The sequence below is a fragment of the Phoenix dactylifera genome, chromosome 5 (assembly GCF_051530095.1).
Source record: "Phoenix dactylifera cultivar Ajwa chromosome 5, Ajwa_hap1_PhDact_Kaust_v1.1, whole genome shotgun sequence".
Taxonomy (NCBI): domain Eukaryota; kingdom Viridiplantae; phylum Streptophyta; class Magnoliopsida; order Arecales; family Arecaceae; genus Phoenix; species Phoenix dactylifera.
The window spans coordinates 1,957,991-2,188,764 of NC_143194.1; the positions used below are offsets into that span (position 1 = coordinate 1,957,991).

Genomic DNA, 230,774 nt, shown 5'->3' on the forward strand with positions numbered 1-230,774 from the left:
CACATCAGCTGCCAAGTTACATTCTGATTCCTAGACAAATCTTGCATGCAAATATTGTATAGAACAGTTATTAATCTTAAATGCTTCTAAGGTTTTACCCTGAAAAATATTTGAATGCCTAGTTAGGAGAGTATCTAGCTAAAAGCCCACTAACCGTACATAAAGTAAGAAGTTCTAGAAATTTCTTTGGGAGAGAAGAATGTAGAAAATTAATTACCACTTAAAGGGCTTAAATTTTTACTGATCTGGCACTCTTACTACACATCGCTGAATTGGATAGGGTTTGGTAGGATCCTTACAGTACTGCCCAAATCGGATAGGGTTTGGTGTGGTCCCTTCGCTAAATTTGGTAGAATCAACCAGGATCTAATTTGGAAGGTTGAAACGTTATTCAATTCAGATTTTAGCCAATGCCAATAGTCTGGATTTCGGCATCTGTTGCTCAAGCTTTAGGGTTGGATCGGACAAGGACACTTGCAACTGTACCCATCCGATTAGGTTAAATCGAAGCAAGGTCCTAGAAAGTAAAATTAGCGAGAAAGTTAGAAATGATTAATACTTTTTAAATCAAATGGTGGACCTACAAACATGCAGCAATAATCATACTCTTCAGAAATTCTCTAGAAAAAAAGGTAAGAAGAAAAGGGTACTCAAATATGAAAACTTTCACTACTTGAGTCAGCTGCACATGTTCTTCATCAGATGCCTCACAAGTGCAATTAGTCAAAAATACATCAAGTTCTCATTGTCGGTTTAATTCAACAGAGTCTTTTATATGTATTGTGCACTGACAATACGATATTACTTTGCAAATCTTTAAAAAGAATTGGATTTAGTGTTGGATTTTCTTCTGTATTTCTTTGAGAATTGTGTTCCTATCCATCAAATGAGGTGAGTGACAGGTTATGGCACAACAGTTGGCTTTTCTACTTAACTGTACTGTCGGCTACCTGCATCAAATAACTTGGTGTGCCATTGTCAAACAGGAATTTCAATAGAAGCAACTGGAAAGGGAAGCTTCTGCTTTACGTTGACAGGGTGATGCTGATCTCCATGGTACTATGTATATGTATATTATGTCTTTTTCCCTTTGTCCCAAGTGAGTGGAAAGATAGCTTGGATACAATGTGGTTGGTTGAAGGAAGCCAAGGAGTTCACATCTGTGATAATGATTTCAAACCTATTTCAGAAGCCTTGGATTTCTGAAGGGTAACATTGCAAGTTTTGTTTTTTGTTGGATGCTAAGAGATAGTTAATGGACTCACCCTTATTGTTTTGGCCAAATATGATCCACTCCTCTCTAAAAAATCTCCTACTTTTCTATCTTTTTTTCTGATTTATATTTTTAATAAAAAGTTCCTATCCTCTACAAACTACAGGGTAAGAGGCTTAAAGATAATGCAACAACTGACTTAGCGATGCTCTTCTTGAAAAAAAATGCAAAAAAAAAAAAAGAACAAGTGCTAGTCCTTGGCAATTCCAATGCTATTGGAGTTTATTGGCAAAAGATTTTAATCCTTTCAATTGCTTTTCTCCTGCTCAATAATACAAGCAAACTAAAAGTTTGGGATAAAACATTCAATTCAATTTGAAAGATAATTTTAAATAATAATGTAATTTCATTAGAATTACTGTTATAATAGTTTTGTCCACCCTCCATTGCGTTATTGAGGTGAATAACATGGAAAAATTAAATAACTGTTATTTTTCATTATATCCATCGATTTCTATTTTAACCGGCCCTTATAACACAAGAAAATGATCATTATTTTCATTTATGCTTTCTTTCTAATGAAATTATTTATTTCAAATTACATTTTTTTCCTCGCAAAATTCCTTCCAAAAATGACTTTAATTGTGATCCAAAAATATATTATTTTATTTAATAAAAATAAAAAAGATAATTTTGTTCTTTTACCCATTATTTTCTGTTATATTATTATTATAATAGCCATTATTTACAAAAATAGTTTGAAATTAAAATTTAAAATTTGGTTTTTAATATATATATCAATTACCTGTAGGTTTCATTTTTATTCTAAGATTAAATGTCTCTATCCTCATAGTAGATGAAGCATGGTATGGTTTTCATATGGTTAAATGAACTACTAGTTCCAAACTTCCCCCATTTTGAGTCTACGTTCGTTCGATTGGAAACACTTTTTTTGACGCTTATGTCAGATGGATTGGCATGACGTGTAAAAATATGCTCCTTAGATTCCTGATCAAATGGTTCTTGTCAACTTGGCTGGATGTAAAATGGTTTTTAGCTACATATTGTGAAGCTGAACAAAATTTATAACAAGAAGCATAAAATTGTTCAAACTTTTGAAGTTGTTCAAACTGGACAAGTTCACGGGCCAAACGGGCCGCCCAACCTGCTCAATTGGCAGGCTTGGGTCGAGTTCTTGGCCCGATAGGTTGGGCTGGGCATGGAATTAGACATATTAAATAAATTGTCTTAGACCCGGAGGCTTGGTGATTGAAGCCTGACCTGGGCCGGTCCGGGGTGATTCTTTTTTTTTATTATTTTTTTGGCATTGTTTGGTTTATGTTTAATGTATTTATAGACTTAATTGACAATGGCCGTTGATTTTTGAGCTCAATGTGATAATAGATATGTGATGGATTATTGAAAATATTTAATTATTCATGTTTAGTTTTAAAGTATTTTAAAGTATATATATATTTTTTTTAAGGACAGGAAATCTGAATAAGAGCTCGACTTCAATCTTAGACTTCAATCCTTTGGATCTCCATTGTTGTTTGCGAAAACTTTAATCCATTATTATTGAATTCATTTGCTTCTATAATTTTCTTGGTTGCCTCTATGTTTGAATATCTTAACTTTTCATACATGACTGTCAACGCCATGTTTCTATCAATAGTTCCTACTTGTTGAAGCATCAGATTTTCTTGCTACAATACATATCTAATTGATTATTAATACTTGTTGGTTTCATAGAGTAAAGAGAGATTACTTGCTATGTAGCTAGTTGTATGTGCATCTTTCTAATTAAAAGCTCCAATGTTCTATTCTAACTTTTTGTGCTAAAAAAATTTGACTATTTCTTATATCTTAATGTTATTTCAGATTAATGGCATCCAAGTAGCACAACTGAACTTGAGGTCAACAATGTTCTAACCTTAGAGACATGGAGGCCAATAATTGTGGCGGTGGTGGCAGTGGAATCCGCCTTTGGAAGTTGGTTGTGTAGATTTTAGATCTAATGTCTAGGTTGCATCAGGTTGTGCAGGTTTATGGCTAGGGAAGAGATTCATTGAGGAGTTCAGTTGCTTGGAAGATGAGAAATTAAGAAAGTATTGTTGAGGAACAGTCCTACAACTGATAGGTTAGAGGCTCTAGCTAGCTACATATACTCATGGATTTATCTGCTCAATAGCTTAAACTTTTGGATTGGACCTTAACTTGATATCGAGGCTTGCTATCTTTCTTACCTACTGATGCCTCCACACTCCCACTTGCCAATCCATATATCATCTTTCTTCGAGTTCCACCCCTCGAGTTCTCTACATGAGAGAGGGTGTTGAGAAATAGTCCTACATCATGTAAATTAGAAACTTTTGTTGATCTTATATGCTCACAGGCCCATTCACCTACTAGCTTAAGCTTTTGGGTCGAGCGGGATAGGAGAAAGAACCTAGAGGTGGGATCCTGCCTCACTTTAAATCAAGAATAAGACTAAATCACTAGACTTGCCTCAATTATTAGGTCTTCATGTCGAAGTATTGTTGCTAGGTAACTCAATCCTTAGATTGTCGTGATCCACATGTATGGGGGGAGAGAGTATTATCAGTCATTTTCCTGATTACATACCATATCCTAATATTTCCACAGAATATCATTTGCCTTGGGCAATTATTGCTTCACCTGACCATAGATGTGCTAGAGGGTGACAAAAACATCTATTTTTTCTTAATTACCACCTAAGATTACTTGAGGGTGCAACATAGATCTTCGAACAATAGCAAACATAAATTCCTGCCAAATCTCAAGGCTTAAACTTGCTGGTGCAATCAAAACTAATTTCTCACATCCAATGAGCCTATCTCTGCTTATATAAGTGATTACAACATTTATATGCCTAAAAGGACCTTTCCTACTGTTAATTAATGCAAGACATGTCAACTTTCAATTTCTAATGATTGCATGGAAATGAATTATTGGCCTAATATGGCTATTTTTAAAATCTTTTCAATCTGTCTTTAGTTCATCTCTTGAAGCCTAAGAGCCAAGCTTCCTGACCTTATACAAGGTTGTCGTTCTAAATAAATAGAGACCCTTTGATTGTTGGGGTCATAACAATCCAAGGCTAGCTATGTTGAAAAAAAGAAAATCTAACAAAGTACAATCTCAGCTAATCAGTCCTTAGACAATATTATAAATTATTCAATGATTGGTCGACACTAGTCTCAGCTGACGGACAAACGAAGGGACAGATCTAAGCGACCAGGGACCCCCACCAATCCTCAAGTTCCAGCTCTAGATTCGGAGGAACAAAAACAAACAAAGGCACGCTAGAAGCTACGTTGAAATTTTGATTAAAACGATTGTGCCCGTAATATTTAGAAGGCTATCTTCCCCCTTCTTCTCATTTCTTCTTGCTTTTTTTTTTCCAGAGAAAGGGAGTTCGTCTGAATTTTAGTTAACCTTATGTAGGGCTGCTAACATATTGGTGAACCAAATGTGTTTATATGTGGCCAATCATTCTGGAGATGCCCTATGGATTGAAAAAAGAGAACTGCCTAGAGCTCTCCAGAATTTGTTGTTTTTCGATTTTTTTGGATATATCCGTATTAAAACTGTATGAATCATCCGTTTTAATAAGAAAATAAAAAAAATTAGAAGTGTTTTAGACTTGAGCTACATTTTGGTTGTTGATTTTGAACCTAGATCCAATTTATTAACTGATGAAGTTTTGGTTAGGTTAGGCCTAAGAAAGAAATGTTAGACCTAAAGACTACTTAAAAGTTAGGTCAAGGTCGCACATGATCCAAACCCAATTCAAAATATTTGAGTTCAGGTTGGGATCGGATTAGCTTAGATTAATTGTTCAAGTCAGGCATTTAGCAAATTTTTATAGTTAAAAATTTAATTATCATAACTATATCAATACAAAATATTAAAATTTTTAAATAAAATCTAATTAATGCCAACTTAAAACATGAATTTTTTTACATATTTTATTTAAAAAAATCCAAAACAAATAGCATATGAACATACAAACTTACATACCACAATTTTGATGAACTCGAGACCATTCTCAATAAGAAATCATTACACAAGTAGTGAATGCTTAAAGATACCTAAGAAAAAGGAGGTGAGAGATAGATGAGGCTTATTAAAAGTGAAGAAAGAAATGCCAAATAAAGAAGGGTTTTATTTCATACAATTCTAGTCAGACTGATATATTTCTTTGTCAAATTGGATAGAGCTTGTATAATTGATGAACTCGATCAGGTTAGGTCATATCGAAAGATAAAATATTTAGACTGAATAGATTATTTAAAACAAATCTAACTTCTGATCCTAACCCACCCCACAAGTCTTAAAGAATAAGTTGGCCTAGATTTTTTCAGGAACTAGATCTGATTATGGATTAACCTGACTCATTTACAACCCTACTCAAATATTAGAATATACTCCTCAAAAACCAAACTTGAAATTCTTTGTTTGGTGAAGATGTGAGAGCATAAAGATAACTTCTTACTCTTATTTTTTTTAAAAAGTAAAAGATAACTAGATTAAAATCAACTAGAAAAGATTCGGACTGGCTCTGATTATGGATTAACCTGATCCAAACTTAGGATATACTATCAAAATCCAAACTTGTTTGCTGAAGACGTGAGAGCACAAAGGTAAGTCATCATTCTTCCTTTTAAAAAAGTAAAAGGTAACTAGATTATCAATTTTTTAAGGGAAAAATCAACCAGCAAAAGTTCGAAGGCACTAAGAAATAAAGCTGACATGTGAAAGCTACCAGCACTTATCAGATTATCCAGTCCAACATGCGTTGATGAGCGAAGACAAATTAGAAATTTTGTCGTGTAAAATGTTATAACCAATGTCATATCACTTGAACATGAAAGATGCTCACCGAGCCTAATGGCGTTATTATTGTATTCCTTTTCTAATCTTTTCTTAAAGTATAGGAAGAAAGTATGAATGCCGCCACCTTTAGTCGGCAAGCCAGATATATATAAATAAAAGTTGTGAATCCGAGACATGATACGGATTAGTGGCATCCTACGGGCCAATCATTCAGAGATATTTTTTTGATTTTTTTTATAATATATGATATTTTGGTTTAGAAAAAAAAATGATGCAGACTGATGTTTTTATTCATGGAAAAAATTTAATTTTGCACTTATATATTTATCTGTACCTGGTTTTTTATATACGCTACTGGGATAATATTTGAGGAGTGGCTTGTTGCTTCTTGGAATCCAGCTGTTCTCTTGGTTCTTAAAAATATATCATATAATAGTATTTAATTTTCCTGACGGTGGATGGCTTACATTTGTCGCGTTGGTCCAAATGCGCGGGCCCACGATAACGCCCATTCACGTACAATGTGTGGTCTCTGGGCCCACTAAAGTGATCGCATACTTAGACGACCCTTCAGAGGTTTTGGGTTGTATCTTTCGCGTGGAACAGCGATTGATTTTGCCACCAAGGTGGTAGCCTAGTGGTACTGGGCAGTAATTCTAACCATAAGGTCCCAAGTTTGAATCGCTGCGGCGACGATTAAATTGTGGACCGACGCTCATTATTTTGGCCACTGCTTGGACTTGTGGTGTAGGACCGCTCTTGAACTGCTAGTAGCCGGGGTGGTGCCGGGTGTGACGTACTCATACGTGGGACTTGAGCCAGAGCTCAGAGGAGTAGCTGAGCCGGGCCTACGGGTGGGGAGGGTATGAGTAAAACCGGTCGGGGTGCCCAACACACGGCCATTTCTACCCGCATCGAACATTCTCCTGGCGGGGCGGGGGCCCAGTGGAGGCTGCTACGCGGGGGTGGGCTTGTCCCTTCCTCCCCTACCCCTTTTCACTAGCAAAAAAAAAAAAAAAAAGATCGATTGATTTTTTTTTTTTTTAGAGAACGTCAATCTTATCTTCCATCTATCTGCATAGATTTGAAAGTAGATATTAAACGATCCGACGGTTGACGTCATGAAATAAGGAAAAACATTCTTTTGCGCGAAAGATACGTCCCGAATCCAGACCTTATATTTTCATATCTACATACAAGCAATGTCAAAAATGTAATTTTCTTTCTTTTTTTTGGCAAGACACTGACAAAAAAAAAAAAACCAATCAGGCTCGCGTTCTCTCGGCCGCAGGAAGCAGAGGCGTGGAAGAGAGAGAAGCAAAGTTGGGATTTTTTTTTTCTTTTCTTTCGTGCTGATTTTTCCCCGCGTTATTGTTTCGGTGCCCGTGACTTTCGGTTGGGGGGTTCACCAGATTCGCCAGGATGTTTCCGGAGATTAGGGGTTCACAGGTGCCGGTTGATCTCCTTCTTTCTATTTATATCATTTTGACGCTGTTGTGCGAGCTCCTAAATCGCCGCTTGGATTGATTTCTGGGGTTGGACCCGAAGTAGTTGATGTTTTTTCGCCCTTTCGTACCGAACTTTATTGGGTTCGTCGATGTTGTGCTTTCGATGTGTTGATTGCCCTAATTTGAATCTGGGGCTTCTCTCTTGCATTCTGTGTTGGATTTTGGGCCTATTTTGGACGAGGATTTCAGTTTAGCTTCTTATTGAATTCCGGGATCGGATTCCTGAGGTTTTGCTGCTTGTTACGAATATCTTTATGGATTTGAAGGAGAATCGTCCTTCGATTATTTTTCACTGTCGTGTTGTCCGACTATAAGACTCTGGTGGATTCTTACCGAAGTTTTAATTGGCTTTGGAGTAGGAAGTGGTAGGTCAGTGATGGATCTGGAATTCAAGGAAAACCATTTGCATCACCGTGGAGTGATTTAGCAGGTGAATTTAGTGTTTTTACTCTCGACTCCCAAGAATGCATGAGCTTTCTAAAACTTCGGATTTTTAATATGTTATTTTGATCTTGCAGATGAAAAATCACACTGGAATTCTTGGTTTACTTAGATTATTTAAATACTGGAAGGAAGTCTGCGAATTGGCGAGTTGTCGAACTGCAGATGAGTAAGTCAGAATGAATTGGCTTGAAAGAGCCCGTAGATGGGAACCCCTGATAAAAGGTTCTCCGATCTCTTCCATGCAGTGAAATCCTTGATTCCTCGAAGGACTGAACCAGCGAATGTGTCGAGGGACTTTTGGATGCCCGATCATAGCTGTAGAGTATGTTATGAGTGTGATTCACAGTTCACTATCTTCAACCGTAGGCACCATTGTCGTCTATGTGGGCGGGTCTTCTGTGCAAAGTGTACTTCAAATGCCGTTCCAGTGACATCTGATGAACCAAAGAATGCTCGGGAGGATGGGGAGCGGATTCGAGTTTGCAACTATTGCTTCAAGCAATGGGAAACACAGGTAGTGGCAGCCGGGAATGGAGTTCATCCATCCAGTCCAGTCCTCAGTCCTTCCCTTTCAACCACAAGTTTGGCCAGTACCAAGTCCAGTGGCACTAATAACAGCAGTTCTATGACTGTGGGTTCTGTGTCATATTCTACTGGACTTTATCAGCAAGGACCATATGGTTCTGGTCCTAGTCTCAGTCAGTCTGCTCAAATGGAACCTTATCTGGATAAGCAAGATATGTTGACGCCAAAAAGGAACATGGACTCAATGGTGGATGGACAAGATACTTCTTGTAATCATTTTGGCTTTTGCTTGAACAGGTATGTTTTCTAATAGTCATGAGACTAAATGAATTTTCTGTTCCCTTCAATTGATTTAGTTAACAATTTTACAGTGTGCTAATTATGCATTTAAGGGAACCATGTTGTTTTGATGATCCATCTGCATGCTTGTGGTTCCATTTCTTATAGTGTTTTAAGATACATCTAGATTTATGTTCATATTATGTATGTGTTTTCATTTGTTTGTATGTATGTATGGATTGATGGATGTATCATCTTTGCCCCCTTGTCTCAAACACACATGCACACGCACATTCATGTCAAGGGCATAAGGATGCTAGTTATCATATCAATAGGTTATCTGTGCATTGTTAGGAAGTATAATGGAAGGTATTTTTATTTGGCCGGGGAGGTGGAAGAAGTAGTGGGGGTTTGAGAGTTTTTTTTTTTTTTTTAAATCCACATCCAAGATATCTGGATATGATGAATTTAATTCGAAGTGCAATATGGTATTCTCATTCTGAGAAAATTGGAATTGTAAACCAACAACTAGAGTTGCTCCATCCTCATGTTGCCCACTCCACTGATTAAAAAGCTTCACATTATTTTTCTCAGAGATGAAGGTTTACATAAGATTATGACAACTAGGAGTCATTTACCTTTTGCAAGTATTAACATGTTCTTTGGACTTTTGTATTGTATTCCATGTAATCTTGCTAATTTTTTCGTCATCTTATAATTATATGTGATGGGCACTGACAATGGTTTTCTAGATCTTGTCCCTTTTTTTCCATTCCAATGAACTAGTGATGGACACCATCATTTGCCTGTTGAACCTTCAACATTACAGAACTCTGAAATTAAATATGACATAGGTCTGCTTCCAAATTTTTCAGTCGATAAATGTTTAATGGCCTATGCTTACAAGAAATTGTTTACTTTGACTTTTAACATTAATATGGTACCTTCTACCTGGTAATTCATCACCTCTTCCTACAAGTGCTTGAATATAATATCCTAGAACACTTAATGCAATGTTGTTGTTTAGTCATTAGAAAATTTAGCAGTTCAGTTTTCTAAAAAACACTATGCTATCAGTCCTTCCTGTCAGGACCTTTGCTTTTTATTTCTGCAGGTATATTCCCAGTTTCTGTATAGTCTTCGTTATTCTTGCATTCAGATTCTTCTTCTGAAAAAGTTGCTGATATAGACCTCATCTTATGTAAAATTATGTTACTATGGTATTCCTTTCCAGATTTTCCTCTTAGGAGTTGATGGAAGAAACCTTGTAATGTAATCTCTCTTTTGTGTGAAACCATCATGAACAAATTTGTGGGCCAAATATGATTTTAGGCTGTCCGTCTGTTTATGCTGTCTAGATTTTCACATTTTTTATGCTTCATTGGTCTTCGGTTACAGGAGTGATGATGATGATGATGAGTATGGTGCATGCCGCTCTGATTCAGAACCACGACGTTTGCAGAACTCTGATGACTATTATGGTCCAGTTGAGTTTGATGAAGTTGACCAGGGTTATGGGTCTAATAATGTCCATCCTGCAGAAGAAACTGTTGATGCTAAAGACAATTGCTCTTCAGTTTGTGATAATACAGAACTTCAATCTGCTTTAGGTGTTGATAAGATGGAAGAACTAAGCCTTGATAATAGTGATGAATGTAATGCTTCATCCTCCATATATGGCATGAAAGGTGTAGATGCAGAGCCTGTGGACTTTGAGAATAATGGACTACTTTGGTTCCCTCCTGACCCTGAAGATGCAGAAGATGATAGAGAAGCCACGCTATTTGATGATGATGATGAGGAGGATGCTACAGGAGAGTGGGGATATCTACGCTCATCAACCAGTTTTGGAAGTGGTGACTACAGAAGTAGAGTCCGATCAAGTGAGGAGCATAGGAAGGCCATGAAAAGTATTCTTGATGGACATTTTAGGGCTTTGGTAGCTCAACTTCTTCAGGTCGAAAATCTACCCATGGGTGAAGAATATGGCAAGGAGAGCTGGTTGGAGATAATTACGTCTTTGTCATGGGAAGCAGCAACTCTTCTTAAGCCAGACACTAGCAAGGGAGGAGGAATGGATCCTGGTGGATATGTGAAAGTTAAATGCCTAGCTAGTGGCCGCCGCAGTGACAGGTAACTTACTCATTGATGATGGTTGCAGTTATAGAATTTTACTAGGTGAACTCTGATCTATGTCATTGAGTGGGACCTTATTGTGTTTTTCTGGCCGGATAAGCTGCTGTTTAATGTAACTTATTGATTCTGGAAGCAAATGTAAGGTTCATCTCTAGTTCTTATTTTGTGACATGACCACATAGACTTGTAATAATATAGGTTGATGTCTTATTCGTGCACATTCCATGATTAAATTCATGTTATTGTTGCTTATTTGTGAAGTGATAAATTGCTCATGACACTTCTATTACTTGATTTTCTAGCATGGCAGTGAAAGGAATTGTTTGTAAGAAGAATGTGGCTCATCGTCGTATGGCATCAAAAATAGAAAAGCCCCGTTTCTTAATCCTTGGAGGAGCTCTTGAATATCAGCGAGTAACAAATCTGCTGTCAAGTTTTGATACATTGTTGCAGCAGGTTTATTTCAGCTTACCCCTTTCCTTTACTTTCCTTTTATTTCTTTCTTTTCTGTATTTGTATTTTTATTGGTCTTGAGGGAGAGAAGAAAGGACATGCATCTTTGCATTTTCTTAGATATTCTCGGTTTTTTGTTCAGGAAATGGATCACTTGAAGATGGCGGTTGCAAAGATAGATGCTCACCATCCCAATGTCCTTTTGGTAGAGAAATCAGTGTCTCGTTTTGCCCAAGATTATCTGCTTGCCAAAAATATTTCACTTGTTTTGAATATTAAAAGGCCACTTTTAGAGCGTATAGCTCGCTGTACTGGTGCTCAGATTGTCCCTTCAATTGATCATCTATTATCTCCGAAGCTAGGACATTGTGACTTGTTCCATGTGGAGAAATATTTTGAAGAGCATGGAAGTGCTGGTCAGGGTGGGAGGAAAGCACTCAAGACTTTAATGTTTTTCGAAGGATGCCCAAAGCCCTTGGGTTGTACCGTGAGTTCCAAACTTTAGATCCTCATACTTAATAATTATATCCTCATTTATTTGATCATTCAAAAATAATGGGATTTGTTTGTGATGTCATAAGTAGTTTTAAATTCCAATAAATTTCGTAAGCACTTGCATGTCTACAACAACTAATGTTTTTAATTTTTTCCCTTAATCACTTGTAATGAAACAAGTAAATAAGTCAGTTATTTTATTTTGTTGGGATTTGCTTAATGTGTAGTTACTATTTGTTATTGTAATATCTCAGGACCTCATCCAAAAGGGCTAGCTATAAGGTATTTTTTTGGATTCCTTGGCCTGATATGGGATTAAACAAATACCTGCATGGGCCCCCACATACTTTTCTTGTTTAAGCCCTAGTATTCTCGTGAGGCTAAAGGTCCAAATCTAGTCAAACTCAATCACAAATACTACAAATGGTCTGTGATCAATTCCAAGAGGGCTCGTGCTACGGTCTTTCCTAGTCCTCATTAGCCATGTGTTGGGTTTGCTTTGATACCATTTGTAACGACTTAGGACCTTACCCAAAATGACTAGTTAGAAGGTGCTGTTTAGGTTTCTTGGCCCTCTAAGGTCACCAAACGAACAACATATGTGGGATTAAATACCCATCTGCATGGGTCCTCATAATTATTGTATTTAGCATTTCTTCTATGACACCATAAATCTTGCTTTATGCCTTTCTCAGTTATGTCTGTCCTACTTGGGTGGCTAATAGATTTAGAGTAATTGCCGAGTGACAATTTTTTAGGAATATATGGACTATCCATACTCTTTTCTTGAGAAAATACATTCAATTGTGAATCTGATAGATGTTACATTAAGGTTGTGCTCCACTGCTTGAAAGAAACTCTCACATTTATCCTAACAGACTTGTATTAGACATGTTGGTCTTATCTTTAGTTTAAAAGCCTGAAACTTTGTGATGCTATTCTTGCTATTTCTTGTCTTCATGTTTATATCATTCATGAATGTTAATTCAGCTGCGGTGGTCCTAAACTGGGATGAAGAAGTTGAGTTCTGATTTCAGTTTTACGGCTAGTTTCAAATAAAAACTAAACTGAAAAAGGGTGAAAATTATATAGAAGTTGCATTGTGATGCTATTTTTTTTTTTTACAATATATACGTGCACCCCAAATTATAATTGGTACTCAAATTATCTGACTTTTTGAGTGCACTAATACGTCGAGCTTTCTGTAACTTATGGTGAGTAGGAGCATATGTCATTCATAACTTATTTTTTATGATGCTTTTAAGGATAGACCAGATAAACGTACTGTATAAATTTGCTTGGATGCAGATACAGTAAAATTTCATCCATCTGATTGTTTCCCATATTCTTTCTTGTAGATTTTGCTTAAGGGTGCTAATGGTGATGAGTTGAAGAAAGTTAAACATGTTGTCCAGTATGGAGTATTTGCAGCCTATCACTTGGCCTTGGAAACATCTTTTCTTGCAGATGAAGGTGCCTCTCTTCCAGAGCTTCCCTTGAAGTCTCCAATAACTGTTGCACTGCCAGATAAACCATCTAGTGCTGACAGGTCCATATCTACAATACCTGGTTTCACTATCCCTTCTGCTGGAAAGCTCCAATCTGGTAGTGATGTGCAAAGAACCAATACGTCCGATTCTAACTTAACATGCGGCAACTTTGGAAAAGTGGAAGCAGTGGTGTCACCATACTCATATGAAAATCTTAATTCCCAAACTGTGAAGTCTGCCTCTACCTATCCTCCATCCATTGATGTGAATGACTTTCATGTTGAAAGTACTAACTTTATTGAACACGCTTTCAAACCACATAGTATGGATGCTTTCCCCACTGCAATGCAGCTGAATGCTTGTCCTGGCTACTCTTCCTCCTGTGCTAAATCAGTGAGGAACAAAGTGGGTTTCATGGAATGTGTTGATAGAGAAACCGTCAGAACTGATGACCAGCCACTTACTCGAGATTCTACCAATCCTTCTAGCTGTCACAACAGTTTGGAGACCTTAGAAAGAGGTGGCGTAGTGGCTGAGAATACCCAAATGGATGCCGAAAAGATGATAAAAATGCAACCAGGTTTGTCTGATCTAGGAACTTCATACCAAGATAATAGCCTTAGGGATGAGCATATATGTCCAATGGAGGAATTCCTCCCTTCTCCTTCTGATCATCAGAGCTTTTTGGTTTCCCTTTCTTCCCGCTGTGTATGGAAAGGGACTGTGTGTGAGCGTGCGCATCTATTTCGTATCAAATATTATGGCAACTTTGACAAGCCTCTGGGAAGATTTTTACGTGACCATCTATTTGACCAGGTTAGCATTTCTTTCTTCCCTTTGATGAAAAAGTTTAGTAATCTGAACATTCAAAAATAAAGGGGAAAAAGGGTTAAAGTTTATCTCTATACATTTTCTTTTTACTAATTACTTGCCTCTTATGGGACTGATTGTAGCTGCTATTTGTCTCAGAGTTACCGGTGTTGTTCCTGTGAGATGCCATCGGAAGCTCATGTTCATTGTTATACTCATCGCCAAGGCAGTCTGACAATATCTGTTAGGAAGCTGACAGAGTTTAGTTTGCCTGGAGAACGAGATGGCAAAATATGGATGTGGCACAGGTGCTTACGCTGTCCTCGGATTGATGGGCTTCCTCCTGCAACTCGAAGAGTCGTGATGTCTGATGCTGCCTGGGGTTTATCTTTTGGTAAATTTTTGGAGCTCAGCTTTTCAAATCATGCTGCTGCGAGTAGAGTAGCTAGCTGTGGTCATTCTCTCCACAGGGATTGCCTCCGCTTTTATGGGTATTTCCTTCTTCTATCCTGTCTTCCATATCTCCAATCATCATTATCCCCTGTCACTCATTGCATATGGTATTTTCCTTACATGAGCAGATTTGGGAGAATGGTTGCTTGCTTTCGGTATGCGCCAATCAATCTTCACTCCGTTTACCTGCCGCCTCCAAAACTTGATTTTAATTACCAGCATCAGGAGTGGGTAGAAAAAGAAGTAAACGAGGTCTCTTGCTAGTGATAACAGTTATTTTCTCCCCTTTAGTGGTTGCCAAAAAAAAAATTTGTCAACCGTTCTTTTTGTTGTTGTTGTTTTGTATCTGACAATATTAGTTGAATGAAGCAGGTTGCTGAAGCAGCAGAACTTCTCTTCACTGAGGTACTCAATGCTCTGTGCCAAATTTCAGAGAGAAAGCCAAAGACAGGGTCTCTTGATGGAAACATGAAAGTTTCAGAGTTAAGAAGAGCCATCATAGAACTTGAAGGAATTCTACAAAAAGAAAAAGCAGAATTCGAGGTGAAGTGGCATGCTTTTATTCATGATGTTGTCATCTTGTCAATGATTGACCACTGTCGGCAGCCAGATTCTGATAGAAACTTTGACTCTTTTCAGGAATCTATACAGAAAATAATGAAAAAAGAGACAAGGAAGGGAAAACCCTCAATTGATATTCTTGAGGTCAATAAACTACGAAGGCAATTACTTTTTCAGTCATATTTTTGGGATCAAAGATTAATATATGCTGCTGGTTCGCATAATGGTCGTCATGAAGTGCTTAGTGGTTTCATGACAAGAAATAAGGAGAAGCTCAACTGTACTGAAAAGCTAGTGGATTTCAATACAGCCCCCAGGTTGCAAAGAAGCTTCATACGTCTGGAGACTGCTTCCCCCAGTTCCAGAGGTGATGAATCTATTGTGGGCAGCACATGTCCAACTGACCATGAAGAGGGGCTTGACCATTTTAACCAGCCTAATGTAAGTCAGCAGAAAAGAAATCATGAGAAGGCTAATATTAATGGAAAACGAAGCAATGGTAATCTGGCTACCAGCATAAATGCAGGTGACCAACTGGACCCTCTGGAACCTGGGCTTGGTGTCCGCAGAGTTGTCTCTGATGGGCAGTTCCCAGTTATGGCTGATCTGTCAGATACCTTGGATGCAAAGTGGAGAGGTGAAAATGGCCCTGCACTTGCTGATGCAAGCATGTCCAATGGATCAGCCTCTGTAGAAGCTGAAACTACAGTGTCAGTATTAGAAGATTCTGAAGAACAAAGTCGAGCTGATACAACTAAATTATTTGCCTCTGCTTTGCCTGCCAGGTGGAGAGACAGTTCAGAGGACCTATCAAGCTCTATTAAAATGCCATTTGTAAATTTTTATCGTGATATCAACAAGAATTCAGGCAGTGCTCCAAGGTTCGGTGTTCTGAGTGAGTACAATCCTCTCTATGTTTCTTCATTCCGGGATTTGGTGTGTCAGGGCGGAGCGAGGCTGCTTCTTCCCATTGGGGTGAATGATACTGTCATCCCGATTTATGATGATGAACCGACGAGTATCATTTCATATGCGCTTGTATCTCCTGATTATCATTTTCAGATGTCTGAAGAGTGGGAAAAAGCAAGAGATGGCGGGGATACTTCATTTCCATTGCCAAACTATGACTCAGAAAATTTTCAACCATTTCAATCATTTGATGATGCTTCCTCAGAAAATTTTAAAAGTTTCGGGTCAGTTGATGAAAGCATTTTATCCTTGTCTGGAAGCAGGGCCCCCCTAGTTTTGGATCCAGTTGCATCTACAAAAGCAATGCACATCAGAGTCTCTTTTGGGGATGATGGGCCACTTGGAAAAGCAAAATATACAGTGACTTGTTATTATGCAAAATCTTTTGAGGCTTTGAGGAGAATTTGTTGTCCATCTGAGCTTGGTTTTGTAAGGTCTCTCAGTCGATGTAAGAAATGGGGAGCACAGGGTGGAAAGAGCAATGTTTTTTTTGCAAAATCATTGGACGATAGGTTTGTTATAAAGCAAGTAACAAAAACAGAGCTAGAATCATTTATCAAGTTTGCTCCAGAGTATTTTAAATATCTCTCTGAGTCAATAAAAACTGGAAGTCCCACATGCTTGGCAAAGATTCTAGGCATCTACCAGGTATCAATTTTCTTGAGCTTTTTCATTGTTTTCATTTCTTTACTTGGAGAGCCTTTTATTTATTGAGTTTACTTTGCTATCTACTATCTTTAGTATACGCATAAGCCTATTTTCGTGCTTCTGCTGATGAGAGAAAAGTTTCTATTAAGATATTTCATGTGTGGTAACTATGTTTCTGTTATTCTTCTCTGTTCCCCCCACATTGGAAAAAGAATTTGAATTTGGAAGAATGGAGAATGATCTGACATGGGAAATAAAAAAAATGCATATATTCATCCATGCATATTTGCATGCATGAATTTCTCAGATCATAGTTGCATATTCAGAAATCTTATTTGTTAGTGTTCAGGATATATTAGGACTCTCAGATAAATAATTGCGTGCAGTGATGAAAGTCAAGCATAGTCAACTTATTTTCTTGGTAAAGATGCATATGATTTAGATATTGATGGGTGATATTCAATGTCTAGAGTGGCCACTTAGGAGAGTTCTTTTAAGATTGTTGCGTGCCAATGGCACCAAAAAATAGTGAACTTAAGATATTTGATTTTTCTGCTTCTGGCTGCTTTGATCAGATTGGGAATATATGTTGTATTTTGCTGTTGTCTTTCCATCGGCAAAGTTCCATTACATTGTATATCCATCACCTGCCATACAGATATCATCATGCGATCTTTAACTCGTGCAACTATCTGTATTTTTCCAACAGAGTAATCTTTTTAATAATGATATATGCATAATAATTTAATGATATGCATGCAAAGAAGCTTTATAATTCAGCTTATCTAGATGGTGGGGCCAGTGTTCATAAAGTTCTGCTGATGTTGATTGTGAGTAGAGCATTGGTTGCTTTTTATTGGAGAAACACCATTCAAAATAGGAGGTATAATCTTAGGAATAATGTTCCACTTTGTGGCTTGTTTTTGACCTGTTCTTTCTATTGGTAAGTGATGACATTCCCACGTATTTGTGGTAAGATTTGAATCCAGGATGAGGAAAGGTGTGTCCAACGTGGAAAATCCAGCTGCAGACATATGCATATCTATTAGTTAGTTCTCTAGTTTTAATCCTGGTGGAGGTTGGGGCTATTTTTTGTCGATTGAATGCTTGTGGTTCACAGCTTACAGAGCATTTTGGCTGTTTAAATTTTTGTTGCCTTGGTGGCTTTCTTGTTGCTCCCTTGGAAGTGCTTTTTGTTGGCCTCATTTTTTTGCCTTTATTGTCCATTTTTTCTTCACTGTGCTGCCTCTACAGGATAAAGGATTTTTTTTTGTTCCTCAGTTATTTTAATCAAGCAATGTCAGTTATTGATTTATTATGGGCCATTGTTAGAAAGATTTGATACTAGTATCCTCCTGGGTTTCCTCTCAGTACTGGACATGTAATTATGAGACAGCAATGACAATGAAAATGTTTTTTTTCCCAAGAAAAGGATTGGTATGAACAAACGGACTGGCCAGGACCGATAACTGTTATGAATATACATCTTGATGGAGATGTACATAGAAGTTGTAAAGGAAAAAAGGGGTTCTCTCTTTCAATCTTTCTACAAGCATTGTTATTCATCCCTCCCCCTACTCGCGCCCCTTTTTTTGTTTTTTGCAAAAAAAGAAAACCTTACTTGGTGCTCGTGTCATGCATGAGTTGGCCAGTTGGTTCTGATGCTCAGAAATGTGAAATTCTTCTCATGGCCAAATCAAGGGTGCATGTTTTCTGAGATCTACACCAACATCTCTCACAACTTTTAGCATATGAATATTAGCTTTGGCCATTTTTTTGGTAATAGATGAATCAAGTCCTGTCATGTTAACAACATTATAGAAATTTATGGAAAATTAAAAGATGGTCTTTGATTAACTTGACTTTTTGTCAACAGCATGTCCTCGTAAGCTACACTATTTACCCACCTCTATCTGAATCAATGCCTTGCCGTTTTTGTATATTGGCTCTTGTATCTTCACCGCTCTCTGAAATTTTTTAACTACTTGCTGAGTGGTAATTGTTTGCTTCATTGGTGTTTTGATTGTAGGTGACAATTAAGCACCTGAAGGGTGGAAAGGAGTCGAGGATGGATTTGCTGGTTATGGAGAATCTTTTGTTTCGACGGAATGTGACCAGGCTGTATGACCTTAAGGGATCTTCAAGGTCGCGGTATAATCCAGATTCAAGTGGTAACAACAAAGTACTCCTTGATCAGAACTTGATTGAGGCAATGCCAACTTCTCCAATATTTATGGGAAACAAGGCAAAGCGGCTACTTGAAAGAGCTGTTTGGAATGATACTTCCTTTCTAGCAGTAAGTAGATTAATTATTACGTTTATCAGTTATATTATATAAGGCAGAATAGGCTCTTTATTCACTTACCTTGTTTATATAATGGGCCTCCTTAGTGTATTAAAGAATGCTGTTGTGACAGCTGGAACAAAACTCACACTCGAGGATTTTAAGAAATCAGAAAGTTATAGAAAATTATACTCTGGGGAGGGACATGTTTTATACTCTTTGATGACAATTGATACTTTGTTGGCAACTAAGGTCAATTTTAGCTTTCAAAAGCTTGTCTATTTGTACTTGTGCTGTATTATTCTGGTGTTGATAGACCTGTAGGACTCCTGATTGCCATACTATATGATTGTTTTATTATATTAGATTATACATTATTAATTTGCAACTAGTTACAGTTTATTTATTCATTTATTATTTTGGGGAAGAGTGTGGATTTATACTCGGATTTTGGCAAGACTGGTTAACTTTATGGTTGCAATTCTTTAAATTATCAATAAAAACTATTTTGTCTATGCAACTGGTCGTTTTAGATGGTTTAGTGAGAAATTATGCTCTTTTCCCAAGTTCCTAGTGACTTTTTCCATATATCTGAAATTTGATATGTGCTGAATTTTTCCTCCATTTTCACATGAATCTATCTTAAGCATTGTTTGAAGAGGTAGTGATGTGAGGTACATCATCAAGGCTCTTGTGACTAACAGGCAGGAGACTTATGGGTTTTTCTTGTTATGAGTACATATAGAAGTCATAGAATGTTCATTTGAAAACAAATATGATAAAAGGTGAGTGTTATATATTTTACCATCCACATGCAGCAGTACACAAAAATGCATTGGAAGATACATGCACCCACGTGCACGCACATACATATATACATAAGTATTCATATACATAGACATGTACATGTATAAATGCATAGATGCATATGTATGCATGTTTGGGTGTGTGTGTGTGTGTGTGAGAGAGAGAGAGAGAGACACTGGAAATCTCTTCTCATCCATTGGTTTTGAAATGTTCAAGTGTACAAGGTGTAATATAAGGTATGAATCATGCATCTTGCAAGAGCTTCTTTATATCATTACACTTGTTATATCTTCTCCTTTAGCCTCAATGCTTTGTTTAGAGCATCATGGTTGGGTGAGGCAAACAAGCCTCAAATAGTCCTTTAAAAAAAATATTCTCAAGTACTTGCCTGAAAACATTCTTTTGCCTCAGCCGACTAATCAGGAGTGACTGTAAGTTACTGAAGGTCATATCCTATTTTGGTAGATACCTTCTTAAAGCAAAGGTTCTTGTAGTCATATGTTGTTTTTTGATCTCTCTTACCGATATTGTTGCAGTCTATTGATGTCATGGATTACTCTTTACTGGTGGGGGTAGATGAGGAGAAGCATGAACTGGTTCTTGGAATTATTGATTTTATGAGGCAGTACACATGGGACAAGCACCTAGAGACATGGGTGAAAGCTTCAGGCTTCTTGGGCGGGCCAAAAAATGCATCTCCAACTGTGATTTCACCCAAGCAATACAAAAAACGTTTTAGAAAAGCAATGTCTGCATATTTTCTTGTGGTTCCAGATCAGTGGTCACCTCCTGCTGCCATCCCAGGCAAGTCGCTATCTGAACAGTCTGACCTTGGCCAGGATAATGTGCAAGGTGCCTCTCAAGAGTCATGAGATATTTGTCTTGTATATTTTGAGATGTTTGATGATAGATGGCCCACATTTTTTGGGTTCCTTTTCCATGTTTTTATCTCCTTTTTTCATTTTGTATGTGTAGATTTGTAGATGGCATTCTCATTTGTAATCTTGCTTACATTTGTGAATTATTTTTTAAAGATGCAGAAGGCGGTTAGATATCATGAGAATTTCAATCAAGGCATAGTGTTAAAGAACTGCCGGAGATATGTACATTATGTTCATGTGTTTTTTGCAGCAATATATGGAAATAATACATATTTAAATCTGGCATGCTGTTCCAATGCTATCTCAGTAATATTAGTTCATTACTGCATGCTTCTTTTGCCTAGTCTTTCTCCTAATTTCAGTTGCATGCATTGCTCCTTGGATTTCTGGCAGCAGAAAGTGATTTTCTTTTCCATTGTTTTTAATGGATATGTTTTTGGTGTTGCTGCTGGGATATAAATACATGTACATTAAAATGAATGCAATAACATATAACAGGTTGATCTTGCATTCATCTTTGGATGGGTTTGCATTTCTTTTACTTGGTTATGGGTGTTAAAGCCTAATATACACTGTTGGCCGATCCCCCTGACAGCTTAAACTTCTGGATGGAATGATTAGTTAATATACTTATTTTCTTGAGTCTTTTTCTTTCTTTGACACCTTCCCTGTTAAGAGTTGTTTTTGGCTCATTCTTGAGTCATTTTTGACATGTTCATGTCTTCGCATGCGTGTGATCCAGATCGACCATGCGAGTTGGGGGCAGCTTAATGATCTAGTTGTTGGTTAACAATGATTGCATGCTTTCAATTTGCATTTTAAGCAGGGATCTTGATTTCAGCTGTTCTGCATGGATACCATGTGAAAACATTATGTGAAATTTATGACATTTTTGTGATCATGTTTTCTGGTCTCGAATTCTCGATAGTTTCGTACGACTAATTGATGAGAAAAGCAGGAATGGTCCTTGCCCAGCTAGGCTTCCAGCATTGTAAAACACCATTAACAGAAAAGAAATTTGGAGCACTGGAAGGAACAGAGATGAGACCTTGTTTTCTGCAGCAAAGATCACAAGAAGCATGGTATAATTAAACTTGATCTGTGAGGCCGTCTATAGAAGAACACTATTTAAGGTAAAGTTATTGTGATAAATTAGAGTATCACTAGTATAACTTATCAAAAAACTAATGATGAGTGTCCCTGTTACGAGCTTATAAGTTGAATACACTGGCTGCTGCATTCATCTCCTGAACCGTTTAAACTATATGTGCTTGTGTTTGGAAGGCTAAAATATTATTATCTTCCTGTGCTTGCTGCTGTTCAGTGAGAAGCCAAACTATCATTCGAATATTCAGGTGACTCACCTCTTTGTCCTTCTAGTAATATTTAAACAATCATAGATTCAGTCAACCCGATCAAATTGAAATATTCTTTAACAACAGTATTTGCATGAAAGGACTTGTCGAGGTCTTCTTTGAGGTGTGATAGATGGACCATTTTGAGAGTCACTAGGGAAAAAAAAAAAATCATGTCAACCAAACTAAATATTAATATTATGGATTTGTACGCCGTCAATCACAACCGCTCATTTCTTTAGACTTCATTCGAACAGTCATCCCAATATACTGCTATGGTGTGATTGGCAGCATGCGCGACCATATAGTGTATACCGTGTAAGATATTTTTTTTTTTAATATTTGATACAAAATAAGGTACAGCATTGGGAAATTTCTGTTCCATGCATTACCAAGGTTGAACTGAATAAGTGACAATTGACTTTTGGCAGTGCCATAAATAATTGAAATTATTAAACTGCACTTTCATCTTCACAACTTAAATTGAATAGGATTTTTTGTATGTATATTCTCTTAAATAATTAAAATTATATAAATATTTTTATAAAATTATTATTTGCATGTATATCCTTATATATATATGTGTGTGTGTGTGTGTGTATATATATATATACATATATACATATATATACATATATACATATATATATACATATATACATATATATATACATATATACATATATATATATACATATATACATATATATATACATATATATATGTATACATATATATACATATATACATATATATATATATATGTATATATATATATATGTATATATGTATATATGTATGTATGTATGTATGCATGTATGTATATATGTATGTATATATGTATATATGTATATATGTATGTATATACTCGTACCATCTAACATTATTAAAAAATAAATGGCTTAAAACTAAAATAACTGAAATATCCTTATGGATAGATATGCAGAAAAAAGTTATAAGAGTTACAGAGTATGCACGCAAATAGTAACTTTGCAAGAGTATTTATATATTTTCTTATATTTAAAAAATATATATATTTAAAAAATTTATTAAAAAAATTAAAACTCGGATGGAACTTGCTAAGTCCTGATTCAATTAGTTCACTCCCACGATGGGATTAGCAGTGCCCCTCCCTCATGGCATCAAATGATCGAAAGCAAGCACCTCTACTAACGCAATCTAGTGGGACGATCAACAATGCCTCTTCTCCTACCACGACGAAGACCTTCTCAAATTGAAGGGGAGGCAAGAAAGGGGTGTAGCTCGGAAACCTCTCAAAACTTGCCTGCTGCTGTACCGCGTCCTACTCCATGAAGGAAGAGACTTTGGAGTGGGACAAGTAAGCCAGTAGATACTAGCATATTCTTTTCTGTTTTTGAAATGATAATTCCAAATAGGTGAAAGAAAATGATGCCCAAAAAATTATTGTAATCCCATCCCAATTTGCTGATGGAGTAAACTCTGAATTCTTGGGTGCTATGAAGTTTGGATTGAAAGAGGGATAGTGTCCAATATTATGTATAGATTTTATCAACAAACACCTGAGCTTCATCTTTCTTTAGCAAAAGTTTGCCACTCTATTACTAAGAATAGGTGAAAAAAAAAAGATCTTTGAGTGTAAGTGAAGGAATTCAATGAATGTAAACATACACAATTCATCCTTCGTAGATAGGCTAATATTATGTACATAAGAACTTTATAATCAGAAACCAGCATGTCATTTTGAAACTTGCATGTCTAGTAAATCATCCATCTTTACGATTCAAAGATACAACCATAGAGATACCTTGATATGGATTCGGAACTTTTCCATGCGAGAAGACCCATTTACCTATTGTACAGGACTCAAATTTAACTTCATATTCAAGTGTTAGTTTTGCTTGTGAATGATTCAGTAGAAGTCATCATCCCTGCCGATTTGAAGCTTCATTAGTCGAAAGTTGGGAATCTGATGATCGCCGGGCCTGTGCAAGTCCGAGAGGGGACAAAGTGAGTGCAAAACCATTTGTTCGAAAATACTGAAACTGATTCAATTAATTCTATCTTGTTTGGGATATACCTTTGGTGATATGTGTCCTTCGATGACCATGGACTAAATCTTGGACCTTCGTCGTACCCCTCGCAGACTACTTCTCCCTTTCCATCCGTGTAGCAGACTATCCCCATTGCTTGGTCTTCGAAAACCTGATAGATGAATCTTAGAACAAAGTCATGGAAGTCTTCTACAGTTCTACTGATTCTAAAGAACAGCATTATTTCTTGGGTTGTGATCAGAAACCAGACCTTGTTGGCTGTGAAAAATTTGTATGAAGAAGTTGATGCTCCGCTGGGTTGTATGTGGCTGTGGCACAGCATGGAAGCTCTTGGCATCGCCTTCTTGGTCTGACCCCTTGGAAGGATGACAGCAGGACAAGAACATCTTATTGCCATTGATTGTTCCTGCTGCTGCTCTCTGTATGTGTGTATGTGGGTAAAAGAGGCAGGAAGAAGACACTAATGGATTGCTTTATCACAAAGCAGCTCAAACTGCTCTTGTGGGCGAGAAGGAGAGATGGTGGTGGAGGAGGGGGAGGTTGCCTTTGGGATTTTGTCTTCGCCCATTACGGCAGGTGAAGCATTGCTTGGACTTGGAGACAATCTCAATTATTGAGCTGTTCGGATTGGTGAGTTGTCTTGTTGAGTTCTTTTCTTTGTTTAATTAATCTGAAAATCTCGTAGTTTTTTATTGAGAAAACTTGTCTCGTAGCTAACATTATCTTTGTGTAATAGAAAAACTTCATTTGTCTTTAACCTTATCTGCTTTTCTTGATATTTATAATTGGTTGGGTGGGGGGAAGAAATGAGAATTGTTGATTCAATAAAACCATATCTTCGATTGGTTTACGCTCTCCAAATTCTTCAATTAAAGCCATGGTGATGCAGATTTGCAACAGGTTACTTTTTTATGATATACTTTCAGCCACTAAGATGGCAGTTTTTGGAATCCTAGATATTTGACTTGTTAATTTGAGTTCTTACATTGCATATTTTGAAAATAGAGTCCCATTGCATATTTCAGCCACTTCAATACATCCTTGCACCTAACTTAAGTTGAGAGGCTTAACTCAAGTTTCCAAATAAAAATTGCAACCTTGAATAAAATGTTGTTCATTAGCTTGATGGTTTTTTAATTGCTCAAAGAAGAAGCTTAATGATTTTCTATGCAGATTCCTAGAATTGTAAGAAAAGCTTGTAGATCCAGCTCAATTCTCTTGTGCACCATTTTACTAGTGCTATCGGGTTTGGTGCGGTCAACTACTAAGTTGCAACTTGCTTAATCTTTTAATCTTAGTGATTTTTTTTCCTTTCTTTCCCCCCTGAAATGCCTTTATTTATCCTGGATCTTGTGGCCCCATTAGACAACATTTGTTTAATTGGAACACCCACCACAATCTCACTTAATCCTCGACTTTGTTTCCTTTCATGGGTTGCCAAGAATATCCACCACCTAATGTCTGTTTGCCAAACTTGTGCTCAACCCTTCATCGTAGATTTTTGGGTGCTTCATGGTTGGCATCATGTTGATATGATAAGGCTTTTTTTATTCTTCATGGCTGCCATCATGTTGTCGCTATCGCTAGTCTCTGTGCTAGTGATTGTGCTTTGGAGCTTATGGTAAATGGTGATATGATGCATTTTTTTTAATCTCATTGGATTGGTTTTATTAGACTTGAAATCTAGGAGCAATGATGAAGCCTCTCATACAAAGCTAATGAAATCCCAAATGGTTCAAGTGCGGCTCTGCCAAAACAGGCTTCCTCTTGAAATGTACATTTCAAACCTTCTAATTTGCTTTTTTTTTTAGTTAAGAAAACCTTTTAATTTGCTTCCAAGAATTAGTTCTAACCCTCTAATTATATAACCCTACCCAATAAACAGCAAATAAATATCATGAATAATTGCAGGCTATTTTAGGTGGGCTCTGCAAGTGAATAATTATTTGGGACCCGATAAGGTTGGACGTAGTGCCATCCTGAGGTGATGTGTGTTGCCGTACTAGCAGTGTTTTCGTAATTTTTGTGAAAAGATTTTTTGTAAGGTACTCTCGTCACTTGGGAGCTCCCACTTCCTGATTATTTCAAGATGAACTTCGATGGTAGTATCTCGACAAAGAAAGACAGAGAAGAGGCAAATTTTGTGATCCGGGATCACAACTTCAGGTTGATTGCTGCAGGTAGACAACGTACTTATGACATGACTATTATAGGAGCGGAGCTCAAGGCAACATGAAAGGGTACCACATACGCAAGAAGTATCCTAGGGGCTAATAACATCTTTGTTGAAGAGACTGCTATGGTAATCGAGTGGATCAGTAATGTAGAGCGACAGAGCGACAACCATCCATTGCTCAAAAATATCTAGCTAGAGGCTGGTGAGAGACTGCTATTCCTTTCAAGCTACCCATGTGTACTACAAGGTAAACAAAGTGTCAGACTGGGTCGTCTCCTTTGCTGCTCATCATTTAGAAGAGGTTTTATGAATATGGTCTATAAAGAAGAAGAAGAAGAAGAGGGAAGTTTTATGGTTTTAATTTACTAACCATGGGTAACATGTTGTCCATCAAATTCATTGGATTCTCTAGGGGTCGGCAGTCACTGTTTTTCGTAAGCTCGACGCTACGCAGAATTGACGTCTTACCAGAAGCGACACCGGTAGCTGACCTGGAGCCTGCATGGAAATTACCGCGCCAGTGGCCAAAAGAAGGCTAGTTTCACCCATCATACCATTTACCTCGGTATAATCCATCATTTTCACTCGTCATACCACTATTTTCACTCGTCCTACAAGCAAAATATGATCCTAGGTTGGGTTGGCTTAGGCAGTTAGGCCCAATCCTACCTACAAAAAAAATCACACAGAAGTCCAACCTGAGTACCAGTGTCTGAACTAAAACATAAGGCTTTCAACATGAAGGCCAGCGAACCCCATCACAAGAAGAGCTTCCTGTTTGTCTCAATCCCTTCCTCTCTCTCTATTATCACTTTTCCTTCTACTCCCTTGGGGTTTCACAAACATATTGATGCTTCTTTGACTATCGTTTACCATCACCAGACCGAGAATATTCTGTAGCTACCAGAAATTTTCTCTTTTCGCCTGAAAAATTCGTAATGTTTTTGAACCTCTTTTTTGGTCTGGAAGAGGTCGACATAGTACCATACCATCGACCCTTAAGTCTATCTCAGAGAGAGGGTTCTTGTATTCAAAAGTCAGTCACTAATAAAGTTCCACAGCAGAAACAATAAACCAATGGAGGACTATCTCAATCAGAACTACTGGAACTCAGAATTGACTAAATGGTTTAGCCACCCACATATAATAAGCAAAACTCACAAACATGCCTGTAGGCCTTTGAGGAAGACAATGGTGGCTCACAGAATCTCTTTTTATTTTTTCAATTAAAAACCCTAACATATATAACTAGCCCTTTTATACTAAAGCAAGTCATAGGCTATATGATTCCATGTAACATATCCAACACAAAATAACAACCAAAAAGAAACAAAACAAATATTTCCTTATACTTGGTTTACTAGTGCCTACAAGAACTATGCAAAATGAGATATTCATTTGCATTCACAGAGTATTTGAATTCGAGGAACATAAATATTTTCTGATGTAAAAAAATGCAGATAAAAGCCATAATGTGTGAGTCAGAAAAATACATGCATATCCTTTTGAGTAGATGCATAAAAAGTATATGGATAACCTTCTGAGCTAAACTCAACTGTGTACAAATATTCTTTTGATTCCAATGTGTGGGAGTTGCAATAACAGAACTTCTTTGTTGTATCAACACTAGTAAGTAACTACTTCTTCAGTGAAACACTAGCTCACTGCTTTACATATTTTCTTCTCTTCTTACTGCAAGGATCCCATTGCCAAGGAAAATGGGGCAAGGGGCAATTCATCATAGCAAGCCTTTGTTGGAAGATGACACTCTGACTATCAATGGGGTTTTCCTTTGGGCTTTTCATGGTAATGACCCAAACACAGTCCTTTGATGGAACAACAGCCCTAAAATTCCCTGTAAAGTTTATCCTCTAGGATTAGCTTTTTAAAATAAGAACCTATGGAATCACAGTTACATTGATAAAGACAGTAGAGCTTGAAAGACAGTTCAGGGTCGCCCTACCTTAAACTCTGGTACTGTAATTGACGGATAGTTCACCAAAAAATAAAAGGCCTAAAGCAGGCACTGTCATCTCCTGTTATTTTCTACAGGAACGTCTTGTCATCATAACCAATTGAACATAAGAAAGCCTTGTAATCTGCAGCTTGTGCATCATAGATAGGACCAGGATCAAGGAATCCTGAGGGCTCTGGAAATCCTAGCCATAATCAAATGGGGTTGCTGCTCTTAAATCAAGATCTGCTGTTATGACATTGCCATTCTTAATTCAACACAGCTGCCGAATTGGCTCAATTGGTAGTATACCCTCAAGTATTGCACCAACTCTACTATGAATGAAGGTATGAGAATTAGTCTAATAAGAATGGCAAAACTTCCCCTCATAGAACACTCGTCAATATACATGCATATGTGCCATATATATATATATATATATATATATATATATATATATATATATATATATATATATATATATATAGGTAAATCACCGACTTAGGCTCCTTGACCCTCTAAAAGTATTTTTGAATGAAATAAGAGTATTTGGTAAAAAAATTTGGAAAGTTGTTTTAATTTTGCCAAAAGTACTTTTTTGAAAAATACTTTTAAAAAGCACTAACGGTAGGCTTTGTAATTAATTTGTAGTTCAACTAGGGACTTCTATAAAAATTTGCTTAACGTTATTTTAAAAAAAATAAGGAAAAAGTGTAAAATAACCCGGAGTCCGCAATTTGCCCTTATATATATATATAGCCCCATCCATCGGTGAGGCAATTGAAACGGCCGTTGGAGCGAGACCGCGAGGCCAAAACCGTAGATGGCGATCGCGCCCTTTCTCCGCCACCGCCATTGCTGCCGGCGCCGACGATCTTCCTTTCCGTCTCGGAGGCGCCACCTCCCAACGTCGCCTTCTCATCCGCTCCGTTTCAAGCCGTTCATCTCCTCTCACAACCTGGGATCCGGAGTGCCTTACGCACGAAAAAACCCCCTACAAAGCATTGGGATGCTCTCTACAAGCACCATAGAACAAGGTACATTTCTCTCTCCCACTCTCGTTTCTGCCTTATTTTTCTGCGATTCTTGATTCTTGCCTCTTCGATCGATCCAAGGATTCTTGGGCAAGTTCTTCAAGATCGGCACGTTTTCGAGAAGGATTGGGGCACTGCTTCTTGGTGAGTACAATAATCTTCTCATGATCCTTTCGTTTGTAATTTTGGTTTCTTGAATTATAAGATTTTATGATTTTACTCGTCTTGTCCAGTCATCCAGTGCGAACGGCTAGGCTTCTTCTCATGCTAAGGTTGTATTTGTGGCAAGTCTTTGGGATATGATTAGATTCTTGATAGATTAACTTTCTTTTCTCTTTTTCGGTACGTGTCTTATTAAATTGTTTAGATTTATATATTACTCTTCTGTCTTTGGGCACGCCCTCTACAACAACCAAAGTTCTCTTTCCGTCTCCCTCTCTCTTTTTTGCTTTATTTTTCTGCGATTCTTGATTCTTGCATCTTCGATTGATCCGAGGATTCTTGGGCATAGTTCTTCAAGATCAGCACGATTTGGAGAAGGATTAGGGCACCACCTTTTGGTGAGCATAATAATCATGTCATGATCCTTTCTTTGTGATTTTGGATTCTTGAATTCTAAGATTTTATGATTTTACTCGTCTTACCCAGTCATCCAGGAAGAACGGCTAGGCTTCTGCTCATCCTAAGGTTGTATTTGTGGCAGGTGCATGGCATATTAGATTCTTGATACATTAACTTTCTTCTCTCTTTTTTCAGTAGGTGTCTTATTAAATTGTTTAGATTTGTATATTACTCTATCTTTGGGCATGCCCTCTACAACAACCAAAGTTCTCTTTCCGTCTCCCTCTCTCTTTTTTGCTTTGTTTTTCTGCGATTCTTGATTCTTGCATCTTCGATTGATCCGAGGATTCTTGGGCATAGTTCTTCAAGATCAGCACGATTTGGAGAAGGATTAGGGCACCACCTTTTGGTGAGCATAATAATCTTGTCATGATCCTTGCTTTGTGATTTTGGATTCTTGAATTCTAAGATTTTATGATTTTACTCGTCTTACCCAGTCATCCAGGAAGAACGGCTAGGCTTCGGCTCATCCCAAGGTTGTATTTGTGGCAGGTGCATGGCATATTAGATTCTTGATACATTAACTTTCTTCTCTCTTTTTTCAATAGGTGTCTTATTAAATTGTTTAGATTTGTATATTACTCTATCTTTGGGCATGCCCTCTACAACAACCAAAGTTCTCTTTCCGTCTCCCTCTCTCTTTTTTGCTTTGTTTTTCTGCGATTCTTGATTCTTGTATCTTCGATTGATCCGAGGATTCTTGGGCATAGTTCTTCAAGATCAGCACGATTTGGAGAAAGATTAGGTTAGAGCACCACCTTTTGGTGAGCATAATAATCTTGTCATGATCCTTTCTTTGTGATTTTGGATTCTTGAATTTTAAGATTTTATGATTTTACTCGTCTTACCCAGTCATCCAGGAAGAACGGCAAGGCTTCTGCTCATCCTAAGGTTGTATTTGTGGCAGGTGCATGGCATATTAGATTCTTGATACATTAACTTTCTTCTCTCTTTTTTCAGTAGGTATCTTATGAAATTCTTCAGATAGACCATAATTTATTTTATGGAAAAGCTCGATTTGGCATGATGTGAATCCAGGATGAATTTAACAGTGTGGCAAGGGAAGCTTCTGGTTTTGAGACCTAATGCTAGGCCCTAAATCTAACTTCTGAGCTTATTTATATTGGTTGATATTGTTTTTAATCTCCTTTTGTGTGTCGGTACAACGTGTTATGCATAATCTTATTGCTGGGATCTTTAGATGCGAAGTTCAGTGCTTTGTTCCCTAGAATGCTGGTTTGAGTTTAGCATTAAATCATATGTTCACATGCTTTTATCAGTCATTTTCCTTGTCATTTTGATCTTTCTTTCGTTCGTTTTTTTTTTTTTTTGCAGAAAAATGCTGGTTTTTTAATCTATCTTTCGTACTGTTTATTTATTATTAGACATGTTTTATTTGTTAGAACTGAAGGTTGTGTCATGCCTGTATTTGCTCCATTACTTATTAAGATTGGCATAGTTGTCTTTTCATCGAAGCACGTGGTTTTTGGAACTTACAAGAACTTATACTTTGCATAGTAATTTGATTTTTCTGATCATTATATGTAATTGCCTTTTTTTCTTTTACATCAATTGATGAAAAGTTGTGTTTTGATATCTTAGCTATCTATTGGTATGCTTGCTTTAGATTATCTTCGATGCCAGGAACTACTTCATAAGCACAAATAACGGACTATGCTTTGTAGAGGAGGGTTTTTCAAAATAAAAAAACACGAAGTATATTAAATATATATGAAGATATATATATATATATACACACACACACACACACATGTATATATGTATGCTTACGATAACTCTACTTTGATTTCACTCTTAGCATATCAATAACCTGATCTCTCTCTCTCTCTCTCTCTTCCATCTGCTTATGCAGCCATTGCTAAATCTCAACTCTCTCAAGGATAATTAGCAAACTTCTCTTCAACTTTCTATTTCTTGTTTTGTTTCATTTTCTCTTTTATATATTCAATTTTTTAATTTTTTACATTTGTAGTATGGATAGTTATATGTTTTATTAATTTAGCTTTTCCAGTTTCATACTCTCGATATATGCATAATCTTATTGCTGGGATCTTTAGATGCGAAGTTCAGTGCTTTGTACCCTAGAATGCTGGTTTGAGTTTAGCATTAAATCATATGTTCACATGCTTTTATCTGTCATTTTCCTTGTCATTTTGATCTTTCTTTCTTTTGTTTTTTTTTTTCAGAAAAAAGCTGGCTTTTTAATCTATCTTTCATGCTGTTTATTTATTATTAGACATGTTTTATTTGTTAGAACTGAAGGTTGTGTCATGCCTGTATTTGCTCCATTACTTATTACGATTGGCATAGTTGTCTTTTCATCGAAGCACGTGGTTTTTGGAACTTACAAGAACTTATACTTTGCATAGTAATTTGATTTATCTGATCATTTTATGTAATTGCCTTTTTTTTCTTTTACGTCAATTGATGAAAAGTTGTGTTTTGATATCTTAGCTATCTATTGGTATGCTTGCTTTAGATTATCTTCGATGCCAGGAACTACTTCATAAGCACAAATAACGGACTATGCTTTGTAGAGGAGGGTTTTTCAAAATAAAAAAGCACAAGGTATATTAAATATATATGAAGATATATATATACACACACATGTATGCTTACGATAACTCTACTTTGATTTCACTCTTAGCATATCGGTAACCTGATCTCTCTCTCTCTCTTCCATCTGCTTATGCAGCCATTGCTAAATCTCAACTCTCTCAAGGATAGTTAGCAAACTTCTCTTCAACTTTCTATTTCTTGTTTTGTTTCATTTTCTCTTTTATATATTCATTTTTTAATTTTTTATGTTTGTAGTATGGATAGTTATATGTTTTATTAATTTAGCTTTTCCAGTTTCATACTCTTGATATATATATATATATATATATATATAGACTACCCATTAGAGGGCGTGAGGAGAATAGTACCCATATGCGGGGGTTCGGACGATTAGTTAGTCCCACATCGCCTAAGCATGGGTCAGTCCATAGGCTTAAAGTGCCTTGGGTGCCCATCCTTTGTTGGTCGGTTTACTGAGAGGAAAACTCATGGTGTCATTGCCCGGGGTGGCGGCAGCTGTGCTAAGGAGGATAGGGGGCAATCTCTGGGGACCGTGGGAGAAATGTGGTACCCATTGGCCGAGAGGGCATCAGGAGAATGGTACCTAGTTTCTTTCTATTCCAAAAGGGATTTGGAAGATCATTACAAATATTTTTAGTAAATTGATCTTCTATATCCTTAATTTTTTGTTTGATATAGGGGTCCTTAAGTTTTTTTTGAATATCAAAAATATTAATTTCTTGTTGAAAGAAATTTAAATGTTTTTCCTTTTTCATAAGAATATTCCTTATCTCATTTATGATTTTTGTTTGTGGGTCTGTTATAAAAGAAAATACTATTTGTTTTCCTTATTTCATGGAATATATTTCATTACTGTCTATCTTAATTATCAGCATGATGTCATTTGGGAATGGGGTTTCTAAAATAATACTTTTGAGTTAGATTTCTTACCTCATTGCATATATAAGTATCTGATAATTTATCTTTTATTGGTAACTTACTGCCTCCTGCTGCAATAAATGTTTGCGCTGTTTTTTCAAAATAGCTTGTAGGGATTATTCCCTCTTGAATACAGTTCAAGTCTGCACCACTATCTACACGTGCAATTATGTTAGAGAACATAGTTATTATTTATAACAATAATAATTTTAATATACCATTTTTGGTAAGTTACTTTATCTAATATATTTAAATATTCAGGTAAACTATCTATTTACTGAAGAATAATAGTTTTATTCTTCTTTAGATCATCTAAGGGTGATGACTTGGATTCAATTTGTTGATTTTCTAGAATTGTTATTGTAGATTTGATTTGTTTATTTTCAATTTTTAACAGAGTTATTTCTGTCTTTAATTGATTGACTTCTTGTTTCAAATCACTTATTGAAACTGGTTTTTCTCTTATTTGAGAAGCATGAACTCTGTTTAAGACTTCACTTAATTGATAACCAGGAATAGGCAATACCAGCCTGGATGTTTCTCACTTATTAGGGTTCTTCTCTAATAAGAATTCTAATACTTGTTTCTTTGTATTAGTATCATTAATTTGATCTAATACTGTAAAAATTTCTTCTTGACTATTGGTTAAGACATTTAATCCTTTCATCTTTACTATTGATTTCCTTGATCTCTTCTTCATCTGATGTGTTATCAGACTCGGTACTTTCTTCCTCCTCGAAGGATGAATTTAACATTAATTTTACAAGTTGATTCTTGAGTTGATCATCTACTTGCAACTCATTAATTTTTTTTTCATTAGACATTTGGTAGCATAATGTCCAAATCTGCCACATCTGTAGCATTTGACATCGTATGCCCGATGCTTTCTTTTATATTTTTAAGAGCAAATTTCTCCTGTTGTTGTTGCCTCTTTTTTTTGTACCATTTATCAATTATCATTGTGTTTCTTTCTTCGTGGTATTTTATGAATATATTTTTTACTCTTGTTTCTTTTTAACTAGACCACTTATATTTTGCATATCAAATGCAAACTGATCACAGAACTCACCAAGTTGGTATTTTGCTGTAAATCTTTGCTTGTTTAATTGGTTTCTTAGCTTTAAGTCATTGCATAAAGCTAAACCTTCTTGGACACAAATGTTTATTAGTTGTCCATAAGTATATTGTTGGTAATTAATTGTGATACCATCATTTCTTTCTCTGACAATTTTCTTGATTTTCTTAACAAATAAACGTGGTAACTTTGGATTTCCAATATTCAGTATTTGGTTCCGAGAGTTGCATTACTCTTGAAAGAAATGCATCTTTATACCATCTAAATTGTGTTAATGTTGGACACTTTAGATTTTGTAAAAGAGTTTTTATCCTTTCTCCTAATAGTACTTGATACCCTATAAAGTTTTGTACAATTGTAAGACATAGTGTATACACTGCGTCTTGTTGAGTGGTGTGAGTTTGCATACTACTGCTATGTTGATTGGGTTCAATTTTTACTGTTTTAACATGATCTAAAATTTCATTCTTCTGGCTTTGACTAAGGTAGAATATCCACCAGCCTCTTAATTGTCCGGTGAAGCCAGTTGTAATAAATTTAGCTATTTCATGATCTAAATTTTCATTTTGTTTACAAATAGTAGCATGCATCATCATTCGATGTATTACATCTACAATCTGTTTATCATTTAATCCATCTATGTTTCATTCATAGATATGTTTTCCAAAATAAGAGTTCTGGAATGGTTCTTTTTCCTCAAATAAAAGGTTCTGTGGAGATGGTCTCTAGTAATTATATTTTTTCAGAGGTCTTGGTTCATGTCTGATTGGATTCAGACTGGACTCAAGTTTCTCCAAATCTGACTTTTCATCTGGATTGGGTTTATTCCCAATAGGATTCAAGTTAGACTCAGATTTTTCTAAGTCTGATGATTCTTCAGAATTGGGTTCATGCCTGACAGGGTTTAAGCAGAACTCTTGATGAAAGATTTTTTCCATTTCATCAATATCTTCCATTTCTGATGGTTCATCAGAATTTATTCTAGAGTGTCTATTTACTACTCTAAGGTGTAAATTTTTTAATTTCTCCTCTAGAAGCTCTATGAATTCAGAATTTGATTTATTTAGTTTAAATCCCTGAACTTCTATAGGAGGTTGGATCATTGGAAGATATATTTTTTCCTGTTTGTCCTCTTATTTATTTTAAGTTTTAATAAACTTTGGATATCTTTTTTAATAGAATTATGGATTTGATTCATCCTTTCTTCCAGCTGTATTAACTGGTTTCCTATACACACTAAGTATGTATTTGTATATTTCTGTGATTTAATTAAAGAATTAAGTTCTTTAATTGTTACCATTGTACTTGCCACCTTATTTAAATTTAAATAAGCTATAGCCTCAGTTGATTGTAATTTAATAAATTTTTGTGGAGGGAAAGGTGAGATTATAACCTCATCCTGTACAGTCTTCCAGGCATGGTCTGCCGTACCGGTCCGGCCTGGGACCGGTACCAGATCAGCGTGGAATCCGGTACCAGTAGTTTACTGTTGAAGAACCGGTACGAAACCGGTTCCAGGTGTTCTGAATGACTGTTAGTTGGTTTTCCTGTTGTCTCAGGTAAAATCCAACAAACCAAGGTACACAGAATTGTATATCTTGTTTTTCTTCTAATTCTTGATAATAATGAGTTTTATAGTATTCTAACAGTTGAAGAGAATTTTTAAGAATACCAGTTTCTAAATTCTCTATGTTCTTCTAACTAAAACTCCCTATTTAGAAGTTTTCTAATTTCACTTCCTGGGTTTAAATTCATTGAATATGGTAGCTCATATCTGATTGGGTAGGACTTTCCTTCTCCCTTTCTTTTGAATAAATTCCATAAGGAATTTGATTTTTGCTTATTTCAATTCCTCTACTATTTCTATTTCTTCATTTCCTATATGGGAAATTGAAGATCTTGTAGGAGGAACTTCAAATGTTTCATATGAGCTACTTGATTTAGATCTTGTTATATCAGGTATTTTTATTTTTCTTCCTGAAGTGTTGAACATAATTTCAACAGTCCCATCGGTCAATTGTACTATTTGATCTATGTTCGTGTTTATAACAGGCTGAGGAGGAACTGCTTCTTGCAGTGTCCATACTTCTGGAAGGTGGATTTCATCCCACTTAATTGACCTATTGGTTGCAACACTAGAAGTTCTTAGATTTGTTTCAACTAGTGTTGTTTGACCAGGTGTGGTTATTATCCTAGCTTTAGGTGCTAGGGTATTTAATACCTTATAATGGATCCTGTAGCTTACCGCTATAATTTCGGACCTGGCATGAAATCATATCCATGCGTACTTATGTTAAGCTGTAAGGCCTCTAATAAGTTCTCATCAGTGAGTGATAGGCTTAAATTAGGGGTTACATTAAAATAGACCGGTCCATGACATAGACTGGTTTCTACCACTGCTGCTATAGAGGATTTGAAGTCATTACTTCTTCCATCTCTAATTATTGCCATAAGGCTAGCATCTATCCCTAATAATGTTAGCGATTTGAATGCCACCTGTATCATACCTATATGTATATAATTATACTTTCCTAGGTATGGTTTACTGTCTTCTTCACTTAATAATTTAAACATTTGACATGATCCTGATGTTTAGATTGTTTGCTCTATGGTTTTTATAGCTATCCTTGAGCTAAAATCTAACCAACCTATTTTATAAATTTGTGTTGGTGGAACATTAGGGATTGTCTATTTGTTTAATTTGTCCAAATATTTTGGATACTCAATTAATTGAGCATTTTTAATTAATTGATTATTAGACTAAGAACAAATAGCATTCCCAAGGCACTTTAAGCCCATGGACTGACCCATGCCTGGGCGATTTGGGACTAATCCTCTGAACCCCCGCATATGGGTACTATTCCCCTCACGCCCTCTCGGCTAACGGGTATTTTATATATATATATATATATATATATATATATATATATATATATATATATATATATATATATATATATATATATATATATATATATATATATATATATATTATTACCAACTTTCACATAATTTCTGGAATATCATCTTATTTTCTTAATTTTCAAAAGGGAATGATGTGGGTGTCACTCAATCATAGGAGAAGTTTCTTATGCCACATGGTTGAGGGGTATTGGTGCAATTCAGGGAGGTCGGTGCAATTTGTGAGGGGTTGGTCAAATAATATTGTGCAGCTGCACCATTTTCATGTTGACATAAGGAAACTTTTTATATGATAGAGGGGTCTGCATTGTATCATTTCTTTTTCTATGAGTTTTGTATTATATTATGCTTCTATTTTGTTTCATTTGTATCTTCTGCTAATATTTCTTTTTTACTTTTTAGTTTCAGATTCTATCTTCTTTCTTATTTCCAATATGTGTTTCTCATATTTGTCTAGAATTTCATTTTCTTACTGTAACTTTATGGAAAAGAATGTTTTTGGTGTGTAAGGTTAACGGTGAGAATTATTTGGGTCCTGCCCAATCATAGGAGTTCCTTATGCCACATGATTGAGAGGAGTTGATGCAATTCAGGGAGGTTAGTGCAATTTCTGAGAGGTTGGTCAGTAACAATATAAAACACCATTGCCATGGCGACGCAAGGCAACTTTTTATATGATGGAGTGGTTTGCCTTATAGAATTTCTCTTTCTTAGATTTTGGTTTATATTTTGTTTTTATTCTGTTTCACTTGTATTTTTTTTGTTTGTTTTTCTTCTTTATGTTTTTTCTTAAAATGCCATCTTTTCTTTTATTTCTATTTTGTGTTTCTCACATTAGTCTGGAATTTCATTTTTATCTTAACTTTTTGAAAGAGAATGCTTTGGACGCCCCCCACTTAATCATAAAAAAAAGTTCATGCCATATGGTTGAGGTGAATTGGTGAGAGACTGGTGCAATTTCTGACCAGCAATATCACCATGCAATGTCATGCTGACATAAGTGAACTTTTTGTATGATAGTGTGGTGTGCCATATAGCATTTCTTTTTAAAATCTTTGGTTTTATATTTTTTTAATTTTATTTCACTTTTATCTCATGTTTATATTTTATCTTTCTTTTTACATTCAATGGTTTAGTTCATCTTTTCTCCTATTTCTATTGTGTGTTTCTATATATTCTATTTTCTGCTTGTTTTATTGTAAGTTTATTATTTAGTTTTGTATATTTTGTGAAACAATAATGCTCTGAATGATTTGTGTTCCCTATGCCACATGGTTGAGGGAAAGTGGTGCGATTCTGGGAGGCTAGTGCAGTTTCTGAGGGATATGCCATGTCATTGCCATGTTGACGGAAAGGATCTTTGTATCTGGTAGAGTTGTGTGCCTCGTAGCATTTCGCTTGAGACTTTGTTTTGATGTTATGTTCCTTATGGCAGATAGTGGTACTTCAAGGTGGTTGGTGCAGTTAATGAGGGATCATTCATTAACAGCATGCTGCATTAGCGACATGTCAGCCGAAGGAACTTTTTGTGCGATAATGGTGCCCTATAACACTTTTCATTTTGGAATTTGGGTTTCATATGTTCTGTCAATTTTGTCACCATCTTCCATTTATTGTCCAGTCTTATTTTAACTTTCGTTAATTCAGGTTTGCATTTTCTGTTTTATAGTATATGTATTTCTTTTTATTTTGTTCTTAATTTTATTTATTCAGTTTATTTTTTATTTTGTTTGTGTTATATGGTTTATGTATGTTTGGAATTTTATTTTATTTTTATTTTTTTAAAGTAAGAATGCCTTGGGCTCCGATAGTCACATGAAAGTCCTCATGCCACCTTGCTGAGTGAATTGGTGTGTTTTGCAGGGGGCTGGTGTACCAATGAGGGTTCACTTAATGATGTTGTGCCATGCTCATGTCATGTTAGTTGTGGAAACTTCTTTGTGTGACTGAGTGGCACATAGCATTTTTCATTTTGAAATTTAGTATTGTATTTTCTTTTCTCTTTAATTTTATTTATATTTTTTATCTATTTTTTAATTTTCAATTTCATAAATTTAGTATGTATTCTCGTTTAGTTTATATTATTTTACTTATCTATGTGTATTGTGTACTCTATAAACTTAGTTATTTCGGTTTATTTTCTTAGCTTTGTTATTTTATTTGCTATCTGGATTTAGGTATTCAGTTTTGTATATTTGTTTGACATTTCAGTTTTTGAAAAAGATGCTTTGTACTGCCAGTCATGCACAAAATTCTTGTGCCATGCGATAGAGGGGATTGTTGTGATTTACAGTGTTGGTGCTATTAACAAGGGGTTGGTCAAATAATGATGCAGTCTTGACAGCATATCGGCATGGGAAATTTTGTGTGGCATGATGGCTTCCCATAGCATTTTTCTTTTTGAAAATTCAGTTTTATATTTATTTTATTTTCTCCTATATGGATTTTCACTTGTCACAAGTTTATTTTTGTAAGTTGTGTTTTTGGTTTATTTTCTTTTATTTTATTATCTATATACCAATATTCAGTTCTTAAGTTAATTTTCTTTCTTCTTGTTAGATTTATGCTCTATAGCCACCCCAATGTATAATGAGAAAATGCTGGGACAATGATAATAGTGATATGCGGTATCAGGTTTAGATATTTGCTCGAGAGTATGTCAGTGTTGCAGAGATGCTTGCTAACTACCTTCATCTTTTGTTTAAGAAATTATGCCGTATGTAGCTTTTCTTTTCTGCTGCCTAGGATATTTGGATGCCATCTCGTTTCTTCTATATACTTTGCAATCTTTTCACACTTAATGTAATTGTAATTTATCCATACTTAGCATGTAGTATGTATATGTTGTACACAGCTTACCCTTTTGGGACTGCTCTGTTTGTACTTTTTGTGCTCATAAGTTATTTGCACATTTGAATGCCATCTTCTTACTTCTATATTCTTGTAATCTATATACTTCATACATGGTATTTGTATTTTATTTTCCTTCCATTAGGTGTTGTGTAATTATGGTGGTTTAACCTTTTGTTTGATATTATTGCATGTAATGATTTATTGTTTCCTTTAGTTCATATAAGTTGGCTTGCTATGCTTGTTGAATGAGCGGTTTTTCTGTCAGGCAGATTGATAATAACGTATGTGATCTTCGGAATTGTTGTAAGTGGTTTGTTATCTAAATGCTCCTTGTTTTATTAAATATATGCTACTCAGTTTTTTTTGGGGAAGGCTTATCATGTTGTTGGGCCAAGGACATGGAGAAATGTTATCAGTAGATATTTATTATCAAAGCTATGATGTTCGAGTATCCACTAAGTCTTTTGTTTATGGGATTTTGACATGATGATCCCTTAATTTGCTTCGAATACCAGTTTAGTCCCTTTTTAATACAAAAAATATCCACCTCTTAGAGGTTTGGTTTAGTGGACAGATAAGTCCCAAACCCCACTGATATTGCAAGTCTGTTATTGTTGAGATGCTTAACACCTATATTACCCTTAAGGGGATTTTGATGAACCAAATTGCCTATGTTTTTTCCATCCCATTTTGTTTTTTCCCTCACGTCTCAGTCGAGACAGACATATGTGACTCAATCTTTCCACGCCTTTCTCTTTCCCACCCACCACATCACCTCCCTTCTTCAGCTTGGAGTGCTCTCCATCGCCCCCTGTCCTCCATGGCACCAGTAGTGCAACATGAAGGTCACCAGTGAAACCCATCACAAGAAGAGCTTCATGTTTGTCTCAATCCCTTTGTCACTCTCTCTTTATCACTTTTCCTTCTACTCCTTTAAAGGGGTTTTATAAACTAAACACCTTTCAATCAGCCTCTCCCCTGCCACTTCGCTTCCTTATTTAAGATGGGAAGGCATTTCAAAATCCTAAGTGCTTCACATAGTTTAAAGTCATCAACATATTATGTAATTCATGTGGATGTAAAAACTCTAACAAGGCAATCACTCATAGAAGCCAAAATACACAAAAAGTTGCTCCCTCATAGATGCCCAAATACACAATAAGTTCCTCACTTTTACTAGCCCAAACATAACGGTGATATCCAATCCATTTGATCTCGAAGTCCAATATAATCAGGACGGTTGATGCAAAGCAGTGAGTTCCATCCCCTAGAAGTTTACTGCTACACAAAGCAAGACACCATCAGATTCCAAGCCACTGATGTTGTAGTTGCAGCTAGTATAAAGATTGAAATAGTTTTCTACTTTAGTTTCTGATAGGTAGAGATCGAGCAGACCCATAAAACCTAGAGCTTATATGGATCATTGGCTTTCAGACCGGTTTGCTGAAACCAGAATATTGGATAGCAATTTGAGCTTTCAATCAGCCAACTGAAACTTACAGGCGTACCTTGAAGTTTCTTCCTTCTCTATTATTTTTACTGTTATATAGTAGTTCAGTCTGACATAATCAGTATGCAATATAAAGTAGTTTTGCATAAGCAAGTATATCTCTCTTTTCTTCTTCCCTTAGATGAGGTGTAAATTTATTTCAATCGAGAGCTGACTTGAAGAAATATCTGTAAGATTACAGATACAAAGATAAACAAGGGCATTTACCTATGTGAACACTCCAACAATACAAGGATAAGCATGGATAGAAGAATGATGAATAAATTGGTAATCTGGTTTGCTAGAACATGATGTTAAGTCGACTTCATGAAAACACTCTCTTGATACTGAAATAATTCATCCAAAATTTATATTTAAAGGTTTTAAAGAAGAAAAGGAAGAGGCGAGAGGAGGTGGTAGAGATTAGGCAATGGTGGTGGCATTGACAAAACAGGGTTTGATAGAGGAAAAGGAGGGAGGGAAAAATTAAGACACATGTATTTATGCTAATAGTAAGGCTTGCATGGACGAGGGGAGGCAGAGGCTGGGTGGGAGGGGAGGTGGGGGCCTGGTGGGAAAGAGAGAGAAAGAGAGAGGGGGGGGGGGGGGGGGGGGGGGGCCATGTATGAGGGGAAGTAGTTGGGTCACAGTCTTGTAGATGGATCAAAACTCGTCTAGGGTATCTACTGGGAGATTTAGCATACTAAGGTCAAGGACTTGGGTCTTAGGGGTCTATCTGTCCACCAAAATGAACCCCGGGGGTTGAATGTCTGATTTACAGAATAGGGAATTAAGTTTGGAATTCAAGACAGTTTAAAGGATCATTCACCAAAATCCCCTTCCTTTGAGCTCTAAAGCATTTGGCTGTTCATGGTCTTCTTCTCCATTTCTGATCTCTTGATGACTGTTAGTGTCTTTTTATAAGCTACCTGTGAACATAGTTCACTTTTCAGGAGTCCTTGGTTTCTTGAGAATGAAACTTTGCTTATACATGGAAAAAAATTTCTTGGTTCTATCATGGACATTTCATAAGCGACAATTTGCTATTATGAGATAAACGGAAGCCTATACTTAAATGAATCCCATCATTTTTGTTTACTTTGGAATTTGATCAGGAAGATGCGCTTTGTTTTTATACAATAAGGATTATAAGAGAGCTAATACTGAAAAAATGATCAGGACAGAGGAAAATCAATATGCACTTATTGTGAATTGCCCAAAAAATGTTCAGCTTTTAAATGGTTTTATCTGGAAGACAATGTTTTATTCAGAGTTTCAAAGTTTAGATGGTTGGTCTAATGCAATTGTCATTTTCTCAGGTTGAAATTATGAATATCTTAAACATGTTGACGTGCCATGCTGAAACTTTTGCTTGTCCGGCCTTTCAATTAGTTTGCAAATGAGCCAAGCTGAGTATCAGACTCCACAGGCTTAGCTTGGTAATGTTTGAGCTTGGCTTGAGCTCAAGCTGAGCTCAACTTAAGTTGATCACCGAGCTTTTATCAAGCTGAGCTTTTATCTTTGCAACCAGCTCATGTTCAAGCTCAGCTTGTTTATAAGCTGCAAGCTGAGCTCTTATAAACAAGCTGAGCTCTTAAAAGCTGTTTGAGCTTGCTTATTTTATAATAACCTAGCTGAGCCTCAACGAGTTGTTGTCAAGCCAAGTCCAAGCTGCTGATGAGCAGCTCAGATCGTTTTTCAGCCATACTTTCAATTTGCTAATCCTAAAAAGTGCAAAAGGAGTTGGAGAAATTGTATGGCACCCATGATGGTTGCACAACAATGTAAATCGTAGTTCATAGTTCATATTTCATAGCATGAAGAATGGTGTGAACTGTGAAGACACTGTTAAAGGGACTAATTTTTTTAATGGAAGCAAGGGACTATAAATTTATAGGAAGATAGTGACCGCACAATAATGGTTTTATGTAAGAGTAGATAGGATTAATGGTTTATTCGGATAGAAATATATACGTGAGATAGGAAAGGAATAGTGAAGGAAATATTAAGCCAACTCCAAGTGAATGGGCAAAATCTTTTTTACTATGCTTTAAGGTTAGCTGGATTTAACCTGGTTGTTGTTATTGTAATCCATTCAAATGTCATCTAATCTAAATAGTGCACATAATGTTAAGAGAATAAACTGAGTAAAACAAGTAAACCAAACCCTGCTGTTTGGTCATTCATTTTAGTATTCATTTTGAGATGTTAAATGTAGGAAAGCTAGAATTGCACCAAGTACCCACCTGGACATACAATGGAACTTCATGATTCCTATAGCGATAAATAACCTGTAAACTTTGAATGCTATGTTTCTTTATTGAAAAAAAAAGGGTGAAAGCTATAGAATATAAATTGGTAAATATTTTTCCCCTTTGTGATTTACAGTGCTGATAATTGATATAGAATAGCTTCATATCACGGGGAGGTCCTATCTGACAATCATGGTCATCCGTTAATTGCACAATGGCCTGTGATTTTATTTTTAAAACTTAGAAAAGAGATTAGCTTCTAGTGCAGCCGAGAATTGAACATAGTGGGCCTGCGGATAAAAGTAGCACACGCTCTCTGTGCTTATTAATATCAGATCAGAGCTGCGGAGGCTCTACTTTTTCTGAGTCCGTCTTGCGTTCTCTAGGCAGATGTGAAGAGAGAGAATGGTACTAATGTTGGGAGTAGCCAAATTATTTTCCCCTGCTTTTGGTGGCTAATACCTACAGCAGACAATGAGTAGGCTATCCCTTCCCCTCAGCATGGTTTGGAGTTTGGAGTTTGAACTTTGGAGCAGCAGGATGGTCACCCTGTAGTGGATATTTGTTCCTAGTTCCAACGCGCTCTCATGGCTTATTTATCCCAACCAAGAGGAGGGTAGAATTGAAAAAGGGGTGTCTTTTGCAGTCTACTGTGCTAGGTGCAGCAGCCAGCAATGTAGGCGAATGATGCCATGTAGCAGAAGGCAAGACAGTAAAGGTCAAACTCTCACATCTGGAAAGCTACTGTTGCTTCCTGAAGATTCTCCCGTCTATCTGTGGGTCCTGTGAACAGCAGTTGAGCTTCTATGGCCGTGGCCCAAGCCTTCGCAGTAGTGTCCCCTCTACGTCCTACCGGGGCCCTTTCCTCTGTCATAAGCATCAAGGTTCCCCGCATTCCAAGTCTCGTTTGAACTTTGAAAACCCCTTCTCTTCTCTAGCTCGCGAACGTAGCACTATGAATATGAATAAGGATGGCAATTTATAATCCGATCCATCAATTTGATTCGTAAGCAAAACAGATTTGGATTTAAGATGAATACATTTTGGTCATAAACTCGTTAATCTATCTAAATCCGTTTATTAATTAAGTTAGATTTGTTTAACCTATTTTGATCTATTTAATAATTAGATCGTAGCCCAATTCATTTAATTTGTTTAAAATCTGTTTAATCTATTTAAAATCTGCTTAACTTATTTAATCTATTAAAATTTATTTAACTCATTAAAAAAAATCTGTTTAACCTATTTAACCTGGCTTGACTTGTTCAATAAATGAATTATATGAATCGGGTTGGATTATCTATTAATAAAGAGGGCAGATTCAGATCACAAATTTTAACTTGTTTAATAAATAAGTCGGATTGACGAATTTTTGATCCAACCCATGTCTGACCGAATCCAACCTGATTGCCACCCTCACGACACCCAAAGATGAAGTAAATAAACAAAATTAGGTAGCATGAGTTGTTTCTTGATGTTTTTTCCCCGAACAGTGTGGGTGTTTGTGTTCCCAGTTTCTTGTCCAAATTACTAGAATAGATTGGCGGAGTCTTTTCTATTTACCCTCAAGAATTCATAGAAGTGTCACCTACACGACCCTACCGTTCTCTGAACTTACTTAGTAATGAGTCTAGGGCTCTGTTTTTAGGTAACAGAAACAAACCTACTGTTCTTCCCGTATCACAGCCTGGATTAATTGTCTCGATGGCCGACGCGGTACAAACTACAACTAACGAGTTTAAAAAGTTTCACCAAAAAGAAAACTCACTAATAAAGGTTTTTGGATTCAATTAGCTTTTCCAATGCAGTAGAAGATCAGTCCAGGAATATAAATACTACTGTTGCTCGAATAAGAATATAAACGATTCTCCAGGTTGAACAAAATGCAGACCCTTAGAATGCCAAGTTTTTTTTTTGCCAACTTGGGTTGCAAACTTGGCTTTTAACAGAAAATGAAGCTATCTTTGCATCAGAAGGCGCATGATAGATTTGACTTATATTTATATCCAGTTCTTCAGAATTTTAAAAGAAAAACGCCATTTAGGAAAAAAAATAATGAAGCAAATCCATAGTCGCAACCCCTTCTGCTGAACTAGAAACAGGACTTGATGAAGAAAATTGAAGAATTCTTTTGTTTTACAAGTTGTTACAGGGAAAACATCCACAGGGTGCATGGTGAGACAAATAATAGTTGAACTGGCTATTCATTCCCTGTGCTTGTTCAGATGCTATCAGTAGCTTCTGCGAATGCTGTTGCTGTGCTGCTGCTCTCCATTTCTGGGCCCTTCTTTGGACCATTGCCATTCTTTTCATCAGCTTCTCTTCTAAATCAGATCTCATCTTCTGTATTTTGACCTGCTAACACAATTTAACAGTCACAATACTCCATGCCAAACAATGAAGTATGTACTTTTTGCCAAACAATTTCTGTCACACGTATGCATTAATAGATTTAGATTCATCAAATACTATGTGGATTCATGCTTGAACACAGTACAGGTGTTCCACAATGAAGTGTTGCACATCTGCTGCTCATATTCGACTTATTACTTAGCACTCTAGGCAGATGAGGTGAGAATCTGGAATCAAAAAAGAGAAATCGTAGGCACTTAACAAAAACCTACAAGAAGTGAAGTCAAATTGCAGAGTTCGTAATGAGTGTCATCAATTTGATGATTATATAAAGAATTAAAATCCAAATGGTATTGTTTCTTCAGAAGGAGATAGGATGATTAGAAAGAGAATGAGAGTTCCAACATTTGGCTTCAAGACTCTAAGTTACAGTCAGGGTTATGGGCCAAGGAATTGAAGAAACCATCATTCAGCTCTCCAGCATATTTTGAAGTTTTGCAGCTTCAATAGTATTGAACAGCTGTGGTCTAGGTTAGTTTTGCACTTCTACAATTTAAAAAGGGTATGAGTTCGTGGCGATGCGAGAAGTCTGCAAACAGGTAATAAATCTAATATTTTGGCCAAGAAAAACCGCGTATTCTGATTTCACATTAACAAGCCAAAGTGCAGATGAACTTGCACTGATGTTAAGATCAAGGCTGAAAAATGGATTAAAGACTACTCTTTCTGAGTGTTTTGCTGACCATTCTAACTGGTACATTGCTGATTCCATGGCCCCAGAGTATACACAGTGCCCAAATATAGATCAATTAAAGATAGATGTTTATATAGCAAAAAGCAACTCTGGATTAGTTTCGTTTGAAAAAGAAGTTGGATTAAAACATCAGATCAACCTTAAGAGATATGGGAATCCTAAATTTGCAAAGGGGCATGACAAAAAAACCACAACTGGACAGACGACGAAAAATCTAAGTAGTACTATAGATTAAGTAGAACAACAAAATTACATGAGGATGTAACCTCACTGAACAAAATATCCAGTGTTTCTTTTTACCACGAGCAACAATGAAGTAAAATTTAGAACATGATAAGGATTCTGAGAGCTAATGGAACCTACCATGATGCATTGGTTATATCAATTAATTTAAATTTTTTTTATCCCTCAAAAATAAAATATACTGAAAGTACAGTGTAGAACAAGAAATTTAAAGTGGATAGGGGAAGACCAAATCTCCCTTTATCACACTCACAATTTAAGATACAGTAGAAAGTGCTTCATAAGCAACAACTGAGAATAATTTAGGAGGATGATAAGGGCTCTGATATTTGATGAAACATAGTCATCATGCATTGCTCATATTTGTTAAAGTTGAGAGTTTGTTCTTATTCAAGTCTTCAGGAGAAATAGTGAAGGCTAATTAAGCTGGATATCTTAGAAGGGTAACCGATAGACATATTTTGATGTGTTACCTCCAGCTTTCTGGACTGGGCTTCTGCTTTAGCACTCTCAAGGTTTATCCATGCTTGGATCTTTGCTTCTTCTCTTTGATATCTACATTAAATAGCACAACATATAAGTTTAAAATTGGAGCTTATCAGGCAGACAAATAGATGTTAATCTCTCTAATTTCACGTCAGCTGCCCACCTAATACAGATTTTGGCCTTCTCCTCATCTTCCCATGCAGAGGCTCCCGATTCAGCAAAGCTCTTTCTTCCACCATCAACCTCGCCATATCTCAAACTTTTTGATATCTGATCTTCCTCCTCTTCTCTTGAGCTCCAAACTGCTGAATTAAAATGAGCACCGAACTCTAGCTTAGCAAAGTGACAGTCCTTAAGCTTAGAAATATCAATTCCGGTGCTAGGAGCCCCCAAAGGGCCAGATCTGTCAGCTGGAGTGTTGTGTCTCGCTGGAGAAGATCTTTTGAAAGGAGTATGGCATCTTGATGTAGCCAAGCTCCCGGTTGGGGTCATCTCGGTTCCAACATCTCTGTGGCGAACCTCTGAAGCCACATCAGTCTTTGCATCTTTCATGGGCACAGAGAACGAACTTTTAAACAGAAAGCCTTCTTTAGCAGGCTCAGGTTGTCGAAAAATTGGGAATATTGGCTCTAAATTATCAGTAAATTTATCTGCAATGATATTTAGTAAAGTGTTTGCTCAAATCACAAAATGATACATAATGAGATTATGACAGATGGATTAAAAGACTGGCTTATGTCACAATTTTTAATGATGTGAAAAAGTCATTCAGTAACCTTTCCATAATACTTTTATCAAAAGAGAAAATCCACAGTTTATGCAGACTCATACTGAAGAGATATGCAGCAAGAAATATACCACAGGAAAACGTAAGTGCATGTCATAGAGATGGCGGGAGGGAAGAAAGAAATTCAAATGTGTAGGAAGGATAGTGAACATTAAAAGTTTGCAAAGCATCTCCATATATGTTTATTTGAAGAATAATATGCGAAGTAGTAATTTAGTACCAAAGGAGTTGATAGGGGAACAAAAAAAAAGAAAAGAAACTCAGTACTTTCAATCCCATCACAATATAGACATGCGCAAAGGAGTTAAGAAATATAGAACTGATAGACCTGAAAAGAGAGGGAGACAACTAACGGATAAAAAAAAAGCACTAAAGTGACAACTGAACAATTATCTTTTTCACATTATCTAAGGAGCTATAGCAAGATTAAAGACACTTCCAGCCAACCAGTTATGAAATAAAAACAGATGAAGAATTCCCAAGGACAATAGATTTTTTTTGGTTCCAAGGGTTTAAAGGTGAGAGTGGAGAAAATGGAAATCTATGAGTTGGAAAAGCGATAACCTTTCATGAGTGCTTCTGGTGAGACTCCATGGAAACGTAAGCTTTGCTCCAGAAGCCCATCAAAGCTTGCGACTGGTAGGTTTGGGACCTCCCCAGGAAACCACGGTTTCCCTCCAAAGGCATCACCTTTCTGATGGATCTGATGGCAGGAGGAGCTACTGATCAACCACTTCTCCGCCTCATCCCACTTGGAAGGAATGCCCTTTCTTCCACCACTGAAGCCGAAGACCGGTCTCCCAGGAGTCGAAGGAGCTTCAAAATCCCTCTTTTGCACATACGAGCCATTCCCCTCGCTCCTTTGAGCTGAGGCTTCAAGATGGCCTATAAAGTTCTCGTTACTGCTCTTTGCTGCCATTGGAAATGCTCTGACAAAGTCTGAGGTCTCCTTGAGGTTGAGCTTGCAGAGTGGATCAGGAAAGCTATCTCCTCCAAATGGGTCTGCTCTGTTTGTGCTGCAGTAGCTTGAGTCATCTTCTAATGGTGAGTCCTGTCAAAAATATTCAAACAAAAGGTTGAAAAAAAACCTTTAAAGCTAGAGGAGTGGCGAGTGGAGAAGTAAAGGGAAGATTTTTACCGTGGTTGATGGGAAAACAGAGGCCTGCTCTGGAGTTTTGGGCTCCATGGGATTGAGACTAGAAGGCTTCATTGATTTCGGGCTGGAGGATGATGCACTATCACTCCACCTGGTTTCCTAAGCTTTCTATCTCTTCCATGTGGAAAAGCCCAGTCTTTCTTCCTTTCCCTCCCCAAGATTGAAACAGTCTTTCTTCCATTTCTGGCCAAATGGCTTTTTCACAACAGCACCATTTCTTTTGCACAAGTTCTTGGATGGAAATGTGGTGGCCTTTTCAGTTTACTTTGAGGTGGATGGCAGCATGGAAAGAGCGGGGGGTGGCGAAGAAAATGAAGTCACATGAAAGGAAGCTTGCTTTCGGCGGCGAGAGAAAAGAGAGCTGTGTCGCTGCGGGAAGAGTGAATCATTTGAATTTTTGGGGAGCTATTTGTTTGACCCTTTGACCCATGCGGGCTAGTTGTATCATTACTCCATCCATGTGGGCATACCTTTAACTTTAATGGGCGGAGGTTTAATTAATGTACCATCTTGGTTGGGGAGCGTGGGGTTGAGGGAAGTTACAGTTTGGTAACTTATCCAACAAAAAGTTGAAATTGGATGGTTAATCTTCTTTCGCAATGTCAACATGGTGCCTTATTTCTGAGAGAAGTTACAGTTTTGTAACTCATTCAACAAAAAGTTCGGATGGTATGGTTGATCTTCTTTCACGGTATCAAGCCTCAGATGGTGCCTCATCTTAAGCACTCCAAACTCTCTTATTTATCGATCCACATAGATCTTGAAGCGAGTGTTGGATAATTTAATGGTGGATTCATCGAAAAAAAAAAAGATGAATCCTTCTATGAAATATACAGCCTGAACCTTTTCAGAGAAGCACTGTGACTGTGAATGCTCTTTTATTTAGAGAGGCTAACAGGGCCTTTTCAGACTAGGCATGCACTTGGAGAGGCTAATGGGATCGCGGACGGGATGACTTCTTATATGCCGTGTCACTTCGGGGTACCCTATGGGCTGGAGAGGGGGGTTGCCTAAAGCATTTTGAAAAATGTTGTTCTTTCGAACTATATGAAGCGCCCATTTTTAGCAAGAAGAAAAAAAAAAAGCACTATGACTGCTCTTTTATGGAAGGATTTCTCTAAGATGTGAAATAAGGGAGCTCGTTTAAACTACCTCAATCTTCATGGGCTTAAGCCTGATGATAATGTCGGATGGTTCTTGGGTTTAACATGGTAAGTAAAGATTCCATGTATTTTTCTAATTGGCGACCACCTATCTTATAATAATTGGATTGCCGGGATCAAGGAGTTCAAGCTGTTTTACATACTGAAAAGTTCAGGTAAGTCATTAGCAGACTGTGCTTAAACAATTAGAACCTTAGAATGGCTAAAATCACTGGTCAGCTGAGATTTTCGGACCGTAGCATCCTTAAAAAGTTTTTGCTCTATTTATCAGCAGGGACAAGGGACAAGGCTTGGTTTGCTGTAATTTAACTTGTTATGGAGTTGAAAGTTGGTATTTTACTGTTTTTTATGGGTGAACTTGGTGCCAGGTTTGGATATATGGACGAATTCTTGGATCGATACGCTATACAAAAGTTTATGTTATCTTGATGGAGGCCTAGTCAGGTTGGATATAATTCAAGTTAGAAGTTAAAACACACATTCATTACCATATAAGAAATTAAAAATAACATGATCTTCCCAACTAGATGTTGAAAATAAAACAGCTTTTTTTTTTTTGCAAACCGGCACCTCACACAACACGTGCATGAGTGCAACCAACAGAATTAGAAAAAAGAAACTGGCGAAGCGAGTAAGGAGCAGCCACTTGATTTTTCTAGAGAAACCCACCAGAATGATGCGCCGCAAAGAAGACTATCCAGTCAGTCATGTTGTTCGTCTTTCGGTAAACATGGGTGGTCCTGAAGGAGCCACATCCTCTCACAAGTCTTCGGATATCGTGGAGCAGTAATTGTCCGTCCGCCACCATAGTCAAATTCCCCTCAAGGAAGATGCAAGCTGCACCCAGAATATGCCTCACGTAAGAGATGCCCCATGCCGCTCTCAACTCAACCCAGAATGTACGAAATTTACCCGGCTCCTAGAAAATAAAAGCAAATCTGATCACTAAAGAAGCTGCACGACCACCAAGGTGGTAGCCTAGTGGGAATGAGGCCTGTCTTCCACCAGGATGGTTCGGGCTCGAAATGTGCGGCCGTCGATTAAATTCGGAGACCAGATGCCCCATGCCTGAATGCTGCTGGCGTGAGTGCTACTGGCCCGCTGGCAACCGGAGTAGTGCTGGGGTGACGTACTCACACGTGGGTAATCACAGACACGCGGAAATTTGCAACCTGAATCGAACATGCTTCAGCGGGAAGGAGGCCCAGTGGAGGTTGCTACATGGGTGAGGTACTCCTCGCCCCCTTCTTCTCTTTTTTTTTTTTTTTTTTTTTTCTCACCAAAAAAAGAAAAGAAAAAAAAAAGAAGCTGCAGGTGAGAATAACTATCTAGTTCTTTAAGGGTTGATAATTCATGGCTTATTTGGAGTCAAACCAAATGCGGGGAACCAATTGTTCCTTTGGAAAAAAGGGCAAAAAATAAGGTATTTTTGTGGAAAGCGTCCCTTTCATCACCCCCCACCTCTTCGAAAATCGAAATGGATGGCTCACCACCATAAATCTTTCAGATAACTGCAAAAAAAATTAGGGAACAAAAACCCAAAAAAAAAAGGGGGTGAAGGAAGAGATTTCAGCATCTCCTTCCCTTCTTACCAATGGAAAATCCCTTCTTATCCTGCAACACCAAATACCCAGTCCCAACTCTCCTCTTCAAACACCAAAACCCGCCTCAAATCCCTGCAAATTCCATCAGAACCACCTCCTCACTCCCCCAAAACTCCACACTAAAACCTTTACAATCACCCCCGCCTCCAAACCCCAACACCGCCGACCGCCAACTGAACCGCCTCCGCCGCCATGGGAAGCTCCAAGAAGCCATCTCTGCCCTGGAACAGGGGCCCCCTATCCGGCACAGAACCTACACTTCCTTGCTCCAGTCCTGCATCGACTCGGACTCCATCGAGGAGGGACGGAGGCTTCACGCATCGATTGCGTTGGTGCGCGACCCAAATCCCTTCGTAGAGACCAAACTTGTCAGCATGTATGCGAAATGTGGCAGCTTGGAAGAAGCCCGCCGCGTGTTCGACGGAATGCCTGAGAGGAACCTCTTCACCTGGTCGGCGATGATCAGTGGCTATTCTCGGGAGCAAAGGTGGCAAGAGGTTGTCGACCTCTTCTTTCAGATGATGCATGAAGGTGTGAGTCCTGACTGCTTCTTGCTTCTGAAAGTTCTACAGGCGTGTGCAAATACTGGGGATTTGGAAACCGGGAGGTTGTTGCACTCCCTTGTTGTCCGGGGGGGGCATTTGGACTCAGTGGAGGGGACCCATCTGAGCAATTCGGTGTTGGCGATGTATGCTAAGTGTGGCGAATTGAGCATGGCAAGGAGGATTTTTGAGAATTTGGGTGCAAAGGATCGGGTGACATGGAATTCGATTATTTCTGGGCATTGCCATTGGGGTGAAAATGAAGTGGCCCTTCAGTTTTTTGAACGGATGAGAGCTGAAGGAGTTAAACCGAGCGTGGTTACATGGAATATATTGATAGCAAACTATATGCAGTCTGGTAGTCCTGAGCTTGCAATGGAACTTATGGAGCAGATGGAGAGTTATGGAGTCGTCCCGGATGTCTTTAGTTGGACTAGCTTGATTTCAGGTTTTGCTCGGAACAACAGGTTTAGTGAAGCATTGGATATTTTTCAGAAGATGCAACTCTCTGGGGTGGAACCAAATGGCATGACCATTGCAGCTGCTATCTCGGTTTGCACCTCTTTGAAGGCTCTGAGCAAGGGAAAGGAGCTCCATTCATATGCTGTTAAGATAGGAAGTGCAGGCAGTGTTTTGGTGGCGAATTCATTGATTGATATGTATGCAAAATGTGGGAGACTTGTAGATGCTGAGAATGTCTTTGACCAAACAGCAGAAAAAGATGTCTTCACTTTGAATTCAATGATTGGAGGCTATGCACAAGCCAGATATTGTGGTAAAGCCTATGATCTCTTCTCGAAGATGGAGAGTTTAGGCATCCGGCGAAATGTGGTAACTTGGAATGCAATGATTTCTGGGTACATTCAAAATGGTGATGAGGACCGAGCCATGGAACTTTTCCAGAGGATGGAGATCGATGGAGTCAGGAAGAACACGGCTTCATGGAATACTCTCATTGCAGGTTCCTTGCATAATGGCCATGCAAATAAAGCCCTAAGGATATTTAGACAAATGCAGTTGAATTCTGTAAGGCCCAATATAGCTACCATCCTTAGCATCCTTCCAGCTTGTGCAAATTTAGTATCAGCTTGGAAGGTAAGGGAGATCCATGCTTGCATATTGCACAATAATTTGCAAACTGAGATCTCGATTGCAAATTCTCTCATAGATGCGTATGCAAAATCTGGTGATTTAGGCAGTGCTCAAGTGGTATTTAATGGCCTTTCATTGAGGGATCTGATCTCCTGGAACTCGATGATTGCAGGCTCTGTTCTGCATGGATATTCTCTTGTTGCAACGGATCTATTTGATCAGATGAAAGAGGAAGGCGTGAAGCCAAACCGAGCAACATTTTTGAGTATGATCAATGCCTATAGTCTTGAGGGAATGGTAACTGAAGGAAAGGAACTCTTCTCTAGCTTGGTAGAAGAACACCAGCTTGCTCCAGGCTTAGAACATTATGCTGCAATGGTAGATCTCTTTGGTCATTCTGGTGGACTTGAAGAAGCTTCCAATCTTATTGAGAAGATGCCAATTGAGCCTGACTCTACTGTCTGGAATGCATTGCTTGTTGCAGCCAGAATCTATGGCAATGTCAGGCTAGCAAATCTTGCAGCAGAACGTTTGGTAAAATTGGAACCGAGGAATCCCAGTATTCACAGGCTACTATCAAAAATACAAGCATTATGTGGGAAGCAGAGTGGCATGTTAAAACGGAGAAAGCCTAGGAAGGATAGCAAACTTGATAGTTCTCTTAGTTGTTGCTGGATTGAAGTTCGAAATAAGGTGTACAGCTTTGTAACAGGTGAGCAAGCTCATGTAGATTTGGAAAATAAGTTCGCTGGATTAAATGGCAATTCAGTTGATGTCGCAGTAGCACCACCTGCCTTTTATGATAATAGGCTTGAAATTGAGGAAGAAGAGGAAGAGACTGATGGCATACACAGTGAGAAGCTAGCTATTGCTTTCGCCATTTCCAACTCGCCAACATTTAGAAGCATACGAATAATCAAGAGTGTAAGAATGTGTACAAATTGCCACAATGCTTGTAAGTTCATTTCAAAGGTATATCGGCGTGAAATATTGATTAAAGATCCCAAGTGTTTGCACCATTTCAAAGATGGGAAGTGTTCTTGTAGAGATTTCTGGTGAATCAGAAGAAGAAAACAAGATATCCTACTCTGCTAATTATTTGAAGTACAAATTTTATAGGCTGGGTTTTTTCTTCAAGTCTAGCTCAGAAGCTTGTGCATTTGTTTTTGTAATGTCTGCTAGAAAGTCTTGCTAAAATCTTGGTTGACAGACTCAAGCTTTGGCTCCCTGCATTTTTCTACTAAGGAGAGTGCAACTGATGCCGAAAGGGATGTTGGTAACCAAAAAATAAAAAAACTTGTGGCCTAAGCAGTCCAGCATGCTACAGTTACAAGACAAGTCTCTGATGATTAACCAACATGGGAAATGCATGAGTAGTTGAGATACAAGGGACCTTTTTTTTTCCTGGAGTCAAGAAGGAGAAAATCATCAAAATCTATCTACTTAGAATATTTGAAAATATAAAGTTGGCAAGTATAATTGCTATTCTAATTATATTATTTGTTTAAATCTGAATAGAGAAAATGGAAATTGCCACTGATATTCTCATTATATATGGCCATTAGAATGAAATAATGGGTTAGTGATTGCTTCAATCAAAATTATTACAATGTGATCGAGGCCTTTGAAATCATTCAATCAGATGTTTTTGTAAATCTTCTTATTGAAATTCCTATTTTCTCTCTTTTAATATGAATAGCATGCCTTTCCCCAAGGATAGCACCTTCAAGGGTTTAGGTTGGTCGAATTTAGGGTAAATTTTGGTTCGGTCAAAAATTCTAGTCCAAAGTTGACCAAAAGTAGAAATTGCGAACACAAATCCAATCCTATTGGTTTGAGCCAACCAAAGCAGATTAAAAACTTTTAAAAAAACTAAATACAATAATATATTTTTAACTTAAAACTACAATTAAGTGGCAAATAATAAGTTAATATGGAAATTTAGTTTTAATATCAGGAAAAAAAAAGCCTGTTCTACTAGAATAAAAGAGCAAGAACCAAGGAAACCTAGCCTGGCTTCCTAATCTGAGCTGTTTGCATTGCGAATTGGTCTCTATTTTTCATGTCAACTAATTGAATCCAAATCCACCCATCTTTTAGCATGACTGGGCTCAAGTTGACCCACCCAATTGCATCAGCTCATCAAATCCCGCTCTAGCCGGTTCCTTTAGAAGCCCCTTGTTTGCGCGGCGCTGAAGCTGGAAACACGTGTCAGCTGCTGCGTCTCTGGTAACCGCCCTCGCTTGGGGGAAGGGTAGTTCTAAATACACCCCCCCGATTGCTCAGGACACCCCCCAAAAATTAAAAAAAAATTAAATACTCTCTACACCCCCCCATTTGCTAAGGACACCCCTAAAAAATTAAAAAATCCTAAATTACCCTTCACCCTCCCCACCCCCTCACCTAAATTGCTCTCTACACCCCCCAAACCCCCCCCAACCCCGCTCTTCCCCTCCAAAACTCCACTCCAGCCGGCTTCTCCCTTCCGCCCAAAAAACTTCGCCTCAAGCACCTCAAGCACCTCGCCGGCGGCCAAACCCCCTCCGTCTCCCCCTTCTCCCTCGCCCAAAACCCCCCCGTTCCCCCTTCTCCCTCTCGTCGCCGGCATTCTCCCCTTCTCCCTCTCGTCGCCGGCATTCTCCCGGAACCACCTCCCCGGCCATCTCCCGAGCAACGAGCACCTCGCCGGCGCCTCCACGACCACGTCGAGGTAGCTCCCCGCCCCCCCGCCTCCAGTGCTCCGTTCGGCACTGGATCGCCGAACAGAACCCTTCTGTTCGGCTGAACTGTGCCGAACAGAAGCCCTCTGTTCGGCAACACTCAACCGAACAGAAGCCTTCTGTTCGGCTGCACGGTGCCGAACAGAAGCCTTCTGTTCGGCTGCACAGTGCCGAACAGAATGGTTCTGTCCGGCTCTGAGCAGCCGAACAGAAGCCTTCTGTTCGGCTGTGTGCAGCCGAACAGAAGCCTTCTGTTCGGCACCGTGCAGCCGAATAGAAGGGTTCTGGTGCCAAATCGCGTGCCGTGCTGAATTTTGTGCCGAACATTTATGTATGCAATTGAATTATTTTCTTTGATATAGCCTAACATTGAATTTCTATATTTTCAGACATGGATCCCCGTCCCGCCAGAGTTAGACCTACGGCGTCAGCTAGGAGACGTCGTGCTAGGATTGCTTCTCCCGAGCCTGCTCATATGCCATCGGACTCTCCTGAGTCAGAGCATGATGATATGCCCGCTAGGGGCGAAGACGATGAGTCCGTTGGACCATGTCCAGGAGGTCCAGAGGATGAGTCCGTCCTGATCAGTTTCAGGACGCATATAGCAGCTTCCATCTGGAGGCAACAGGTATTGTTTATTTGTTATAGCATTATATTTTGTTTATTGATGTTTTATAAAGTAGTAGTAATTATACATTTATATTACAGGAACGAGCTCCACTAAAGTGCATGAACCATACTGCCAAGGTTGGTGAATGGAAGTGGTGGTCTTCAAACCAACCAAATACCAGGTTCAGAGCACTATTGAGGCAGTCGGGCCTCGTAGAGTTAGTACAGTGCTCTTATCGATTCATCGATAAGATTCTGATTTCGGGCTTCGTAGAGAGATGGCAGCCCGAGACGAACATCTTCCATATACCATTTGGCGAGATCACTATCACGTTGGATGATGTATCCGCCATTTTAGGGATTCCTGTCGCAGGTTCCTCAGTATCAGTTTCTCCTGAGAGGATGAGTGATCGGGATGCTGAGGAGCTACTTGTGGAGTTGTTGGGGGTGTCAGCTGGAGACGCGCATCAGGAGGTACTGTCATCGCGCGGTCAGTCTGTGAGGATGGAGTGGCTGAGGACTCAGTTTCACTCTGTATCTGATAGAGACAGGCAGCAGAGGATAGAGTGTGCAGCACGAGCCTATTTGTTATTTTTGTTAGGCTGCACACTCTTTGCTGATAAGAGTGGGACCAGGGTGCCTATAGCGTATCTGTGTTTACTGCGGGATCTGGATAGGGTGAGCACATATGCCTGGGGTACAGCTGCCTTAGCATATTTGTATCGGCAGTTGGGGATTGCGTCGAGGTCATCAGTGAGACAGATCAGTGGTTATATGACGCTTCTGCAGGCATGGATTTATGAGCATTTTCCAGCACTCAGTCCTCACCCGTCGCTCGAGTATACTGATGCCAGTCCCCGCGTGCACCGCTGGATGCCCGGTACTCCATCCCGTACCACGATGGACCATTTAGTGGTTCTACGTGAGTCATTGGACCTTTTGAGCATCGATGAGGTACGTATCATATTACCATTTGCTTGTGTTTGTCAGTACTTTTAATATGCGATATAGTATTAAACTGAAATGGACCTTTTGTTTTACAGGTTATTTGGGATCCCCATCATCGGCTTCGGGGAGATCGCCCATATATACCCGTCGCATTTTTTAGTGGCTCCATCAAGTGCCTTGATATCGTAGAACCCTATCATCCAGAAAGGGTTCTTAGACAGTTTGGTCGTATTCAGACCATCCCTCGAGCGCCACTAGCCCCTACGCGAGCCAACAGAGGTTCCACAGCAGGCTCGTACCGGATACATTACTCCTATATGGATCAGCTTTGGGAGCGGTGGGAGGACCACGTGCTGAGCCAGGCGAGCAGGAGCCACCCAGTTACCCGGCCATCAGACAGCGTACCGGGATACATGGAGTGGTATCTCCGTATCACGCACGTTGCAGTTCAGCCTCCTCATCTGCGCTCGAGTACTCATTCTGGAGCTAGGGGAGGTCATGATGATGCTGACATGCACCGGCGGCGTAATGCAGCTGCACTCGGTATCAGTACCGACATTGTACGGATGGGTCCCTCAGAGGCTACGTCACTAGGTGCCGGGCACCTATATGATGCTATTTCTCAGATGCATCAGGTACTTCTGGGTGATGAGCCTGGCCCGAGTACAGCACCCTCTCATTCGGATCCAGGACCCTCTCATTCGGACGTACAGCAGTACACGCGTCGACGATGGCGTCATAGGGATTGATGATGGAGCCTTTGTAATCTTTGTAAAGCCTTTGATATTAATGAAAAATATATATTTTTGGTACATTTACGTGTAATCTTTGTAAAGCCTGGCCCGTTCTATTTTACACAAATATAACAGTGCACATAACAATCAATCTAACAATGCGAAGACAGATATTTTTTGATTTATATTGATGATGGAGTTTTACAGTACATGACTCTAAGAGGCCAAAAAAATTTACAACTTTCAAAAATTGTACATATATAAATAATCAATCTAACTCTACTGTCTCGCTAATTATAACATTAGGTGAGATGCTCTCTTTGAACTGTTGAATCCGTGCTTCATATAAATTTTCCCATCCGGTAGCACAAGGAAGATGATATTTTCGCCAGTTGGTCGCTACTGGCGGAACGGGATGTCCCGGCAACAAGAACACCTTCAAAATTAGAAATAAGAAAATATTAATAGCTACAAAATTATAAATAAGCAAAATTAAATAAGCAAAATTAAATATTCGCAAGTGTTGTGAACGTAGTACCTCAACAAAATGATTTCCATTTACGAATCCGATAGCGATATCTTTGCGGGATAGAAGAGGTACTGGCACAGAACGGAGAGGTAGGAAGGTCAGACATTGTTGCAACGAGAGATGGTATAGGACAACATTATAGCAGGATGCTATAAGATGACCCATGTCCGGCATAGTCATCCATCTGTCATATGGTAGACAATCATCATAATATGATAATGCATGAGTGATCTCAGCAATCGTCCCTTCCACACCATATAATGTGCGATAGTGGTCCGAATGACATTGCAACTCTTGCAATAAATCCTTCCTAACACGCACCCAGTCATCTTCTCCAAATCCCAGTAAGTCAGCTATTGCCCTAAATCCGCAATTCCCATCAGCTTTTACATCCTTGATATGCTGGATGTATGGTCTCAAGGCAGAAGGAATAGCATCAATATAGATAAAGGGCGTATGTGACTGGGCTCTAGTACGAAAAACCTGCAAATAATATCAAATGATAGAAAATATGTAACAATGGCAGAACATGTCCCGTATCGGCACATCTCGGCACGGCACATCCCGTATCGGCACATCTCGGCACGGCACATCCCGTATCGGCACATCTCGGCACGGCACGTCCCGACATGTCCCGTATCGGCACATCTCGGCACGGCACGTCCCGACATGTCCCGTATCGGCACATGACATACCGGCACGGCACGGACCGTCCCGTAGACGTTGTGATACCTATTGTAAGGAAATAAATATTTGGTACTTACCTTTTGCTTGGGCCGTCTCTTTTGAATCTGAGTAGATGGATTGCGGATGGTAACTTTCTCAACACCAGGTGAATAACTATCCTGTCCAGATAGAACCAACTCAAACGCAGACGGGTCACGTCGAGTAGACGTATCAACCTTCAGTGAAGCGCGCCCACGTGAACCGGTCTTCCGTTTTGCAGGCTCTAAAAGAGGTGTACTATCTGGACTTGCAATCTCTCGTAACTTCTTGATCATCTGCAATTGAGAAGCCCCATCTAACTTCTTGAATCGTAGCGCAATCAAATCTAACTCTGCATCACAACTCAACTGAATTGGCTGCACGGGGGGGGGGGGTAGGCAGAATATCAAGTTTCCTCCAATGAGGATCTATGCAGTCGAGAGGAATGGGCCGACCTTCCACCCTGTACCGCGCAATCTGGTGAGCACATGGTATACCATGTGTGCGTCGAATAGCGCACCCACAATTTGAATCATCAAACCCAACTGAATTGGCTCGTTTCGATTGGGCGAGGACATGATTTAACGCACTTATAGATATGAAACCTCGCAACTCTTTGAATTCAGCTGGCTTGAAGTTGTGCTGCACTACCAATAAACTCTTCTCCAATGAGGCTTTAACGGAGCTGTGCTGCAACTCAATCAATCCATGTATTCTAGTCAAGATGACTCGAAACTTCCTTGGCTTAATCCAAGCTGCTTTTTGAGCTTTGCATGTGCACTCTCGACCTTAGTAAACAAATGAAAGTTAGATATAAGAATTGAGGCAAATTAAAATTAAATGAGTCTTTATTTGTGATACCTATTTGTCGTCACATTTCCGTAGTGCCTGCATGTATCAGTCCACGCCGCAACAAATCTTTCCTTGTATTTGCTCAGCCAAGTATCTGACACATACTGTAGTGCATCTGGATAGGTACCGAACTCTCTCTGCAGTGCACTCCAGCGATCATTATACTCGTCTTCCGTGGAGGACAGCACTAGTACATTCCAACTCATAATAAATTTATCCCATTTCTCCTTCAATTCGAAAAATTTTTTGCACTTGGCCAAAACATTCCTACTAATATGCCATCTACATAATAAATGTCTAGCAGTAGGAAATACTCTATGAATTGCATTCATCAAAGCCAAGTCTCTATCTGTAACAATCAACTCAGGCAAAACATCATCAGCTATGACACTGCGCAATCTCTCTAATGCCCAAGTATAGCTTTCTTCCCCCTCAGAATTTAAGTATACAAAAGCAACTGAAAATGTCATGTCAGTAGATGTCACCCCCACAATCTCTAAGAGCGGAAGACGATACCTATTCGTCTTGTACGTGCAATCCATTATCAACACACGGGAAAATGCACGGAACAAATCAATGCTGCCAGGGTGTGCCCAAAATAAGTCATGCACAACATCCGTATTAGTACAATTCCTATGCCACTCAATATATTTAGCCTCTGATAATTTACCTAATAGATGTTGCATTTCAGACCTCCCGGCTTTCTCTGCAACCTTAAACCGTTAACGTACATTGTAGATAGTCTTGATAGTCGTAACATTGAGGGCATCTCTTTCCTTCAATGTGGATAATATGTCCTTTGGACGAACCAAACTCTTCGACATATCCACTAACAATTCCGTCTCCTGCTCAGATAATCTCCCTGCATATGAGTGCCCCTCCAGATTCTCTGCAGCGGGATGATTGTGCACTCCACATACGACCAGTAATATCCAATCATCCGCAGTATCCAATTTCTTTCCTCTTAATGCAAAAGGGCATCCACACTTCTTTGTCCCACAGGCAGTCTTTATTCACTTTTCTTTTGTGGTTCGGTACGTCCCACCCCTCTCACAACCTAACGTAATTCTGGGTTTCTTAGAAATGGTACCTGCATCGGATGATTTGATTACAACAACAAAACCATTTCGCCTCCCAGCTTCACGACACCAATTACACAAGTCCTCTCTACTCTTGAAGATCTATACATTAAACAATTTATGTAAGTACACAGTTGTAAAAATAGCTCGCTAAACTAATACAAAATTGCACAATATATTATAATACCTCGTAAGTTGTAAATTCGCTTGTGTAATCCAGTACAAATTCTGATCCAATTATACTCGATTCGGTTGTAGCATAGCCCTACATATAAAATAATTTATCACCAAGAATTAATGAATCAGAGGATCTGTTCGGCACAAAATTCAGCACGGCACGCGATTTGGCACGAGAAGCCTTCTGTTCGGCTGCAGTGCAGCCGAACAGAAGCCTTCTGTTTGGTAGAGCGTTGCCGAACAGAAGGCTTCTGTTCGGCACTATGCAGCCGAACAGAAGCCTTTTGTTCGGCGATTCAGTGCCGAACGGAGCACGAACCGTGAAAAAAAAAACTTTCGAAACAAGGTGGAACACGTACCTTTGCGGCCGATTCTTCGTCCCAAATCACTAGTTGCTTGTCCATGCTTCGAATGGGGCTTAAATCTCCTTCAAAGATCGCCTAAACGATGTAAATGGATCGAGGGGTTTAAGGGGGGTTTGAGGGGTGGTTTTTTTTTTCCTTTTCAAAACGAAACGAAGGAGGAGACGGAGGAGGAGGAAGGGGGGTGTACTGAGAAAATTTTAAGGGCAATATGGTAATTACACTAAAGGTTAGTTTGGGTATTTTCTTTTTGGTTTTTGGGGGGTGTCCTGAGCAATCGGGGGGGTGTATTTAGAACTCCCCTTGGGGGAAGGCAGGGAGAGGGTTTTTGATACTTTTGTGTCCTTGTGATTTTAATCGCCAGGGGAGAGGCCTTTCTCGGACGTGTCGACGAGCCGCGTTTGAAAGCCTTTCCACGGCCACCATGCGCAGGCTCGCCATAGATAGAGCCAAGAGACTTCTCTTTGGCTCCTTCCTCTCCTCGTCTCAATCCTCTCTCGCTCCTGGTCCCTCTTCCTCTTGCTTTCCCTTCTCTCCGTTCTCTTCCGAGGCCGCCATGTCTCTCTCTAAGTTTCCTCCCATTACCGTCGAAACCATCAATCCAAAGGTGCGATCTTTTCTCTTTTGGACCATCAATCCCCTTTGGGTTTCTTCTTTCCGCTCCCTCCCTGGCCTTCCTAGTTCTTTTACTTGTTGGGAGAATTTGAGTTTTCTTTATCCTTTTTTATTTAATGCATCAAGGTGGCTTTTTTTACTGCATGCATGGGCTCTAAGTTGTGTCCCCTTTTCATGAATTTCATTGTGTGCTGATATTAGTTTGATGACTAAATCTTTCATATTTTCATTGCATGTCTCGATTTTAATTCATGTGCCCATGTTGTAAATTCTGTTCCGTGCTTATTTTTTTGGCGTTTGGATTAGTGGACTGCTTGTAAGTTGTTTTACAAGTGGTATTGTAGTGTTGATTGACCCAAAATGATATCCTCATCTCACATTGTAAAATTGGTCTTTCATTGAATTGTTTTGGTTTACTTGTTTATGCTTATCATCTGATCTCCGTCTTTGCATTATTTAGTTAGACTGACAAATTCCATCTTTGTCTTCCGGTATCAAATTGGATTATTGTTATCTGTTATGCATACCTTATGTTTCAGCATTTTTTTTTTTTAAAATAACCTGCATGCCTTGTGTTTCTGCATTGTTTTTTTTTTGGGGGGAATAACCTCTGAGTGCACGAGTTTGTTGTCTTTCCATACTTATCTTCTAAAGAGACTATGCATGTTTCCCTTGTTTGTTCTCATTCTTTGTGGGTGAATTCTTAGTTCATTTTTGTTCAGCTTTATGTTTCCCTTATTCATTCTTCATTCTTTTTGGATAAATTCTTAGCTCATTTTTGTTCTGTGCAAGTGTTATTTTGTTTGTTGATATGATTTACATTTTCTTGATTTCTACCTGTTTTTCCCTTCTCTAATATGATTGTCACGATTTGTTAGACATAAATATACTTGATGCTTTACCTTGTACAATTGACTTATTTCTACATCTGATTTAGTTTGCTTTTTGATTTATTTCTGTTAGCATGTAACATTTTTTTTAAAACAAAATTATCTTCTAGATTCTGCTGACTTGGATTTGCTTTTGTTGCCTTCTGTGCATTCATAGTTCCTTATGTTTGGTAGATCATTCTCGTGATTATCTGGATTTTCATTTCACCAAACGACTTCTTTTTCTTGCCTTCAATACATCACAGCTGATTTTTTGTAGTGTAAAATATCTAATACTTGCATATTTGGTTTTCCTGTGGCAATATTCGAGTTAGATGCTATCTGTTTTTTTTTTTTTTTTGCTGTATATGAACTTTGTCTTGAAGAAAATTTTCTAAGCAGTAACTACTAGGTATAAAGTTTGAAATTTTTACAACAATATATCAAAATAATCCTGGTTGGCATATTTGGTTCATGCTGTGTGCCTCTTGGCCTTTTATTGTTGTGCTCAGGAAATGGTCATAGACAGTGCTTCCTAAACTTGACATGCATCTCTTGCACATAACCATTTTGAGTTGGATATATAGTTCTTCTACAACCTCATATGTTGGGTAGAACCTCAGTTTCTGTGGCAGTTTCATGCATCTTGTTTTTCACCATGTTGCCAGTATGTTTAACTTTTACACGCTACACTAACCTTTTCCACTGCAGGTTAAAAAATGTGAATATGCCGTCCGTGGAGAGATTGTTAGCCATGCCCAGGTACTCCAGAACCCTGCTGTGTACTATTTTGTGCAAATTTTTCTCTCTCTGGTGATCTAGTTCCTACTGGATGATGTTTAAAGTTAGTCAAAAAAATTACACATGGAAACATCTTATGGCTAGGGTTGTGCACTAAATCAGCTTACAATCCAAAGAATGAATGAACAACTGATACCAGAAACATCTTTCTGTTTACTATTTCTTCCACCTTTTTGTGCATCCCTTGTAAAGAATCTACTGAAGGATATCAAGATGATTCACATTGTTCTTAAACACTGAGCCTTGTTCCAACTATTTGGTTCAACATTGCATACCCTCACATTGTTCTTAAACACTGAGCCTTGTTCAACTATTTGGTTCAACATTACATGCCCTTAATGCCTGTTAAATGTTACAGCAAGTGTTACTGCAAGCTATTCATAATCATTTCTCGCAACATCCAAATTGAATAGCTCTATTCTTATGGCCTCTAATTTGATCACTGAAAGTTAGTTTCTTGATGAATGAGAGCTGAAAAAATAATGTTTTCGAATAAGATTTATAAAAGTTGAAATACATACAGCAGCACGTGGCTCCCTTTCTGAAGTGTTTTGACTGAGATTCTCATAGAATATATAAGTCCAGCATATTGTATACTTGCCTAAAGAGTACTGATCCTGTTTTTTTGTAGTAAATTAGATTTTGCCAATAAAATATAGGATTTTCCCTCATAGTTCTTTCTTTCTTCTTTACTTGACTATACATACTCATAGAATGTGTTAAATCTTTAGCTCATTACTGAAAAGTCCACATGAATATCTCTAAAATATCATGTTTCATTAAGAAAAATTGCCTACTTCCCTTATATGCAGCGCTTGCAACAAGAGTTACAAACAAAACCACGTTCACATCCTTTTGAAGAGGTATATTTTCCCTATGTTTTTCTTATGTTACACTTGTAGGATAGTTTTGTGATGATTATGTTACACTTGTAGGATAGTTTTGTGATGATTTTCCACTTCGAAAGTGTGTGTCTATGTAGTCCAGGATATATTTTTACAGTTCAATTTTATGTTCTTGTTTTCTTCTGGTAGATACTCTATTGCAATATTGGAAATCCTCAAGCTCTTGGTCAGCAACCAATTACATTTTTTCGAGAGGTTGGTTTATTGTGACTCAATTGAAGTCAGACTTGTGTGTGGACACCAATTTCTTCTAGATGCTTATATGGTCTCTGTCAGGTTCTTGCTTTATGCAATTATCCAGCTCTCTTGGACAGAGATGAAACTCATGCTTTATTCAGGTACTTGAGCAACTAAACTCGTATTTATGGGCATCATAAACAAAGTAAGTCATCACAACTTTGATGTTCATATGGTAAACTGTGAGATAAGGTGAAGTTGATCTTGAAATGGGCATTTTTAATATGATCCATGGATACCATATATAATAATAATTTGCATTTAAAAATTCTCTATGATATGCTGCTGAGACTTTGAGGCTGGACTTGTGAAGCCATCTTTACCAAACAATCTTATCAAGGGCTGCATTTGCTGATCCTGCAAGCGTTTTTAGATCCTTCTTTCTCTCAACTTTCAGCCATGGTGTTTGAAACATATCTTCCTCATTCCCTTATCAGATCTGAGCTCATTCCATTACCAGATTCTCATAAACTCTGTTGCACATTCTTGTACTATAACAATTGATTCACCACCTTGGCATTGGTTGGTACAACTCCAATGGTTCCTTTACTGTACTGGTTCCTTGTCTTGTTCTTCCTAGTTTCATTACACATCTGCCTTTATGTCCTCATCTGTACTGATATTGTGTGCTTGAACCTTCGTTTTCTTCATCGTTCTATATCATACAACACTGTAGGCCTTCTTGCTATCCTATAAAATTTCTCCTTAAATCTGAAAGGCAAGCGTTGATTGCATAACCCAAAGTCACCTCTTGACTTCATCCGCCTTTTTTCTTCATCGTTCTATATGATACAACACTGTAGGCCTTCTTGCTATCCTATAAATTTTCTCCTTAAATCTGAAAGGCAAGCGTTGATTGCATAACCCAAAGTCACCTCTTGACTTCATCCGTCTTTTAGTATCTCAGTTCTTAATGTAAAGATGCAAGACAAACAAAAATAGAATCTATTGACCATTATCCTTGGTCAGGGATAAGAATTTTAAGAATTCGTTCCTTATGTAGGTGTCCATTAGACCTAGACATTTACCTTCTCTATTTTGTTTATTTAATGGAATGCTGAAAATCTGAAAAAGAAGCACTCTGACAGCTGGTCATGTTACCAGACCAAAGTTCGCATATTGGTCTTTGAATTGAAGTTGATGCATCTCCCGTTTGGGAACCAAAATATTATAATTTTGACCACCGCCTCTGGTTTTTGTGCCTTATCTAGTCCATATAATCCATAACTGTTACGTTGTATGTTAATAGCAGGTACCTCAAGCAACTTTTTTATTTTTTGAGCTATTCTGGTGCTGATTCATTAGAACTTCCAAGTCATCTTGGCTCAGTCAAAATCTCTAATCTCACCTATATTCTTTAATTTAGTATAGTGCTCACCGACTAATTTAGTTGGAACTTATATCATTATGGTAATTTAGGAAATTAGCCCTCCATCAAGTTCATCCAAATTTGCAGTACTCAATTATTCAGTTAATGTTGTATGCCAGGTGGCTCTGTCAGCTCATGCCTTAACCATGTCAAGAAGAAATTCCACTAATGTGTATGTATTCATGAACAATGAACTGAAAATTCTATATTTTACTGCAGCTCGGATGCCATAGCGAAAGCCTGGGAAATTCTAGACCTGATTCCAGATAGAGCTACTGGTGCATATAGTCATAGCCAGGTAAGAGCGTACTCGATTTGTCTTCACTACCGTCTTTTATTTATTTATTTTTTCTAAATTATAACTCATGAGTGTGAGTGACATCGGTGGTTCTTATTCAGGGTATCAAAGGCTTGCGTGAAGCAATTGCAGTGGGAATTGCTGAACGCGATGGTTTTCCTGCTAAGGCCGATGACATTTTCTTAACAGATGGAGCAAGCCCTGCAGTAACCTTTCAAGCTTACCCAACCTTTTTTTGTTTAATAACTTTCATGGTATACATGAACATGATGGAGCTGCCGGTTACTCTTTTGCCCCCCCCAGGTGCATATGATGATGCAGTTATTGATAAGATCAGAGGAAGATGGCATTCTCTGCCCCATCCCGCAGTACCCCTTGTACTCTGCCTCGATTGCCCTTCATGGTGGTTGTCTTGTATGTTTCTTACGCAGTTATTAAAATGCATTTCATGAAACTGAATACTATTTTATGGTTATACTTACCACTTTATCGATGGGTCATTGCGTGTGCATATTCAATTCCTTTTCTATATATGTATATCCTAAACATGGTATGCAGACAAGTTCCACTTCCAGATATAAATAAATCAGATTTCCAATTATACAATCTGGAGTTTCAGGAAATTTGAGTTTCTTTTTTAAGGTGTCTCATTCGATTTAAATGATCACTGTATAAACTGAAAGAATTGCTTGCTCTCCAGGTTCCATATTACCTTGATGAGGCAAAAGGATGGGGGCTGGAGATTTTTGAGCTTAAGAAGCAACTGCAAGCTGCTAGGACCCAAAATATATGTGTTAGAGCATTAGTGGTCATAAATCCTGGAAATCCAACTGGACAGGTTTGTGCTGACCTTATTTTGGTTTATGTAGACCTTAGGAGGTAGCAAGAAGAAGAAATCTTTCTTTTAGGCGTTTTTGAGAATCATATATATATATATATATATATATATTGTAATTGGTAGACAATAATCTGCTTGTACCTTTTCTTGGAAATCAAGTGTTTTGACGTCTTGTATGTGTGAATCTATAACCCTCCATAGTATAAAGGATGTGTCAGTGTTTGTAACTAGGATCCACGATGCTTGGAATGCCACTTTGGCAGTATATGCTTGTGACTGTAGTTAGCCAGGCCTATATGTGTTAGCTTGCCTCCCCAGTATGTGGGTTCTAATTTTTTTAGTTTCTGATAATATGATTACATCTCCTGGCAAAATGCTTGTCCAAAGTTTATGCACTTTATACTGGGCAAGCGCGTGCACTTTTTTTTTTTAAATGTTCGCTACATTAAGTGGAGGATATAAAAAAAAAAATTATTTTAAATAGCAGCAGCAGGGGCGGTGGCAGTAACAGTTATAGAGTGGTGTGATTTTCTTCAGGTTCTCTCAGAAGAAAACCAAAAGGAGATAGTCGAATTTTGCAGAAATGAGGGTTTGGTTCTTCTGGCTGATGAGGTTGGTTGCTAGATGCACTATGCCTCCTACTTGTAAATATATAAGTGCATCATTTCCTTCCATGATAGATCATGTTATGTGCAAACAGGTGAAGTGATATTATACCTAGTGATGTAAGAAGGCTAAAATACAGCGTGGGAAATGGGTATTGATTTCAAGTTCATTGAGCTATCTCTCTTTCTTAAATAAGGTGATGTTTTGTACCTTTAACAGGTATACCAAGAAAATATATATGCTGACAACAAGAAATTTAACTCTTTCAAAAAGATTTCAAGGTCAATGGGGTACAGTGGAGATGACCTTTCTTTAGTATCATTTCAATCAGTTTCTAAAGGTATTCATTTCTTCTTGATAAAACTTGTGTTTAACCATTATTTGAGATGCCCTCGCCCTTTTGGATCAAAGCTGATGACTAATGTTTATGTCAGGATATTATGGAGAATGTGGAAAAAGAGGAGGATACATGGAGGTGACTGGTTTGAGTCCTGATGTAAAAGAACAGATTTACAAGGTGGCCTCTGTAAATCTTTGCTCAAACATCTCCGGTCAGATTCTTGCAAGCCTTGTCATGAATCCACCAAAGGTGAAATTTATGTTCCTTCTCAATTAGCTTTCCGACAAGAACTAGTGAAGTGTAGAAAAGTTCCCAGTAGAAAAACTGAAAAAAATCATGCAGAACTAAGTAATTGAAGTTCCATATATGTTGGCTTTGGCGAATGATGATAAGAAATAGCCTGGTTCTGTTTTGCAGGTCGGAGACGAATCTTATGAATCTTACATTGCAGAAAGAGATGAGATTCTTTCATCTTTAGCAAGGCGTGCAAAGGTAATTCTGATGGTTGAATATTGTTTGTCCTCCATGACCCTACTTCACTTTGAAAGAGATGTTATGCTTGAATAATCTCAATGGAAAATTAGTCTTTTGTTTTTGTTTTAATTATGTTATATTTCAGCAGTTGCAACAGAACAATTCCATTCAGAAGATATACTCCACTTAACAAGTGAATATTTTGTGGGCAAAGCGAACGAAATAAAACAAGACCAAGACTCATTTTCAAAGCATGTCATTTATATTGTCTTCTACCATTATTTGACCCAGGCACTAGAAGATGCTTTCAACAGTTTAGAAGGCGTGACATGCAACAAGGCAGAGGGAGCCATGTATCTCTTCCCACGTCTTCACCTGCCTCAAAAGGCAATCAAAGCTGCTGAAGCTGTTAAGACTGCCCCTGATGCATACTATGCACACCGCCTTCTTGATGCCACTGGAATTGTCGTTGTTCCTGGATCAGGGTTTGGACAGGTTACGTACTTGCAACTAAATATTAGATACAGAGATCTGAGGGAGATGAGTATCCTTATTCTGCATAGTGGTGTTTATCTGTGGCATGACATGATGTTTCTAAGATCCTATAGTTGCAGTTATCTGTTATTGGCCAATATATGCAGCATATCCAAGTTGGATGGTGTTACTGACTTTGTTTTCTTCTGCTTGCTGTGTGCAAGGTCCCTGGAACATGGCATATCAGATCCACAATCCTCCCACAGGAAGATAAGATTCCAGCTATCCTTTCCCGGCTCAAAGCTTTCCATGAAGCATTCATGGATGAGTTTCGTGACTAAGGTGTTGCCTAAACTATCATCATAGCATATTAAAGATGTCATCCTTTATTTACTGGCTATGGTTGGGAGCAAGGCTTATCGTAAATTTGATACAAGTAGCAGACTGTTGTCGTCTTCTTGGGTGCATCCTTGTGAAGTCCCTAAGGTTTATTGAATTCTTGTCATAAACTCGTAAAATAAAATACTTTCTGGGACAGTTTGTTGTTAATAATTTTCTCGGACAATTTTCGATGTCTTGAAAGGTTGCTTCTCCTGCATCACATTCCAGTGATTTTATTTGGTACTGTTCCTAGAGATCTTAGAGATAACTTGTTTGCTGATGCATCTTCATGTTCTTCATTTAACCAAAAAGCAAGAAAAAGTTTCTTCTCCTTTCAAAAAATGGATGATAGTGGAGATAATAGTGTCTAGCAAGCCATGGTGGCTCTAGAGTTTCTGGGATGACACAAAAAGAAAGGAGAGAAATGGATGGAGGATGGAGAAATGGATGGAGTTTTTTCCATTGTCTGCTCCAACCCATCTCTTCAGGGTCTAAAACTAGATAGCTTGAAACAGAGATGGATGGAGGATGGAGAAAAAACTGAATTAAAGTTTTCTAGGTATAGATAAAAGGGTGTAATGTATTGTCACACCCTTTTATTTGTTTTATTAGAAAGAAAGTGAATATTGGCAAAAGAGGAGTTTCTTTTTAAATATTCATGAATTTAATCTATTGCTGCTTCAGTCCAGCTTGGTATACCATTGAGAATCAATTTAAATCAACTTCTCAGTGGCTTCCTATGGTTTCTCTTATGGTTTGCGAACTATATTTAGATTTTGTATAGAACTTACGGGAAAGAAATCAGTCCAAGAGAATGGTTGATATAGGTATTAGTGAGTTGCCTTCATAGAAGCAAATGGAAGGATTATGGCTATCTGTTCTTCGGATCACCTTCCAGATTCACCCATTGAGCTTATCTGCATCACCTGCAACGGAGAAAAATACCAAGCATATAGAGTTGGAAGGGAGGAAAAGATCAGTCTGTAGGGCCATAGATGAATTTGCATAGTATTGAACAGATCCTTTTTTTTCCTTTTGAGCAATCTTATGTTCTTTAGAGCAGTGCTATGATGATTCAGAAAAGCTCACTAGTTTACAGCTTTCCCCTTGCCATGAACCAATTCAAAAAGAACAATGGGATTGCAAGACAAGACGCCAGCTAGGTGAATCTAAAGCAGTAAACTTTTTTCTAATATGGCAAACCAGAGAGATGGTTCTTTCTTGAAACCATGATTGCAAGCTTGCAGTGGCCGATTAAAAGGCCTGGAGAGCTCTGGGCATGGCTTCCTAGTTTTTCTAATGAAGTTTTAACTCTGAGAGAGAGAGAGAGAGAGAGAGAGAGAGAGAGAGAGAGAGAGAGAGAGAGAGAGAGAGAGCTATTTGTGCATTAATCTAATGCAGAAAGGTGAGCGATCAGACCCTACACACACTTAATGGAGCATTCCAATTTAGGTGACGAGCTTCTAGCTGAGAGTATTTCAGCTGCTTATTATGTGCTAAGATTTGCAAAATGCATCAACAATGAAAACTGATTCACAAGATCAAGGGATCCACCTTCACTATAATTGGGCATAGTAGATGCATCATCCAAGAATTAAACTAGAATATCTAGTTGTGATGCAAACAGGTGTGACCGCTAAGACGAACACAATTTCACCATCACAAATCTTATAATTGCATCTCTTCATGTAACAAGAGGAGCACGATCTGCTCCGGGTTGTCGCCATGAACTTCGACACATTAACAATTGACTTGGAATGGTGTTCTAAAATGCAAATAGCTCATTATGATTGCTAACAAGTCCTCTCCTATCCAAGATTTAAAATGCTAAACCAACAAACGGCTATAACACAAGATTTGTGGAGCACTTTGAGATTTGTGGAGGTGCATGGATGAGAGGGGATGATGTGCTTTGAATAATCTTTTTTCCTCATTCTTAATCCTCAATGGAACAAGACTAAGCTTAAGCTAGCTCAATGGAGTGCTCAAAATTTTCCTTCCTAGCTATGAAGAGCTTGAATTGAGCTTAAGTTGGCCATATAAAATTCTGAATTTCACTTGAGCTAGCCTTAGCCTTAATTCAACTAGTTTACACCTTTAATCATGGTCAAGTTGCTGTTTGTCATTTAAGATTTACACGAACACCTATGTGGTGCTAACTAATTAAAGTATGGCATCATCCCTTGCCACTTGAGCAAGAGGATAAAAGTTCGATTCAAATTAGAGTCAGCTCTCAAGGAGTGGTATGCATATATATAGTAGAAGATGGAGATTGGCACCAATGGAATCAAAGGAAGGGGGGACAATTGCCCCACCTAAAATAGCAAAAAAAAGAAGTATGAGTCACCTATCTCTCCCTCTCTTCCCTTCATTAGCAATTTTCTTTTTTTTAAGATATCAAATTAAATTTTTAAAACTTTATTTGAGAATAGAACCCGTAGCTCATCAATGTTGGCTTCTAATCTAAAGCTAAAAGAACTTTTATCATTCCTCTTCCTTCATTTTTTTTTTAAAAAAATCGTACAAAATGACTACATCAAAAGACGTGACTTGTCCCAAAAATGTCGTCTAATTTTCTAAGTCTTGCGAAGGCAAGGTCGTAAGATCTCTCTATAAACAAACAAGCGGCCTCACCCTTTTGGTTCGTCGGCAGCTTCAGAACCGGACCCTACCTATTTTTCCATCCTGAACGAGCCAGGTCTAAATCAAACAAAGAAGAGAAGACTCATGAGCACCAGCTAATGGCCATGGGAGCACCACATATCCAATCAATATCACCATCAAGGTTACGCATGGTGGGGTGAAATAATGCCTGATGGCAGCCCGAAAGCCGCATGGAAAGCTACATCCATGTAGATTTTTGTAATTTTTTTTTTTTTATAAACAAGAAAGGCTACATTCACTCCGATAATACCCTATGGACTGGAGATGGAGAGTTACTCCTGGCACTCCGAAATATTTTATTTTTTAATTTTATTGAGTGCATCATACTCGTCAGGCTACGTCAATTTAGATTTCAACACTCTGATTCATAGGCACTTTGTATTCGCCGGATCTGAAAAAAAATTCACCTTCTACTCACTATTAATCAGATAAAATGAAGTATTTTCACTCTAACATATGGAATTTCCACATGAAGTTTCAAGTATCTTCTGAAGAAAAAAATGGTTTAAAATATAAAATAATGTTTTACTTAAGTTGAAAAAAATATATTGCAGCTATTGGCTTGCCCTTTCTAATTTGATTCTAGTGTTCGACATGACGACTCTTTTCTTGAAGCAATTCCCTTAATATGCAATGATGCAGATTAGCCACCAAGTATATGCATGGAGGCCAAGACAACTTATGGTTAATTTCTTGAAATAAAAAATTATTTTGAATTAAAGTTTATGTTTTATCAGAGAAAATGGTAGTCCTGATAAAACCTTGTAAACAATGTGGCATGGAGAAAGTTGGAAAAACCTTAAATTGTTCACAAAAAAAGTAGATTCTATTATCACAATGATTTAAACTAAGAAAAATAAAAATTGTTTATATAAATGGTATGAACAGAATGTTTGTAATTGGTCATTGGCTGCTATGGTAAATATTTCTAATTATCATATGCTTCAACTCTGTTCCTCCTTAACCACTGAATCTGGTTCGGATGAACAAACCTCTCTCACTTGTGGAGGGATGGAGGTTTATCCAAACTCCCGATTTCACCTCTCCCAACAAGAGGAGGTTGATTAGAGAGAAGAAGATGATGATGAGATGTAGGCGGATTGGAGATCGAGGTACAAAAGAACAAGGTTTCATGAGAAAGAAAATATATTGAATTATTTTTTTCTTTTGAAAGAACATAAAGAAAAGGACGCTGGAAAAGAGAAATGACTTGGTTGGGCCAAATAAAAATATAATTTAGTAATAAAGTAATCTTCTTTTTCAGGAAAGGTAATAAGAAATAAAGGAGGAGGTTTAATATGCTGCTAAGGACAAAATTTTTTATATACTTCCATTCTTTATTGGATGGCCAAAATATATATAAGATAATGATTATAACGGCAGTTATTCTAAAGGATGGTGTTAGAATTACTGTAGGACTATCGATTGTGCTAAACATAGTCGGCCTTCATTTCATAATATCAAAGCCAGCAAAAAAAAAAAAATTGCCCTATTTTTTTTTTCCACCGATCTCTTGTTTCCTTTCGTCCCTATCTCGGCCTCTATTGCTTAGATACTATGTTGAAATATTTGAAGAAAAAGAGAAAAATAAGAGAAAGGAGAGAGAATTATATTTTTACCGGTCTTTATAGTATATAGGAGCAACCTTTATATAGTATTACGAGACTAACGAAGTTTGGTAAGGCTGACTAAAAATAGCTTTATTTTCGGAAAGCTCCAAATTGGAGTTTCTCCTTAAAAGTTGTTTTCAGCTTTCCGTAAAAGCTGAAACAGCTTTTCGAAAATTTTACCAAACATCATTTTTTACCTAAAAATACATTTAGAGGGCCAGAAAGTGCTTTTTGGCCCTCCAAATGCTCCCCAAATAGGGCCTATATTTGGCACAATCAATTACAAATCAATCAAAATAAAGTTTGGTAAGGCCGATTAAGTTTGGTACCACAGCCAATGGTCCTACAATAATTCTAGAAGATGGTAAAATAATCCGAAAATGAGCAAAGCAGCGGTCAGGAAGGCTCCAAGCTAATTTTGCCCTCCTCGTCCCAGACACAGCGTGTTCTGTGCTTTACGAGGAGAGTAAGAAATTAGTAGCGATGCGGACCTTGGTCTCTTCTTTTGTTTCCTTCTGAACTCAAAAAAAGGGGTAGGGGGATGCCTTAAAAGATGCGAAGAGAAGGGCAAAAAGCGAAAGGAGGGGACTCTCATCACAAGGACGAGTTGGCTGAGTGCTTGGCTTCACTCGGCTGAGCCTCCGACTTCCCCCCATTCTGATGTTGTTTAATGTTAGTGGATCAGTTACCTATCGCCTCTTCAAAATATCACTTCCCTAAATTTGTTTACATTTCTTTTTTGTATAAAATAAATATAAAGCACTAGGCTATATATCCAGCATTCCCAAAATCCTATCCTCATCTTCTTGGACTTTACAAGGCACCAACGTGACACCAATACATGGATCGAGATATTTTAACATCTTACTTTTCCTATTTTGATATTTTTGTTCTAATAAACAAATATTAAAACTAGTACTTCAAAATACATACATCAAGTTTTTGCTATATCGGCTAAGCTATCAAAGTCGCACTTCCTATATATTTATGAATCGAGATTTTGCAGTATCTTGATTTGTTTCTCAAAAGTTACCCTACCTTTTTTTTTTCTTGGGCAATAACCTAGTAAGTGCTGAAAAATTCATTTTCAGCTAATTGTGTGGATGGTGAAGTCATTGGGGGTTGGTATCACTAATCTCAATTTACATCCTACTCCTATCGCATTTTCAGCTGACTTCTCTCCCGGCGTGATTTTAGAAACAAAAAATTTCATGAGCAAATGCTTCGAGCATTTTACTAGAGAACCTTTAAGAAGAAAACCATATGCAGAGATAATCACGAAAGAAAATAAAATAGTTCGTAAGGAAAGAAAAGAAGATAGTTTCGTCAATCGGCATGATTTCGATTTGCATGCTTTCTAAGAAAGGCATTTGACACATATGAGATTCCCCAACTTATCATTTGAAGGATCTAAATAGATGATCACATACCCTAGGGAGAGGATAACACAGTCGAACGTAAACCTAAGTCTTGTCTGTAATTTATTTATAAATTTAAGCATGCGCCGTATATACGTGTACAATTTATAGAATTATATTATTTTCGTATAAGTTGGATGGCTAGGGTTAGCTCCAATTCTCAAGATTTGCAAAGGTGCGGGAACTCCAAGGTGCTTGTCTCCCCATGGTTAGCCTCTAACTCTGATGGGGGCAAACTTTAGTGGGCATGGACATGCCAAAGTTAGAACATTTGAGTACAACATAGTGGAAATGTACGGTTTGGTTTGGGTTGATCAATATTAGTCCTAAGTTAACCCACTTGTATCCTTATAATTTCTCTCCTTCTCCTAACTTTCACATCCTTTGGTCATGATATTATGCATATCAGTTTCTTTTTACCTTGTAACCTCTCAGATCGTTAGATAATGGATTTTTTACGCCATAACCGCTATTAACCCTTTGCAATGGTAACTACAAAACAAAAGGAGGAAACAGTGTGCATGGCTATTGACAATGACATGGTTTTCTTTGTGCAAAAGGCCAGAGAACACTCTTTCCAGTCTCAACTGTTGTACTACTAACTTCTTCACCAAAAGAAAAGAAAAGAAAAAGAAAAAAAAGAAGCCAAAAACACATAGTGCTGCTTCATTGCAAAGATTGAGAGAGAAAGCATCTCCAAAGACTTTCGGATAAATGAATAAGGACTCGCCACTATTATATATCACTATGCTACTTTTCTCTACCTAACTCGCAAAGATTTAGCTTTTTAAAGGTGAATCCCTCATTGGGCCAACGCATTCCTTTCTTTGTAGGAAAGCTGTCGTTTGATTCCCCTAGGCCCATGGGAACGGTGCACTTAAATTTATTAAGTTCGCAAGCATGCGTCCTTCTGCTACGTCCTGGCATCTGCATAATAACAAGCAAGTTAGAAGAAAAAAGAATGCTCTCAGCTTTTATGATCTTTCTCTTTTTAATGGGCATCATTACACGGACGAGATGCTCTTTTTCCCTTTTACATGTGGGGAGTTGTTGCTCTCACAAGCACAGAAAATATTCCATTAAATGTTGGGAGTCTTTCCATTTCGCATTCCTAATTAGACCTGCTAATCAATTGGATTATATCTACAATAAAAACGTCAAAAAAAGCCAGGTGTGTTGCAACGTAACCTGATTTTTTTTGGGAAAAGAATGCCATTCGACATGGGCCATAGCTGCAGGCCAGAGTAGTTATGCTTGAGGATGACTCGGCAATGATGATCGATTGCGTCCAGAAATGTACATGCAGTGTGTGGGTGTCACCCCCTACTTCGAGATATTCAGGCCATAGTTAGTGGTGGCGTAATTGTCCAGACTAAAGATGTATATAGAAAGGCTAACGGGGTTACGGACTGAGTGGCCTCATATGTGTCCAATCACTCTAGAGATGCTTTATGAGTCGGAAAGAGGAAGCTGTCTAGAGCGCTTCGGAAAGTATTGTATTTTGATCTTTTTGGATGTGTCTGTACTAGAGTTGTATGATGAAATTCTCATAGTTCATGCTTAATGAAATGGCCTCTTGGACTCCTAACAACACATATTAGCAGATATTATACTATGAGCCTCCATTTCATCAGTTATAATTTGCTCATGGATCCCTTTTTTAAATAAATATCATCAAAAACTGGTTTTAATTTTATATATATATATATATATATATATATATTAGTGATGATCGAAAGTCAAAAGATACAGTGACAAGCACTCTCTAATTAAAACCACTAGCACGCACCGAAACGCATGCCTAATATTATAATATAATTCGTACATTCACATGGGAGTAACTTAAAGGCAAGTATTAATAATAGCACCATTAACTTAACTAGATTAATAGTTACCTTAACCACAAAACCACGTCGACCTGTGTTTAGCCGAGCTTAGCCGGACCAAGCCATACAAAGCTCTCAATATGTCATGTGAAACTTGTGGGGGATCTTCTGGGGACGTCAAGTGGTTTTAAATATCCATCACTCCTTTCAACCCCACACCCCTCTATCCCCACTGCTCCCACTGCTTCTCTTCCTTCCTTCCTTCCTTCCGCCCTCCTCCCCTCCCCTCCTCTACCCTCTCTTCTCCTCAAGATGCTCCCAAGAAAAAAGGGCATCTTCCACCTAGGGGAGGAGGGTGGTGAGGCTGGTAGAACTGGAGCAGGCGCCATTAGAGGGATCAAGAACTTGACACAAGCATCTGAAGGCCTCGTAGGGCTTCGGATCCTGATACAGCACCCCGGGCAAGGATCGAACATTGTTATCAAGTCTACGTTGAAGTCATGGAGGCCAACACCAAGGGCTCGCCAACTTCCCAAGAGTTATCAGGAGTTAGGCTTCCTAAAGGCATGCTTCCTGTGCAAGAGGGAGCTCAGCCCTCAAAAGGATGTTTACATGTATAGGTATACTCTTACCAGTTCCAATCTCGTTTATCTTTAGATGATTGGATTAAAGAAGTAAGGTCCTCACTGGTTAACATAATTTCGATCCTCCTTTCCAGGTTTTAGTTAAAAAAGTTCCCGTATAAATATATTAGGTATGTGTTTCAGTCATATATATATCAAAGGAAAAAAAAAAAAAGTGTTACCTTGCACTAGGGATTAGGTTTTAGATTATAGAATGAAGTTAGAACGACTTATATAGCTGTTTATTTTGTCCAAATTGAAAATTCTCTTAAGATTGTTACATGATTTTTATTACCCTAATAAATTGGCAAACTATTTTCTTTAATTTCCGGACATGATAGCTGATGCTGTTTTTTTCTTTTCTTTCTTTCTTTTTTTTTTTCTTTTCTTGCTTGACCTCTCCCATGATTTCTTTATGTATTCATATTTCATTTTAAAATATTTATTAAATTTTAAAACCATTCAGTATTTTCCTATTAAAATTACTTTTGTTTCTTTTATGTCAGCATGTTTTAGTAAATATATCTTTCAGAAGTGTTTGCACTTCATGCATATATTTCAAGCTCTTCCTGCCTCCTCTTCCTCCTCTTTTTTTTCCCCTATAACTCCTTTCATCTTTAATGAAAAGTGTCACCGTTTTATTAAGAAAATATTTAAGGATACTTGGCCATAAGATATGACAAGATACATCTCTTCTTGGTGGTGCTATGTGTTTATTTTATTTGTGATGTTAATGCAGGGGTGACCAGGGATTTTGTAGCGAGGAATGCCGTTGCCGGCAAATTTTGTTAGATGAAAGAAGAGAGTTTGAAGCATCTACAAGAGAGCGGCATGGGGTGTCTCATCATCATCATGCCGGCTCCAAGGTTCGGGAATCCGATCGCCACCGGAGGATCTCGGCCGCAGCCTAGACAGCCTTATGACGAAGAAGCTTCAACCATAATATCATGTAGTTTAATTTTGCTCCTTTTTGCATGTTTTTAATGAGAACAAAAGGCTCTATGCTCAGCAAGTGTATTATAAGATATAAGTTGGAATGTTATATAATAAAAGAGGCTGATCTTGGTCCTTGAAGTTTTGTTTCTTGTCAATCTTTCTGGAGAGTTTCTGGGTTTTAAAGCTACTTTTGAGTGTGCTAATTTAAAAAAAGAAAAAGAAAGGAAAGAAAATTTCTTGCATATAAAGCTTTAAAGCATCCTTAGATCTGTAATGACCTTCTTATGTTTTTATCATGATATTTACTATAGGCCTAAGAAGAGAGATTTTTGAGGGTGAAAAAGATCTAACCAGTTAGCATAATTTTTGAGAGAGATTTTATAATTTTTTTTATTACTATGATTTTGGTATATTATTTTTTTTATTAGCAAGATCTTCTTAGAGTAATTTTAGAAATCAAATAACAACTTATAACAGTCGGTAATATTTTCCACTGTTAGTATGATCTTATATCAGCCTATATTATTTTTTTTATATGGAGTATATACATGAGGGTATATAACCCTCGAAAAGTATCGAATGCGACAGAACAAAGAAATAAGATCATTTTTCGCTCTTTCTTTTTTGTTTGTTTTTCGCTTCTTCTACATTTGTCATTTTTATATATTTTTCTGTGCATGTCATTATATCGATCTTGCTGAGATAGAATTAGAAGTAAAGTGGTCATGAAAAATGTGAGCAACCATATATTATAGGGGATCCTTCTGACAAAATTACTACAGTAGATTACCGGTTCTTTGGTCTCTGGGGCACTGAGCTAAATTGCTATCTGCTGTTATAATTTATTTCTTTTGTGTCCAACGTCAAAAATTTAAGATACCTTTTTGAGTTTATCGAGTTTTGGTGGATTGTAGGAAATCCACTGTTTTTGATGATACATAATACAGCCCACACTCCAATTAATAATGGGATTAATCATCCCCTAGGAATGGGACAATTGGACCCAATCCATTAATAACATCAATGACTAATATATGCCTAAATGTGGCTTCCCTCTCTTGTCTAGATGAATTTTACATAATATGTAGAACCAAGCTAGAAGCTGATGGAATTAGTCTCCATGAGACTTGAGCACAATTAACCATTCATATGTTCCCATGCCGAATTCTATTGTGCTATTGCAATGAGGAATTGCTCATGCGTGTGCAACATTCTAATGATTATATGTAGACTTAGCATCTTAATATGACTATCATACAACGTCTGTAGCATGGTTTGAATTAGATAGTATCATATGCAGTGGATATACTTCTAAATGCCATATCTGTTGGAAAGAGAAAACAAAAAGCTACCACCTAGCCCGAATCTAATCACATGAATGGAAACTTGGCCGGTGGTAACATCTTATTGGTTAGCAACCAAAAATTTCGAATCAATTCCTATTAAATGCATTCTCAAGAATTTGGATCTAAATAAATTGTAACAATTTTTCTAGAATCTTGAAAAAGTAGCTTGATGCGGCCACTAACATCTTCATCTTTACTGATTGATGGTACGCCCTTGGCATCTCATCTCTAAGTTGTTAGCATGCAGGATGAGATCAAATTTTTAGTTGCATCTAAAAAAAGCTAGATTTCATGTTTGTCCATTATAAGTATTTCATGCTAGTTTTAGACAATTTAGGCCTATAACTGATGAGGCAGCATTAAAATCAGGATCATGGTAATCTTGATCCCTACCAAGTCTACCGTGGTCCATCGTGCATATACTCCCATCATGTGGAGGACCACCACCGGACGAGCATTGATGGACCTTGTCCTGTTCATCGGATAGCTCGCATGGGACAAAAAGTGGCCCATAACAAGGAAAACACGCGTGCGGCCTACAACTTCGCACGTGTGCGGCTCCATCATAGACCAGCGTGAGACCCACGTGACGCGTTTAACCAATTGCTCGGTGGGGCAAGTGCCAAATTGGCACGCGTCTGGGAGAGGCAACCACTTGGTTGACACGTGTGGCACGGATGTCGGAGCAGGCGGCAGACATGGGAGCTGGGAAAGGGGCGCGGACAACGAGGCCAGCGACCGGGAGCCAAAAAAAGGCTGTTTCGAATGATCCCGTGGTGTCATGTCTGAAAAATATAAACAATGGTTGATACAACGAATATATATATATATATATATATATATATATATATATATATATATATATATATATATTATACAATGACGCCTCGTACAACACGTGCACGAATAGAACTAATAAAATTGGAAAAATATCGATGAAAAAAATAAGCAGCATCCGCTTGATTCTTTTATAGAAAATTGTGAGAGTGATTAACTACAAAAAAGGCTACCTAGTCAACCGCATTATTCGCAATCTTATAAATATGAATGGCTCGAAAGGAGCTGCAGCCTCTCGTTAGTCTTCAGATATTGTAGACTGCTTGTCTGTCTTGCTGTATCGATCTTGAATTAATTTGATCATCGTAGCCGAGTCTCCTTAGAGATGAATACAAATCCTCATACAATATGTGCACGAGTGCGACCAATAAAATTGAAAAAAAAATACGGATGAAAAGAATAAGCAGCATCTGCTTGATTCTTTTATAGAAAATCACTAGAGTGATTAACCATAAAGAAGGCCACCTAGTCAGCCGCACTGTTCGTAACCTGATAAACATGGATAGCTTGGAAGGAGCTACAACCTTTCGCTAGTCATTAGATGTTGTGGAGCAATAACTGCCTGTCCGTCTTGCTGTGCCGATTTTGAATTAATTCAATTATCATAGCCGAGTCTTCTACAAGATGAATGCTAAGGATGGAGGTTGTCCCTCAAAAGTTGATGCCAAGACGACACTGGGAACCAAATAACTTTGCAAATGGATTTAAGGCTTATTCCAAGCCTCACACCTATTTTATGCCCGAACTAAATGCAACCTAAGCCTGTATTGGGACTACAAATAGTTAATAAGAGAGAAATCTATTAAATTATTGGTAACCACCCACCATCAAATAACCATTTTGAAAGTTAGTGGCACAAGATGTGGGAAAATAAAGTAAAACACACACACAAAAAAAAAAACAAGGTAGAGAAGAGAGACAAGGAGGTCGTTTTATTTGATGTGAGAGGCTGAAACATAGTTAAACTGGATTAGACTGCTTTTTGGTGAGTTGGCCGTAGAGAGAGAGAGAGAGAGAGAGAGAGAGAGAGTCTTAGTTTAAGTCATAATGCTAAGCAGGACACGACCAGCATCCAAAGATTCCAAACGGGCCGGGCTCGGGCCAGGTAACATCTCCATAGGCTTCGATATTATTTTAAGTCGATTGGAAAATAGAAAGCTTAGTGATTGAATTGTAGACATATAAAAGAGTAGGTTATGTTGGTTCAAGTTGGACAATGACATGATGTGGTTTCGAAAAATGATAAAGAGTTTTCTTCAATGGTTCTTTCTCCATGTCCTTTTTAATGAAATCATCTCTTATCTTTCTTTGGTTCAGCTCCATTCAAAGAACCTTCATTAGGATGGAAATGTTAATCTACAAGCTATTGCTGCATCCTGCAATGGATGTTTAGAGTGGCTGCTAGGTTTGCACAGAGTAGAATGTTAAGAGTTGTGGTAGAGATGGTGATTCACTTCTTTTAAGGATGGAAAGATTGGGGATGTGAAGGAGCTGAGGTTGGTCCAAGCATGACGAGAGGTGCAGCTGAAGAAGTTTTAGAGGTATCATGGGATGATATTGGAGGATTAAAAGATTCAAAGGTGAGATTACACTTTTGTTTTGAATATTCTCATATTCACTAGCCCTTCTTCTCTAACTTAGAAGACTCTTGCTAAAGCTGCAGCCAATGCTGCCCAAGCTTCTTTTCTTTTCTTTTCCTTGAGGTTATTTCTATGCAAAGCGATGGAATCGTTGCTATCCCAAGATTTCTTCCCAAATAATTAGATTATAGGGGAACTCCCAAGTGGTTGCATCAGGGTGAGACTCTCGGTTTGGACACTGATCTTGTTCTTAAAAAAATAAATGAATATATAAATTTTTCAATATGCATTACAAAAAAATCTTGCTGAAGTGGCACAAATTATTGCCAGAATTGCAGATTGCTTTGCGGGTAGAACTTTTTTCCGAGCAATATCCTGGATCTGAATCCTGGACCTCCTAAAGGACTAGCCTTTGAGAGCGAGGTATCAATTGATGAGGTTAGAGAATAACTAACCATAAACTCGCGAGTGGTCTTTGATATATCAAAACCTACTTATATCAAACTAGCCAACCTATATCAAATTTTCTATGTGAGACCTTCACTTTTGTTCCAAGAACCATTGGAGCTTGCATAATATTGATTGTTATTTGCAAAAATTTTAAATATATATTGCACAATCATTTTGGACTAGTGGAATGAGAGCATGGACTAGTACACCAATGCCATAGGGGTCATGAGCATTTCAATTCCAATGACACACCATCCCCATAAAAGAAAAAAAATTTGAAGTTGCAAATAGTAAAATCAATTAAATTTTATTACAAAAATTCCTATCCAAAGGCTGATTACGTAAATAGTCAAAAAAATCGAGCATTTTTGCCTACTTTTGCAATATATTATTAATTACTTATCTTTGAGTTCTCTTCCTCTTGGGGTTCTTTTCAAGATTTTCATCAAAACTAATTCTGTCATTTTCCCACAGAAGTTTATTAGCCATTCTGATTTTTCACCATAAAGGAAACTATTTGGCAAGTGCAGTGGAACAAATCACTTTCATAAAATGGCATGAGAACAGATTCCACACACAACTTCCATAAGTTATTTCCTAAAATACTTGGGATAGTAATACTACTTTGTTAAACACAACCAAACTAGATGAAATCATGTTTATAAGTGCAAGCCCACAGGCCACAAGCTAGGTAGTATCTCTCCCTCGGAAAGCAAAAGTTTCAAGTGGGCTAATGGTTTCTTGTCAAGAAGGCCTTGTGAGGGCTCTTTCTGTCATGCTACTGCTAAATATCAATGCAAATAAGATGCTTTGGATGCATATATAAGTGGCAAACAATACAAATTGCATAGCCCCAACTTTTAGTGGATCTAAATTATTTCAAGAAGACTTTCATGGTCCATCACTCCATCACATATAGAATCACTTATTTGTCAACCACTTCCATTATTATCTCATATATGATTTCTATCACCACTAATATCGTTTTTGCATGCGCTATTGCAGTCATTATCAATCACCAGAGATGCTCAAGACAAAGATGGTAGAAAGTCTCGAGTATTGATACCAGAGATGTGCGTCAATTTCACCATCGAGCTTTTATTTGCCCATCTTTTATGTTGATGCTAGAGAGAACGGATCTCTTCCATCTTTATCCTTTCGTACGTACCTCTCTTATATCTTGATGCCAAAAATGTAAGTTTGCTAAGAATAGAAAGCTTTGTATCTATTTCTTCTATAAGGATGAGTTTTTGGCAATGGTTAAATCGCACTATTATAGTTTAAAAATAATAGAAACTTTGTGAGTGCGGCCATCCTTTTTTTTAATCTATCTCTCTTATATTTAGAAAATTAATAAAAGAAACAGTTACAGTTATATAATATTAATTATAAGGCAACTAAATTTTATAATATATTTTATACTTTTCAAATTATGCAGATTCGTGCACATAATCTCTAAGACAACTGTAATTATCTTATGTGACCATCAAGAAAGAGAAGAGGAAGTTTTTTTTTTTTTTCTTGCTGAAAAGTCTGAAACGGATGTATCACACATAGCGGGTACGAATACACTCGAAGAAATCAAAAAATAACAAGTTCCAGAGGGCACTGGATGGTTGCCTCTCTCTCAACTATAGAATTTCTTCAGAATGGTTAGACACATAAAAGACTATTCAATCTGTTGCTCCATTTGCCTCTCGGCATATATGCTTAGACAATAGAAGGTTCTTTAAAAGTTTAAATACCTTCAAAAGTTCATGCACGTGAGTCTATGATCTTCTATAGATTTTTTTAAGATGGTTAGCCATAAGAGGCTACTCAAATCTTTGTTGCTCTCTCAATATACGGCAGAAAGTCCTTCAAAAGTTCAAAAACTTTCAAAAGTTCAAAAACTTTCAAAAGTTCATGCACGTGAGCCGGCGGTCGCCAGCTCGTCAGCTCTTAACCCATGGAGACCAGCGGCCGAACCAGAGCTCTCTACGAACAACTTTTCAAGCGCTATCGATCTCGATCTTGATTTATCCAACCGATCGACCAAGGCAAAGAGCGCGGCAGGAAAAAGATTGGACTTCGTGCAATAACTGCAGTCATACCATAATGGCGGTCGCCCATAAATCGAATCAAAAAAAAAAAAAAAAACCAATCCCAAAAAGAAAACCACCGTCGAAATCCAACTTTTTTTTTCATTTTAATAAAAATTCAGAACAGCAGCATAATAGTAATAGGTTTTTTTGGTCATTTTATTTCGGTTTATATTTTAACCCCTCTAACAACGATAGTAATACCGAGTTATAATCCTAGATCTCCATAGAATCTTGTGTCCTCCTCATCTCCACTTGTTTGTTGTTTTTTTTTTATCACGTTTGGTCTTAATTCTTGTTTCCAGTTTCCTCTATTGATGAAAGATAGAGATTTCCAATTGTTTAATATTCCAATCCCCTCCCTCTGTCTCCCCTTTTTTTTTACTCAACTTTTTTTTTTCTTTGTTTTGTTTGACTCGGCGTGTGGGGGAGAGAGGGCATTGGGTTCGTTCGGCGACAGCGAAAACGCGACGCAAAGGTGGGATTTTTATCGCGTTTGGGCTCGGATTTGGGTGTGGGCTTTCGAAGATGGATATAGATGGATGCAAATACTTGTCTCCCCCTTTTCGATGATTAGTGTGTTGTTGTTTTTGTAGTGTTTATTTATTTTATGCCTCATGTGTGATCTTTACGGGGAGGCCGGGTCGGTGATTGTGTGCTGCTAGGGTTTCCTTCGTTACTTTACTCTTCCTCCGATCTCCCCCCTTTTCTGGCCCGAGGGTTTGTTCTTCGGAGCAGTTCCTCGCCGGAAAAGCCGCGGATTCTTCGCTTTTCCCTCGATTAGTGGTATTCTCGGGTCGATTGGGGGAAGGTTTGATCGTTTTGGTGGTGGTTTGGGTGGATTGGTTTGATTTGGGGGGAAGAGAATTTGAGACTCTGGATTTGTTCCTCTTTGGTGGTTGTAGTTGTTGGTCGGTGTGGATTTTTGGGTATAGCGGAGGACGAAGTAAGTGGCTTCGCAGATTCTCCTCTTGGCATTGTCATGCGTGTATAATGTTTCATGTTCAGGGCTTCGCGAAGCAAAACTGCAGTCTCCTCGCAGTTTTGTGCGGGAAATTCGCCCATAGACAGAGCGGGGAGGCGAGGCAGCGGTCTCTGTATCCATTTCCCGAGCTTGTTTCATCCGGGAGATTAGAGGTTGGTGTAGTTTCATGTATTTGTTTCATTTATCTTTTTGTCCTTAGTTTATGAATAGGTTTTAGCTCTGGATATATCTTGCAGTACCTGTTAATCGATGTTTTTTTTTTCTTTTTGCCTCCACTTCGTTGTTCGATGCAGGTTCAGACACTTAACAATCCTACCTTTGAGAAATATTCTGAAGTTCAGAAATCAGTGCAACCAAATTTTCTATACTTCCAAGGGGAGCAGCTTGAAAATGAGGAAGAAATTGGCTCTCTTACTTGGGGAACATTCAATGCCTTGGACCCCCAGGCATTTAGCTCGCTTATTAGTCCTCCATTACCTACCATTGTAAGCATTCTGCAATTCCTAGCATTCATTACTTTGGTGTTCCCTTTGTTTCTATAGTCTAATGTGATGATGGTTTTTGGGGAATGGAATGCTATAGTGCTTTCAAATTAATGGTTAGTAGATTCAGTTGATGCTTTATGGTGATCTTCTTTAATGTCATAACTTGGTATTTGTATATGCATTTGCCTTGCCTGCATGCATGCATGGGTGCATGCTTCCAGATAATGATGCATCTGTGTGATCCTTTGAGTCGAGAGATATCTTGTTGTGGTAGTAATTTGGTAATTGTATGCTATATAATGAGGGTAAGTAGTGTTTTTCTCCTTTGCACGAAAAAAAGGTTTGTTTTGCTTGCTTTATATGAGAAATGTTATGGATATACCCTAAGAAGAAGATTATTCCTGCTGCAAAATGAAGTGCCAATTTATGCCTTCATCTTTTTTGTTGTACACCAGCTGGGTTGTATTTCCTTTAACAAATATGGCTTTTAGTGGGAGTTGTTAAAACAAATGCAATGCTGACCGCACTGTTCTGCTTTTCCTCTCCCTACAACATCATTGTGCATTCATGCTATTAATGGAAAGTTTATCTTATATGTTTCATGGTGACCCTGATTCACCTCCTCTATATAACATCCACGAACATGCATTCCTATTCATAAAGATATGGTATCAAAAATTCACGTTACAAGATTATAATTGCTAAAATGTCTTTAAACAACATTACTTGCAAAAGCACCAGTGCCCTGACTATTGTATGAAAATATATCAGTTAGAATATTGATATAAATATGAAGATTTTATGTTGATATACCTCCATGTAATGATTTCAAAACAAATTTAAGGCTTATTGATTGCACTCATGCGCTCAGTGTGCACCGTGGACCTAAACCATGCCCAACATTTGTTTTTGGAGCATAATGCCAGTAAGGTTGTTTCCTGCTGAACTCAAAAGAAATAGGCCAACATTGATTTCAATTTTTTTATCTTTACCCAATATGTTTCTAGTTATATTGATATTTATAGAAGTGTTTTTGGAACATGAAGCCACTAAGGTGGTTCCCTGCTGATTTCAAGTTATCAATCCAAAGAAGTAGGCCAATGTTGAATTCATAAAAAACAAGATACATAAATAGGAGAACCTTGCCCGAAAGGGTTGGCAGCTCTCAGGAGGATGTTCTCTTTGCAACTGTCTGGTAGAGACTGCTAACCATCTTTCTTAAGTTGCAGCTTCTCGAAATCTATTTAGACTGAACTCAGGTGCAAGTTGGCTATCAAAGGTAGGGCTTCTTCCTTATTTGATTAATGGATTAAATAGAGAAGAAAATTTATCCCTAGATCTCTTAAAAATAGACGAGATCAGGTGATTCTAGCAACTTGCTGTTGCTTGCTGATAGAGAGGAATGATTGTATTTTTCTTAGGAAAGCTTCGCCCCCATCCATCATCTTATGCAAATAATTTAATCCTTATTAAAAATGGGGTGCTTGCTATAATTCGAAAAATAGGATGAATTGTGGTATAGTTGTGATACTCCTTTCAGCTTAATTCCTTGCTATAAGCCTTCTCTCTTTACTCCTACATAAAGCATCTGATTCTTTCATTCTTTAATAAATTAGGTCAGCTTTGAGCCTCTTTATCAGAAAAAAGAGGAAAATTCAAATATTTCTTTCTAGCGATAGTGATTTTTATAGGCATATTTTCTGCTTAGTACAAAGCTTAAAAACTAGCACCAAAACCTATGCTAGTTGTCAACACGGTATGGTATTGGTATGGTACCGATACCAATGGTACATACCAAACTTGAATGGTATAGTGTTGGTATGATATAAGTCGTTTTGATCCCGGCTCCGAAAAATGGATTTAGGAAAGCTTCCACGTGACATCCTCAAGTTAGCCAAACCCTTAAGCGAGAGGGCCAAGGTTCTTTGTTGGCGTCTTGCGTAACAAAGGCAAGATGAAAGGCGGCGGGGACTCATTTGTACCGGTACTAATTGGTACATGCGGAGACTTAGAGTATCAAATAGACTGAAAAGTCATGGATGCTGACCTAGTATGATCAAATACGGTGCTGCCAATACTGACCGGTATCAACTTGTATGGTCGGTATGCACCAGTGTTACTAGTTTTGGTGTTCTAGCACCAGTACTCGTGTTGCTTTTCGCATTGGAATGATACAATTACGACAGTACCGTATTGACCGCCAGTTTATAAATCCTTCGCTTAGTACGTTTTGTATGATATTAATCAAAATGGATTACCCTATAGCTTCATATTTCTTAGTACGTTTTGTATGATATTAATCAAAATGGATTACCCTATAGCTTCATATTTCTAGATGTAAGTGGACAATCTCTATCTATTTGTTCTTAATATCAATACTCATTTAAACCCTTCCAATTGTTCCATGGGTTTTCTGAACCAGTATTAACTGTCCTTAAGCATGCCATTTAAGGTAGCTATCATGCTATTTATGTTCCTGTTGTTCATATACTGGGTTCTAGTAGCCCATATGAACTATATTTTGAAGGGCGTATTTGAGTTTTTAGGACCATGCTTTGATCTTTATTATCGTATTATTGATAGTCTAGTTTTGGCAGTCAGAATTAGGCATTAGTGATGCCTCATTGATGGAACATCTGATTGTAGGGATACTTTTGATAACGGCAGCTCAACATTTATGACATGAAATAATAATTGCATGTCCCCTGAAAATGCTATAATTTTCTTATTAAGAGAGGTTTTTCTAATTCTCTACTTGATCATATCTATAGTGGTTGTTAGTAGTAGCAACGGATTGTTGGATAGGAATTGCTTACCCATGTTAGTTGCATAAATCAGTCACATACTTTGAGCAATAATCTAGTTTCTCCCTAGGTTCAAAATGACATTACTACTCAAATTTAAGTGATCTTTTTTCGTAGTTTCGTGTTTTGGAATGGTTAATGTATAGAAATCATCGGGTGTCAAATGAAATCATTCTTTTTACCCTTTCAATTTATTCTATGCTGATTTTAGGTTTCTATACTGTGATTGATTATAGTATAGTGACATTCAGTTTTTGCAATATTTCATTAATTTGCACTATGTGACTCTATCTTTATTTTCATCTGTTTTTATCCACATGCATGCGTACATTTGTGTTTATATATGAGCAAATACATGTATAAATTTACTCAAGTATTAGTATTGGTACTTCTAGAACATATCATTTTCTGGCATCTGACCATCTAAAATCTTGATGCAGGTTTATTTGGAGGTCCCAAACAGTGAAAAACTTGCACAGGCACTTCACTTCAAGGTGAATGTTTACAAATATGTACTGAATATCACGCTTCCTACTACTTGGTGATTTTTTTTTCTTTATTAGATCTTTTTGATTTACAAGTAGGAGCTGGAAATGTGCAGATTTTATTTCTTGTGTTCTTTGAAATATCCAGCTTTTTTTGGTGATTTTTGTTTCTTTATTAGATCTTTTTGATTTACAAGTAGGAGCTGGAAATGTGTAGATTTTATTTCTTGTTGTCTTTGAAATATCCATATTTTTTGGTGGCACTTATGCTCATATATTTTGATCGCAATTTCTATTATTTATTGATTGCCCTTTCCCTTCTATTGTTTTGGCATTAAGACAGTTTATATGATCTTATTACCAATTCTTACCTTTTTCTCAATATATTTCTGCTCATTGAGCTTTCACTGTGTTATGAATATGACAATGATGCTATTTTTCAGAGAGCACCCCATTTCTCACTTTCAAAATAGGCCAAGTGGTGGTCCAAATTTTTTATTTTTTATTTTTTAAATTGTCAGGGGGTACCATATGTAATATATTGGAAGAATGCATTTTCATCTTATGCTGCTTCGCACTTTCGCCAAGCATTGCTATCAGTTGTACAGAGGTATGGTCATTTGTTAATCTGTTTCTCTTCCTCCATCCAAGGAACTTCATGCAGTCTAATGTCAGCTTTTTGTTGGGTTCAGTTCATATAGCCATACATGGGATGCTTTTCAACTTGCACATGCATCTTTCCGGCTATACTGTGTACGGAATAATCATGTTTTGCCAGATAATGGCCAGAAGGCTAGTGGTAAGCTTGCGCCCCGTCTACTAGGAGATGCTCCAAAGATCAATATAACTCCTGCAGAGAAGGATATGGGCGAAGAAGAAGAAGAAGGCTCATCTGAAGCTCTTCCTGCTATAAAAATTTATGATGAGGATGTGGACATGAGGTTTCTGGTTTGTGGACTGCCCTGCACCTTGGTGAGCTTGAGTTTATATAATTACCCTCTCCCCCCTCCTTGCTGCTTCCTTGCTGCTTAGCCTAATCTATTCCGTATCTATTTCATAAACATTTGTCATAACTTATCATAATACATATTTTATCGGCTATTTGTTTCCTTATTTTCCAGGATGCATGTCTGCTGGGTTCTTTAGAAGACGGTTTGAATGCCCTCCTGAATATTGAAGTAAGTATGCTGAAAAAATAATTATTCAAGTTACAGAATCTTTTTAATTTATTGTGTCATTATGGTTGAGTTTAAAACTTCTTGCCTAACATGTATAGACAAAAAACGTTGTCGATCCCTGTCTTTTTCATAATCTATCACTATGGTCTAGTTATAATTTCAGCTGGAAAATCACTATCTCATTTTTCAGTTGTCCTTTTAGGATGATTTGGCAAAGTCATTGTAGTTCATAGCATTGTAAACGTTTTAGGGGATTTTTAAAACAAAGGTGGATGAAACCTATGAGTTAGTGTTTCAAATCTTCAAAATGGAATGGTGGAGTCTTGAGAGATTCCTTGATGATTTTACTATATATCTGATTGAAAACAGGTATGGCAGGTAGTAAATCTGAAAATAGTTTGAATTCAGGATGGACATGGAGTCTTCGAGCACTTGGGAATTAGTAAAGAATAGATTTAAGTGTTTTTTAGTTTCAATGGGCATGCAGCAAATAAGAGATCTTTTATAAAGAATGATACATAGTATAACAATCGAGGAGGGGAGAGGGAGATTTTTTCCAGAAAATATATCTAGTGCATGTACACTAACATTCGTTGCTTCCACTCTTGGATTTAAGTATGTGCACACTGGTTTGTGCTAGCTGTACTGTATTGTACCCTTAAGGTGCTTGTATTGGTACACCCCTTGGTGCCTAACCATGCCAACTTATGGTAGGGCAGCCTAATACACAAGGCTGCCCCCATTGTGGGGTGTGGGAAAGGTTAGAGACACACAGCCTTACCGTGGAGAGGCTATTTTAATGTTTCGAACTTATGACCTCTGCACATTGGAGCAACCTTACCAAACCATGCCAGTATATGTATAACATCTTATTTTTGTTGTGTCTGCACTAAGAGGAATATTGTGTATTAGTATAGTAGCGTACAACACTCTACTGCACCTCTTCATACCTCAGGCATACCAATTTTGGTACTTCAACCCATGTTTCACCGATGCTACTCTAAATTCATTTGCTTTTCCTATACTATCTTACAAAGCAAATTAAGATATTAAACCCATTATAAATGCCATATTTTTTCAAAAAGAAAATTTCTTCCAAATCGTGGCATTCCCTACCAACTATAAAATAGATGCTTGCCCTATCCCCCAAGGTTATCCCAACACGGTGGATGTGCCAATTCCAATCCAAAGCACCCTTTGTACCTGATGTAACATATATTTACAATGTATACTATATCCTAATACTTTATTAGAAGTGACCACTGTTTCCAACTTTTCAATTGCTGTGATAACTCTAAGTAGATTTATATTTAGAGGTTTAAACCATGCTTTCTATAGAAAAGTACCCAAAAATTATTGAACTCTTAAGGAGTCCAAGGGGGGGACTCTTCTTGTGAATTTTATAGTTTTATGTGTAATATGAGTCCCACGCCCTCCAAGATTGAAATTCATAGCAATTTGCTTGTCATAATAAAACTTAAGCTTGTCTAGATTAAGAACGTAATATACCAAATTAATCTTGAACAATTTTATATAGAACACATATTAGGTCCTAATCCATAAAGTCTTTTTAAAATTTTCCTATATCTAAAATCTTTAATAGTAGCGTGTATTTGTATGTTCATTATAACTAGTGCATACATATATACATATTTATAATTTATTATATATCATTAAGAAATTATTTTCTGCAGACCCTGTCCTTCCATTTCTAGTACATGGACCCACAGGCCATTACATTCTTGTCTCGTTAGATAATGAAGCACTTGTTGTTGCCCTAATCCTACACCCTGTACACTCTTCTCCATGCTTTCAAGTTCTTATGGAAACCAAACATGCACGTTTAACATGGCAAGTCAGTACAGCAGGAGGTGGAAAATATAATGCGTTTACAACACCTCTTCCTTCACCATATGAAGCATGATTCATGGGATTTAGATTGAAATTTCAGGGAGACGATATGTTATCTTTGGTACTTCCCTGCATTATTTTATAACTGACTTTAAGTCTCCCATGACTGCCTTTCTTTATACTTTTTAGTCCTAGTTCTTTTGACCAAATTCCATTCGCTATCTTGAATCCAATAAGGGTCTGCATTCTTTCATTATATGTATCCGCATTATGATGAGAATGGTGCCATAAACAACGCTTTTCAGAGGCATCGTGACATAAACTATGTAGACCTTATGCCATCTTATTAGTTGCAAAGTGTATATAAAAGTTTCAGCTAGTAGAGATTGTTTATTTGGTCGGGCCCCTCTTCCTAGGAACTGCTTCAGGTTTGAGAAAAAGAGACTTAGAGTTGATATTAAGTCAACCCATATCACTGTCTTCCTGACCCTAGCTTCTGCTTTTTGCCCCCTTTATTCCTCCCTTAGCTACCAAGCCTTTCCTCTACAGCCTCTTCGCATGTGTGTTGAACATATAGCTTCAGGAGCATTTCAACTTGGGCAAAAAGGCATACAATTACTCAGGACTTGGAATGAACTGCCATGGTCTTTCTTCATATACATGTATACAAACATATATACATACTTGCATACATATATACTTGTAAATCTGTATTTATATATGTGTGTATGTATGAATGTATGTCTGTGTATATATATTCACCAAGACAAAGTAATTAACAATTTACAGCTGTCCTAAACTAAAGGAGATTAAATCAATGATGATCCAGTTCTTAAGACTACGTCCTGACATATATCTTGGTTTGCTTTATTCTGATTGCTATTTTTCTTTTCCCCTTTGTGCCTGGCATTTTGTATTGGCATTAGTAGCTTGCATTATAATTCCTCTTACTCATTTTTTTTGCTACTGTTTACAGATTCGGGGGAGTAAACTTCATAACCGAGTCAGGTATATTTTTAAGCTGTCTCTAGTGCTGTGGTGGAGGTTACAAGCATGGCCTTCACCAATGATGCATTGGGATTTGAGATAGTGTTGCATTTTTTTTTTGTAATCATTGTCTACCTGCTCTATCCACAAGTCATTTTCATTCTCATTCCTTCGACAAGCTGTTATGTTTTTGTTATTATGATAAATCTGACCCGCCGATGCCTCATGGTAAGATTGGTAAAGAAAGATGTCTATAGTGGCTCATATGCTTAATAGAAGGGCAGTCGTATTCTTATTCTCATGCAAAAATCAGTAGTGATTGGCCCCATTTTTGCACTTGGATATGCAATTGCTTCTGCGCTCTTTTGGGATTTAGGTCATTGCTTAATTTCTGAAACTACTTGTATTATTTGGGTTTGTGGCTTCTCTCTTTTCTAGAACTTTCTTACTAATGGAGATGAGGTTATATGAAGTGTTTGAGGATTGCTTGGCCTTAATGCAGGCCAGCCGCATCCCTGGCTACTCTATTAGATCCACCAGCATGGGCCCTGTGCTGATGATGCTTAGATGATATGAATGGTTAAGATTGAACTTGATAATTGGGCTTGGTATTACACTAAGCGTCTATTCATACTTCATTTCATAATTGTTAGATGTCCCTTGTAACTGTCATTCTCCAATTCATTATTTTAGGGAGAGAAGTATAAGGGGCATTTAGTGTAGATATACATCTGTGGATACTCTGCATATAATAAACGCATGCTAATTAGCAGTATCTCAAGGAAAACTCTTGCACTTATCTCCATCCAGAAACTGTCACAAATGTCTCTAACTTACATGCATAGCATCGATTCAAATGTCCATATAAGAACAGTATCACCTATTGAAGGAAATTTAAATTGAAATTACTTACAAAGATATCATGTATATGAAAATTTCCTAGCCTAAATCTTTTAAATTTCAAAATACTTTGACATTTAACAACTTAAAATAACAGGAAGACATTTTTTTTCAGTTGATTGGTTCCCTGGGTTTTCCAAGGTGTGTATAAACTCTTATGAACTGAAATGAACATGGGCTAAAAGTTTGAAGTTTAGCTATATCTTTATTTATTTATTTATTATCATGCTTTTTATTATGAACGGTAGAGGCATTATTGCTTTTTCCCCCTTTTCCAATGACATCATAAGACAGTGAGCTCATTGATGGGATTTGTTCTCTGCCAGTGCTGCGCCACCGCCCCTTCAAGCTGGGACTTTTTCTCGTGGGGTTGTGACGATGCGTTGTGATATCACAACTTGCAGTTCTGCTCATATCTCACTTTTGGTCTCTGGTAGTGCACAGACTTGTTTTGACGATCAGGTACAAGCTTTTAGTATTATTTGACTTTCTGTGAGATATTAAGCTTCATGTTGGTAAATCATTAAGTGCTCAATTGCAGCTTTTGGAATCCCACATCAAGAATGAACTCATTGAAAAGAGTCAGCTAGTTCATGCTCTGCCAAATTATGAGGAAAGCAATCCATCTCGACTTGAGCCTTTAAATTCTGTTTCCATAGCTTGTGGAGCACCAGCATTTGAAGTTTGCATGAAAGTCCCTACTTGGGCTGCCCAGGTTGCTATCTTGTTTTCCCGTTTTCACTCATCTCAATATTGACTGATTCTTTTGATTCTTACATCATATATTCTTATATCTTTTTCCAATGTTTTCCTGAATTGGTCAACTCGTCAATAGCATTTTTTTTTGAGTGACACACTTGAAATAAGTTCCTGCCTTGCTATTACTGTAATCCCAAGGTAGAGAGAACTCTGCTGGCTAAATTATATATTCAGTAGCTAGGGCTGTTGATGCTAACATAAATTGCTACCTAAGTATTAGCTCGGCTTCTGGTTCCTAAATCCTACAATGAATTTGACATATATTTTTTATATAATGGCCTGCTTGTTGCTTGTTCATATGAATCACAGGTTATGAAGCATCTTGCACCTGAAGTCTCTTATCGTAGCTTGGTCACACTTGGCATTGCAAGTATTCAGGGTACTCCTGTTGCTGCTTTCGAAAAAGAAGATTCAGATCGCCTTCTTTTCTTCTGTACAAGACGGGGCTCAGATTTGCCTATGGAAGATGATGCCAAATTTTGTTTGCCGAGATGGTCTTCCTCTGTAACTAAAGAAAGGTCCAAACCAAGATTAGAATCAAATCCTGTCACCCCTATCAATAATGTTGGTGAAAATGGGGTGGCTGGCGCAAATGCCGATAAAAATGGCAAGAGGGCAAAGATATCGTTTGAAAGGTCTCCTTTGACCATCTCGCCTATGAGGCAAAGATCAAAGGTCACTGCAATGAGGCCCATTCCTCACTCTCGGAAGCACAAAATGCTGCCTTTTTCAGGAATACCTGAAACTGATGGATATGAAGGGAACCAGGTGAAGCCTAACTTGTCAATAGTTCCATCAGTGAAGCATAGTTCAATGCCAGCTGCCCCATCGACACACAGAAAATCCTTGTCCAGTTCATTCCATGCTCAACAGATAATTTCACTGAACCCACTGCCAATGAAGAAGCATGGCTGTAACCGGTTGCCCATTCAAATTTGTCCTGAAGTAAGCAATTCTGAACCATCTATTTGTCAGTGAGAAGCTCAATCATATGCTTATTTAAGCTTATTGAATTGTCTTCTCTAGGAAGACTTCCTGAGGGATGTGATGCAGTTTTTAATCCAAAGGGGCCACAGCCGGCTTGTCCCCCAGGGAGGGATATCCGAATTTCCCGATGCCATACTAAACGCAAAGCGCCTGGACCTGTACAATTTGTACAGAGAGGTTAACCTTTATCTGGAAAATTTTTGTGCATATTTTTTACAGGCTTACTATGGCTATCATGTTTCTCCTTGATTACTTTTTGAAATTATGACTCAAAGTATCTCTTGCGCCAGGTGGTGTCAAGAGGAGGCTTTTATGTTGGAAATGGCATAAATTGGAAAGGCCAAGTTTTCTCAAAGATGCGCAACCATACAATGATCAATAGAATGACTGTATGTTTCTCTTTTTGTATATATACGTTTCATGTTGCTATTAGTTGCCGGTGCCTGCTGCACACCAAGCTGCATTTTTATAGCTTATGCAAAATTATAGCAGATCTACTATGACTTAAAAACACTTACTAGATTTTAGAGTTCATTGCATGTATATTTTTTTTTTTTGGGCATATCAATTATGGGAGGTCCAGGAATTGCAGGTTCTAGTCTCTGGTACCACATGCTGGCACAGCATGTGGGTTGTGAGGTGGGGCCCAGTGGGTGGAGGGCTGTTTTCCTTGGGTTTTTGTAGTGGTGGCCTATGAGACTGATGTCAACAAAGGATGAACAGCGTGCAACTTATGTTCATTATTTTGATAAATGATATCATAGTTATATAAGAAAAGTTGTTCAGATGTGGATAATTAGATTCTCTTTTATCACAGACACTTAAATAAGTGACCTATGGCTTGCTGTGCTGGTACACACCGAATTGGTATTAAATCGAGACTCGGTATGAGGCTCGGTACTCGGTACACCGAATTGACCTCTATGCTAGATATACCGACACTATACCAGTATGGCACCGGTATAGAGTCCGATATGGAGAAGGCGAACCTTATAACCTTTATCTGAATTAATTTTCTTATATTTCATATCGACGCTATTGTCATAATTGGAGTCATGCATACAAAAATGCTGGAGAACTAATTATTCTCCTTTTTCTTCATTTTTCCTGTATATTTTTTCAGGGTGTAGGAAATACCCTCAAAAGGCATTATGAAACCTATTTGCTGGAATATGAATTAGCACATGATGATGTGGATGGAGAGTGTTGCTTGCTGTGTCACAGGTATGTAGTAACTTTTTTCCTTGCTTTTTGTTTGATGCTTCCCCTTTGTTCTCAAAATCAACTCTGATATTGGAGTATATTGAGTCTTTCACCAGTAGCGCTCCTGGTGATTGGGTTAACTGCGGCTTATGCGGTGAATGGGCCCACTTCGGTTGCGATCGACGACAAGGCCTCGGTACTTTCAAGGTGCGTTAGCTTCCTGCAGATTGCTTTACAATCTGAAACATCTTTATCTGCTGTCCATTTTACTAGCATCCTTGAGAGCTCTTGCTTTTATATATTGGTAGTTTCAATATTGTTAAAATCTTTTGATTACTCTTCCGAGTTAAACAACGCATACAAAGTACCTTGCATGTCGTAGTATTTGTAACTATTTGTAGGATTTGATTGTCCTAAAATGTTCTTACACCTGTGTTCGATTTGATGTAATTACAGGACTATGCAAAGACAGACGGGTTGGAATACATATGCCCTCACTGTAGCCTATCGAATTATAAGAAAAAACCACAAAAAATGGTCAATGGTTTTTCGAATACATCCACTGTTTCACGGCATGTGTAATTTCTTCTTCTTTTTCTGTTTTTGATAATAGAGGGGCCCCAATTTGTTTAGGGGTTCACTTGTAATATTCTCATTGTTGTTTCATCAAGGTTTAGCGCAGTCCAAAATCTAAATATAGTGCATAGCTACACATAAGAGAAAGAAAATAATTACTTCGTTCTTTGCCTAATCGGTTCGATCTCATCTCTGGTTTTCGTTCGTGATGCAGTTGCAGGATAGCTTCTATGTTCTCAGACTCCAACAAAATAAAAAAATAAAAAAGGTCACAAGTTGATGGCTCGTTTAAATTTAATACTGTATCTCATGCATTTGGAATTAGAGAATGGTGGGGAGAAGGAAAGCAAAGAGAGAGAAAAAGCCATCGAACTTCTGAATTTGAGTTTCATTGGAATGGTGGGATTGGTCATGAATAACCTGCAACAGATGTGAATGGTTCTATATAGTAGTAATCTATTTTTCTTGCATATGATAGTAAAATAACGGCTGGTAGGTGGTTTTGGAGGCCTTTTATTATGTTGTATGTAGCCATGGCTGGCCGTGAAGTGTTCTCTCCAGTTTGATGGCTCTTGTGCAATGGAAATAACAGTTTTAGAGGGAAAATTGTAAATAACAGCTATTATTTATCATTTTGACAATCCATCTAAATAAATTAGTATTTTTAATGTTAAGTTGATTGATTTTTTTTAAATTTTTTGATTTGGTTGCATAACAATCAGAATTTTATTTAAAAAAGCTAACTAGAAGATATTATTTGGATTTCATAGTCTTAGTCTTGTATAAAAATTTAAGATGTTTTTGGCAAATAACCAAGGTGTGACTAAATATATATGTTTGCTTGTGTTCTTACAAGTTGATATCAATGTAGCCCATGGATATTCCTTAATAAATATGGATGGACCAAGAGACGGAAAGAAGACAAAAACAATGATTCTTGAATGGGGAAGAATCGTTGTGATGAAGGAGAAGAAAGGACCGATCAATCTTAATTCATTGAGTTGGAGAAATCCATAGGAGGCCCTCTTGTAATGCATTGCATAAAAGAATATTGCTTGATCAAAAGAAATTCCTATTGATCCAACGATCAAAGTAAATAGCACCAATACAAGCAGAAAAAATAGCGCATTGATTGGATGAACATAAAAGTTGCAGTTTGTATCTTGAAATAACATAGGTAGAGTTGGAATGGAATCTGATTCCTAGTAGCAGTTGTTTTTTTGAAAGTAATGGCAATTGATTCTGAATGACTCTGAAGAACGAAACTATCTTTCCGTCGTACTTGACTGACAAATTTTTTCTTTAAATTACTTATTGAATTGAATTTCGCATCGATAACCATTCTAGGAGAAGTTCGAATATGTTCTATTTGGATATCAATTGATCTTGGTTTGACATGATTTCCGGGTTACTAATTTTCTGCTTATAAAAATGTTGTAATTGAAAAAGATTACAGTCGGAATAGGATTCATTATGGCTAGAGCGCCCAAATCCACTATATATTTGACACAGGTTGTTGTAATGCTTATGGTGAATGTATCGATCATAGTTGATGCATGAATAAATGTATTAGTGAATGTTTTATTCATGAATTATTTATTATAATCATATCCCATAAATAATTCTTACAGATCCTGGTGTACGAGGTGCCCGAGAGTGAGCTGAGATGCCAATTTCTCGGGTTTGGAAATCCCAGTTTCCCTCTCAATGACGCAAGCAAGCGCGTTTTCCTCGTCACTTTTTATTTTTATCGTATGGATATAACGTAACCTGTTTTAGTGGACAAATAACGTCTACTATTTCGGTCATAGTTGCTGGTTAAGCTTCAGGCTATTCTACATATTATTTACTCACTCTATTAGCTTAATGTTTTAGATCCAATTATCAGTTAAAAGTGTTTATTTTGCTAGAATTCATGGGTCTAGACCCTTTTCTAAGTCAGTAGGCAAAGTTTAATGTCTTTTTTGATTCATTTTCTGACAGGTTTATTCAACTCTGGCACAAATTTGGATGTGACTTAAACAGGTTTTTTGCAATTTGACTCAATTATAAGTGCAGCTTATCATGAGCCTCAAGGGCAGGTTGTAAATGTTGCATGATTCGATCTAGAGACTGTGCAACCTTGCTGCAATTTTTGGTGCAGTTTATCACGATCTTGACATGATTCAAGTGCGAGTTAACATTGGTTTTAGGATTCACATGGCCAGTATTCAACTTAAATGTCTTTATTGCTGGATCATTAGAGAGATGTTGGCGATGTTGTCTATTATTACATGCATCCGAAATAAGCGAAAAAGAAAATCTCTCTAAGCCTGCATGTGGACTTCAATTCTTCAACAATGATTTCTACTTCTCAGCACTCTCCAATGAAGAAGAGCTCCTCCTAATATAGTATGGATGAGAAGTATGCCAAATAACCTCCGCACCAAGAAATGGAGAGGTGAATCTTCTAGTGTCTAGAATCTTTTGTAAGATCCGCATGGAGGCATCGAGTCAACAGAGATGTTCCAAAACAGCAACTGCTTCCATGCCCTTTCGTCGTGACGGCCACCTCGGAAACCAAATATTAGTCTACTGGGCATCCGCCCGGAGTAACTACAGGAGATCTGGTGGGAAGCTGTGAGTCCACAGTTGCCGATCAGATATCTTTGGACCCAAGTTCACAAGCTAGTCAGCAAGAGCATGACTCTCACAAAAATGTGAGAAACTTGCTCATCAGGGAAAATTCTCAGGAGGTACTCAATCTCAGTAATGCATGGATGAGTCGAGAACTTTTTTTAGGGTATATTTAGTTTGGGAGAGTTTGAGTGGTTAAATCAAAATGAGAATGAATGACTTCTATTCCAATTATTTGGCTGGTAGAAGTTCCATTCCGATTTCAATTCTAGGAGAGGAATGGGAATACCACAATCCCGACTCTCTCCTAGTATTCAAATTTCATTCCAACCTGACTTTAGTTGTGAACCAAATGCACCTTGAGATATGATATATGATAGTGCTAATAAAGTTCTACCAATTACAACATGTCACCTCTGGAGTGACTTTCTGATACTTTAGCGCATAGCTGCACGCAAGGGAGAAGGATGAACTAGAAATAAAAGTATAATGATGATTTACGATATTAACATAATTGATAGAAGCATTCTGCAGATTTTAAGAGAAATTCTAATGAAAAGATTGATTTTGTAGTGGATTATGTTTACGAACATGTTGTGTGCTTATTCCTGCTGTTTTTTTTCCAGGTGTGGATCTAAGATTTGCCATGGATGCGTATTGAAGTGGGATGTTTCCCATGCTAGTTGCAGCACCTAACTTTAAGAGCAAGAAGTCTGGTTGATGGATTAGTGATCGAGAGAGAGAGAGAGAAATCTAGCCTCAATTTACCTTGTCGTTAGTCTGGATCTGAATTTTGTTACTGCAGGCACCCTAGGACTTTTGAACCCTCTCTCTATCTTCTTTTTCCTTTTTTTTTTTATTTCTAATGCCAGTTGAATGCCTTCTTCAATTGAACAGGATCAAGCTGTCCAAGTACATGTCGCAACTTATGCTTTATATATACAGGTTCTATCCATTCTTTCATTAGTTTGAATATTAGCATCTTCTTATCAGAGTACTCAACTACCCTTGTCACAGAGGACTGTTCAATACTCAGTTCTAGTCATAACTCCTGCACCAAAAGCTTGGCAGTCTACCTACTAATATCAGACCCTCTAATCATAGCTGCTGCAGTTCAGCGACATTAGCGATGGATGCGATTCTCGACCTCGTGCATTAGGAGATGCTATCAATTGTTACTGCTGGATCATGGTTTCATTAATCTTGTGGCTCCTCCTGACATCTGATCTTAAGAAGGTTGTATCACAGTTACCATCATTTCGCAATCATGCTTGGTAAATATAGTTCCAACTTAACCAGTGCCATTTTCTCCCTTCAAAGAAAGGGTGCCAGCTTGTTTGTCTATTCTGTTAATATAAGATACCTAGGTTTGATCTTGCTCTTGCTCCAACGTCTAGCCAGGTTTAACCTGTCCAATTACTCAGGAAAAAAGAGAGAAAAAAAGAAATCTAAGAGAGAAACAAAGAAGGCAATAGACTGCAATTCAGTGGGTTGACGTGGTCTGCCGGGTGGTTGTAAATATTTGAACATTTATCATCAAGACAAACATCGACGATGTTTACGCAGCAACAATATTTATTTCAATAACTATTTATCAAACATACATGTATTCGCCTCCCCGAACAGCATTCGCTGCACCCTTCCTTTCTTCCTCTGCCTCTCTTTCTCTCTCTTTCCAGCTCTCATATGCATGGTCATCTGTCCTCATTTCATGTCTGCATATTGGACAGGAGTTGTGCTCATCCTGCAGGTCAGTAAAAGAGAAAGCTAAGATAAAAATGATCACAGGAAATCATTTGATAGTATTTTCCAGTACTTGAATTTACTAATGACAATAACAAAGAAAGTGCTGTATCACCAGCCATGGTTTCAGACACGGGGGATGGAAGAGATGCTTGCAAGGTAGCTCCTGCAATTTGTCATCTTTAACAAAGTTCTCCTGGCAAACAGCACAGTGTGTTTCTCTGCCCAACCTAGCAATGACTTCCTCAGTTACATTAATAACTGGCAGATTTGCAACAACTTCTTTTGAGGCTGGTGGCGGTCGCTGCGCCCCAGCACCAATTTCCTGGAAACATGAGAAGGATGTGTAGGTTTTAATGATCGCCTTCAGAAATGAAATTAAATCTAAATTAGGCACATCAACTACTGCTAAAATCTATATATTTTCCCGTGATTTAACATGTTTGTCCGGCTGAATTTGTGAACACATAAGAGACCTAGACTAATGACATTTGTTTAGGATATGAATTCCCCAACTCTAGAATTTTCTTCTCTCTTGAAAGACCTAGAAATTAAGTTGTAATCATCCAAAGAGGATACTTTACCAATACACTGTAAGCATTCTATACCCTAACCTTAGTCTTACAAGAAATTACATATAACTAAAAGAAACATGTGGTGTTTCCATGAAATTAAAATGCATGCTCATACCTGCAATGAAGCTTCAATAACATTATCCAGGTCCAGAAAGCCACCGATTTCTTGCATATTGTTAATTAGTTCTCGAACAGATTCAGGAACGTCAGTCACTCTAGCATTTTCAGTTGCATCATTGTTTTCCTCCTGACCTCGAGAAGATTCAGGAATAGAAGTCCAATCTTGTGCTACAGCTAGAGTTGTTAGTAGATTCTGTGCCACAAGCCATGCAGGAGGTGCAGGTTCAGGCTCAACAGTCAAGTGCCCTTCAAAAAGATACCTAGAATCTGAAGAAAGCAAAAAAAAAAAGGAAAAAAAAATGTAAGAAATTATCTATGCATCAAAAAAATGAAGCACAAATAATTAGCATTTAAAATAGGTATTCAAAGCCTTAGCTTCCCCAAAAATGCTGCCTAACCAGGAAACTAGTTATGAAAATCTGCAAAATTTCAGCAGCTAAGTTGTCCGGTGAAACTTAAAACTTTGACAAGTTGAAATGTGTCTATATTATGGGATAATGTAAGTTCTATTAAGAACCAACATGCAAGTTGCATTGTCAAATCTCTTCCGCACCTATAGTTACAACTTTGGTACTAATTCAACCAATACATATGCATAGATGCATCCTCTCCAGCTTTCTTATTCCAATCGCCCTAAACTTTCTGCAGGGGGATCATATACGCCCTGCACTCTGCGTCATCTTTTTCTACATTCTGACTAGTATAACTCTACAACTTATATCACTGAATTTCATGATTTCTTTGCAAACCACTAACACAACTCCAGCTTTCCTATTCCAATTGCCCTGAACTTTCTGCAGGGGGATCATATACGCCCTGCACTCTGCATCATCTTTTTCTATATTCTGACTAGCATAACTCTACAGCTCATATCAAAATGAGCTTCCTAAGTTCTTTGCAAACCACTCACCAAAATCAGTCATTTCCCTACTTCAGTTGCAGAATAGGCTATTATGACATCAGCTTAAATGCGGGAACTGAATATCATCCACAGAATTCTACATAAAGAATGGGCAGGTTGACCTTGGACATGAAAACTCTATAAAAAGAATGAGCAGGAAACACATGTCAAATGCCTGGTATAACATTAGCCAAATTATCAAATTTGCACAAGATCATCAGCTTATTCACAATAAGACAATCTGTTCTTTTATATGGAAGCAGTACCTGTTGGTCCTCTGTTTGACACTGGAATCTCAGACTCCATTTCATGTAGATGCTCACGAGCTCTAGCAATGCATTTCTTCATATGCTCCTTTTCTGAGGACTCAGTAACCAGGCCCTCTGCTTCTTCAAAGAGCCTTAAGCCAGCAAGCCAGAAGCCAGTCGCCGTATATCTAGTCTGAAGAACAGTTGCAACACGGCAAATAGTAGAATAAATCTGAATAAAAAAAAAAAATAGACAAAGTAAGTACATAGTGTATAAGCTAACAGTTAGACCGGTATAAAATTTACAGAATAATTTCATTCAAATAAAATAAACTTAAAAGTTAATAAAATTACATAGGAATTATCAAAAAGAGAAGAGTCAGGCAAAGTTCAAAAGTATCTAAGAAAGACATTGTTAACTAAAAAATTCAAGCCAAATATTACAAAGAGAGGCCACCTATTCTTAAGTTGCAAAAGATTCACGAATATAAGTAAAGAACACAGAAATCCTTACTGTTACAACAAAGCTAGACCAACTCCAGAGGACAACCTGGAGGAATTTTTTTCCTTTTACACAGTTAAGTAGCAATGGGAATTACCAGTAGAAAACAGACATTCATTAACATAGGCAAGTCCAATATCAAAAACATAAGGCCAATTCAAAATTTCTTTCCAAATTTTCTCCTGCAAAGACATTCAAATGAAAAGCAAAAAGAGAGGTGTAATTTGCAATATTCATTTTAAAAAAGTATTGTAATGAGGAGACAGAAGTAATGAACAGCAATCTACTAGTCAAAATAAGACCTTCATCTGGCTGACTGGCTCAGGTTCCTGTTCTGCAAAATTAACTCATTCTACCCAAAAAAAATCTTATTCTCTAACTGCCCATTTAAGCCACTTATAAATGCAGCACAACATAATTGGCAAACTTGTCAAATATCAGTTCTTCTTGGAAAGTTACTTTAATAATCTCATTCAACAAGTGCTAATCACTAGTCCTCATTTCCCCAGAGAAAATAAGGTTATTAATGATCATCAGGTATGAGGTAACTGCAAAAGGTCTCTCCAGGTCTTCAGAGGTAAGAGAAAAACTCTTCCCTCCTCATCCCAGAAATCACAAGCCACATATCAGGGTTATCCATAGTTGGACATGGGACAAGAGTGTCAAGTGCCCAGGAGTCTTGGAGAATCCGACACAGCAACCTAAAAGAACTTCAACATGTGAACACAGCTATACAATTTATGACCTTGGTTTTATCTGGCTATGCAAGTCTAAGTGATACACTACCCTATATTTTCAAATCCTTGATACCGACCAAATTACATCAAACTACATTCTATGACAAGTATTCCCCCACTCCCCAATCCTCCTTTTTAAACAAAGATAAGTATCCCATTTTATTATTGTTCCTCCAAACCCATTTGTCAAAAAAACAATATTTGCAATCATATCCTCAGATACCAACTCCTTACTATCCTTGAACCTTGGCATGGCAACAAACAATATCCCAATTGACAAAGTGAATCCCTCAATTTCTACTAGGTCCCATGCCACCCATCAACAATAAAAGCACATGCAAATTACTCAAGCTTAGCCAAAAAAGAAATGATTTGAAAACTTAATTGTCATGCATTTGGCTAATAAAAGTGATTTTTCATCTAGAGAATGAAATATAATCTTTTAGTTTATCAATCTCCTATGGATCCATATAACACTCATGTCTCAATCATGTAGATTTTCAAACTTTAATGGAAGGCTAAAATACAAGTCATCATCTTTTATGCATTAAAGAGATTAACACAGCGATCGCTGAACTGATCCAAGCCAAGCAGTTTATCTCATACAGAACTAAAACGACACCAAGTCGGGTCAGTTCAACAAAGCAAGTGGTTTGGTATTTCAAGAGCCTTTGAGGGCTCTCTCTCTCTCTCTCTCCCCCTCGGACGCTCGCCCGCTCCTTCCTCTTTGATGCCATGATGCCATCAGCCAGTAAATTTCTCTCTCTCTCTCTCTCTCTCTCTCTCTCTCTCTCTCTCTCTCTCTCTATGCCGAATGCTTGGTTGCTCCCCTTTCTTTAATGTTGCAATGTCGTGGCCGATAAGCATCCCCCTCTCTTTCTCTCTATCAAATACTAGCTTGCTCCCCCCTCTTCAATGCTACGATGCCATCGACCGATAAGCCTCCCTCCTCTCTCTCTCTCTCTCTGTCAGATGCTCGCTTGCTCCCCCCTCTTTGCCACCACAATGCCATTGTCTGGCAAGCCTCCCATCTCTCTCCCCCTTCCTCCCTCTCCCTCCCTCCTTCCCTCTCTCTCTTCCTTCCTCTCCCTTCCCATGGTTCAGTATGCCCGACTCAGTACAGTACACCAAGATCATATCGAACTAATCGCCGGCCAATACGAGCCCCGGAACCAGTCCGGATTAACATCTGTTGTCGGTCCATCATCATACATCTCAGTCAAGGTACTCTTGCTAATTTTTGCTTATAGAACCAACACCCACTCAAAAAAATTAGAAGGATACAATAATCAACAAGCTTTTGGAATAACTAGATAAAAGAATAGATTGCTACCTGCATATAAATATGGGAAACAAAGTGTGGCACATCTAAAAAGTTCATCCCATTTCCCAAGAAAGCATAATCTTTTGAAAACTTCCATAACCACTAGAGTCCGCTACCTCCCATAAATCCAGTTACTCCAAATAAAGCATTGACAACAATTACTCAATAAAAGAATGTTGCCTATGGTACAGTTCTTCGCAACCTAAACCAAAGCTCTCTAAATACATCCTTTCAAGGAAAATTATCCATCTTCCAATTTGAGTTCCCATATGCTTCCTCAATGTTTTCACCCATAAAGGTCACCCTCCCTTTACTCCAGAAGTTGTATATCCATGAATCTATAAGATATATCTTGTTTTTTTATAAAATAAATTGTCTAGAAATTTACTTTTAATAAAAAGTCAACATTGTTAACTGTAACATATGTTATTAAAGAGAAAGAAAGTAAATATTTATATTCCATTTATACTATCATTGGGATCTAATATTAATTACTTTTGGGATCATACCATTAGTCCTTCTATAAGGTGCTTGTATGTGGGGAGGATCCTAACAATCCTCCTTATTTTGGATTTGGTGGTCATCCTCCACCTGCATAAGTTTCTATTTGTTGGATGATGGCCATCATTGCAATACACTACAACTTGCATAATATTTTATCTCTAATATTTATTTGTCATCAATTTCAGTTCGAGATTGTTGGGTTTGTTTGGAGTCACCTTATTGCTCATGCGCTTTCGCAGGCTTTTTATAAAATATACATTACGCTTTTTATTTGGCTCACCTGAGACTGAATATGGTAGCATAGGAAAGAAGTGGCAGATATTACTAAGGATGGCGAAAGGAAGAAAAAAGAAAAGACATCAAATCACATGGGTCTTAAAGGAGGTAGCATTTTTTTTCTTTAAATATTTGAATTATATAGGACAGTCAACGGAAATCTCATTATATAAATTTAGATATAAAATCTCTTTGCTTGGTTGGAGAATCAACAAAGAATACAAGCCCAAAGGGTAATATGTGGGAGCATGATGGTTTGATATTATTAGTGACATCTACTTCTATTGATTTGAGAGGCAAAACTTTTTCTTAACAAAAGTTAGTTATCTATCACAAATGTAGCTGTAGAAAAAAGATAACCAGAATGCCCTCACTTGGATGAGGAATTGAAAAGCAAGCTAGCAACTTGCTCTATATTCTCAAGAATACTAGCTCTATATTCTCAAGAATATAGATAACGACAAAGGTGGTACAGTTTTCCCTACGTTGTACTTTAAGCTTTCCAATAGAATACCAAATATTATGATAAAAAGCATGTTGGAGGAACAACCACCAGGTTGGATTTGCCCTAATTTTCATTCTTCTCCATCAGTTTTGCCATGTATGAAACAAAAAACATCAAAAAAAATATTAATGATAGAAAAATTGAATCCATGAACAACATCTGTCAAATACTAAAGAAACCAAAAGTTCCAATAAAAGAGGGAAACTTCTAAGAATATACTTCCAAACAAACATAAAAGATGCATAATTTTAATCAATTTCGATAATTCCTTCAAAAAAAACCCTTCAAAACTGTTTCTTTGGAATTCGAGCAATCACACGAGTATATAGCCAAAGCAATTTATGATGTATGACCCATAAAATCTGCAATAAATCAAAAAAAATCGGCACAAGCACAACCACGGCGCAGATACATGAATTCAAATTTCTGAAAACGTGCTTATAAATTAGGGACCTGGGAACGATAATTTGGAGTAGAAACTAGAAGAAAGAACGGAGTTTTGGGAGGAAAGGCATGAAAAGCTACCGATTTGCGAAGGGATGGAGAGGAAGACGAGTATCGATCCCGGAGGAGAGATGAGATCGAGGAGACGGCCTCCTCGAAAGACTGCTTCTTCCCCAATTTCTTCTGCAGCGCTTGCAATTCCTCCATTACGAGCTCCACCGAAGCCATTTCGATCGATATTATTGGAAACTCTAACCCTAGATCTGAAAGCCGAGCGCGGACTCTCCCTCCTCTCCTCAGCGGGTTAAAAACCTCGGCTTTCTTGAGAGAGGGGAAAGCCGACAGGCGAAATGCGACGGCTGAGGCGAGGAGGAGATCGCGGCAATTTCTAACTCGCACGGAGGAGGTTTGCTGTCCGGTCAGGAACAGGGGACAGCCAATTCCATACGCTAGTGTCATCACGTGAGACTCACGTGAGAGGTATAAAATTTGCTGCTTTAATTTTAAACGGAAAAAAGGCTCTAATCACGTTTGCTTTCCCTACCCTTGGCATAGGAGTGAAAGCAGACGGGTAACATTCATTCAGATCTATTTTTATACGATACAGATAGAAATTGAGCATTCAACTAATATCTATATCCATATCTATTTTTCACAAATATTGATATAGATATAAATATATAACTATCTGATCCATATTCGAATATCCGATTTTATTTATAACTCTATTTAATTTTATATAGCACTTATAAATTTTTTTTAAAAAAATATGACCATATTAATATATTATTAATTTGATTTATCATTTACTTAGTAATAACTTTATTTTTTTATCATAATTTTAATTATCCAACTCCATACTTTTAATATCCAATTTGTATTTACACATGATTCATATCCATTTTCGTATCTGTATTCACCAAATAAAATAAAAATAGATGGATATACTAGTATCTGATCCATATCCATTCCAATTTCAAATTTTCAACCCCACCTTTATACGGCCAGAAGCTTAAACTTTTGGATAGACCAAGCCTAGCTCACATGATATTAGAAACAAACAAACAATGCCCTACAAAATAAAACCCTTGCTTCTCGCCAAAGAGACAAGAAGTTATACCATCTGAATATTTGATAGTATAAAAATTTAGAAATTGAAACTAGTTATGGTTGCCGCTATATTTAGGCCTCCATCCCAGCTTCCTTCCGGTGTTCACGGACTCTTCCTCTTCTCTCTTCATGGGGGGCAAAAGGTGACGGCAGTTTGTTCCGATCCGAATGAATTAGTTCAGAAAATGCTAATAGAATATAGAAGTTAGATGTCAAAAAATTACACTGCTGATGTGTAATTTTTTCAATCTAAATTTATTGGCAGGGTGACCCTGGATATGTATATAGTCTGTCTATGAGCAGCAGCAAGGAGCAGACCAATAGCAAGGTTATATAGCTTTATAGGTGTCGCATTTTGTATGAGATTCTAGGTTACGTTGCCACTAGATCATTTATTTTTGTCCTTCACCTGCGGATTAGCTCAGTGATGCACCCTCTCGCTGCAAAATGGGAGACCAGGGTTGAGTCTCTAAAAGGCTTGGACCCGCCCTAATCTAAAATTTTCATGAAGTAAAAAATCTTGGTCCCACACTCAGGTGCCTAGAAAAATTGTATTGGAGTAACTTTGGCCTCCTCCATCTTTTTTTAATAAAAAAATATCCTATTTATAGCGAGGTTTAAATTGCACTTGAATTTATTTTGTTGCTAAAACGGGTGATTCATACCTGATGAGTACGAATGCACCCAATAAAATCAGAGAACAGAATATCTTGGAGCGCTCCAGATAGCTCCCCATCTCCAGCCCACAAAGAACTACCAGCATGGTTGGCCATATAGGCGGCCACCCAATCCACAGCCCCATTAGTTTCACGAAATATATGCTTGGTGTGAAAAACTTCTCTATCCTTCGTCATGGCTCAGATGTCTTGAAGTAGAGGGTGGTCACCGCTGGCACCCCTCGAACCCTCCCGGATCCAGCTGATGACCGTAGCCGAGTCATCCTCCAGGATGACTGAGCAGGCTCGCAACCGTAGTTGGGCATGTCGAAAGCCTGAGTAAGGTTTAAATATTTCGATCTATTTTTGAGGTATATTTTATTTATTCATGTTTTATTAGGTTGGATTCAACTATACCAAAACCATCTTTAATTTAGCCGAACTTCAGATTTTAATTTTTACATAGTGGCAAAGTTTGACGAAAATCTAAACTAGACATTAGATGGACCGGGTAGGTGGACCTTACTTGGTTTGTAAAGATAAGAGTTATATATTTTGGATCATAAAAAAAGGCAGTGAGCGCGGAGGATGGTTGAGATAAGAGATGGAAGGAAAACAATAGACTGTACATTAAGCACCGAGAGGCAGAACGAACTGTTCTAGTTGAGTTCAGTTCAGTCAGTCACCAAGTTCTGTTTTAATTGTTCACTTGAGCTGCCTTAAACTCCCATATAAAATACCACCGTTTCGGTACTGAATCCCATACCGACGCCACGCTATTACTATATCAGTACGGTACAATACAAAACCCGTTCGGCATACTAAAAATTGGTACAACCTCCATATCATATATCGGTATCAAACCAATATAATACATCCTGTACCTTTCGGTTGGATATGGTACAATGTATCATGATGTCATATATACCATCTTAAAACCATCCCAAACAATTTATCTCCCAAATTCATTTAACCCATACCAATAAAATTATTTATTTACTTTACATACAAATACATGCATAAATATACATGTATATGTATGGTATACAAAATATCAGTCCACACATCCACATGTATGCTGAATAAGCCTATACATCAGTTACCAAAGGACATCCAAACAGCCTGCTGATCAAAAACAGAAGTCTTAGGAGCAAACAAATTAGAAATAAAGGATAGAAAAGTCAAATTCAGTTAGCTCTCATTCCTTTGGTTTCGACTCTCTTTGGTTGCCGATCGGTTTCTAAGGCTCTTCTCGTTTAACACCAGGCCCGTTGCAGCCATTGGCTCCATCTTCTGGACAGATCACCCCATGGTTCATATCAGCTTTCCTTCTGTCAGGTGGAATGGAACAGGAGGAGGAGCCCTGCTGATTAGATATTGCAGTGGCAAGAGCAATTGGCATGAGGCAGAGGCCTTTGTTCTGAAGGTACTGCATTGCCGTAGTGACGTCGGATTCCATCAGCTTCGCAACTTCTTGCTCAAAGGCTAAGGTATCCTGCGACTCAGATAAATCTGCTCCCTGCCCAACTGATGATGATGATGTTGATAGGAGCAGACTGCCAGAGCCCTGTATTGAAATTAACAGTTTTAAATTACATAGCATTTTCTCATCAAGGACTATAGTTTTCCTGAGAAAACAAAGAATGAGATGTTACAAAATGTTTCAGTGTGGGCAAAATGACTTTGCTCAAATGTAACAAATTGCCTAAAGAAAAGCCTAAAGACAAGGAGCAAAGCCAACAAATTGCACATAGAAAGTTCGAAAATGCTCCCTCTCAGACTAGGTTGCATATACTCTCTCAGAACATTGTTTCAAATTTTTCACCAATTTCAGCAACCTATTTAGCTCTGCTTGTAATAATTCGAGTTTTAAGAATGATTACAACTCCTCAGCATACATCCTTAATGAAGAGTGAATGCATACACACAATAAATTAAGGTCACAGAAAACTTAAAAAGAAAAAGTAAGGCGCAAACCCAGTCCATACTGCAGTAAGATAACAATTTATACGAGAGAATTTAGTAGAATGGTCATTAATTAGAAATCAAAGTGACAGACATAATGAGGCCTTACTCCATTGATTTTATGGAAATAGCCTGATTCCCCAGAACAAAAGGCAACATCAGACCGAATAAGGACAAGCAACTAAGCATGTGATGCTCTAATAGGACAACAGACATTTAAAATGAAAGGGAAATGATTTGGCACCTCAGATTGAGAATCTGTGAGTAGGGGGACCACTGCTCCAGCTGCACCCAAGCGACTCATGCTTAAAACCTCCAGTTCAAACATCAGAAAGAATGTTAGATATAGAGCAGAATAAAGTTATCTGTAATGGTTTGAAGTGTAGTTTGGAAGCAAACCTTGACCTGCAGCTGAAGGAATTTGACATAGTCAATGATTTCATCCAGCATTGATGCTTTATCTGTCTGCAAACCGAAAGTGGAAAATTCAGTCATGAGCAGGTGCTGGCAAGGTCAGAATAAAGAGTTGCTATTTATTCTCCTCGAATTAAGGAATCAAATATAAAGTCGAATCTATAGAGGACCCTATTTCACAGCAAAGGAATAAAATCAAGCTTAAAGCTTCTATGGCTGCATAACCAATTATGATAGTGAACAAAATGCAAAGAGCACCCTCTCATAGAAAATTGAGACAGAAAACTGCATAACTGATCATAAGAGTCCAGAGTAAGACTGCAACATCTTCACTTAAGTGATAAATTAACAACTGTGACAATTCTATAAAAAGCACAAGCATCTGAAAATTCTAGACTACTTGTAACAGCATCACCAAAGACCCTACAAAATCTTGTAACAGAAATTCACTTTTATTTCTCCTCACTACTCCCCTAAGTCCCTTCGGCCACAGGACTGGCCGAACAAGGAGTAAGAAGAACTAATAAATCTTTCGCCCGACGTCCTTCTAGACGCCGTGCCACCCCTCTAATCTGAGGCCTGTCAACATTTCCCCCATCTGCAGAGACCATCATTAGACCCTTCTCCCCTCCTGGAGCCACAGCATGCAGCCACCACCTCCGACTGCTCCACCTCTATTTCCTCTCTATCCTATGCACCTATTCCTCTTCCACCGGAGATCACTCCGGAAAGGATCGAGAGTGGTGGCCTTCCAAACGGTGAGCTCTTTAGGTATGGATGGTATTGGACGAGAGCGCTACTGTCAATGGTGTTGAGGCTTGAATTACACTCTCTCTGGTAGGCTCTGGGCATGCCAATGCCCACATACGAATAGCATTGGGTTCATATGGCTTTGGGTCTATGACTCTTTGTAAGGCTTATGGTTTATGTGCCATGCTTCAAGACCATTGGATGCTTTTATAGACCATATATTTAATGATGCATTTAATAGAAAGGTTCCAGATGCATCTGCAAATTCACCAATGTGCAGCTATCAGAAAGTGAGTTGTTAAGACATTAAAGTGGGGGTGATTGATTAAGCATAATTGACATCTGGTCCTTACTTTGACAAGCTATTTGTTGCTTAATCTTGGTTGACTGAATTTAACTCCCACCCTTGATTTTAATGAAAATATTGTTTAGTCATACTCTTTCAGTTCATTTGGATCCAACCTGGACCAGAATTTTTGAGTTAGGACCGGGTTATACATAGACCCGACCCGATCCGACCCGACCCGTTGGGTCAGAAATTTTAGCAATGGACCCGACCCGACCTGACCCGATCTTCTATTGGATTGGGTCTATGTCCAACATTAGGACCCAAACAAGGAACCAGGTTGGGTCGGGATCACTCATAAGCCAATCCAACCCGACCCATTTGCACCCCTATGACCAACCTCATATTTGTATGTATACATACTATAGTATTACATTATATATGTCTAGAATATTATGTATGCTTGTTTCTATATTTGATCATACAATATATAAGTATTTTTATACTATATTAACATACCATGATGGTTTTGCAGGAAAAAAATCCATTTTATTATATTTTTTGCAGAAACGATCCGTTTAGGACTTCACGAGACCATCATGTTTCTAATCTCCAAAGATTGACTTGTTCTTTTTGCAACATACGAAGGTAAAGTAGATTTTTCTTGTAAAACTTTTCAATTTATAAGCTTGCGTTTACAAGTAAGATGCAGTTATAATAAACACAGGGTGCAAAGTAAGGATTTTACATCGCTTGCCAAATTCAGCTAACAGAGTTGAAAAATGAAAATCTATACTGTTGGATTACTTTATAATATCAAAAATATCTACAAACACAAAAAAAACATAGGTTTTGCAGACTTCTTGCTTATAAGCTATCACTAAGACCCATAGCCTTGAACCTTACACAAACCCATAAACCTACAGGTCAAGCATGGTTACAGTTAGACCCATAAACTTTCTAGGTCCTGGTCTAGCTCTAGTGGATGTGCACCCATCCAGACCCAAGGTAAGGAACTAATTTTTACAAATCCGAACTAATCCAAGCCAAGACTTGATAGTTTACCAAGTGTAAAATGTACATTTTTTTCTCATTCCCTTAATTTCTCTTATAGAAATTATCAATTATGCTCAAAGACATGTCAATTATCTTGAGATGTGAAGAGAATTGAGCTTTCTAAATAACAGTACCCAATTGGTACCCAGATTCAAACCTGATGTATACACAACCCAAACCCCCTGCTGAGTAGGATATAGGTATTAACATACCTAGACTTGATATTTCCTTTTCCTCTTTTTTTTTTAAAAAAAAAAAATAACCCAATGGGTCTTATGTGTTTTCTCTTACCTAGACCCAATTCCCACCAGATTCTTGGATGGGAATGGTACATATAAGTTATGTAGATATAAGATAACAGGCATAAACCCCCTTATCCCTAATCTTATCCTCCAACGAAACTAGGCCTAAGTAGTGTTGTCAAAACTGGTGCCTAGGTGCTAGGCGCTTAGAGAGACCACACCAATACAGTTCATTTGATTATTTTTATGTATGATTTAAAATATGAGGTTAATTACATTATTTTTGAACAAAATTGGAAAAATATATTCTGGCCTTTGGGTAATTGGATGGTTGCTGAAAGACTATTAGGATGGCTTCTGAACAAGGAGGCAACTCTAGGGTCAAGTGACTGGGCAGGTGAGATGAGGGAAATGATAAGTACACGTGTTATTTTCACTCCTATTCATTTAAAATAAGTTTATTTCAGTCATAAGAGTTGGAATAATGTAAAGAAAGTAGAAAATTACAAAAAAAAGCTAATCTATTTCAACAAACTAATGCCTAGGTAGTCACTTCCTAGTTGCTCTGGCCTCTCCAAGTGCCTAGCAAGCTGCCCAGACAACTAGGCGCCACTTTGACAACAATAGTCACACCACTAGCAAACAAATTCCATGACTGGAACAAAACAGAACAGAACAAGTTTGTGTTTCTTGCTGTAGTAGGAGCATAACAGTAAAAATTGGAAAACAATTTTGTCAAGGAACAAGCAAAGTCCATAACGGACAGGACAACACTTTTGGAGGTACGCACTAGAATTGTTAAATAACAAGAAGAGTTCTTTAAATTACACCTGATCAGATAGTTGAACCCAAAAGAAATGCAATGGTTATCATCATTGTATCTTCCTCCATTTTCCTTTATTAACAACTGCTAGTTATTCATCTGGTTTTGCGTTCCCATGGTTCTAGGCTTTCAAGTCTTCAAGCAACCTGCCAGGCATTATCTAAATCAGTACTAATACCTCAACTTCCCCAAGTTAATATCTATTTAGTTTACTTCTAAGTTATTAATCCAATTTCAATTTGCTGTCAAATTTCAGCAGAACGACAACTTCTATTCCCTTCTTATAAAAATTTCTAAAACATTGACAAAAGGTGTAGTCTCTTAAGCTTTGGATCAGGCCCTAACTTGCACAGTAGTTTCTTTACCTTAAACATTAGATGTAAAAGACAACTTCCAGAAAACCATGATTTCAGTTCTGCATGATATTCCTCAATGTCAGCAGTATATTCATCTAACAAAAGCATGCTCAGATACAAGCTTAGAACAGATCTCTTGTGATAAAAAAAAAACGCTTAGCTTGACACAGGCACCCAAATAAGTGGTAAACATAGTATACATTAGTTCATAAATTGGATTCTCAAACAGAAGATCATCCAAGCACTAAAAGTTAAGAAAATCCCATTGCATTGCCGATGAGACGTGTGGTTCCCATTTTATTCAAGTTGCCAAAAGTTCTTTTAATCGAAGATGGTTATCACTCAGTTTATGCGCTACATAGATATTCCATCCTTAAATTATGACCAATTCCAAACAAAGATATCTTACCAAATCAACTATATGAGTCATTATTTTGGAAGGGTCGAAAGAAGATGCCCCTAAATAAAATGGAAAAAATAAAGGTTAAAGTATACCTTATTTGAATTTGGCACGAGCCCCTGCAGATTCTTCATTCTTTCAGCGATTTTCTCTCTCCGAAGCTGCATTTTGTGGTTAACTTTCAAATTATATTGTATTTCTTTTTTCATGAAAAAATATAAAACAACTGATAAAGCAACAATTCATATTCAGGTAACCAACAGAAACAACTAAAGAAAGGAAACCTTATTAAAACAAACTTCATAAGGGCATCCATGCAGCCAGGCTTGGCGTAAGACGTGATAATAGAATTATGAACTAACCCGTTCTGCGATACTATGAGGATCAGTGGCCTGTCCACGACGTGCTCTCACACGTGGCTTGACAGCTCCATTGCAACCACCACCAGCATTAGCTGGAGCTGATTGTGATTGAGTATTAGAAGAATGATTCACGTGATGCTTGCCAGTGTTCGCTTGAGTAGATGGTGGCAACTATATATGGCAACAAAAGGAGCACTCTCATCAAATAAAAAAGCAAAATTAGGGGTAAATATAGAGTAAACATAAAAGATAACCAAGTAAACTACCTGTTGACAAATCTGTACTCCTGCTGTTTTAGTTGGTGACATTTGTGGTGGAGAAGCCAATGAGGGCAAACAAAGGTTGTGCAACCCATTTTGCTCCTGCAAGTGTGGGCATCTTAACTTTGAATGACTTGCCGGGATAGCTAAAAACAGGTGTTAAATAAGTATGTAGTACCTGTTGCTGCAAACCAACACTAGGCAATTTTATCTGTTGTCCAGCACTGAAAGAAGACAAATTAGGGTTGTGCGGCTCATTATGTTCCTGCAAGTGAAATTTGAATATAAAAGGGTTAGAATGGTAATCATCAGTAAGAGGAGACAAGTATATTAGGATATGCATATGCAACTTTTACATGAAGAGATGCTCCAGGCAAATCCTCCAGCTGTGCAAATTTGCCATTCTCAACGCATGTTTCCCTCAACATAACATTATCACTTTCCAGCCCTTGGAAACCAAATGCTTGTAGTCTCCCCTGTCCCATTAAAGAAGAAACACCTGTGTATGATGAAGGCCACATTGCAGGAAGTGAAGAAATTGAATGAGCATCTCCAAGTGACTGCTGGAAGGTAGATAATTCGCAGCCATTGCTCTCAATTGAACTGCCCATGGTCAGTGTGCTATGAGGAAGTGTTACAGAGCATGATGGATTCAATTCCGAGCCAAACGTTCCTGCTGTTGAATTACTCTCTATAACACCCTGTAGTGAGAAATTACTTTCCTGCGTTGCATTGTCTTGGAGGGATGACTCTGAGTTTTGTCTATGTACCTTATGCAGAGATAATTTCTCACCAGGAAATATGTCCTTATCAATGGCATACTTTAGATTTCCATCAAGGAACATGGAAGAGGTGCTATCATGGCTATGCAGATTTAATTCATCCGTACATGCATTCCCTATAATACGATTTGAAGGTATCACACTTATGGGTGGGTTCTTTTCATCTCCTCCATATGCTTCCATTGAACCAGCAACTAAGCTAGTTGTCTGAGATACAGCAGTGCCAATCCAAGATGACCTTGCAGAGGTATTTGCATCTGGCCATGTCAACGGTGAAAGGAAGGGATCAATAAAATCATCCATTTCAGTTTCTTGAAGACCTCCACTGCCTCAGTCTAAGAAGAGCGAGAATACTAATTCTGGCAATAGACAACAAAATCCTTCAGATATGATTGTTTCACCCAAAAGTTTCATTACTAAACAGAAGCCACTGTCTGCCCAATCCTATATATGAGAATTCAGCATGGCAGAAGTGATTTTATGCACAGGGAATGAATAATAGATACCAAATCTTTTCATCACCTATTTCCTGAACACCCCATATTCAGGAATAGTGAGAAATGCAAGCAGCTTCTTCTCCTAGTCTCTTGACTCCTACATAACATCATAACGTATAACTGTTATGGCCATATAATTAATAACACCAGTTGCAGCAATTGCCATTTCACCAAACAACCCTCAATTAATAACACCTAGGAAAAATACTCTATAAAACTTGATGTCATAAATTCATAATTAAACAAAATGGATTGTAGATGGAATGGGAAAGATAAAAAGAGAACATAGAATCATAACTCAAAGCAATCCACAGCACAATACTATTCTACACCATCCAGCATCAAAATCCACCAACAATATAGGGCACTTGGCAAGAACCCTCCTCACATGGTTTAAAATACTGGTTTCCGTACCCATACTGGTAGGGGGCAGTAGGGTCCGGTATAGTGAACCATGCTTCCTTGTCAGTGGAGGTGAGAATGTAATTAGATGAGACGTATTCATGATCAAAAATATTAAAGTAATCATCATATGCAAGTAACCAACTACCATGAAAGTCCTTGGTTCTTCATGTAGCATAAGAATCTCCTTCTTTCAGAATATCCCATCAAATTCAATTTCAAATTTGCAATGGGACCATGACTGAACGCTCCAATCTCAATTCATGGGACCAAGAAAGGCCTTTGGAATGTATAGGCATCCGAGCGCCATCAGACACCCAAACACCAAAAAGACCTGGATTTTCAAGCAAATATCCATCATGGTTCAGCTTAAGTATGCTAACTTGCATTGATACTAGTTACTAGTTAATAATTCAGAGTGATCAACATCTTCAACCCACCGCAACTTCCAAAATATTCAGCAGCCATAGTTGACAATTGAAATGCCCAAATCTTGAGAGAAATTTTATATTCTTTTGGGGTCCAAGAGCTGGTATAAGACTAAAGAAAGTTGCTAGAGTATATTACTTATGCCACTTATGTTAGGAATACACCCACATACTGATTGCCAAACCAACCTGAAATGGGCAGTTCGGGCTTCCAAAATAAGACAAAAGGTGAATTGGTCTATATTGGTCCAAACTGGCCGAGTCGATAGGTTATGCTCAACATCGGACAATATTGGCCCACTTCGCTTGGGCCGAACTGGCCACACTTATAAATCCCCTCAATCTCGACCCCTAATTCCCGATCTCTCTCATTTTTCTCCTCACCTTTCTCTCTTGCTCTCTCTTTGATCTCTCAGGACTACTGCTGCCAAGCACTCTTGACCGCCGCCACCGACCACCTCACCTTCCCCCTCCCTCTCTCCCACCTCAACCTCCTGCTCCTCACCCAAGACATCTTCCACGCGAAATCCTCTGAGACCCCTGAACCCTTCTTCGGCATACTCTATTGCCTTCTCCACGAACCTAGCACCTTTGCCGCCAACTTCATCTCTAGAGTTGCCTCCCCATCAGCCCCCAACAGTTGCCATCTAGAGGTGCTCGATGCCTCCCTCTCTTCCCCCTTCTCACTCTAGATTTGGGTGTACCAACACCTAACTAGTATGGCATCGTCTATCATGTGTCAGTATATAATGGTAACAACACCATGCTTGTACGGTAAAATACCCTATCTATCAACCCACTACCTGATCGGCACATGTCAAGCTACCGGTACTAACCTTGCCACATATTTTTTTATAGTACTGCTACTTGTGTATCTACAGTGACACAATAAATGCTCCCATTACGTAATCTGAAAGTTAGTTTAGTCAAGCAACAAAGTAACTAAAAAAATCTAAGTATTTGCATGAAATCTAACTAAGAAAACAATTTCACTTTTTAGTTGGTCATTGAACTTGAGAAAGACTCAAAGTCACATCAACCTACCCGACACACAAGCCTCCACACCATGCATGTGGTGTCTAAACACTCTCAAATTCATTACATCTATATGCTCGGAAATCTTTAAGCACATTTGAGGAAGTTGAACCTAAGACCATCTTCAAAGAGAGAAGGGTGCCCACATCTCGGGTCATGCTCAGGTTAGTAACAGAGTCATGTCATTTTTTTATAAATGAGCAATTCTAACAGTAAACAATATCAGCTTAAGTAACTTATCATATTTCTTTCAATTGCATGAAGATGACTTTGCAAGGAACTAGCATTACATATCACATTTGACTAGTAAATAACCAGGAAAAAAAAGGTTTAGAACTTCTTTTTATCTCAGCTAGAAAATTTCATTATTGCACTCAACATCATGGAGCCAGTAAATCAAGTAGATCCTTTGGAAGAAGAATGATAGTCCAACATAAGACTCACCTGCTCAGGTGAAAATACACAAACTTCGCAAACAACTTACTTTGCAATCATGATGCATATAGAATTTTGAATTTTCAAAAAAAAAATTCCAACCACAATATACTAAGAAGTGTAATATTGGAGCTTTCACATGTTCAATCTCTGCTTTACAAGACACTACTTGGTAGATATCAAGTAAGATAATTCTGGTGTCAGACATTAATCAGCACTATGAAACCATTCTATACGGCAGAATACTATTGTTGAATAAATCTTCTAGAAGAAGCAATAATTTTGCTTCAGCATTTCATAACTCATAGGCTCTTTGGGTTAAATAACCATCGAGTTCCAAAGCAAATGCCTCACATATTCCTCTAATTTTAGCCTAGGTCTCAGATATGACTATGTCAAACAACAAAATGTCAAAACCACAAATCATTAATCTCGTAATATAATGTTTCATTATCTTGTTTCTTTTATAATAGCAACCAGAGTATGGCTAGTCCATAGGCATCCTACTCTATGATTCAGCAAGGTATACAGACTGCAGCAGGAAGGAGTATCATACTGGACTATTGAGTTGTACGGACTGTATGCTCCACACATAATCAATGCATTGTTTCCAATAAGCTCAGAATAACGACATGATACCTCAAATTGAGTGATCCCCCATACAGTATAATTAAGAGGAACTAGAGTGAAAACACTATTAAAAGCTGAGTCGACAATTTAATTTAGAGTTTTCTTGCTGTTTTTTAAATAAAAATGATGACTTTAAAGTTTTGTCAATTCAGATCAATATCTATTGCCCAAAAAACATGCATAAAGAAATTGTAGAATTGAACCAAGGTTGTGTAGGTATAAAGTCATAAAAGAGTTTGTCTAATTTTCTTTGCCAAAGTCTTAAAACCTAATAATAAACTTGAATGGAACAGACTGAATTTTTGATAGGTAGTCAGCACATGATTGATCAACAATTCCATAAACAATTATAACTTGTATCAGAGAATTGATTATTACAATCTTTTCAGATAAAAGAAATGATAAAAAAGTAAATCAATTATTATAATTTAGGTTTTGATCACTTTAATCAAGTTTTGTCACGTTCTTTGCATATTTATGCAAGGTAATTCTTCAAGAAAAAACCATTATCGCTGTAAATAAATTCACTCTAAAAATACGAACTTAATGATACAGTAAATCCATTTATATATATTTCTGATGACAAGAGAGCTGTTATTACATTCTCTTCAGCCAAGTAAATGGACATCTAGCTTCACGAAATGTTATGTGTTCAAACAGATATTTACATAAAGAATCTGATGAAACCGATAAGTGCCCAGGCAGCACATAACTTTGATTCGTGTTGAAATAAATTCCAGATCTTGGCAATATGAAAACTTTTCTTTTGTGACAATCAAGACAGTGGAAGTACCAAGATAATCGAGAGAAGAAACGACCGAAATAGCCTCCACAGAGGAGCTAACTCATTCAAAGTCAGTCCGTAAACTGTACATAATTCGTACTCCCATGAACTTATACTAAACCAACTTTTCCTAATCTATAAGAGGACCACGAACTAGCCTATAATAAACCTAGGAGTCTGACTTACATAGTGTTACTTAAGTCTCTTAATCAACCTAAAACTCCAATAAATCAAAATTATAAACTAATCGAACAAACATGACCAAAGACTTCCAAATTATGGTAATCTCTGTACCTTTATTGGACCATACACAAGAGAGCTATCAAAATATCATCAAAGTACATTCCTATTCAGTTTAAGGCTTTCCTAATCCAATCTAGGCCAAAACATGACCTTTAAGATGATAGTCCTACTCATATTAGGACTGAGAAACCTGCTAGAAATATAATCACAAAGACAACAAGATTTAAAGAAAACAGAAAATAGAAGCCTGAGAATTGAAAATAAATTCAGGCATCTAAATCCTTAAATTTGACAATATCCGGTACATTCCTTCTACCTCTGTGGTTTGTGAGCACTAAGAGTCTAAGACATAGCAAGTTCAAGTGTAAGATTTAGCTAAGGTTTGCAATCTAGGACCATACCACCTGGTACGGGACCTACCATACCATACAGTAGGGTACCAAGACATGGTACACCCCTATATCAAGTGACGGTACCGAGTTATGTACCATACTGACACTGGGATGTACCAGTTGGGCAAGGGTAGAGGGTCCGATACCAAGATTACAAACCTTAGGTTTAGCACTAGGAGCACTAGAGATGCAAGAACACAAAAAGTGATATTTGCCGCGTCACTGATGGCAGACACTAGGAGCTATGTCAATGTCTGCATCACTGTATACCTGGCTAATTAAAATGTCATAGGAGATAATATAGACATCAGATGTTTGCAATTGCTCTGTTGCGTGAAAGCAGGGAGATTTTTGAGAGAGATGACAGCACAAGTGCAATGCACAAAGCATCTTATTTCAAATTATTTCTGCTTCAAGACAGAATGATCATAAAAACATGAAAACTTGCAGAATATTTCGAAATATTGTACATTACTGCAAAAAAGAGAACTACTGGCCCAACTTCAGAAGATGATCTAAACAAGGGGGATCCAGATGGCTGAGATGGAACATCCTTTTTGTATATTTCCCTTTCTTTCTTTCCAAGGCATCTCCAGGATGTATTTTAATTTATGCTTTCTTAGTGATAGAAACATCCAATTTTAACATTTTTGCATTAAATTGTGTCGACGGACTAATATAATTGGCTTTTATGCCTGAACTTGATTTAAGGTTTTAGGGCCATTTACTTTCATATCCACTCATCCCTGGAAAGCAATCTAAATTAATTCATGCTAGACCAGGAAAGAATTTCAGTGTGGTGCTTGTAATGCATTTGCTTATAGGTAACTGTATCTTTTTGCTCATATGCAAGCTAGATTTTAGCTTGGTAGTGCATGATATGCCATGCCTCTGCCAAAAGCCAACCTCTCTTGAGAATAAAGAGTAAGGTCTCACTTTACTCTTGTTCCGGACTTCTGATGGTTGGATACACAAGAGAAAGAGCCAGAAATGCCTACTCTTTGTTCTTAAGTGGACTAAGGAGACCATGAATTATGAGGTACAAGCACCACGCAGTGGAAAGTAATCTTATCATTTCATTCCTTGTTTTCATGCCATTAAACCTTGAAAATTGCATAAATACAACTCCCTACTGCTCCTCCAGATTCATTACAGTGAACCAACTTTAGAATTTCACCAACTTTTAGTCGTTGGCATAAAAAAACCAAGAAACCTGAGACACAGGAGAACCAAGAAACATATTATTTCACATGTTCTCATTACTCATACTATAATTTTCCACTGAGCACCAAGTTTAAGTCACAAGAAAGCACAAAACTATGTGATTTGCCAAATAATTGCTTGAAAGGAGATTTTAATTATTTTTTTAAAAAAAAAAAGGCCACAAACTAAAACACATAAACACCTCAACAACATAGGTCGCCCGCAAACACAGACTGCTCGAACAATTCAAAAAACGAGAAGCAAAAAATCCAAAAATTGGGGGTAAACGAATCTTTACCCACGGCAGAGGACCAAAAACGAACAGCTAAATCCAAAAAAATAAAGCAGGAGGAGGACGAATAAATTCACAAATTAGAAGCCTAGGGATCAGAAATTCACACGCAAACACCAGCCGCTTGGGAATCAGAGCAGAGCAAATCGCCAATTATATGATTCCATCGAGAGAATTCGAGAAATCTAACCCTAATTTGATCGAAATATGGGAATTGGGAGTGGACGGATATACTTACCGAAAGAAAGCCAAGAGAGTAAGCTTGGGAGCAAAAGACAAAGAGGAGTTGGAGAAAATGAGAGGAGAGAATAGAAGAAAGAGAAATCAGTTCCAGCTTTCCTTCGCCTTGGGTTTTTAAGTGTGAACGGGGGGAACAGTCATGGTGTGAGTCTTGTACAACCTGGAATGGTTTTGTATAACCGCATCCGATTTTGGCACCAAGTTGAGGCCCTACTTTGATAGACTTTGGAACCTTTTTGTTTATGGTGTGGTCACCCCAGGTAGGGCTAAAATGTTGACTTCTTTTCCACATATCGACAAGAGACAGATACTATTTGATACTGTATCAAAGTGAACACAATTTGGGTTGCTCTACTTTAAAAATAATAATAATAATTGCGACTTCTATTTTGTCACAGTATCATCAGAAGATATTGCAATTTGTTTTATTTTTAAATTGAAATCAATATAAATTTACAATAATTTGTGTCAAAATTTTATATGATGGTATAGTTGCCTAAATTTTTACGTTAATTTTGGATAAATTAGCTCAATAAAACAAGGTAGACTATAAGATTAGAAATTTACTATATAATTCTGTCCAAGGTGACCGAATGACAGAAAATATTTACTAGTGTTTAAATCTATTTTTTTTACTCTCTAATATCAAAATGTTTTAGTATATAGTAAAATTTATGGTATCCAGCAACAAAATATGATCATAGATCATGATAAATTAATACTTATCAATTTGTAAAGAAGGTACCATAATATCAGGATAAAACTAGTATTAAATTATACGAAACTAAAACTAATTCATAATTTTAATCAAATACTCAAAAAATAGGGTAGACCAAATTTTTTTAAAATATATATATTAATTTTTGGCTCCATTATCCTCAATGGAGGAGAGGTAACCTCACTAGGGTGGCCAAAAGTAAGTACTTTAATACAAGGATTAGCTCATGATTTGATTGGCGGAACTAATAAAACATTATTCCAGCAATGTACAACACTCACACGAAAGGTAAGCCATAATTTATTACTTCTATTTGTTTATTCCCTTCCCCGGCGTTTGTCCATCCCAAAAGAGATTATATTCTGACACGTGGCTTCCTCCCGCTGGCCACAAGTGTCCGGTTTCTGTTCTCGGGTTTGATGGGAAGCTGTTCCCCACGCGGCTTGAAAAGCGGTCGCCGGAAAAGTCCCCACGCTTTTTAAAGTGGACAGGCTCGAACCTTCTCTAAATGACCAAACTGCCCTGGAGTTCGTTACTCCACTTTGACTAAACTACCCCCGAGTCTCATATTTTTCACAGAAGTCGAGAATTTAATCATGGGCAATTTCGTAAATTAAGTTCCCCGGATTTCGCGGCGCTGTTTCGCCGATATCGGCGGGGGATCGGCGCGGCGTTGAGACTTCGTCGTAACTTGGGATAATCGAGCGGTTTTGGGATAATATTGGGATGAGATTTGTCTAAAATAAAGAATTTTAGATTATTATAACAAACCCTGCGGAAATTATTATTTGCCTCAAAAATAATATTTTAATTTTTAAAATTAAAACAATAAATATTATAACCGAGGGGTTCAATTCGGTCGAAAGAATTAACACGACGACCACTAAAAGTATCCAAATACCATATTTTATTTTTTAATAATTCATATTTGTAGCAATAAATTTATATTTATAGCATAAATCTCGATTTTATCCACTTTATATATGGTGGACTTTTAATAGAAAAGCTCGGTCTATTTCAAAAAAGATATATTTACGGTCTTTCATAGTGTAGGAAGAAAACTTTCTTTTTTTTAAGGCAGGTTCGATCAGAAGAGGCAAAATAGATATGCTGCTTTCTATTAGTCCCAAATCGAATATAAATTATTTTAAAAAAATTATACAATAAAACTAATATTTTATTATTTATTTTATAATATTTACAATACTAATAATATATAAGAAAGGTAATTATCTTTTTCCTCATCATTATATATAATATAACTGGAGAGGAGATTATATTTTTTGTTTGCAAAAATAAATAAAATAATTTATAGGACGTTGAGGGCCACCGCGTGCTTGGGAGGGGGGTAATATGGTAAATATGTTACAGGATGTTTTGTTGAGGCCGGATTAGGCGGAGTAGTTTCGCGATTAGAGTTTGAAAAACGTGGATAAAGATGCGCGGGCGACGAGGTTAGGGTTTGGAATGGCAAGTAGAGGTGGGACCCACGTGAGACGTATGCATGTAGGGGAAAAGAGAAACTGGTGTGAACCACGAGTTTGGAACCTCTTTAGCGATAAAAATTGAGAGGGTCCAGAAAATAAGCAAGACAGAAAATATATTGCAGTTGGATCCCACCATCATATACTTATTCTTTTGTTCCTGATCGATACGTGGATAGCGATGGACCAAATAAAATCTCCCTATTTATGTGCTAATAACGATTTACTTAGAGGGTGGATTATGTAGAGTATAGATAGTAATATATCTTAGACTTGCCATCTCTAAAATTTCATCCCTAAAATCTTGCGTGATAGCTCAGTTTGCCGAATGGTGACGACAAATGGTTAGCAAAATACGAATAATAATTGATCGGTTACAACTCAGTACTCCAAGAAAAAATATGGTAAAGGACCAATAAATAAAAAAAGCGCCCAGTCACACCACACCTGAAACCCCTCTCGTTCGCGGATATGGAAAGAGCGGTATATGAAAAGAGCTCAATCTCTCATCCACGGATATGGAAAGAGCTCAACCACTCGTTCGCGAATCTTAGAATCATCTAGATTTGCACCCTCTCTTTTATAAATACTAGGCATGGGACCCCCAACGACAAGGATAATCAGATTCAAAATCTTCTACTTTTTTTTTTTCTGTTTTCATTCAAAATTTTGCCCGACTTCAACTTCAGAAGGTCTCCAGTACCCTTTAATGATTTTCTGTGGTTACAAAGCACCATGCAACTCCACCGAGCAAAGCAAGCCTGTTCATCTATCAGGTTGGATTTTGAAGGGCAGATGAAAGTTATTGAGTGGCTGTAAATTGGTGCAGGAACATTTGGGATTTAGTTTTGAACTCTTTTTATGCTGCTTATCTCAAGTAACTCAAATGCCTCGCATCAAATAGTATGTAATATGCAACGCCAAAGGCTTGAGAAGGTCACTTTGAATTGTGAGGATGGCTCCATATTCTTTGAAGATAAAGTCCAATGAAATTTTCCATTTACAGCGAAAATCTTACACATATACTTGAAGCACTGCACCATGAGTCCATGCATACGAACTATCAATGTCGTAGAAAGAATATGATGCTCTTGATTGCATCCCATGCAAATGAATCTTACAAGGGCTGGTACTGAAGCACATGCAATGAACACGAGCAAAGCATATACGGCCGTAATAATTGTTTCTTAATAAACTAAAATATGGCATGTTTTTGTCGAAATTTAATCATATTTTTAATTTTTATTAAAAAAATATTTGAATAAATAAAATATATTTTACAAAGAATTTAATCCTTCAGACTTTATGGAAAGGGATCTGAGAAAAAACAAAAGAGGGAAAAACCAAGTCAGGGAAGGCAACTATATAAATACAGGCACATCATGCAAGCGAGCATGATATAATTACAGTATATAAATACAGTACAATAGACGTATTCCTTCTATTTCTCTCGATTGGTCACTAACCCAAGGAAAACATGGGCATGGAAGAGGCAATAAATAAGTAGCAAGCAGCAAAAATATACCATCACCATCGACCACAGATAGCATACTCTAATTTGTAACTATGAGTATTTGATGAATGAAGTAATAAACTTGTTAATCTCCAAAAAGGCAAAAAGAATTTGATTAATACATAAAATGTCAAGAATTGTTTGGACAATGAAAAGAATACGACTGACTCAAGATTTTTTAGAGATATCAAGGAACTGCTGATTAATTTAGACACTCCACAATTCCACCATCTATGGTTGCATACCACCACCACCATCATCATCACCACCAAAGTCACAGAAGGCTGCTTACTACATGACTTACAAATAGACCTTGACTGCTATTGGCCTCATTCTTTGCTCATAGAATCTCTGTGGCTCTGTGCCTTCTCTCCTCCACATCTGTTTGGCGTCCCAGATCCTGGCGGCATAAAAGGGGAAAGTTGTTAGATATGATATTTATCATCTTTCTAGATGTATGAATCTTAGAATCACAACCAATAAGCAACAATCAAGCAATTGCAATTAACAGCATCTGGCTCTAATATGATAGAAATAGCACAGCATCTGGTTCCCATCAAACGTGAGACTTGGTAATTGATGGAAGCAGGCACGGCAAGCTACGGTGGAAATAACAAGCCACCAAGATCGGGCTCAGGGGAAACAACGGACCACCAACATCTGATTCAAATCAAACATGAGGCTTGGTAATTAATGGAAGCCGACATCGACTTAAGTCGCTGCAATCTATGGTGAAAACAACAGGCCACAAAGACGAGGCTCAGTGTCTGCTCATACCCTAACCAATATACAGTGGAGGAAAAGCTCACCTCAGGTGTCGGGTGCCAACACCAATACATAATGTAACATGTTACATGTATCATAATGGCAGATACATAAGCTGAGATATATATGTACCAGCATTAAAGAGTTCAAAATTTAAACCTAATCAAATGGACATCTCAGTCGCCAATAGGCGAATGGCAATGGAAAGAGATGCATGTTCAGGATGAGTGAGTCAGTGTGCCAGCACAAGAGCTCATGGTTCTATTCAGTTAGATCTTCCCCCACCCACTACCCTATACGGACTCCACCCCACGTAGCCCCCAGACCAAGCCAGTGTTCGTGGAACTGGGCATAGTATCATTGGGGTTGAAGCGAGGACCAACGCCCTTTGAAATCGAACCGCTGCTCCTTGCCTAAAGTGGCAATGTGTTTTATGAGCTTTTGGTTGTGAGCTCGTCTATGGGGATGCCAATGGGCTGGATCTGAGCCAAGGATATCCCAAAGTTTTCAACAGAGCTGCAAGAATCCAGCCAAACAATGTTTAATTAAGCTCACAGGACCGCACACTGCATCCTTACACATCAGATGGTAAACATTATAATTTTCAGCACTTGGCACAAGCAAATGGTCTCCACTTCCTAGTTTTTGGCATCAGCAGGGGATAAAGAACAAGAACTCATTTCTCAATAAGTGGCCAAGTCTTCCAAACGTCTCCCATAACCACCATCATCTCTTAGCTTCAACGAGTGAGCGACCAATCTAGAAAGAGAATGGGGGGAGTGCAATCTAGAAAGAGAATGGGGGGAGTCCGAGAGAGAGGAGATTGTTAGCCTCCACCTCCCCCTCTAATAGGAATCCATTTCCTACCAATTTTATTTGAGGCAAATACAAAACTGATGAATAAATAAAATAGGTAGAACAAGGAATATTTGATCACTTAGAGGGGATCAGAACCTGCAAAATCCTTTTGGCTGATTTTATTAAATCGATTTTCTATCTAAATGGCCCGTAGCACACTACATATTTATAGATTTATAGCTACTTGTCCTCAAGGTAAAAAGGAAAAGCAAATAAAAGTATTAGGTAGCCAATCCCTGATAGACTTGACTCCTAAACTAAACACTTATCATAAATCAAATTAAAATAAGCATCCTCAATTAAGAAACCTATCATTCCTATGTAGGACCAAAATGACATTCTCATATTCAAGAGGACCGAAAAGAACGAGGAGTCCTTCAATAAATTCTTCCCATGTAGAAAGCTCATGGTATGACTCAAACTAATCATACCATTGGATTGCAATGCCATGAAAATGGAAAAACTTTTATGCTCATGATATCCATCCTGATGGATCGCCATCTTGCCATGGAGGAAACTCCACTTTCATGCAAGGGAACGAAGATTTTTGTCATGACATGTACTTTCTATCTTTTAACATCTTTAGTATCCTTTGCATATTGGTGTTAGTCTTCAATATCCTCCACCTTTTATTTATCAGGATCTTTGGCAACAGTGAATGCTGAAGTCCAATCACGATGATCATTCCAAAATTTTTCAAAGGCTTTAGTCATTATGCCTAGATTGAACTCCTCAAGTTGTTCAAGCTTCTGGTCAAACTTGGCCTCCAATCATGCTTTAAATTTGGGCTCCCATTTGAGTCACTTGTTCGGTCGTTTGTCTATTGAGAACTTTCTGTTGCCATGCCGTAGGATTCAAGACCTGTATGTTGAGCTTTTTCTTCTAATTTTGCATGAGAGTCATGCATTAGGAAAGATGCTATGCTACCAAGTTGATAGGAACCCAATTCCCATGTATGATATTTAAAGCAAAATAAAATAAAAAAATAGCCAAATTAGGTAGAAGAATATATATATATATATATATATATATATATATATATATGATCATTTCGAGGGGATTGGCACCTCCAAAAGCCTTTAAGCTTATTTTATTAAATTGATTTTTGTCTAGAAGGCCCTTAAGGCACTACATATTTATAGATTCATAACTGTCTTGCAAACATAAGAAAAAGCAAAAGAGGAAATACGAGGTAGCCAATCCCGAATGAACTTGGACTCTTAAACTAAATCTCTATTGTCAATCAAACTTAAATTAGGATCCCAAAAAGAAACCTATCACCCTCCTTAACCTCCAGTGCTCCATGAAGAGAGAGGAACCGAGAGAGAGGGAGGGGTCGTTCGCCACCTACCACACTTCCATTGTCCACCGGAAAGAAAAGAAGAGGATGGAGAGATTAGATCTAGGGCACAAATTTGTTGGGGCTATACCAAGTCAAGATCAGATCCATGTCGGGATCTAACTTGGGCCCAGGCCAAGGCTTTGCCTAGAAACCAGCCCAAAACTCATTCACCGACACCCTTGTTTCGAATGAAACAAGGGAACCGAAGGGAGGAGCCCTTCCTCCGCCCCTCCATGGCCCTTCATTGGCCTCCACCGACCTTCTCCCTCTCTCTCCCCTCCCTCGCTCTCCCTCCCTCCTCTCTCTCTCTCTCTCTCTTTTCCTCTCTTTCCTTCTCCCTCCCCCTCCCCTTGCCGATTTCTCAATGTGAAGGTTGGAACCATCCCAATCCGCCTCCGGTACAGCTCGATACGCCCCAAACCGAGCAGTTCAGAATGATACCACTAACCTTGCTCATTCAAGCTCTGACTTTTAGGCCCAAGCCCGATCAAAAACCTTTATGGTCAAGCCTAATCTAGCCCAATCCAATGAGCCTTCAAGCCAGCCTAGGCCTATTAATAGCCTTGCTTTGGAGCCAAAATTACTAAGATCAATGGAAAACAAAACTATAAATGCTATTGTTATTGTTTGGACCCAAATTAGACAATGATAAATCTTGTAGTATGACACTATCACGACCCATATGGTATTCCAACCATTTCAAAACCCAAGAGGCTATTTCTCCATGTCTATATTAACAACAGTAGATTGGAAACAAAATATACATATAGAATTCCTTTTGCCCTTTGTTCCCCAAAGTTTTGTGTGCATAAAGACTGCAATTCTTTATTTTGTCATAGTAAACTCTATAATTATAAAATATACAAGAATCACAAATAAGTCCTTGAGGAAAATAGGTTCCAAAATAATTATCATTATCCTCGAAAACTTCCATTAACTATTGAACATCTTGAAGATGGAAAAACGAAAAACCATTTGAGATTCAAATAGATATTGCTCCAGATACCTTCCAGCAACTAGAGATTACCTACACTAAATATCACTGAGAAAGATCTTTTGCCTCTCCTTGCAAGGTACATCATATCATGGTCTACCGTACCGGTACATACCGGCCGATACGGGCCGGTACATACCGGTCCGGCCTGGGACCGGTACCGGATCAGCGTGAAATTTGGTACCGGTAGCTTATCGTTGGAAAATCGGTATGGAACCGGTACGGACTGGTACGGAACCGGTATGAGATCGGTACGTACCGGTCCGGGCTGCCACCCGTATGCCAACCGGTACCGATACGGCAGACCTTGCATCACATCTTAGCGGATGCTTATTAATTTGTTAGCTACATCTACTAGATGGTTCCTTACTAGCTACAGAACCTCATTAGGTTTATTAGAGCTCAGATGAAAATTCCCCTTTTTTTGACACCCACAAGCAGATTAATAGTCCTCAGCTAGTAGTGACAGTATTATCGTGGATGAAAATTTTGCATATCTTGGGAAAGATTCTAAGAGCAGGAATCTAGAGTGGTTTCGATGGTCAAAGACAAAAGATTCATCAAGATATGAAGATAACCCAACCATAAATCCATTTAAGAAATTTTAAAAATAACAAAAATAAGAAGAGATCTACATGAATTAATTGGTCACCAAGTAAGAATCAAAGATCACATCTCCACCAAGAAAGAGGAAACAGAAACCAAAGTTTCAGCTCTTCACAACCCAAATTCAATAGAGAAAGTTAAGATGTTCAAGATATTTCTCATGTAAGGAAGAAAAAAAGCCAGCAGGGTCAAACTACTCAAACTATTACAACATTCGCAAAGATCACGCCAAAGCAACAAGGCACCCATGACAGTTACAGCAAATCAGATAGTAGACAAATGCCAAAACATTCCCAGAAATACTAGCTATTGCACTGATAACTTTAAAATAATAATAATACACAGGACATATAACAATCAGGCTTTAAATACACGACACATTCACTAGTTCCTTCATGCAACATATGGACTAACAAATAACAGGCTATTTGCTAATGAATAAGTGAATAAGCCTACAGGTAAATATAAGCGAGTATGAAGTTATGAACACCTGGAGGAAAAGTATAGTCACATTATTGGGTGGACATACATGACTTACGGGCAAGGAACATATATTCGAACACAGTAAATCCTCAAGAGTAATATAAATATCAGGACCTATTAGGAAGAACAATTAACTAAGCATCACATTTTAATGAAAAGCTTCATACCTAAATTCAAATATAATTAAAATTTTACCTGTTCGTTGTCCCAAATGCTCAGATGGTGGATTTATTGTACTAGACAAGTGCTTGTCAAGGAGCCAACCTCCAAAGCCTCCACTAATGCATCACTTTAGCTACTTGGGTTTCCATCAGGGTGTGTTTCTGCTTCAGTCCATTTCCTTAATCACCATGTTCACTTTCTCATCCGCTATCTTTTGCTTTGAGACCATCTTCATGTCATAAGCATGGTTCAGCACTAATCCTCAAAATCAGAAGGGGATCAATAAGTGCACGAGTGAGCACCTCTATCAATTCCTAGATGTGCTCTATTTACCCAGACAGGTACCTCAATCTATAATGGATTGCTCTATTACGGCTATAAATTTTCCAACATTGACTAGTTAACCAGACTAAAGATAAGTTGTTTTAAGTTTTTTTTGACCAATATGTTAGTAAAATTTGTAGAAAGTAGGGTGTCATTTGCAATCACTTTCATTTTTTTCTATTTTCAGAAAATAGAAATTCTGTTTCTATTTTTTTATTTTTACAAATATATACAGATTTGGTGTAGTCAATTATTTTAAAAACAAACATGGTGATGGTAGGAGGAGACAGTGGTAGCAACAGCGAAGGCAATGGAGGCTGTAGTGGTGTCAGTGGCAGCATTGGCAATGATATAATAGAGGTGGCAATGATAGCTACAGTGGTGGCGGTGGTGGCAATGACATCAATGATATGCCAAAGGGACGGAGGCGACAATGGCAGTGGTGGTGTGGTAGAGGCAACGACAACAATGACGGTGGCAGTGGTGGTAGCGATAGCGAAGATATCAGCAATGTGGCAAAGTGAGGATGATGGTAACGGTGGAGTGGCAGTGACAACAACGATGGCGGAGGCGGCAAAAATAGTGGTGGAGGCGGCAACAATAGTGGTGGAGGCAGCGACAACAATGGCAAAGGTAATAAGGCAATGATGGTGGTAGAGGTGGTATTGGTTGTGGTGGTACAAACATGATTTTCTTATTTTTTTAAAAAATAATTTTTGAAAAAAGAAAATAAAAACTATAACACTAAACATGTTTTTTGTCTCAGTTTCTGTAATTTTGTTTTTAAAATAGAAAACAAGAAATTATAGCAAAGACAAACATACCCTAATGATACTAGTCTAGGTATAAGTTCCAGATCAGTTTCCTAATTCTTTAATAAATAAATTGCATATTATTTGTGTGAACATGGCTCCATGAAGAAGAAAAAATTGCGATCTCATTTTTTCTATATACTCCAAAGTGCAGATTGTTATCATAACCTATCATTGTCCAAATGAGTTTTTCAAGAAATGCAAATGTGAAATAGGGCCACTGTGCCATTACCAAAGAGAGCAGAACTGCTATCTGAAGTTGCATAGCAGAACATGTATGAACCCTGGTAGAAATTTTGGCAGCTTCATAAACAATTGAAGTGTAATCAACAAGTTCACTAGCTTCGAATGTTGCTGCATATGCTACAACATAGAAGATATTTATTCACATTGCCAGATTCAACATTTACTTGTGTATACTCAGATGTGAAATAGCACTTTTCCATGACAGATTGGAACAATAGTTTATTATATCTGCAGAAAGATGCAAGATTTCCAAATTTTATTTTGTTTTTCTAGTACAAAAAACCAGCAATTGCTATACTTCTCAAATGTATAAACATTACAGCAAACAGAGTCTTATGACTTAATCCCTTTGTGCAGCCAATTAAACCAAATGCAAGCTCACATCAACATTAAGGACTGTAAGAGGGAAGGACACTAATAATTGTAATAAAAGGGCAATTTTGCATTTTCTAGTGCTATGGTAATTCCCTAGAGGACAATCAAGTCGGTAGACATTCCATTTCTGACTGCATCATCAAAAGAATATTAGGGATGGTCCTTAAACAATGCAGTACTATGTTTTATCATAATTTGATAAGCAGAAAAGAAGAGTTGCCTAATCTTCAAGGAAACTTGCATGCTTATGATATAAAATTTGCTGATTCATTCTTAGAAAATATGGATCTGGTTCAGAATCGATATCTATTGATGATATGATCTCTAATTCACTGAAAAAATGTCTACAGTAAATTATCTACTTTTGAAAATACATAAAAGCTACAAGCAAACAAGGACTAGAAGAGAATATTGCTCCTTGTGAAAGATAAAGAAGAATTAAAGTGCATACCTTCCAATACCAGAATTGTGCATCTCTAAAACCAGAAGTCACCGAGCAGTAATACCGAAAATAGCTTATAATATGCACCTTTTTCTTTGGTAAAGAACAAGAACCTAGTAAATACATATTGAAAAACAAAAGGACTGAGCCATTAAGAAGATAAAAACTTAAACAGGATATTATTTAACTAAAGTCACATATTTGATGCTAGTCTATGTCTTGTTAGTGCAAAAACTTTTGATCCTTCAATTGTAACTCCTTGAATAGCTTCCATTTTCAGTACCCAATAAATGACAATGACATTAATATCAATCAATATTTTATTTGAAAATATGAAACTTTCAATCAAATCTCTCTTACCTGGGCAAATGAAGAGTTAGCAACACCACATTGGCAAAGCAACAAGGAGAGCTTGTGTGAACATTTGTCTAGTGATGACCTCCAACAGTTTCACCGAATTCAGAACCATATCGTCTAAGCAATTGATATGTTACTTGTGCAATTTACTCGACATTCACAAATGAGGTACAGTCAATGTCTTGGAGTGCAATCCTGCCCATGAACAAATCGCTTGCATGTTGTGGACAGAGTGAAAGAACCTTTTTATTCAGGCTTTCATGAATAGCGCCCATCCCTGGCACCCACCTGTTCTCATTCAAGGGATCTACATTCAAACGGTTCTGAAGCAAACGTATTCTATAGAGAACAGTATCCTTTCTATCACAGAAATGGGCTAAGCAGGAGCAAGCAGGTTCATTGACTGCTAGTCTAGCTAAAATCATAGATAATGTGCCATCCACAGGCTTTGGATCAGAGAGATTCTTGTCTCCCATCATCTTTATCTCCCTCTCAGTAGGAAAGTAGACTTCTTCCACACCATTGTCATCGATGACTTTCAGATCCTTGGTGTAATGTCTAATGGCTTGGCGTTTAGTGGATTCATGCTTCTCTGCCAGTGTCAAGAAACAAGAGAACCTCAAGTGGTAATTGACAACAGTCTTTACCATTCTAAAGTTCCGACAGCAACAGAAATACTCCAACCATCTCCTTCCCACACCAGCATACCATTTGATAATACCAGCATCCTCTAAACAGATGAGCAATTTGATTGGCCGGGGTCGCCCCATAGAATTAGTAAACCCAGCCAATTTCACCGCCCTCCTTACAAGTTGTATAGGTGCATTGACTCTCATTTTCAACTCAGTTAAATCCTCCACTGTCCTCCTAGCATATCTCCTCTCTTCTTCTTCCTCCTCTTGTCTCTCCTCTTCCTCTAAGACCTTACTAATTCCAACAGGATTTAGATACTTATCGACCTTCTCCTGAAACTCATCGTATGAATCTAGCAGCTCCGGAGGCAACTGATCCCTCACCCTCTTCAAAGATAAAAAGTCTCCAGTCGTGAGCATCCGGTGCCAATTCCAGCAATCCTCTCTAGACTTGAAGTACTCTGCCACCACCTCCTCAGCCCAATTCCTAAACACCTCTCTGACCTCGCTCTCGATCCGGAAATCAAATTCAAACACATGGCCACGCTTAAGCTTCTTGAACAAATGATTCAATATCTTCAATCCAAGCTTCTTCCTTCGAGTCTCACGGGCATTCTTCAACTCCAATGCCTTTGCCGCCTTCCTCTTTAGGTACTTCTTCTTTGCCCTAATGGCCTTCTCTGACATGGGAGGGTGCAGAACCGAAGGAGGGACAGCCTGAAGTTCCATTCCCATGAAATCCATCTTCTCGGAGACGGCGCTATGGATCGAGCTCTTCAATTTATCGATTTTGAGATCCAATTCTCCCTCCAAGTGCTTCAAAATCCTATCTTTTATGTTCATTGTGAACAATTTGGAGCCAGAAGTGATCACCAGTATCTCGTCCAAGTACCTAACGGCATAAACCCTAATAGGCATATGAATAACCGGAGAGTTCTCACCATCGAGATCACAGAGCCTGGGATTCTTCTTATGGACCTCAGCTCGAAGCTCCTGGATCTCCCGATCAAAGGCATCGAAGTAGATATTGATGAGAATCGAGCTAAGATCGCTCACTTGGGGGAACCCTCTCCCCAGACCAACTCCACCGAGCTCGATCGCCACCGCCTCCGATTTGAAAAGCCGCTCGACGAGGGCAATGAGGGCTGGATCGTCGATCTTCTCCTCCATGACGGCGGCGAGACGGCGCACGTGGCGGGGACCGAAGTGCTCACGCCGGAGGGCGACACGGAACCACCAGGTGGGGTTGCTGACGGTGGACTTAAGGTAGCGGACGGCGGTGTGGCGGCCTATCCCGGCGCGGCCGCCGTAGGCGAAGGTGGCGAGGCGGGACTCGTAGACGGCGGCGAGGGCCATACGGAGGGCCTCGAGGGCGACTTTGAGCTCGAGGGTGGGGAGGATCAAGGCCTGACCTTTCCGGCGGGAGGAGGCGAGGGAGGAGCAGAGAGATAAGGGGTCGAGGGCGCCGCTGCGGAGGGTGGCGGAGAGGGCGGGAAGGGAGAAGGGAAGGAGGGGGAGGGGGAGCGTGGAGGAGGAGGGGTGGGAGCGGGAGAAGAGGTTGCGACAGGCGGCGAGGAGGACGGAGGGATCGGCTACGACGGAGGGGAGGAGAGCGTGGAATTTTCCGGCTCGGTACTGGCGGAGGACGAGGGATTCGAAGTCGGAAGGGGAGATAGGGGACGGGAGAGGGGAGAGGGAGGTAAAAGCGCGGGCTGTGGAAGGAACGAGGAGGCGTTTGAGAGCTACGAGCATTGAATTCGAAAGAAGGAGGAGGCGTCGGCCGGCGGCGGCGGGAGTCTAAGAAAAAAAACGAGGTTTTTTGAACGAAAAAGGGCGGCCGAGGGAGGAGAAGGAACGGCGGAGAAGCCGGCAAAGGCGGAGGAGTCGATTATATGGTGCATAGATCCGGATCCGGAAACGTGTGGAACGGGACCCTTTTTTTTTTATTTGTTTATTTATTTTTTTTTTTTTTTGGTACATCAAGCTGACACTAATTTCATATGAGCACAGCGAGCTGAATCTATAGAAAAAAAAACTATACAGTAGCTGAGTCCAAAGATTTCTTCTAGAGTGTTGGGCAGCAAATAAGATGGTCTAATCAGCAACTTTATTTGCTTTCCGAAATATATACACGATCTGAAAAGTACAACACTCTTTCAACATCAGCCCAATGTCTCTTCGAAATGAATGCTTTGCCTTCCTTCGCCTATCTCTAGTATACGCTCAATCGTTGCAGCTGAGTCCGCCTCAAGAATGATACACTTAGCCTCTAGCACAAATCTCGCATAGAATAATCTCTTTTACGCAGCCCTGAATTTCGCTCCAAAAGCAGGAGCTTCAAAAGTACGACGCCCTGCAGCAATCAACCTAGAGGCCTGATCGCCGAACGCCACTCCAGCATTACCATCATCAGCAGACAAGCTACTATCGAAATTCATCTGCCAGAAAACTTTTGAGATACAATTCCAGATTTGCGCTTCACGAGTCGGACCCGTTATGATGGTACGGGCTCGGCTCCTAAGCTCTCATTAGATCACTGGAAGGAGGTCCGGCGATAATGGCTCGGTAATTACTAATTGGATGGATGGGCTTCAGATCTCCAACGAAGCTTAAGCTCTCCTTTCGCTCCACCATCAACTTAACGGTCAAATTCCACACCCGTTTGTATTCAAATAACCCAGCTTCCATTAGGTCCTCCACGGAACTCTTTGAGCTAGAGAAGACGTACGCCGGGCTTTTCCGAGCCTTCACGGAGACCCAGTCGATTTCCAATGGAAAGGCCCTCCATTGCCACATCCTCAAGACCATGCCCCGTCCCCGCCTCTTCCTCTCAAACAGCCTGGCCAATGTGTACTCCAAGTGCCAGTCCGTGGATGACGCCCGTCAGGTCTTTGATGAAATGCTGCAACCTGATGTTGTCTCCTGGAACACCATCATCGATGGGTACTTTCTTTCTGGGCTCCGCTCGGATGCCTTTGCTGGCTTCAGAGAAATGCTGCGATGTGGAGTTGCTCCGGATGAATTTAGTTTCACACGTGCTCTTAAGAGTTGCTCAAGTTATCGAGATTTTGGTGTGGGATTGTGGATTCATTGCGTTATAATTAAGTATGGCCTTGGCAACAGTGCTTTTGTTGCAAATGGACTTGTCGAGTTTTACGCTAAGTTTGGGCTTTTAGGTGAGATGATGAAGGTTTTTGACATGTTGGAGTGTAAAGACATTGTGTTGGTTAACACTGTGATTTGTTTACTTGCAAAAGCTGGGAATTTTGGGGAAGCTTTTGTGAAGTTTCGAGATTATGTTTTGGCATTTTCTATGGTGCCCAATAGAGCTACTTTTGTGAATCTGTTGGGTGGGATTAATGGGTATGAATCTTTGAGACAAGGAATTCAAGTTCATTGTTTGGCAATTAAGCTTGGCTTTGAGAGCGACGATGCTGTGGAGAATATTCTTGTGAGGATGTATTGTGACTGTGGCTTTACCAATGATGCTTTTGATTTGTTGGTTTGTTCAGATAGCAAGAGCGTGGTGTCTTGGACCAGTTTGATTGATGGCTATGCCAATCTAGGATGCTTTCAAGATGCTTTGGAAGTGTTCTATTGGATCTGCCATGAAGGAGGGTTGTTGGATGACATATTGTTAGTTTGCATTCTCGGGATTGCAGCCACTTCTGGGTGCTTGCAACTAGGTATACAGCTCCATTCTCTTATTCTTAAATATGGTTTCGAATCCAACAGCTGCATCAGACATGCATTAATGGATATGTATGCAAAATGTATCTCTATGGAGGATGCGCAGAAAATATTTCAACAGCTTGGTAAAGATTGCAGTGTATTATCATGGACGACAATAATATCAGGGTATGTCTACAATGGGTTCTCCATGGAAGCTTTGAGAAGTTTCTACCAGATGAATAGAGAAGGTTTCTATGTAGATTCAGTTTCATGCATCAGTGTTCTCACGGGATGCACTGATCTGCAGGCTATTGATCAAGGAAAACAAGCTCATGCTTTTGTGATCAAGTCAGGTTGTGAAACCGATATCTCAGTCCAGACTGCATTACTATCTCTTTATGCTGATTGTGGGTGCTTGACTGAGGCCACTAAACTTTTCAGAATGATGAGGCATGATGTTGTTTCATGGACTGCATTGATTTCAGCCTATGCGAAACTTGGCTATAGTGAGGAAGCTCTAGTATGGCTTGTTAGAATGCTCCAAGATGGATTAAAGCCAAATCACTTTACTTTTGCTTGTGCACTGACAGCCTCAACGAAATTAACATCTTCTGAAATTGGGAAGTCACTTCATGCTGCTATCATAAAAACTGGACTAGAAGAGGATACCTTCATCTGGAGCGCTCTTATTGACATGTATTCCAAGTGCGGTAGCATGAAGAGTGCGGTCAACTACTTCACAAGGACATCTAAACATGACCTCATCCTTTGGAATGCTTTGCTTTCGGGGCATGCCCAGCATGGTAACATTGCTGAGCTTTTGAAGGCATACAACGAGATGATTGACCTTGGGGTGAAGCCCGATGGAATTACATTTCTTGCAGTTCTGACTGGTTGCAGCCACGGCGGCCTTGTTCACAAGGTAATCCAATACTACACCATGATGTGGGATGACTTCAGAATTAGACCAGAGATTGAACATTGTGCTTGTGTTGTTGATGCTCTTGGGCGTGCTGGTTTGTTCAAGGAAGCTGTCGATTTTATTCAAAGAATGGGATTTACACCTGGTTCGACAATGTTGAGAAGTCTGATTAGTTCTTGTATAAATTATGGATACGTTGCATTAGGTTTGGCTGCGGTAGCCAAGATGGTGATGTGGGGCATGGTTGATGGATCAACTTATGTATTATTGTCTAATTTGTATGCAGTTGAAGAAAGGTGGGTTGATAGAAGGACAGCTAGAGAAGCAATGGAGATAGTTCACATAAACGTGAAAAAAGTTGGCAAGAGTTGGATTGCTTGTTAAGTTAATTGGGGACGAACTAGCTAATACCCTTTGGCCGTAGTATATAATAAAGTGGAAACTGATTGCTTGAACTAAGTAAGAAATATGGAAATCAGCTGAACTGATGCCTGAGTATTCTACTAGAGAGTGGGCAAGATTCACCAAGCCAGTCTTTCTAAAACTTGGATACTGATTAACAGCATATGCAGAGAGAATACAACAGAATGTATTATGTTCTTCTGGATTTTTGAAGTTTCTCAATCAGCATTCAAGATTAGTATTTCAACCGGCATTTGTTTATTATCAAGATCCTCAAGCATGCAGCCTTATCTTGAAATTATTCAGAAAGACCATTTCACATGTTTTGCTTGCATGCCAGAGTGCTTGCAAGTTGAATGGCATGAACAGAGTTTTGAGAAAGGATCTGTGAAATCACAAGACTGACTAACTGGACCTTGTTTTATGAATATTCTCCATTATCGAAGCCAAATATTCCAGGGAATAGGTTTGTAGAATTCATTGATGCATTGTTTGGCAAATCACTGATATGGACAGAAATAGCTCTACACATTCATTTTTTCGTGGGAGATTGAATATGTACGTAGTTTTAGTTGTTTTACACCCAACTAATTAAGTCTTCAAGTCACGTATTATGAGTTCTGATATTATATTTCTTCTGCGTACTTGCAGACCTGAGGCACCAAATTTTTTTGTTTCTTTGTGTGGAAAGTTGAAGCTATGCAGTCTCTCATTTAACATCAATTAAGATTATCCCAGTCTGATTCCCCTCAGTTGTCCGGTAATGACAGCATGCAATTTTGGCAGGAGTCATTTTAGTTGCTTCTGCTCCCATTCTTCTCTAGAATTCTTGGATTCATGAGCTTATTTAACAAATTCGACTAGCATGGATATCATGCAGTAACTATTAATCTTGAGCGTAGCTTCAACTAGCTAGCACTAAATCCTCCAATACCAATTTAATCATATCTCTTTTTATTTGGAGTACTCACTGCATTAGTCAAGATTTGCCATACTGATTGGTCTGGTACCATACTATATCAGCATGCATACCGTACCAATGTAAAATTGGTACGGAGTCTCATACGATACCGAATTGGTACATAATCTCATACTCTATCAACATTCAATATGCTATGCTGTTTACGAATACCTGATACGTCATGCCATCTTATACCGTACCACATACCAGCACAATAATAGAATGGTAACGATATAGAATTCGGTACTAAGATGACAAATCTTTCTAGTAGTTAACTAATGAGAAAACAATTTATAGATAAGTAAGTGCATAAAGTTACAGTGCACACTTTTCAGAAAAAAATCAATCAAAAATTTAATTCCAGCCAGATACCGCCAGGTTGCTCCTCTCCAATGCGAACGTAGAAACAAACCAGCGAACCGTATGATCTAAGCATCGACTTTGACATCAAGAATTGGACCTGACATCTATCAGTAATTTGGATTGAATTGGTTGACATGTCTCTAATATCAAGGATTATTTAAAACTAGGTGCTTGAACTTGTGATATAATATATAGTAGCGGAATTTTACTAGGTAGCAGGCAAGTTTCACCACTCTCTTTTCTTAAACTTGTACAAAACAACTAAGAGTTTTGCAGAGAGACTACATAACATGTAAAGCAATATATGATTTCTTTTTTATGTAAACTAGGCCATTTATTTTTGACATAGGGGAAGAGAGAGAGAGAGCAGAACAAAGCAAAACAAAGCAAACCCTTAGCAATCCTACTTATGCAAGGCTTTACAAATCATTATCAGTCATCCACAACTCAAACCTTAACTCATACATTAAAAGTTAAGTTCAAGTGTAATTAGCTAAATGAAATAGCTGGCACATAGTAACTAATACCAGAAATGTGCATAATCTTTTTTGGTCATTTGTCCAGTTGGAAGAGTTCTTAATCTGAGAAATGATTATTTGAGTCATGCACCACTAAACGCCATGTATTTTAGGGAGTCGGTTTCTGTTGATTAGGGATTGCTTCAAAAAGAGACAATGCATCAATATACTACAAAAAAAAAACAGCTTTCAAAAGATCGATTGTGGTTCGAAAATACTGCACGAGCTTTCGCAAATTAGTCTATGATGACCATGAGAATATATAGTCTTCCGCGACAAGTTCTTTCGAACCAAACCCAACATTCTCAATTTGGACAATATCATCATCAAAATTGAGCTCACCAAGAACTCTTAAGCCATAGATACTGGACTAGCTTTATGGATTGAATTATGATCCATCAACTTCTGAGGACTTCTTAAATCATCTCGCATCTCGGCCTCGAAATCTTGCTGCTGATATACGTCGAATTACCAACAAATGAAAACTTATTGGCAGAAGAGGGGTTTGCCACAATTGCCAGTGGATCATTTTAATGGTAGAGATTGTGGAATTTTTTTTTTAAAAGGAAAAAAATTGTTAACTTTTTGGCAATCCCCCCATCTAGCAATTAGTTCCCATAAGCTATTGAGCTCAGTGTCTGAGAGACCGAGCAGGATCCATCAGTGTCACGGCCCATGGGCCTCTTCTTGATCTAGTGAGGCCCATTAAGGCTTAACTTTGGAGGCGGAAGTCCCGTCACCTCCCCCGTTAGAAATTCTTTCACCTCCACACGAAAACGCGCCCGCTGGTGGCCTTACCATGCGACGCCTTCCCTCCCCTTCTACTTTCTTCGATATCTCTCTTCCCTCTAATCTCCTTTTCAAACGCAATTTCTAGGGTTTCGGCGCGCTGCATTGCGGGATCCTAGGGTTCTGGTCGGCCTCCGAGATGCTTCTCACAAGGTGAGGCCTCAACGCTCTCGAATCTAGGGTGTTCATCTCGTTTTGTTTGGTTCAGTCGTTTGTTGAGTCCCTTGAGATTTGGGATGGATTTGAAGAACGGATTATGGCCTAAATGCTCACACCTTCTCGCCGGAGGGAAGGATGTTTCAGATCGAATACGCCATCGAGGCGATCAAGGTAATCTTTCCCATTTTTATCGTAATTTTTGGCATATAAATCAACAGAAAAGGTCTCTTTTGAGCGTTTCTCGGCCTTTGCTTTAATTTTTGCGCAGTTGGGGTCGACTGCGATCGGTTTGAAGACAAAGGAGGGTGTCGTTCTCGCTATTGAGAAGCGTGTCAGTTCTCCTCTTCTGGTATTTTCCCCCCTGAACTTCAACTCAAAGTTTTGCTCTTGGTTCTGCTTTGTGAATATTTAGGCTTCTAATTGATAATCTGAATTGGGTTTGTGAATTGGATTCTCTTTTAGGATAGTGTTATTAATGTGGCTTTCCTTATAGTGGAGAGACGTGATCTTTGTATTATAGATAAATAGTTGATTATAAGATGAAGCACCCATATTGTTCAGATTTCAAGGCAGTCATGAGTTTAGCGAACTTAACTATGTTGGTCAGGAGTTTAGGAAGTGTTATGATCTTAGCCTTTTATACACTGCAAAGGAGTTACTTATTTGACAGGTCAATGGGAAAGAAAATGAGTAGAAAAGAGAATATGCTATTTTACATCAGGAAAGTCGCCTCAAATGATTCTAGTGGACAGAGAATCACCAACCTCACTGCTCTTGATCTTTATCATGCATGGTGCAATTCTACATCTTGGTATACTTGCCTTTATGAACTAAATTGATATTATTGTTTCCAGAGGCATGCAGGATTCTTTCTATATTAGAAATTATTGGTGGCTATGTTTCTATACTTGAATATAATGCACTCTACACAAATTTATTTCTTTTTTCTTTTTTTTCCTACAATAAGGTAGCGTCCCAGCCACTGCAGCTCTTAGGTTATGCAAATTCACCTAACTATCAATCTGATGTCAGCTATATTTGTTGTGAGCCTTTTCGTTTCCTAAAAGAAATCTGGTGGGATCTATTTAAATTTAGTTTAATTATCCTATCTGAGGGAAAAAAATTTCTGCTACACCACTCAGCATACATATTTTCATGGATTCTCTGAAAAACATGAAACATACCAAACACCAAGTTAGTAAATAGTTAAAAATGGCTCCTGGCGGGGTGGGGGCCCAGTGGGGGCTGCTACGCAGGGGTGGGCTTGTCCCTTCCTCCCCCCTTCCCCATTTTCAAAGCAAAAAAAAAAAAAGTTAAAAATGGTGTTCTAGTATTCTCAACTTTATTTCATTGCATTACTCAATAAATGCTAGACACTTGTACAAACCAATTTATCCAGGTTATTATTTGACAAATTTGGACATTGATGGATGGTCACCATGTGCAGCTTGAATTTTGTATCTGATATCAGATTGTCTTCTAGTTTGACTACTCTTTCACCTCTGGAGGTTTTATTTCCTTAATTTTCCATCTTCATAGTTTTTTTCATGTGTTTCTATTCTTGTTATTCAAGTCTACAGATCAAATTGTAAAAAAAAAATTGCATTACAGGAACCAGGCAGTGTAGAAAAGATCATGGAGATTGATGAACACATAGGTTGTGCTATCAGTGGAGTAATGGCTGATGCTCGCGCTCTTGTTGAACATGCACGTGTTGAAACCCAGGTGTTGTTTCATTGTCAGTTGCACTCCAGAGTAGCTTAGGTGCTATAGCGTTTATAAATAACTAAACTGGTTGCCTGATTATCAGAATCACAGGTTCTCATATGGCGAGCCAATGTCAGTTGATTCTACTACACAAGCTCTCTGTGATCTTGCCCTTAGGTTTGGTGAAGGCAAGGAAGGATCTATGGTAAACCTTGTTAATTATTTTAAGCCTGACTAACATCTGGAATAAGTATGTTAATTCAAATTATAGAAGAAGGGGGGGGGGGGCTTTAGATGATGCTCTTCCTTTTCCAAACAGTATTTTTCCAGCTTATGGAACCCATAGCATGCCATACATGATTAACAAATTTCAGTTCAACAGTCTAGAACCGTAATGCCTTTTCCTTTTCAAGTGCATTTGGTAATTGGTGTCTCTTTGGAAGACTTTTCCTTCGTCGCTTTGTGCCATCACATTGTTTAAGATGTTGGATCTTCATTGCTATTCTTTGTGATCCTCATACTTATTTTCGTCACGAAGTAGGCTGAAACCATATTAGGGCATTTAACCCAATATAGGTTGCCATTGAATTTTCAACTCAAATAAAGAGGAAAATACAATTTTTTTTGCTTGTTCTGATATTTGCTCATGTTACTTTATTTATCAAAAATATCTTCTCCTTTTAGAAAAATAATTCCATGAAATAAAATAGATATTAGTTGTATTCATGATCCTTTTTTTTCTTATATTAATATTGTTCTTTTCTATAGTCACGTCCTTTTGGGGTGGCTCTCCTAATTGCTGGACATGATGAGAATGGGCCTAGCTTGTAAGTACCTCGTTGCTTGATATCTTGATTTTCAAATTTTTGATGCCTCACAATTTGGTATATTTGATATTGGTTGGAGTATTTCTGTCTATTCATATGCTTGATAGACTGAAGTTTATCTCTTTGAATTGTAGGAATAGGGCAGCTTCAGTCATCTGTTTTTTGAATGCATTAGATGCTTAATAAGAAATATGTTGTGTTTTCAGGATTTTATTTAATTGCATAAAATTAAACTTTTCTAATGAAACTGTAAGCTGTAGTACCATACAAAACAATTGTCTGGTGACTAGTCATAAGATGTAAACCTCAATTCTAATACTTGAACTATCGAAACTTACTTAACATGGTAAAACTTAATTATGACATGGTAATCTGAAACAATATATTTTAATGATTCTCCTAACAATACAGTGAAATTTCTTCACCTATATGCCTGAAAGGCATTTGAGCAGCATATTGGAAATCTTCTTTTGCCGAACATACTGATTCCTTGGAGTATTCAGGTTACATCTAGTAGCAACAAGTAGTGTTACTTTTAGAGATGTGTACCAAAGGTTCATAAATCATGTATTAAAGGTTAAAGATATGTTTCTGAAACGTGTTCATTAAGGTTGTTGACATTCAAAAATATTCTCAAAATGCAATTTTCTCTAGTTCAATATTAATCCATTTTCATATGTCAAACTAATTTCTTGTAATCTCATTATAAGAGATCTGTTATATATAGTGGGAGAGAAAAAGGAGGTATGCTGTATTGTTTGCTTTTGCTGTACTAGGGAGAAAGATTGGTCGGGATTTCAATTTAAGAAATAGAGCTTCAGGCACATAGTACATATCTAGTGGATTTAAACTATTCCAATTGAATATATGAATTAATACTTATTAGAGTTTTTTTTTTTTCATGTAATCAACTAGCATGCATTCTAGAATCATCTGTCTAGTTTTATTCACAGCGCCACAACTGCGTTTGACCATCAAAGCCAAATATTTCAGCCAATTTTTGGTAAAGAACCTAAGAAACATATAGTTGGCCATTTTGTCAGAATAGGATGCATGGAAGCCTAGCCAAAAGTCGGCGAGGGCAGGATCAAACCCAGGTCTCTTGTATCAACAGTAGAGACTACCATCTTGGTCAGTTGTCCCCCTCTAGGCCATGGAAATTTTGAAAGTGGAAAATTAAAAAATCTATAATTTACTTCCAATCAATATTTACAAGGAAATATTATTTAGAAAAGTCATAGACATGTTTGACCGTCACATTATAAATGTTATGCTTATTCTGTTTGTTGAAAACAATTTATGCTGCCTAATGGTTTTTAACTCATAATTCATGACAGAAGAAATTCTTGGCTGCATTTCAACAGCACCCATTCGATAGTTCCATACTTGTAACATTTGCTGTCATCATCTAAGCTGCATAAAGATGAGCATAGAAATGTGCTACATATGTGTATCTAAAGATACAGGTGGATATGAATTCATTTGAAAGGGAGGTTAAGTAGTCCGCGACTCCTTTATCTATAGCCGACTTAGGTTCTGTTAGATCCTCCCACTAGTGCATGCCTCAAGTAACTAGTATAGCAATTAAGTGCTAACCACCAAAACAATATGAGCTTCCCATGTATGATGTATATTTGTTTGCAGCTGCATACATAACCATGATGTTCCATATCCCCAGCTCATTAAGTTTACATGCAAAATGTAGCACCAGTGGTTTGGATAACAACTAGGTAGCAGGTAATGTTTACAATGTAGTACGGACATCAACTAGGCAGCAGGTAATTTTTGCAGTGTAAAGATTTGCTATGTATAAGAGCGGAAGCAATAGTAGGCTGCAGTGATCACCAGCAAACATTAGCACTGCAACCATCAATCATGTCATTCTTATCATCCACTTCATTGCCTTTGTGGTCCAGAATGTCTGATAATCAAATCACTAGCTTGTGATTTTCATCCTGACTAGAGGTTGATCAGTTACAAACTAACTGTTTTCGTTTTCCCTTGAACTCAGCTGCAAGGATCCGCTATCAAAGTTATTAATACTATCCACCAGTATCTTCATCAAAACCAAATATGCCGGCTTTTCTTTGCATCCACTTAGCTCATTTTTGGTTCAGGATAACAAGCCTACCATGAAGTGGCATACCATTGCCATTTAATCTCCGGCTCTCAAAATTCTAATGCCTCCTAACTCTCAATCTTATTTGTTGTGGTGCATAGCAAACCTTTCTTTCACAGGTGGATTAGTTTCTGGATGTGGTGTTGGATGGATTAAAAAAATTTCCAGCTAGCTATCCTCAAATTCACTACAGGAGCATTGTTTGTCGTAGGAAATTCATCACATTGTTTTTCAGTGCCTCTAGCTCTAGTTCCTTGTTCAGCAAGCTGAGACGCCATGAATATAAATAATCAGCATGCTTATAATGATACGAAATTACAAAATTAAGTATAGAGTGATTATCTCTTTCATGAGAAAACTTATGCCAATTCTGCTGAAGACTTCAAGGAAGCTAAACCATGTTAAAAACAATGTCCTTCCCTTTTTGTGTGCTGAAAAGATTGCTCCTTCTGTACGTTAAACCTATCCAGAAACTCCGCATATGCGGTGAAAGGAGTGATGATCTGCTATTTTTTTGGCAGGATGATAGAAAAATGAAGTAAATTGAGTGGTTCATTTTCGTTTTTTTCTTATCGTTTACCGAATGAACTACATTGACTTTTATGCATAAGTAAATGAAATAGCTTTTTGCACATGCATGCATAAATATAGTTTCCCTATGCAGTGTATTTACTTTTCGCACATGCAATATGCAGATACTACACAGACCCATCCAGCGCATTTTGGCAGTGCAATGCAAAAGCAATAGGATCTGGTTCGAAAGAAGGTGACGGCGCCTTGCAAGAGCAGTATAACAAGGTACATTGATTTGCTTGATCAACTATATTTTCTTGTAGTTGTTATTGTGTATTGCAAGCTAGTCATCCACTTCCAGGCTTCTTTCAAATACTTGAAGCCCTCAAAACTGACTCATGAATGATATTAACCTTGGAAATGTACTGGATGATATTATCCTGCAGGATATAACCCTTCAGGAAGCTGAAACGATAGCACTCTCAATCTTGAGACAAGTGATGGAAGACAAGGCAGGACTGTCTTGTTGTTATTTTATTTCTTTTCCTTTTCTGGACCGTCAAAATAATGCTGATATAGGATTTTGCTCTTTGTTCAGGTAACACCAAACAACGTTGACATTGCAAAGGTGGCTCCAACTTATCATCTCTATTCTCCTTCTGAGGTTGAAGCTGTCATCAACCACCTATAAAAGAATTGATACTAACGCTTCCAATATGTTCTCTCCCACAAACTATCTGATATCAGCTCATGTTGGGATTCTTTTTCTGAATTGGGGAATGTCCAGTGAGAATCTTATTCCATATTTCTGATTTTACTTGCCCTGCTCATCTCGTCTTGCTTGTGTTTGCACTCACTGATATTTTGCTTTTGTGTAACTTGCAAAATAGACATCATAAACCTGTCAGCCGACAAGTATCATTCAAGAAAAAATGTGTCATGGCTTCCTCTGCTTCCAGCAACAACCAGTTGATCAAAAAGATATTATTGATAGATAGCCTTTATTTTGCACTGAAAAGTATAAACATCGTTTTTTTTGGTAATTCAAGTAAAAACATTGTTCCACAATCCAAGCTGATGCTTATACTTTTATTTTCTCATCCAACTGGACCAGTGCTATCATTCTTTATCTCCATTGACTTTTTGACATTGCAGCCAGGGGAAGAGACCCTTTTTTGATGGATTCCAAATTGCGATGGGTCTTAGTTGCGTGACTAACTTATAATTTATCTCACTGGATGTTAGCTCTGCTTCTTTGCAAATGAGTTTGTGGTGGCATACAAGTTATACCGGATTATTCTTTTTGGTAATGATTATCTTTTCCTTTGGTTGCATCAAATTGGTAGAGGTCTGTTTGGCACGGAGTTTTGTTCTTGTTCTAAAGTAATTCTTTATGATGTTGGAAAAGGCCTTTGTCTTATTGAAACAGAAAAAGAAAAAAAAAAGAAAAAGAAGAAAAAGAGGAAAAGAGTGGTTTGGCTTCCACGACCATAGAAAAAATAATTATTAGGCTATGTTGGGCATACCAACGGAATAAAGCTTCAATTCTGACACAGAAAATGGTCACCGTAGGTGAAGGTCTATTCTTATGTCGACTGTTAACTACACAAATCGAGAATATTCTCAATCATCAACTTGTTTTCGTAAAGCATTCATCTTTGTATTTTTTGATAGAATAAAGCATTCATTCAAGCAATTAGTTAAATGGGTTGGTTTTTCTCATGAATAATTCCTTGATCATGAAGTTCCTACCAATTACAAATAAGATGTCTGACGTGAGTGTTGTTAGGGTTCATCAGACCTTCGAGCCGGCCAGAAAAGCTAGGATAAGCAAATCAGAGGCAGCCAAGGTACCTCAGCTTAATCTAATGATCGGTCAGCTTGGTGACGGGCCTGAGCTGAGCATTCTCTTTTTATGGCAAAGGCGGGTTTGACCCTTCTGCCTAAATGTTTGTATAGTTTCAGCAATTTCATCACGTGCGATGCCATTATAACTTGTCTCTAGGTTGTTGCACCATGTTAACAGATTGTTATAGTACGGCCTAGAGTTTATTGTTATTGGGGTACGATTTATCGAAAATGTGGGATCTCAAAGAGAAAAAGAGGAAAAAAAGAACACTTCCTTACTCCTTAATTCCGGCATGACTATTTTTTTTTTCACTCTCCATTTCTTCCTATCAGAAAAATCCTCCTCGAAAATATTGGAGGGCTCGGTTGGAGCTAATCTGGCGAGTTTTTTTGACTCTTGCCGTCCGTCTTATAGGTTCACGGAAGTGGCCCATCTTGGCGTTCCGGGATCGGCGGCAACAGGTATTATTCAATGACAACAGTATTCTCTTCCTAAAAATAAAAATAAAAAATAAAAAATAAAAAAGAAAGAAAAAAAATAAAAAAACACCAAATGTGCTTAAGTATCATCATTGGGGTCTGTTTAAATGTGAGGAGAAGTGGGCACTACTATCATCGACAAGGCTCTGAAACTTGGCTAGATTTGCTCATTAAAGAGATGAATGATGTGGGGGATACACCGTACCAGGCAGAGAAATTATTATTCAATCTGGTGTCGGAGAGGCAGAGTCCTCTAGAAGGGTACCACAGGGGCCTCTACCCTCTGTTCTATTCATCTCGCCACTCTATACCTTTGGCCTCATACAGTAATTTACCTTCACTTCTCTTCCACCTGCTTCTGTTACTCTAGTTTCATGTATTCATCTTTCTACCATATACCCATCCCCACTGCATTTGTCTCCAAATGTGTTCCCTTCCCTTCTCTACTGCTTCACTGCCTTGCTCTGGAAAAGCAGAGGCTCCACTTTGAATGCTCATCTGCCAAAATACATATATGCACATCATAGCAATGAGTCACTCCAGATTTTTGCAAATTAACAATTCTTTTGTTCATTATGAAAATAAACTTCTAATAAAGTTAAAGAATTTTGATTATACCACGTTACAATGGTCTTTTTTTTGCATAGAAATATCATAATGACTTTATTATCTTTTTAATATATGTTGGTCAAATTTCTTCAGTTAACACACACAACCATGGCAAGTTTTTTGAAATATAATTCTGGTTTGAGAATCCATTGGAATCACAAAAGCTCTTCAAAAATTCTACTCCCGGTCAAAACCTAGGAGCAAGATCTGTAACCATAGTTAGAGAGCAAATAGGATGAACAGATATTGTAAAATATGACCCCAAAAAAGAGACTCTGGATTCTCCAACACTAACTTTTTGGCTGGCTAGACTCATTTAGATGAAAGAATGGTTGATCTTCTTTTGCAACATCGACTGTCGGATTATGTCCTATGCATATCTTCAAGCCCTCCAACCTCCTTCATCTACACAATCTCGAAGCGATTATTGTATGATCCAATAGTAGGTTCGCACGTAGGAAGGTGCATCCTTCTTTCGCGCAAAAAGGAGTTCTAATAATCGCATGCATGCACCTACACCTATCCCCCTTACTCAATATTTCATCTCCCCCCAAGTCCTGGCCCCTGCACGCGCTTTCCCTTTATCTTTTTCCTTCTTTCTTGTTCTCTTCCTTTTGGAAAGCCTCTCTTGTCCACACCTAGGGCATCTGGGATTCTTGTCTTCTCTTGTCAAAAGTGTATCAAGGGTCTAACCAAATGAATGCTAATGCAATTGCTAGTGCTTGTATATGAAGTTTAACATGGTTTTTAGCATGCTAGCAGAGAATGACACACAAGAGGGCTCTGGAGTTTAACTGAGCTACAATGTTCCCTGCTAGACCCTGATCTGTACATGGTATTAGCTAGCATTGGATGATTGAATCCCATGCCAACTCTTGAGCTTGCTAAGATCCTAACTCCATGCACTTCATCAGCAAAACTTGAGCTACTCCTTTAATACCAGGTTGGGCATCCTCTTGGATGGATATCAAGTGGTCGATATTATACCTCCAGAACCAGAACTTCTTATGATTCAGTAGATGGCTCATTGGAATAGATGTAAATAAACAATGCCCCTTCTAGAAACGTATAGAAGGTTTTCTCCTCATACGGCTCGAGAAAAAAAGATTCTAAATTTCTGTAGATGACAAATAGTTCACACTTGAGAGATTCCTAGACCAGAAAAATAAAGCATCTATATGGTGGATATCAAATTGATTGAGATGCGGGAGAGAACCAAATTGATATCCTCAGTCATCTTTTATCCATAGATGCTGCATCCTGTCCATTGCTCATTAACTGTAAGGTTACTGAAGTTCTCCTAAAGCACTTATAACTGTAAGGTTACTGTAAGCTCCTTTCAAGTGCTTTCCGCGTGCTGCAGTAGCCGACTTAGGTTTGCATAATCTAGAGTGAATATAAACAAAAATAGACTATGGAGACCATATTTGGAACTAAATATTAATATTAATACTAGATGTTGTCACCTTTAATAGAAATGAGACAAAAGAATAGATAACAGAACCCTTCATCTTATAAGTAGAGATCATTTCGGGCTCTTTTATCCTCTAGATAGTGCCATTGAGGAAGTTCATTACTTGCATATCTCAGTTTTTTAAGAATTTTCCCCCTCCTTTTCTTCTTTATTAGGTTTCCTTCACCATGTGACCTCACTTCATATGGTCGAATACCTAATTTCGACTATCGACAACCATCGTGATCTTTGTAGTTTACTCTATAATATGCTATCAGCGAGCTATACAACATCTTATGCAATTTTAACAAAATATTTAAAGAATCACTTTTTTCCATATTATTTACCGGTATGGCACTTTGCTAATGCTCTTTTTCCATGATTTAGGTTACAAAAGAATACGAAATACACAGAAAGAGAGACTGCTTGTGATATTTTCCTAGTTGTTAAATTGAAGTAAAACATGTTCACACAAAATAATAGTTCTTAATGAACATTTGCTTGCTTGTTATCCATAAAATTTTTGATAAAACTGAGAGATAAAAAATGAGTTATTAAAAAAATGGTTGTTTTACCCAAAAATCTTGTTTAATGTGTTAATGTTTCATCAAAATGGACAAGGAACACCCAAATATTTTTAGTCTCTTAAATATTCCTCTTGTGAAAAAATTCAAAAATTCAAAGAACAGTAAAAAGCTTGATTCCAGGGGAAAGCATTCACATATATCATGGAATCATAACCATAGACATATCACTTCATGCAAAAGTTTGTACAGTCAAAAACTCAAACAGATGCAGAGAATCCAATAAAGACAACTTTTGGACACTGTTTCATGGAATTTTTGGCACACCCTTCCAGGGTCCTCCAAATTTGAATGGGACCAAAACGAAAGGATGAGCCCCGTATTTGATGGACCCTGCACCTACGAACGGTCCTGATATATTGCATGCTCTCCACGGTCCTCTCAAAATCCGGAAATCATATGATGATCGCCGGGGAACGGACGGCTGGGATGCATACAGCGGTACGCGTCTGTCGGGAGTCACGGGAGAGGGCGCACGTGGGGGCCCACGCGGAGGGCCGCATAACGATGCCAGCCAAGACGCGTGCGGTTCGCACGCGTCTCTGCTGCTCCTACTGTCTACTGTCTTACTAAAATCTAAAGCAGGAAGTGGACGATGGACCCCATCGAAGTGGGAGCGTGGAAGCACCATCAGAAGGACACGTGGCATGTGTTTGGCTGCATTTGAGACCGTCTGATGTGATGGACGTCCTCTCTCATAAATCTTGTACACATTAGTACGTATACTCCTGTTGATCGGCAGCAATCCACAGCATTGGTATTGGCTGTTGTCTGGATAGGGTTGTGAATGGGAGGACTTATGGTTAGAAATTTTTTGCTTTCTTTCCTCAATTAAGGTTTTAATAAAACAAAAGGAAACAAAAGATAAGTTGGGCTCTACAAGCTTATTTTTGGAGTCAAATAGAGCATTTAGATGGCGCTAACTTTTTCTTGCTATTAAAATCTCTTGTTTACTATCGTGGAGATTAGTTAGGTTTGTAGATTCGTTATCAGAATTGGAATGACCATATTTTCCGATTCATTTGGTTCATGACCGAAATCAAAATCGAAATAAAATTTAAATACTAAAAAAGAATAGAAATTGAATTTTGGAGAGGATTGGGGTATTTCCATTTCCTCCTATATTGAAATGTGAATGGGACTCCCTCCAACCAAATGGTTGGAATGGGAGTCGGTTATTTTTATTTCTATTTCAGAGTCCAACTTTTTCTAACCAAATATGCTCTATGAGTATTTGGGAGAGGGATATCTACGTAGGAAACATTAGAAATAAGGTGAAGCGAATAAGTTCAGCTTGCTTTTTCAATTCTATTTTTCTTCCTTCACTGTCCCAATTATTGATTAAGCTATTCCTTTATTGTTGAAGTCACTTGATACTACTAAGAATGCACCAGGCTATTTTCCTTTTTTTTTTCTCAGTAGCAGTGTAAATGAGTGTAGCAAATCTACAGTCGACCATCCAATATGTTGTAATAATGGCAATTAGAATTGCATCTCATAAATGATTGCAAACATATAATAGATTCTTTAATTATACTAGGTTTAACTCTTGTAAAATTGCATGTGACTTGAAACACATCTACAAATGGTGAGTAACGATCAAGTCCAAATACAAAACTATGATCAACTTAAATAGGCACCATCTTGTGCAAAAACTTATGTCCTCCATTATCTCCCACCAAAGCTCTTAACCAATTTTACTTATCTGTCTATTGTATTCTCCTACCATCTATATTTATCATTATCCATTGTAACACTTTGTTGCCACCATTACACTAATCATAATCTCTTCTACCATGATTATTTTTATTTGATCAAACTAAAAATGAGATTTTGTCGCAAATAATAATGTCTAAGCCTGACTCTAAATGACTGCAAAAGGAATTACTGGCTACAATTATAATCAAATAGAATTTGGCATGTGTATTAGATGAGAGATATACTATGGATGGTCGATTGGTCGTGGTCCTCCAATTTGAATCTCTTATTTATATAATATGACATTGCACATCCAATTTGCAGGAGTGTGTTTCTTTTATAAATTTTGTCAAAATTCATTAGATTAGCAAGAATTAGGTCAAATAGTTGGCATCCCTATCTCATTTGCTAGAGACTTTGAATTTGAATGGTGGAATCCTCAAGCCAAGATTCTGTTCAACTTGATGCCCAAATAGAGAGGTTTGGTGGTGGCTCGCAATTCATCGGTGAATCGCATGATGGGCACCGATGCAGCAGATTTGTATTATTGTAAAGGATCAGTTATGCGATCCATGAACGGTCCATGATGCAAGTTGATCTTGACCTAGCATCCTCATTTCTCAAATTAAAATAGAGATAATTTTATCTGTGCAGAGATGGTTAATCGCATAACATGAAATTTGTTGATGACTCTCTAAACTTTTGATTTATCATTAGAACAATAATAGCTATGAGAAGTGGGAATCTCCATATCATGGTTAATATGCACTTAAAAGAGTTTGGTTAGGGTATGCATATTGTCAAATTTGTGGGACATATGGGACGTGGGGAAAGTTGCAATCCCTTAATATCCAATCTCCATAATATATATTATATTAATATGCCGTCCATATTAGAGACAGCAGTCACACTCTTTGAATAATGTTTAATGTGAAAGAAAAAAAAACTTAAATAATATTTTTTTTATTTTTAAAAGGTAATAGTAAACTAACAAAACCAAAGAGACCATCAGCGTCCCACAGTGCCAGCACCACTGCTGCCACATATAAAGCCACGGATCCTATCCTTCCTCCCCCAAACTCCACTCTCCCCTCTACCCTCCTTCCTTTCTCTTAGAATGGAAATAAAGCTTCGATTCCTATTCCTTACCCTTCTCCTCCGCATCCTACTGCTCCATCCTTGCATCTTGGCCGCCGATTCCAACGACATCAGCAATGGCGCCAAGCGCACGTACATCGTCCGCGTCGACCGCGACGCCAAGCCGTCCGTTTTCCCCACCCACTCCCACTGGTACGAGACCACCGTCGCCACCGTCTCCGGCTCCGCTGACGGCTCCTGGACCCCCGGTGGCCCCCTCATCCACACCTACTCCTCCGTCTTCCACGGCTTCTCCGCCCGCCTCTCCCCCGCCGCTGCCGCCACCCTCTCCTCCTTCCCCGGTGTCGTGGCCGTCTTCCCGGAGCAAGTCCGCCGCCCACTCACCACCCGCTCCCCTCGCTTCCTCGGCCTCCTCTCCTCCGACCGCTCCGGCCTCCTCGCCGAGACGGACTTTGGCTCCGACCTCGTCGTCGGAGTAATCGACACCGGCATCTGGCCCGAGCGCCGGAGCTTCTCCGACAGCGGCCTCGGCCCCGTCCCCGCCAAGTGGAAGGGCGCCTGCGTCCCCGGCGCTGGTTTTCCCGCTACTGCCTGCAACCGCAAGCTCGTCGGCGCCCGCTACTTCTCTGGCGGATACGAGGCCACCAGCGGCCGCATGAACGAGTCCGCCGAGCTCCGTTCCCCGCGCGACACTGACGGCCACGGCACCCACACCGCCTCCATCGCCGCTGGCCGCTACGTCTTCCCGGCCTCCACCCTCGGCTACGCCCGCGGCGTCGCCGCCGGCATGGCCCCCAAGGCCCGCCTCGCCGCCTATAAGGTCTGCTGGGTCGCTGGCTGCTTCGACTCCGACATCCTCGCAGCCTTCGACGCCGCTGTCGCCGACGGTGTCGACGTCATTTCACTCTCCGTCGGTGGCGCCGTCGTCCCTTACTACCTCGACGCCATCGCCATCGGCGCCTTCGCCGCCGCCGAGGCCGGGATCTTCGTCTCCGCCTCCGCCGGCAACGGTGGCCCCGGGGGCCTCACCGTTACCAACGTCGCCCCCTGGGTCACCACCGTCGGTGCCGGCTCCATGGACCGCGACTTCCCCGCCGACGTCAAGCTCGGCGACGGCCGGATCCTCCCCGGCGTCAGCGTCTCCGGCGGCCCCGGTCTCGCCCCCGGCCGCCTCTACCCCCTGATCTACGCCGCCGCCTCCCTAGGCGGCGCCGGCGACGGCTACTCGTCCTCCCTCTGCCTCGAGGACTCCCTCAACCGGGACGCCGTCCGCGGCAAGATCGTCGTCTGCGACCGCGGCGTCAACTCCCGCGCCGCCAAGGGCGAGGTCGTCCGCAAGGCCGGCGGCGTCGGGATGATCCTCGCCAACGGCGTCTTCGACGGCGAGGGCCTTGTCGCCGACTGCCACGTCCTCCCTGCCGCCGCCGTCGGCGCTGCCGCCGGTGACAAGATCCGCAAGTACATCGCCGCCGCCACCCTCCACTCCCCGGCCACGGCCGCCATCCTCTTCCACGGGACCCGCCTGGGGGTCCGGCCGGCGCCGGTGGTCGCCTCCTTCTCGGCCCGGGGACCGAACCCCCAGTCACCGGAGATCCTGAAGCCGGACCTCATAGCCCCCGGGCTCAACATCTTGGCCGCGTGGCCCGACGGCGTCGGTCCCGCCGGGATCCCCTCAGACCGCCGGCGGACGGAGTTCAACATCCTATCAGGCACATCAATGGCGTGCCCCCACGTGTCCGGGCTCGCCGCCCTTCTCAAGGCCGCGCACCCGGAGTGGAGCCCGGCGGCGGTCAAATCCGCACTGATGACCACCGCCTACACCAAGGATAACAGGAAGATGACAATGCTGGACGAGTCGACCGGGAATTCCTCCGATGTCTTCGACTTCGGTTCCGGCCATGTCGACCCCCAACGAGCTATGGACCCTGGGCTAATCTATGACGTCTCGTTGCTGGATTACGTGAATTTTCTCTGCAATTTGAATTATACGCAGCAGAACATCAGGTCGATCACGAGGCGTGCGGCGGATTGCAGCGGCGCAAGGAAGGCCGGGCACGCCGGAAATTTGAACTACCCGTCGTTCGCAGCGGTGTTCGTCGATAATGGGAGTGGAAAAAGGATGTCGACGCACTTTATAAGGACGGTGAGGAACGTCGCGAGGGGCGGCGCAGTGTATCGGGCATCGGTGAGGGCGCCGGAGGGGAGCACGGTGACGGTGGAGCCGAAGGAGCTGGTGTTTCGGAGGACAGGGCAGAAGCTGAGCTTCATTCTGAGGGTGAAGGCGGCGGCGGTGGTGGAGGAGAAGCTGCCGCCGGGGAGCTTGCGTGTGAGGAGCGGCGCGCTGACATGGAGTGACGGGAGGCATATTGTGGCCAGCCCCATTGTGATCACAATGCAGGCACCTCTGTGATGGCCTTGGAAGCAAAGGAGACGCTTTTGTTTTGATGCAAGTCCGAACGAACCCTTGCTCAGGGTTTTAGAAGTGTTGCAAGAATTACCTAGGGTTTTTGTAATGCCCTTTTTTTGTTGAAGCCAAGCCAAAGGGTTTTAAAAGGGTTTATTTAAGTATATATATATATATATGTGTGTGTGTGTGTGTGTGTGTAATAATGTTGACAGTGTGGCTTCTAGCTTCGAAGAGAGCATAAGAGCACTGTGTACATCAAAGAAGAGTGATGAGATGGAAGGAAAGAGGTAATGGTGGTTCTAAAATGCTAGACATAAGGTTTTGGGGACCATCAGTGACTATGTTTGGGGGCATGTTTCTTGTTGTCATGTACTTGTTTAAATTATTATTACACGCAGTCTTGGTATTCCATCTTGCTTTCGGTGCGTCGGACAAAGGCATGTGCATGGTATTTGGGAGGGCTTTTATTTGCTTGGGAGTGAGCGTGAAACGGATGTGTTGGTACCTGCAACAGTTATTGGTAGCGTGACTTTATTGGGATTTCCTTGGACCGGATGTTATCCTTGGGATTTTGGATCTTAATGCACTCCTGGATGGAATGGTTTAGGCTCAAAATGGATGAAAGTTTTCCTTTGATTCTTATCCATAATATTCTAAAGTTTAAAGGCATTTATGTAATAAGATGATACCAATATGCCAATTCCAACCCAGAAAGATCCAGGCCTAAAATGTTGGGGGGAAAAAAGGACCTGAATAACTTTGAGCCAAGGATCACGCTTAGGATTTTAATATGGATCTAGAATTGGATGTAGAGATCTATGCAATCCAGGGTAGATTTAGCCCGCGTCAAACTCAACCTACCAAAAAACCTGAATAAGGACTATGAGAAATTAACAAACTATATAATTATTTTCACAGATGAAACCTATCACCTGAAGCTCCAGGATGCCGAATACTAAAAAAATACTGGGACAAGAAGTTTTTATTTCCTTTAAATAAGCAAGAGGACTTCACCGAAGAACAACCCTTTAATCTCTTTTACAGCAAGGCTTTACACCACAACACCTCTTTCCATCTACCGAAAAATGGATCAAGTCTTTGCTAACATGCTTGCGAGCCATAGCTTCACATCTAGAACTCGACCATGAAGCATACAACGATTCTATAGCTTCTTCAGAGAATCCATTCTGACTGAGATTAAGCAGCTGCAATTGCTTGGCCAAAGCAATGGCCTCGGATAGCTCTTGAATCAGCTGACAACCCCCATACGGGTTCCTCTGACAGCTGCTTGCACAGCTTCCATCGGGCCCGGACAAGGTGGGAAGTTCCTCCTTGATCATCTCATCTTCGCTATCGGCAACTTCAATCCCAGTGCGCCCAGCATTCACTGCATCAACTGCATTAGCCATTTCAGCTACATCAGGCTTTTGGGTTGCAGGAGTTGAGCTCCCTTGCATCATTGAATCATACTTCAAGGTTCTTTCCTTGCAGACCTCAGAATTCTCAGCCAAGTGAAGCTCCTCCAGCGAGTCATTATCTGTGAACAGTCGACAAAATAATCAGAGGAGATTGATGACGATAGATGGTTCGAAAGGAACAGGTCAAGATGTTTCATGACCTGCTAGTGCCTGAACAATTCGAACAATTCCTGCCAACCCGAGATGGCACTTGTTGAGAATGAGAAATTTGAGGCTGCATTGAGGATCCACAAGAATTGATCCCAGAGCATCACAGACCTGCTTCCATGCATAGGGTGAAAGGAGAAATAACCACAAATTCAAGTTTAAAAGAGCAGAATAAATAAATGTCTCTCTCTCACATTAGGTAGTACTAGATTGGTCTAAGCCTGCAAGCAAGCTATAAGCCTTGTTCATGACATCATGAGGTGAGGGATTGGATATCCGTTTACAAAGATAAGGCGCTGACCATATAGTTATTCTAATTAGAAACTGCAAGCTTGGACTTAAATGTTATGTAATTTAGCATGTATAAAGCTTCAATCACTCATCAGTGTCTGGAGATATCTATAACCATGGTTTTCAACTTATAATACTATGCTAGTGGAGCTCATCTAAACATGACAAAACCCACATGGATGTCACTACAGAGGAAATTCAAACACCGAATCCTTTTTGGGAGGAGGAGGAGGGAGAGGGGGGGGGGTATGGGGTATCACGATTAGTAAAAGATTTGCACTGATTGATTAGCATAGTTATAATCAAACTTATAAATATCATGATAGAACAGCAGAATATCAAACAGATTAATGCAGAGGATGCCAAAATTTTTGGTTCACCCCTGAAATCAACATAATTAAGGCATGCTAAAACACTAATTGGCTCAAGTGACGAGAATTGCATTGCACATTGAATAACCAACATCACATTTTCTTCAAATTTTTGGATGAAATATTCTCATGTTGTACATAGCTATATATCCAAGAGTAAGGTTGTAACAAATATCTGTTATGCATGCAGCATCTACAGTTGTGATCTTAAGCTGGAAAAAATGGCTTAAGCGAAGAATCAACCTTGTAAGATAATGCATTCTGTGTTATTTTCAAGGAAGGATAGAACAACAAACCTCTTGACCAATGGAATTTCCTCCAAGGTTTAATTCGATTATACCACCAATGACAGCAAGATTTGCACAAACTTTTGTAAAATCATGAGACGTCAGCCCGCAATATGATAGGTCTAACTTCACCAACTCTTGAGGCCCACTGGATAATGCCTCAGTTAACTTTACAGCACCGTCCTGCAATACATGCAATATGTAAGTTCAGATATATACGCAAATCAGCTTGATTGTTAAAGGTAAATAGTACTCTCTGAGAGGGTAAACTATGCAAAGAAAGTTCACTCACGGTTCCAATATATGTTCGTCCAAGAAACAACCCTGACAGACTTGAGGATTGAGCAAGTTGGCAGAGGCTATTAACCATAGTCTTGTTCAGTCTTACACCAGTCAAGCTTAGTTCTGAAAATCTACAAGCAAAAAATTTGATGCATTTGTTCCCATTTGCGAAACATTCAGGAATTATCAAGCAAAAAATCATTTAAAAAAAATGATAACAAAGTTAGATTTTTCACCGGTTTAAAGAAGAAAGTTTGGAAAGTAGATTAACCATTGCATTTCCAGATATAGGATTATTCTTTCCTGTTAGACATACAGATAAAAAAAATATAAGCAATTCGAACTAAATAATTAAATAAATTGAGCTCAAACTTTAACAGAAGCATCACAAGCAATACCTAATGAGAGATGCGAAAGGACAGATCCATCATGTAGTGAGTCAGCAACCTTCTGAATCGTTCTAGATGTGATAGAACACTGCTCTATGTTTAAGCAGTACAGTGCTGCAAACAAAAATAAGAAGTTGATTTTAAGTTAGAGACTTATGTAACAGAGTAAATTAAAAGAGTTAAAAAGAGCAAATGCCAGCTGATGAAGAAATTCCTTCGCTAACCATATTAATATTGATGACCAGTACCGCCTAATGGAGGGAGCTTAAATGACTCATTACAAGCTCCATATAGCAAATTTAAATTGCATCACTATCTGGAGACTATTCTGGTTAAAGAACCAAAAGTCGCACGAAAGTCCAATTCTATCTGGTATCTCTTTATAAGGCATTACAATACAAGGAAATTTTCAAGTCATTTTTGGAATTTACTTCCACAGTATCTCTCTTTTCTACCTTTCCCTTTATTTCCGTGGGCAACACTTCATCTACGCTGCCTCACCATGTTTCAGCCGAATTGCATTTCGATCACCTCTAAATATTAAACACCGACAAGATAAGAAAATGCAATTGATAGCAATGCACACCTTTGCAATTCTGCAAGATGGTGGCAAGGTATGAACTGCATGCATCTGTCAGACGGTTTTCAGACAGATTAAGCACTTCCAATCGAGAGAACATGACGGAGCATTCACAAATCTGTCAATTGAGGAGAAAATTTGTGTTTGAAATATAAGAGAAATCAACCTCTGGTTAAATACTTAATATTTCAATAAAAAATCACCATAATTAGAAAAAATCTATTTCACAATCCCAAATTTAAAATGGTTCTAAAAAATTTTACAAGCTTTGCATTCTTAAGGGAGAAGAAAAAAAAAGTAGTCCATCGGGCAGCTGCATTTAATAGAAAGCGAAAGGAAAACCTGGAATAAAGCAGTTGGACCAAAACGGTTACAATGCAGATCCAATGTCAAACCACCATATTTCTGGCTTGATGATGTAAATATTTGTTGAAGCTTCTCCATTGTTTCATTCCCTGTGAAATATCAAATCAAGCAATAGTATTATTCGGAAATTCCAGGACTAATCAGTGTGTGAGACTGTGTACCGGTGCATGTGGTTAGAAGATATGGCATATCTCCAGTCTCAAGCTTTAAGATCAGAACAGGCATAGAAGAGATTATATTTTACATGCAATAGATAGCATTATACCTAACAAATTATGAGAGATGTCCAATACTGCAACTGTTCTGTGACCCTGCATTGCTTTTAAGAAAGGTGAAATCGAAAAATCCTGCAATCCACAGTCAGATACTATGACCTCATCCTCCGAGACCTGATTTAAACAAATAAGACAATTTGAAAATTTTGATTTATCAGCCGCATGAACAGATAACAATTACTTAAAATAACGAACTATACTGAAGTTTTGGAAAGAAATTACCTCCAGATTATATAGTTTTTTCAGCAATTTCATATTGGGTGCCTCCAATAACTTCCCACAGTAATCAATATACAACTTCATAAGGCGTTTTGGAACCCATCCTTTGCAGTATAAGTCACATTAGAAATAGGCCGTGTTCCGTAACCATGACGAAAGAAAAAGAATATATGGTTATTGAAAAATTATAGAATGCAAATGTAAATGATATTTAATAAAACCTCAATGGTGGAACTTAACAGATCCTCTTTTTGTTGAGAAACAGGAAGTGGACGGATATTTGAACTGTTTTATGACAATATTATCAAGCTAGAAGATGACAAAAGACCAAAGAGAAACATGTCTCAAAGAAGTGATACCTCACGAAAGTCTAAGAAGAGATCTCCTTTACTCGTCAATCAGTTTGTTGTTGACATAAACACAAACCTAGTATGGAGTAAGATTTTAAAATTCCATGGGATGGGACTGTCCAGGTTTTTCTGTGGAATGGGACACACTGCAGTTGCGCCCCATCCTGACTCTTAGGGGCAGGGATGTTCCAAGAAGCACTGTTCAGGACACTTGGATGATGGTGGGATGGTCTCATCCCGATAATTGGGACTGGACCCATCCCTGCACCCAGCAAGATATCCCACGGGGATTTGAAACTATGGTATCAAGTATGCATTGCTCCGAACAATGGGTGCCTCATTACTTCTTTCCCTTTTATCTTTAGTGAATTTTTCAGTGTCATTCTCTTTCTAACAAAACCAAAGGTAGATGCCACTAACAGGAGAAAATGAAAATGTACCCCTTGATTAGCACATACTGAGCACTATTTGCCATGTGTGTTATTTACATGGTCGATGCATACTTTTTGCACTCTGTCTCAGATGCATATGTTAGTAGGCAGCAGCTGAATTATATCACAAGAATTTGATATTTGCAAAAACAATAGATTGAAGAAATATGAATGCATCTTGAAAATTCTTACCATCGATAACCACATCAATCCAGATTTTTCCACAAGCAAGATGCTTAAGACCTTCAATTGTCTCTTCAGGATCCAGAGATTTCCCGGAACATTTAAGATGTCCGATGACAGGCAACAATCCTAAAGCATGCAGCTTAATTAGTAGAGCAAAGTAGAACTCTAGACAGCACTTAGCATGCATAAAACCATCCATTATCTAAAGAACATATACAACAATATTGAGGAAATCCTTTTGATATATTGGATCGACAACAAAACCAAAATATATTCTGGAGTAAAATGTTTGGCTAAATGTTTTTTTCAACTGAAACTTGATTTTGAAATGCCTATGATGATACTGTCAGGAACTTCTAGTAATGTTGAAAGCAAGAAGATTTAGTACTGTATATAGAAGTTTGGTGAAAAGCTTACAAGTTGACCAAATACTCTGCCCTTTAGATGGTTTAGTGTAACGACAAGGATTAAAAAAGAGGGTTCGCCTATAAGTTGACCAAATACTCTATCCTTTAGATGGTTTAATAATTAAAACGAGGCTTAAAAAATACGGATCCTCTTTCACCTCTACTCTTCATGGTGAATAGTATAATGAACTGTTGAGAATGAAGAAGAAATGAATTGAGAAAGGATGAGAACACAAGGATTTTTAGAAGTTCAGGTTGGTCTAAGAAGCTAGGCCGTTTTTCTTTTTTCTCCACCTTGGGTACCATTAATGCACAAACAACACACAAGTCGCATATTAGAATGTAAAATCAGGCTGCATACTCCAGTTTCCAATTTACTTCTTCGAATTTAGAATGAGAATTAACATTCTGAAGCTCTCATTGAACTACATGGGGAATTCAAAGTCAAAATGAAAAAAAATCTATAATGCTGGCTGTAGAATCTAATGTACCATGTCTTGATTGTCATAGCCAACCACATAAATGTGATAAAGGCTTATCAACTAAGATTAAGGTTTTAAAGCCAATAAGAATGGTACAGTATATAATTTGACCATAGAAGTTTCTAACATACCTTTGGCCCTCCTCTCTTCAGAGAGCTGAAGATAGTAAACACATGCCACTTCAGCTTTCATGTATTCAATGTTCAGATAGCCCCCATCATCGCAAGAACTTATGTCCACATATACTAACTTATCACCAATTTTAAATGTGATGAACTGCTGCATATTGAGCAGACATGTGAAGATTAATAAATAACATTGGAACACATTGTTAACTAAGACATATTACACTTGAAAAGGTACCACGAAACATGACTTCGTAAAACTGATCCACTAATACAGTAGAGAATCTTTCATTTGGGTAAAAAACAAACAAAAACAGAAATTGGAAAAATGCAAATCAAAAAATGAGGATGTTTATTCTGATGTGACCAAATCACCAAGAAATAAGGGAGTCAAAATCTTGTGCATTCCAAGCCATGTCACAAATGAACATATGATTTTTTATATCAGATCAGTTCCCTAGAATTATATGCTAGCATAGGGAAAAGGGAAAAAATAATTTTGAAAGCATCCAAAGTCATAATCATATTTTCAGCACATTTTCCTCTAATAGTTGACAAATACTGTTATTAGGCAAAAAAAGTCAACGACCAAAGCCATGAAGAGCCTTCACCATAGCCATGATTTGCTGTACGCAATTTGTTAGTGTGACATATACATTCAGTTAATGCAGTGATACATAACAAAGAACAATAAATGGAAATAATAAAGCTTACACTATTGTCATCTTCAGATAGATTGAAGTTATTGAATCCTGAACCATTCTCTCTTTGTGGAAGACTGCCAGGTACATGACCGCTATCAAATTTAGAGCCACTTGCTGCAGATTTGGATGCAATGCCTATTCCTGCATCACTTGAAGATCCAAAATCTGTGCCATTATCAGCAGTAAACATGGGGCTTTTGGATCTGAAAGAACAAATACTTTCTTCAATGATAGGTGTAGAAGCACTGAGTACATCTTTGGATGCACTGGGATGTGAAACGTCCTGTGGAATGGAAAGCAATTGTTACAGTCATGAGCTTCAGCGTAGGCAACAGCCATGTAAATTTCCCACACAAAACTTGTGTCTCGTGAGCATAATGCACAAAATATTTTAATAGACAATATAGGCTTTTATCATAGTACCAATAAATTAAGGTGAAAGATGCCTATCAGACACAACAACAAACTGTCACAGATAAAACAAGCAACAAATTATGAAATGGCACACTACAAGCACAAAATGATGAGATAGCTTAGAATTAAGAGCTTATGGGATTAAAGTTACCTGAAATTCATTGGTGCCAATTGGCTCACCCCTGTGGTTTTCTGAGGATCACAGGAACAAGAGCTTTTAGTATCAAGCAAAAAGTAAAAAACATTCAACAAATAATTAAATATATAAGAAGTCAAATTGCTTGAATCCAACCTTCTTGAAAAGTAGCAACATCCTCAACCAGTCTTTTATGAAACTTTCTTCCTGATCCAGTGATCTCATCTGTCTCATCAGCTTCGTCATCAGAGATCACTACACGAATACGCTTACGACCAGCTGGCTGCTGATCATCATTCAACTTGTATAAATCTCTAGAGGAAGCCTCAGCCAGATGACAAGACATCTTGGCCTTCTTGCCAACAGAATCCAACTGAGACATCTTGATCTTAGCTGATTTTTTACTGCGGCGGATAAGTGATGCAAGAGGAACATCCTCACAAGATTCCTCTCCACTTGTGAGCAGGTTAGACCTGATTGTAGGAGTCTTGTTAATATCAGATGAAGCACATACATCAGGCACATCATTAGATACATCATCGCTTTCTGTTTCAGTTTCAGAGCAATAATCATTCCCCCTGTTCCTCAATGCATCTTCTTCTAGTAAAATCTTCAACTTCCGAATGTCATGCTGCAATTTCCTGCAGCAGAAATGCTTCAATAAGCAATTTGCCTGAACAGCATTCTTCTACCAATAAGTCTGCATGCCCTTAAAGATACCTGGCTTCTTCAACATTGTCAAACCTAATCATGTGGCTGTAATGCATATTGTCCAGCGCAGACATCTGGGCAGATGGTAAATTGCCTTGAACTGCAATTCTGAAAAGAAAGCAAGTCCTCAGAATATAGCACAGAAAGCATGAAGAAACCAGCAGTAATGACTATTTTAGACTAAACAATTGACTTTCTCCTATGCTCCAAAATATTGTCCATTTTAGTGAAATTTAGTGTTTATTTAAGAAATGAAATATTGCCTGTAACCCTCTTCAAATGCCTCCAATGCACTAGCCCAGTCACCAGACGAGTCCAAAACCTCTCCAATATTTATCTTGGCTAATGCTTGCCCCTGCAATCATTATTTTATTAAATAAGTGTTAACTGACAGTGTAAATACTTCTTTCTATCATGTCTGAGACATGGATGCATATTTAATGTCAGGTGGCAAAGCTCATTAGCAGCACCAGTGAGCACAAAGAAATTGATCAGGGCACCATCTGGGCGTTGTAAGACAACCAAGTGCACCTCTTTGGTGATACAACAAAGTATTGCCACCCAAGGAACGCTATCAATTTCAAACATACTATTATCTACCCAAAACATTAAGCGCTTAATGTTCGTCACTTGAACATAGATAATTTAGTGCAACATAATATTCTTTATTCCAAGCAAGAACCTAATATATTTTACCTCAAGGTTTCCTATTAACTTGTACCCATTCCAACTCTTCATATACCATTTCCGAGCTTTGCCAAAGTTCCTGAGCTTCTGGTAGGACTCTCCGATGGCAAGAAAAGAATCACTAAGCTTTTCCTTGTCGCAAAGTTCGCTCGCCACCCTTTTCTTCCTTTTAGCAAATTCCTGATGCTAAATCAAAAAACATGGTACATCAGAAATTTCTAGATAAACTAAACCATTAGCCAAAATCACATTTTATTCCGGCATTAGTATTTGATGTTACACAATAGACTGCTAAAGTCCTATACGACTGATTATATTGAGGTTGCCCATGTTGTAGCAAATGAAATAAAAAAGAATTTTCATTTTTCATTTTAATTGGCAAAGACAGAGAAAATATAAATGATCCCTTTCATTAATTTACCTCCACCTTTCTGCTTATTGTCTATGTGCCTAAATCATCTTAAAACCACAAATATGTTAATTCAACCTATCTCTCTTGAATCCTTGACTATTAGTAAGATGATTATCCAGCTGATGCAAACAAATATCTCCAATCACCTCAATCTGCAAGAATATTGAAACCTTGGTAGAGAGTACATCATTTTAGAAGATTTGAATAATACTTAGCATGAAATCTTCTTTCTTTCAAGGGTAACATGGCTTCTCATTTTGCAACTGAAACAATGTCCTACATTATCTGAAACATGACAAATTTATATCTATTAGAACTATCTAAGAAACATCTTACTGTTTTCATACAAGAAGAAGTTGAGGACTTTAAGCAAGGTTTCCATGGCATAAAGAAACAACAAAGTCAGGTGAACAAAAAGAACAAAGATAGATTAAGATTATGACAACATTAAAAACTCACTTTTGGCCAGGCAAATATCATGCCACATTTTTCAATTAGACAATCAAGACATGCATTCTGCTCCAGCAGACATTTTCTCTCATTTGATGTGCCCCGGGCTTCGCTTGTGGTCCTTGTCAGTTTTTTGAGTTTCTGCTCGTCTTTTTTTAACTCCTCCAGCACTTTAGCTGCTTCTTTCACAGTCCGGATATTCTGATTGATCTGACCAACTAATGTGTCTTCATCTTCCATGCACTTTGCAATGTCAAGTGCCTTCTGATAGCAAAGGAGTGCTTCATCATACTTCTGAACTCGATAATGCAGTTCCCCGAGATTGATGAACCCCTTGGCTTCACCTTGAGGATGACAGATTCTTTTACAAATTAAGATGTCCTTCTCAATGTGCTCTCTAGCTTTATTCCACTCCCGCAATTCAATATAGAGACTTCCGAGATTGTTATGAAGCCTGCTGCGACCATCATCATTTTCTGAAACCTCTTCATCATCACATATTTTTAGACCTTGAAGAAGTATCTTCTCAGCATCCTCCAAATTATCAAGGTCCATTTCAAGCATACCTATGTTGTTGTGAGCATCAATGAATTCCTTAATAAAGAGAGAAGATTTTTCACAAGAACTCTCCTTAAGTGTTCGTGCGAGTTTCATCGCCAACTTAAAATACTTTTTGGCATTTCGCACAGCATGATGGTCATTTTCAGATCTCAAGAACATCTCATGGTAAGTTCGACCAAGTTGAGTGCTAGCTCTTTGTTGCTCAACAAGATCGTTTGAATCCTTGGCAAGTTCCAAATGCTTCTTCTGCAATTCAAGCAAACAACAAGAATTGGATGCATCAAGCTACAAAACAAAAGCTAATTTCAAGCAAATGTAGTCTGAAATCTCCCACAAAATTGATACATGGAAGGCATATCAGAGAAAACTACATGCATATGGAGAATGGTAGACTGCACAATCAAGTATCAAATAAATGAGAATTTTCTACTTCAATACAGGTATGACCACTATAAGAGTGGAGAGAAATTGCTGGTTTTAGTATAAATATTTGCATTAATAATTAAGAAGACTCTCCTGGGATTTTATTCTTAATTCTTTCTGCAGAAAAAGGAAGGTAGGGAGGAGGGGAGCTTAAACCCCTTTAATATGCAACTTTTCAGTCACTTTCATCTTTACAACATAGCAGTGAATATAAAGAACCTCAAAAAGACATATAGGAAGGAGGTTAACATAAATAAGCATTTTATGATGATTCATTCATGGAGAATCTAGCTGCAAGGATGACTTCGACCAATTATGTGAAGAACAAACTGGAGTAATTTCAGTACAACTGCTTTGGAGAAGCCCAATTCAAGGAAGAAAAGATTGGATTTTAGCAAGTTCTTCACCATATGCAACTTCTCCGCAATTCCTACATCTAGGAGTCATTGATTAGACAAAACAACCAAATCCTGATAAACAAACGCAGACGACGAAACAAGATTCCAAAAAAGGGGGGCTTTATAAATTTCAACATCATTTCAAATTCGATCAACAAAAGAAAAAAAGGGGAATAAAAAAACAGAGTACCTGGTAGGTGAGAGCTTCCTTGAAGCGGTCGAGGCGGAGGTAGACCTCCCCGAGAGACTGGCAGGTGGGGAGAATCTGCTTCTGGGGAAGGTGTTTGACGGAGACGTCGTAGTCGAGGCGGAGCCAGCGGAGGGCCTCCACGTACTCGCCGCGGCGCTTAAGGATGTCGCCCACCACGTTGGCCCACCGCGCCGCCTCCTCGTGGTTTCCCTCCCGCTCCGCATCACGGTATCCCCGTTTCGCCGCCCGGAGCTCCTCCTCCTCCCCTCGCCCCATCGCCACGGTCCTCCTAGAGCTAGGGTTTCAACTTTGGAGTCGCCGAGTCGGGTCGGAGAGAAAGAGAGAGGCGACGAGTTCCCGCCAAATTTTGTGCATCGAATTTATTTGGGTGCACTGAGACCAGCGAAAGGTGCTTAGAGCCTTTATATAAATAATATTGTTGGACCCGGTCTAGACGGTGAACCGGTTTCTTGGTTCAGGTCCGGCGCCAGAACTTAGAAACCGTAAAACGGGACCTCTCTGGTTCGACCGGACTTCATGATACTGTCACGTCTCCCTTTCTTTCTTTCTTTCTTTCTTTCTTTCTTTCTTTTCTTTTTTTTTTAAGCTAAAACAGATATTTTATATATTACGTATATGAATATATTTAATAAAGTTAAAAAAATAAAAGATCGCTCAAAGCAACTCCGCGTTCTTCGCCTTTATGGTACTCTCAAAATTGGAACCGTCACGTTTCCCTTCCTCTATCCCTTTGTACGAGGATGGCCAGCACATTGGGTGGAAATATGCCTAATCTAAATATAAATCCATAAAAATAAGACTAAGTACTTAATTTTATATTTAGAAAAATATAAGATATGTGTCACTATTTAATTTTACCAAATGTTTTTGGCCTTATGTACCCTGCATACCATTATTATCATACATGGTAGGTATGTAATATACCTATCTCTTCCACATTGTGAATAGTGGATCATCAGCCTTAAATTCCTTCATTAATTATCTCGCCTTAGGTTGATACCTTTTATCTTCTTCACTTATGATTGCACTATAGATGTGCCGGCCTCTATTTTTAGTATTTTAGCTAGCACTTGCCTTTAAATCAGTTAGCTTGAACTTTTCTTTAAATAAAATATAAAATAATATTTTTTTATAAAATATAATAATTTTATTTATATAAAAAAAGAATATTTTATTTTTAAAAAAAGTTTAACTAAATATTTTTTCTTTTTTTGACCAAATCAAATGAATCCTGAGCGGGAAGCAGCCACTTGTCATCGCTTCTCTATCTTAGGGTTTAGGGTTTAGGGTTTAGGGTTTAGGCATCTTTGCCTAAACCCTAAACCCTAAACCCTAAACCCTAAACCTTTATATACGTACAAAATACCAGTTGAGGCATCTTTGCCGGAAGGAGAAGAAAGAAGCTGCGTCGCTTCGTGTCATGCCCCTCTAGCCTTCGCTATCTCTGGAGGAATCCAGAAAGTAAGAGAGAGAGAGAGAGAAAGAAACGCAACCAAAAATCCAGAATTCAAGCATAGGCTTCTAGAAAAAAAAGCTCGAGAAAATAACTTTAATATATTTGGTTGATAAAAAAACAATGGCATATATCATAGTAGGTTATATTTTGTGGAACATTTTATTTTTTAAAAAAATTATATAAAATATTTATTATATTCTTAATAAAAACTATTTTATTATATTATTCATGAATTGTTGGAGAACAAAGAATTCTAATTTCTAACCAGTACAAAAAGTAATTTTTTAATATCCTCATGACTTTTTTTATAAAATATAAAAATTTTATTTCTATAAAAATACTATTTTTTATTTTTTGAAAACTCTAATAAAACAAAAAATATTATTTTATTTTTTTGTTGATCACACCTTTCTCGTTGTTTTTTGCGACCCAAACGATTCTTTAATCATACCATGATCAAAGAAAGGTGTTGGCTACAAGGTCCAAAATACCTGTCACAGTCATGCATTTAATAATAATTAATAGGTCTCATAACAATATACTAGTGAAGAGTTCATTGAACTTAGTCCAAAGGCTGAAACTGAAAGGTAAATTTTTGCCACACGCCTCCCTTTGTCCTACTAATATTCCATTCTATAGATATGGTGGATACAGTAGCTCAAAATTAAACTGGGTCGGTCAGGTCCAATTTGATCAACCATAACATGAACCTACTCATCGGCTCAGCCGTTGGGTCGGAAATCGGATGGATATTTGGTCCGAGTTTAGACCAGTTCTCCATCTCTTGAAGCATATATATTTCCTCTTATAATTTTGTCTTTTTATTTTTTTAATTATCATTTGTTTTTGTTTGAAACGTGTATTATGTTTTTGATGAGCATATATATCTTCAGCAAACCTAGATTGCATGGTGATCGATAGTGAAATCTCTACGATGATGATGGTCATCACTTGCTTTTGGTTAGTATTTCTAATGTTGCAAAGTTTTAGATTCACTCAACATGGAAGCCTACATTTGTGTTGGTTTCAAAATGCCAACTTGATGTTGGATATATGGGAAATAATTAAACTTATACTCAATCCGATACAATTGAAGCGGCGAAATAGATAGGCTGCCATCCTTTCTTCGCATGGAATTCTTATACAGTCTTACCGAGTAAAAATCGGCATGAGTGCATCTGGCTATAATCAAGCAAACCTTATTGACCTAAAAAAAAAAAAAGCCAGAAACCTTTTTACTATTTAGTAATTTACTTAAGCTAATTCTATCTAAATTAATTCACCTAAGCCAACCCAGCACAATACGACACTAACCCACTTGGATTTTATAGGAGGCAATGTGCCATGCGACGCTCCTTTACCGGATCTCATGAAACTGTCCGCATAAAAATGGAGAGACTTTCAGTTGCAGCAACTTTTAGCCTCTGCAAGCAACCAGCTCTACATTTTTGTTGGCTTTATTAGGTGCACGACATGGTTGGATTAATGATGGAATCCTACATCCTCGTACGAGCATTTCAAATAAAGACAATGGCATGACATGATCCTATCTCAATTGTATCCAACCATCTATGATACTCCCATATGTTTGAATTGCATGATCACAAAAGATCATAGAAATCGAATCAGCATCCATGAACCAAGCCAATATTATGCTCTGGCCTACTCTAAGGAAGCACCCACATATATCAACCTTAGACCTAATCGAATTCGAACCTATTTACATGAACAAACCAAGCTCCTAGACAACCTTAGCTTAGATCAAAACCATTTGAGGCTTGCAATTTCAACTTCTTAATTAGACCTAGCCTAATTTTTGAGTTTGAGCTTAAAAATATTTGGCTCTGCCTTGGGGGCGAGGAAAGGGCTAGACCTTTTTTTTCTCTTTTTTTTAAGTACAACGTGAGTATAGCTGGAAGAGCCTAGAAAGAGGATGTGGGGCAAAAGTAGGAGTGGCAAAATATGACCCGACCCGCCAACCCGATCCGTGTTCGACCCGCCATAAACAGGTTTGGGTTTGGCCTAAACAGGTTCGGGTCGTAAACAGGTCGACCCGTTTAACCTGTTTATTAATTAGGTCGGATACGGATTTTAGATGTCTGACCCGTTTAAACCGTTTAACCCGTTTAACTGTTGGCAGGTTAAACAGGTTAAACAGGTCGGGTTGGGCAGGTTAAACAGATTGGGTTGGGCAGGTTAAACAGGTCTAAACAGGTTAAACGGGTCAGATTGGGCAAACAGGTTAAACAGGTCGGGTCGGGTTGGGTAAACAGGTTACCTGTTTATTAAACAGGTTGAACGGGTCGGGTCGGGTTACCTGTTTAATAAACAGGTTAGGTTCAGGTTGTAATTTCTGACCTGTTTAATAAATAGGTCAGGTTCAGGTTTATGATTTTCTGACCCGACTTGCATGTGACCCGACCCGTTTATGATCCGACCCGACCCGATTGCCACCCCTAGGCAAAGGTGGTGAAGACAGCTACATATACAAATCCTCTCGAGGCAATCCATTCTGTAGTCTTGTTCGCCTTCCAAAACACATACATGGCTTGAAAAAAACTGCAGCCCCTTACCATTCTGCGAATGTCATTGAGCAACAGATTTCTGCCCCCTCGCCGATCCTCGCTCCAAGTCCATTCAATAATCGTGGCTGAGTTTCTTTAAAAAAAAGATGCAATTCATCCTTAATATTCATTTCACGTTGGTGATGTCTTTTTATGCTGCTCTGAGATCCGCTGCTACAACTATCTGAGGCTGGTCCTTTGGTGCCCCATCAAAATTTTCAACAATACGGTGGCAAATTTTTAAATGTAGGTTTGAATAACGTCGTTATCGGAACTTTACAGTACTGCAAATTGCACGTCATCGTGCGCGAGATGTACGTGCCATCGCCGGATCCCTACGCAACTATAGTTTCGGGGCACCGAAACCAAGTTGGCTCGCTTGTCCACAGCCGACGGGGACCCACGTAGCTTCGTCTCTTTGCTCTTCCCATCTCCTCCTTTTTCTCACCCCAAGATTCCATGCATGCACCTCTTTTTTCCGTACATCCTTGCCCCACCCCTGTACTTTTTTTCAATCAGATCCTTGCCTTATGATATCTGAGGTAAATCTCCAGATCCAAATGTAGCCTCCATCTCTCACTTACTTAAAAATTAGCCATTTACTGTAGATAAAGAAGGGGTGAGAAGGTTATGTCACTGCCTCTCTAAATGAAAGCATGGAGTTTCTTTTTAGATGGAAGTGCAATGTAGCATATCTCTATGATGTCTCTGAGAGCCAAGATGATGGGCCATCGATTCCAGCTTTATAAATGAACAAACTGCTACTTAGGGCTCGTTTGATTCACGGAAAGCATTTTTCCTCCTATGAATATGATTTCTGGGAAACAAATTTCTAGGAAGAGAATGCTTAGGAAGGTACTTTTGACATGTTTGGTTGACCATAGAAAAGTGACAAATTTATAAAGTGCTTATGTTTGGTTGGCCATCCACTTTTTTGGGAAAGTTATGTATAATTTCTATTATGCCCTTAATAAAAATTAAGTCTTTAATGTCTCTTTAATGCTTCTTTAATGTTGAAGGGTCTTTTTGGGAAAAAATAAAAATAAAGTGATTCCCGCCTCATGGAAAAGACTTTTCCATGAAATATAGGAATCATATTCCTATGAGAATACAACTTTTCCATTTCTCTCCTTTGAAAACTCCAACCAAATAAGAGGCATCTCATTAATTATAAGGCATTCCTTATAGCGTGCACTGCTGGTTCCTTTGATGTCTACAACACTTGTTTCATGTTTGCATGGTGCAACAAAAGTTTTTCTTTGAATCCATTTTTCTTATTAATTATCACTGTAATTATAAGTGTTCTTGCATGAAAGTAATAACTGGCATTTGCTTCTAGTTATATAAAGAAAGAAATATGAAACAAAAATACCAAGAATATAGGTGACATTATAAGTTTATAACTTGGGGCACTATACAACATTTATATCTAATATTTCATTAATTCTTCCAATGTATGGAACCCGCCTTCGCAACCATGTTTAACAAGATGGCGTTGTGACTCTATGTACAAAACCTACCCAACAATCAATTGCAAATGTTTGGAAATAGTTAGGTGAACAAATAATGTTTGGTGGTAGATGTTCATGACATAACAATCTAAAAGGTATATCTAATCTCATAATTTAGATATGAAATAACCCATCCTTTGCAAGTTGCATGAAGCAAATCCTCACCACATCACCAATTGATTGGAAGCAGCCATAATTTTAGGCTCCCTAAATCTTAGCATCTGTTTAATGATGTGATTCTCAATAGTCCTAGATTCTCTACATCTGAGAGGTTATTAAAAGTAAAGGCAAGTTATGATGGTGCTCAACCTCATTCTAAACACTGACCCTGCCCCTAACAAAGAGGTATTCATATGATTCAATGCTTGCAAGAAGGATACTACAGTATTTTTGCCAACTAGCTCTTTCTCTTCATCAAAATCCTGTACCTTTACAGGATATGCATATATTTTCCTGTGACCAAGCTAAATGGTATCCATAAATTTTCGCCTTTATTTCATGAGATTTACTCAAAAAATTTCATTGAATACATCACATTTTCTCACCTGAATACAAGTCCCCTATCCCTCCTTCCCTTCCTTCTAAACCCATCAACATAAAAACCCCCTCCCACCAACCTTTGCAAGCCTCTCACACCTGAAGCTACGGCTTCTAACGACTCTCCAAAACTTCCCTTTTTCTCTCCAATTTTCTTCCACTGATTCCTTAAAGAAAGGAGTTTTAGCGTGTGGAGATGTGTGGAGGAGCGATCATCTCCGACTTCATACCGACGGAGAGGTCCAGGCGGGTGACCGCCGACCATCTTTGGCCGGATCTCAAGAAGGCTGGCGCGCAGAAGAAGAGCGGGGGCAAGCGCCAGCCCGCGGTGGGGATCGACGACGACTTTGAGGCTGATTTCCAGGAGTTCAACGACGAGTCGTCGGAATCCGAGGAGGACGACCAGGCGGAGCTCATCGACGTCAAGCCCTTCGCCGTCCCACCCAAAACCCCCTTCCCCCGAGGTATCCAGATTAAAAAGATTGGATTTTTACCACTCTTTTGCTAGAAAGCTGCGATTTTTTCCCCGGATTTTGGGAAATGGGTGCTAGAATTTCGAAAATGGAAGCGATCCGCTTGTCTTCTTAGCGTTCGAGTTGTTTCTTTTGTTTTGATGTAATCTCTTCTGCTTTATTTGGTTTGTGAATGGGATTTCTTTTTATTATCTTTTGTTCTTCGGTGTCGGATGTTTCTTAGGTTAATCGGAAGAAAAAGATCAAATAATTCTCTTCCACCCTAGGTACCTAGACGAAAAGGTTGGATTTTTACTATTACTTCTTTGACGGCGTGCTTTTCCCCGGGATTTTAAGAGATCGAGCACTGAAAAATTTTGCAATGTAAATAATGTGTTTATTTTTCTCTGGTTTTGAATCGTTTTTTTCTTTTTAATCTTCTACTGTTTTAGTTGATCGGTGAATGCGACTTCTACTTCTTAGCTATAGCCGAAGTTGATTGGAATAAAAAAAAAGATAAACTAATTCTCTTCTACCAGTGGCATCCAAATGGGAAAAAATAGTTTTTTTCTTTTGCTTAAAAGCTGCCATCTTTTTTCCCGGGTTCTAAAAATTATACATTAAAAGTTAGAGAAGGAGATGGTATTTGTTTAGAATCGAGCCATTTTCTTTTGTTTCATCATTTTCTTCTCTACATGATTGTCGAAATGTGATTTCTACTACTAGGATTTTGTTGATTTTGTTGTGATTTCATTTGAAAGAGAAAAAGAAAGGAAGGAAAAAAGACTACGGTTTTCTGCTCCCCCTTACCCTTTAATTGAATATTTACGAAAAAAAAACTGCTTCCTTTCCTGCATTCCACTCTCAAGGCTCCTCCCCCCTGGTGTCTGTATGCGCAGAAAATTTTCCGATAAAAGTTATTTGGAATGGATTTTCTTCATAAAAATGTAGAAACTTCTATTTTTGTTCTTGTTTATTTGCAATTGGGTAAATGATTTCTGTTACTCTTTCTCCGTTTACTTTTATCAAGAATTGCAGGAATTTTTTCTCCTTTCTCACAATAGACATGGATTTTTTTTTGTTAAAAGAAAATTTGCGAGTCCTCGTAGAATTTGCTATCTCAATCCCTTTATTTCTTGTGAGTTTATTTAATAAATTAGCATTGGGGATCTTTGTTGGGGCAGTTATTAGAGTTTGTCCTTCTCAGATCTTCTACAATATTTAAGGACTTTCACGATTCCTACTTTTCCATTAAATGATTTTTCAGGTTATAACTGGAATTTGCATTTCTCTATTATCGAGATATCATTCTTTCCAAAATCCCAAAAATAATTAATTTACCATGTTAACTTTCTGTGATGCATTTATATTTTTTATGCTGTATTCTTGTGACGACATTACCGTTTTTTCTGGTTGTACAATTTCCCTCTCTCTTTTCTTCTTCTCCTTCTCCTTCTTGGATGTGGCTTAAGATACCACCTTGTGAATGTTTCTTGTTCATGATCATTATCTCAATTCTGGCTTTGCATCACCAAGATAAATTTCTGTTTCCTTGAGCTTTGTTACCATTTGGGCTTTTGTACACTATTATCCTTTTCAACATTATGGTGTTGCAGTTTCTGTTGTTAAATAATTGTCCTAGGTTTAGACTGTAAATTTGGAAGAGCCATGAGATGGAAATTTAGGTCCACTGTGAGATGATGTCTGGTATTTACAGGGCTACCTTTGGACTCCTGTCCTTTTGCTGGGAATGCTGAATCATCATAACAAATCAATGCAAACTATCTGTATCTTGTTGATTTTAAAAACATAGAAGTTGTGTTCAGAAAATTATTTCCAGATTTTTATGTTACACACATTAAAGAGATGGCAAGGATTAATGGAGATCAAATGCACATTTCTTGTTATAGATTGATGAAGGCCACCTTTCTTTCTTTAATCTATTTAGAATTTTAGACCAGATGTGTAGCCAACGGATTCTTAGTCATGAGGAAAACAAACTGAAAAGAGATATGCATCACGTACATTAATGAATTAGTTCAATTTCCTTTTTTGCTGTCATGGGGAAAAGTAAAGGTTAGAACTGTTTCTGTAACTTATTTCTCAACAATGTGTGCTTCTCAAAGTTAAATGTTCCACTTTAAGTAGACATTTTCAAATTACAAGGCAACCTCAGAGAGTCGGTCCATGGTTTCTTGAGCTAAAACTCTGACCAGATTGATTTCTAGGTTTCGTGGATGGGTCTTCTCTTGCCTATATTTCGCTTTACCTAGGAGTTCAAAACCAATTTTATAGGAACAACATCTCAGTGATAGCTGGTGCTTTAACTTTGTTCAATTTTTCCATGGAGCTCTCTTGAGTTAAAGTTGTGCTTCACAGCTGATCTCATTTCCACAGGATAAGGCCCAAGATGATGAAGATGATGTTCCAGTGAAAGTAAAGGTTACCATAACTTTTTTCTTTTTCATCAATTTTTTAACTAGCAGCATTAATATTCTGATTTTTCCTTTAAACAATAATATATATATTGGTAAAATAAGAAGGAAGACAAGCATTATCTATGGATGCATACAACATATTTTCTCCATCACTATGTAGTTTTGCCTTTTCAACTTTTCATTAATTGTTAAACAGGAGAGCAGTCACAACGTAATCAAGTCTTGACCCAAAATAAAAGAAAAAGTTCTTTCTACTCTTGGTTCAGATATTCTGATTGTCTCATTTTTTAGTTGAAAAAATGTACATTGGGCAAGTTGTGACGACCATTCATTCTTTTCTAATTTCTTATTGTGGACTAAATGTAGCGTTGAATGCATCTTCTCTTAATTTTTTCCTAGTGAAGAAGATATCCAAGTACTAAAAGGTAAATTGTTTCTTCCTCCGAGTGTTTTATTCATGTGCTATATTTATTTTATGTGGACTGCAGATGGATCGACCATTCTGAAGCCTGTAGGGTATGATGGGCCCATAGCTAAGTCAGCTAATAGAAAGAGAAAGAATCAGTATAGGGGAATCCGTCAGCGTCCCTGGGGTAAGTGGGCAGCTGAAATCAGAGATCCTCGTAAGGGAGTTCGTGTTTGGCTTGGAACATTTAACACTGCTGAAGAAGCTGCAAGGGCCTATGATGCAGAAGCCCGTAAGATCCGTGGCAAGAAAGCGAAGGTGAACTTCCCCAATGAGGTAAGCCCAAGTGCTCAAAAACACATCCAGAAAGCAACTGCCCCAAGAGCACCCAAACCAAACCAACCCGAGAATCTTAAGTTTAGCCAGTCCTTCAGTTACTTGGGCGAACCAGATCAAGATTCCTACTCCATCTTTGATTTCATTGAGGAGAAGCAGCCCATTAAGCAAGCTGAGAACCCGAGTGCCTTCCCTGCAATAAAACCTGTTGTTCCTACTGGGGGACCTGGGATGAATTTATGCTCCGATCAGGGAAGTAACTCTTTTGGTTGTTCAGACTTTGGATGGGAACGTGAGGCTAAGACTCCTGAGATCACATCAGTTCTTGCTCCTATTCCCACCATCACTGAAGGTGAGGAATCTGCATTCCTGGAAGTCGGCGGCCCACAGAAGAAGCTGAAGAACAATGCTGGTGAGGCGGTGCCGCCCACAGAGGAGGATATCTCCGAAGAGCTGTCTGTTTTTGAATCGTACATGAAGTTTCTGCAGATGCCTTATCTTGATGGGAGCGTGGACGAGTCGATCAACAGCTTTCTGAACAGCGAGCTGACTCAGGTTGTGAGTGATGTCGACCTTTGGAGTTTCGATGACCTGCTACCTGTGGAAAACAGCGTTTACTGAGGGATCTCGGATTCTGGCAACTGGTGTTCTGTAAATAAAGATTGAAGTGTAAGCATTCCCATGTATTTGTTGGGTTTATTGATTTTATTTTTGCTTTCCTATTTATTTTTCTCTTAGAGCTCTATCTTCTTTTATTTCTGTTTCAGGAATCAATCTTCATGGAGGATATGGTGAAGCGGACACTGTCGGTTGTGCTTGGTTTATGCTATTGTCTGTAGGTATTTAATCGTTGGTTTTGGCTCTGTTATCATGTGAACCGTTCCTGTTTTGAGTACTGGACTTGGGTCTTTTATGTTAATGTCATGATGGATAATGTTGAAACCTGTAAGATTTCTGCTTTGATTGTATGTTTGTCCGATGTTGCTAAGAAGATGCTTGTGGACATGTTGGTACTTGAGCTTGCAACTATGTATTCTTGTTTCCTCTTGCTGGTTATTTCCTTAAGCTGGTTATTATTAAGGTAATTGCTGTATTGAGATGCAGATGAAATAATTGCTACAAAGCTGCAATCTTACTAGGCGTATGGGCATTCGCAGAATCTATATCAAATCAAAGGTGATAGATTTGGCTTGAGCATAATGGTTTCTCTTCTTTTGCTGGAATCCCATCATCGAATAAATGGCTCCAGCTATTCAGAATGGATTATGGAAAGGGTCATTAGAATCTCATGATCCACCATTTGCATATTATAATTTGACATTATAATTTGTTTTGTTTAAAACTGAAATCAGTTGGCATTCTGCTTCAGATAAATCACCAACACAAGCACTTTACATGAGATACGAACTACCATTCCAGGTTTTCCTAACTTTTGTTAGCTTGAGAGTGTAAAATTGCTGATAGCTACAGGGGTTATCATTGTATCTTTATATGTATATTTATTATTTTTGTTTTGTCTATTTCATATAGGAGGTTCTTTTGAGAAATATAGTGGAGGCAACCCCACCAGGGTTGGAAATGTGGACCTCTCCCAAGCAGAGAAGGATGCCAACCAGCTTAACCAAGGCTGTTTAGCATAGAGAAGATTAATATGTCAAAAAAAAAAAAAAAGATGCTATTTGGCTGCAAATTTGTGTCATATAAAAGCATGCCAATCAGCATTCTACCACTATTCTGAAAGTTAAAGAATTAACACTTCATGTTCTGATTAGTTGATTCAGTTCTGGATCAGTAATTTGCGAGATTACTATCTAATTTGTGGAATGAATGTTAATGATGGAATTAGGGTTCATATTTAACTTTGCATGCTCATTCATGGTGGGATCATGTTAAGAATAACAACTCAACTAAACTGTAATCCTAAATTAGTTGGGGTTGGTTTCATGAATTTTTTTCCTTTCATTTTGCTCAGTTCAGAAGTATATTATCGGTATGCTAGCACAAGATTATAGTTCTATTCTATGTGGAAACATATTGGTAACTCGGAAATGGCTTCCTCTGATGCAAGGGTGTCACTGGCCCTATTTATTGAAGGGAAGGAGTCCGTAACTCTGCGTCATTTGTGGCCATGAGACAGACCTTATCTTGGTGATTCCAGATGCAGTGCACCTGCTTTAATTGGTGGTTGCGCAGGAGCTATCTCCTCTTTGTTTATAACCAACTTGGCCTTCCATCCTTTACTCATTTCCGAGTTCCCTGGTCCTATATATATATATATATGTCATGAAGTAATTGGTGTTTGCAATTTGTAGTTGGAATGGTACAAATAAGATGACTTGGGTCTTCATGAATGTGCTAGTTCACACCTGCCCTAGAGCTTGGCATTCCTTTTAGAAGGTCTAGAGGGTGAACTAAAGTTTTTAAGGTTATTAGTGCTAAATGAGAAGTAAATGACTTGGTTGATGTAGCAAGGAGTACGGTTCTCTGAATCAGAGCCAATGAAGCTCTCAAGGGACTCTTTCTTTGCTTTTTTAACACTGCAATCCTAGGCAGCAATCATAAGATGGCCTTTTTTCCATCAAAAAAGAAGACATTAGATGGCCTTTTGATTCAAGTGTATCTAAAGTTTTCAGATTGTTCGGACCCAGTGACCTATTCTAAATTATATAAGCCTAAGCCTGCTTACACCTCACACCAGACACGTCAACATTCACTAAGGAGCATTACTTAAAAAACCCACTAAGGACCCTTTTTTTTTTTATTCAACTCTCTAACCCATGACTCAACTTCCCAATTCTAATTTCCAAGTGCTGTGAAAAGTGGCGTCACTGAGGATAAATTTATTCCAGCAAAGTATGGTTGTGGAGGAATTGCAGGGTAACTCATCACTATTCCAGGATTGACCCGCAACCCGGAATACGTCCTTACAAATGATGCGAGCTGTGAGCTACTATTCTTGCCGTGCTGCGGGTCCAATCTGCTATTCGTAAACTCTCCTTCATGTGGGACAATCAATCCATGCGTACGTACATCAAAGCTGCAGCCAGAAATGTTCGAAGATTATTTTGGATCAAGTAATCTCAAAAGATTATTCAACATATTTTGACAAAGACCTGCTTTTATACCATTAGACTATAAACTCGTGGCTTTGAATAGTTTCGGACAGCAAAGAAGGGAATTTCAAGACTTTCCTTAATAAACATTCCTATGTTATGGGAAGGACTTCACATTTTTAATGACTGATCTACAATACATGACCAGAATCTTAGATCGGATTTCGGGAGAGTTTGGATGAAGATTAGAAATATCCCTAAAGATCTTTATGACGGTTGACAGCCATACCAGTTAGTACAATATCGATATGTAGTTTCATACTGTACTGACACTCATACGTCCGGCTGCCTCGTACTATACTATGTATCGATACTATAATAGAATAGTACATGTACAAAGTCTGGTATCAAAATAGCGAACCTTTGGCTGATATACAGTATGTATGATTTTTTTTTTCTCATTTTTCTGTCTTGTTTCATCTACCAGCTGGAATATATTTTTTTTTAAATCTTCTCTCCTATCTAATGTAATTTTTTTCTAATCTTAACAAAAGTTTGGTAGCCACCTCTACCTCCCTTTCATTCAAAGAAAATAAAAAACATAAATATTTCTATTCAAGTATTTCTTAGACGTGGTATCTCAAAAGAAAAGAAAAGAAAAGAAAAGAAGAAAAACTAATTGTTTTGCTCAGCTGAATGCTTTATTTCAAATTTTGTTTGAGTAATAAAATATTTAAACAAATATATTTATATGTATTCATGCACCAATTTGAACGTGTTTTGGGTGAATATGTTGAATGAATAGATGAGTTCTCAAATAAACATTCCCTTTAAGTAACATGGATTGGTATGCACATCTTGCAATTTTTAATAGAAAAATATTCTTCTTTTTTCAATATCTTAAATAAAAACTAATTGAACACAACAGTAATGTGTTAAATGGAATCATGAAAATAGGGTGCTGTGCATTCCCAAACATCACAGTTTTGTATGATATTTGCCCACATAGCATTCTAACCATTATTTGAGGTGCAAGCATTTGGAAGTAATGATTAGCAATTGTTAAAGGAACATAGAGTTCTAGTTGCGTGTGTTAAAATCTTACGCATGCATGCGTATAAAATATGAAAAGAATAATACCATTCGAGCAAGCGTTCAATGGTTACCATCGAAACTGCATTAAGAAAGAATGAGTTGAGGCCTTTAATTTTATCGATATGCATATTAAAAGTAATTAATTAATGGAGCAAAAAATATTTTTTATAAAAAATGGAGAAAGAAAGGCAGTTCCCTATATTTATTTTTATTATTTATTAATTATTGTAAATAATTCTCTGATTGCCCTAGTAAACAAGATCTTTCTATTTTCACCAACATTTTCCCGATTAGATGAGATCAATCTCACTCTCAACCAGCATGATCCTCCCCTTTGATTTGGAAGAGCATCGGTATATTCACACTCCTTGAGCTATATTCGTATCATATAATGAACATATTTGTAAATATGAAGCAATAGTTCTTTCATTAGATAAAAATTTTATTTTAATTCAAAAGAGAGTTCTACTTTCTTACTCTTCATATACTCTTTTCTATGCCTCTTGATATCATCTCATTGTTTTTCTTAAAATCTAAAAGATCCATCAAAACCAATCATAAATATATCTTCGCACGTACACATATACTAGTATATGCAATTAATAGTTTTGTTTAAATATACTTATGCTAAGATTTTTGCTTGTGCAACTGAAATTAGAGTTTCAAAAACCACGAGAAAGACAAGGTTTTTATTCTGTAGATCTTGTCCTTCTTTTCTAAGAATCTATTGGTAGTCCACTTCAAGTTTCATCAAGCAAATGAAGTGAGAAGAAATGAGGTGACTGAGGAACCAAAGAAGCAAACAAACCCAAAGCTCAATTGCTAGGAAACCGAGCATCCAACTGAAAGCAAAAACAGAGAATTACAGTCCTCACTGCACAAAAAATCCCACAGAACTCCACAACCATGAGCTAGAGCAATGGCTTAAGGTGACAGAAAGGCATTCAAAAAGTTGGTGCTGCAGGGGAGCCTGGAGATGAGCCTGTCACGAAAAATATTGTTGTGGGAAACACAAAAATTTATAATTTTCATTCCCTTGTAAGCTTACAATCTTGTTAAGCATCTATATATATATATCTAGGTTTCCGATAATATTTAACCTCACTAAAATGTCCATGATTTTGCCCTGCAAGCTGTTGGACCAACCCCATGTAGAGAGCAAAAGCATCCACCTCAACTGCCTTCATGGAAGTGTGCTATGGTGACCCTTGGTCCTTCAAGGATCTTGGCCTTGTTCTGCTTCTAGTCCAAATGCTGCAACAATGGCTTAGGTTCAGCCTTGGTTAAGGCTATTTGTCTCTGTCAACCATGAAGGCCCCAGATACACAAGGAGAAACAAACTAATCTCCCAAAGTAACCAAGGGAGATACACCATCTCATTCCTAACCATGACTGTTTTGCACAAATTATGTACAAAAACATGCTATGTTTCTTAGAAAGATTCAAACTTTCATGTGAATAGAACCGCCCCAGTGAACAACATCCTTCTATTGTCACTCAAAAGAACAAGAACTTTCTATATGCCTCTATCTTGCAAAACAATCTAGTTTAGGAAAAAAAAGATAAAAAATGACTAAACAAAGGATTTCTGATAAATTTCTATTAAGCAGGGGCATGAGGTTGCTCCGCAACACCCAAACAATTATTGCAGTAATGGTTATCCTTCCGCATTGGAGATGCGCAAACATAGCAGAAGCAATGACCGCACCTTCGAATTATTGCCAAACAAAACATTAGTTTGCACAAGAAGAGCGAACATATCACGCAAAGAAATTGCAGGATCTTTGAAACTAGATACACAATAATAAGATTACCAATCATTATTTTATTAACATAATATAAGAAGAAGAATTTGCTATTGCATATTCCCAGACAAGGGATAAAAAAATGGAAAGCATACTGTGATGATCTGGGCGGGCATATGTTTAATTTCACATTGGCTATGCACTGAGTAAATCTTGGATTGTTATATAGAGCTAATGAATCCACATAACACCTTCTTAGCTAGCTTCTTTGGATAAGGTCCTAGATCGTTATACATACTTGCTGAGTCCCTTGATGCCTTAAGATGGTGTTTGGATGCTTGTAGTTGGAAGATGCATGTAGTTGAGGTTATTCTTATGTTTGTTTATAGGAACTGTTATTATATCTGGTTGTACTATTAAAGAAATATTAAAAATGTAAGCACCAAAGATTGTTCTTGCTTGGACTTCAACCCATCATAGAGACATCTTTAAAACCCTTTCCAATTATAGTAGTTTGTGTCGCTGGAAAAAGGCCACCCCCTGCAACTAGGGTTCACTTACATTCAGTTGTTGTAGGAAGCCAAGGTAGTCCCTCAAAGAAATGGGGAAAAATAATAATGATTTTGTAAACAAAAATGAGTAGGGAGTTACAAAAATAGCTACACCATTATCCACTTTAAATTTATGAAATGTACGATTGACATATACTGAGCCGGAGCACCTAGGATGCACGCGAAGATGCACGAATCACAAGTCTCGACTGTGCGAGTCTCGTAAGCACGGGTCTCGAGATAACTAGTTTTTGATGATTAGTTATTTTTTCATCTCAATCAAAAAAGTTGACATTAGTTAATTCTAGAAAGTTTTGCTAAGGAGCAGACAACTGTAGACTGGTATGCAGAGTAAATTGCCAATGGCTAATCCAAAAGCAGGCAACTTAGGAAACAAAAATGTTAAAGAGCTAAAAAAGTTAAGAAAGTTATAGAGTAAACAAAAAGTCGACTCTTTTTCGTTGTACAAATCAGAATTATGGTAGCTAATCCCCAATGACTTTAAACAGCTGAACTAGGTGGCACTCTTAGCAGGTGTGGGTGTTTGAGTACAAGGAAAAGAACAAAGCCTCATATATGCAAGAAGTCAATATTTTACACAAGAGAGAAGAAGAAAAAAAAGGTCTAATAAAGCCCACTCCAAGAAGCTGGGAAATTTAGAGAGATGAATTCAAGGAATAAATTATTCCAATGGTTGACTCAAAGCATGAAACAATTCATAAAATCACCACAACATTCCCCCTAGATTAAGAGGTCTCAATTGACATGAAGATAGCTAGTATCCTAATGTATACAAGAAAAGCTACATGCCATCTTTTCTATGATATGTAGTCCCTTTTGCATATTATATTTTCGATGCATGCCAATGTATGATATGTACTCAACACACTTTCAAATACTAGATCGCATATCAAGAAATCAAATAAAGAAGGATGGCAATAAAATTGGGCAAGCATTACCTGCAGCTCATAAAATTACAACCTTCAATCTTCTCCACATAGATCTTACACTCGGGACACCTCTGCCACCTGCTTGTGTTGGCTAATTGCCTCAGCATCAGGTCCCCCTCGCCCTTCTCATCCTCCTCCAGCTGCTGAAACTGCTCGCAGTTGATGCCATGATGCCATGGCACGCTGCACCGAGCACATAACACTCTCTTGCAATGAGGACACTCCGCATCTGTCATCACCTGCTCGTCGCCATTGCCACCTTCGTTGAGTAGCAGCGCCGAGCAGTCCTTATACGGGCAGTAGAACTTCGCCGGCCCGAGCGCCGATTCACACAGAGCGACGCCCCAACGGTCGAACACTTCTCCTGGGAGGATCGACCGACACTTCGCGGGCTCGAGATTCCCATCTTTGCATGCCGGGTCAGGGCAACCGATCGTGATCGAATTCTCCCCAACCTTCGCCGTGACGTAGAGTCTCACACAGCTCGTGCAGAACTTGTGGGAGCAACCATTTATGTCGAAGCTCTCGTGAAGAGGCTTCGGATCCATGCAGATAGCGCAGTAGAACTCGCTGTCGACGTCCTGCGAAGCGCTAGACGACTGCCCGATCTCCGTCACGGGATGAGGAGATTCGATGATCGGTTGCTTCCCCTTTGGATTGCCCGGGCCATCTCCCGGTGCCGCCGCAGCATCAAGCAAGGTGTTTGCGAGCTTGAGGAGATCGCGGCGGCTGAACTCTCCTTGGATGGAGACATGGAAGATGGCAGCTTCGCCTTGCTCTACGCTTGGATGCGGTTCCACTAGAACAATGCTCTTCCTCTGATCACCTCTCTGGTGGGCATCGAGCCACCTATCGAAGACGTCCGGCCGAACAAAACCCATGTAAGGTTCGGGCTCGAGCACCAAGTCGCAGCCTGCACGGGGACATTTGACAGAAGAAACATCCTTCTGGAGCTCTGCTTCGATATACTGGTCCAAGCAAGCGCGGCAGAGCGCATGAGAGCATGTCGCTGCTCGGAAAACCTCCGGCGACGGCAGCGGTCTCTCACAGATCACACAGCAGCAGGGAAGAGAAGGACCCAAGGGCTCGCCAGTCTCGACGTGTGGATTTGTTGACTTGGTGGAGACCATGAGCACCTCTTGGAGCTGTAGTTCCTGCGCAAGGTTCTCGTCATCGTCAAGGGCTTCGCCGAGCCCGTCGGCATCGATGGCATCGAATGCTGAGAAGAAGGAATCTTCTCCTTCTCCTCGGTGGATCAGCCGGCCTTCCCTCCGCTCTTGCACCGAAGTATCCATTAGGTCGTGCTGCACAGGATCCATTAAACGATGGTTAGATGGAAGAAAGAAGGTATTGGAGATCTCTTGGTCTTATCTTAACCCCTGAAGCGTCTCTTTTCCTTCAGGGCTAAGAGAGGCAGCTAGTGCGGGAAGAGGGAATCCACTAAAGAAGGAAAAAAAAAAGGAAGAGAGAGAAGAAAAGAGACATCAAAAAAGCAGTTGAGTAAAAAAAAAGCATGGTTTGTTTGGGGAAAAAAAGGTTCGGGTTGTATCTTTCGGGTGAAAGAATAAGTGCTTTAATGGTCGAGCGAAATCGGGATGAGGAGTCGCAAGAATAAGTGCTTTTGAGAGATACAGCTCGAAGCCATGGGAGTCGGAGAGCTTTGAAATATGTGCGAGCGGCTTCAAAAGCCAACGCTTACCAAAATTTATGGCTTGAGGACTCTTCAATTTCCCAGGGCTCCTCGACTCCAAGAACTTCAGTTTCCCGAGCTGGATTTTTATATGCGTCCGGATATTTTTCTTAGGGGATTCCTTTCCTAATTTTTTTCTATTCTGCCCTTTTTCAAACTTTTGCTTCTCGGTTTTTTTTTTTTTTGGATCCCTTCTTTTCTCTCCTTTATTCATGGTCCACGCAATTTGCTTTTTATCTGCAGTACTTTTGTATTATTCATTTTTTTGGTAGGATATATTTCAATTTTCTAGAAATTATTTTTAAAAAGTAAGTACCATTTTTTTGGATAGAAGAAATTCTTATAATTTTTTTTGGGCAAAAATTGATTTCAAATTTGTTAGCATCGAAGTCAAAAATTTTACAAGATTTTTTTTTTAAATGATTTGCATAATAATGCATAACAATTGTTAAATTCTTATCAAAAACTAGCATCTAGTTTTATAAATTTGAAATTAATTTCATTTGAAGATTTTTCCTTTCTATAAGGCTTTGCCACGTCAGTTTCTTTGCCAAATTATGAAACAAAGATCGACCTTGTAAAGGTCCAAGTTATTGGATTAATGTCTTATCATCAACTCAATCGGACAAACTAGATTATTCTTAAAAATTAAAATATTTAGAAGTTAGACATAATACTATAAAATATGTATAATTATCGGTAAGTTATCTATTTTAAATACTACTACTGGGCACGTTTTTTTAGTACTTTTTAATTGCAATATAAACAAAAAATAATCATGAATAATATTTTTAGAATAAACCATTGCTTGTAAGATTTAAATGGGCAACATTTTGAATCTTAACTAAAATTTATTTTAGATAAAACTTTTAAAATCCGATTTTGGACTGCTCAAATTCTAGTTTAAACACATTTCATTACTAAGTTTTTCAGCATGATTATTTGAATTCTTACCTTTATTTGTCACATAAACTTTCAAAGGCGCATCATGTTGAATGTATGACACAATATGCACATTGAGATTGAATAAGATGCAGTTTTTATGTGCGCATGATTGTGATTTCATAGCAGATCAAATTTGTTGGCAAAAGTGACAGAGGCTTACAGTTTATATCTTAAAGTCATGCACCATGCCAATTAACAAGAATTTTCTATATGACCTTGTGTCCAGCATAGAGAAATTAGTAGATCACCTCACCCAAAATAATTTCCATACTTTCCTAAAATAAAATTGCTATATGATGGTCAAACGACAAATAACTCGTAAATTCTATCAAAATATTGGGAATTTCAGGCATTCTTTAAAAAAAACTAAAAAAAGAGTTGGACTCTCTCTCTCTCTCTCTCTCTCTCTCTCTCTCTCTCTCTCTCTCTCTCTCTCTCTATATATATATATATATATATATATATATATAATAGATAGGGCAAGAGAGAAGCGAAGTGAACCAGGACTCGAAGATATAAAACTAAGTAAAAGTCCCTTATTGCACATACCTCGTTCTTCTAATTACTTCACTCTTGTTGAACATAGTTTACCACTTGCTTCTTTTCTTATGGGTCTGATTGAATCGTACTACTTGGGACCATTGCTTTCCTGCTAGCTTTGGCCACCAATAACGCTTTGCTTGCATGCAAGGCGGCGCGTCTACCTGACGCGCGCGCGAAGAATATGCATTTTTAGTACTAGTAGTACTAGACAAGCTCCAGAAAAATAATTTCTTTCTTATTTCTTTCTGCCTTTCTTTTCCATAACGACTAGGAACAGGCAAATCAAAAATTTCACCTCAAATTCTTCTCTCTCTCTCTCTCTATATATATATATATATAATTTAATGTTATTTAGATTGTATATTTTTAATCAGCTAATGCATAGGCTAGGCATCTTCAAATCTCACAATTTTTAGTATGTAAGCAAATTTTAGGTAGTAGATCACATCTAACGTTTGATTATCAATGTGAGATCCTGTCATCCAATCTAGATCTAGCCAAATCTGAGTGAAAATCTACTCAATTGTAACCAAATCTAGCTCTCTCCCCCCATATTTATATATATAAAAAAATATAAGTGTGTGCATATACGTGTGTATGTATATGCAGATTTTACAAATACAAGCAATGATTGGTATCAAGTAGAAGCTGCTCATTCTACCATTCTATTCTATGATAGAAGAACCTGAGGGGCAAAATCTTGGCCTCAGGACTACTCAAAAGACATCTTAATAATCATAAAAACAATTTCTAAGCACAGAGGCTATGACCACTACCGTCTCAGGAGAATTTATATATATCTTAAAAAGAAGAAACGTAAGACACTGTCATTCCTAGCATTCATCAATGAGACTGGTATAATTTTTTTTGGCAAGCTCTCGTCAACTAGAGCTAACTCCGGCATTTTAGACAATAATGGTCACTGTTCATTGGACCTGCACACCTGTAGCAGAAGGTATTGCCGCACCTTCAAACCCAGTAAAAAAAAAGAAAAGAATCGTTAGTTTAACAAGGAAGCATTACCATTAACACAATAAGGTAACATGAACTATCAATTAGAAATGCACATGCCGCAATAAAAGAGTGAGAAATAAATAAACAAGTTCAAGATAGTTAAATCTACATGTCATATATATTCTGGAAAGAAAAAAACATTACCACAGTTGAACGACCAACAATATCAAAAGAACATTACTGATAAACAACTATGCTGCCAAACTACATATATGCGTATATACATGGTGGTAAAATTGGCCAAATGTGGTGTAGAGCTGTTATATTTGAAGCATCTGAGAGAGTTCTTTAGGATATAATCCGGTATATAACTACAAATGGAGATTGAATCGAGATTCCACACGGCTTAGAGGACCATGACATTAGAACTGCACTGTTCATGATTAAGGAAGTGTTCATTGTAAGGTTTTTGGTGAAGGATAAAAAAAATATGTATAACCATGATTTCTGAATATAAAAAAAATAAAGTCCAACTGTATTTTAAAACAAATAATCAAGAACTAATAGCATATGTTTGGCTACAAAACTCAGTACTATAGTGCCTCGAATTCCATGAATTTATGCTAGGTCCAGTCTCCCTTTGCAACATCCCAAAGATAAAAGCCAATTACAAAACCGAATGCCTCTTTCAATATTACGCTACATTTGAATTGCCCATAGGCCATAGAACTACGTTTCAAGAGTTCCCCACTATAGTGTGAATTAAGGTTCTTGTTTTAAACATTACTTCCCCATGATTTAACATCCATCCACCTTGACATTCTCATATCTGCCAATGCTCATCTTATGTGAATGGTATGATAAAGTTGCATAAAAGCCCAGCTATAAATTCAGCCTTCTATTCAGTCAGATCCTTTCTTCAGATTCAGCTATTGACTCAAATCAACAACAACGGAGGAGCTCTTCTTGAACTCTAGCTTGATTGTGAAGGGACTTCAACTGCTTCTCTGTTTTTGCATTATGTATTGCATTATATATTTGTATATTATATAAAACGAATTAGCAGCTTCATAATACTAAATATTTACCACATGTAATGGGTCAAGCACTTCATCCCAATTAAAACAGAAATTTTCATTTCAACTAGCTTCTTAGGCACATCCAATTCCAACTTGAGACTCATCCCAGTTCTCATATCCTTAAATTAAATTTATAGAAGATCATAACCTCATCTAAACTAATTTTTGCAATTAACAGTCTTCATTTGTTCAAATACTTCAAGCTACCAGGACAACACCTAGTGTATATATCTTTCCTACCGACTAACTTCTGCTAAACCCCAGTTTTATCTCATATGCTTTCTCCAAGCTTACAGAAACATTTTTTTGTTATTTATCCACTCTTTAAGTCCCCCTATAAACTGTTAAGTAATAAAACACTAAGCTTATTTTCATGATATTAATCAAAAGTGGGCATCTTTGCCGTAAGTATCATCTCATTTTCTCTTGAGACATTTACAGTATAACACAACCACGATGAAATCTCCGCCCACTCATCGATTACTTGCCTCTCCACAGTGCTAAAATGCAATAAAAATGGGATTTTTAAAGTCGATAGTTCAAAATACCAAAACACTTACTTCCAATAAATCATCGTCAAGCCATGTAATTCTAAAGCTCATAACAATTTATCCTCCCTTATTCCTATAGACTGCAATAGATAGTAACTCATCAAATGGGACATCATGTTCGGACGAATGAATGCTAGCCTCTAGTCAACTAAGTAATCTGAAAATTCTAAAGTTCGATATAATGCTTCTCACATTTGTGAGGAATAAGCCCCTAAAGCATGTCCAGCTTCAGATAGATGAGTTAAAGGAGGGTAGCTATGTAGCCTGCATCAGTGGTTTATATGTAGTTGGTAAGGCCATGTAAAGCTTGATGGAAAGACTCTCTAAAAAGGGCAAGCCAGATGAGTGATGCTAATATAGAAACTAACAATGGCATTGCTATGGAGAAGATAAGCATTACCTGCACCTCATAAAATTACATCCCTCAGTCCTCTCCACAAAGAACTTGCACTTGGGGCACCTCTGCCAGTGCTGGTTCTTCGCCATCTCCATCAGCATCAAATCCTCCCTCCCCTTCTCGTCCTCTCCAAGCTGCTGATAGGCCTCGCATGTGATATTTGAATGCCACGGCGCCTTACACTGAGCACAAAACAGTCGATAACAATGCGGGCATTCTGATTCTCTAATCACCTCACCATTAATTCCCCCTTCATGTATCAGCAATGCGGAGCAATCCTTGTATGGGCAGTAAAACCTCATTGGCTCAAGTATCTCCTCGCAGAGCCTGCTTGCCCATTGGTCGATCACCTTGGGCGGGAGGATCAATTGGCACATATCCAGCTCTAAATATCCAGTCTTGCAGCTGGGGTCTGGGCAGCCGATCAACACCTCATTCTCCTCCACCTTCGCCGCCACGTACTGGCTCACGCAGCTGGCGCAGTACAAGTGGGAGCAGCCCCTCATACTGAAGCTCTCAAAATCGAGATAATCCTGCATACAGATGCTACAATAGAGCTTGGGCTCCGTCGGCGGAGCAGCGGAAGATTCCCCGACCTCTGGAACAGGGTTTTCTTTAAAACGCCTCCTTTTTGACAGCCTCCCTCTTGGGTCATCCAGGTCGTGCTCCAATGCTCCGAAGCCATCGAGGTCGATAAAAGAGATCTCTTTAATGGGCCTTTTCCCTTCCCGGCCGCGGCTCTCTTGTTTAACACCTTCGGAGCCCTCGAGGTCGATGAAGGCAGGCGGGGGCTGGTGGTGGAGGGACTCGGCAATGGCGATCTGGAGGAGGACGTCGTCGTGGTAGTCCTCGACGGAGATGGGGCGGTTCCTGTCGCCGCTGTAGTGGGAGATTCCGGCGACGGAGTCTCTGTCTTCCTTCTCATCGTCGCCCTCGACGGAGAGGCGGTCGACGGGGATGGGGTGGTCGCGGTCGCCGCCGTGGCGGGAGATTTGAAGTGAGGCGGCTCCGGCCACCGCCGCGGGAGGGTTGGAGCGCCGGTGTCTCATAGCTTTAGCCCTATTAGTCTAAACGGAAGAAGGTGGAAGGGCGGATTAGATTCGAAAAGAAGAGTTTCCCCTTCGTAGGAAAGTAAACGCTCCTAGGGCTGGTGGAGGGTGACACGAATATTCGTGTTTATCTATCACTACCACTCTAATCTATCACATTAGAAACTTATGGGATAGAATTTGATGAACACCACTGTAGGGAGGAAGAGAGTAAGAGAAAGAAAAAGAGAAGAAGAAGAAAGAAGAGATTATAGAGATACAGAAAGAAGAGATTATAGAAGAAGAAGAAGGAGGCTAGGTTTTTTTCATTCAATCATCAATTGCCTCGTACATGAGAGGGATGGTCTTTATATAGATCTTGACCGATTCAAGTAATCAATTGACCAAATCAATCAATTGACACTGACTAAATTCGGACTCTTACATCAATTAACCCTTTCTAAAGTTGGTCCACTAAATTGACCTAATTATATAGACCTAATTGACTAGTCTAATAACAAAACAATTAACCCAATCGACTTGACTAAGACAAAAGCAAATAATGCAATAAAATAAAGTGACTCGGACTCAAATGGACCCAATCAGGATCCGACTCAATCCGGGGGCTCAGAATCATCTGAATGAAGGGCTCTAATATCTCCATCAAAATTGGATTTTGGGCACATACAATCATTATCCTCATGCTTACATAGATGACCATGATCATAAAATTGGTCCACGATTCAACCTCCAACGAAAAGAATATTAAGTTTGTGATTCATTTTTAATCTTCTATGTAAGAATGTCTCTTATCTGCTCATAGTTTTTCTTAAATCTTTTTTGCATAAATATCCTTCTAAATATCGAATTTTGCAAAAATATTCTTTCAAAATTGATATTTGCATATATATATATATATATATATATATATATATATATATATATATATATATATATATATATATATATATATATATATATATATATATATATTCGTAAAATATTTGTTTTGCTATTCTATCCATTTTTATTCTTGTTTTTCATATGTAATGTACCCATGTTATCTAACATCGTTAAAAAATTAATGGTTTTAAATTAAAATGACTAAAATATCCTTAATAGGTAGATGTGCAAAATGAAACATTTATAAGACGATTGCGATGATGGACAAAAAAATAATTTCAAAATTTTATTTTATTTTTAATTAAAATAAATTTGGGTTAGAAGAATTGTTATAATATTAGGAATATTTGTGTAAAAACAGTGTTTTATGAGGGTACAAAAATAAATATAAATTTTAAGAGGGTATTCACGCAAATTTAAATTTTTAGAAGGATATTCATGCAAAAAAAATTATATATATAATTTTTTTTAAAGAAGTAAGTTTTTTTTTCCTATCCTAATAAGAACCACTCCCCTTTTTGCTATTTCTATCTCCTTTTTTTTAAAAAAAAATATCCACTCTAGGCCTTTTTCTATTTTCATGTCATATATAGAGGATGTAAATCATATATTCTAAATTTTTTTGTGATAACGCTGAAATTAGATGAAGACAAGATTTAAAGCTAGATCACTACCATCAAAATTTAGTAATTTTGACAACTGAACCGATGGACACTAGCAACCGGTCCTCCTTGATTCGACTTTCATTTGAAAGAATATTAACTTTGGAGTCCACCTTTGATTTCACTCAATCTCTAATATGCTAACAAAAAAAGAAGAAGAATAGATTCTAGTCTATGTTACACCGTAAAAGTGCCCCTTACTAGATCGACTCTGGTCATGAATATTTTCTCCTATACACCTTTTTTTTTAAGGAAAGAAGTCCTTTTTTCCATCCCAATAAGAACCATTCCGCTATACTTTTTTTCTATCTCCCTTTTGAAAAAATATCCACTCTACTTCTTTTTCTATTTCTATTTCATATGTAGAGGATGTGAATCATATATGCTATTTTTTTGTGATAACGCTGGAATTAGATGACAAAGGATTCAAATCTAAACCATCAGTTTCAAAATCTACTAACTTTGATAATTGAACCTATTGACACCATCAACATATGCTAGATATTGTTTACAATTATAATGTAAATTCTTAGAGATCGACTCCAAAAGTTGATTCTACTTGTAATGTATTTTTGAACTATCCTTTTTCTCTCATTGAAAACTAGCAACGTAAATTGGACATCAAAGATACTAATCTTAGTACACTGCTCGGTTATAAATCTTATTCTAGTACATTTTTATCGTTCATCTTATTAAAAATATTGTTATTTAATTTTTGGAATCTAATTATAATTTTTTGTTTTATGAAAGCTGAGGTTTATAAAACAAACCTTTTTATGTTGTTTATAAGTGATGTTCAATTGCCTGTTTGATCACACAAGAAAGAAATATTGACACAAAAAAGGAAGGAAAAGAATGGAATTAACTCCCTTTTGTCTAATATTTAATCAAATGAAGGGTTTAGGACCATGCATCCTTCCTCGCAGATCACATGCATTGCACGTGCCAAGATCCATCAACAAACTGCTATAATATAAATCTCATAGGATCTACTTCAGTTTCAATGGCCCATGCTTAACTCTAAAAGCATAAGCAGGGAGCAAACATCAACTCGAAAGTTGTCTAACAAGTGAAAACTCAGTCTAGATCTTATAGTGAGAGTGCTTAATTAAGATCTCAAGGTTAAGCACCAAGATGACCAGTAAGTACTCACTTTCTTGCCAAGATAGCTTTCACCAAATATATTACACCATTTTTTTTGTGGGATCATCGCCAAATATATTACAAAATTTTTATGCTACTAAATTTGTGAATGTTTCCTTTCAAAAGTTGCCAAACGGGTTAAGTTTGGCACCTTGCTCCTCTTTAGCGTGCTTGCGTGTTCATGGCATATTTTGCACTGTTTTGCTAGTCTCAAAGATGTGCAGGATTTATGAAATGGTGCAGACATTAGATGAGAATGATGCGATCGTTTAAGTTGGCGTGAGTGTGCCATCAAACATGCACATAATTTTTATAAAAAGGAGAAAGTAATATGCACATAATTTCCTCACAAGGATTTCTCTTAAAAAAATAATAATAAAAAAAAACCTTGCTGCATGCAGCATCAAATATGCACACCACTCAATTCATCTATGTAATTGGTGTGCAGTGGTTGATTGGCACGTCAATTAATGAATATTGTCAATATATATGTAATTTTAGCAGACTTATTCAGATACATGCAATTATAAGTGTCTTGATATACATGCCATTTTATCAATACAAACAATGATTTGTATCGACTGCAACCTGCTCATTCTATCATTCTAATGATAGGATCTGACACCTCGCAGATATCGGAGAGAAGCCGCGGTGGGAGCGGGGGAGGCGGCGGAGCCCCGGCAGGCCACCATCAAGCTAGCGCTCCGACACGGGTTGCATAAGAGGAAAAAGGGAATGAATCAAAGAGAAAGGAAAAAGGTGGCGGCTCATGACATTCATCAACATTTGTTGCCTATTTATGATTTGTCATGGGAGAGTATGTATATGTGTGCATGTATGTATGTATGTATGTATGTATGTACGTATGTATGTAAAATGTATATGTATGTATGAGAAAGTTGTCTCGTCTACATGCAATATGAATCACACGCACCTCTCATCATCATATGATCAAGTAGGAAAGATTGCAATGATACTTTCAATGATACGTGCACATTTTGTTTTAATTTTTTTTTGAGACAATGGACGTCTAGGTTTCATGCAGCTTGGTGACCGAACAGTAATTTATGTAGGCCTGGCTATATTTCATTAATCTAGCTCTTTCCATGAAAAGTTGCTATCACTTGGACCTTATCAGTTAATGCATCTTCTTATACGATGCTGGCTTTACGATGTCTTTTTTCCTCCTCATTATTTGTGTACTTTCATACACTTAAAGGAGCATTTCTGCACTTAACCAAACACGACTACGTAATTGTTTGTTCATTTAATCGACATCACTGCATGTGAAAGTAATAATAGTTGAAGTTGACACATAATTTCCTTAGATGTAATGGCGATACTTCCTGCTATCGATACCAAAACATTTCAAAAGGAAACAAAAGCAAGGCATCTAAGTAGGCAGCAATAAACTTCTCATTGTACAGAAGTTCTCATGCACATATATATGCATGGAGGAAGTATCATGGATGCAAGTTTAGCTACATATTAAGTTTATTAAAGAGGTTACTTGTTAGATATGTATCATAGAACCCAACGACATTACTATAAGAGATTTTTTTTATTTTTTTTATTTTGTCAAAACATGGACAGATTAGCCTATTGATAACTTTGCAGGATTAAAAGAGTCTCTTACATTTTTAATATCTACTGACTTTACTAAAAGATTACCAGACTTCTTCTCGTAGAGGAGACAGCAATTCCTTCCTTTATGGCCAAATAATAAAGAAAGATCCAAACTATGAGGCCTGACATTTCTTCATCCTTAATACATCTTCTAAATTCCAAATATACGTGGAAACCGCTTATAGCTAAGTTTGTAGGAGTTCATGCATGTTTCTTCGATTGAAATTACAATTTTGATCGAGGCCAGCGATCATTCATTCTTTTCTTTTTAAATATATTTTTTCTTGGTCTCTCAGTAGTTGATTTCTTTAAAAGATGTCATCTCTCCAGTCTCTCCCTTCTTCCTCTCAAAGGGGGAAAAGAGAACTCGCTTAAGTCCCTCTCTCTCTCTCTCTCTCTCTCATGTTCTTTAATTGTCTCATGATCTTATGCACCGGAGTTGAGCTAGAAATTGTACTATGGTAACTCATGACGTTTTAAATGTCTCTTGATGTTCATCATGTCATAATACATAAATAGTGTGCATGGTTAGGTCAGTGGTACGAGAAGACATCAGCATCACAAATGCTATGATTTTATGGTAGAAAAAGTAAATGGTATGATGATCTCTGAAACTTATGAATACGAATTCTGTCAAGCATAAAGGTGGAACCTCCATTACCTTTAGAAGGAAGAAGTCCAGCAGCAGAAGCCATCGGTTTCCGGGGAGATACCACTTAAAGGGGCTCAAGAGGCAACTTTTAAGAAAGGAATAAAGGCAAGAGGTACTTGCACGAGGCTTATTACCAAGGGAAAGCCCGGCCGTCTCCTTTAATGCTTGAAATTAGTATATAACTCAGCCCTCCTGCCTCATTGCACAATTTCTCTATGGATTCATAGCATTCTATGCTTCACAAACTAAAAGCTAAAGGAGAACAAGAAAGGAGGAGAAGATTTGTGAGAATGGACGCACCAAATCGACAACCATTTGAGATCATAGAGGCTCACTACCCAAGCAGCATGGAGACTCATAATCCAAGTTTTCCTCCTGGAAAGTGGTGTTGCGTCCTTTCTTCCCTTCTCTTGAGCCTAGCAATATTAACTGCAGCAATTCTAGTCATAATATTTGTCCTAAAACCAAAGAAGCCGATCTTCCATCTGCATGCCATACAATTGGGTTCTCTCAAGCTGGATGCAATCTCTGGCAAGGAAGGAAATGACTCTTCATCAGTGGTTTCCTTGATGTTTGTCACGCAAAACCCCAACAAGTTTGGAATCAGATACGGTTCCTCAGTGCTTGGGATTTTATTTGAAAGCAATCCGATAGGCGTTCTCGAGGTTCCAACATTTTATCAGCCATCTCACAGCAGGAATGAGACTGTTCTGATGCATGTCTTGTTCAAACAACTAAACATCAGCAAATTTATCAGCGGGGAATTGATGAACAGTTCTTCAGATGGTCATCACATTGAGATCAGAGTATCTGGAGGAATCCTTGCTCGGTTGCATGTCTTGAACTTTCTATTGCCAAAGATTAAGGTTCGCTTCAAACCTGGTACTTCTTGATCTCAAGTTTTCTATATATTCGGTTCTCCTTAATTCATCTATTTGTTATTCTCTTGAACGTCCATCACTGAAGATTAGGTATCTACAATAGAAAAAAAAAGGGACAAATTTAGGTTCACTTCTTATCATCTTGGTTCCACACACAGTAATGGAAATCAGTAAACTTTACTTACCTAGAATTCTCAGTTTACTACTATTTTTGTTGTGTAGGTTTCGCTCGATTGCAGAATAAGCATAAACTATGGTGCTTTCACATTAAGCAGAGCCCTTAGTTCTTTAAAGTCAGACAAGGTAAAGCATGAAACATCTCTTGCAGGTTCTACTACATGAACAGTTTTATGTTAACAACTGAAGTCCAGCTTCCTAATGTCTTGCAGGCCCTCCTTATTTCAAACTTCCCTCACCTCTCTCAGAAGTGTTCCTCAGCTCTTTGTATATAACAGAGAAATAGTCTGAACATACCAACCTGAGTTGCTCAATGAGTTGCTCTTTGTATTCTTTACTTTCTTTTTATTTCTTTTGCTTTCTTCTTCCTCATTAAAAGTGTACCTTGCATATTAGTTGTTCCTCAATGAACAAAAAATCAACAATACCAATAAAAACCAATATACTTTTGCTGAGCAATTGCTAAGGTTAATTTGAAGCTTCACGAAAATGAGACAAGTAATTCACCCCATATACATTTCACAAGCTATCTGACTAACATAATATAAAGGAGCACCATGCATGGTAGGCTAGATTATGGACTGGTTAAAATATATTCATCAAGAAGAACTTGCCTAAAATTTGGAGGACAAAAAATTTCCAAAGATTAATGCAGTTTTGCAAATAGAACAATAATTTAAGGTTAATCACAGAAAGGCTACCGGTACAATGATAGTCTACAACTGATGTCCAAAAAGAAACCAATATAACCAAAAGTAAATGAACAATGTTCAAGTGTATTTCCATTGAATGTTCTGATAAAAATATGCACGGTCTTTCTCAGTTCCGACAATATAGAGATGCAGAACAAGCAAGGTATACTGTTGATATTTTTCACACTCCGGTACCCAAAAGTGTCATTTTCTGTTTTGTTCATTGTGATCCCAACCATCATCTTATTGTTTGACTGGCCTCTCGGATGGTCAAAATAAAGCAGAGCATTGATGAACAATGGGAACTCTGACAAACAATTGGAAGTTTAGCATGTCAGCCACCAGTAGAGGCCATTCAGAACAATATAAAATGCGCAGCAGCTTCAGGTCACTCTACTGTTCCCAGAATAATGTCAGTTGTAGTCAGATAAGCATCGCCATAGAATCACAGATTAGCATCAATCCATGTTGCAACAATGTTACCTTCCAGTGAGACTCCAACAAAAGCACCTGATTCCATTTAAAACAGAAACATAGACATCATACTTCCTGTGACATGCAAAAGACACACTATGTCTTATAATTGACACCTGAAATGGAGACACTGCAAGGAGTGGATTACCATAGGAGTGAGCCAGACTTCTTAGTATAGGTTTTATATACACAATTTTCCAACTTTTAACACCCCAGATGAAATCATTTGTGAAAATTTTCAAATCATTAGTCATGGCTGTAAATACATACATATATCAAAAATATGTCAAGCACAATGAACAATCACCTTGTCAACGAAAGTTGTCCAATTTATTGATTCTAGCTGCAACAGTCATTTAAAAACGCAAACATATATCACATATTATTAAGTAGTATTAAATGTACATTGTCCAGAAAATTGCTCCTGCCAAGTTTGAATTAAGGGGCACTTTGGTTGCCGCATGTCTAGATGCAGCTGCACCTAGAAGTGTTGCATTGGTATTGCAAGGATCTGTTTGGTTTGCTCGCATCTGAAAACTGCATCTGCAATTTATGTTCTTGGTTATTTAGTCTGGAGAGAGGGTGATCACCATGCAACTGACATGCCATTGGTACTATTATAACATCCATGCTATAATAACATTATCATATTATCACATTGTATAATTATTATAGTATTATACCATAATATAAATTTTATTTTTGATTTTAGAATAAGTTTATTCTAGTACATTATTCCAAATAATTATCATACTATAGTTACATTATAGCATATTATAGTATATTGCAATTATTGATTTTATTATACTATAATATAATTATTATCAGACTCCAACAAATTTGATTTTAGCCTATAATTTATATAACTGTTTTTTCCTTCGTCAGCAAATAATTCGGCATGACCATTAAAACAAGCAAATTGAAGGTTATTTCAAGAAAAGCCAAGTATCTTAATTCTCACAGCAATTTCATATTTCATAGATGAAGTCAAACCCATTGATTCAACAACTAGTTACTAGTTTAAAGTCATGGATCAACCTAATATTGGACTCAAGGTTCTTTGTTTCAAGTTCTTCTTTCAAGTACATATAATATGCAAAATTCAAACTCCAGTAAATCCCATAACACAATATCGAGCACCCGAGCACAGCTCAAAAATCCACTCTAAATCATCTTCCATGAGAACGCACATCAGAAACTTTGGATCCATGTTGGATGGTCCAAACATGGGTGAGTTTCCCCAACATCTACTTACCATAACAAGGAGTCAAAAGAAACAAGAAACAGAAGTAGATGGGAACCATGACATTTGTGAAGAGTATTTCTTATAAAATAATCTCTTGGGAAACATGATTGTGGAGTGGCAAGTGCACAAGGTATAGACAATGGCAGTTGGATCTTCAGAGAAAGACTTCACCAATTTTGAGGGAGCAAAGGGTGCTGACGCCAGTGACGAGTACATAGGTACATGACAGAGTTTAGGGGAAGAGTAGGAGAGTGAACTGATCATGAGAAGGAAAAATGTTGGTTCACCACATGTTTGGGAAAAATATAGAAGAAAGAAAATGCAGTGGTTACTAAACATCCAGATATTTTTGTTTCTGATAATATTACCTTTGGTACAACTGTTAGTGTAACAAATTCCAGATCCTTTAACACCAGCTCAGAAATCTGCTTCAAAGAGTCTCCCAACTGGTCCTGCTATTGCATTCAAACCTCTCACAAGGGAAAAGTGCTTGGAGCTGGTAAATGTCTTGACAGCTTTAGAACCATGTAGAACAATGATGAAGTCCATCAGTTCGCCCAAGATCTGTACAATACAGGTTAGACAAAAAGAGAAATCAAAAAGAAAGATGTATGATCTAAAGGCACAGCACAGTCCCAGAACTTGAATTCACATATTCCTCTTGGATGACCAAGTTCGAAGTACAGAATCCTGCAATATTACAATCAGCTATTATTTATTAGGAAGCTAAAACAACTAAAAAAGACCCAAGTTATGTCTTCATCATGTTAATTACTTCAAATAATGTTCTTTTTATGGTCACCCACAAAATCAAACTTGGCATCTGATATGTTCAACAACACACAATTTGCATGTCTTTAATAAACATAAGAAAGATAAGGTCATGCATCATGCTAATAAACTTGGAATTTTCACGAGCAATTTTGCCTCTTGACAGATCAGACTTTTTTTTTTGATACATCTCTTGCCTTAAAGATGTATAAATTAGAGGAAGAGACATCAATATATGAGCTCTAAATGATAAAAGAACAACACATATATTGATAGATCATCAATTTCTTAGTGTATTACTTAAGTGTTTGTACTTGCTGAACATTTGATATTGTGTTCTGTACCTCAAACATGAAAGCAGTCCTCAAAACCAAACCTTGCTAGCCAAATTCTTCAACGAAGTTTTTTCCCCCCTAATCCACGGAAATTGGGAGGGCTGCTTCTAAGTTCCATAAACATAAAGCAGCAAAATCAGTATTTTACCTTTCACTTTCCAGCAACTAGTCATTTAGGTTTTATAGTAAAGTACTCTATCTGCTGGAAATGTACCGGGCCGTGAAATTAATAACAACTCACAAGAGAGCAGTTTGATTCATAAAGCCATCCCATATACATGGTAGAAGTCTTAAAGGCATGAGACTTTCCTAGTGCAAGGTTAGATAAATAAAGGTTTTTTTTGACATTTTATCTCACTTTCATGAATCACCCTCCAAACTCCCACATGTCTACATGCAACATTGAAATATCAGACATAGAAGCCATAAGTTAAGGAACAAATGCAGAAGATAGCCGCTCAAAATCGGCAGTAATGCCTCCCATGGGTAAAGGGCAGTGAAAGGAGAAGTGCACTACATGCAGACTGTAGTATAACAATCTAGAAGTCACTCCATAGGTTCTTCTTCCAGAATCTCCTTAAAAGTACTATAGTTGGTGGCTTCTGCCTCAAGCAAGAGTAGTGCACTTGGTAATGTACACTGATGAATGTAGGAACATGTCTCCATCTTAGGTTGACGTACCATCTCGAACCGTTCGGTATGGAGTATACCGTACCATACCAAGTTGAAACTGGTACAAAACTCATATTCAGATTGGTACAGATCTTGTACCGCCCCGTATCGAGGCATTCCGAGGTGTGTACCTACTTGTACCGAGATAAAAGTGAAAAAATGGTTTGAGAGCTATTTCGGTATGGGATGCATACCATACCGTACCAACTCGTACTATATTGAACTAGTAATGTACCGGTATGTTACCCAGTACCGAGATTGCGGACCTTAGTCTCCATTGCTTTCAAATCCCAAAAATGATATATTAGCAATTTGACGAGGTTGAACGCCACCATATCCTTTGCTTCTGCTAGTGAGAATTGCAACTATCCCACTCAAGACATCTTTCAAGTTCACTTCAGGGTGATCTTTGGGTTGTGAAGTAATGCAAGACCCTACACCTAAATCATATCCATCATGAAAGTCGTTCTCAATCATTAACTGATAAGGATTTTATTGTATTAAGGATATTTTCCCTGATGAGCAAGCTTTTTTCTCAGGGACACTCCAGAAATCAGATTGGAAGCCATCCTGATAATAGCTTTCATATCAAGCTTAAAGAGTGAAGGATATGAAACTATTTCTCTAGATGCTTCCATCCTGTATTTGACTCTTGAAGGCTTTCAACAGACAGAGCTCCTCCTACAGGTTATACCACAACGAAGAGAGAATAGGACTCAAGAGCCCCTTATTTGGTCTTAAGCTCAATGAAGAATAACAATATGACGTGACACTGAACAAGTTTTAAACAACAAATTCATATGCTCAAATAAAATGTTCTTATCGGCATATCTATCACTTTTCCTCCTCCCAAAAAAAGTTCATTTTTATCAAATAATTAAAAAGCAACATATTCAATGAAAACCTATATAGACTGAAAGAAGAAATGCCATTACAAGGAAATGAAAAACTTATAGCAGCAATCGAGAGTATCAAACTTCACAATTTTCTAAGCAGAAGGGAACATATTAAGTGCCAGAAATGGTTATGCTGCAACATACTCACAAAATATGCTCCTAGGAGTCCATCATGAGAAATCAAAAGAATAATCCAAGAACTAAATAAGATGATTGCACATTTGAACTGTCAGACAATTAAGCTGCAGTTTCAAGCAAATTATAATAACCCAATAGAATAAGTAGATAGAAGTTCATAGGTGATTCAAGATTTGAAAAAAAAAAACTCAGGAAGCTAGCACCAAAACTCTCTTGGGATAATATCATAGGAAAACTATACAAGATTCAGAGATTTTTTTTTAAAAAAAAAGAGCAATGTTTCTTTCAGTATTGAGATGCATAGTGTAGGATCCAACAAAACATAGTGCAGTATTAAGTACACACAGACATAATCACAATAAAATGCTGGAAAAGAGAGAAGTGAAGTCAAATTTATACTCATTTAAAAAGAAAGTTTTTTGAACTTCAAGAATATTCCTTCTCTCAATTTTTGTCCTCAGAATTCCTTGTTATGGAACTAATGAGCATCACCAATAAGAAAAAACAGCATCCACTAAATGTGGGAATATCATCTTAATCCTACAATCATCTTGGTGAGGTCTACATGATACCAAGGTCCAAGATAGCACCATCATGATGCTAACACCCCAGGAACTGCATTCATTTTGGAGTGAGAACGATCCAATAGAAGAGATCCCTTAAATCATATGAAGCCAGCTACTCTATTTACCTAAATTTTAGCAGACATGTCGGTGACACCACATACCTAGTCAGCTGCAAGTTAAAAGATATAGCAGCATCCTGGGCTACTACCTCTATAGTATTAACCCATTCAACCCCCCCAACACCGCCCCCCCCCCCCCCCCCCCCCCCCCCCCCCCCCCCCCCCCGCGGCCAAGTTCCAATCCCAATGATCCCACATCTTCTCTCTTCTCTTCTTTTCTGAATTGTAACCCTTATGTCCTCTAAGAGAAGTTATTTCCTAAGTTTAAAATTTCTCCCCGTATATCATCCTCTTTTCAGACAGCCACTCAATCATGAAGGTGTTGATCTAATAAGAAAAAGGACAAATAGAAACATAATATACAGAACCTTGTAAAATTTGTTTTCTTAGCCGTCAAAATGAGTGGTCAATGCTGAGATGAACCAAGATCTTGGTTGACAACAGCTGGTGGTGTGAAGATAAAATTTGCAAAAAAAAAAGAACATGATATTCCAAGATCTCAACTGAGACATGAGATATGATATATCAAATTATTGGATGATATATTAAGACCGAGATTGATTACTATTTTAAGGCATTGGATTCAAATTTAACATTTAAAACTTATTTAATGTTTAAAAAATGAAAAGTTTCAGTGGATAATATCCAATATTTAGATATGATGTGTAGAGAGCTATATTAATTACCACAGATGTTTTCTATATTATTAAGAGGCTTGGAATCACTTCATTGACCTCCGGGGCAATCGTCTATAAGCCCTTTCTGATCACCAAAAAAAAAAAAAAAACTTATTTTTATATATAGAATTCTAGAATTGCACTAAATTATTCCCAAATATTATATAAAAAATTAGCTTATAATAAAATAATTACTTGTCTGCTTTAATGTTATTATTTTAGACCATTGTAGAAAAGAAGCACTTCAAGACCAAAAGGAGCCCATAATATTAGGAGTTCAACATATGGCTGACTCTGCTGACCATGGATCATTATATATTAAAATACATAGGTCTTTCGCTTTCACTCCTAACATATTGCGGTTCCATCAGTAACCATTTCTCATCCCTACCTAGCAAAATAACATACGTCATCTATGCCAAATCTTCCCAATTCTCATTTTTGTTGAGGTTGAAAATATTAATCCATATTATATATTAATCAAACATCAAGATTGCACTAAATTAAGCTATTGTACTCCATAGAATCATTTTCTCTTCATCAGAGAAAACGTCCCTAATCTAAAACATAAAAAAAGCTCCAATCTTTCAGAATTTTACCTTTCTTGATAATCTTGAGTGAAAGCAAGAAGAGTGCCAATACATAACATCTGAAATCAAGCTCCACATGGTTTTCAATAGGAAGCCCTAGGATTCATAAAATCCCTAAATACTCGGGAAAATTCGTACCATACAGAGAAATAGAATCGAGACAATACTGAATTCAAAACAAAAGAGGAAACTTTTGTCAGAAAACCTCATTTTTTAATGCTTCAGATGCCCAAAAATAATAAAAAAAATTCCAAAAGATTCAGTGCTGGATGAAGCTCGAAGCGATGGATGGAGAGAGAAAACGAGCCTTCTTATCGATGGACGGAAGAAAACTTAGTAAAAAAAATAAAAAGCAGGATGGACCTCTATATCGGGTCTGGTCGGATAAAGAGCAAACCCGTTCCTCGCTTACCGGATCCGGTTCTTTAATTTAAACCCGACCCGAAAACGATCCCGCCCTACTTTTAAACGCACCTGCCGCCTGTTAAGAATTATCTGCGATACCTTCCCATAAACAATCCTATGCGGTAGCCGGTTTCATATGCGATTAATGATAATATGGGCGGCTAGGATGCGTTTAATTACAATCCGGACAGGAGATCTAATTTATTTGTATATAAATTCATATGCGGGCCTTTCATCGGTTACCTTTTCTGTCAGCACCCCGTTCTCCCCCTTTCCCTAACCTAGTAGGGCACGGAAGGTTTTCCGAAACCCGGCGGCGGCGGGCGGCGGACGGCGGCGGTGGATATATAGTGGCGGCGGCTCCGCCACTGGTTAAACCCTCTCTCGCTCTCATTATTTGGGAATAATTGGAGAAATGTGGTGGTTTTGAATCGGAATTTCTTGTTTTATACGTGTTTGATGCAGGAGGAGTGAACTTGGGGGAAGGGGAGGGACTTAAAGATTGGATTTTTATTCATCAAAGAGTGGGAATTCTCTCGTCCGCGGTGGGTTTCTGGTGTTTTATGATGGCGAATGCTGGTAAAAGAGTCGACATTCAGAATCTTCTCTCGCTGGGGGATGATCTTGTTGGAGTCCTCAAGAATAAGAAGGATGGTGATAGCTTGATGCAATCGCTGGAGGGAGCTAAGATGATCCGCTCCTCGTGTCAGTCGGATTCCCAGGAGCTACGAAGCTTATTAGAAGGTCAGGATCCCTCCATTTCTTCGTCTTCTATTTTTAATTTTATCTGATTTTTTTCGTTTTCCTTGATGGTTGATAGCGGGAGATTTAGCTTAGATTTTAAAAAAGCCAAAAGAGAAGTTAAATCCTAGAAGTCTTGCCAAAAGAATATCTTTAAACCATAAGTTCTCTATTAAACCTTAAACAAGTGAAGAGATTCATATTGATTGAACCAATTTGAACTCAAGAGATGCTCTGGCATTTGCAGATCCAATACACAGTATGTCAAAGATGCTAACTTTCGTCTTTTGTGCATGATATGGGGTTGAGGAACTGAGTGATGGTCCTGGCCTCCCCCCCCCCCCCCAAAAAAAAAAAAATCATGGCCTTCTTCTAAAACTTTTTTTAAATAACACTTCCAACAATAACAGGACAATGTCAGTGTCTAGTCAATGTTTCAGCCAGCCACGATGAGGGGAAGTGGGAAATCATTAAGCATTTACTAACCTCCTAATCTTATGATGTGATAACTGATGAAGATGGATAAATGTTTATGAATTTAACCATTGCCATAACTATCTGAAGTTTTAAATCCATCAGATCCCTCCTGAAATTTAGATGGCATACTGCCACCTTTCTTCTTAGGTGATTCCTGTCTTAGGCAATGACATAGGAAAGGAGAAATAGTCCAAAAGAATGCAACTAGACCAATCTTTCAAAATTCTCTCTCTTCTCCTTCAAACTCTGAAGCTATTAAAGTCATGCACTCTATCAGCTCTTGGTGTCCGTATATATTATCTGCAAAATTACAGCTGCAAGTAAATCAAGCTGTTCATAAACAGCTTAGGCTCAGTTTAGTGACAGGCTTCTTTGAGCTTATCTGATTGGGAAACAAGCTAGGCTCAAACCCCATTCAAGCCTCGGCTTCAAAACTGGCCAGGCCGAAAGCTCTGGGCTTGCAAATATAAGCAGAAGTTTGAGCTCAGCTCAAGATTTTTTCAAGCTCGTTGATTATAAAATGAATGAAGACTGAACATTTGTAGTTACTCTTGATCATATATCCCTTTTATTTAATAATCCAAGGCTGAGCTGCAAATCTTGGCTTCAGCTTATCTGCAACCATATCGAGAGACATCAAGCATCAATATTGCCATTGTCAGTTTGTCATGGGATCATATATTTGAGATGCTGGCGACAAGTGTTTTTGGTAGAGGCCCTGGACAAGAAGAATTTGTTTTCTGCTTAGAGAAAGCAGTCATTGTAGATTTTGTGTTGTCATGAAGAATCAGGAAGAAGAGAAATCCTTTTAAGGACTCAAGATGAGAATGCTGGGAATATGCTCTGGGCCGTTTCTTTAGTGAAACTTAATTTGGTTCTTTATGGTTCCTTAAAACTTAAATTCCTTCACGGTAAATATGCTATCCTAGCAAAGCATTATCTGTTAAATGTTTGCATCCTGATTGTACTGCAGACTATCAAAAAAAGATGAATGCATATCAGGAGAAGATAAAGAAGGTAAAATGTGAAACGATTGCTGATGCTGAATTAGAACAACTTCAAAATGAATTGGAAGATAAACTTCAAGAGGAACGGCTGCTTTGTCAGGAATTAAGATAAGTTTAAGTTCAAGTATACTAGTATATTTAAGATATGTTTCAGTTCATTTCAGTGTACTTGTATTTTCAAAAAGATATTTTATTTAGAAATGGCAAACTTTCAATCATTACTGAATTATCTTTAATGTGCTACAACACGACAATCAGTGATGACCTTGGTGATTTGGAACATCAGAGGTTTTCAATTGAAGAACGAAAAGAAATAATCAAGAAAAAAGAGAAAGACATATCGACTGCACAGTAAGTATCTATGTATCTTTATTTCACTCTGCATTTTCAAAATTCTTTTTGTACATTTTTCATGTTGAATAATGTTTGTTTTTTTCAGGCTTCCCAAATGTCATTTTAGAGACCCCACTTTCCAGCTGATATGGACTTTATTTTTAGCACTGAAAGTAACAAGACTAGTCATATGAAGTATGAACAACATGAATTAAGAGTACTCAAAATAAGATACACCATTGGGCCTTAAAAGGGTATTGGTTGTCCAGTCATCCAAATGCCATAATTATAGCAATTCAATACATGCCTTTGTGGTTTTTCTCCATCTCACAGAGTCTTGTTTCATCACAAGTAGCCTATAGAACTTCACCCTACAAAATTTGTCACTTTTACCTTCTAGTTGACACCTAAATACCAATATGAAGGAGAAAATGACAAACGGATGTCGGACACTTGGACATGTATATATTGGCACCACGATAATCTCCTTAATATTTCTTATGCACATTCTATGTGATCTTTCCTCTGTTAAATTCTTTTGACATATTCTCAACATCATGTGGAACCTTTGTATCTGAGAGAACTTTTACGTATACTATAAAATTTGACATATTTTAGTTGAATTTATTGTATCTTAACCTTGTCAGTATAGGATACTTGTATCCATCTTAGTGAATTGAGTTATGGCGAAGGCAAAGTTAGATAGCTGTATCTGATAGTGTGGATACATTGTACATGAAAACTGCCGAGCATAATTCTAATATATAAAATTCTCTTGCAACAAATATGCCTTGGTATTTAAAAATCCTAGGACTTATACATACATTATTAGCTGCTCCTTCCACCAATGTAGATCAGCAAGGGCACAACAAAAGTTAGGAATAGCCAGCAGTGTTGACGACTGCCAATCTTCAGTCCTGCCTCATGGTCACCTTTATACAAACAAGTTCAGATCTTTTCTAGCATGAACTTCCAGCACTGTCTTCTGAGTTGAGCCTCCAACTTGAATACATTCATTTATTCCTATTTGTTCATATTCTTTACAAGCTCAGTGTAATCTTGGACGGTTGTTTCTGGTGCATTAACTTAGTTTGCAAGTATTATATACAGTAAGTTATGCCTCCCTTCTCAACAATTCATCTTCTAGATCTCATACTAGGTCCTTTTGTCTAAAATTGCCATAGTTAGAATTCAACACCATTACATGGAGGATTGCCATCAACCTAAGAGATAGCAATGGAAAATTCTTAAAGTATAAGACTAATTCTTTCAGAGTATAATGATAATATTTATAACAGTTAAGCAAATCCCATGCAAATAGGATAAAGCCTGCAGACTAAAGGTTATGGTTACAACAAAAACTTCTATGTTCTTATCAAGTATAGTTCTGGATATACCTTAACAGAAATTTGTCCTGTGGGTCATTTTCAATTTAAGATCAAGACTCAAGAGAGCCATGTAATATACAATTGCACTAGCAGCCAAGACCCTGTAAAGCATCAATTCTCCTTAGCCCAATAGGAGATAGAGTGAGAGTTCTGATTGAGAAGATTTAACAAATGTTGCTAATTCTATAATATGCTCTGGGTATGAAGACTTTAGATATGGATTAATGTGAGAGAAAATGGCAACTCCTATGTCACAAATTTGCCTTTAGCATAAAACTCTTTGAACACCAAAGTTTTTCTACCTCTTATTATTCAATTAGAGATATATTCAAATATCCCCCCCCCCCCTTCCCTTTTTAATATTTGTACCTACATTTGTATGTGTGTCCCTTTTAGATAAGCTGATGGTTTCCATCAAACTACAATGAGGTGAAGCACTTTCGATTATTATACTACAGCTAATCAATTGTGAATTAATCTGGCTTCTTTATTTGCAGAGATTTGCTTTCTATGTGTGCTTCAGTGACAAGTATCATCCCAAATTTAGAAGACAAGGGCAAGATTTCTGGCTGTATCCTTTTTACCAGAAGTAGGCACTTGCATTTCCTTATTTCATTTGTTTGTATAATGGTATTTCCCCTTCATTCAGTCAGTAGAATCTCGTGCCAGTCCAATTAAAGGATTTCCTTGAGCTTTTCTTTGCTGAGGACTTCTTCTGGGAAGTTTCTTGAGATCTTTATTTGACATAATGTGATTCAATGGGCTCTGTCCTTAAAACTAATCAGATGTTGTGGAGAGAAACAAGAAGAAAGTTGAGAAATTTGAGTTCGAGCTCACAGCATCTCCAACAGAGGTATTGAACAGATTGTGGAAGATTGCATAGTTGATTCATCACCCAGTTCCTGATGGCATAGTTGAGGCATCGCCAAGTTACTGTTCATTTTCAGCTGTTCATAGTCTTATGTATGAATCTTATGTCAGCTTCCTGCTTTTTTTTTGTTGGGGTTGGGGAGGTGGTGATCATGTTAGCTTGTCGAGTCATACTATGATGAATGGCAAAGGAATGTGGACTTAACCATCAGACTTCTGCTGCTTAATATCAGTATTTGAACATTTCAGCTGTTTTTTTTGTCACCAAAGCAATGAATCAAAGCTCTTAAAGCTCTAAAACAAATTCAGAGTTAAGAATCACTTAGGAAGCAGGTGCAAGAGTGTGATTCTTGAAAAATTTTAAAATCCAACATCACCCAAGGTATAAATTAGTTTGAAGGTTTTGCCACCTTGTTAATTGACATGAACAGATTGATTGGGTTTACAGATTAGCGGGTAACAGTGAATGTGCTTACATAGAGAAGCAGGGTTAAGCTTGTGGTTTGAGTGCTGAAGCTTAAGAGCCTAACTCTTAAGTCTCCTTTAGTCCACTGCCAAGGCTTAAGGCTTCAGTGCTTTCTATCCAATGAAGACAATTTACATTGCAAATAGTAATTTGCATTTGAGAACAGCCCGCAAGGCTTCGGCTTCCACCTATGTGGTGGATCGCGTGGTTTGCAGGAGCTGAGTTGGACGATTTATAGGAGGACTCGGTTTACATAATGGTATTTGGTCTAGTGGTATGATTCTCGCTTGGGATGCGAGGGTATCTGAGTTCAATTCTGGACACGCGCCTCTTTTATGTTTATGCTTTATGATCTCATCACCCCGCGGTTACTAATTTAGGAATATCAGACACAAAATCTATTTATGTCTATTAAGTAACAGAAAAGTGAGTTACAATTAGGGCTGAAAATGGCCTGAGCCCGAGTCTAAACAAGATCTGGAATGGTGCCCGAATTCAGACGCCCAAATCAATTTATTTTTGTATGTTGTTATTTTAAAAATAATATATCGTATATTATTTACATATGTATTATAAAAAAATATAATTTTTAACTAGCTTATTTATATGAGCAGCAATATTATAAAATATTAAATTTTAATCGGATTCAAACAAACCTATTATTAGCTCAAACAGATAATTTGAGCCAGCCCGATTGGATTCCGATCGAGCCTAGGATTATCCAAAAATAGCCCTAAGCCCCGTCCAAAGTCTGAAAAAAAAAAAAAAAAAAAAAAAAAAACAAACAAACAAACAAACAAACAAACAAACAAACGAGCCAAAGTTTGGTTAGAGGCATGTCCCAGCCTAACCCAGCCCTAGTCCTTACAATAATAGGTAAGCAAAAGTTGAGCAACATTGCACCAGGGAATCAGGTAGGGTTTGCAGTCAAGCCTAATAGTTTGCATCTACAAAGACAAGCTAGACTAGATCTCATCTCAAACTGATCCAATTGCAGCCCTGTTCCTTGATAGGATCCAAGTCCCTATCAATACAATCTGGGTTCTTCCTGCAGCAATATATCGTTCAAGTCTTGGTTATCTCACTCACTATAATTGTTGCATAATACTTGGCTAGCTTTCTGCAGACATACGTTCATTCGGCACAGAGAAATAAGGTTAGATAAAGTATTTGTATTTCTGGGACTAAGCCTCACATGTAGAATCACATTCACAAAGCATCAAAGTCTTCCACACTTAGTGAAACACAAAACAAGCCCTTACAAATGATGTCAATCCAAAAGAAATGAGAAAAAAGGTGCTAATCCAAAAGAAAGGACAGAAAGGAAGATGACAGAAGCTTTTCCATCTGAATCCTGAATCACTAGCAAACACCAGAGTCTACATCCCCTTATCATTAATTCGGTCCATTGCTAATAGTCTCTCCATCAACAGCCAGAGGGACAGAGGTTGCCTGCATCGGACATCACAGCAAAGGTGAATCATTTAATCAACTAACTGAAATATATACATGAGTAGCAGATACATAGAAAAAGATAAACTCACCAAGTTACGATATTTGAGAGCATAAAACATCTCAAGGTAACGACGAGTCTCTCGCCTATCGAGTTTGGAGACATACTTCCAAAATCCATAAACACCAGCCAATGTCATCAACCTCTCAGAATACAGCTTCCAAGTGTACCTGTGTTATAACAAGCTTCAGATCTCATTTGAAATCAAGAGACTCGATTTGGAAAAGTACTTCATGAGGCGTAACACTTACTTCTCCTCAATTCTCTTCAGCCCTCCTTGAGAAATTTTATTCCAGTGGTTGGGGTCTTCCCTGCATTTCTCAAAGAAACTGACTAGAAGCTCAGCAGCTTTGTCGCCCTGGTAAGGATCAATGTGGAAGCCAGAAACACCATGAACTATGATCTCTGCCGGCCCTCCATTAGATGTTGCAAATGTGGGCAGGCCACACGTCATGGCTTCGATGACAGTGAGCCCAAATGCTTCATAAAATGCCGGCTTAAACCAACGAAAAGAAACATCAGTGAAATTCTATAGGATAACAATTGCTGCAATTCATGGCTCATAACTCACTATCAAATGGATTAGGCACCAATTTGTCCTAGAAAAAAAGAATTAGACAGCAGAAGGCTATACCTGTACAAAGGCTCCTCCAGTATCAGCAATGTAGCGGTACAGCTCACCATTGCGAACCCTGTTCATCTGCGCAGAGATCCAGCGGATCTGGCCATTCAATTTGTACTGATCAATAAGCTTGTACATCTTCTTTAGCTCTTCTTGTTCCTCAAGATCCTTGGATTTCTTCCCGTGGTCTCCAGCCACAACGACAAGGTTGACCAGTTCCCTCAGACGGGCATTCCTTCCATATAGCTCAACCAGACCTGTCATGTTCTTCACACGGTCCAGTCTTGCCATTGAGAAGATAATAGGCTTATTCCGGTCCTTCAATACAAACCTGCAAGAATCTCCAAGTCAGTAACTATCAACTAAGAAGAGGAGATTTTTGAAAACAAATGAGAACATTATATGAAAAAAAACTTTGAAAGAATTTTTATTTTAGAGAGAGAGAGAGTGACAGAATAAAGGAACTAGAAGAGATGTTCGTAGATCTTTACTTGTGTTCAGAGTTGTCCACAGAACTGAAGAGGAGCTCCTCAATTTCAGGGTGGAGAGAAGTCAATCTCTTACTCTCCTCCGTGTAAGGGAAGTAAATAGACATATCAGCTCCTGGGGAAACAATGTTGAACTTTGGATCAAATACATCAATTCCATGAACCACTCGGTAGAGCCCAGGGAGGGTAAACGCAATGTGAGACTCATACTGCCCGACAGTGTCCTTGCTGATATAACATAGATGTTTGAAAATATCAGTTCCATTTTATCAGAAATTAGTATGACAAAAGGATAATTAAACTCCGGATGGAAACAATACCTTCCGGCAATCTCTTGGAAAGTACTGGTGATAATGAAATCAGCATGATTCATAGCAATTAAATCGGCAGTAAACTGAGAAGAAAAATGGTACTGGTTCTCAAACTTTTTCCAGTATATATCTGAATTTGGATACTTTGTTTTCTCCAAGGCATGGGCAATAGTACACTGTATACAAAAGGACATGTAGATATCGTAAATAACTAGGGTAGATAACTAGGGCAGTCTGGTTTCAGAAAGGAAAACAAAAGACCACTTGATGTTATAAAGTAACAAACCTGAGTAACTCCTAGCTTATGTGCCAGCAAAGATGCTACTAGGTTTCCATCACTGTAGTTTCCAATAATTAGATCTGGGGTTGCCTGCAGTTCCCCAGCCAGTTCATTGGCAACATCCTATCCACAAAACAAAAATAAATTCAGAAATTTGCAGAAAATTTTATGCAGCAAGAGCACTGCAACCCAAACCATCAGATTTCATAGATCAATTTATCATGCCCATGTATTTCATCAATAATACATGTAGCATCAAAAGAACTAAAAAAACTTCAGGGATAGGCATGGAAGCACAATAGAAACAAGGTCCGGTGCCAAGAGAAAAGCTTAGTAAAATCAGATGAGAGATCTACCTCTGCATAAGTTTCAAGGTAAGGCCATACATCGAAGCGTGAGATCCATTTGCGAAGGATTCCTTTTTCAGTTCTAAATGGAACCCGCAGAATGTGTGTGTGCTCTGTGCCAAGGACTTTCTCAAGCCGCTGACCGCAAGTGGTCCCTACTGCATCAGGTAGTAATCTAGTCACCTGTAAGATAAAATAACGGTCACAGAAGAAGGCTTTTATAGCATCAAAACTTCCCATATCCTTAATAGATTTTTGCCTTGAAGAAGATAGAATCAATGAACTTAATAAGAGAACCATAAGATAGTATGTCAAACTTACAATAAGAATTCGGGGAGTGATATTGAGACCTTGCTGCTTTATTCTAAGAAGCATCTCGCTCTCTAGTGCACGAACTTGATCCAAAATATAGACAATCTGCAAAACAAAGAATTTTTGTTGATAGGGAAAAGAAAAATATTGATAGCAGAAAAGGCAATCCGAAGATGCGGAAATTTCTTCAAAGCCAGATCTATTTTTGCTCGAGTATTCTACCTGGCCTCCAGTGTCAGGGTATCCCAAAACATTAGCTTGGGCAAAGTAACCATGCGGAGATAAAATGACAACATTAAACACCATAGGAATTGTCCCAAGAAATTTCTCTAGGGTGCAAGGATCAGGTGCCTCAAGAAGATCACGGAGTAGATGAATAGTCTGGCAGACACGCTGTGCTGTATCACCCCAACCCTTTTCTAAACCAAGCTCTTGAAATCTAAACATTATTCAAATAGGAAACAATCCATTCAGATATGACATTCTAGTTAAAATCTTGTAGAACTCTAAACTATATTATTAATAGAGAAAAAATGTACATAAAATTACCTGTGATTAAATTCCGAATATGGAGTGTCTGCTGCGATACTCAACAGATATTCCTCAGACTTTCTTAGTGCAGCTTGGAGAGCGCTAAGGCTTTGTATTCTATCATTTAACATCATTGTCTGCATGACAACATCAAAAATTAATATACTATATTTTTTTCCCTTGTTTTTTGTGTGTGTGCGCGTGTGGAGTTCGCCGCGGGGGGGGGGGGGGGGGGGGGAGTGTTCTGATATTTCAGATTACATATATATGTACACACCTGGTGAGATGTTATATAAACGTTCTGGATCTTTAGGATCAGAAAAACTTTAAATTTCTCGATCCAAGTTACTGTTCATAATTAAAATCATGATAGGCATTTCCTCCTGATCATTTAAAACCTCAAACATCAGGTCAATTTTCACTATTACGGATATAATAAGATTAAGATTATGATAATTGTTTCAAAAAGAGTAACAATTTTATGAAAGGCCTGAATTCAGATTTAAGAATAACAATTACTGAAATAACATGGATAGGTGATAATAACTTCAAACTGCCGAAGAAAATGGGTAATGACAACTTACCATTCCCTTATATTTGTGTGCCCGAAGAAAATTAAGCAGTGGGTACATGCTTTCTTTGTCATGAAACAGTTTTGAAGAGAGGTGACGATTGAGGAACTGCACTCCATTACCAATGGATTTCGACAGTGAAGGCCGAGGAAAGGAAGCATTGAATGGTTCAAAGTCCAACTCTAATACAAAGTTATCCTGATTACTGGAGAAGGGGGCAAGAATGAAACAGAATCAATTGGTAATAGGCCATACAGGAGCAGAAATAAAAATATACACTTAATATAGGAAATTCTGGGAATTCTTTTCACAGTTTAGAATATTTTAAATTATATAGCCTACCCTCCATTCACAAGTTGCTCCTTAAACTGCAAGTACTCAGATACAGTCAACTCCTCCACAGCCAGCTCATTCACATTAACCCGCAAATATTCCCAGACACCAGGCCTTGGCCGAATAGCAAGAGCAACCCATGGGGGTATGACTATCGCTTCCTGCATCACATTAGTAAAGCAGAATTTTTTACTACAAAAGTCTAAAATTATATATGAAATGATAACCAGTGTCTTAGCTCTGATCTGCTTATAAATCACCTGCGCAGCTCTCAAAACACTTTCGAAGACATCTTTCAGCGCTTGCCTCTCTCCGTCAGAGAATACAGCCTCAAACTCCGCAAGCAATTGATGGGGTTGCAGCATTCCCTTTTCCTGGTTGACAAACCTGCCACCAATCGAAAACAAACATCCCCTCAAAAAAAAAAAGCCAAACATAAAGAATCCAATGCAACACAGCCAACCCACTAGATTCTCTTGAAATCTAATGCGTAAACCACTGATACTACAATTGAAATCAATGTCAATGACCCAACTTTCTTCGCAGTATCCCAAAACTTCCGTTTGCAAGGGTGGAAAAGTTTTAAAGTCCTCCAAATAATATAAATGAACAAAAGGTTGCTGATAGTAAACTCAAAAAAAAAAAAAAAACTGAAATCATAAAAGATCAAATTTTTCCAGAAGTTTCAGGATGTATGTGAAACAGAAATTCATATAAAAAAACGCAATATAAATTGTATATAAACAGAAAAAAAAAATTGATATGCTATGTGAAATTTGGACAATTTATTAAGCAAGTTCAGAAACAAAATTGATCCAATACCTTGAAAACAGGGCAAGCAATTCATTCGGATGAGCAGACAAAGAGTCGCCAAGACGCTCTCGGAAACTATGGATGCGTGTCAACTTGCGCTCAGCCATGGCTTCTCTTCCAATCTCCTTCAAGCCTCAGAAATGCCCCAGACTACAGATCGAAGAAAATCGATGTTACACGTATTTAAAGCACTGATACAAAATTCTCCATTAAAACAAGTTGAGATAATTGACTAGGAAGTTAGATCAGACCACACAGTGGAACATCTAGAAAGACGCAAATTTCAAATCTCCTAACCACAACTAGATCTATTGACTTGGAGCATTAATGACATACTTAACTCCCATATCGGGTAAAAAAAATACCGAGAAGACAAAACCTTCAGATTAGAGTACTAAACTCTGATGGTAAAACCCTAAGGTAATATGCAATTCACTTGTAATTGGAGAAAAAACGGAGGGAAATACCCAAAAAAGAGCGAACTCAAGAACTTTGCATAAAGACTAAAGAAGTTCTGCTTCAAAGTTTAAGAAGTCTTCCATCATAACGTATCATAACTTCTAGAGCAAACAAGAAGCAAACTCTTACCGGACATAAGAGAGAGGAAGAAGCAAAGTCTTACCGGAAAACACAGAGAGGGAAAGAATTAGAGAGGGAGGAGAATCCAAGACAGGGAGGGGTCAAGAATATATAATAAGCCCGGAACAAAGCAAAGAAAGTAAATATAGATATAGATATAGATATAGACATAGATATAGATATAGATATAGACATAGACATAGATATATGGTCAAAGGAGAATATGTGTCCAATTTTGTTCATTAAAAAAAGTAACCTCCTTCATCCATAGAGTCACCAATGCTGTCCTATCCAATAACTTTTCTCTATTATGAATTTAGAAAGGTTTGAACAGGACCACCATGTAACCAAAAAGAGCCTCTCTTTTCGTTTTTTGGGGCTAAAAGAGATGCCTTGCAAGTTTCTCAGTTCTCAACCATTCTGAAAAAAAATAATAAAAAAGGAAAGGAAAATAAAAAAATTCCTTCCTAAAGTTGGAATTCTTTATTCTCTAGTGCTTCCAGCTAAGATTCAATAAATTTGTGGCAAAAATCCTTGGTTTTCCCGGAAATTTCGACATGGTGTCGGGCAAAATTAATTTAAACTGGAAAATTCGCTCGCTTGACGCTAAAGAAGGAAAAAGAAACAGGTGAGGACATTAAAAATCACGTTTTTTTTGTTTTTTTTTTTGCAGGTACTAAGAGCACGTTCTGTAGAAAAACGTGTTTCTTTGAATCAGCGAGCAAGGAATGCAGTGATCCAAGCAAAAGGAGGAGAAGAAAACCTAGACATAAAACCAAACATTTATTCATATGAATTGCATTAAATTGCTGCCGTGGTCAAACCGAACTACTCCGTTTTCCCGTCAAGATGGTAGCTTTTCCTGCTCAAAAAAAAAAAAACACGTTTTTCGCCAGGGGAGAACGAGATTTACCTGCAGAAGAACGGAACCAGGGGAACCAGAGATGCCAAGCCCCAAAAGACTCCAAAAGCGAAAGAAAACCAACAAAACAAGGAGACAAGTAGACAGCAACGGAAGCAAGGGAACGAAAACAGAGGAAGAAAGAACGAACGAACGAACGAAGTGGTGAAGAGCCCGAACCTCTTTATATAGGCGGAAGGTATGAGACAGAGTGGGTATGGGGAATGGGGGCTCCACTTCCACCTGGTGTCCCTCGGTGGGTGCCGCCGAGAATAAACAAAAAGCCCGGACGTCCCTTTCCGCGAAGACGCCCTCTCCTTCCCTCGTCTATCTCCCCCTAGTCGCCTAAAACCGCCTTCGGCCTTGGCTTTGGGTTTTGCTCGCATTTCCACGCCATATCTTTATTCTTTCTCCCTTCTCTCTCTACCGTTCTTCCACTCGGCCAATGGATTGGAATTTTTTTTTTCTTTCTGTCTTCTCTTTTCCCTGTTTCGGACTTGGGTTCAACTCTTTTGACGGTGTGTCTCCGTTTCTTCGTACGCAGATGGCTCGCCGAGTTCAAAGCTGGTGGCTAAGAAGGGTCTGGCCGGATGGCCAGCCAATTGCCTCACCTCATGGCTTAGAGTTTGACCAAACTAAAATATTTTCTTTAGAAAATGAAAGAAAGAGATACGGGGATGAATAAGATTTTATACTATGTGAAAAAAATCAATATAGATGCATCAGTTTCGTATTTCTAGAGAAAAGCTTACTCCATTGGTTCATGGTGGAACATGGCTAAACTTGTTAGTTTTAAAAGCAGAATGGATGGTAGATTACGCAACCTTTGTCTGGAGTCATCTTTGCCCACGTTTGACTTGAAACTTGCTGTTTATAATGGTGTCGACCTTTCTAGCATTCTAGATATTTTGAAGTTATGTAATATCATCCTAGTCAAAGATGAAGAAAAAGTGCTATGTTGTGATAAATGTCCAAACGATAGACCTTATTAACCAATCAATAGAAAGTCTTCGTTCGTACCCAATTAAGATGGAATATAACTTCCCTTTCCTCATTCCTAATATGATCCATTTGGGTTACTTGCAGGGATCAAAATTATTTTTGACCTTTACAGACATACGGGGAGAGAGATTCTCCTATACTATAATTATCTAAAATTAAAATTTTAGCATGAACCAAGCCAAGCTTTTTAATTGCTAAGCAAAGATCAATTCTAACATTACAATATCTACATATTATATCAGTGCACGTATTGAAGACTTGCATGGTCTCATTTAACACCTACATATTATAAGATAAGGTGAGATTCGAACCTAAATCTCTGTTGCAATAATCAAGAGTGATCGAGCTCCAACGACAAACTACAACAGTATCTTGGAGCATGCATCATATAATAATATGTTGTCGAGCAAGTAATTTACTTCCATATATATATATATATATATATATATATATATATATATATATATATATATATATATAGTAAAATCAAAGCAAAGAGGTCCATCACAATATACATTCAACATCAAAGACCATCAAGCGGTGGAATGGTTAATGAATTGCAAAACTTCGCAACCACGATTGGTGGCTTTTCGTCTCATATTTCGTCCCTCCCAATCTCGTTCATGGGGCCCAGAGGACGGTTCACCTAAAGACAGACCGGCCATTCCACGTCCCTCCCATCATCCATGAGACGGACGGCTGCGATTTTTCCATCGCGTCCAGAATCGGATGTGTTCGACGTCGTCGTTCCGACGTCCCTGCGGACCGTCGACCGACACGTACCGGAGATCGGGAACCGAGGATTTGGACGGCGGGGGGGCGGCGGGCGTGGCGGTCATCGCGGCAGCGAAACATTCCCGGATCGAGAAGGGGGGGGGAGGTCGGTCGGAAAGCGACGGATATTATCCAAATCTATTTGGCGGGGATTTAGGATCCGGCGACGGACGGTGGCGTCTCACAGCAGACGGTCAACGGGGTGGGCCCCAGGGAGGCGCGTGAGCTCTGACGCCTGCCTGCCTGCCTGCCTGCTGAGCTGGCGCGCACGCAGGGGAGGGAGGAGACCAGTGAGGCTGCGACCGCCCGCGCCCCATGGATAATGATAAGGTGGAATCTATTGGCGGATTCGGTGGGTCCTCCCACAGGAAAATCTCTCGTACTTGCACCAAACATTTTGCTTTATTTCCTTAGCGGCACATTTCATGATGCGACGCGCAACTGCAGCGCACCATGTATACGAGCTGAGGGATTTTTTTTTTTTTTGAGTTAATTAGCCATTGCAAGGTGGAAAGAATTCATTCCTAAACAATCTTGTGTGTCCGATATGGCAATTCAAATATTACTGCATGAACCACAATAATGGTATTAATGGTTACACTAGTATGGGCATGAACAATGTAATTACCGCCGCGCAACGATCATAAAAAACTATTAACATGCTATTAGAGCACGATTAACGGTTACCATGCTTCCTCATAAATTAGGTGATGAAAACCATTCTCATTATATATATATATATGATTGGGGAACAAAGGGTGAGAAATTTTCTACTTTTGCTTTTATTGTTACTTTAGACCTCTAACTTTAAGTTTTAGAGAATCTCTCGCCAAAAATTTTTCAATAAACGAATTTTTTTTGTGCGGGTTTTCCAATCGATCTAAGATTGCTTGGATTTTATCCGTTCTTAGCGTACTTCAATTCTAACCGACCTCAACACAGCTCGGACGGCTACTGACCTTAGTCTAGAATCTAATGACAACACAGTCCATCACCACAAGAGCCGGAGTTTTATATCATTTGAGTGAGTTGGATCTTGGGGAGGGAAAATAAATGTTTACCAATAGAGCAACGGATGAAGAGGAAAAAGGAATGCTCAGTTTTTTTTTTTTTTTAATGACAAGGGCAAGCATCTTCAAATTGATCAGATAATGCATTATGTACCACTGCAACAAACCTCCACTGAAACTGTTATTTATTATTATAATAGCTACAGTAGTCATTATTTGTTTCAAAATGCATGATTCCATTTTTAAAAATATTTAAATAATAATTGTCATACAGTTGTTATGACAATGTTATGGTGGATAATACTAGAACAATAATGACATTATAGCTTGTAATCCAATAAAAAGTTATTATCTTTGAGACCACAAAATTATTTTTTAATGTAATAAAATTTTAACTTTAAAAAATTAATATTTTTATAAAAAGGTAGGGGTAAAAGTAATAGGAATTGTTTACCTTATAAAAGATAATTATAATGGTATATGATGTATCATACTGCTGTCATTTTTCCATCCATTATTGTATAAAAATTAAGCCAAACTTTAATATATACTGCTCAACTACTATCAAACAATGAGCCAACTATAAGTCGGATCCATCTCACAAGCTTCAACATACAAAGAAAATTCCAAATCAAAAGAACTTTCAGACCACCTAATCACATGAAGGCAGTAGCTTCGCAGAACTACTTTGATCCATTTTCCTCTCAACTTTAGTTCAAAAAAATGGAGACTAGATGCATTCTCAATTGGATGGTAAAACCACAGCCACTCATATTTTTCTTCTACATGCATCGAATATGTCGGGCACTACCTAACTTATAAATCAAATGGTAATATAAAAATTAGAGTATCAGCACAAAGCTTAGCTTGCCAACCTGTAGATCTCTTTATGAGAGAACATGGAATGTTTTGGGTTCAAGGCCTCAATCTAATCCAAAAAAGGAGGAGGAGGAGAATTTGGACACTCATACTTTGGCACCCAAGATTGGACGTTTAGTTTTCATTCTCAACCAGCGGTCCACAAACCGTCGGCTTGCCAATTTCATTTGGCTTAATTGGTCTTCCGTGGCCTTGGAATAAATCCCAGCAGAACATAAAACGGAAGGAATGCACCCGGGTCCGTTGACTGGTGGTGGGTCCGACCACATCGTTACCAAAACGGCAAGAAAAAGAGTGAAGATCATCCATCCTGCCTCTGCGTCAAAGACATGCACTTGGGTGCACCAACCATAGCACGGCAGGTTGCATCTAGGGGTATAAATAGGTCGGATCAGTTCAGATCATAAGTGACCCTGACCCAACATAATTTCTTATTCGAGTTTTAATTTTGGATCTAAACCTAAGATTGGGTCGGATCGGATCCACCGCTACAGTTTTTGACCCAACGGATCATTTAGGTCGGATCAGATCCATGTATAGCTCGTACTCAATCCAAAATATTCGGGTCCAGTTCGAATCAACCCATCTATGGCTTCAGAACTTGTTTGCACCTTTGAGGGTTGCGGCCCAGAGGTCCAAATAATTTTACAAGTTCAAATCGGGTCGTAGGATTGAAAACCTAAGTTACTCAAATTTCAAATGGGACGGATCGGATCGAATCTGAATTTCAGTAAAACCAGACCCAACCTTACAGGTCCTTCAAAACAGGTCGGATAGGTCGGGTCACGAGTCAACCTAACCCATTTGCAGCATTACTCGCGCCTTCGCCTTTTCTCACACAAATCCACCGCATCCTGCACCTATGCCTAAGAAGGATTTCCGATCTGAACGGATGCCCTTCCGACCTATAAGTTGATGCCCACCATACCTCTCAAGGGTCGAGTGCTGACTCTTGCAAGCATCGAAAGGGAAGATCTAGGTGCCAACTGACATCAAACATGGTCAAAATATTATTAGACGCAGTCTTACATGAGAAAATTTAAGCCAAGCTCACGGCATACCGGCCTTTCCGAGTTAAGTGGGGCCCTGAAACCAAGTCAGATGGGACCCTTCACATATCATCCATGTCCATTTGGTGGGGCCAACTGATGGTGGGACTAGGGATGGCAATTGGGTCGGGTCAGGTCATAAATGAGTCGGATCACATGCAGGTCGGGTCAGAAAATCATAAACCTGAACCCGACCTGTTTATTAAATAGGTCAGAAATTACAACCTGAATCTGACCTGTTTATTAAACAGGTAACCCAACCCGACCCGTTTAACCTGTTTAATAAACAGGTAACCTGTTTACCCAATCCGACCCGACCTGTTTAACCTGTTTGCCCAACCTGACCCGTTTAACCTGTTTAGACATGTTTAACCTGCCTAATCCAACCTGTTTAACCTGCCCAACCCGATCTATTTAGACCTATTTAAATCTGTTTAATCTGTTTAGACCTGTTTAACCTATTTAACCCGTTTAACCTGTTTAGACTTGCCCAACAGTTAAACGGGTTAAACGGTTTAAACGGGTCAGACATCTAAAACCCGTATCCGACCCAATTAATAAATAGGTTAAACGGATCGACCTGTTTACGACCCGAATCTGTTTAGGCCAAACCCAAACCTGTTTATGGCGGGTCGAACACGGGTCGGGTTGGCGGGTCGGGTCATATTTTGCCACCTCTAGGTGGGACTGCAACCCCACCTCGAGTGCCAATTAAGATTATTATTTTGATGGCCAGGCCATTATTGTTCTAAGCCCGCTTGTTGGGGTCGGTGGACGATAACATTTTATATTAATTGAGCTACGTAAGGCCATATATATTTGCATGCAGTGCTTAGTATATTGGAGCGTAATTTCTGAGCAAAAAGTGGATATAATTATATGCATCTTCTTCTTCAATGGACCATGCTGATCCATCACGCAATAACATTGTCAAAACAACCGAATGGCAGTTCTTAGGGGCACCATTAATTCCGAAAAAAAGTAAAACGGCTGTTTAGAACTCTCAAAAGCCAATCGATGGGGCCAAGGGCCGCTAAATCATATTTGATAGTAAGATCACTAAGAAGAATTTCTAGTTTAAGGTCAGAGAATGCATTTGCGTTGATGTCCTTCTCTTTTTTATTTCAATTGTTGGACAACTTACAACTAGGTATTCAAAATTTATTCTTTTTTGAACAAGAAGTGTCATCAAATTCCTTTAGAATGAGATCCTTCTCTATTTTGCTATCAAAATTGGATTCTTTTGAAGTATGAGGACTTCCAATAGGTCGAGCCAGATTCAGGCTAGATTTGTTAGGCCAGTAGCCTGACTCAGCCTAATTATTCAAAGGCCAATTAATTCGTACGCAGAATTTTGGAATAAAATGGATCATGGCCCAATTTGAGCCCCACGCTGCCCACAACTGTCAAGTTGGGCTTAGATCTGGTACAAATCTGGCCCAAAACCTTCTTTATCTCTTCTATCATAACTAGAACTACTGAAGATTGATGAACTCCATCTTTATGACAACTATTAAATTGCTAGATAACTTTTTCACAACACAATAAACGGGTGCAAACATATAGCAACGTTTGATATTTTCACTGTTTTCCCTCTTCAGAGCTACCTACATAGGACATGTCCAACACTAGTAACTTATATGAGCCATAAAATATTGATATTAGACTATGAATTAAAATTAAACAATTAATCATAAATATGTCGTACATATTTTCCAGTATTTATAGAAAATTTCAATGGTAGCCGCGAGGTCATCAACCTTTCTCTCTATTTTTCTATTTTCTTTCTTTCTTTCGAAGTCCTGCAAGGACAACCTCAGCCAACAGGACAAGTAGGTGAAGAACAAGCAAAATCGACAATCCAATCTACGACTTGGTTTCCTCGCAGCCAATGGGGGTGGCACGAAGAGGAACAACACATCATGTCGGATTGAAGATATTCATGC

At 38.2% G+C, this 230,774-nt stretch overlaps 18 protein-coding genes, 2 long non-coding RNA genes and 1 pseudogene across 52 annotated transcripts; 12 read left to right on the top strand and 9 right to left on the bottom strand.

The window, feature by feature from the left end:
* Window positions 1–7,340: 7,340 nt before the first annotated feature.
* LOC103712574 (1-phosphatidylinositol-3-phosphate 5-kinase FAB1B-like) lies at window positions 7,341–21,096 on the top strand. Of its 6 annotated transcripts, none has more exons than XM_008799133.5 (14): window positions 7,351–7,522; window positions 7,941–8,011; window positions 8,100–8,191; window positions 8,271–8,847; window positions 10,228–10,962; window positions 11,268–11,421; window positions 11,561–11,905; window positions 13,272–14,219; window positions 14,373–14,704; window positions 14,795–14,918; window positions 15,036–15,209; window positions 15,306–16,844; window positions 18,874–19,140; window positions 20,472–21,096. In XM_008799133.5, exons 3-14 carry the CDS (start codon window positions 8,188–8,190, stop codon window positions 20,805–20,807), a joined length of 5,535 nt encoding a protein of 1,844 aa, XP_008797355.3. In that variant the 5' UTR covers window positions 7,351–7,522; window positions 7,941–8,011; window positions 8,100–8,187; the 3' UTR covers window positions 20,808–21,096. The 6 variants fall into 6 exon arrangements, with proteins under 6 accessions (XP_088577435.1, XP_008797354.3, XP_008797355.3 ...); XM_088721310.1 differs by having other exon boundaries at window positions 15,039–15,209; XM_088721309.1 differs by having other exon boundaries at window positions 7,341–8,011; window positions 15,039–15,209.
* A 2,710-nt stretch (window positions 21,097–23,806) lies between these two features.
* On the bottom strand, window positions 23,807–24,746 carry LOC103712576 (LL-diaminopimelate aminotransferase). Its single transcript, XM_008799134.5, has 3 exons — window positions 24,455–24,746; window positions 24,231–24,355; window positions 23,807–24,135 (listed from the first exon to the last, which is right to left on the bottom strand). Exons 1-3 carry the CDS (start codon window positions 24,599–24,601, stop codon window positions 24,063–24,065), a joined length of 345 nt encoding a protein of 114 aa, XP_008797356.2. The 5' UTR covers window positions 24,602–24,746; the 3' UTR covers window positions 23,807–24,062.
* A 21,392-nt stretch (window positions 24,747–46,138) lies between these two features.
* Window positions 46,139–50,292, bottom strand: LOC103712577 (uncharacterized). The gene is made up of 5 exons (XM_008799135.5): window positions 49,860–50,292; window positions 49,286–49,772; window positions 48,098–48,584; window positions 47,922–48,003; window positions 46,139–46,454 (listed from the first exon to the last, which is right to left on the bottom strand). Exons 1-5 carry the CDS (start codon window positions 49,929–49,931, stop codon window positions 46,236–46,238), a joined length of 1,347 nt encoding a protein of 448 aa, XP_008797357.1. The 5' UTR covers window positions 49,932–50,292; the 3' UTR covers window positions 46,139–46,235.
* A 2,123-nt stretch (window positions 50,293–52,415) lies between these two features.
* On the top strand, window positions 52,416–55,487 carry LOC103712578 (Pentatricopeptide repeat (PPR-like) superfamily protein). Its single transcript, XM_008799137.5, has one exon. The coding sequence runs from the start codon at window positions 52,635–52,637 to the stop codon at window positions 55,335–55,337; it is 2,703 nt and encodes a 900-aa protein (XP_008797359.3). The 5' UTR covers window positions 52,416–52,634; the 3' UTR covers window positions 55,338–55,487.
* A 7,828-nt stretch (window positions 55,488–63,315) lies between these two features.
* On the top strand, window positions 63,316–71,368 carry LOC103712579 (alanine aminotransferase 2-like). Of its 3 annotated transcripts, XM_088721313.1 has the most exons (16): window positions 63,337–63,600; window positions 65,189–65,239; window positions 66,091–66,141; window positions 66,313–66,378; window positions 66,460–66,521; window positions 68,009–68,087; window positions 68,189–68,293; window positions 68,391–68,501; window positions 68,584–68,637; window positions 68,788–68,925; window positions 69,463–69,537; window positions 69,751–69,871; window positions 69,966–70,120; window positions 70,289–70,363; window positions 70,637–70,840; window positions 71,044–71,368. In XM_088721313.1, the coding sequence occupies exons 1-16, from the start codon at window positions 63,418–63,420 to the stop codon at window positions 71,158–71,160; spliced, it is 1,647 nt and encodes a 548-aa protein (XP_088577439.1). In that variant the 5' UTR covers window positions 63,337–63,417; the 3' UTR covers window positions 71,161–71,368. The 3 variants fall into 3 exon arrangements, with proteins under 3 accessions (XP_008797360.3, XP_088577439.1, XP_088577440.1); XM_008799138.5 differs by lacking the exon at window positions 68,584–68,637 and having other exon boundaries at window positions 63,316–63,600; XM_088721314.1 differs by lacking the exons at window positions 68,584–68,637; window positions 69,463–69,537.
* Window positions 71,369–78,882: 7,514 nt separating this feature from the next.
* LOC103712580 (FCS-Like Zinc finger 17-like) lies at window positions 78,883–80,415 on the top strand. Its single transcript, XM_008799139.5, has 2 exons — window positions 78,883–79,338; window positions 80,081–80,415. Exons 1-2 carry the CDS (start codon window positions 79,031–79,033, stop codon window positions 80,250–80,252), a joined length of 480 nt encoding a protein of 159 aa, XP_008797361.1. The 5' UTR covers window positions 78,883–79,030; the 3' UTR covers window positions 80,253–80,415.
* A 6,044-nt stretch (window positions 80,416–86,459) lies between these two features.
* Window positions 86,460–100,445, top strand: LOC103712581 (AT-rich interactive domain-containing protein 4-like). Of its 2 annotated transcripts, XM_088721315.1 has the most exons (16): window positions 86,511–87,708; window positions 87,850–88,041; window positions 91,286–91,339; window positions 91,852–91,940; window positions 92,023–92,302; window positions 92,452–92,508; window positions 95,336–95,367; window positions 96,573–96,708; window positions 96,788–96,961; window positions 97,315–97,950; window positions 98,032–98,169; window positions 98,283–98,381; window positions 99,116–99,216; window positions 99,312–99,402; window positions 99,652–99,767; window positions 99,986–100,445. In XM_088721315.1, exons 1-16 carry the CDS (start codon window positions 87,565–87,567, stop codon window positions 100,032–100,034), a joined length of 2,388 nt encoding a protein of 795 aa, XP_088577441.1. In that variant the 5' UTR covers window positions 86,511–87,564; the 3' UTR covers window positions 100,035–100,445. The 2 variants fall into 2 exon arrangements, with proteins under 2 accessions (XP_008797363.3, XP_088577441.1); XM_008799141.5 differs by lacking the exon at window positions 99,986–100,445 and having other exon boundaries at window positions 86,460–87,708; window positions 99,652–99,946.
* Window positions 100,446–101,754: 1,309 nt separating this feature from the next.
* On the top strand, window positions 101,755–103,338 carry LOC148703307 (uncharacterized). The gene is made up of 2 exons (XR_015986842.1): window positions 101,755–102,506; window positions 103,014–103,338. It is a non-coding gene; the product is annotated as an uncharacterized LOC148703307 (long non-coding RNA).
* A 498-nt stretch (window positions 103,339–103,836) lies between these two features.
* On the bottom strand, window positions 103,837–110,642 carry AIP2 (RING/U-box superfamily protein). Its single transcript, XM_008799142.6, has 5 exons — window positions 110,348–110,642; window positions 105,993–106,206; window positions 104,821–105,092; window positions 104,246–104,455; window positions 103,837–104,131 (listed from the first exon to the last, which is right to left on the bottom strand). The coding sequence occupies exons 1-5, from the start codon at window positions 110,492–110,494 to the stop codon at window positions 103,982–103,984; spliced, it is 993 nt and encodes a 330-aa protein (XP_008797364.1). The 5' UTR covers window positions 110,495–110,642; the 3' UTR covers window positions 103,837–103,981.
* A 2,354-nt stretch (window positions 110,643–112,996) lies between these two features.
* LOC103712583 (uncharacterized) lies at window positions 112,997–126,455 on the bottom strand. Of its 9 annotated transcripts, XM_088721319.1 has the most exons (11): window positions 126,308–126,401; window positions 120,776–120,961; window positions 120,235–120,322; window positions 119,303–120,087; window positions 119,125–119,211; window positions 118,953–119,048; window positions 118,687–118,857; window positions 118,420–118,485; window positions 114,397–114,462; window positions 114,242–114,310; window positions 112,997–113,599 (listed from the first exon to the last, which is right to left on the bottom strand). In XM_088721319.1, exons 4-11 carry the CDS (start codon window positions 120,029–120,031, stop codon window positions 113,273–113,275), a joined length of 1,611 nt encoding a protein of 536 aa, XP_088577445.1. In that variant the 5' UTR covers window positions 120,032–120,087; window positions 120,235–120,322; window positions 120,776–120,961; window positions 126,308–126,401; the 3' UTR covers window positions 112,997–113,272. The 9 variants fall into 9 exon arrangements, with proteins under 9 accessions (XP_088577445.1, XP_008797368.1, XP_008797369.1 ...); XM_008799146.5 differs by lacking the exon at window positions 120,776–120,961 and having other exon boundaries at window positions 126,308–126,455; XM_008799147.5 differs by lacking the exon at window positions 120,776–120,961 and having other exon boundaries at window positions 120,251–120,322; window positions 126,308–126,438.
* A 3,406-nt stretch (window positions 126,456–129,861) lies between these two features.
* Window positions 129,862–140,388, bottom strand: LOC103712607 (RNA-directed DNA polymerase (reverse transcriptase)). 11 transcript variants are annotated; one of them, XM_088721322.2, is made up of 5 exons: window positions 137,794–140,388; window positions 137,443–137,546; window positions 136,603–136,733; window positions 135,268–135,463; window positions 129,862–130,424 (listed from the first exon to the last, which is right to left on the bottom strand). In XM_088721322.2, the coding sequence occupies exon 1, from the start codon at window positions 140,172–140,174 to the stop codon at window positions 137,937–137,939; it is 2,238 nt and encodes a 745-aa protein (XP_088577448.1). In that variant the 5' UTR covers window positions 140,175–140,388; the 3' UTR covers window positions 129,862–130,424; window positions 135,268–135,463; window positions 136,603–136,733; window positions 137,443–137,546; window positions 137,794–137,936. The 11 variants fall into 11 exon arrangements, with proteins under 11 accessions (XP_088577448.1, XP_089786720.1, XP_038985382.2 ...); XM_089930594.1 differs by having other exon boundaries at window positions 135,268–135,495; XM_039129454.3 differs by having other exon boundaries at window positions 136,603–136,844.
* A 618-nt stretch (window positions 140,389–141,006) lies between these two features.
* LOC103712608 (pentatricopeptide repeat-containing protein At2g33680-like) lies at window positions 141,007–143,400 on the top strand. The gene has a single exon (XM_039129643.2). The coding sequence runs from the start codon at window positions 141,007–141,009 to the stop codon at window positions 143,398–143,400; it is 2,394 nt and encodes a 797-aa protein (XP_038985571.2).
* A 2,625-nt stretch (window positions 143,401–146,025) lies between these two features.
* LOC103712585 (proteasome subunit alpha type-5-like) lies at window positions 146,026–152,371 on the top strand. Its single transcript, XM_088721323.1, has 9 exons — window positions 146,026–146,202; window positions 146,298–146,379; window positions 146,477–146,557; window positions 147,820–147,933; window positions 148,019–148,120; window positions 148,684–148,742; window positions 151,557–151,659; window positions 151,821–151,886; window positions 151,973–152,371. Exons 1-9 carry the CDS (start codon window positions 146,189–146,191, stop codon window positions 152,063–152,065), a joined length of 714 nt encoding a protein of 237 aa, XP_088577449.1. The 5' UTR covers window positions 146,026–146,188; the 3' UTR covers window positions 152,066–152,371.
* A 6,703-nt stretch (window positions 152,372–159,074) lies between these two features.
* Window positions 159,075–161,960, top strand: LOC103712586 (subtilisin-like protease SBT1.5 pseudogene; annotated as a pseudogene). The gene has a single exon (XR_015986843.1). The product of XR_015986843.1 is annotated as a subtilisin-like protease SBT1.5 pseudogene (transcript).
* Window positions 161,961–162,509: 549 nt separating this feature from the next.
* TSK (tetratricopeptide repeat (TPR)-containing protein) lies at window positions 162,510–173,698 on the bottom strand. Of its 2 annotated transcripts, none has more exons than XM_088721324.1 (20): window positions 173,304–173,698; window positions 171,741–172,538; window positions 170,879–171,055; window positions 170,446–170,537; window positions 170,192–170,290; window positions 169,628–170,112; window positions 169,487–169,527; window positions 168,932–169,204; window positions 168,224–168,368; window positions 167,210–167,329; window positions 166,240–166,340; window positions 166,008–166,131; window positions 165,719–165,831; window positions 165,383–165,494; window positions 164,806–164,910; window positions 164,644–164,710; window positions 164,418–164,538; window positions 164,135–164,308; window positions 163,170–163,287; window positions 162,510–163,088 (listed from the first exon to the last, which is right to left on the bottom strand). In XM_088721324.1, the coding sequence occupies exons 1-20, from the start codon at window positions 173,577–173,579 to the stop codon at window positions 162,580–162,582; spliced, it is 4,050 nt and encodes a 1,349-aa protein (XP_088577450.1). In that variant the 5' UTR covers window positions 173,580–173,698; the 3' UTR covers window positions 162,510–162,579. The 2 variants fall into 2 exon arrangements, with proteins under 2 accessions (XP_088577450.1, XP_038985384.2); XM_039129456.2 differs by having other exon boundaries at window positions 168,224–168,371; window positions 173,304–173,681.
* A 5,289-nt stretch (window positions 173,699–178,987) lies between these two features.
* Window positions 178,988–184,067, top strand: LOC103712588 (ethylene-responsive transcription factor 1-like). Its single transcript, XM_008799152.4, has 3 exons — window positions 178,988–179,856; window positions 182,771–183,693; window positions 183,792–184,067. Exons 1-2 carry the CDS (start codon window positions 179,589–179,591, stop codon window positions 183,643–183,645), a joined length of 1,143 nt encoding a protein of 380 aa, XP_008797374.3. The 5' UTR covers window positions 178,988–179,588; the 3' UTR covers window positions 183,646–183,693; window positions 183,792–184,067.
* A 4,437-nt stretch (window positions 184,068–188,504) lies between these two features.
* Window positions 188,505–198,518, bottom strand: LOC103712589 (uncharacterized). The gene is made up of 4 exons (XM_088722927.1): window positions 196,581–198,518; window positions 194,493–194,563; window positions 190,428–191,778; window positions 188,505–188,880 (listed from the first exon to the last, which is right to left on the bottom strand). Exons 1-4 carry the CDS (start codon window positions 197,624–197,626, stop codon window positions 188,775–188,777), a joined length of 2,574 nt encoding a protein of 857 aa, XP_088579053.1. The 5' UTR covers window positions 197,627–198,518; the 3' UTR covers window positions 188,505–188,774.
* A 4,271-nt stretch (window positions 198,519–202,789) lies between these two features.
* LOC148703308 (uncharacterized) lies at window positions 202,790–203,484 on the top strand. The gene has a single exon (XM_088722929.1). It carries the CDS (start codon window positions 202,825–202,827, stop codon window positions 203,482–203,484), a length of 660 nt encoding a protein of 219 aa, XP_088579055.1. The 5' UTR covers window positions 202,790–202,824.
* Window positions 203,485–204,306: 822 nt separating this feature from the next.
* On the bottom strand, window positions 204,307–209,718 carry LOC108511500 (uncharacterized). Its single transcript, XR_016413114.1, has 2 exons — window positions 206,430–209,718; window positions 204,307–204,851 (listed from the first exon to the last, which is right to left on the bottom strand). It is a non-coding gene; the product is annotated as an uncharacterized LOC108511500 (long non-coding RNA).
* Window positions 209,719–211,469: 1,751 nt separating this feature from the next.
* LOC103712593 (kinetochore protein SPC24 homolog) lies at window positions 211,470–216,294 on the top strand. 2 transcript variants are annotated; one of them, XM_026806735.3, is made up of 6 exons: window positions 211,470–211,601; window positions 211,696–211,974; window positions 213,422–213,563; window positions 213,705–213,806; window positions 215,674–215,747; window positions 215,833–216,294. In XM_026806735.3, coding segments are annotated over exons 2-6 (501 nt in total). In that variant the 5' UTR covers window positions 211,470–211,601; window positions 211,696–211,793; the 3' UTR covers window positions 215,835–216,294. The 2 variants fall into 2 exon arrangements, with proteins under 2 accessions (XP_026662536.1, XP_008797381.1); XM_008799159.5 differs by having other exon boundaries at window positions 215,962–216,294.
* A 1,375-nt stretch (window positions 216,295–217,669) lies between these two features.
* LOC103712592 (sucrose synthase 1-like) lies at window positions 217,670–224,879 on the bottom strand. Of its 4 annotated transcripts, none has more exons than XM_026806736.3 (16): window positions 224,295–224,879; window positions 222,644–222,784; window positions 222,082–222,208; window positions 221,831–221,982; window positions 221,501–221,693; window positions 220,935–221,053; window positions 220,608–220,824; window positions 220,395–220,490; window positions 220,083–220,256; window positions 219,733–219,849; window positions 219,456–219,622; window positions 219,139–219,363; window positions 218,660–218,978; window positions 218,277–218,521; window positions 218,057–218,195; window positions 217,670–217,964 (listed from the first exon to the last, which is right to left on the bottom strand). In XM_026806736.3, the coding sequence occupies exons 2-16, from the start codon at window positions 222,739–222,741 to the stop codon at window positions 217,908–217,910; spliced, it is 2,445 nt and encodes an 814-aa protein (XP_026662537.1). In that variant the 5' UTR covers window positions 222,742–222,784; window positions 224,295–224,879; the 3' UTR covers window positions 217,670–217,907. The 4 variants fall into 4 exon arrangements, with proteins under 4 accessions (XP_026662537.1, XP_008797380.1, XP_017699636.1 ...); XM_008799158.5 differs by having other exon boundaries at window positions 224,127–224,746; XM_017844147.4 differs by lacking the exon at window positions 224,295–224,879 and adding an exon at window positions 223,257–223,861.
* Between the last annotated feature and the right edge of the window lie 5,895 nt (window positions 224,880–230,774).

Coding starts and splice junctions, on each gene's coding strand:
- LOC103712574 (XM_088721307.1), top strand. CDS start 8,228: ATGGGAACCCCTGATAAAAGGTTCTCCGATCTCTTCCATGCAGTGAAA. Junction 10,963..11,267: donor AGTGGCCGCCGCAGTGACAG/GTAACTTACTCA, acceptor TTGATTTTCTAG/CATGGCAGTGAAAGGAATTG. Junction 11,422..11,560: donor TTGATACATTGTTGCAGCAG/GTTTATTTCAGC, acceptor TTTTTTGTTCAG/GAAATGGATCACTTGAAGAT.
- LOC103712576 (XM_008799134.5), bottom strand. CDS start 24,601: ATGGCAATAAGATGTTCTTGTCCTGCTGTCATCCTTCCAAGGGGTCAG. Junction 24,356..24,454: donor AATTTTTCACAGCCAACAAG/GTCTGGTTTCTG, acceptor TTCATCTATCAG/GTTTTCGAAGACCAAGCAAT. Junction 24,136..24,230: donor AAGGACACATATCACCAAAG/GTATATCCCAAA, acceptor GGACTTGCACAG/GCCCGGCGATCATCAGATTC.
- LOC103712577 (XM_008799135.5), bottom strand. CDS start 49,931: ATGAAGCCTTCTAGTCTCAATCCCATGGAGCCCAAAACTCCAGAGCAG. Junction 49,773..49,859: donor CTGTTTTCCCATCAACCACG/GTAAAAATCTTC, acceptor TATTTTTGACAG/GACTCACCATTAGAAGATGA. Junction 46,455..47,921: donor CCCAGTCCAGAAAGCTGGAG/GTAACACATCAA, acceptor TTGTGTTAGCAG/GTCAAAATACAGAAGATGAG.
- LOC103712578 (XM_008799137.5), top strand. CDS start 52,635: ATGGAAAATCCCTTCTTATCCTGCAACACCAAATACCCAGTCCCAACT.
- LOC103712579 (XM_088721313.1), top strand. CDS start 63,418: ATGCGCAGGCTCGCCATAGATAGAGCCAAGAGACTTCTCTTTGGCTCC. Junction 68,638..68,787: donor ATATGTATATCCTAAACATG/GTATGCAGACAA, acceptor CTTGCTCTCCAG/GTTCCATATTACCTTGATGA. Junction 68,926..69,462: donor CTGGAAATCCAACTGGACAG/GTTTGTGCTGAC, acceptor GATTTTCTTCAG/GTTCTCTCAGAAGAAAACCA.
- LOC103712580 (XM_008799139.5), top strand. CDS start 79,031: ATGCTCCCAAGAAAAAAGGGCATCTTCCACCTAGGGGAGGAGGGTGGT. Junction 79,339..80,080: donor AAGGATGTTTACATGTATAG/GTATACTCTTAC, acceptor ATGTTAATGCAG/GGGTGACCAGGGATTTTGTA.
- LOC103712581 (XM_088721315.1), top strand. CDS start 87,565: ATGTTTCATGTTCAGGGCTTCGCGAAGCAAAACTGCAGTCTCCTCGCA. Junction 92,509..95,335: donor ATGCCCTCCTGAATATTGAA/GTAAGTATGCTG, acceptor TACTGTTTACAG/ATTCGGGGGAGTAAACTTCA. Junction 99,217..99,311: donor TGTTGCTTGCTGTGTCACAG/GTATGTAGTAAC, acceptor GTCTTTCACCAG/TAGCGCTCCTGGTGATTGGG.
- AIP2 (XM_008799142.6), bottom strand. CDS start 110,494: ATGGCTTCGGTGGAGCTCGTAATGGAGGAATTGCAAGCGCTGCAGAAG. Junction 106,207..110,347: donor CTCCATCCCTTCGCAAATCG/GTAGCTTTTCAT, acceptor TTTTTTATTCAG/ATTTATTCTACTATTTGCCG. Junction 104,132..104,245: donor CGTGTCTGAAACCATGGCTG/GTGATACAGCAC, acceptor ACTGACCTGCAG/GATGAGCACAACTCCTGTCC.
- LOC103712583 (XM_008799146.5), bottom strand. CDS start 120,031: ATGGATGATTTTATTGATCCCTTCCTTTCACCGTTGACATGGCCAGAT. Junction 119,212..119,302: donor TGCCTGGAGCATCTCTTCAT/GTAAAAGTTGCA, acceptor TTTCACTTGCAG/GAACATAATGAGCCGCACAA. Junction 113,600..114,241: donor TCACAGATTCTCAATCTGAG/GTGCCAAATCAT, acceptor ATTTCAATACAG/GGCTCTGGCAGTCTGCTCCT.
- LOC103712607 (XM_026806733.4), bottom strand. CDS start 140,174: ATGCTCGTAGCTCTCAAACGCCTCCTCGTTCCTTCCACAGCCCGCGCT.
- LOC103712608 (XM_039129643.2), top strand. CDS start 141,007: ATGGGCTTCAGATCTCCAACGAAGCTTAAGCTCTCCTTTCGCTCCACC.
- LOC103712585 (XM_088721323.1), top strand. Junction 146,558..147,819: donor GTGTCAGTTCTCCTCTTCTG/GTATTTTCCCCC, acceptor ATTGCATTACAG/GAACCAGGCAGTGTAGAAAA. Junction 148,743..151,556: donor GATGAGAATGGGCCTAGCTT/GTAAGTACCTCG, acceptor TGCAATATGCAG/ATACTACACAGACCCATCCA.
- TSK (XM_039129456.2), bottom strand. CDS start 173,579: ATGGGGCGAGGGGAGGAGGAGGAGCTCCGGGCGGCGAAACGGGGATAC. Junction 170,113..170,191: donor GACAATGTTGAAGAAGCCAG/GTATCTTTAAGG, acceptor TTTCTGCTGCAG/GAAATTGCAGCATGACATTC. Junction 163,089..163,169: donor AATTGTTCAGGCACTAGCAG/GTCATGAAACAT, acceptor GACTGTTCACAG/ATAATGACTCGCTGGAGGAG.
- LOC103712588 (XM_008799152.4), top strand. CDS start 179,589: ATGTGTGGAGGAGCGATCATCTCCGACTTCATACCGACGGAGAGGTCC. Junction 179,857..182,770: donor CAAAACCCCCTTCCCCCGAG/GTATCCAGATTA, acceptor TGTGGACTGCAG/ATGGATCGACCATTCTGAAG.
- LOC103712589 (XM_088722927.1), bottom strand. CDS start 197,626: ATGAGACACCGGCGCTCCAACCCTCCCGCGGCGGTGGCCGGAGCCGCC. Junction 194,564..196,580: donor TGTAATTTTATGAGGTGCAG/GTAATGCTTATC, acceptor CTGGGTTTGAAG/GTGCGGCAATACCTTCTGCT. Junction 191,779..194,492: donor TTATTGTCTAAAATGCCGGA/GTTAGCTCTAGT, acceptor GATAAGACCAAG/AGATCTCCAATACCTTCTTT.
- LOC148703308 (XM_088722929.1), top strand. CDS start 202,825: ATGCTTCACAAACTAAAAGCTAAAGGAGAACAAGAAAGGAGGAGAAGA.
- LOC103712593 (XM_008799159.5), top strand. CDS start 211,794: ATGATGGCGAATGCTGGTAAAAGAGTCGACATTCAGAATCTTCTCTCG. Junction 211,975..213,421: donor GCTACGAAGCTTATTAGAAG/GTCAGGATCCCT, acceptor ATTGTACTGCAG/ACTATCAAAAAAAGATGAAT. Junction 215,748..215,961: donor CAAGGGCAAGATTTCTGGCT/GTATCCTTTTTA, acceptor AAAACTAATCAG/ATGTTGTGGAGAGAAACAAG.
- LOC103712592 (XM_026806736.3), bottom strand. CDS start 222,741: ATGGCTGAGCGCAAGTTGACACGCATCCATAGTTTCCGAGAGCGTCTT. Junction 219,850..220,082: donor ACCTTGAAACTTATGCAGAG/GTAGATCTCTCA, acceptor TTTTGTGGATAG/GATGTTGCCAATGAACTGGC. Junction 219,623..219,732: donor ATAAGCTAGGAGTTACTCAG/GTTTGTTACTTT, acceptor TTTTGTATACAG/TGTACTATTGCCCATGCCTT.